This window comes from Denticeps clupeoides, chromosome 12 (assembly GCF_900700375.1).
Source record: "Denticeps clupeoides chromosome 12, fDenClu1.1, whole genome shotgun sequence".
In the NCBI taxonomy this organism is placed as follows: Eukaryota; Metazoa; Chordata; class Actinopteri; order Clupeiformes; family Denticipitidae; genus Denticeps; species Denticeps clupeoides.
In genome coordinates, this window is record NC_041718.1 from 17,215,252 (window position 1) to 17,433,765 (window position 218,514).

General features: G+C 45.8%; 8 protein-coding genes across 37 annotated transcripts; 4 read left to right on the plus strand and 4 right to left on the minus strand.

The window, feature by feature from the left end:
• The first annotated feature begins 604 nt into the window (after positions 1-604).
• Positions 605-3,744, plus strand: ddit3 (DNA-damage-inducible transcript 3). Its single transcript, XM_028998609.1, has 4 exons — positions 605-758; positions 2,069-2,137; positions 2,541-2,749; positions 2,914-3,744. Exons 3-4 carry the CDS (start codon positions 2,594-2,596, stop codon positions 3,622-3,624), a joined length of 867 nt encoding a protein of 288 aa, XP_028854442.1. The 5' UTR covers positions 605-758; positions 2,069-2,137; positions 2,541-2,593; the 3' UTR covers positions 3,625-3,744.
• A 1,044-nt stretch (positions 3,745-4,788) lies between these two features.
• Positions 4,789-13,848, minus strand: mars1 (methionyl-tRNA synthetase 1). Of its 2 annotated transcripts, XM_028998424.1 has the most exons (22): positions 13,575-13,848; positions 12,697-12,787; positions 12,537-12,615; positions 12,324-12,455; positions 12,167-12,242; positions 11,903-12,075; positions 11,501-11,610; positions 11,121-11,237; positions 10,843-11,046; positions 10,295-10,496; positions 9,865-9,939; positions 9,598-9,768; positions 9,224-9,319; positions 8,415-8,532; positions 7,994-8,207; positions 7,771-7,902; positions 7,253-7,357; positions 6,745-6,940; positions 6,341-6,412; positions 6,212-6,238; positions 5,846-5,971; positions 4,789-5,298 (listed from the first exon to the last, which is right to left on the minus strand). In XM_028998424.1, exons 1-22 carry the CDS (start codon positions 13,675-13,677, stop codon positions 5,149-5,151), a joined length of 2,769 nt encoding a protein of 922 aa, XP_028854257.1. In that variant the 5' UTR covers positions 13,678-13,848; the 3' UTR covers positions 4,789-5,148. The 2 variants fall into 2 exon arrangements, with proteins under 2 accessions (XP_028854257.1, XP_028854259.1); XM_028998426.1 differs by lacking the exon at positions 6,212-6,238 and having other exon boundaries at positions 13,575-13,847.
• Positions 13,849-14,314: 466 nt separating this feature from the next.
• Positions 14,315-43,060, plus strand: arhgap9 (Rho GTPase activating protein 9). Of its 2 annotated transcripts, XM_028998301.1 has the most exons (21): positions 14,315-14,436; positions 17,955-18,047; positions 22,302-22,748; positions 22,873-23,204; positions 26,235-26,483; positions 27,853-27,948; positions 29,916-29,975; positions 32,213-32,359; positions 32,702-32,788; positions 32,889-32,950; positions 33,162-33,249; positions 33,782-33,877; positions 35,543-35,641; positions 35,794-35,911; positions 36,037-36,156; positions 36,719-36,817; positions 37,243-37,320; positions 37,460-37,513; positions 38,832-38,966; positions 39,065-39,170; positions 41,575-43,060. In XM_028998301.1, the coding sequence occupies exons 3-21, from the start codon at positions 22,394-22,396 to the stop codon at positions 41,750-41,752; spliced, it is 2,559 nt and encodes an 852-aa protein (XP_028854134.1). In that variant the 5' UTR covers positions 14,315-14,436; positions 17,955-18,047; positions 22,302-22,393; the 3' UTR covers positions 41,753-43,060. The 2 variants fall into 2 exon arrangements, with proteins under 2 accessions (XP_028854134.1, XP_028854135.1); XM_028998302.1 differs by lacking the exon at positions 37,460-37,513.
• Positions 43,061-45,116: 2,056 nt separating this feature from the next.
• On the minus strand, positions 45,117-56,274 carry LOC114800664 (zinc finger E-box-binding homeobox 2). 3 transcript variants are annotated; one of them, XM_028998320.1, is made up of 8 exons: positions 56,152-56,274; positions 52,019-52,273; positions 51,004-51,177; positions 50,520-50,725; positions 50,283-50,388; positions 48,740-50,175; positions 47,570-47,744; positions 45,117-47,140 (listed from the first exon to the last, which is right to left on the minus strand). In XM_028998320.1, the coding sequence occupies exons 2-8, from the start codon at positions 52,209-52,211 to the stop codon at positions 46,536-46,538; spliced, it is 2,895 nt and encodes a 964-aa protein (XP_028854153.1). In that variant the 5' UTR covers positions 52,212-52,273; positions 56,152-56,274; the 3' UTR covers positions 45,117-46,535. The 3 variants fall into 3 exon arrangements, with proteins under 3 accessions (XP_028854153.1, XP_028854154.1, XP_028854155.1); XM_028998321.1 differs by lacking the exon at positions 56,152-56,274 and adding an exon at positions 53,808-53,893; XM_028998322.1 differs by lacking the exon at positions 51,004-51,177.
• A 16,179-nt stretch (positions 56,275-72,453) lies between these two features.
• On the minus strand, positions 72,454-108,997 carry gli1 (GLI family zinc finger 1). 4 transcript variants are annotated; one of them, XM_028999367.1, is made up of 13 exons: positions 108,801-108,997; positions 80,218-80,324; positions 78,885-79,093; positions 78,685-78,783; positions 78,374-78,572; positions 78,066-78,231; positions 77,842-77,949; positions 77,248-77,388; positions 76,978-77,127; positions 76,085-76,249; positions 75,728-75,970; positions 75,313-75,625; positions 72,455-75,075 (listed from the first exon to the last, which is right to left on the minus strand). In XM_028999367.1, the coding sequence occupies exons 2-13, from the start codon at positions 80,286-80,288 to the stop codon at positions 72,608-72,610; spliced, it is 4,332 nt and encodes a 1,443-aa protein (XP_028855200.1). In that variant the 5' UTR covers positions 80,289-80,324; positions 108,801-108,997; the 3' UTR covers positions 72,455-72,607. The 4 variants fall into 4 exon arrangements, with proteins under 4 accessions (XP_028855201.1, XP_028855203.1, XP_028855200.1 ...); XM_028999368.1 differs by lacking the exons at positions 80,218-80,324; positions 108,801-108,997 and adding an exon at positions 101,785-101,853 and having other exon boundaries at positions 72,454-75,075; XM_028999370.1 differs by lacking the exons at positions 80,218-80,324; positions 108,801-108,997 and adding an exon at positions 83,808-83,842 and having other exon boundaries at positions 72,454-75,075.
• A 15,399-nt stretch (positions 108,998-124,396) lies between these two features.
• LOC114800778 (inhibin beta B chain) lies at positions 124,397-127,486 on the minus strand. Its single transcript, XM_028998553.1, has 2 exons — positions 126,929-127,486; positions 124,397-126,832 (listed from the first exon to the last, which is right to left on the minus strand). Exons 1-2 carry the CDS (start codon positions 127,278-127,280, stop codon positions 126,081-126,083), a joined length of 1,104 nt encoding a protein of 367 aa, XP_028854386.1. The 5' UTR covers positions 127,281-127,486; the 3' UTR covers positions 124,397-126,080.
• A 2,376-nt stretch (positions 127,487-129,862) lies between these two features.
• Positions 129,863-170,937, plus strand: r3hdm2 (R3H domain containing 2). 23 transcript variants are annotated; one of them, XM_028997622.1, is made up of 28 exons: positions 129,863-130,435; positions 130,520-130,592; positions 150,470-150,670; positions 151,273-151,495; positions 154,994-155,035; positions 155,812-155,901; positions 156,648-156,765; positions 157,686-157,764; positions 157,991-158,050; positions 158,270-158,410; positions 158,561-158,669; positions 159,447-159,542; positions 160,017-160,066; positions 160,863-160,916; positions 163,966-164,198; positions 164,609-164,796; positions 164,961-165,062; positions 165,756-166,046; positions 166,613-166,739; positions 166,834-166,994; positions 167,079-167,233; positions 167,753-167,853; positions 167,977-168,146; positions 168,374-168,518; positions 169,018-169,109; positions 169,529-169,606; positions 169,692-169,776; positions 169,884-170,937. In XM_028997622.1, exons 4-28 carry the CDS (start codon positions 151,331-151,333, stop codon positions 170,219-170,221), a joined length of 3,270 nt encoding a protein of 1,089 aa, XP_028853455.1. In that variant the 5' UTR covers positions 129,863-130,435; positions 130,520-130,592; positions 150,470-150,670; positions 151,273-151,330; the 3' UTR covers positions 170,222-170,937. The 23 variants fall into 23 exon arrangements, 22 of the variants coding, with proteins under 22 accessions (XP_028853455.1, XP_028853462.1, XP_028853463.1 ...); XM_028997629.1 differs by having other exon boundaries at positions 164,624-164,796; XM_028997630.1 differs by having other exon boundaries at positions 160,035-160,066.
• A 396-nt stretch (positions 170,938-171,333) lies between these two features.
• Positions 171,334-176,901, plus strand: LOC114800963 (SH3 and cysteine-rich domain-containing protein 3-like). Its single transcript, XM_028998900.1, has 13 exons — positions 171,334-171,480; positions 172,082-172,156; positions 172,351-172,429; positions 174,169-174,325; positions 174,618-174,715; positions 174,811-174,892; positions 174,978-175,075; positions 175,176-175,239; positions 175,469-175,518; positions 175,589-175,692; positions 176,085-176,136; positions 176,290-176,427; positions 176,559-176,901. The coding sequence occupies exons 2-13, from the start codon at positions 172,140-172,142 to the stop codon at positions 176,655-176,657; spliced, it is 1,038 nt and encodes a 345-aa protein (XP_028854733.1). The 5' UTR covers positions 171,334-171,480; positions 172,082-172,139; the 3' UTR covers positions 176,658-176,901.
• The last annotated feature ends 41,613 nt before the right edge of the window (positions 176,902-218,514 follow it).

Genomic DNA, 218,514 nt, shown 5'->3' on the forward strand with positions numbered 1-218,514 from the left:
CGGACCCGCGCAGACCGTGTCAGGAGCGACTTGATAACCAAGCATGTTTTTTTTTTTTTAGGAAAATCTGTCGTGTAAAAGAAAAGAAAAAAAAACAGTGCTGAGAGAAGCATTAATATTGCAGGGCATTTTTTTTGCATGTGTACTGCGAACGCAAGCAAAACGAATTAAGGCTTTTTTTTCTCTCTCTCCCCGCCACATTTCCCTACATGGGTATTTTGTCTAGATTTAGCTTTAACGAAAGACTGTTAAATAAAACATGTTCAGATTCCGCTGGTCTTATCTCCGACTAGAAACTGGTTGCCAACGATTGCATCATTCCTTTCATGTGACTCCCATACGCCCCAAATTCGTCCTGGCCGCCTCATGACTGCATCACGTCTTCCTTATCACACAAACTACCCGAGCGGGCGACAACCAGCATCGTCGCCGCGGCCCGCCCGTTCCTCCTCGAGGCGGCGACTGATTGGATGTCACTAAGGCAAAGAAGTTCTTTCTCCGCCTGCGGTTGGCTGAGCGGCGTGCCCGTCACGCGTCGGCGGCCAGGCAGCGGTCCGGTGGCGGCGAGGGGGCGGTGCCCTCCGCAGAGTTCGGTTGGCGCGGCCGTATATAAAAGCTCCCCGGGAGTTTCCGAAAAAATCACATTCAGTGGCTTATACTGAACAATGGTTAACATGCGCCATCACCAATCTCAACTAAAATACATACATACCGCGTACCGAGGGCAGTCAAGAAGACGACATAATAAAAGAAAACGGGTAAGGAACTTTTTTTTTATTGTCACCATATTCTCTCCCACTGCACTCACTTTTCTGGGTTCTCCTTCTTGTTTTATTGTTGTTGTTGTTTTTTTTCGGGGCGCCCTGCCGCTTCACACCTCCCGTTGTTTCGGAAGAACGTGGACGTTTTGGCAGCCCACCCCCCCGCCCCGCCGGGTCTGTTTCGGGAACGCAGCTGGCCTCGTCGCCTTAAAGCCGCGGCGGGCCGACTTCTGCCCACTCCGACGCGAGTGACAGCTGTCAGGGACGCTCCGAGGTCGCCGACGTCTCGCGTCTTCGGTTCCCACAACTAGTTATTGTTCCACCCCCCCCGCAGCTTCCCCGCCACGTGAATTATTACAAAAAAAAAAAAAAACAAGAAGAAGAAGAAACAATCAAATTAATTCGCACAATAGTTATTTCCTTGTTTTGTTCAGTTTTATTTTTTCCATTTTAGTTCATTTTATTGCATTGCGACTTTGACACCGCGTCGATCCCGTGTTCCTTTTCAGCCTTTGTTTCCTCTCCGTGCTTGTACTTTGATTCCATGACGTAATTTTCTGGCAGACGCCTGCTCCTCAGAAACACGCTCCAGACCGGGGCTTGCATTATTAAAGGGGGGGTAAAAAGTTGGTAATTCCCCCCCCCCCGCCGCCGCCGCCCGACAGCCGAACGCCCCGTTTAATCGGCCCGCGTCTTATTATTTATTTCGGCGCACATTTCTTCACTCCCGTCTCCGCGGGCGCGTCGCATTCCTTCCACATTTAAACACGGCACCGTGAAAAAAAAATCGCCTCCGATGCTATAATGATCCCCTGTATTTCCCGTATATCGCACGACCAGACGTCCCCGTGTCTTGGGATTATTTTACGACTTTTGAGTGCGAGTCGTACATTTATAAAGCGACCGTGTGAATTCCTCGGGACGCCCGGCGAGGACCGCCAGTCCCTCCCGCCGCCGCCGGGGGCGCCCGCGGGGCGGCAACGCGCCTTTGTTTACATGGCGAGCGCGGTGACCCAAATTTGCTGCAACGTTACCCGAGCAATGACGGGGCCGTGCGCGGGTTCGGCCTGCTGCCGCGCCACAGGTGCGCCCGAACCGGGTCGTTTATTCGCGTGTTATTCCACACGCCGGCACCACTGCACTCTGTATCGGTGCGAAAATGACCTATCCCCCCCCCCCCCCCCAAGCTCTTCAGCAGCAGTTGCTTTGTTAACACCCCCCCCCCCCGTTTTTTTCTTTTAAATAAATAAATGTGACTTATGTAAATTAATTTTTTTTTTGTTTGTTTGGTTTCTTTTTTTTTTCAGATTTTTTGGGACAATCTGTCTCCGACGACACGTCGTCAAACTTGATTACCAAGGAGCAAAAAATAAAAGGTGAGCTTTATACTAACCTCATATTTCATGTTCAGAATGATCGATTGACGTGATTTGGTGTTGGTTTGAGCAACAGCGTATTCACGTGATTAATGGCTGTTTTTCCAATTAAATAATTAAGCTAGTCGTGAGACTTGAGACATGTTTGAACATGCCCGGCGCAATACATGGTGTCGGCCACCAAGTGTCCTCATTTTGCGATGTTCGCATATTTCATATTTTCAAAAAAAAAAAAAAAAAAAAAAAAAGTTACGTGGATTGATCATCCTTCCTTGTGGAAAATATTTGACTTACAAATCATTTGCGTTAATCAGGGTCATTTTATGAAATTTTTCTGTGGCTCGCTGGTTACTTGCCGGACGTTGCGGTTTAAGGCGTCTGTGTATCGTACGGTGGCCCGTAGGTCCAGTGTGTACCGTGTGGAAGAATATCTGTGCGTTGCGACTGAGTGCTGAGATGACTGCGGAGTGGCTGCATCTGCCCCCACCGTATCCCCCCGGCGTGGGGCCGCTGTGTGGTGCAGAGTTGGAGGCGTGGTATGAAGACCTGCAGGATATCCTCGGCTCTGACGCAGGTGGGGCGAAGCACGTTCGTGCCCCGCCTTGCTCGGAGGTCAGTAACGACGCCAGAGAAAAGCACGCTATTTTTTTTTGGTCGGACTAAAAAAAAAAAAAAACATCTATAAAATGGTACAACAATTTTTATCGTAATTTCGTAATCGTAATTTTGCCGTATGTCTGCCATGTTTCACGTGTCTGTTCCCTCCTCCCTTCCAGAAGGAGCCAGAGTTTCTGGACGTGCTGGAGAGCTGCCCTCTCACCTGGCTGACGGACGGGCAGGTTTGGGGTGAAGGGGTGCAGCGTGTGATGGAGGAGCCCAATCCCCAGCCGCCCAGCCAACACCCCGCATCCTGCCTGAGCCCCCCGACGGAGGACGAGAGGAGAGGAGCTGGGGCGGGAGAAGGACGGGGCTCCGGTGGAGATCTGCTGCCTCCGGAGTTCTTCGAGCTGCTGGGCGGGGTGGGTCTGGTGGAGAGCGGGGTGGTTATGGTCAGCAGTACAGCCGGCAGTAACAGCCACCACCCTCACCAGAACCCACCCTCGCCCAACAGCAGCGAGGAGGAGCTCCCCACGGTCCCCGACTCGTCCTCCTGCTCCTCTTCCTCCTCTGCTTCCCAGTCCCCGACCATACACGGCTCCCCACCCAACTCCCCATCCAACCATCAAGCCACCGCCAGCGCCTCCGTCCCCACTGTCTCCTCGTCCAGGCTGGGGAAGCGCAAGAGGGGCGGGGAGAGGGGCAACAGCGCGTCTCCAGCCTCCTCGGCCAAGAAGAGCCGGCGAGAGAGGGAGCAGGAGAACGAGAGGAAGGTGCAGGAGCTGACGGATCAGAACGAGCGGCTGAAGGCGGAGATCGAGAGGCTGGGAGAGGAGGTGCAGCGGACGCGCCGAGCTCTGATCGAGAGACTAGTCAACACCAGGAAGTGAAGGAATGAGAATGAGAGAGACAGCCAGCGTGTGTGAGTGTGAAAGAATAAGTCATGGTGTAGCGCAGGGAATGATTATGCTTGGAAAAGGTAGAGAGGGGAAAAAAAAAAGTCAAAGACATGTTGCACAGGAAAGGCTGAAAGGAAGAAATTTAACAGAGAGCCTCCCTTTAGAGAAGAGTGATGAGAAAGTTAAGCCAAAGATTACAAAATGCCCCATTATGCCCTAAAGAAAGCACCCCCCCATCCCGAATCCCACCCATGGATTTAATGGGTTTGAGTGAGGAGCACAGTTCTGACGGTTGAAGCTTCGATTCGATCGGCAATAGATGCGAGATCTCACGGTTGAATTTTTAAATCCAACGTATTTTTTCATTTTCAACAAAGAAATTGTAAAGCGAATAGAGTGAGTGGCGGGAAGATTGTGGGCATTCATTTGCCAATGTTGTCTTTTAATTGTCTTCTTCTGATCAAGGGCTACATTTTTTCTTTAATTTGCCTTGCGCATAAAGAGATTACGAGCTCAGGAATGTTCCGGTCTGACTGCGGTGGGGAATATTTTTATTATTATTTTCATTTCTTAATTCTCAAAGGTAACTTGTTATGTGGCCTCCAAGCTTGAGTGTGTGTGTGTGTGTGGTTTTATTTCCCCCTTCTATAAGAGTAATTTTTTTTTTTTTTTTTTTTATAAAAATAAAAAATGTAGTTTGGTGCAGGTGCTAGAGGTTACCGATTTTTAACATTTTTTTTACTCTGTCTAGGCAGTAATTTTAAAGAGATGTACTAGCTCAGCCTGATTTACCAGCTATTTTTATATATACTCTGCAATACTGGCAGTGAAATGAAATCGCTGCCATTCTGTACTGTATGTTATTACAATTTTTTTTTTGTACATGTACCTGGCCTTGTAAACGTGCATGCTTAAACCATTTATTAATAATTAGGAAAACCATGTTACTTGTACCATACCGGAAATTTTGCTTAAGCAGTCATATAGTAAACAATTGTTTATGAATAAAATAAATTAATAAAAAAAAAGTATAACATTTTGTGGCCGAGTGTGTGTGTGTTTTGTTTTTTTTTTTTGTTTTTTTAAACTTAATACAATTTTAGGAGCATCAAGAACAAATGAGTTTAGATCAAAATAGGTATGAAAACACAAGTTTACTTTGTTTTGAAAAATCTCCAGGTTGCTTGCATTATAACATAAGAGGCTAAAATAGTTCACAGTTCCCAGACAATCATCTTTGACAGTTTTATAAAAAAAAAACGATTTTATCTCTGAATAGGGAAAATAAAATGAATGAGTTATGAAATCGGTACGGATGAATGGGCTGCCTCAAACGCACTTGATGGGGCGCGAGTGTTCATGAGTGCGTCTTTCATGTTTGCTGCCTCAGAGCCCAACCCAGAGCGGCTGACTTGTTCATATTCAGATCCCAAAACCGTGCCTACGTCTCCATACCTGCCCGTCACCCTCTCCTCCAAGCGAATTTCTCGTCTCCTGCACTAGGCTTCTCTTCCGTCACTTCCTCTTCCCTTTCTGTGTGGCGGGCTCCGGGTCTCTGCCCTCGGCCAGCGCCAGCTGCTTCTTCAGTTCCAGCAATTTGGACACCTCCGCAATCACCACGGGCTTTTCCGCTTTCTGGGCCTTCAGGGTGCGCACCTTCTCGCCCTGGTCAGAAATAGGAAACAGGAACACACGTATAAACATATTTCATCATATAGTAGAATAACACTGCCATCCTTCTACAGCAAATCCACCAGTGCACAGCTAAAGCAACAATTTTATCTGCCACCAGTGAAAATATAAAACAATTTAGTTCAATTCATCTGAAAAAGAGAAAAAGAATTAATGCATATAATTAATGCATTTTGTGTTACACTGTATGAATCTGGAAAGAATGAACACCTGAACTAACACGTCAACTTGTGCTTTACCGACCCGTTTAAATTAAAATCTACTTTAATGTTAAAATCACAGACCCCGTAACTAAACATGTCAATAACAGCTCTGGGTCCTACCCAGCATATAATTATATTTCATTAAATATTTAAAACTGATAACCAAAACAGTCAAATCAAGACCATTAACCATATTTATTCATTCCCACGGGTAGTCTCCTAGCCATGCTGCCCGTGTTCCCATCAGCCCCAGTCAGCGTGCCGTGTCACGGAGGCATGTAGCCCGGCCGCGCCGGTTCCCAGCCTAATCCCGTTACCTGCTCTGCCACGGCTGCCTCCAGCTGTTTGGCTTTTTCGGGGTCGGCACCGACTGCTCGAGCTGCAGGAGCCTCGGGGACGCAGGCTTTGGTGCTGGCCACATCCTGGGGTTTTTCAGTCTTTGGCTGAAATGTAGGAAAAAGACCGAGTTTCCTGCCAATGAAGACTCAAGTGAATTTAGAGTCAAACTAGACTGAGTTAACAAGGCTGTTAGTCTGATCAAACTTACACAAAAAAAGTGGAAATTCACATGCAAACGCAATATGTTAAAAAAAAGGACAGACAATATGGATTATGCACATTGCACTTCAGGTCACACGTTCCGAACGCCTACATATTTTAATTCACACAACACACAAGTCTACCTGCGGTATAGATATTTCTTCCTCTGGCTGGAAATTGACCATCAGGTTAAAATAAGTATTGGAAAATGACAGAATAAAAAAAAAAAAAAAGACAAAATTATCATTAAAAAAAAAATAAATAAATCTGACCTGCTGCCCACCAAATCTTTTTCTTAGAGCTTCAATCTGATCGGTCTCCAATTTCTGAAACAACGGGCTGACCTGTGGGAAGGGACACAAGGAATTAAATATATTCCTTAAATGAACTATTTGAAAGCCTGGTATGTAATAAATAAATAATTACCACACGAGAACAAGTAGGAAGGAACCCAGTGGAATGAAAGATAATGATATTTATTTTTTGGAAATGACTTTTCTGTCAACAGAGTGTGGCGCAGCCTTCACAGATCTGCCGCGTGTTCCCCCAGCTGCTCTAAATGACTCTAATGAGGCATCTAATTACACAGCTCGCCACGGAAACACAGACGGGCAACACAGACTGCGCCGGCAGGGCCTGGGGACCGCGCCCCGCGCCGCCACGGCGGCTGCCTTACCGTGCCGATGCGGTGGCCGCTGGGCAGGGAGCGCACAAAGATGCCCTCGCCCCGCAGCATGGCATGGGCACAGGACTCTGGAGCTCGGAGCTGCTCCCGGATGGTCTGGCTGACCGTGGGCATGTAGGGCTCCAGCATGGCAGAGAGGAGGCACGCCACGTTCACCGACACGCCCGTCACGGTGCCCGCTCGCTGCCTGTGATACGAGAGAGAGAGAGCAGGCTCAACTCGGGCTTTCCTCTTGCGCCACGCATCTTAACTCATTTGATCATTTCGGAATAGATAAACTAGTTTTAATTCAGATTTATTCCTAATCCCAGACGGACAGATTTTGTTAAATAAATAATAAATAAATGATGTATCTTTATCATTTATACAAATTTATATTAATTATCATATTTGTATTGTGTGAATAATATTGTCACCTTTGCTTGGCTTACAGTAATTTAATGTCTTCAAAATTCAGAAGATTTACTAGAAAATACACGAATTCTATTGCTGAATTCACCTTTCCGGAGCCCCTCCTTTGATGTTCTTCCACGGCTCGTTGACCTGAATGTACTGGTTACCGTGACGAGAAATGTTCAGGATGCACTTGAGGGCCTCGCGGATCCTGGCGGGAAAAACCGCGACAGCGACGTTCAGGACCGTGACTCCAATATTCATGAAATTAATTTTTTTTTCCCCCCTCCACGTTTACTGAATCACATTATTCCAACTTTGTGACTGCAAGCCTACTCTTCACTTGCCACCCTCATAAGGAGCGTCAGAAAAAACTGCCAAAAAACTTTCAGCTAATGAACGCAGATGAATTCAGGGGATTTCTGCATGATAGCTAAAAACCAAAAATTGCTAAAAATCCCAATATTGCTGCATATGTCACTAAACATGAAACCATTTATTCTGTATAATGACTTGGGTCAAACAGGTAAATCAGGATAAATAGAAAAAGTTCGAATCACTCGCGCGCACACACACACAGTTAGTAAATATGTAAATATAAGATGGGATCAGTGTGACACTCACCTGACTTTGTCCAGCAGCTGAATGTACTGCCGGAGCTCCCAGCCCACCTGGGCCAGGAGCCGCTTATCTTCAGCCTGCAGCTCCATCTCCGGCACGCAGCCACCAAAGAACTTGGAGACAAACATGCCGGCCCTGGAGGGAAGAAGAAATGAGGAGAGAACTCTCTCCTCCTGCGCATAGAAGACGGCCTGGTGACAAGCGTCAGGAGGCCTGGGCCGCTCACCTGTTGATGAAGTTGCCGAGGTTGTTCAGGAGCTCGGAGTTGTTTTTCAGTGCCATGTCAGCCCAGGAGAAGGCCGAGTCCTGCCCCTCTGGCCTCAGGTACAGCAGGTAGAAGCGCCAAACGTCTGATGGGATGCCAGTGTCCTGGGCCATGTCCCCGAACACGCCTACTCCACGACTCTTAGAGAACTTTGTGTCCTCATAGTTCAGGTATTCTGGGGAGGGGAGGGGGAAACCATCAAAAGACCAAAACTACAGGATACTTATGTGCAAAGAAAAGCAAAAAAATATGTTAAAATTGACTTAATATTAAAAATGCCAAAAAGTGTTAATCCCAAAATATACATTTTTAATAATTTCAGTTATTCTACTGGGCAACAAATTATTACAGAATTAAGATTAGATAATTCACCGCTTATTACCCGTGGCGACCAAGTTGTTGACCAGTGTGTAGTTGTCCTGAGCACCCAGCAGAGAGCAGGGAAACACCACGCTGTGGAACGGAACATTGTCCTTCGCCATGAAATTGTACAGCTCCACCTAGCGATGAAAAGGGCGAAGTGACCTGAGCTCATTTTCTCGCCATCACCCACTAGTAGACGAGTAGTTCATTTATTTATGCATATTCATTTGACCTTAAACATACCATGAATTTTACGATAAGTGAGTCATGAGAAATTATTTAAGTGAACATACTTTAACTCTACAGCCATAAAAACTCAGTGAATGAGGCTCTAGGTGAATGTATAATACATTATAGTGAAATGTAAAAATTCTAAAAATGTATTAAAATAAAAAAAGAAATAAGAAATATACACAAAGGCCACCTGGGGCATCCAGATGCCATATAGTCAAGATGATCAGCGTTGGTGCAAGTAAAATTATGAGCAATTGAGTGTTCAGCAAACAGATGAAAAAGTTGGCCCAGGCCCACAAAAACACCTTTTTCCAACAGAAAGCAGAAGCAGAAGGAATGGTGAGATGTGGAGGGGCTGAGTCAACATTTCGACCTTACCCCAGATTAAATGTTTTGCTGTGGCCTGAACCGCAGTTTACACTTCAGACAAAAATGTCAAGGAGGAAAAGTACCAAAACACAATAGATACTGAAACGAAACTTTAGCACAACCACAATGTATGTCGCCATTTTTTTACTCTTGGTTTGCATGATTTGTATGGTTCACATATGTGAACCGAAACACAGAACAGAACTTTAAAACCGGCTGCCATACCTGCTGCGGGTTCTTCCACCACTTTTCCCACTGATCTGTGTAGTTGGCCGTGATTGAGAGGTAGCCAATGGGAGCGTCAAACCACACATAAAACACCTGGGGAAGATACAGAATTCCGGACAATATGTATGAATTGTGAAATGAGTCTACATGTGTTATGTAAATTAATTTTACATTCATTTAATGTGTTATAATTATGGTCAATATTTACATCAAATTCATAAATAATAATCTGTTTTTATGTTAATTATATTTTATTGAGAATCAAGTTAAAAACCACTTGGAACAGTTAACCATTTTGTAATTAGGGTCATATGGCTGCCATCTCCACGTTATGATGATTTTACAGCTCATCTGAGCTGTAGTTGTCTCACCTTGCTGGAGAAGTCTGGATGTGGAACCGGAGTTCCCCACTGCAGGTCTCTGGTAATGCAGCGGGGCTTCAGCCCGTCCCTCAGCCACGACCGCGTGATGTGCCGAGCGTTAGTCGTCCAGTCTCCGGTACTTAGTGAACGATCCAGCCACTGCTCCAGATCTGGCTCCAACTGGGATCCATTTAAAAAAGAACAACGCAAATAAAAGGTGAAAAGCAGCACAAAAAAAAAAAAACTAAACGTACAAATAACAGCAAACTACACAACCTTGGGCAGGTCCAGGAACAAGTGTTTTGAAGACCTTACAACTGGTGTCAGTCCACACACTTTACACTGAGGTGCCTGCAGAATGGAGACAAACACAGATTAAAAAAAATTATAGGGGTCAAATCAACATCTTCTAATATTAAGTGTTTTTTTTTTTGTTGTTTTTTTTTTTTTTTTTTAATGGAGCTGTGAGCATCAACTGCAAATACGGACAAGATCAGAGATACGACACGCCTGTGCCGAAGGGGGGTAAAACTTTTATAAAAAATTATGACCTAATAATAATCATAGTCATAAAGTAAATCATATCACAGTAAACAATATTCAAGTCGTCATCAGGTAACTGATTAAATAATTTGGCATCCTAAATACATATATCGTGCGTGACATGTGCCATTTATCTGGACCGCAGGGCACTCTGAACCCTGACCTTGAGCTCCACCGCGTTGATGAGGCGGCCGCACTTGTCACACTGGTCCCCTCGCGCCTCGGGGTACTGGCAGTGGGGGCACATGCCCTCCACAAACCGGTCGGCGAGGAAGCACTGGCAGTTCTCGCAGCGCAGCTGCTCCACCGTGTCCTCGATGAGGAATCCGCGGTCGTGCAGACGCCAGAAGATGTCCTGGGCGATCCTGAGAACCGGGCATGAGCAAACAAGGCAGAGGGGGTTTCATCAGACGCCGCCAACTCATTTATATGGATTATGTGCAATTGATATGAGCTACGGTAATAAAAACATCATTAATGCAGAAAATATTTTTTACTGACAGCCATTCCTACGTATAAATACTCGACACACTGTTCAGACCAATTATATTCATCAACAGTAATTCACACAGCTTCCTTTCCTTTAAGGAAGAATCCGTATCAGTATAGAATGTGTCACATTAATTAGCATGCACTCATAACACACACACACATAAGTAATAAATAAGAAGTGTGTGTAGGGGGGAGGGGAAGACCAACAATAACACTTACTCTGTCTGACGCGGGGTTGTGGTACGACCGAAGAAGTCAAAGTCGATCTGAAACCATTTGTAAATGCTGGAGTGAATGGCGTGGTATTTATTGCAGATCTCCTGGGGCGTGAGCCCCTCCTCCCGGGCCTTGTTCTCGGTGGCGGTGCCGTACTCGTCCGTCCCACAGATGAAGAGCAAGTTCCAGCCGCGCAGACGGCCGTACCTGATCGTGCGAAAGGTTGCAAAGGATCGTGGGAGCGAATTTGTAAGGGATATTAATGTTTTGTTTTTTTTTACCTGGCAAAGACATCAGCGCTGAGCACACAGCCAATGATATTTCCTAGGTGAGGGACGTTGTTGACGTAGGGCAGGGCGCTGGTGACCAAGACATTACGCTTGCCCTCCTGAGGCAAACTGAAAGAAAATGGGGACAAAAGGGATGTTGGAATACAGACAACAAAACTAAATTAAAAAAAGGATGCATTCAATAAGAATTCGCCAAGTGACTATAGCTATTAATGTGAAACGTTCAAAATACGTAAGACATGAAAAAACAAGTAGCACAGCACAGAATAAGGTACGTTCTAAAGATACCCTGAGCATATTACACAGCAAGTGGGTGTGTCCACCGTTCAAATTTATTTAAAACTGGTACATCTCTAATTGCATATGCTCACATGGGATGCTGTCGCTCAGGTTGGGTTTGGAAGTCTGTTAGTCCTAGGCTCCAGGTCCGAGCTGCAGACTGAAGCTCCTCCTCCGTCATCAAGTGTTCCGCCTCCTCCGCCTGGTCCACCGCAGTAATGGCACGAATGCACCAGAATTACAAACATATTACGAACACACGCACCCGCTCGCAGTATTAAAAGTACAGCGCGACAGTAAATTCCCATTATCACAGGAGAATATGAACTGCGACCACTGTTAGATTTTGCCTCGGTGTGGTAGAAAAGGTTATTATGGCCTCACTGTTCAGTTCTATATTTAAAAAAAAAAAAAAAAAAAATCCCGTGTAAAAATGCACCAAATCCACTTCCACATTTAATCCGTATACGAGTGGTTGAACAGATCAGCCTCACCCCCGTCTGATTGCACGGTGGAGTGTCTCTCCGGAGGGTTATAACCGGCTGCTTCTGGAGGAACCCCTTCAGGGCCGCCTGTCCTCGTCCCTGCAGCACCCTCTGTGCTGCAGACTGGCAGGCGGGCAGCGCCCCCACCCGCTCAAACCAGGTGAACACCGATGTCAGCTCAGCTGTAGCATCAATGCAATCATAGTTCCATATTAATGCCATAAACCATCAGGTGTGTCCTCCTCAGGTGGAGAGGTCCAAAAAGCTTCATACCTGGGCGTAAACTGGGCTCAAGATATAACGGGAAAAGGGCGGCCCAGAGGACAATGTCTTCCACGGCCACAGTGTCCTAAAATAACAAATCATTGTTGCAATGAGTACACCATCTGAGTCGAAGGTGATTCAATGGAAACTAATACATAAAACACACAGATGTGAGAAATGAGGAAGTCCTTTTGCTCAAGTTCTGCTCCAAGAAGTTCATCGGGTCTTCAAGAGCCTTGGCTGCTTCTGCACTTTTCCCCTGCAGCACCAGCATCTGCAGGGCGTGTCCCAGTATGGGCTGCAGGAAAGAAACACTATTACATTAGAAATTCGGCCACTCCACAACAATTCCAAACAGATCTCACGACAGCAATCATACCTGAAGTTCTGTCGCCTCCCATTCCAGCCACTGGGTGCTGGCATCAGCGGGTGCTTTCCCGCCAATTTCAAAAAAATATCTGTTGAGGACAACGGGGAAGAGAATGATGTGAAAGGAGATTCAATAAACCGGGTGCTGGGTCAGAAGCAAAGCAACTCACTGGCAGATGGCATTTGAGCTGAAAAGGTGCTGTCCACTGGGAAGCAGAAGCACTGGGAGAACTGGACGACTTAGAAAGGGCACTACTTTCTCTGGAAAAAAGAAAAACCAAACACATGAGTATGGCCATTCTTCAATGGGCACTTCCAGAACAAATGACCAGTTTAGATTTAACAGGACCTACAGTACAGGCCAAAGGTTTGGACACACCTTCTCATTCAATGTGTTTTCTTAAATTTTCTTGACCATTTACATTGGTCATTGAAGGCATCAAAACTATGAATGAACACATGTGGAGTTATGTACTTGACAAAAAGTGGAGACCTGGCCTCCACAGTCACCGGACCTGAACCCAATCGAGATGGTTTGGGGTGAGCTGGACCCCAACAAGTGCTAAACACCTCTGAGAACTCCTTCAAGACTGATGGAAACCTTTTCAGGTGACGACCTCTTGAAGCTCATCGAGAGAATGCCAAGAGTGTGCAAAACAGTAATCAGAGCAAAGGGTGGATATTTTGAAGAAACTAGAATATAAAACATGCTTTCAGTTATTTACTGTACATAACTACACATGTGTTCATTCATAGTTTTGATGCCTTCAGTGAGAATCTACAAATGAGAAGGTGAGTCCAAAACTTGTACTGTACGTGAATATATCAGAATATATAGTTCTAGATGGTTCCATTTAACTCACAAAGGATACCTGGTTTCTAGCAACAACCAGCTGTGTTCTGAAGTTATACTGAACAATAAAGTACACAGAGCCAGAATACTGCTGCTAACCAAGACAGGCAGATGCACAAATTCATTAAACTATTAACACAGACAAACCAAAACACAGACATCCATAGAACCGATATAAATATCCGAGCGTTTTACCTTCGTGGTTGACATTCTCGATGTCACATTTCACTCCAGTAAGTTCCAGCACTGCCAGGACCTTTATACAATGGGGGTTCCCTTCGCTTACGAAAAGTTTCATTTGGGCCGCTGTAACTTTCACCTGTCACTCGTCTCGAGGTCCCAGTAATCGTTCCGTGAGCTTTGTTACAGACTGACAACGAAACGCAAGCGTGAAGCCTCAGGAGTGCGTCACTCTGCCGGTTGCATCCACGCGCTGATGCAACGAGGATTCAACCACAATGGCCGCGCTGTAGTTTTCGCATCGAGCCGCGTTTATCTGCAACAGACAAGTCTGTTTGTCTGTTGGACTACAGTTCCCAGAAAGCAAGAGAGCGCGACTCAGTACTGAGATTCACAATTCTGATTGGCTGTCGAAAAAAGGCTGAAACCTCCGAGCCAATCACAAGCTAAGGTTTATTTACGTAAGGAGTGTTAAGAATTTGCGTAGCCACGTTCGCACAATTTGTAGAAGCGCAAAAATGACAATATGATAACATTTAGTAATTGATCACAGTGATACATATAGATACATATTGATGTTAACCTTTTACTGACGACTACGCTCATTGAGTTGTGTGCACGTAGCCGCACTTGCGTAAAAAAAAAACGTATCGCGTACCTACTTGACGACTTCCGCCGCCATATTAGGCAGAAGCGTGGTTCCTTGTCACGTGACACCGGGAAGCCCCGCCCCCTCGCAGCGCTCTCCGGAGAGCTCAGGCGACCATGAGCATCAACGAGGAACCGGCCGCGGTGACCGCACAGCCTGGGAAACGTTAGATGCCGCCGGTGGATTGTAGAACGTGTGCGTCTGACGTGGGGAAAAAACACCACAACGGTGAGAAATAAATATTTACAGCGTTAGTCCGAATAGCTTCGTTGACGTTAAAGCCTGTACTTTTTTAGTTTAGTTGGCAGCTACTTTTTCTCTATTTTAAATATAATACACATTTTCAAGGGAGAATGAGTAAATTAAAAAAACGAAATTTAACATAATGCAAATGTTTTATTTAAGTTTGAAAAGAAAGTAACAGCCTGTTGTTATACTTTTTAATACTCAAGTACAATAATATTTCCGATTCGACTAGATTGTAAAATGTTAATAATATTAAATTATAATTCCTCCCCCTTGCCGCTGTAAATAACGTTGGTAGTATTGTATTTAATGGGACTTTACTAAAAGCGTCTTTGGTGTCACTTTTATGTGCGCTGGTAACTTTATGGGACGCTGTCAGAAGGACGTCGCATTAGCTGGTGACATTGCCCGTGGCCTTGTTTTAGGTAACCTCAGAGCTGTATTGACCACAAACATTCATCACATTCGCTATGTTTGTGGTGGCATGCAGTGGTGATAAGCGGAGGACACGTCTCGTTGTGTGCGCCGTGTGCTGTGCTGCAGTGTTTCACAAAGACGATCACTTCACTTTCACAGTTTTTTTTTTTAGTGTATGATTTATGATTTAAAACCAAGGGGAACATTTTTCAACCTGACTTGGAGTCACGCTCTGTTCCTCTCTAATGGCCACAATCACATATCCTGTCCAACCGGCGGGCTCTGCAAGAAATTGTTTGTGCTTCTCTTGCTTTTGCGCTTACTAAGCTGTGTGTGGTGGTTGTGGGTGTGTATTCAGATCTCAAAACCTGCAGGGCTGCTTTGTGCTTTTTTTATTTGTCTTTTTTAAAGCACAGCATTTATCAGCAAATGTGATTCGCCGATAGCCACCAACAGGTTTCTTGGACTTGGACTTTTTTGAAGTTCATGCGGTCGGATTATGCTTTTTTTCTACTCCATTCTACTCAATAGTTACAAGATCAGGTCCCACAGAGCAACACAGGGTTAAATCAGAGATACAGGAGTGTACAAGTGGGGTTCACACTTATGACTACTAATACCCCGGTGAGGTCGAATAGCGTGCCGAGTAGCAGAGAGATCAGGACACAGTTGCACTCCTGTAAATAACGCTGCTTTTGATGAAGTGCTGCCCCGGTGACGGCATTGCCTTGGTGCTCGGCCGCCCTGTCGAAAAAAACCGAACGCAGGCGACAGCAAACGTGACCCCGGTGGGGAGCTCTGTCACTGCAGAGAGCGGTAACGGTCGAGCAAGTACATTCACCCACAAAATGGTACATTCCTATAGCCTATACATTAATAATTACATCAGCGATGGTGTATGATTTGTGTATACTGCTGGTTAGGTGTGACCGTGACCTGTTCAACAGCAACACACACAATTCCGAATACAAATACAGCGATAACTTGGATAAATGGAACACAATTACCAGTTCTTAGTGCAAATAAACAGTTAAATCAAACTAAACGGAGCAAACGCGATGAGGGAACGATGTAGCCGAGATAAAAGCAAGCCGTTAAGTGGCTTTAGATCATTAGCTCCCTTGTTCTTCAGATCCCCGAAGTTATTACAGAATTCCGGCAGTGCTTTTGTATTTCTAAATTTTTTTTCCCAACAGGCTTAATGGCAAGTGAAAAATAATAAAAAGAGAGAAGTCTCTCTTCGTCTGCCTGTGCGCCCCCGTCTGCCTCCCGAGTTTGTGGAAGGGGGGGGGGCCGTGCAGCAGAGCCGAGAGAGATTTTCTGTTTCGCCTGACAGCGCTTGACAGCTCTTCCTCTCGCCCCTTCCCCTTTGTGAATCGATGGGCCCCCGCTCCGAGAGGAACATCAATGCTCTGGGAGGTGGCCTGTGGGGTTTATCCGGGCCGCAGAACCTGTAATGGAAAAATGCAAAAAAAAAAATTCTAACAGCCTTTAACCCCTAATTGCTTTACGGCACCACGGAAATCAAATGAACTACCAGGCCCCCGTTTAACCCCCGATACGTAGCCACGGCCTTCTCACACCGAAATGCAGGCCGGGGCGATTAAAATGTAAAATACGGGCAAATTCGCAATGCGCCAAGGCTGATCATCGCCCGGTTGGGTTGAGTCCCTGCAGGACAGGCTTTACCCAGCGATCATGTTATCCGCCGTGTCGAGACCCCTGGATCAAACCACTCATTTCTATGTCCACGCGTCAGGCCGCAGAGTCTCGGACATCACAGAGCTAAATCTGTTTTGCGTTAAGCTTCTTTAAAACCCCTTACAGTTTTATTCTGTTCTCCCAAGGGTGATTTTTGCTCCACTTTGTCTGCTCTTGCATTGTCCACCGTGGCCGTGAGCGCTGTGACCGAGTCCGAGGGAGGCAGGATCTGTTCCACACCGCTCTCCCCGGTCCCGTCGAGCACCGCACAGGGACTCCGAGCGAGGGTTGGAGTGTCTCGCTTCGCCCGCAACATCAATAATTCATCAGGCGGGGAGGATGAAAGTGTGTTTTGGCTGGGGGGGGGGGCAGCAGCCTCACGCAGCGAGACATCAGACGGCGCGTCCGCCACCGTGCCTCTTGGACAAGAGCGGACTGACGCGCGCTTCAAAAACAAATCTCTCTCTGCCCCGAAACCACTATTGACACTCGTGCGTCTCCGAGGCGACTCGTGGGGCCGCCTCGGTTGCATCAAGGCCTGTACACGTACGGAATGAAACCCCCCCACCCTCCACGCACACACACACACACACACACTCCAGAAATCAGAGAGCTTCACGAGACCTGATGTAAAGCCATTTCACGGCGTGTAAATGTGTCTTGTTTGGCTGCGAGAGGGTTATGAAGCCTGTTCCAATAGTACACACACACACACACACACACACACACACACACTTATTTTCATCTGATGGTCAGAAGGAGCGTTAACCACACAGCCCGTCACCTCTCAGTCATTAGCCAGCATTTGTATATATAGTTTTATGAGTAATGTTCAGCAGCACAGATATAAACAGAATAGGGGAAGTATTAAATTAAGAGGAATTCACAGGAGGTAAAGGATATTTTTAATGCACGGTGAAATTGCAATATATTAAATATTGTATTGCACAGTTGAATTGTCCCGGCTGAGAACCTGAATCGCCCAACCCGAGTAATGCAGAATAAAGCCTGTTGGACCCAGCGTGAGTTCATGCCAGCGTTGTGGTTCTGGATTACACAGTGTTTGGGCGGAATGTTCCGCACGAGATCAATGTCTGGATCAATGGGCCAATCGGTGCCTGGAAGCGCATTTCATTAGGAGCTCAGTAAATCGGAAGGAGCTGATTCAGGCGGCGGGACGTGGTTCTGTGGCCGTGGAGCCGCCCTCAGCAAATTGCACGCCTGGCGGGGGGTTCAGTGAGTTGATCCAGGATCAGCCCACAAGGATTAGGGATGTGATGGGTGTGTGCTTGTGTGTGTCTGATTGAGTGAGAACATGACGTTTATGATGTCTCTGCCATTGAGGGATCACTCCAGTTAGAACAGTGTTAATTGTTTTCCAGGGTTCCTCCGGACAGCTGTGTTGGTGTGAGGAAGGCTGCGGTGTTAACTTCTCCGCTGCATGAAAGCTGTGAGCTGCTCGGCCCAGAAAGATGGTAAATGGGTCTCTATCACATGGTTAAAAATACAGAAATGGAAGTGGAAATTGAAGAAAACACACACACACACACACAACTGCGCTCAGAGGGGTTCTGGGATATTTGCAGTGTGTTCAAAGTTTTTGGTGATTACAGTATTAATTTTGTTTGCACTTTTTTGTTACGACTATTTTAAATGACAGACTATAATTCAGTAATTATCTCTGCTACTAAAGTGGTGTTAATGGTCTATTACTACAGCCAGAAAATGTCGTAAATGAATTGCTAGCACCGTTAATTGTATTAGCTTAGTTAGCTAAGCTTACACTAGTTACTCCTCACTCCAAAATTTTAAACATAAATAGATGATAATCTTTAGATTTAGCATTTGAATCCAGCAACTAATTTTTTGTACAGATGGGTTATTGCATGACTGTTTTGTAATATATATATATATATGAATGTGTTATTATTTCTGAATATGTACCTTCACTGGACATTCATCAACACACCCAATGTGCTACATCTCATACTGAGCCTTGAAAATGTGCTCCTTATTTCATTTTCATTTTCTGATTCCGGTTTTTCCATGCATTCTCCATCTCTCTGCCAGTTCCGGCTGTGCCGTCCTTCTTCAGTGTTACTGCCTGCCGCTCAGCTCCCACCAGCGCTGGGGCGACGCTTGCCTCCGTCGGTGCCACCATATGTGCCCCACGGCCTGTTTGGGTCCACGGTGGGTCCAGTGTCGAGCTTTAAATAGCCTTCGCGCCGTCTGTAGCCCAAGGCAGTTTGTTTTGACTGGAGCGCGTCTTCCTCTGAGAAGCCGCCCTGAGATTGGTCAGTGCCTACAGGGGCCGTGGACACGCGGCGAGACTTCTTCTGTTGGGCTGTGACCACTTCCTGTTTCACTCTCGGCCTGTTCTGTCTGCGTCTTCTTTCTTCATTTCCTGTGCAGGCACCCTAGACCTCTCCGGATCTGGTTGTGAATCTAATCTCCCAGTCACCACCTGCGGCCTGTCTGCGTTTTTTTTTTTTTATTGACAACCGAATTTTTCAGACAGACCAGTCTCATGTAAGGGCTGCCATTTGCAAAGTGGCTTTAGAGCAGATGTCCCCTGGACGTGGTGGTGCTTTTCTGTACAGTATTTGGATTAGCCCCCCTTTGGTGAGAGGAAGGGGGGCCGGGCGGTAGGAGGACGTGGTGAGCTTGCAGTTTGGAGACAGGGACATGGCGGCCATATGCTGCCACAGAGGGCTTTAGCTTAATTCTCTTGGGGCGAGGGTCACACAGATACTGGTGCTTTATTAAAGCGCTGGGCGGATTATCGGCCTGCGGCCCTCCTCGTCCCTGCGTCCCCTCCCCGCCTGCGCTGATGTTTACCTCGCACCGCCCCTTCCTCGCATGCAGGAGCTCACATCGCCAGCGTCCCGCCGTTGACTTGCTCAGAGCCTTAAGCTCATCTGGACGCAGCTGGCAAATCAAGACCGGGCCGTGACATCACAGCGGATGCCTGTGATGTCAAAGTGTCTGGGGAGGATTAGTGCCATCCAACAATGTCATCTTCTGCTCCGTGGCTGTTAAAGAGGAACCAGCCCTGCTCCCCCACAACGGGGCCACGTCTAGGTTTATATCTACAGGGAGGGCCATTTCTATGGATACACCTTAATAAAATGGGAATGTTTGGTGACATTGAACACATTTTATAAGTGGTCAGAAACTTGTAAATAACTCATGAAAGAATAAAGTTATGGTAAACCATTGTTTTTCTTGTGAAATTACAAAAAGATTTGATGTGTCACATGACCCTCTTCCTATTGAAAAAACAAAAGTTGGATCCAAGATGGCTGACTTCAAAATGGCCACTATGGTCACCACCCATCTTGAAAAGTTTGCCCCCTCACATATACTAATGTGCCACAAACAGGACGTTAATATCACCAAACATTCCCATTTTATTAAGGTGTATCCATATAAATGGCCCACCCTGTACATTTATGACATTTATCAGATGCCCTGATCCAGAGCAACTTACGATCAGTAGTCTCCATGGAGACACTCAGGGTTAAGTGGCTTGCTCAGGGACACAATGGTAGCCAGCGGGGTTTGAACCTGTGATTTTGTTGGCTTCTGGTTCACAGGCGAGTGTCACGCCCACTAAGCCGCTACCACCCCAAATGGACGGATTTAGCAGGAGCACTCGCTCGTCCACAGAACGCACCGTCCCTCGCTCTGTGTCTGGCCGCCCGCGGTCCTGAGGGTCAGAGGTGCGTCGGCGCGCTGCAGCTGGGTTACGTCAGGAAGAGGAGCCGTTGGCTGCGGTGGGGGTGGGGGATGCAGGTGGTTGGATGAAAGGGTGTGTGCACGCTCTGTGCTGCCTCTACGCATCAGCAAGCATCAGGGGCGGCGGCAGCAGCAGCAGCAGGGCTGTCACGTGTCCCTCATGCGTGTCTTTGTTGTTGCTTTTTACTAAGTCTGACCCTGCTCATGCTTCCTCTCTGTTTCTTTTTCAATACATTTACATTCATTCTTCTTCCTCTTACTTCTGCTTCTCCCATTAGGGGTCTCCACAGCAGATGGGTGTTATAGATATTATTGATATTATCAAAGGTTTTTTGCCCTTCCTGACTCAGCCCTCGCTATTAAAAAGTATTTTAATACGTTTATTTGTTAGCTGCATCTACTTGAACACCCTCCCCCCCTACTAGACTATGATCACTGTCTCTCAGTGATAATAGCCTAGTAGTAACCTGGCCTCTCAACAACTCGGAGACACTTCCTGACTGTCTCCAGGGGGACTGTCCCTGTAACTACTGATTGTCACTCTGGAAAAGGGCGTATGATAAATGCCATTACCAATTCATTACCAATTGGAGTTTGTAAAAAAACGTATTCATTTATATTTCTGGCATTTATCAGACGCCCTCCAGAGCAACGTACCATCAGTAGTGACAGGGACAGTCCTCCTGGAGACACTCAGGGACACGATGGTAGTAAGTGGGGTTTGAACCTGGGTCTTCTGGTTCATAGGCGAGTCTGTTACCCACTAGGCTACTACCACCTTGGTATTTATTTTATCTCCATTGATAATAAAAGACTAAATATTAAGTATGAACCGTAATGCTTTCTGGAGATCATGGTTTAATTACTATTCACTATTTTGGCAAGGCCCTACTAAGGTAGGCGTCTTTTGTTTTTGTGACATGTGACAGCACTATGTATCACTGAGTGGCATATTCCCATTCAAGTATACTCGTACACCTCAATGTCAGAATACTTTCAAATGATAATTTGAAACTTTTTTTGGTTTTTATTTGAAAGGTAAACTATAGCGAAAGTAAAAAGTGTTACTTGTCATTGTGTCCTTGTCACTTCCTTAGCCGCTTGGCCATCGCTGCCTGTGTTTTAATTACATGAACTGTAAATATCTCCTGACAATGAGAAATCCAGTATCATTCGAATATTACCTAGAATAATAAAAAAAAACAAGATTCTCAAAACAGAATTTTTTCCCCAAATGCACGAGTTCTATAAAAAAATCCCTTAGTAATGTATCACTATAGTTAGCTTCTGGGAAGCCAGAGATTAAGCTTAGTGGACAGAGGTCAACAAACCAAGCTATCAACAAAATCCTGCCAGCGGCATGGTCACTGACCCTGCCATTAGTAAATGGATGTTGCATAAGATGCATACATGCATGGAAATGCAAATGGACTGGGATGTGCGACTCTTTGGTTTGCAGTGAGCGAGTCACGTGACCCCAGCAGCCCCCCCAGCCTTCGTGGAGCAGTAGACGTCATCTCCAAACGCAAGCTCCCGCAGAGACGAACCCGGCTGAGAGTCGCTCGTCACAGATGGCTCGTGTCTATGCTCGCCCTTTTTATAAAATGTGACTTATCCGGCACAGCTGGCAGCTCGTGTGCTGGTTAGCGTCATGGCGGCTTTTCATTTCACAGCGAGAAAATCAACACGACTCTTGAATTTCCGTAGTAAAACCGTCCATGTATAATATACACATGTATATTGCAAATCCACGTTGGCTTTTAACAAAAAACATGCTCAATAATGAAGCTTCATGCAGAATTTCAATGATAACGAGAAATGCAAAACAATCTTTCCGCACATCATGTTATTAAAGCTGAGATTACCAAAAAGACAGAATAATAAATACACTAGCTTAATGGATGAAACACTGAGAGACTTGTTTACTGGCGTTATGAAACAGTGTGATGATAGTCCGTGTGTGTGTGTGTGTGTTTGTCTTAATGTTCCAGAGCATGGCACAGCTGGCATGGCGCCCGTCTCTGCTGCTGTCTGCCTGTAAGCCCAGCGGTGGCACCGCGCCCGCCGTGCGCCACTGAGAGTCATGCTGTCAGGCAGCTGGCGCCGGTCGACCAAGAGGGGAGGGGCGGACAGGGTCCTGCTGGAGGCCCAGTACGACTACTCGTACAGGGGCACGGACGGCCGCGACGTGTCCATACGGGAGGGCGAGCGCTTCCTGCTGCTGCGCAAGACCAACGCGGACTGGTGGCAGGCGCGCAGGATCGGGGCGGGCGCGAAGGGCAAGCCGCTCTACGTCCCCGCCGCCTACGTCGTGGAGGTGCCCGTCACCGCGCTGCCCCCGCCGCAGCCTGGCGACCCGTTCGTCATCTACCACAATGCCAAGCCCGCCCTGGTTACCAGTTCTTCCCTCAGCCCGTTCCCTCAGGCGCCATGTCCAGGTAATTTACAGGCCTTACTTGCAGCCAAATGCGCTGTGCTGCGTAAGCGTGTGTGCATGTGTGTCTATGAATGAGTTTACGTATGTACCTACATGGGTCTCTCTTTGTCTCTCTACGGCCTTAGTACCAAAACCATTTTGTCGCTCCATGGAGGACCTCAACTCGAACAGCGCTTTCCGGGCCGTGCTTGCGGGCGGGGCCGCTCGTTTCCCCTCGCCGTTTCCCTACCGCTCGTCCGCGCCCACCACCCCGGGCGCCAGCAGCCACCTCACCGTTCCAGCGGGGTCCTCGGAGTCCACGGGAGCCATACCACGCAGCAGGAGCTCCAGCAACCTTCCGCAGAACCCGTACGGGGACCCAGGAGCCCTCAGCGGGCGCAGTGGGTCCAGGAGCAGCCCGTCAAAGTCCTACAGCCAGTGGGACGTGGCAGAGACGCAGCTGAGGCACAGTTACCAGGTAGAACCATGAACCCTTCAGGCCCTAAATGGGCCTTTCAGAAAGGCACTAGATATGAAATGTATTTAAAATATAAAATATTGTCTTCAGGTCTGTTGAAAATGTTGGTTGAGAGAAGCCATGAGTGCTTTGCTGCTATAAAAAGTCTCGGATAGAACAGGGACAGAATTGCACTCAACAGGGCCATCTGTTGGGGACTTTGTAGACCGTTATAGATCATATAGATGGTCTGCGTCAACTAATAATCGTTTGTCAATCAGTAATTATCTGCCCATTTTTTTCCTTCTTCTTGGTGTCTCCCCAATATACCTGCAACCTACGTTCAGGTCACAGTTTCTGCGTTGTTGGATATTTAACGTGGATGAAATCCATGCAGCAATAGCACAGCGTCCATCACCCAGGTTAATGTCTCCAGCTGCCGAGTCGCTGTGATCTTTTTGCAGCCACACCCCTGGGAATCGGCCACGTTTGCTGTGGCCTTAAATAGCCGTTCCTAGCTTGCCTTACTTAAGTGGCCCCAATAAAAGGCACGTTAGCCTGGATCCTGGTCCGCATGAGCCGCAAGCTGGCTTCACCGGTGGTGTCAGTGCTGCTTGCTGTAGACAGGGTGGAAAAACTGATGCAAAGGTCGAGTACCCTGTCACTAAAGCCACTTCCCCTCCTCCATTTCGCATCGAAACTGTAACACTCCCGAGTTTCCGTCCCTTAAACGCTGCAAAGGCAGATAGAGAGAGAGAGAGAGAAAGAGAGCGAGCGAGCGAGCGATGAAAGCCTTGCCACGCCCACAGGAAGGTGTGGGGGAAGGAGGGGGGGGGGTGAGAGAAAAGAGACGTGCTGCTCGATTGCGGTGAGGGTTTAGTCGCACGTTGGTGACGTTCGCTCGTGGACTGCTGCACCCGCCAGAGGGGGCGTTTGGCCCAGCGACCTGCAGGGGGGGTCACATCAGCAGGTCACGCGCTGGCCCTCTTTGTTGTGATTAGCAGAACACAGTGGCTTATGTAATAGTATAAGCTCCGGCATGTGCTCACCTCTGCTTTTCATAAAAAAAAAAAAACCCCAAAAAAAAAAAACGTAAAAACACGAGCCAGCAGCAGAGTGCAGTAAAGCACTCTGGGTTTTTTTTTGCAGGGATTTCCGAGTGATTGGAAGTACCGTGTGGCCGTTGTCTCTCTTTGATCGCTGTCAGCAGTTTTTACATTTTTTCAAACCACATCCTCTGTAACACACACGTATGCAGGAGACCTTGTAGACACCGATCAGCCACAACACTACAGCCTCTGACAAGCGCAGTGGCTGTAATGACAGTCCGTCTCCAGGTGGATATTTCAGTCGGTTGCTGTGCCGGTCGGTTTGTGTGGACCAGAAAGACCGAACTGCAAAATGCTCAGTTGGGGTTTTTCTGGGGTGTTTCCAACATGCGCTGGTAAGCACCTACCAGAAGTGGTCACAGAGAAGACAAGTGGTGAAGCAGTGAATTGCTGAATGCAAGGCATGATGGTAATTATTAGTGCATCACATATGCAGCATATAAGGCTGGTGAAAGGGCCTGCGATGACCCCTTAACACCAGGAGCAGAACAAACATTGGGCTCGCAGTTATCATGGGCACATGGAAAAAGGTGCCCTGATCATATAAGGCTCTTTTTTTTGTGGGCGGCTGGGCGTGTGCACGTTATTTACATAAGGAAGAGATGATTGCATGGTGCACTGTGGGGAAGAACAAGCTGGACAGTTTTCTGCTGGGAACCCTGCATTCATGTGGATGTAACCATGGCATAATAGTTATTTGCACAGCTGCTGGAAATAGTGGGAGATTTTTTTTTTTTCTATGATGGAAGCACCTTTTCCATAAGAGGGGTCAACAACAAATGGGCGGACTGGTTTGAGCTAACAGAAAAATTGTGAGCAGGGTGCTGGAACCTGGAGAGTGAAGGCCATGTTGGAATTTGCACCTTTAAACCGAGGACAGCCGAAGCTGCAGTGTGCACATGCCCACCAAAATTGGACACTTTCAGAATGAGAATCTTAATTTATGCAGCAGCACACAGATGGCAGGGTCAGAATTTGGCACCGAAAACATGAATCCAGGGACCCGACCTGCCAGGCTGGTGTCAGGGGTGTAATGGTGTGGGGAATGTTTTCTATGGCCTGTTAATACCGATTATCGTGACTGAGTATTGTTATTGACCAAAATTACCCATTTTGTGATTACTGTCTGGTCCTGGTTACTATCCGCCTGGAACATGCACACTCATCGCAAACTGGCAAACAGTCATCAGATCACCAGTGGAGATCCAACTTCTCTTCTTGTTTAGAAAGATTGAAGCTGTGTGGGGCTGTGCCCTCCAGGGCCGGGGTTTCTGACTTCTGCTGCTTGGTTTAAGCAAGTTGAATCAGGGACAATAGTTGAACTACAACATGCTTGTTCATGGATCATAAATAAAGTTGGACACTCCCATTGCTTATTAATGTGCCTTTTTGGAAGTATTATCCTAATAAAAATGTCTGCAAATTCCTTGCAGTTTGCTGGTCAAGGATGGTTGTTTACAGTGTTGACAACAGAAGCAACTAAATCACATGAAGTATGCTACAGTAGCATAGCCGACGGTAGCATTCAGAAGTTTCTATTCAAATCAAATTCAAATCAAATTCAAATTTTATTTGTCACATACACAGTCATACACGGTATGATGTGCAGTGAAATGCTTTCTGCAACTGCTACAGACCACAGTATTGCCAATATTCTATTGGCTTGTTTGTAAAAAATCTTGTGACAGAGAAGGTTGAGAAACAGAGCCATTAAACACATGGCACGATATTTCGACAATATCTTGTGAAGAACGAAGGACACCCATTTGATAACATCAGGTTCAGGAACGTCCTGAAGAAGGCCAGTGGGCATCGACATTAACATAACATTAACCTTACCTTGGGACTTCCACATCAACAAACATCTAGGGTTGTCATGTGATTCTCCCCATGTGACTGTTTTCAAATAATTATTGATTATAGGATTTTTTTTTGTTGCCAGGCTCAGGCCTACATTCCACAGAGGTCTTTGCTGGAGTCTCCACTGCACTGTGTTCTGCAGCAGAGCCGGAAGCAGCAGCCGGAGCCGCCAAGCCCCACCCCCGGGCAGCAGCCCCTACAGACCCTCGACCTGTGGGAGCAGTTCGCTGACCCAGCCTCAGGACGCTCCTTCTACATCAACGTCATCACCAAGGAGAGATCCTGGAAGCCTCCGCGCAGGGCCAAGGAACGGCAGCGGGCTGCCAGCCAGGTATTCCGGTCCCTGATTCCCGAATGACAGCCAACAGCAAGAGGGGCTTTAGGATATCTGTGCACCATCAGCGTTACGATTTTCCTCTTGTAATATTTGGATCGTAATTAATTTATAGTTATTTAATAAAGCATTGGAGTGTAGAGCAGCGGTTCTCGAGCCTTTTCTGCAAGAAAACGTTCATGCCCCACTTTGAATGGGCGATGTCTGGTGCTGTCCACCTGACTAATGGCTCACTTTGTTTGTGAAATGTGAAAAATGGTGAACTTTTTCGGCAGTCGCATTGGCGCGGCACAGGCCAGCCAGCTATGAACGGCAGCCGGCGTATGCCGAGTTAATCCAGCTGTGAGGTCACAAGCAAGAAACGATGATCTGCTCCTCAAACACCACACACGAGAGAGCGGCCTGGAGCCGGTTTGACGCCGAACCCGCTGTGCGTCTGAAAAGCGCTGCACCGAGCAAGACAGCAAGCGGTGTTACAAGAAGTCGGTTATAGCAGCGTCCAAGGCGGGGGTGTTAAAAAATATAGAGTGATATTTTACATGGTGATATTGTATCGAGACAGGGACATCGAATTTAGTCCAAAATTCAGTTCTGCTGTTCTGTTGAGTCATGTTGTCTTAGCTAAATTATTATTGTAAAGTGATCCACACAGATCGTACACAGCATCTTGTATATCACCTTCAGTGAACTGTAAAATATGCCAATATGTGATATAATCGTGTCATGACCTATGTATTGTGATTATATCTCGTATTGCGAGATCCTTGCCAAGACACACCCCAGCGTAGTCCAGCATTATTTAATTCAGCTGGAGCATTAACAGAAAAGCGGATTTTGTCGATGCATCGAGGTCAGAGGCACCAGTTGAGAATCGTGTGGTTTTTTTCTTCTGTCCGTGTGAGTGCTTGTGTACACGCTGCAATCTCTGCCTCTGATTGGCTTATGCCGACATGCGGTCCTTGACTTAAATGATAATTATAGTCACATTATAGTCAAAGTAATCAGACGATAATTATATATAATTATAATTATACACTCTTGACCACACAAACCGCACGGTGACCTGCACAAGGCGGTGCTGAAGTACAATAACAGTACTAGTGTTATGCCCAGATATCTGAAACGGCCTTCGTGGTTAACAGCGGTCGCCTGCGAGATGATGTCATCGAACAACTCGTCGACTGATAATGCCCTGCATTTAACCGTATCATCGCGAGGGTGGTGCACACTGATGACATTGACCACGAGCGCATTAACCAAGTTCCCCCCATTATAATAAGTCCGACGTCTCACATGAATGAGTTAAACACGTTGACTCTGAGAATCGCTGATGTGGGGTTACATTCCACCTATTGTTGTATTACAGGCTTCGTCGATGCAGATCGGGACGTTCCCACGTGACACCAGCCACTTGTCACTTCCTTTAACAGACACCAGGACCGGTAACGGCGCCCTGCACAGGGTATGAATGTGGTATGAACCTGTGCACAAAAAGCAAGCAGGAAGTGTAACTGAATGTTGGATAGGAGGATCTAACCACCTCCTCGGCCCTTTTTCTTGGTGTAGTTATCCACCAAGGAGCCTGTAGGCATGATTGACAACCCTCACGCGCACTGCTTCCTCATTCTTCATTATTTTTAAGCTCCTCCGCTCAATGCTTTCCCTCTTTTCTCTACGCTCCTCATTAACCCCTGTCTTTGGGGGGGTCTCCACTATAGGCATGTCAGAGCCCCGCCCACAACCATGCCAAACATGTGTGCGCCATATCTTATTTTGCACCTTTTAATCTGTCTCTCATCTGTAAGAATAAGAGATGGTTCCCGAGGGCAGCTGGTTTGCAGCCCGATGCCGTCATGTTGCTTCCTAGTGAGGGCTGGAATGAAGGAATAACTGGAAAGGAGGATTAAATCGCATCGTATGTGACAGATTGGTGTGGAAAATACATTTTTAAGTATACACCCTTAGCCATGTGGGTTTATTTATAGACATCATCCCGCTTCATCCCTCTTCATTTTTGCTCCTCTCCCTCACACATGCTCAGACGCACATTCACACACACACAGATTGTGCAAATACAGACCGACACACATACACAGCATGGCAGATTGCCACAGTGTGCCGAGGGTCCACCTCATGTTCCAGATTAGTGCAGAAGCCATAGCCAAATTAAAAATGGGATTACTTGTTATTATATATTTATTTACTCTCCAGTATTTTTTGGTGCTTAGGTAATCCTGCTAGCATCAAGAAGGCAATTTCCTGATCTAATGCAGAGCAGACCTCTCATACTGGTGTCTGATGGTTATGTGAGAGAACTGGACGTTTTTTACCCCCAAAATTCCAGATATTGTCTGGATATTTGTCATGGTGATACACAGCATAGCACACGGTGACACGACAAAATGCGTTCTCTGCATTTAACCCATCACCTTGTGAGCAGGGGGCAGCCATGGAAGGCGCCTTAACCCTCTGTTTCCTTAACCGCCAGGCCACCACTGCTCCCTACATGAAAATGGTGTGGTTGCAGCGTATTGGCGACACCTTTAATAGCAATGTGACATCCAACAGCTTCCTGATATGACATGCTGATAGTGCAGCCTTCCTCCTAGAATGGGGAAGTTGTGTCTGGCAGAGCAAATGCCCGGTGCGCGTGTGGGTGTGCAGCCGGGCTTTGCATTCTGTAACGGATGAAGCGCGGCCGCTGGATTTTCGCCTTGACTCAAGCCTGTCCGCTGGAAGCAGCTGTGCTGTAAGTTCGAGGGGCGGCTCACTGGAGTTGTACATTTATTTTTCTCCTTTTGTCGTGGCACATGTCGCACATATCGCAGATGCAGCCGTTTAAATATAGTCATTTACCGAACGCTTGCTGCAGCGGATGCAGTGTACCCATTCCGGGTCCCGAAAACTGCTCTCACTGGTCCAGAAATTTTCTAGATCTTTCTAAGTTTTGCCTGCTTTGTGCTTTTTATGTGCCACATAAAGCATTGCTAGATGTGTGTTGGCTCTATGGTCTTCTAATGTCATTTTTCCCCCCAGTTAGCGTCACATGCAAATAGATTTTACACTTCAGCTGTTAAAGGTCCATTATCAGGCAATCTGGCCAATTGCTTTGCACAAACATTACCATCCATAACTAGCAGAGATATTTCATGTTCCTTCCTGGTGCAGCCTCCAGTATCCGTGTTCAGAGAGAAAGCTGAATAGGCATATTGTTTCTGCCATCCCATTGTCGTTTAAAAAAAAAAAAAAATACATTTCCTCTTGAGACCTAGATATATACAAATATACTGATGTGAACAGATCCATCTTCACATTTCACGGATAGTAAAGATTTCACAAATTGGCTAAACTGTTTTTTGTTCAGAATCTTAATTCATTTTTTTAATGCCCAAAAATGTTTTTGACTGAAATTTGTTTTTCTCGCCTCAGCTGTTTCCAGACTTTACCTGTAATTCCCATGATGCAAATGGTGGCTGGCAACTGAAACAGGTGAGAAGTTTGCCTTATAGGATTTCTAAGCTGGTGGCATGCGTGCTGCTTATTATATTATGTTGCAGGTGTGACATTTTATTTCCTGATGAGGCGCCAGGATGTCAGAACGTTAACAGACAGTTGACCGCGAGAAGACCGGGCGCCACGCCCGAGTGCTGTTTCATGCACACCCACACACTGAAAACTGACATGCCACCAACACAAGCGTCCTCTGCTGATCAAAGCGTGTAAAGCAGGGAGGGTGGAGTTCACCGCATGGTCATAGAGCTGAGAGAGAGAGAGAGAGAGAGAGCACTCATTAAATTAAATTATGACAACTTCCTAATACTGTAGCATTACTGCAGCTAGTGCTCTTCTATGAAAGGACTCTGTTCTGACCCGTCAGTTGAGCTGATGTGGAGTTCTGTGCGGTACGAGAGAAATGACGAGAGAGGGAGTAGAGGAGAGATGGGGAGATTCGAAGGGGAGGAGAATAATGCTTGTATAGCCAGAATTCAGGCTGCCAGGTGGTGGCAGACGTGCCCAGTTGGCATGGCTGTGGGCATCTGCCTGTATATATGTTGCAACTCTAACTAGCTTCTCTGACATTTTTAACCCCTTTTGGGGGAGCCGTCTTGCATGGCTTGGATGTGGATGGTCAACAATATTTCCATTTTTATTAGCACAAACTGTTTGTTACCAATTTCTGGTGACAAGCTCTGCAGCGCGACCAGATAAAGAGTTTTTTTCTAAGATGCAAATGCACACAAGTCAAACTCAATGACAAAAATGTTAAATAATCTATCTGATGGCACACATATATTTAAATGATGGATCCAAATATGGAGATATAGAGTACTGTGAAAACAAAAGCTTTAGGCAGGCGAGAAAAATCTAAATTAATTGATTTAAAATTGATTTTCATCAAATAACAAAATGCAGTACATGTCTCTTTATGTTACCCCAGGCAGACTCAGTGATGTTCCAGGACTCCTTGTTCTTTTTTACCCTGACCCCTTGTTCTCCTTTGTCCTGCTACAGAACAAATTTGGGGCCAATCATATGCCTACCACAATGGATAAAAATCTGAGGACAGCATTAGTCCTGAAAAAATCTCCAACTCCACTTGCAGAGATGGTAGCAGAGCTTGGATGTGTTTTGCTTCTGTTTTAGTAAATGAAACAGAAGTAATATGTGACATTGATGATCATTAGTACCTGTTATAATTGATTGAAGGCAAAGGATAGTAACCACAATGATCTAGGAAAATCTGATCTGGCATTACGGACACAGCGCTTCAGGGGACTGTTATTTTCTGAAACGTGTTTCTCTTCTCCACAAATCCGTGTGGACGGCAAAGTGACCTTAGCCCAACCTCCATCTTGACCTATAACCCCAAACACGTCATACATAAAACAATGCTGGATAACACGTTTGTGGTTGTGCAGCAGGAGCTGCAGAACCTTATAAAGCAACTAGAAGAAATCCTCTCTAGTGTGTACGTTCCTAAAAAAAAGCATTTGATTATTTTCCTTTTACTAAATTGTTAAATTATTAATAAACAGTTATATATATTTTCACAAAAAATGTTTGCATGGTACTGTGTGTATACACACACACACACACACACACACACACACACACATATATACATAAAAGGTCCAACCACATGACTGTGGTTAGGTTTCTCTTATAACTACCAAGTTGCTGGTTTCCTGGCAACTCAAATTGCCACAGTTGGGCGTCCTGTAGCATTCGGACACGACGCTTCACCCTTCAGTTGGATTAAAGGTGCATGCTTGTGTTTTCTGAGATTGAGATCAAATGATTTGAATAATTCCACTGTAAAGGTATGTTTGGTATTAGAATTGATCATACTGCTCATTGTAATATGACTAATGCTTTATAATTCAAGTGTAGTTTCATTCATTCAGTATGATGTGGCTTTTCTAGGGAAATCGCTGAACCTTTTCTTTTTTCTTAGTATCAGGGGTCAGTGTAGGAAGTGTTCCAGATCTTGAAACAGTTGCAGATACATATCATCTGAAATTGGGTTTGACATAGGTCTGCATGAATGTTAATCCTAGTATATTGTAAAAGTTCCCCTTTACAATAAAGTGCATTGATTTCTGTCGATCAGGGAACATGATGCGTAGAGGGCTGGTGACGGTACATGCTTTTGAAATGCTCTTCCCATGACTACTTTTATCCAAATTCCCCCTAATAATCTGATTGTACTCTGCCCTTCCCTGTAGAACATGCAGCGGGCGGTTTCTTCAGACACCATTAACTCCTCCCCCTTCATTAAGAGTGACACACAGTGGACAACCTCGCCCATTTTTAGGGGTGGAGACCACATGTGCCACTCCCACTCGATGATGCTGTCCTCCTCGGTGTACAAGGTAATCAGACTCATATATTTATATATACGCACTACCACAAATATGAATGTTACAATATGATTTCTCAATTATTGTTCAATTTATTGTTTGATAATTAGCTAGTTGAGATGATGAGATTTGAAAATTCATTTCGACACCTTGCTTCACATAAAAAGATCTGTGCAAAGTGTCTGTTTGTTTGGTCTTAACTGAGCATGAATTTCTTTTTAAAAGTGGCAGAATTTCACAGTTCAGGAAGAGGAAGCATACTGAGCCGTTCTCATCTATTTAAAAATGCTGCATAAGATCCCAGCATGCATTCTTAGTCATATTAACCTTCTGCAATCTCTCACTCTTCTATAGCAGGGCTACACGTGTCAGGTCACCAATGTGGTGGTGGAGCCCCCGTCTCCGGCAAGCTCCCCTGACAGTGGTGACAGCACAAGCCCGGTGAGGTGCACACACACACACACTTTACAAGCACCCACAGCTCTAGCTTCTGAGAGGAACATCAATGTGTGTGCATTGTGTGAACATGTTCTCCTCATAGGAACTTGAAAAAGCTGGACTGCTGAATAGGACCAAGATTGCAGAGGGCGGAAGGAAGCTGAGGTAATTACCAGGGTGTGTGTGTGTATCTGAATGTAAAAGTGAAATTGTCGCCTCTGATTCACCCTGCAAGGCCTTGTTGGAACACAAGCGTTGATAGATATCAAATTCAGCAGAATAGCTCTTCCTGCAGTAATTGTGAAAACTGCAGTGTTGCTAATTTAGACCATTTTCTGATGTATGTGTGCTAAGAACCGTCATCTTTGGTTTTCAGGAAGAACTGGAGCCCTGCGTGGGTGGTGCTGGTGGGGAACAGCCTGGTTTTCTTTAAAGACCCCAAAACACAGAGTCCCTCTAGTTGGGTGAGGAACCGGCCTCAGGAAGCATGTATTTTTTTTACCCCCTTCTGCTAGAGGGTCCTGCGACCGCTCATGTGCTCCTTGCCCAGCGGATGCTGCTGTTCTCATTTGACTAAATTATCAGCGTTCATTTTGACACCCCTTGTTAATATTCACAAGACCATATAAAGGCCCAGACTGGTCAGAACTGGCCCGTCCAACCAGAAGAATGTTTTTGTAAGAATAGATGTATGTATTGATGTATTAGATTCCCTGTGAAGCAACTACCATGTTTTAAGGGTTCCACTGCAGTCATATACACCACATGCACTAGTATCTGAAATGATTAAACGTGTAAAAGTTTACTAAAACCTTCGGCCAGAACTTCACGTTGCACTTTGGTTATGATGGGGCTGCGAAATGCTGCCCACTGTGGACCAAAGGCCACCCTACCGCAAAGTATGGTACCACACCTGTCACCACACTGCACCACATCATTGCTGCTCTAAGAATAATGGTTGGTTTGTATGTGTGTGTGTGTGTGTGTGTGTTACAGAGGCCGGGGAAAAGCCGGCCTGAGAGCAGCGTTGATCTGCGGGGGGCTCAGCTGCAGTGGGCCAATGATCTGTCCAGCAAGAAAAATGTTTTCAAGGTCAGGAAAATTATTTTCCTTCGGTTCGTTCCTTTCTGTCTAGAAATGTACCAGTGGACGGGAAGTCGTTTCAAATATCTTTGTTCAAATATCTAAGTATTTTTTAATGTGTGGTCTGAGTCTTCTGGGTCCAATAGTCCAGAGACATGCACGTTTGGAGATATGCTGATGCTAGATTACTTTAACTGTATGCTAAAAGATAAAACTCTTTCTGCCACAGTTGTACAGTCACCGTACGTGTGCACAAGTACGGTGTTTTGTTCTGAATAATGAACAGCATTTCCCTCTTTTTATGTTCACACCTCCTGCAGACCAGTATAGTTCTGACAGGTCTTTTTAATTTAGGGAAACAGACATAGTAAGCATAGAAATGATAAGTTGCTCATCCTCAAGTGTGACTGTGACATGCGCGGCAAGTCGAACGTGAATACGTCTCTGTGTGCCCTACTTCTATATCTGTCTGTGTCTGATTGTGGAAAGTCCTTGACTTTGATGTTTGAGAACGTGCTGGAACCCTGAAATGTGAAGATGAATTTAAGAAGTAGATTTCTTGTCCATTTGTCTGGAGATTTTCTCACCTGTTCATCTGCTTTATTTGTTGTGGCGGTAGTAGCCTAGTGCAGTGGTTCCTAACCTGGGGTCCGTGCCCCCTGGGGGGCGCCAGAGACACCCAATATGATAATCAAAACTCTGTATAATCCTATACGGTATATAGACTAGAGCTGTAAATCTTGTCAATCCTGTAAATCGAGTTCCTTCGGTCAGCAAACATGAACTTCCGGTCTATAATCCTGTCAGGAGGTTGGAGGACGCAGACATGGACATGGGGTGAGAGGAGGCAGGATCGCCTGGTTGGGCTGAGGTGAAGACCGCCGTGTGGTCTTAATGTTGTTGCAACTCCGTGGCACATGGCACCGCGGGGGGGAAATGCAACAGAAGCAGCAAGTAGAACTGTCGTGTGCCACAAACAGTGAACGTTTTTCTGCTAATCCTCCTCGGTGGTCGCGTCCAACGATGCTCTGGGGACGTGCCAAACCACTGGTTGTCTTTTCCATCCGATACCAAGTAAAATTCAGGTTGGGGTTCGCCCACGACACCAGGCAGGCAGGTGGGCTTCAGGTAAAAAAGGTTGGGAACCACTTGCCTGGTGGATTAGACACTCGACTGTGAACCAGAAGACCACAAAGTCACAGGTTCAAGCTCCCTCGACTGCCATTGTGTCCCTCACTTAACCCTGAGTGTTTCCAGTGGGGACTGTCCCTCTAACTACTGATTAGAGTAATGAAGTGAAGTGATACACAGCAGCACAGCACACGGTGCACATATTGAAATGTGTCCTGTGCTTTTAACCATCACCCTTAGTGAGCAGTGGGCAGCCATGACAGGCGCCCGGGGAGCAGTGTGTGGGGACGATGCTTTGCTCAGTGGCACCTTGGCGGATCGGGATTCGAACCGGCAACCTTCTGATTACGGGGCCACTTCTGGGATTCGAACCGGCAACCTTCTGATTATGGGGCCTCTTCCTTAACAGCTAGGCCACCACTGCCCCAAGGCGCTCTGGATAAGGATGTCCTCTAAATGCTGAAAAATGTAAATGTCATGTGTATGTAGTGTTTGTGACGTTGAGTCTTTGTAGGCCACAACATGACTGTGCTTCTCTCCTAGTTGAGGACAGTGACAGGCAACGAGTTCCTGCTGCAGTCGGAGACGGACTCCCTGATCCGAGAGTGGTACGGCACCATTCAGGGCGTCATCAGCAGGCTGGTCAGTTTTTAAAACAACATTACCACATTAACTAGGAGGGAAGAGGGTTATTTAGTCAAAATGAACACGTTAAAATATGCATTTTAGCAAGCTTTAGTCTGAAAAAGGCTCTGGCCAGACAGACCAAGCTGTGTGCGTGATGTGTGTTTCAGGACCGTGAGAATCCTCTGGACAACGTGCTGCTCTACTCTTTGAGGCGAGCTGGCAGTGTGGAGATGCTTGACCACAGCGGAGACGAGGATGAAGACAGAAAGGGACGCAAGACCTCGCGTCAGTCTATTGTATTGTACTATATTATATTGCAGTCTGTTCTGTTATTGCTCATTAATCCGTGCTAGTTTGCTGGGTCTCTTTGCTGTACGAATGGTGAAGACGTGTTTCTCTGCGCTTCACAGTCCCGCGGTCCATGTCCAACTTGGAGAACACAGAGAGGAAGAGGGTCAGGAGTCGTCTGAAGAAGCTCATACTGAAACGTCCGCCACTGCAGACCTTACAGGAGAAAGGCCTGATAAAAGGTGAGGAACTGCGCAAACACATTTACATTTACAGCATTTATCAGACGCCCTTATCCAGAGCGACTTACAATCAGTAGTTACAGGGACAGTCCCCCCTGGAGACACTCAGGGTTAAGTGTCTTGCTCAGGGACACAATGGTAGTAAGTGGGATTTGAACCTGGGTCTTCTGGTTCATAGGCGAGTGTGTTATCCACTAGGCTACTACCACCCTGCAACACATGCATGCACGATGCATGAAGATGGATATGAACATGTGCATGCATTTAATCACACACACACATGCACACACACACACACACATATGCATACATGACCATAGAAGCGCTCATTGAAGGTGAGGAACTACGCACATCAGAACACACATATGTTGCACATGTGTGTTGCACATGTCACACACTGCTCACACAGGGTGATGGGTTAAATGCAGAGGACAAATTTTCATTGCTGTGTATCACATGTGACAATCACTTCACTTTCACTTTCACTTTTCACATACAGCCACAGATACTCGGGATGATACCAGGCACTGATAGGTTTTTCCTGTCTACATTTTGCACTCAGACCAGGTGTTCGGCTGCCGCCTGGAGACGCTGTGTGAGCGCGAGAAGAGCACTGTCCCTCGCTTCGTTAGGATGTGTGCCGATGCTGTGGAGAGGAGAGGTATCATCTGGTCACCTCTAGTCACACTGAAGCTGTTCATTCTGCTTCTCAAACCTGATTGGCTGAGGCACATTAGAAGAATTTCATGTACACACCTGTAAGCTCATACTGCCCAATAGGTTTTGAATAGTTTATGTAATGATTTGCATATTAATGCATGCAAATAAATAGCAAATTATATTTGTAATTTTTTTTAATAATAAACTTTATCCTTAATGGATAAAATAACTCTATGTTTATTATAAATTCCATGACACTGAACTGAGCCAGATGATGCTATCTATTTCAATTTTTGTAAACAACAACTGTACATCCGTTAGCTTTAGGGCTTAATTATGAGTTTGTTTTGATGTTTGAAATTTTTTGCTATTTATGAGATTTCCGTTTGGTCTGTCTGTCTGTCTGTCTGCCTGTCTGCGATTCAGGATTAGAGACGGATGGAATCTACCGCGTCAGCGGGAACCTGGCTGTGATTCAGAAACTGCGCTTTGCTGTCAATCATGGTGAGGAAGTGGGAGGACAAGAGCGGGATAGGAAAAAGAGATGAAACTAAGGGTGTTGCTGCTCATCGTTACGCAGTTGCTCTGTGGTGTGTGTGTGTGTATATGTGGCCGGCAGGTTAACACTTGTTGGTCTTTCCAGAGCGGGCGGTGACCACAGATGGACGTTATCTTTTCCCAGAGGAGTTGGTGCAAGGTAGAGCCAGACGGGACTCTCAGCACCCAAGCCAGAGATTGCCTGCCTTAAAGCACTGCTGTCTGCCTTGCTCTGATCAAACACACACACACACGTTTACGACACACTCTAAGCTCTATATCTTGGTTTCTTCAAACACCAAAACTGAGTGCCTTGTACATGTTGCAGTGCAACTGCTCTACTAAACCAAGCTGACTGACAGACGTCCCGGCACTCTGTCTCTTTCCTTCCTATCACCGCCACACATATGTGGTCTAATTTTGGGTTTGTGTTCACCCAGTTTTGCATACAAAATGAATGTGTGTGTTGTGCTGCACATATTGCAATGCGCCGGCTAATGCACATTTGGCCTCTCTTTCTCTCTTTTCTTCTGATTTACATGTAGCGTAAGTCTCCAGTTGGATCTTGTTCAGGGTTTGGAGGCCACCGTGTGGTCTCGGGTAGAACTGCACTTATATCGACAGCGTGTTTGAATGAGGCGTCTTGCATTTTGACACTCCACACACGTACAATCAGTAGTTACAGGGACAGTCACCCTGGAGGAACCCAGGGTTAAGTGTCTTGCTCAGGGACACATTGGTAGTAAGTGGGATTACAACCTGGGTCTTCTGGTTCATAGGCGAGTGTGTTACCCACTAGGCTACCACCACCCACACTCCACCTACAAACACTCCACACACACGTGCACTGTCCGACAGATTTACTTTTTTTTTTTTACATTTCTACATTTACAGCATTTAGCAGGTGCCCTTACATTCAGTAGTTACAGGGACAGTCCCCCTAGAGTAACTCAGGGTTAAGTGTCTTGCTCAGGGACACAATAGTAATAAGTGTGGTTTGAACTTTGAATAATCAGCAAAATATAATTACTTGGCCATGATTTTAACACTCAAGCCACTAATATCCATGGATAAATTGAGTCGAAAATCAATTGAGTCTTGGCGTTGGGCACCTGCTTTTATTGAAGGTGACTATTTAAGAGGTTGCTGCTGCTTTTCACTCTATCCACAGTCACAAAGAAAATGTATTTGAAGGGAATTTGACCTCTGGTTGGCATGAATTCTGGTATATTATACCGGGATGTGTATATGTGTGCATTTCCCCTCAGATCTTTTTTTCCACGGACGGCTCCTCTGCTGCAGCTTCTTCTCGCTCAGTGACGCTCGTTGAAACCGACTCAACTAATCGGCTCGTTCTCCTCTTTTCTCTTTTTTATTTCTCCTTCTCTCCTTCCTATGCCGTCTCTCTGTTCTCCCCGCTGTTTTCTGTCTCCAATCCACTCGTCCATTGACCCATCCTCTCCGTCCCCCTGTTCCAGAAGAGAAGCTGAACTTGGACAGCCCCGAGTGGGAGGACATCCACGTCGTCTCCGGCGCACTGAAGCTCTTCTTCCGCGAGCTGCCTGAGCCACTCGTCCCATACGGGGTCTTCTCTGACCTCATGGAGACCATCAGTGAGTGTAGAAGATGAATGAGGAGAAGACGTTGTTTACGGTATGCTGCAGTATGGTGCTAGCAGGAAGCCCATTGATTCTCACCATTTGTCTGTCAGAGATCTCCAACTACCTGGATAAGGTGGATCGGATGAAGTCCCTGTTGCAGCGTATGCCTCCTCCCAACCATGACACTATGAGATTCATGTTCCGCCACCTTAAACGGTAGGAGCTCTTGCCTGCGTGACAGTACATTTCAGAGCGGAGGACAGAAAAGAATCAGAATCACTTTTATTGTACTGTTACTGCAGACACAAGGAGTTTGGTTCCGGCTGTTGGAGTCTCTCAAGCAGCACAGTACAGTACAACACAATATAAAGCAGAGAGCCATATGCACAATATACAATCGAGGCAGGCGCAAAATAGAGATTTAAAAACTACTTGACAACAGATACAGTATATTACTATGGTAATAAGTTATTAAGGTTCTGCAATATATTGTCCTAATATTTCTATTAATAAATAATTGTCTGGCGAGGAAGAAGGATGCACATGCACAACGTCACGAAACCGGGGTTTAATACATGGTAGACAGGACAATGGAAACATCACCAAACAATGACCCAACCGCGAACAGACACGAACAGGGCAACTTTATACATCAGACACAGGTGATAACAATCAGGAAACATTACACAAGACTAACATGAATCTCCGGCCCGAACTCCAGACCCGGAGTGGCCCCGGCCGGACCGGATAATGACAATAATACATGGTGTGTATTGCTGTGTTGACCTGGGTAGACAAAGATTGACAAACGTGGCTGCTTTCACATTTAGATTTATGGGGTTTGTCAGACGCCATTATCCAGAGCAACTTACAACCAGCAGCTAAGCTCAACCATAACATGCTGCTACCTCTCTTTCTATTCATGGCACAACACCATGTCACTTCTCATAATCATAGTTCAATCACCTGAACTAATTAATATCAATGTATTATACCTGCCATAGTTATTTATTATTTATTACATAAAACTAAATCGATATTACATTGCACTACTAATTGCAATACTGGGGCAGTGGTGGCCAAGCAGTTAAGGAAGCGGCCCCGTAATCAGAAGGTTGCCGGTTTGAATCCCGATCCGCCAAGTAAAGTACAGTCCCCACACACTGCTCCCCGGGCGCCTGTCATGGCTGCCCACTGCTCACTAAGGGTGATGGTTAAAAGCAGAGGACACATTTCAACGTGTCACAGTGTGCTGTGCTGTGTATCACACTTTCACTACTTTCTTTCTAATAAGGTCCTGTTCTTTTTTTAAACTATACTGTATAGCGTTATTTCCTTTTATTGCATTATGTTTTTAGGCCCAAAAAATTTATAAAGTTTTTTCTTATCATATCTCTCCATCAAGGGGACAGTCCCCTTGGAGACACTCAGGGTTAAGTGTAGACGACTTTGTCATCTTCTGGTCCACAGATGAGTGTCTCACCAACTAGGCTACGTCCACCCTCTCACTACCACTTCCTCTCACCAGAGGGTAGAGGGACTAGAGGGTGCTAAGATCACCATGCACCTACAATGCGGTCACTCGAGACATATGGGTGGCTACGTTATGTGACAGTAACTGCCAGGACATCCAATAGTTAGCTACGTCCAAAAGAGGGCGCCATACCCCAACATGCAACTACATTCCTGTGTGGTCTTCTGACCTAAGTAATGCCCAGAGCAGCCAGTTGAATGAACTGTGCATTTCAATGGCCAGTTTTGAGGGATTGTTATATGTGCTCCACGAATTATGCATCACTATCAGCCTCAACGCGGAACCAATAAACACCGGCAGCTGCAATGGGCCGGGTCACGAAGCGCAAAGTATCTGCCGTTCGGCTTTTGTGTACGTTTGTTTGGAGAAGTCTGTAAGGCAATTAATTTTACGCCACATGTGCTAACCTCCACAACTTGATGCTGGCGTGATCTGACAGAGGCCCGAAATAACCTGGCACGGGACTTGAGGGTGAATCTGGTGCCTGGTTCTAGGTGTGGCTTGATGAACGAGTGCCCACCCCTCCCCTCTGGTTCTCATTTTCCCATCGCGAACCCTTAAATCTGCTCCTCTCTGTCGCCACGCTCTCGTGGGACCGCTGCGGCTCGTCTGCTGGAAGAAACGCCAACACCGCCGCCGCCACCAGTGGAACCTCTCTCGCTCTCTCCTCGCCGCCTCTTTTTTTTTTTTTTTTTCTCTTCTATCCCTTTTCCAGCCTTTTTTCCTTGCTCTGTTTTTTAATGTGGAAGTTTTGAGCAATTGCTGGCTGCCTGTGTGCCTCGGTGGGAATGGCATTTTTAGAAGAATGCCTCTCGCTGTGGCCTTAACCCCTTCCTGTGCCCTCTAACACACACACACACACACACACACACACAAACATAAACACGCACAAGATTGCATGCATATTTGCACAAGTCACATCAGATTCTGACTAATTTCATTTCTTAGCAGGGTGCATGTGAGCGATTGGGATATATCATGCAAAAAATAGTTCGTACAAGCTGTTAGAACCGTGTTTGTTAGATGAGCCGCTCTGGAAGGAGTTGCCGCGGCAGCCTCCGTCGTCATCTCTCGCTCTCTCCTCAGAGTGATGGAGCACTGCGACTCCAACCGCATGACCACCCAGAACATCGGCATTGTGTTCGGCCCCACCCTGATGCGCCCGGAGCAGGACAACGGCAACATGGCCGTCAACATGGTGTACCAGAACCAGGCCGTGGAGCTCATCCTCAGCGAATTCGACCAGGTCTTCGGAGGGGACTAGCTCGGCTCTGTCCAAACAGGAGCGTCTCCGTCTCTCTGAGCCGGAGGAGAAGGTGTGTGTTTGGTGAGGGATTGAAGGCTGGTGCCACCAACCAACCCTCATTAATCAGAACCTCATCCAGTTAGACTGTGTTACACACGCACACACACTCCAGTTCTAATTCACACTGGACCTTGGTGAAACCACCACCTCTACACGAGCGGATGAGCGGGAGGACTAACGGGAACTAACTCATGCTATTCAGGGTGAAGTAACGACTGAATCACAATGCTCAGAAGGAGGGACGTTTAGGTGCGGTCCAGAAGTGGAGGATTGTAACTGCAGACTCTCGGCTTCTCTTATTTAAGAAAAGGACTGAATTAAAGAGTATGTTTATCCAAAGTGCCAAAGTGCGTTGTGAGCATGTGTGTTTGTGTGTGTGTTGCGGTGGTTGGCGTGATAGATCGGGCAAGTGTGGAGGTATGTATGCCACTTAGCGTGAGGGTGGAGCGCTCCCTCATGATTGGTCCGAACTCTGCTTTTAATAATGGAACAAAAGAGAAACTAGAAATGCATATGTTTAAAAAATGTGTTTTTTTTTTCTTCACCCCCCCTTTCTTTGCTGAATTCCCTTTGTGGCTTTTGGTAAATTTATATTGACTGTGGCTTTGGCAGAACACAAAAAAGAGGAAGAGAGAAGAAAAGGGGAAATATGAAAGTGTACACGGATTTTAATGTTTTATTTTTATATATTTATTCTTTTTTTTCTTCTTGATTTCTTATTATTTCAAGTTGGGAGAATGGAGAGGGAGAAAAGGGTCTGACTGATGTGCTGCCAGGGCGCGGTCAGCTGAAGTTTTATAGAAATATTATTTGTGATTATTGGGAGGGAGAAAAAAATGATTGCCAGAGGTTTGAACTTGTGATGTCAGAGTTGCTCAATTATATGTACGTTAATATTTTATAATGCTGGAAGACAAAAAAAAATGAATCCTGCATTTTGCACATTATCTACATGCCCTGAATTTTATCGTCATGTATGTAAAATTATCATATTTTTTCTCGTTTCTCTCTCCTTTTTGTCATGAAGTGTGGTGACTGAAGTGTAAAAGCAGGAATAATTTTTTTCCTGTGATGCCTAAAACTCATTTTTGTACAATGTCACCCTTTTTCACTGTTTTTTTTTTTTTTAAATCCTTACTAGAGTTCCTATACAGAGATTTTTATGTCAAAATCCTCTACAGCTCTAGCCACGAATTTAACACATGCTTCATTGGTGAAACAAAAAAATGTAAGTTACTTTTCAATTAAATTTACTTTGCAAATGGTTCTGTGAACTTGTGAATGTCTCATGCTGAAGTCCTGTTAAAGGAAGTAAACTTGTTGCACAAAAGACATGCACTTGGCTCTCTCCTGCTGCAACCGTCGGCAGTTTCGGTGTGGTTTTCCAGAACCAGGCACTTTCAGTCAGCAATATTTTGGCCATTTATACCACAGTAAGCACAGTTAAACGATTAAACAGTTAAAACACAGTGGCTCCAACACCTACTACTATTAGTTGAAAAACAGATTTATGGGGAAGCATAAAATACAGATATTCATTTGAAATACAGCATTTACCAGACGCCCTTATCCAGAGCGACTTACAATCAGTAGTTACAGGGACAGTCCCCCCCTGGAGACACTCAGGGTTAAGTGTCTTGCTCAGGGACACAATGGTAGTGAGCGGGATTTGAACCTGGGTCTTCTGGTTCACAGGCGAGTGTGTTACCCACTAGGCTACTACCATAATTCATATGCATTTGAAATAGACGCTGTAAATAGAAAGACAGTTCAGAAGTGTCATGGAAAATGACTCTTGGAACACATGGGGTTGGGCGGAGCTAAAAACCGCCTGTGTTGGCATCACTTAATGCAGAATCAATGCATCACGTTGGCCCAAAAATATATACGTTTTCTCAAAATGTCTGGATAACAGGTGTCAGACGAAGCCCAGATTACAGCGAGTGTATTAACAAGAGAAGATGTTGAGTTGAAGCCCACCGCAACGGTGCAGTGGAGAGGCAGCAAATGCTCTTTAGATGTGAGATGTTTCTGCGATTAGAATGATTTCTGTTTCAGGTAGTCTCATCGCGCTGCCGTGAAAGTGCGCTCCTCACGTGGGTTTCTAGTATTCACTAGTTATGGTTGGCTGCAATAAAACCACAATTTAAAAAGAAAATAAAGGAATGTATGTTTTTGTTACAATCTAGTTTGAAGTTGTATAATTATTAAAGTGATTACAAGGTTTCTAGCCAAGATGAAGATTGAGAGATTAGAGTTCTCACATGCATAAAGAACCACAGAAAAAGCCTGTACCAGCATGAGGAAATCAGAATTTTTACACCCACAGGTTCTTGACACCTGTCGTGCCACCTCATCCAACTTCATTCATGCAAATGGGCCACCGTGTGCACCAAGAGCGTGGTGCGGTGATGTCATCGCAAGGCCACGGGTTACAGGGTCCACTGGTTTAGGTCTGCTGTGACTCAGCATGCAAATGAGGCTCAGTGTGAGGGAAGGTGCCAGGAAGAGCAAAGGGAAGCTGGGGGTGACAGGAAACACCGTGCCTGCTCTGAACAGCCTTCTCAGAACAAGTTCTGGGTGCTGATCAATCCCAAGCGACCAAAAGGTATCAATATATCAATGAGTGGTGTGTCACGGCCTCTCAAGGCACGGTTTCAGAATCCCAGGTTGGACAGGGAAGCAATGGAGGAGGTGGTCCGTACATTTACAGCATTTATCAGACGCCCTTATCCAGAGCGACTTACAATCAGTAGTTACAGGAACAGTCCCCCCTGGAGCCACTTAGGGTTAAGTGTCTTGCTCAGGGACACAATGGTAGTAAGTGGGGTTTGAACCTGGGTCTTCTGGTTCATAGGCGAGTGTGCTACCCACTAGGCTACTACCACCACTACTTTGATTGGCCACAGTATAAATGTCATGACTCGGCATGCTGAAGGGTGGGACGCTTTCATGCTGCTTTCAGTGGTTCAGTATGAGGCCACTGGAATTTCCACTGACTCGTCTACATAGATGCGTACTAACACAGCCATTTCTTAAACTGGTGTAAACTTTCAAATACTATCATGGTTACAAACATTTCATGCATAATTACAGTTCATTTGGACGCGCAGTTTTGGACGCACACTTAAGTAAGTAAAACACACTAAATTAATTGAAAATATGTACAAATTTATTACAAACATGAAGTATTCACAAGTGTAAAAAAAAAAAACAGAAAAGTGACTTAAAAAAAAATTGACCAAACGTAAATATAACAAACTTTAATTTGTAACAGTCATTTCTTTTTGAATTTGAAAATGAACATTTGGAAGGTTGTTTTCGGAAAAGGCCTAAAAATAGTTCTCATCTGTTTTTTTTTTTTTTTTGGTGTTATTAATATTGAGCTCTTGCCAGCATGAGTTAAAATGTATTAAATGCAAGAATTTAAATATCAAACTCTTGAGGCTTTGAGCACCATTACAGTAAAGTTACAGTAAATGCTGCAGTGCTGCACTGCAATGCTGTAACGATCCACCCCGGCGATTGCCGGTCCCGGTGCAGGCCACGCCCTTTCCGGTCCCCTGCACTTGTGGTCCCTCCTTTAAAGGAGAACCTGCACCAGTGTTCCGGGGCCAGTCTTGTGCAGCTGTCCACATCATAGTGTGTGCGTGGTGGTGTACGGTGGCGTATGTGTGTGTAGTCTGTGTGCTGGGGTTGTAGGATGTACGGTAGGATGGCTGGCGTGTCCACAGGGCCGATCCCGAGTTGTCCACGCCCGCAGGCCTGAGTCAGGTGGCTGTATGTGTGGTTGTTGCAATGATGCTGCTGTTTTGTATGTTTCCACTTCCCCTTCCTCAAAGTAGATTCCTATATGTACGAACTGTTATTTGTATAAGCCCCTGCGCCTGGGTCCTCCCCTTCATTGGTGACAACAGGATTTATGTTATGGTCCCAAGAGCTCTGCATGAACTGACAGCAAACTGACGTCGAGATTTCTGCTGTTCACACATGATGCCCTTTAAAATGAAGTCCAGTCATGAACACATCATTAACCTAATTTTACTTGACTCATCCTCTGCATGCTGATCCCTTCCTCTGCTAATCTCATATATTCAGTGTCAACAGTGCATTTCCAGTTAGATTTTTTCTTTTTTTTTGCCTCCAAAGCAAACGGTATAAAAGAGAACACTAGTAAACACACAATACTGTTCAATAAGCAACAGTGCAACAGTTGTACCTCCACAGCCTATCCGGGCTTTCATGAAGTTGGCATTGCAGACTAATTCGCTCTCGACCAAGTACCTGCCTACCAACAGAGGCATCGTCAACATAACCCTGAAATTAAAATGGATAAGACGGACTCTTCTGCAAACCAGAATTTTTTCTGTCTAGCTGTATCTTGGTTTGGCTCAGTTGCTGAGTAAGGCGTTTTGAACAAAATGAGGCACAAGACAGTTCTATTGTCCTTCACGTGTCTAAGGTCACTTTAGGTCTGGTGGCTTTTTAAAGTGGCTTCAAATATTTTCAGAGTAACTGGAAATAGTCTGTAGTCATTTTATGAGTCACTTTTTGCCCTGTATCAGTCCCCATCAAAGCATGTGCACATTGGCATTTGACGTGCATCTTCAGCTTCTGCTCGGGCCAGTCTGGCTGGGTTCAAATCTAATGATACAAAATGAGACTCGTTGAGTGTAAAAATGTATTCTGCAAATTTGAAATTTCTAGACCCTGGTGGGATCGTGGTTTTAACTGCAACACATCACTCCTGTTCATCATTTGTTGCATTTGGACCCTCCTCATAATTGTCCGGGTCTTTCTCACTCTGCCCTTCTTTGGTTTCATCACAGTGGTTGTGGTTCTCCTCTTCATCAGTCTCTGCACATCGTCTTTCTATATCCTTCAATAAGCTGCCCTCCCCCAGCTCATTTCCCGGGCTGAGAATGCCCACATTGCCCTGCATCGGAGCTCGGTGCTTGAGGGCACTCTCATCCTCTTCTTCATCATCCTCATCCTCCTTGGTGCCTCCTGGTGCCCCGTCTAAGCTGGAGTCACTGAGGAAGGTCGGGTTGTCCTCCAGAGGCCGCATTGGCGTGGACCTGGCGTTGAGGTGCAGAGATGGTGCGTGGTACTGGGACTCCTCCCCGAGGTGAGCATCCTCTCCAGGGCCGTCAAGGTCTACGTCCCGGCTGCAGTATGCATAGCGATGGTTCATGTGCTGGGAGTAGGAGCCGGAGTGTGAGAACCGCTTGCCGCATTTGTCACACTGGTAAGGTTTCTCCCCTGAGTGTAGGCGACTGTGCTCAATAAGGTGGTGCTTGTGCTTGAATGCCTTCTTGCATATCTTGCACTCATGGGGACGCTTTCCTGCAGGATGGGGAACAGACTGTCATGCTTTGTAAAAAAGAAAAACACCAAAAACCGCTTAGCTTAGCGGGTAAAGAAGTTCCAGTTACGAGTTCAAATCCTGAACCACCAAGGTTCTATTGAGTAACCACTGAGGTTCCCTTGAGTAAGTAACCGTCCCCACACATTGTTCTCTGGGTGCCTTTCGTGGCTGCCAGTGCTCACTAAGGTGATCAGTTAAATGCAGAGGACACATTTGTGTGTATCAAAATGACAAAAAAAAAAATCACTTTCACTGAGAAAGATACTTAATACAGGGTGACTGTGTAAACTACTAAGTCTAAATAGTTGCACTGGATAAGGGTGTCTGCTAAATGCTGTAAAGATAAATATAGAAATATAATATATAGAAATATAAAGCTCACAGAGTCATAACTGTTAAATGCGTACCTGTGTGCTCATACTTATGACGGAGCAGTGAGCTGCTCTTCTGGAACGTCTTGTCGCAGATGTCACAGGCATAAAGGCCTTCCTCTGTCTTCTTCAGCCTCTTCCGACCCGGGTCTCCTTCCAGACCCTCCTCCATCACCGACAGGTAGTCCAGGCCCATGCTGATGGCTTCACTCTGGGAGTGACAGAAGTATTCAACAATAACATTGACATTAGAGCTGTAAATCTTGGCCTGAGCGGGTGGTGTTCAATTTCTGTCATTTTAGTCAGGCTCGGGTCAAGCCAAGTCATGTCAAGTTTGCACAGTAAATGATCAGTCAGCAAACACAAACTTCCAGTCTATAGTACGTATCCTTTCCACATGATTTGCTGCTTGTAAATTGCTTGTCTTGTGATTGGTAAATTCAAATGCATGTTGTAAATTTGTTTTATTAAATGTTATTTGCAATTCTAAGCCACCGTTATACGTGGTTATACGTTTTGAGAGATGCAAAAATGGATGCTGAGAATGTGAAATAGAATGTGCACAGTTATCTGTATTGTGTACTCCTTACCACCAGGGGTCAGTGTCGAGGCCGCAAACTGAATAAATCTAAAATTCGTCATCTGTTGAGTGCAGATTTTGCAACACTGCCCCTATAAAATTATGCAGGTATTGCATCCGTATCAGTTCCATTAATTTTGGAGTATGTGCAAACCGACGCAAAGAAGGCAGAATATGGACCGCGACTGTATGTACACACGTACATAGCGCACATAAAGAATGCCGGGCTTTTAAAAAGCCATACTGGTCGTGTTGGGCTGGATTCTGTTGGGCTCGGGCTGGGTCAGACCTAACCTTTCAGGCCCCATTACAGCTCTAATTGACATCGACCCCCAACACGTTAACCTCTTTCTAGTCTGATGGAGAGTACAGAATTACTCTTTTGAAAAATCGTGTGGGGATTCCCCAGCATGCAACCTGCTGACCAAACAAAGGAAACAAGAAGCAGAGGCCAAATAAACACAGCATAAAAAAAACCCCCTAAATGTCAGCAAATAGCACTTGGCACTGATAAAGCGTGTAATGTTACATGACTAATAATTAAACATTTTATGACTAACCCCGTCTAATTATTTGATTCACAGACCACAGTTAAGTCAATTTGGTAATGTGTGTGTGTGCCTTACCATCCTCGTCTGTCTCTCTTGATGAATCCTCTTGAGAACAGACTCTGCATCTGATTCCAACATGTAGGCCATGGGTGACAGGAAGCCAGTGTCATGCGCCGTTCTCTTGTTGGGAAGCGATGGCACGCCCTCGTGCCCCGTGCCTCTAAGTCCAGCGGGAATCATGGGACTCAACAAAGGGTAGGTACCGTAGATGGATCCGCCAAACATGGGCACACCCGGAAAGGCAGTGGATGGCTGGTATCCTGTGGCCGTGACAAGTTGATGGGGTGGCGAGAGCCTCCTGTGCGGACCCTCTGCTTGTGGCATGCCATTACAGACCCGTTCGAACTGCTCAGTCTTGGGCTTGGGCAGGGAGAGGTCCAAGGGCTCACTCTGGGAGCTGGCTGAGCCTGGGGTTCTGCAGGGTGGAGTGGGCCTGTTATGGGGGGAGGCAATCGCGGTCAGGTCCAGGCACAGCGGTGAGCCGAAGCCTGAGGAAGGCACTCGTCTACGTTGCTGCAGGGGCGTCACGGGCAACTCCAGACTTGACGGGCTGACTGGAGTACCACTGCCAGGACTGCCGAGCTCACGGTTTGGCCAGTAGGGACGTGAAGTCATGGCATCTGAATGAAGGTGCATTGGTGATTGCAGGGCAACCAATAACTGTTGAGGCACAGAATGCCATGGTGTCCCCTGTAAGGGGGATCGATCTCTGGAAAAGCCATTGGTAGGAGTCTTTGGGGGGTCCTGGGCACTAGGAGATGGCCTGGAAAAATTGAGGGGAGAGCTTTCTTTGGCCTGTGGCACCTCAGTCACCTCCGTGTCTTTGTTCATTTTGCAGAGGTAGCGTTCGTGCTGCAGCAGCACGGCAGCATTGGGGAACAGTTGGGAGCACCAGCGACATGTCACCCCAACTGTCACTCCAGCCACTGTCAGCCTGCCCTTCTCCGCAGAGCCCCTGGTTTCCCGCCCTCCCTTCTCCTCCTCTCTAAGGGTGCTTTCTACATCTTCCTGCTGAACCTCCCTCCTCAGCATCTGCTGCAGGAGGTGTTCAAACTTACCTCCAGACTGCAGGTATGGCAGAATGGTGGTGCCCTTGAAAACACTAGCCCTGAGGGAGACCTCCGCTGTGGGGTCCCAAAGCCTGCTGAGGTCTGGGCCTCTCAATGTGGCCACACCAGGATCCTGAGACAGGGCGTGGTCTGTAGGCGACTGGACTGGATGACAATCCAGGCCTGATGTGGTATATGGGAAGCACTTTCCAGCATTACGAGCTCCAGCCACAGGCGGAGACGTGTGAGATGACAGGATGTACGTTGGGTTGGCGTGGCCATTGAAGGACCCCCCCACGCCTCCTGAGCCATTAAGGCACTTCTTGCTGCTGAGGTGGGAGCTGTAAGAGCCGGAGTGGGAAAACCGCTTCTTGCAGTTGGAGCATTCATATGGCTTTTCACCTAAAAGGAAAAATGTCATTTTAGACACAGCTTTCATGACTCAGTAGCCTGCAGAAGTTCCATATTTGGTAATCCTTTTAGCTGCAGAGTTCATATGAGTGTCTCACCACTGTGAATTCTCACATGCTCCTTGAGATGGTGTTTATATTTGAACGCCTTGCCACACTGCGTGCATTTGAACTTCCTGTTCTCCATCGACTGGTCAGAAACAAGCTGCAAGCACACAAGAACCCAAGTCAGATTCTGATTGGGCAGGGCCATGGATCTCAAGAACTGTGGTCTTCGCGATGCTGTTGCAAGTCCACCTGTTGGACTTCACACAACCGAAACCAATGGACCCTCACCTTGTCCTGAGCCTGGTTGTGCAAAGCCAGTTGACGTTCCATCTGTGTCCTGTAGGAGGCAGCGTAGCCACAGATGCTGGTCCCTGCTTCCCTCTCATGGCAGAACTTGGTGTGCTCTCTAAGCGAAGCTTTGTTGCGGTAGGTACGGCAGCAATACGGGCATGCCAGCATGGGCTCAATGGCCGTGGGGCTGAGAGGAGCTCCATCTGGAAATCGATAAAAAAAGAGAAGTGGTGAACACACACGACTGTATATCTGAAGACTGCTGCACCTTGAGCGTTTCGACCGTAACTGTGATATAAAGCGACGCTACTGGGAACAAGTCTTACTTCTAAGACCTGAAAACTTTTTCTCTTGAACTTTTTTTATGAAAATAATTTTGCAGGGGAATGCATCCTGCTGTCAATGGCTGCAATGGCAAATGACATTTGGGGGCACCCTTTGTAAAGTTTTGGGACTTCACCTTCACCACGGGGAGACTCACATGTCCCTGGTGACCAGCATGTGGGTGGCGTGGTGTCACGGACGTGGTACATTGCAGGGCCGCCGTTCTGCACTTGCTGCTCGGGAGGGTTGGCTGGGTGAGAAGCCTTCCTCAGCTGAACCAGGAGGTCATAGCGAGCCAGATCTTCCAGCGCACCTTGTCCTTCAGCCTGAGCTTCAGACATACAGACGATACCCAACTGTCAGTGACCAGTGCTGGTCCCCAGCGGCCGTAATGCAACCAACCTTGACCCCAAACTACAGCATTGTTTTGAGGCTTTTGCAAAAAGCAAGCAGTGTAAATTGCACGGGGCGATCAAGAGTTGTTGTTTGATCCTGCAGAGCCTTCAAGGTGAATTCACTTTTGCCAAAGGAAAAGAAAATTATCAAAGAAAGATGGGGCTGATGACAGAAATGCCAATGTAGCTGAAAATCTGCGTTAATCCAGAGCTCCTGGCTCCGGCGAACGAAAAGCCGAGAAATGCTGTAATGCAAAGCCAACATGTTTTCTCTGGGAATTCGAGCCGCACCGCATTGTGCTGTGACTTTTTGCGGAACGTTCAGCAAATGTTTGCAGATGTGGGCATCATATTCCCAGCCTTTTTCATGTGGCCAGGGAAGAGTCGGCGTGGTTCAGCGCAGTTAAAAACACGGCTTCGCCTCCATCGCGTCCCACTCGCTCGCGACAGATAGCGGGAGAGAGACGACGAGAGGAGGGGGAGGAGGGACTGTGAGCAGTGTTGCCCTTTCATCTCCATTAAATAAAATGGAAAGCACTGAATGCTGGGTTTTGACTGCAAAACAGACTTTTGAAGTGACGGAGGGCTGTGACATTGTGGGCATGGAACCTGTGTCATGCTCAGAGAAGGAGAGTGCGTATCAAAGAGCATAGACAATCGGCACGGCTTCAAGAATGTCATCTGAACATTGCCAGCGTCTGAGGCCAAACCAGGCCAAGATTCCCTTTGGCTTAAAAAAAAATATTCCAACAAAATGAATATACATTTTGTACTTACTGTAGCTCTGTGAGCTCCTATGTCCATCCTCAGGGGTAGAGATGACAGCAGGGGCATCCCCCTCTGCCCAGCGACCCTCTCCTGGACTCAGGCTCTGGGGTCGTGGGAAGTGGGCGGGGCTGCCAGGCTCCGTCCCCTCGCTGGGGGTCAGACTCGTCTTATCTTGGAGCTCGGGAGCGTCCTGGGCCTCCATTCCCCAGAATGCCACATCGTCCTCGCCCTCTGAGCCGAGAGAACTCGCCCTCTCGATGTCAACTGCAAACGCACAGACAACAGAATTCATGAAGTTCACCTAGCTGACCTTAAATGGAAAAGACATTTTTAATGATCGATAATGTGCAGAGGAAGCTGGCGAGAAAGATAAAACCCTCGCTCATTTGTGAGATGTTACAGGTAATCTTTCATGCAATCTTCAGGTGTGAAAGCTGCTGCTTAAAACACTATTTTGGGGGGAAAAAATAGGAAGGAAGCCTTGTAAATTTCACCACAAGGGTTTTTGGCCAAAGAAACATTCGATTCTGCTGCATTAAATACTAAAACCCTAATTCTGCATAGTCTCCTTAGTGAGTATGAAATGCAACACTAAAGTTTGATGATTTTGCAACGTGAGAGACTAACAACAAATCAAAATAATTTTTGGGGAACCCACTGTGACCTTCCAAAATAAATGTACACTTTTTATATTATTTTTGCTTATTTGTTGTTCAGTTAAACAGAGTTTTTATTTTCTTTTAAATAAGGGCTTTACTATTCAATTGTCTGTAGTAAATCCAGACCCACAGGTTTTTTTTTTCCTTTGAGTGTGTGGATTTTAAGAATAAAAACGTATATATATATAATTATCAACATTTATTGCTTTCTTGACCAAATCTGTCATGTGCAAACATGTATGCACGTATGCATATTTACAAGTAGGAGTTGTGACGTTCCGATACGTAACAGGGTCACACACCCTCACTGTAAGTAAAATGCTGGCTTGATTCGCCATCCCACTCTACGCTTTTACTGCGTATTTGCTGATAAATGTCAGGATGGTTTTTATCAGTCTGGCAGGAATGCACAAGGGTTCGGAGAGGTTGTGAAACAACACACACAGAAATACACACCGCTTTTCTCCTTTTATAACCTTTGTAAGTAAATGAGTGGGAGCGCGAGCGAGATTTCACTCATTCGCTCAGAAACATTTTACATTGTGGTACAGAAAATACGCAAGCAGAGCACTGCTGCTGTCTAGAATTTCACATACGCCGCAATTTCAAAGCCCTGTTTTCTATGGTCACCCTTATTTCTGAAATTGTTGGTAAATTATGAATCCCTGTGTCTTTTTTTTTATGTTATAAGGACACCGTATGACAATAACAAACACATGTTGACTCTGATTTTATCTAATCGTTCCCAAACGGCAGCTCAGTCCTTTACATCTTAGTGTTATTTAATATCCCATGTTTTTTTATCATAACAAAAAAATCTGTCCTAACGGACTTCTATGTAAATAATATGTCTGCTCACCAAAGGGAAGTTCTTTTAAAATGTACTGTTTATTATGTATTAATTCTTACACTGTGCATAATATGATAGATGTGCCTGTTTATCGCCAAAGGCCTCTATGTGCCAGTGTAATAATAATGGCTTAATTGTAGATGATTTATTCATTTAAAAGGCTTCATTGTCGTGTCAATTGTAACCCATGTTCACCTGCTGCGGTATGGGCGAGTGTCGCACTACAGTCCAAGCTGCATTAACCGAAACATGCGTGTTCATAATCACGGCAAACAGAAATAAGACGTACCAAAATGTTGACGGATGAAGTTTAAGCAGTGAAAGTGGCGTGGCGCAGCACGTCAGCGGTGGCATGTGCCGCTTCTTTACAGCCTCTCCGGCGAATGTGAGAGGGAAAGGAAGCAGCAGCGTCTGTTTCTGCTCCCACCCCCCCACCACCCATGTCGTGGTTTGTAATGGAAACGGAACAGACGTCCACGTTGACGTATAACGCGAAGGTGAGTAAGCGGCGCTGCGGCCGGTGGGGCTGTGAGAAGCATCTGATGAGTAGTTGCACTCTGACACTGCAGACCAACAGAGGAGACCAACAGTGTTCGGTTCCCATCGACAAACACACAAACAGACTCGGCAATGACCAGGCGCTGAAGATACTTAACCAGAATGTTATGTAAGCAGGTCAAAGTTCATTCCAGGCCCCTGCTACCACGCTTCCGGCAACTTTACATTTACAGCATTTACCAGACGGCCTTATCCAGAGCGACTTACAATCAGTAGTTACAGGGACAGTCCCCCCCCGAGCAATTTAGCGTTAAGTGTCCTGCTCAGGGACACAATGGTAGTAAGTGGGATTTGAACCTGGGTCTTCTAGTTCATAGGCAAGTGTGTTACCCACTAGGCTACTACCACCTTTGCGCCCAGCTCTGTGATTCAGGAAGGTTTTTGAGTTTTGAGCAAGGCAAGATGTGACGTGATCAGGTCTGGATATATATATATATATATACGCCGCTTTAGTCGTTCCCTCATCCCCGCAGAACCCCCCTCCCGGGCCTAAACCAGAACCAGACCCGCACGGCACCGCGGCCAAATTGCCTTTAATTCCGTGTGCCGTGGCAGAGAGTGACACTGCTCCGCATGTGCTGTCATTAAACTCCCATCGTGCCGCGGATGGCTTTCATTATCTGTGCGCTTGATTTATTTATTTGGATTGTGTGTGCATTCTTCACAGAGTCTTTTATTTGCGCAGATCCAATAAATCTTTGAACAGCGCAGGGGGCTGGAGGTTGGTGGCGGGCGGGGGGGGGTTGATGAGTGTTGGGGATGGATGGGGATGAGTCGGACGTGCCAGGAGGCGAGCAGGGGAGCAGGCGACAGATTGGTCCCATTCACACGCCTCTCCAGCATCAGTGTGTTCCCACGTGTGTGTGTGAGTGTGTGTTTGTGTGTGATGACTGACAACTAACACTGACAATGCAAAATTTCTCCACCTTCCAGTGGGTGTAGTCATTCCAGCCACCGTCATCAGCCGTCACACACTTTAGATGGAGCTGTTTCATACCAAAACTGACGTCAACCGCCTAAAATATTCATTAGATTCATTACATTTATGACCCCAGTGATTAATATAGCAATATGGCCCTGTACGACCTTGCACTTTAGGTGGGTTTACGGCTTAAAATACTCACAAATCTAATAAAAAATTACCCACGTTCCCTACAGGAACCACTGGGGGAATTCAAGATTTAGTCTGAATTATTTAGCGTGATATCAACTTTGATTTTATTGCATCACATGCAGTCGACACAGTCACAGACACACTCGGTCTACGCATATTCCACACATAAAAAATGATGAGCTGCACAATGTCATTAAGCGATGGCCAAAAAAATGTCATAAAATTTTTTAAACATTTCTATTAACTCCTTGTCAGCCGAGTGCATATGTTTGGCACGTCCTTTTGATTTTTTTTGAGAGGTGAAAAAAAATATATGTAAATGTCACCACAGGATGTATGAACGTCTGATATTTTTCCAGATAATTATAAGTAATCATTTCAATGGCGTGTTGAAAAGGGTCTTTTTATTTATTTTAGCGCAGTGTAAGTGGAGGTCAGAGGGTCGATCTGACGCAGCTCAGGAAAGGAAATCCACAACATGAAAAAAAGAAAAACTGAAACACCTGCAATTATACTGCACGACTGTGACTTTAAAACCTATTTTCTGCTTTTTCATAAAAAAATGCACGTGACGGGAAAGTGATTTTGTCTTTCCCTAAACGTTGACTACAGCGGCTCACTCAGCAAAGGACGTTCAGAAAACCCAAAACCCCTGTTTCTATTATGTTGCTTTCATATTTCCATTCTCTTTTTTCACTTTGTCTTTCTTTACGATTCTTTGAATTTGTCTAATCTTGGTTATTTTAAGAAAAATAAGACCGTTGCTAAACAACACATAACTTAACAATAAAAAGTACAGTTTTTTTTTTTTTTTTGTAACTTTTTAAGCATCTGAGAGATGCAGCCAAAAAACAGAAACCACGGCGTTCACTTTTAGGGCCGTTCTCTGTGACACACGGGCAGGCCTTCTGACAGATGACGGCGTGGAGAACGATTTCGGTGTAAAGAGAGCGGACCGTACCTTGTGGGCCCCTCCGGGCGTCGGTCCGGGCAGAACGCGGCCGGTGGATCGGAGCCGAACGCGCCGCCAGGCATGAGCTGGATTATTCGACGTCGCTATTTTGACATTCTAACAATGACTCAGATGCGCCACATCTAAGTGCAAACACCTCCCACTCATATCTGTGACATCTGTAGCTCACGCACACACACACACACACACACACACACACACACACAAATACTGCTTCATTTTAGTGTTTTAGTGTTGATTTTTATGACCATGAACATTTTTAAATCCCTGACTTAATAACTAATTTTCACTGCGGTGCCACTAGTTCGGTTAACGTGACTGATGAACACAATATATAATAGTATATATTTAGTATATAAATAGTACAAAACATCAGCAGATTAAGAATAAAAGCAAAACTAATGAAACTGGAAGTTGAAGTGTGAGTGTGACGTTTAAGTGTGTCGCGCGTGTGTGTATTGTGGCTGCTCAGCAGTACGTTATGTGTAAAAATGTGAGTGTGTGGGCCGTGTGTTTGGAATGTACGACTGGTTGCTGTGCACAGCATGCAGAGTGGTGTGAGTGTGAATACACGGCAAACACACACACACACAAACACCTACAGCATGATGTGATTGATGGGTTGATGTAACTTTTTTTATGTGACTGTGTTATTTGCGCAGCATTTATTTGATTTGACGCATGTGTGTGTGTTAGTGTTCAAAAATGTCCTCACAAGACAGGAAAAAAATCTTATTTATATTGGTTTAATTTGCTTAAGGGAATTTGGGGGATAGGGTTATATAAAAAGATAAAGCACATTATTATTACATTAACATTAACGTTATTGCATTTTTTTTACACATTTATTATCCTCACAAATACATAAAGCCAAACGTTGTCTATGTGTGTGTCTCTGTCTTAATCATTCCCAGCCATCATGCTCATGTCATTTAACATCGTCGTCCACATTGCTCTATTCATTTTGTACATTATTAGAATTTATAATAATATGTCCCTGTCAATGAGTATAAAAAGAGATTTCCAACCCACCAGTTTCTGAGAGTATGGAATACCGACCCTAAAAAATAAGACCCTGAAGTTGATATGTGACCCCAGCTGGTAAAAACCGGGTCCTGATCTGCACAATGTGCTGCTCTGCTACGCCGCTTGCATGACTCATTTGATCGCGGTCCTGCACAGGGGTCTTATCATTCAATGTGATCACTGCACACCCCGCAAGATGTGTCGAGCACATACACTTTGCACATTTGTGTTTTTTCTGTGCGTGTGTTTTGGACTGTGAGAGTAAATGTATGTATGTGCCTCCCCACCCCCCCACCGTCACACACACTCAATTCAAATGGCGGGGTGGAGGTGGCCGAAGGGGATTTCCCCCATGCACCAACAAAGGACACAAGACTTCTGCCGGTCAACCATCACCCCTGATGCACGCTTCATCTTGTAATAACATAAAAGCGGGGACATCATTTCATAATACAGCAAGGCGTCTGATAGGCCGTCTTCGTTGCACATCAAATGTGATGGTGATGCATTAATGAACCGACAATCGTACTGTATAGCTGCCATTGCTGAACGTCTCTGTTTCACTCTCATGAGAACTTTTACACTTTCCTGGTGTGCTGCGCCTTTGCAGTGACACTCACAGTGGCGCGGGGCAAAATGGTGTCACAGACTGAACTACAAGTCCCAGTGCCTCACGTGTGGCTTCCCTGATCTGAGGTCAGTTTTGCAGTTCCTAATTACAAGGGTTTGGTTTTTATTTTTCAATCCTCAGCCATTGAGTGCACACGGATGGGAACATTTAACTGTGCCTTTCTAATTTTCTGACCTAAACTTTAAAAAAAATTGTTTTTTAATTATATTACTTTTTATCTCCTCAAGCCATTCACAACTGTCACCTTTTCACCCCCTCTTCATGTTAAGTACAGTTCATCAATATCAGGTCTACCCATCTCTCCACTTTTTAAATAACTCATACCTATCTTTTTCTCACGTACGAGATACGCGCAAGCCGGAAAACCGCTGGACGTTTCAATGCAATTAGCAGGGTGAAGTACAGATTCGAACCGTATATGTCTAAGAATGTTAATGTAATAAACATATAATTATGCAATGTACAAACATGTACAAAAAGAAATGCAAGACTATCATGCTAATGGTAACGCAAAAGCTACGATCGCGATTTTCTTCAGATCAGGTATTCAGTTTCAGAACAGACGCACCATGACAAAGTTGTTAAAAAAATCTTCAAAAGTTGCAATATATTCTGACTAGTCTCCATTGTCTCCTTTGTCTCTTTAATTATTGAGATCACAAAGTAAGAGTTTGAATGGTGAAAAAAACCAAAAAAACACTAATGGAACATAATACTGATACGATCGAGCGATGGCAGACACTGATACCAGCCCGCCAGTCCTGGCCCCGGTGCCTGCTGCTGGCTGGCAGGGCCCAAGGGTGACAACAGAGCAGCTTTCCACCATACAGACTGTGTGTGTGTGTGTTTTCAGGTGTGTGTTATTTTAAGTGTGCATGTTTTACTGATTTGAATGATGCAGCGCTGTGTATTTGGGGCACGTGTAGAAAATGAAGCCCACTGATGGTTTGGTACCTGTGGCACAGGGTGTTTTTTGACTAGCGAGACATTTGCCGCTGTGAAAATGTGAGTCAACTGGTGCAGATGTAGCTGCTGAGCTTCGCGCTGTTTACTGTTGACTGTTCACGGCCGGGATTGCCAGGAAATGCTTGTTTTCACCTATCACTTAATTAAAAACAGGAAAAAGTCGGTTTCGCTTTCTGCATCTCCCTCGCCGAGGTCTGTCTGGGTCTCCTTAAAGACCCGGGGAGACTGAGGGAGGCGGCCTGTGGAAGTCAGGCCAGGCCAGGCCAGGCGCGGCCCTGTGGTTCAGTGGCTCCGCCCCGCCTCACATCTGAGCTGTGAGAAGACAGGGACAGGAGAGCACAAACGGTGCTGTGGGTGACACACACACACACACACACCCACACACACACACAAACAAGCACAAATGCACTATTATACATAGTATCCATCCACATGCATACGCATAAATATATACACAGTTACAGTGTATATACTGTATATCTATCTATATATATGTGTGTGTGTGTAGTGTGCAAGAGATCTGTATTATAACATACCATATACACACATGCCTAAGTCACATGAATGCATATGTCTGCATACATATGCATAAACTCGTACCATGGAAGCAACCTACACAGATCAATTTATGATAATGCAACACATAACCTCAACATGCCATACTCATGAACACATGCACATATGCCACAATCTACATGCACACACTCATACCAGCACTGCAGGTGCCATTTCCTCACGGTGTCTAATATTCACCCACCCAATAGATATAAGAGATATACCTCACACACGCACAGAAACACATACAAAACACACTCGCACGCACAGTGAAGTGAACACATACACCCAGCCCATAGGCGCCCAACACATACGTATATAATATACACACATACCACACAGGCAATCAACACCCGACTCCGCTTCATCATCCTCCTTCTCACACACCACACTATAAATACCCCTGTTTTCCCCCAAAATTTGTTTTGCTCTCTCGAAATGTTTGCTGCGTCTTCCAGGCTTTCTGATGTGGCTCTTTATTTTGTACATTTGTACAAACCGCACGGTGGTGGCCCTCCAATATTAAAACATTCTAAGCGGCACAAAAAGTTTTGAAGTTTTAATAGGGCCCTCTAAATAGAGCCTCGCTTGGAGCCCAGCGGCAGTATAACGTGAGAGTTGGTTGCTGCCCGCCCCACTGCAACAGCCTGTTCCGCGCTTTGAGAAATTAGTCCAGAGGTTTTAACAAGTATGCCTGGTATCTGTAGCGGTGAGCCGGTCGCTTTGGGAATTCTTTTTTTTTTTGGCCAGTTAAAAAGGAATTTTAACACTGAATCATCAAATTGGACCCCGACGCATCAGTGTCTTCACACAAAGCCTCATATTAACCAGCACTCGGCACAAAGCTGGAAGTTAAACATCGTAAAAAAATTACACACTACCTTCATTTCACCACAAGCTGTAAACTCTTCCAAGAGTCTGTTCTTGTTCTCAGGCTACAAAGAGTCCATGAACGCAAACTGCTCTACGGCAGTGTTGTTGTTCGGATTGTAATATAAAAAGCATAATCCACTATATACATTTTCGGCATTTATCAGACGCCCTTATCCAGAGCGACTTACAATCAGTAGTTACAGGAACAGTCCCCCTCCGGAGCAACTGAGGGTTAAGTGTCTTGCTCAGGGACACAATGGTAGTAAGTGGGGTTACCCACTTAGTAAGGCGAGTGCGGTAGTAAGGCGAGTGCGTTACCCACTGGGCTAAAACCACCCTATAACAGTGAATGTGAGATATAGGTCTATTTTAGAGCCTTTTTGTACAATGCTAAACATATTTATTAAAAAATGTTGCCCAATATAATATACCTTTTCACCAAAAAAAAAAGGCCAGTATTCATTTACAAAACGGCAATTTTCATTTTGTATTCAAAAATATCAATATAGATGTCCCTGTATCGATTCAATGTCACCACATAAAATATCCTAAAATATACAGCAGTATTCGCAAAATTTTATGTGGTGATATTGTATCGATACAGGGGCATCAAAAAATAAATACAAATTATATATATATATATACACACACACACACACACACACACACACACATATATATACACACATATATATACATATATATATATATATATATATAGAGTATAGTATAGTATAGTATATATATGTATATAGTCTTAGCCTTATCTCTCTCTGTGTGTGTGTACTGAATCAAACACACACACACACAAAAAAAAAAACACAAGTCTGAGGTTAAATCCCTAAAATGGTCTGAGACAAGACAGTATATGGGTTTTCCTCCAATACGAACATCAAGCATGAATCACATTTGCACGATAAGAAGCCCCCTTTAAGGAAGGCAATTAAGTTCATAATTTGTTAACAGCCTGTTTTTAGAATGCGTATTGGCTGCACTGTTACCCCATTAGAGCTGAATATGCTTTTATAATGGACTTAGCCCCATCTGCTGGTCAGGACAGAAATTTTAATGAATTGAATTTGAATCCCACTGGGCCCTATTTTAAAGACTTTTCACTAAAGTCATTAAAACGTAATAGTGTGATTACGGAACTAAAAAGAAAAAAAAAACGGAACACTGGTGAAATGAACAGAATCATATCTGAATATCCGCTGTATGAATATATATGGAATTCTAAACTTGGCACTCACATCTGACACGACTTCCATTGTAAAGTCCAGTGTGGGACGACTGTGTATGGTGACCCACCCCCGTCTGCCAAACGTGCGCATTTGACAGAAACGTGTGCTGTGCGTGTGCGTCGCGTTGGTGAACTCCAGCCGACGCCTTAACAGTCAACAAGTGACACGAAGCGCGCAGGCAGCAGTACGACACACTCTCCCGCTGCAGGACTCGACGAGTGTGCGTGTCATTACCGACGACGACTCCATCAGAGAGCAGAAAGAGGCTGAGAAAGTGGGCAGAGGCATGAAAAAAAAAGAGAATCAGAAATAAAGGAATGGAGGGTGAGGGGGGGAGCCCACAATCAGCAAGTCGGGGGGAAAAAAAAGAAAAAGAAAAACGGGTTTAAAAAGCAAAACTTTTAGTTTAAGAGGATCTTTGATGCATATCACAAGAGGAAAGCAGGCCCTGTGACTGGGATTAGAGCGGCATTAAGTCGAAGCAGAAGGTTTGCTGGCGATGGCGCTTTGATGGGGCCGTTTGAAGTGGTTTTCGGGGGAAGGGAGCAGCGTGTGGCGTCAGTGGGACACGGCACTCCGGGGGGAGGCAGGGTGGCGACAGCACGGGCCGGGTGGGGGGGCGGGGGTGGAACCCTCCCTCCGTCCCTCCCCGGTGCTTGACTGTGCGCCCGCGGCACGGGGTGGTTTCAGTTCCCGGTGCCACAAGCCAAGCAGAAAAGCCGCCGCGCTGGACATATTCACACCTACCCATTACTTATATCATCCGAAAGTGACGCAGGGCCCCTCAGATTCGGGGCCAGCGAGCCTCGCGACTTCCCCCGCCTGTGTGCCCGGCGTCACACCAGACATGAGGTATCGCTTTAAAATTACACTCTTTCCCCAAAATGGCACGGCCGCGGTATGAAAAAGCCATCTCGGCTATTTTCTGAACATTTTCCCCCTGCCGCCTCGCTTCGTCCCCTTCCTGGCCCTGCGCAGCCGTACAGGACGGACCCTCTCTGTCCTTCCTCATGTGCTCAGGATGTCCTCATGCGCCTCAACATGTAGGTGGCTGGCCCGGGCTGGTTGTTGGTACCTTAAGGCCTGTCCACCTTAAGAGTGTCCAATAATTTGAACTTGGGTGGAACTTCAATTCTAATTATAAGACCTCCAACCACAGAACCGCCATCACGCCTATAATAATGCCCAAGTGCATATCGAAGCTCTCCAGACAGTTTTATCTTGTGGCCTTCACCGACCGGGGCTTCGAAACTGTGACAAGTGTTGGAGAGAAGCTCAGACGGGGAGTGGCCTAGCGAGGACAATCTGACCCCAGCGTCCCAGAATGCTCGGCTCACCTTGACAGAGCTGTGAGGATCAGGAAGTGGTGGGCGAACCGCTCTCCCCTCGCCGTGCTCAGGTAATTAGTTTGGTGGTGGGTGCCGGGCGCCGCATGGCAGCTCCAGGTAGTACCTGCCTCCCAACCCTTAAAAACCACCTCCTGTCAGGCTGTGTCGCCTTTTGCATGCGTGTATGTACAGTACAGGTCAAAAGTCTGGACACACCTTCTCATTCAATGTGTTTTCTTTATTTTCATGACCATTTACGTTGGTAGATTATCTCTGAAGGCATCAAAACTATGAATGAACACATGTGGAGTTCTGTACTTAACAAAAAGTGGAGACCTGGCCTCCACAGTCACCGGACCTGAACCCAATCCAGATGGTTTGGGGTGAGCTGGACCCCAACAAGTGCTAAACACCTCTGGGAACTCCTTCAAGACTGTTGGAGAAGCATTTCAGGTGACGACCTCTTGAGTGTGCAAAGTAGTAATCAGAGCAAAGAAACTAGAATATAAAACATGTTTTCAGTCATTTCACCTTTTTTTGTTGAGTACATAACTCCACATGTGCTCATTCATAGTTTTGATGCCTTCAGTGAGAATCTACCAACATAAATGGTCATGAAAATAAAGAAAAAACACATTAAATGAGAAGGTGTTTCCAGACTTTTGGCCTGTACTGTACGTGTACCCGCCGCTAGTTGGCATCTTCACCGTGTGTTTTCGGGGAGGAAATGAGGCGGGACAGGCCACCACCACAATCAGCTTCGCTCCCCGCCGCAATGTTTATCAGGCTCATCAGGACGCGTCCCGAGTAAACGCAGCCCCCCCCCCGCAGATGAAAGGCCCAGCGGCGGCCCGGGGTCGCCCTCCAGGCCGGGCCGAGGTCCACAACCGCGGGGTCAGTAAACCGGCATCAGCTCAACAAACACGGCAGCTGGATGAGAACTTCGCCTCTGTCCAAACGAAGGCGGACGAGGGGGGTGGCCGAGGAGACAATGGGAGGAGATCGCAGGTTCAAAATCTGCACGGGTTCCTCTCGAACGGCCAGAATCTTACAATCACTGGGAGCACACAGGAGCACCTTTGTTGCGATGGATTAAACTTAATCTGAGCCTGAATCACCCCCCCCAGAGGGAATTTATATGCCGTTAATCCCCCCCCGGCACAGGTTCGGTGTGAAAATGTCCCAGGTACCAGGGTGACATAATCTCAGCTCTGAGCTGTCCTCCGTCAGAACCCCTCTGGATTGGGTATTTATAGAATTTCACTAATCTTCGTATAAAGTGTCCTTACTGTACAATAATGCCATGCTGTAAATGGGGTTATAACGCGGTGGTAAAGCTTCGCAAGACGCCCATTAGAAGGTTCGGAAGTAAATCCCCGTTTGGTGGCGCTGGCGACTCGCGGACCTTTTCAGGTCAGGGCGCCTCAGTCAGTGACAACCGGATGATAGCAACGTCCTGAATGTCCTTCGGCGGATTCGGCTGATTACGAATCGCTTTTCTCGTCTTTGAGACACACAGGAAGCCGCGGGCCACGTCTGTCGGGCCATCGGCAGCTTATCTGAGAACTGAAAGCGGTTGATGGCGGACCTTTTCACCGGGGGGGTCGGCTGGTGTTCTCCTCTGCTCTCTCACCACGGCGCTGCCGTTCCACGTCTCCCCGCTTCTCTCCTGTACCCTGTCCAGTGTGACAGAGCTGTGCCAAATAAAGATGCACACACACACACACACACACAGCTGGGCTCCAGCTGTACACAAAGGCTGGGGTTTGGAAATCAATGAAGGAGAATGCAGAAAAAGGGGGAAAGAGTTTAAATAAATTGGCACTTGAAAAAAGAAGAGGGGGGGGGGGGGGGGGGCAACGGAGAAGGGGAGAGAGGGAACGAGGATGAGGGGAGGAAATGAACTAAACAGTCCGCGTCGTTTCAGAACCTCCCGAGTGTGCACGAGTTAAACGTGTAAGAAGGAAGGACTTGAATGTGCGTCTTCACGTCCAACTTTAAACTCCCAATTACTCAATTGCAATCGGCGACGTGCCATTAATGACGCCGAATGCCACAAGTTACCTCGCGCGACACACAGGACGCGGGGCTCAAATTTCCACTGCCGAAATGTACAGTCCTCAGGCTCTAGTCTGTAAAGTCCATGTAATGTCCTTTACAACTCTTTGAAGTCACCCTTTGATAAGGTACAAACCCTACACTGGTTTAATTGTGTGTATGCAGTTGTACACTCTACTGTATCCATGACCTGATCTACCCCATAATATCTCCATAGTGTGTGTGTCATGTATACACACACACACACACTCAACATTCCTCATAGTACATATAGGAAGTAATGGAGTGTATATATCAAGTGAGACCCATTGTGTGACGCTTGAGGTGAAATTGAGATCTACTGTACATATCATTCTTAACCACTTCTGAGTTATTAAAGAAATGTGTTTTTAATTCAAAAATCAAACCGACACGCAAAGTTTGATCAAAGCATCAGAATTCTTTTTGTTTTTTGCAAAACGTCACTTGCGCCCACGTTGTTCTCGGCCCTCAATGTGTACGCCCTACGTACCACACACTAAGTCCACCGTATATATAAACCCCATAGCACACTCCAGCAGTCATGCACACCCTAAAAAAAAAAAAACCTCTTAACGTCTTAACACAAAAGCCCAGAAAGCCAGAGGAGGGGAAAATGTCCTTGTTTCCAGCGGTCTCTTGTTTTCCAGTTGTGTCCCACATCGCACGCGTCTGGGCCCTGCCAGCTCGAGAGGGGCCGCCATTCCTCCACTGCATCCCAAGGCAGCGACGGTGACAGTTTTATTGGAGAGAAGGAGACTTCATCGAGGCTGCGTCATGCCGAGGGAATGGCGGAGATGGGCCGATGTGTGTGTGTGTGTGTGTGTGTTTGGTGGCGTCCTCCCCCCAGTGCTTGTTCTCAGCATCAGGATTTGCCAAGTTCGTTTCGTTTTATCTAGCGCCGTGTTCTGAACGCACAGCTCCGCTGCATTCCGTACTCCTGCTACGAAAAACAGGCAACAGGCAGGGAATAAAAAAACGGAGAAAGGTCGCGTGAATAGAAATGCCCCCATTGCCTAGTCGCTCATTCCACAAATGCCTCCTCCTTTGGGGTTGCCAGATTGTGCGCGTTAATTGTTCGCAGTCAGTGGGGAAAAACCGGGGCGGGATGCGCGTGTTCCCCCTCATCTGCCCGGCACATGCTCAGGGGTCCTCGCAAGTTCCCCCTCGTTCCCGCTTACCTGCTAAATCTCGGCCCGCACCTGTCCACGCCGGACCCACATGGATACTGGCGGGAAAAAAAGAAAATTCACGAGCTTCAATCGAAGCCTGTTTTATTTAAAGAGCGAACAGCTGCCACAAAGTTTTTAACACTTCAGCTAAACAAACGAACGTCCAGCTCATATGTAGATCATATCGGAGGAAGAATACGATCAAGTTGGCAATGCAAATTAAAGTAAATATTCATCAGATGTTCATCTATTCCCCCAAGATGCCGCGCCCTTGGTGGCATCAATCAGATGGCGGTTGAAAATGTTTCACGGCATCTGACGCCCCCGCCGCTCCGGCCCAAACCGAGGAGGTTGATTTGCGAGGCCAACGTCTGGGCCAGTAGGCGACGGGGACGTGGCGTTAGCACCAAGCGGCCGGAGGGGATCTCACGAAGGTGAGAGGGCCGGCCCCACCCCCGACACACACACACACACACACACACACACAGGAACACTCACGCTACATACAAATGAGGTGACACTCGAGGACCTTCGCATCACAAGTTCCCCTGCTAAACTGCCCGGAAGACACAAAATAAGTGTGTGTGTGTGTGTGTGTGTGTGTCTGTACTCAAATTGTGCCCGTTGTCATGATGCTACGTAAGAAACCACCACAGAATAAGCCGTAAAGTGTGATTTACGCTGTAATTGCTACACACTAATAAGTCGTTTCATGCTGCGGATCCAGCTCGCTCACACTAGTCTCACGCTTGCGGCCTCCGGTGCCGGCGCCTGGGTCCCCGACTCGCCGCGGCGGTCACGTCCTCTCCTTTTTGAAGAAGTCAATTTCGCGTCAATTGACAGTTCCAGCCTTCACACTTGGCAGGACAGTTAGAAAGCTCATTACTTTGCTCAAACTATTCTATTATTTGCAGGAGCACTCATCAACGGCTGGGAATTATTAATAATAATATTAATAATAATAATTAATAACGCGGCTCTGCAATGCACTCGCAGTCGTTACGCTCTGTCCATTTTTTTGTGTGTGTGCAGACTGGGTTTGAAACACACACACTGGTTTAACAGCGAGTGTTTCATCTCTCTCTCCCAGTTTAATAACTTGCACATGCTTTCTGAGTTTTGCATATTAATGATGATTTAAAAAAAAAAAAAAATTGGTGTGTGTGTGTGTGTGTGTATCGGAAACACCTCACGATTGTGTCATTTTCTTCAAAAAAGTCCCAATCAGACCACATCTGCCCCGTGATAGTTTCATTCTTATCCATCTGTCCGTCAGCACTGTGCATTTAAACTCCACCGCAATCCTTTTATTTTATTTTTGCACTTTGTAAAATATCTAAATTTTTAATTGACCGTAACGTTAAAAACGGGTATCAAAACCCCAGATGGCCGTGGAAAGGGAACTAATCCCAGATAGCGGTACAAGGCGATCTTGTGGTCTCGCACGTGTCCCGGAATTACAGCTCACAGTTTTTGCTAATTCCTCCTCCTCCTCTCCCTCCTCCTCCTCCTCCTGTCCCAGATGAAACTTCCAGATTTAAGGGAAACTTACTGTGCCAGGCCGGTTATAAATACCCGTAAACGCACCGCACGATCCTCACTCTGGCTCACTTCGATATTGGTAAAAAATACACACTAAAAATAAAAATAAAAAAAAATACATACAGTACAGGTAAAAGGTTTGGACACACCTTCTCATTCAATGTGTTTTCTTTATTTTCATGACCAGTGGTTCTCCAACAGTCTTGAAGGAGTTCCCAGAGGTGTCCAGCTCACCCCAAACCATCTCAACTGGGTTCAGGTCCGGTGACTGTGGAGTTCAGGTCTCCACTTTTTGTTAAGTACATAACTCCACATGTGTTCATTCATAGTTTTGATGCCTTCAGTGAGAATCTACCAACGTAAATGGTCATGAAAATAAAGAAAACACATTGAATGAGAAGGTGTGTCCAAACTTTTGGCCCGTACTGTATATATATATATATTTATATGTTCACTTATATTGATAAACAAATACACAATAAAAATATATAAATACATAAACAAACAAACAAATAAATAAAGGTCAGGTGTTTGCTGACAGGGGCAAACTTTTTACGCACGAAACAGTCGCGACGCCGGCACGAGTGGAAGCGTTACGCGGGCGCGTAAAGACCGACAGGACCGTTACTCGCCGTGTCGGGGTCCTAAATAAGGAGGATCTGTGACGGATGCGCTCCGCTCCTACCCCGGGTCCGCCTCGGGTTCGCCTGCTTCCTCCGGGTGCCCCGGCACTCCTCTGCCATGCTGCCGCGTCCGTGCTCCGCGTGGAAGTGGGGAGCGCTCAGGTGGCGCCGCGCACACCGCGGACTCGGGGGGGCTCATCGTCGCCGCGCGCCCCTCTGCGGGCGCGCGCGCGCTCGCGCGCGTGATGTCACGGCGCGTTGTGGGCGGGGCGGACCCGGCTGAAGGTGCGAGTTGGCCGAGAAAAAAGTTGTCCGTTGAAAGTAAAAGTCACTTTTAACCAGGGTGGTAGTAGCCTAGTGGGTAACACACTCGCCTATGAACCAGAAGACCCAGGTTCAAATCCCACTTACTACCATCGTGTCCCTGAGCAAGACACTTAACCCTGAGTGTCTCCAGGGGGGGACTGTCCCTGTAACTACTGGTCGTAAGTCGCTCTGGATAAGTAATCACGCATTTACCACGGTGCGCATTATCACTTCCACGTGATAAAAAAAACGGGTGTTTTTTCGGCCCAAGACGCGTGATTAACCCGCGTTTAATCGTCAGGTGAGCCTCTCCGGGCCCCGCACCTGCGCGCAGCCCCCCCGCCACGGCCGCAGGAAGTCCCGGATCGTCCACCTTCTTCCTCCTGAATGGCCGGGGCCGTAATCTGTTTAGCAACTGAAAACAGCATCGGGGGGAGGAAAAAAAGGGCCTAACGCGCCGTTTCAGGACCCCCACCTTGGCATTCTGGCCCGCTGAGCCCCCCCAGCGTTCCCGCTTCAGCGGCCCGACGATCCAGAACAATTCCTGCCCATGCTGGCCCTGCAGGTCCCTTCGAGGTATTAAAGCAAATGCAAATGCAAAATAACCTAATAATGTGATCATTGGGCTTTCTTGGTTTTAAAAGGCTTGAATTTAATTGCACGTGGTTTTATATGTTCCAGAATATTCTTATTATGTATTAGTAATACATTAGTAATAAATGCATAAATGCGGTAAATGTAAATGTAGTAAACCTCTGTATTTAATAATACACAAAGTCCACATTTTCTGAGAATCCAAGGCACAGCAGGCTGCTTTCTTTTTTCAGCCAGTGAGAAATCTGTACATTATTCCTCCTCGGAGGAAGATCTTTTTCCGAGCGGATTCGACTACTGTTAAACAACACCGCAGGACGCAACAATGGCAGCCTGCTGGAAACACTCCTGGTGACCCTGGACCTCCTCGCGATTTGCTAATGGACATTTGTCGTATAAAAAAGAAAAGGATCCCAGGTGAAAAGGGATGGAGGGGTCCTTGGGTCCTTTTATGTGACGGGGGGCTGGGCTGGTGTGTCGGGGGTAATAAACCAGCCCGACTGCGGGAACGGAGCTCTGTACTTATATTGAAATAAAAAAATAAAAAAAAGACTCCTAATCATCAACGCAGAATGGTGTTTGTGGGAGAGGCAGGACAGGCCGAGGGTCCGAGGCCACATTGTGACACTGACCTGTGGGTCGTGGCATCTGTGAGCCAAATGGCGTGGCCCCTTGCATTAAGGTGGAATGAGAGGCCTGTCGTGGTTATTTATGACCAGATTGTATTGTTTCTCTCCCTTTCTCTCTAATTCTGCCATGCACGCAAAAAAAAAAAAAAAAAAAAAAAACCCTAAACAAGAGCAGAGGGCGAACGTCCCCTTTTTTTCAGAACGAAGACGTTGCACCATGTGGTTCGCTGAAGGATGCGGTGAGAAGTTGAGGTGGCCGGAAAAAAAAAAGGCGTCAAAGTGAACGACGGAGAGAAGAATCACCATCTTAGCATGTACCAAAACACGATAGACGCAACACACTCACAGGCCCGCTGTCATCACACACACTGACACACACACACACACACTGACGCACACACACACACAGTGAGAGCCCAGAGATTGGGTCAGTAGGGAGCTGCCCCACTGGGATTTTGTCCCAGTCTGTGGCATGGGTTCAAAGCTAGGAGCGCGGGGAGGGGACCCTTTAAACAGCATATTAAGCAGGAGTTAATTATATGCCAACCTTCGCAACAAAGGCTGGGAAAAAGAACCTTTCACTTGAATGGTGAGACAAGAAGAAAAGACGAAGAAGAAAAAAAGTCATTATGCTCCCCAACTTTTTTTCTTTTTCTTTTTGCATTTGAAAACCTCAGTTCTTATTTTGGCATTTCCATTTGTATTCTAAAGCGCAGCACAGCAGATTTGGCTTAAGTCATGTTGCAGTTGTGGGGGCTGAGCCTTCATGTGCAACTTTTTTATACCCTAATTATATCATTACGGCGAGCTTTCAAAGCTGCCGGGTGAGCGCTGCGATTCATATAAAGAGAACCGAAACATGGCGACGTTTCTGTCGAACTGATTTCTCTTTTCATCGTGTGAACTGTGGTTAAATGGTAGGCCTGACGCGGCAAGTGGCGGCACTGGAGAGCTGAACGGTGTTGTTTAAGAAGGGCTTGTCTACCACATCGAGCTAAAAGGCACAATTAAGAACCAGGCACAATTAAGATTTGAGGTTGTGCGCGTGGATGGAAAAATAAATAAAAAAAAAAACGCTCCCCCAAGCCCTCTGATAAGATGCCCTGAATCATGCTGAATCAATCAACTGTACTCACAAGACGGTTTTCTGTTATTGGTGGCGGTATGATTACCCTAAGTGAGGGGATCAGGGACCGGGGAGGGGGGGTTAGGTGGCACGGGGACACCCCAGGACGAATGAGTCAGGATCTGCCCCAGTGACCACAGGGCAACACGTCATGCAGTAGATGTAGTCGTCCCCGTCTCGTATAAAACTACACTTACAGCTGCGAGCAGAAGCACTGCGGCGAAGGACAGAATCCGCAGAATCCTATTAATATGATTCACGTGTCAGAATATAGCCATAATTCATGTGTTGTTCCGTAGATGAAGTGATTATATGAGAAATGACATGTTTTCGGCTCATTTCATGTTTCACATTAAGTTTAAGAAGACGTTTAACAGGGAAGGGTCCTGCATGGTGGAAGCGACCCCTTGTGGACGAACGTGCGCCTTGCAGCGGCTGTTGTGGTGCGATTAAAAACCCCCCCCAGAAAAAAAGCATCCCGCATTATTCACAGGCTGAACGTGTTTATTTATAAACTGGTAGATATAGTACATTTGTATAAAACTGTAGAAAATGGTACGCAAAAAATATACGCTTTCCTGTGCATATAGAGTAAAATGCTACCGTAACATTTATTATTAATGTTCTTTTGCCGGAAAAGAAAAAAAATAATAACAAAAGTTTGACTGAACTTGTGACAAATCCATGAGTAAATGTTATTTTCATTTTCAGCAGAACCGGAAAAATAATAACGTACATTCTATGTGACGGCAGAACGCGGCCATGATCGTTATTGCTGTGAGTGGGACGTAGTGTTTTAACAGTTCAAACGTAATCTTTGGCATTTCATGCACAGTGGAGGTGTGCGCGTTTTAGTGTCGAGTTCGAGTAAAACACCGTAACACTCCTGTCGAAGCTCCTGCGTCCGCCGACGCGCACTGAGAGCTTCGCGAACTGTCCTGTAACTCAGTGCAGCAACCAGTGCAATACTGTGACGTGGTGTTGAAATACAGACTTTGGCGGAAACCCACCGCGGCCCTGCGATAGTACCTAATTGCCGGGGTTCTTGCTCATACCTGCAAGACAAATGATTCCGGCTTTTTTTCTAGAAAGGATCTCATTCTCTAAAGATCCCTTGTCATTGATTGGCGGTTGGGTGCGTCCTTTTTGGCTCTAGGCACTTAAGGCACTTGTATCCTGGCAGGTAAACAGTTTTGTGACAAAAGCACACTGGCCATCGTGACTGTCGGTGAAGTTTTGCACTCATCTAAATACCGCTTCCAAAATCCCCAAAATACTGACGTGTGTCTCTGCGGAGGTGTGTTCCCTGGGATAACGCACGATACGGGCACTGTACGGCGCGACCACGGCAGCCCTTAAGTTAATACGCGAGTTCCTGTCGTTTCGAGGCCCAGCTTGCCCTCCGAGTACAGGCGGTCGAGGGAGCAGTTGAGTTCTCCGCTATCAACGTGGTCATATAAACAGCATATATAATGTTTGATATATTTACAGTAGGCACATTGTCATCAGCACCTCAGCTGCCTTCGCTGCCTGTGGCTGGAATGCTCCGGACTGGAGTTCCGGAATTCTTTTTTTCGCGCAGACAAACAAAAACAAAGCAAAAAAAAAAAAAAAAAAAAAGAAACACACACACACACACAGAAAGCAGGTCATCGTCCCGTAGGACACACGTGGAAGGGACATGGACAAACAGGCACCTTTGGTTTTTAGTTTCCTCAACGAGCCACCGGGCCCTGGTCACCGCCTGACTACCCGACTACGACATCGTGTTCAGGTACTTGTTCTCCCCCGCAAGCGAATTCAACATGGACGTCATGTCTCCCACGGCCATGTTGGACAGGCCCGAGGGCAGGGCGACGGAGGTCTGGGGCGTGGTGAGGCGGGACGAGGTTTGCGAGGACGACTGAAGGTGGCCCAGCGGAGGGTTGACCGGGCTGTAGGACGAGGGGTCCGGGTCGTCCATGATGGACGCGAAGTCGATCTGCGCGTTCTCCAGGTCCAGGTTCTCCAGGGTGTTGGACACCGGAGCAGACTCGGGGTAAACTAGCGTGGCCGACTTGGGGGCCGGCTCCATGGTCCCCAGGTGCAGCTGGTTGGGGCAGGGCCCCGACTGAGCCTCCGGGAGGGATTGCAGCTGATTGTCTATGTTGTGGTGCGCGTGGATCTGCCCGGAGTAGAACACGGCGTTGCTGCTGAAGCCCTCTGGAGGGGGCTGCTGCTGCTGCTGCTGCTGCATCGGGGGCAGCCGGACGGCTCTGCGCGGGCTCGCGGCGGAGTGCACCGGGCTCAGGTGAGGTGGGCTTCCCAGGTACCCTCCGTGCTGAGAGAGGCTGTTCTGGCGGCTCAGGGACTTGCGTCCTTGCGGAGGCCGGGGCACCCTCTCCTGGCTGTAGCAGGAGCCCGGCATGCCCGCCAGCTGTTCTTTGGGGGGCGCAGAGCTGGGTGCCCGGCCGTGGGGGCTCATGAGGTTCTCATTAGGGTATTCTGGGTAGCCGGAGGCAGGGTAGAGGTCCTGCTGGTGTTGCTGGGGGCTGCGTTGCATGACGGGACCTTGCTGCCCGCCCATGTCCACGCCCTCGGCCACTGCTCCCCCCTTCCGTTGCTCGTGCTGCTGCTCCCACATGAGTGCCTGCTGGGACTGGACGTAGTTCCGCACCATCATCTCCTTCACCTGCAGCATGGGCATCTGGGCCCTGCGTCCGTCCGTCAGAGACGAGCCGGCACATCCCAGACTCAGGCCGCCGCTGGGGAAGGAGCCCTGCTGCTGCTCCTGAGGAGGCTGGAAGTCACTGGCCGACCTGCCCATCATCCCCTGGGGGGGCTGCTGCGGAGAATAGGCCTGTGGGGAGAGGGGCATGGTGCCTGGATGCAAGAGCTGGTGCTGGGGCAGCAGTGGCTTGGCGTTTTGGCAGGCACTGGGGGCCGACATGGACGGGTGGAACTGTTGCTCTGGTTTGATGGTGACCTTCTGCCGGCCTCCATCCGCGCTGTTATACATGTTTTGCTGGGGAAACGAGGAACCCTGCATGCCCTGGTCGTGGTACTGCATCCCACCTTGCATTGCTCCATGGGCGCCCTCTGCCGCCCATGGTCCTCCCATGCCATCTGCCCCCCGGTTCAGATTTGGGAAGTGAGGTGCAGAAGGGCTGAGTTGGCACGTGCTCATACTATACTCGGCCTGCTGCAGCAAACTGTTGGCCATGTCTGTCTGGCCCCCGTAGTGTCCCGGCACACCCATCTGGTTAGGCTGGAAGGACTGATCTGGGCATCCCATGGCGTCATGCCTTGGGGACAGCTGAGTCTGGTGCTGGTGATACCCCAGGTAGGTCCTGTTGCCTTGGTGGACCATCATGCCCTGCTCCCTAGCGTTCGTGTTTCTGCTCTCCGGCTCCATGGCCAGGGCTTCCATCATGACGTTCTCCGAGATGGAGGGTGGCCGCGGTGAGTACATGTGCCGTGCGATGTTGGCATCAGAGCCAAAGTGCTGTATTGACACGCTGGCATTCCGCCGATCCATCATGGCCACGTTGTTCAAACTGTTGAAACGCTGGACCTTCGGAAGTACTTGCTGTTCGCCGACTGAGCGTACGGGGTCACTGGCCCGCCGGGTGCTGTTGCCCGGTACCTGATGCGGGTACATGAGTCTGGTGCCATACTCGCTGTTGGCACTCGGCCTCCGACTGCCTCCGTGCTGGAGGTATGGCGGTACAGGCTGTTCATGGTATTCCTCTAGGAAAGCCGCTCTCCGGCCAGGAGTGCCTGGCGGCTCCATGTTGGGCAGAGGAGTGGGTGGAGGTCCACCAGTGGCTGCTGCATACTTGGCCTTCAGGTTGTACTGCTGGGCAGGGGTGAGGCTGGGCAGGCCGGGGAGGCCCCCTCCTCCTTGGCAGGATCCTGCGCGCCGACTTGTCTCCGGGGACAGCGGATCTCCGCCCGCCTCTGGACCCATCATGTTTTGAGAGTGTCCCCCTCCTCCTCCTACTCCTCCCATGCTAGACACTTCGCTGGACCGGCGGCTGGACAGGTAGGGCGAGACGAGAGAGGAACGTCGGCTCACGGTGTAGGCCGAACTCAGACTGCTGGTGCCACTACCCCGTCTGTCATTGGGGGGGCAGGGGACAGCCATTCCACCGGTGCCCAGTTCATGGCTGGAAAGCTCCATGACTCTGCGGTTGGACACCAATGGGGCAGGAGCACACATGCCCATCATCTCCCCACTGGCTGCTGTAAAAAGGAGATGCACAGAACATTAGGTTATAAGGTTATCAGAGCCTCTGGACTAAAGGAGGAATGGCAAAACATCTCAAAGCATGGAATGTGTCAGTTTGCAGATGTAGAGTCTTAAAGTGCCGATTTATTATTTCCAGAAAAAAGATCTGAAAATGTACTTTTTTTGAATGATTGTACATAATATTTAATTAATCTCATGAATTTCAATATAATCTCATATATTCATCTTACATGTGAGAGCTGGCAGCTTGCTGCTGCCCAGGCCCCTTCCAGGTGGCGTGGGCCGGTGGATCTGCTTCAGTTTGTCGATCTTCAGGTTTTCTAGCCTTTTCAGGGCCTGAGCTGACATCCCCAAGCCTCCTGATACCGTTCCACCGGTGTGCTCCGGCACCACGGCGCCTCCGTCCTCCAGGGCGGTCAGGTCCTCCAGGCTGCCTGCGGCATTCAGGTTCATCTCCACCCCGCTGTCGTTGTTGTTGGCACTGCCCAGTGGCGATCGCTCACTGCTGCACGAGGACTGGCCACCGGGACTGGGCTGAGACTTCTGACAAAATAAGCATATGGCAAAAGTTTTGCATAACAATACAATTCTACCAGATCAATATGTTTCCACAATTATTATGTAGCAGCAGCTCAATGTCCTCACCAGGGTGGTCTCTGGAGCAAGAAGCTTGCAGTCTTCCCGGCGAGGCTCCTCCTTCTCCATGAGCAACTCAGTGGTTTGGCCTCCAGGGGTCATGGAAGACCCTGGAGGTCGTGGGCCTGTGTCACCACGGTATTTCTTGGTGATGTGTGCCTCTGGTCCATGTACTGTTTTAACGTGCTTACGGAGCGAGCTGGGATCCGTGTACCGCTTCGTGCAGCCAGGGATCTTACACACGTAGGGTTTCTGCCAAAAGACCAGAAAATGTCACACACCTGTGAGTAGCCTGTTAAACCTGAATTCGAATTCTTATTATGAAACGTTTCATGGTATAAAAGACCACTAGGGGCAGCATCGCACCTCGTTAGAGTGAGTGCGATTCTGGTGCTTGGCGCGATCGGAGGCGTTTGAGAAGGCCTTGTTGCAGCCCTCGTGCTCACAGACGTACGGCTTTTCCCCAGTGTGCGAGCGGAGGTGGGTCTTCAGATTCTCCAGACGCGAGTATGCCTTGTTACAACCTTCAAACTGTAGCACACATAAACACACGTGCGGTTTTGATAATCTGCAGATAACCCTGTCATCAAAGCGGACCATCTCAAGGCTAAATGAGAACAACACCTGCTCAGAGTTCATGATGACCTGCTAAGTGTTTTTCCAAATGGTCCAGTGACCTCAAATCCCAGAGACCTCCTGCTGGGCTAGTTGTAAGAAATGCCACCATAAGTGACAGCAAATCAATGAAAAATTGACTGATTGATGAGCATGAGCATGCAACCTTTATGCTATGGCCTTCTGTCACTGTATCTCAGCCCTACTGAACACTTCAGGGACATTTTGGAATGAGTCTTAGCCTCTTCCATCTTTTCGGAAGAGTCATTTACATTTACAGCATTTATCAGACGCCCTTATTCAGAGCGACTTAAACTCAGTAGTTACAGTAGTTACAGGGACAGTCCCCTCAGGAGCAACTTAGGGTTAAGTGTCTTGCTCAGGGACACAATGGTAGCAAGTGGGATTTGAACCTAGGTCTTCTGGTTCATAGGCGAGTGTGTCACCACTACTACCCGCTACTACCACCCTGACTCCTGTGCATCACTCCGGTAGACTAACAGTCACTTGGGAATCTGTGCAAAGGAGGACTGAAGCTGTTCTGGGTGATTGTGGCGGCTCTCAGTATGTACTGCAGATCCGAAAAAATGTACTCAGAACCCTCTTGCCGATCTCCTGCACGTGTAATCGTTGTCCGTACTCACAGTGCACTTGTGCGGCTTCTCCCCTGTGTGCCTGCGCATGTGCACCACCAGCATGTACTGCGCCTTAAAGGGACGCTGCTCCCGGGAACAGTCCTGCCAGTGGCACACAAACTCCTTCTTCTCTCCGTGGATGTGCTCGTTGTTTATATGCTGAGGTGGAGAGACAGAGAGAGAGAGAGAGAGAGAGAGAGAGAAGCTCTTATTGCCCTCTTGCTCCTCCAGGACTCTTTTCCTGAGTAGCCTTTTCCCATGATTCAGTGCTCTGCTTACATGCACAAGTTGCTCCTGTGTGTCGAACTCCTTGCTGCAGCTCTCCCAGTGGCAGTTGGTTTCATATATGGCCTCTGGCTCCGGCTTTCCGTCCTCTTTGTCCAGGTCCTCTCTGCCCTCCAGTAGTCCCATCAAAGGGTCCTGAGGATGAGCCACACTCTTTCGCAACCATTGTGCCATGGACCATTTGTGGGATCAACAGCGCCATCTAGAGGGATACTTTTTTCAAGTTCGATTTGCACATTTACGTTTACGGCATTTATCAAACACCCTTATCCAGACCGACTTACAATCAGTAGTTACAGGGACAGTCCCCCCAAGAGACACACAGGTTAAGTGTCTTGCTCAGGGACACAGTGGTAGTAAGTTGTGTTTGAACCTGGGACTTTGTGGTCATCTAGTTCATAGGTGGGTGTGTTACTCACTAGACTACTACCACCCCAGTTAATTGATTTTTAATATTAAAAATACATGATGTGAAATACCATAAAATAGAATTGATTGGTGAAATAATTGGGGGTTTATGAATAGGATGATAATAGTATGAATATTCTGAGAACCCTGATTTAACATCAAGCATACTACTTAACTCACCTGAGTGCCAGTGGACGATGGGCTAGCCATGTCTCCTTCTGACCTCTCCTCCAGACTCTTCACGTTGATGCCGTCCATTATGCTGCCGAGCATGGGCTCTTTCTTCAGCTGCACAGAACACACCAGATTATGAACTTGCTCCATGAACTGAATTCATACATAGCATTTAATATGTGCGGTTTAGCTAGATCTTCATCTGCTCAGTGACACTGGGGAGCTCTTACAAGTCCGTGCTTTGGAGGAGCATGGAGTCGAGGGTTGTGGGGTGGAAGCCGTGGAGATGGGGCATGGCAGGGTCCGGGTGGGTGTCCGAGGGGGGTGTTTCCTCCAAACATTGAGCCCTGTGGTCTGGACTGGTAGCTCATAGTACCTGAATAGCCCATTGATGGGCTGATGGTGGATTGTATAGGAAAAAAAAGGAATGAATATGAATCCTTGGTTGTGGGCATGACCAGAGTGTCCAGTTTATAGTACATGTCTATAGACCAGCAAAAACAAAATGTCACCAGATAGAATTGGGTGTTAGACTGACCTCATGGCACCCACTGACAGATGGCCATAGGAACTGGCACCGTTGGGGCCACAGCGGGAGTTAACAAAGGCCACCAGGGAATTGGGCGAGGTGCGGATCACTGTCTGCAGGTCCACGCTGGCATCTGACAGTGGAGAGATGGACAGGGCGCGCTTCTTGGTCAGCTTTAACATGGAGCGAGGGGTGGAGAACCGAGAGCCTGAGAAAGGGCCAGGGGGAAAGAGAGTGAGATAGAGAGCGAGAGAGAGCGCACTGTCGGAATAAACTTTTCTAAATAGTTTTCTGAAAGTTTGAGACAGTTTGAGTCTCACCATCAGCAGAGCCCATTAGCTCTGAGCCTGCATGACCATGTGGGAAGTTGGGATGGGCCATCAGATTGCTCTGGCTATAGTACTGGCTGCCGTTTCCTCCTATGAGCCAACCAATTGAATTAGAATTAGAAATGGAAATGCCATATTTTTAACATTTTCGACATTTTAATAAACCAAATAATAAAAAAAATGTATCTCACCCTCTGCATTTGGCATCCCACGGTGTCCCATCATGCCATGCGGTGGTGGTCCATGGGGCAGGCGCATGTAGGGGTCCATACAGGAGCCCGGTGCCATGTTTTGGGTCAGGGGGTTGTACATGGCTCTGCAGTCGGGAGTTTGGCCGTTGTGAGGGGTGGCGTGCAGGGCAGTCACATCAGTGTAAGAACATCGACCCGATGGTGCCAGGCTGGTCACACAGACAAACAACCAAGGGTCAACTCTACTCACTCCACAACCTACCACTGTGCCCCTGAGCAAAACGCTGAACACTATGATGCTCCATAAATGCTAACAACTGTCAGTCAAGGCAAATATCAACGTTGAAATGTTGTAATGACGTGTTCTGACCACCAGAGGGCCCCAGCACAATCTTCAAGATTGGGAAAAGTTGAACAGCCCAGTGGGGAATCCCCAGTGCTGCTTGGAATTTCAGACTGATCTGAGCTCAGCTGCTGTCCACAACTTTTAGGGTCCCCCAGAACTATTGAAGAAGTCCCCCCCCCCAGCCCCACGTCCTTCTCGCTTGCTCCAACTCTCCCCCGTCTGCCGCGCCTCTCATCTCTTGTCCAAAGCAGACTTTATTCATCTATCTACCTTATAAATCCTTCTTTCAGATCCCCAATTCTTTCACCACAACGTGTATTCCGCCCGCGGGAGCTTAATCTCTATCGGCCTAATCCACAAGGCCGAGGCTCCTCCCCGTCAATCGGCTTCTCTTCTGTCCCCCCCGCGTTCGCTGCTCCCCACCTCTCTCCCGCTGTAACCTGAGTGGGCCTTGGGCAGCCATGCAGAGCGCAGCAGGGCCCTGGTCAGCCTGTAATTAGCAGCTGTTGGAGAGAGAGGGGCTGACACCGCGCTCAACCTGGGTGGCATTGGGGGAGGAGCGGGTGGGCCGTGCCGCTATCTCCACAACAATTGCAGGGGATGGTCTTACAAGCCGGCCGGGGTTCGGGCCGTACAGTAGCCGTCCGCGCCCGGGCTACATTACGCGCTGGCATGTTTAGATAAACACTAGGAGAACGGCTAGGAGACGTTGCTGCTGTTCGATGTGATGGAGGGCTGACTCGCCAGCCATCGGTCCTGCTGTCTAACAGCGGTGGCGAGGTTGTCATTCACTCGCACCGCTCTCTGTTGGCGGGCGGGTTTTTAAATTAGTACGTCAACACGTCTGTAAATTATTTTTAAAGGATGACATCACAGAACGCGCAGAGAAAACTTCATAATGGTAGCTCTGAAGGTGACTAACGCCTGCTGAGGCTCGTCGTGCAACGTTGTGGGAACGCTCCCTGGTTAACCGGGCGTCTGTCTTACCCTTGGGGCGGCTGGTTGGGCGCAGACTCATAGTGATACAGGCCCTGGTGCGGCTGCATGTCAACTGGCATTGGAGCTCAGAATCCTGTCACTGCCTCTCCAAAGCCCTGCAACCGCAAGCAACAGGCACGGTCAAGCGCAGAACCGACTCTCGACCATAGACCAATCGGTTGTTCTCATTATTTAATACAAAAATAATATGAATGCCATTTTAATATCATATAAATTTAAATATATTGACAATGTTAGACTTCTGTTATGTGTCATCATTCACACCATTAATACTTGGTTGGGGCTGATCGATTTTTTTAAGATGCACCAGTACATTATATAGACAGTCTCTTAAACCCACGGACCAAAGGTCATGTGACCCAACTGTAACATGCTAACCCTAAAACCTCCTGGGTCCTTTTCTGGACCCTTTCAGTCTGGCTGTCAGCTGACTTGGTTGCCGATCATGTGACTGGACTGCCTGTGTACAGTCAGTGTGAATTTGACAAGGCCTCATGGACAAAAACAATGGGATTTACTCGGCTCCGCTGAAGAACAATAATGAGCTTTCGCCGACAAACCAGCCCTGATCAAGGGCATCTAGCACGAGTCATAGAGAGGGCGGCCGTCTAGCCCCTGGCCACAGAAAGCATTAATGAGCAGAGATCCACGGCAGCAGCAAAAACCAGACCGTTTCAGAGCTCACATGGTGACAACTGTGTGTATGTGTTTGTGTGTGTGTGTGTCTGTGTTTTACCTTCAAAAGCCACAAAACACCTGCTCATTACACCAAACCACATCACTGAAGTTTGATCTGGCAGATGCAGAGCAGCTTGTATGTTTACAAGAGCAATTACACCAGCAAACCCCGCTTAGAGCGCGTCTACGACCATCTCACCTGTGACAGAAGCATGCACCTGTTGGATTTGAGGATGCAAATAGCTCACCCTGAATGGTTCTAAAAAAAAAGGGGCGTTTTTTAAGGATAGCTGGAAAACCTCCTGGTTTGTGGTTCCATATAACTGAATAAAGTCTTGCATTAATTGGTGTCTTAGTAAGTCGAGGTCCCATGTGATAAAAATCATGATATTGAGTCAGAATGTGAATGTCAGGATCCGGTCCGAAATGGGGGTTACTCCGTTTCATTGTTGTCATGTGAAATGTTCCCTAATCGTTTTCACCTGTGTTAATTGTATAAAGCTGCCCTGTTCGTTTCTTTTCGCTGTCAGGTCTTTAACGTTATGTTCCGTGTTCACCAGTGTCTACGTCTCGGATGTCTCCCCTGTCCTGTGATTCACCATTAAACCCCGGTTTCGTGATGTCAGGTGAAAGCGTCCTTCATTCCTCGTCACTCTTCGTCCTCCTCTCCGTGCACCCGCCGCGTCATGCCCGCATGGACGTGACAGTGAATGGTAATTAAAGAGAAACTCTGGTATGTATCAGAGTTTTTCTATATCATGACACTCATTCAAATGAGCACATATCTTAATAATCGATGGGTCAGAACCATATAGGCATAATTTTACTCCAAAAATGTCAAAAAGCACATTTTCTGAACCAACTGCTTCTGTGTGTTCAGTGTTAATCCATTTGTTCAATAACTAAAATGAGAATAATTTTCATACCCTTATGCCAAAAGTTGATCAAGTTGATCAATTTTATATGAATATGAAACACATGAAGATGTCTCTAAAGGCCATCTAATGGTCATATTGACTATACATATTTATATTGGAAAAAATTGGTACTTTACTCATTATTTCATTTAGGAAAACTGCAGCGGTAGTCCGCACTGAAGCCTCTGTACTGCCTGTCACACTGGTAGGGCTGGTTCACTACTGCCAGTTCACTACTGTCACCCTCCACATTTCCTTTTCCCTGTTTCATGTCATCGCTGCCAATCACCCATCTGCAGGACCTTTAGGTGACAGAGCTGCAGCATGGTGCTGAAAGGCCACCATCCAGCCGCAGGCTGAGGTCAGGGATTAGTGATGTGCTGCTGCACGAGTGTGTCTGGGTGTGAGCTTGAGCACGAACACACGTGTGTATCCGCCAGCACGTCCGATAATGAGTCGGAAGCTCTAAATAGAGATCTCTTATGAAGACCCAGCTGCTTGGGCCAATAAAATACTGTGAGGAGTGTCACTAATGCTACACACACACACACACACACACACACCTGTTGAGAAGAACTGAGAGCCAAGTAGCCGTGTGTGTGTGCGAGTGCATGTGTCTCTGTCTAAATAGACCGTGTCACACGGCAAATGCAGGACACCTCATGGGACAGACAGGTGTCTCTGGGACCGACTTATTTCATAATTGTTTTGTGGTGGGCAGTAGAATATAAATACACCGTGTGTATGCTTTATAAAGCACCTGTGAAAAGCCATTAGGCATTTTTTGAGACTAGTGTTATTTATTGCAAAGAGAATTTCCATATGAACAAGTATAATTTAGTAATTTAATAAATTTTTAGCCCCTAACTTTTATTATTCATAGCAAATAAATGTAATTAAATTATAGCATAGATTTTTGTTTTACATGGTCTTATAGTATGTTTATTTTATTATTATTAGAAATCATGTTAATTAAAGACCAGCATTATCTGGAGCTGAATATAAACCCCGTCTGGAGAGAGTAGAATAGTAGTGGCCGTGGTAGATCCGTCTGTCCATGCGCTGCTTTCACAGGTGCAGTGCTGCTCCCCCCATCTCTATTTTTGGCCGCTGTTTAATGAGGACGTTGGGCTGGCTGCGGCACCGACTACGCTGGGTAATTTTGTGGTGGTGGTGGGGGGGCACATATGAAAAAAAAAAAAAAAAAAAATCCCATAAATCACGCTGCTAACCAAACAAGCGCCGCTCGGGATCGGTGGGCTGCCCGTCCGTCTCCTTCTCAGACAGGCGGAATATCTGTCACCACGTCGGGCCTTCCCGGCGGCGACGGTCGCACGCTGCCACGTCAATTCAACCCCCTTCCCCGCCGTGGCCGCAGCTCACCGTCCGGCTTTTTAATGCAACATCCCAGACATTATTCTCCGTTTCCCTACCAAACGATGACTCCTTCGAGCATGCACACACACACACACACACACACACACCAGAGCTACGCTTCCCCCTCACCACGCACTGAGTAACTTTAAACTGACTCCCACTGGAAGGCCTCTTAAAGGGGGTTTGTCTCCAGCTCAGTCCCATTCCTCTGACGTCCGGTAGATAAACTGTTTACGTTCGTGCACCACGCGCTTCATTAATAAAACGTAGAAAACCGGAAAAAAAAAAACGTAACATCTAGCATGTTTCTGAACCTAGTTTGATTGAGACTCATCCGAAAGTATTTGGTCCCCCTCCCTCTCGCCTCATTCCTCCTCCTTCACTCCCTCTCTCCCTCCCTCCGCTGTCGAGGTGGGTGTTCTCTGACTGTTATGACTTGGGAGACGATAATGGCCGCTACGACCCAGCCAGCCGTTCCTGATGTGGCTGCGCCTGTGGGGGATTCTGTTGTGTTAAGGCCAGCGAGAGAGAGAGAGAGAGAGAGAGAGAGAGAGAGAGAGAGGTGGGCCGGGTTTTGGGGTCCGGCCAACCACAGTCAGATCCTACCTCCGTTTTCCTTTTTCTTTTCTCCGCTCCTCTTCTTCTTCATTTTTTTTTTTTTTTTAAATCCCGCTGTTTTTCTTCAGTGGTAAACTTTGTTTTTAAATTCTGCCTTTGTTTTTCTAACCCCCAACTCACGCAGCCTGCCTCCCCCCCGACCCCGCGCGCCCGTCGGCCCCCACCCCGTTTCTGCAGACGCCCTAGCCCACAAATCTCTCCGGATTCCACTCCCCGTCTCCGAAAAACCGTCTGATCGGTCAGATCGGATCCTTGGCTATTTTCGCTGCTGCGTGCTTAGCAACTTTTCCCCATCACTCTCCATCCGGCCGCCTATACATACTGCATATACGCTGTAAAAACTGTCCTAAAACACAGTGAATACGGTGAGAGCGCACACGTGTACAGTATTCGTGGTATTTGGTGTCGTATTTACAGATTACGGCTTCATCTTCATTTGAATTTAGTTGGGGCTGAAACTTTTTTTTTTTAGATGCACTTGAAGTCTTAAGTCGAAACGCCGTTCCTGTAGGCCGTACGGCAGCCCAAATACCCACTCGTAAAGCTCGGTTTCGACATCTGACTCAAACCGCGGACCCTCTCACCACCCTCACAGCCCACCTTTCTCACCCCAAAGTTTTTTAGGATCCTAAAGGGGAAATTATCATTAATAAAATCACACAAAGCCGCAGATTTAGCAAGCTGTTCCTCAGTTGTGCGGGAAAAAAGGGGGATCGGATGGACAGAAAGTAAGGGAGAAAGATCCCTTTGACGACAGCTCCGGTAGCGATGGTAACCATTTGTTGGGGGAACGCTTCAGCCACGCTCGTTTTTTCCTACCGTCCCTCCCTCCTTTACCACCTCCACCCAGATTCGCTCTCCCACTCTCCGCAGCGCCCACCCACCATCCTGCAGCGTGCATACCTGCGGTTTCCCCTCCCCACCCCACCCCGCTCCTTCCCTTCACACTCAGGCTCCTCGCTCTCCTCCCCGGACCCCGAACCGGGGCGATCTGTAGCGTCATCGTCGGCTCGCGATAAATGCTGTCTGTCACTCTTCACGTCCCTTTTGCTTCTGTCATCTTCACCCCTGGAAAGATCACACATCACTCCTTTTTTTTTTCCACCCCAACGTCCTGCATCAGGTTAGCGCCACGCGCGCAAAAAAAAAAAAAAAGAAGAAAAAACCCACAAGCTTTGAACTCCATGTAAGGAGGAGAGGAAGAGAGGGGGAAGGGAAGCGAGGGATGGATAAAGCAGATGAGGAGGAGGAGAGGAATAACGCTAGGAGCCAACAGCTGGGTCCCAGCTGCAGCAGACGCCTTCGTATAAACAAGGTTTAAAAAACAGCCGGGGCCTTAAAAAAAAAAAAAAAAAAAAAGGCGCTTTGTCATCATAAATCAGGGTGGGACGAGAGAGAGAGAGAGAGAGAGAGACAGCGCGTCACCTTTACCGGGCCTTCTGTCCTCCACCCCACGCTTAACTACACTACACTTTCACCGAGGTCACTACTGTCAGCCGGCAGTGCGCCCGCCGCCGTACCAATTAAACTATGCTGTGCTAATGACTTATTTCCCCCCTTTTAATCTTTACGAAAGAGCCACTCGTGTCTTTGTTCTCATAATCCTAAAGAAATGTGGCCAAGAGCCGATCATTCTTGTAAAACCCACTTCTTTTTCAGCAGAGATTAATTACGTTTGTAATGAAGTTACTATGCATTCATTAGCATTTTGTCAATGTCGTTAGGCTTCAGCCTTAAACGTTATCACTGAAATAAGCATTACTCTTTTACACAGTGTGAAGAAGATTAAACCGTTCCCAGAAATTATTAAGAAATATTAACCCCAGCGACCGCCGTGACTACTTAAAAAAACAATCATCATAATAGTTATGGGTGGCCGGCGCACATGAGCGGCTGTGGGTGTTTAAAGTGGAGCTGGAATTGCGCGTAAAACAGAGGAACGGAAGAGGAGACCAGGAGGAAAGAACGAGAAAATGGGGGTGTGTCTTTAGAAGATGACGAAGAGAAAGGAACGAAAGAAGGAGATGAAGAAGTGATTCCGCGAGAAGACACCCTATTTGGGGTGAAGAACACACACACACACACACACCTTTGTAGACCATAGGTGTATTTAGAGCGCTATTCCGATGGGACTGGTGAGAACTGGATCTGGGTGGTGGAATAATCGTTCTTGCTCAGCTTTGCTGGACAGCCGGAGCAAAAAAGGACATTTCCCAGAAAATCCTCAACCGCCGAATGTGTAATTTCGGGTTTGTGCTCACTGTTCATTTTAACTTGTTGAGACTCGTCCACATCAGATTGTAGGCAGCAGAGAGAAAGTGTGTGTGTGTGCATGTGGTCCAAATGGCATCTTGTCATCACTTTTCCCCACCACTTCTCTCCACAATTGTACTATGCAAAGTTCTGGAAGTTTTAGTTATGCAGCGCTTCATGTCCCCTGTTAAAACATATTTTGCTCCGGTGGGTCAATAAAACGCTTGTTACGCATATCGTGTCAGTGAGCGTGCGATCCCATAAGCTCACATCAGAGCATTTTAGCAGCAGTGAAAGTCCACAAGGCCTCAGATTTGTTCGCAAACAATTAAATTTTGCCTGGTAATTCCAGAAATGGTGATTGTGCAGTTACATTTACATTTACATTTACAGCATTTATCAGACGCCCTTATCTAGGCTACTATCACCTCAGTTAAGTGCACGCTCTCTCACAATGCCTCGCAATGTGTGGTCCCCGTGAGTTCGCTGCTAATATCGCGCAGCCTCTCGGCGCACAGATGTGCTGCTAGGCCGAGGATCCGGCGGAGCATTAGCTTTTAATTGGATGGGAGCGCTAGGCTGATGTTTGGGGCTTGGCATGTGAGTCACCATCTTGGCTCCTTGTGTGCTGCTAGAACCCATTTCCTGGGAAGACATGAGCTTCCCTGTTATGATCAGATGCAAAAAAACATTTCTTTTCGCTAAGCCAAGGACGTTCACTTGAATTATGCACATTTAAACTGCATTTCTTTTCTTGTATTACATTTACATTTACATTTACAGCATTTATCAGACGCCCTTATCCAGAGCGACTTACAATCAGTAGTTACAGGGACAGTCCCCTCCCCGGAGCAACTTAGGGTTAAGTGTCTTGCTCAGGGACACAATGGTAGTAAGTGGGATTCGAACCCGGGTCTCCTGGTTCATAGGCGAGTGTGTTACCCACTAGGCTACTATTAGCCTAGTGGCCTAATGTCACACAACTTAAGATCATCTATAAAATATTTTATTGTTGTTGTATGGCTGGGTGATATGACAGTAAAAAAAAACACAGGTCACGGTATATTTTCCCATACTCATTCCATGATTCTGTCAGTTTGGGATCATCTGGACTGAAAAAGGTCAGCGATAAGTATAGAAAAAGAACATGCACATCCTTTAGATTTTAGAGGCAACTCAGGCTGTGCTCACTTGTGTGATAGTGATGTCATGTGCCACCGCACTGAATTGTGGGTCTGTCACCTTGGTGTTTAAAAGTGAAAGTGAAGTGATTGTCACACGTGATACACGGCAGCACAGCACACAGTGAAATTTGTCCTCTGCATTTAACCCATCACCCTGAGTGAGCAGTGGACAGCCACGACAGGCGCCCGGGGAGCAGTGTGTGGAGACGGTGCTTTGCTCAGTGGCACCTCAGTGGTACCTTGGCAGATCGGGATTCGAACCAGCAACCTTCTGATTACGGGGCCGCTTCCTTAACCACTAGGCCACCACTGCCCCACGGGGGCAAACTGAGGGGGACAAACTGAGCTTCAGGGTAGCATCTAAACTGCTATACAATAACAGGGGTGGTAGTAGCCTAGTGGTTAACACACTCGCCTATGAACCAGAAGACCCAGGTTCAAACCCCACTTACTACCATCGTGTCCCTGAGCAAGACACCTAACCCTGAGTTGCTCCAGGGTGGGACTGTCCCCTGTAACTACTGATTGTAAGTCGCTCTGGATAAGGGCGTCTGATAAATGCTGTAAATGTAGACTTACTACTAGCAACTAGTCTGCATTTTTTGAGATTAATAATCACCCTTGGTGAGCAGTGGGCAACCATGAAAGGTGCCCATGGAGCAGTCTGTGGGGACAGGACGTTGCTCAGGGCACCTCAGTGTCACCTTGGTGATTACGGGTCCACTTCCTTACCCGCAAGGCCACCACTGCCCCAAATATATACCTACCTACCTATATTAACAGACAAGCATATCCATTCGATCTCCACCATAACCAAAACCACCGTGCACAACACAAACCTTTGTTCATGGGGGTCCACCAGTTTCCAGTTGCTGACATTGTTGAACGTCATTGACATTGTTGACTTAACTCCGATCAGTTGGGTGGTAGTAGCCTAGTGGGTAACACACTCGCCTATGAACCAGAAGACCCAGGTTCAAATCCCACTTACTACCATTGTGTCCCTGAGCAAGACACTTAACCCTAAATTGCTCCAGGGGGGACTGTCCCTGTAACTACTGATTGTAAGTCACTCTGGATAAGGGCATCTGATAAATGCTGTAAATGTAAATGTAAGTGACATTCTGCAATATATGTCTCTTCACTGGGGTTGCAAATGCAATAAGGACAACAACCATGCAAGGAAACTAGTTCTCAAACGTCTAGTGCTTATAACTGCCATTGAAAACATGGAAATCATGCTTGCACATCCTGTGGAAACCACTGTGTCCCTAATCAACACACTTAACCCAATAGTGCTGGAGGACTCAACCTGTAATTAGACAATGGAAGTTGAGCCGAATAACATTAAAAGCAAATGTAAACCGCAATCATGCAGGACTCTCATACCCAGTTATGGTGAACGAGCTGACGCCTGTTCCCTTTCTCTCCCACCCTTCTTTTCTCTGCCTTTCCCAGCATAATCACCTCACTCTTCTTTCACACGGTGAACAGTGGGACAGTCCCAAAAGGCCTGTAATTAAGGGGTATTTACATAACTAAGAGGCGACAAATCACCCAATCGTGGCTGTATGGAGTCCGAGTGCAGGCTGTCTGCAGCTAAAATGGCCAACTAGCCTGAGAAGGCCGTGCCAAAATGCACTAAACAAATGTCGGCATGCAACGCTTCCCCTCAGTGACCACCTCCACCGTCCTTTGTGAAACTGAAGAGAGCAGAAGCCTTCTTTGCACACTGTGGGTCCAGCTGCATGAGTGAATAAAATCCCTCAATTACTGTAACATGATGTTATGATGTTATAGTGCAAGCGGACAAACATGTGGAATGCTTCCAAGAAAGAGAAGCAAGAACGAGACAGAGAAGAATAGGAGGAGTCTCATCTCTGTCTTTTTTTTTTTTTTACTTCTTTTCTTCTTATTCAATGATGCCAAATTCCTGGATTCATCTCCATGCAGTGACCACTGAAGCGCAGGCAGAAATGCAGACTGTGAGCAGTCCAATGGATAAAGGCCTCATGGGCCTCAGGACACACATAAACACACACATTCGGAACACTCAACTCCTGTGAAGAGTTGCTTTCATAGACAAACACAGAGTTCTGCCCAGCTAACCCTGAACAAAAAGTGCACTAACAGTAACTGAGCATCTTAAATGACAAAATTAAGGAACATTAATCTCATAATCGATGCATCGTGATGTAGACGTGGAACAATTCTGCATCAATGCAGTGCAGAACATAATTATATCGTAATCACGTTTCTTGCTGATTTTCTTGAAGCGGCATAAAAATTCTATGGTTAAAAAGTATTGCCGATAGTCATCTGAGTGCAGCGCCGCTCCGGGTAGGAGTTCGGCCTCGTCCACATGGACGTTCAAAATGAATGCCCTCTGAATGCCATGCGTGTTTCTGCTGCACTTTGTAGCTGCGTCGGATTCTCTGCCATTTGCTTGACTCTGTTTACCGGCAGGAATTAACGACAAGTGTTCGTTTGACGTCGTCCATACACGCAGCCAGCCGAACCCTGGTATGCATCCAGTCCACGCTCACGTAACACCACGAACGGCAAAAAAAAAAGAAAAATAATCGATTCGAGTCGAATTTAACACCTCTAGGTTTCCTGTGGTATCTGGCAAACAGTAGTTAGCAGCAGTCCTTGTGAAGATTTGATCCTTGTGAAGATTGTGACAAGAAGTCCCTTGCACATCAGAGAGCCTTGGGCACCCATGCCCATATCACTAGTTGTTTTACATTTACAGCATTTATCAGACGCCCTTATCCAGAGCGACTTACAATCAGTTACAGTCTCCCTGGAGCAACTTAGGGTTAAGTGTCTTTCTCAGGGACACAATGGTAGTAAGTGGGATTTGAACCCAGGTCTTCTGGTTCATAGGCGAGTGTGTTACCCACTAGGCTACTACCACCCTACCACCCAGTTGTCATCCCCTGGCCTAACTACTGCTGTAAGGGAACCTTCCACAAGACCTGTTTTGTAAATGCTCTGAGATAAAAGGTTGTCCATCTGTGGTTTTAATGTCCATGTATCAAATCAAAAGATCAAGCCTATGTCCATAACCTTTAGTATCTCTTCGTTCTCCTTGAAGACAGCAGTGACTTGCGGCGCAGACATGGAGTTTAACCAGGGCTTGGATGACTGACCGAACCACCCAGGATGAACTGTAGATGGTTTATAGATCTTGCAGCCACCACAAGGCGGTTATGTCTGGCTGTGCACAGGCCCTTACGAACCACGGACGACAGATTTTGAATGGAGGTCAACAAACAATAGGATTTATGAGTGGATGTTTATCGAAGGGTGAAATTGTAAATCACGGGAAAGACTTGCATTCCTCGCATCACAATCAATATAAAAAGTCACTGCATTATTTAAAACAGTCATTTTGTACATTATATCTCCAGAAACTCAGCACTGTTATAATGTACGAGTTTTTGGGCAGTGGTGGCCTAGCGGTTAAGGAAGTGGCCGCGTAATCAGAAGGTTGCCGTTCGAATCCTGATCTGCCAAGGTGCCACTGAGGTGCCACTGAGCAAAGCACCATCCCCACACACTGCTCCCATGGCTGCCAAGGGTAATGGTAAAAAGCAGAGGACACATTTCGTTGTGTCACCGTCTGCTCTGCTGCAGTGTAACACAATGACAATCACTTCACTTTCACTTGTTATGTCATGCCAATCACAGCACCACACTTCCATTTGGTTTCCTTTAAAGTCCAGGCCCCCCACCCCCATCCCACACACACACAAACACTTGGAAGCAAGTGGAGCCTTCCATTGCCAGCCACCCAACAGGATGGATTTCTCTCACTGCCCTGTCGCCACACTTCAGCATGTTAATTAGATGAAACGGCCTTGTGGCAATATAAGGCCATTTGCAGTAGGGGATGGCCAGCCCTCCTCTCCACCAGCTATCCGAATTCACACACACACACACACACACACACACACACACACAGTGATAATTGCTTCAAGCATACACCACTAGACGTGAGTTGAGAAAATAACACAAGAGCTAGTTCCAAACGAAATCCAACAACGAGGAGCAAAGAAAACTTTTACTCCCCAGATTCCCGGACGTCTGAGAAAAAAAAAAAAGAGAGATGGAAAAAATCTGCGAGCTAAAAGAAAAAAAAAAAAAACCTGGCTGCAGAGAGCAGTGTGTGAGTCAAAGACTGTGTGTGGCATTCGTCCCCCCTTCCTCTACTATGGAGGGCAGGGCGAGGGAGAACAGGAGTACGGCAGAGGGGGTGGTAGTGAGGGAGATATTTTCGAGCAATGCATGAGCAATCCCTTTGAGCAAAAGCAGACTGCTTTCGTTGGGGACTCTTCCCCACTGTATTGTCCAACCTTAGTAAAACCAAGTCCTTGGGGGACCATCGGCAATCCCATAATTCCCTAAGATTTCCGACCTCCCAAAAATGTATTAAATATTTTGTATAGATTGGTCCTCTTTACCCAAGATTCCATTATCAAGGCTTTTTGGGACACAAACTCCAATGTGATGTCATGGTCACGAGACCTACAATTAGGCCGCTGCACTTGAATTAGCATTCATTCACTTTTTCCCCCAGAGTTCAATCAACACAATCGGGACGAAAGGAAAGGGCCAGTAGATGAGGAAAACTCTACCTGAACGAGTGAGACCCCTCTCTATGGGTCACCAGACATCCCTTCATTCATTACAGGCTAGAAAAAGGGAACACAAAGAGGGGCCTTCTACCCTTCCCCACTTTCCCCCAACTCTCCCTCTATCCACCAGTGGCCCTTTAAGAAGAAAAGGTGGGGGAAGAATCGCTGAGTGCATGAAAAGGTTAAACTCTTGCCGAGGCTAAGGCCACATCGGCAACCAGGGGCACCTGAAGAGGGGCGGAACATTTATCCGTAGGGAGGGATGAAAAAAAGGGGTGGCTGCCCAAGAGCGAGAGCTTGGCGTAAGTAGGGTGTAGGGCCCTTGGGAAGTTTGTCTTGTAATTGAGTCAATTGTTGACCTCCTGTTTGGCCCGTCCCAGAGATCCTGATGGAAAATCCTTGCGGAATAATAAATGTCGCCCCTCGCTCTCTTTTTGCACTCTCTCTATCTAGCCCCTCTTCATCCATCCATTCTGTGGCTCTCAACCCCCCCTCTACTCCTCCGTTGTCTCAGTGGTAATTGTGATGTGAGTCAAAGGCTGTGATTTAGGGAGGCCGTTCGGAGATCGGCTCAGTACAAGGGGGGCTTACAATCTTTTCAGCCAAAATCTTTCTCCCCCCTCTTCTCTCTTCCCTTCTCCTCCTCCATGGCATTCACTTTTTTTTTTACCCCTCCCTTTGTTTGCACCGTGGGATGAATTTTAATGACCTCCGATCCCGGCCCCCTCTCCTCTGCACAGCTCTCATCTTCCCACTGTACACATCCTCCACCTCTCTCCATCTCAGGCCACTTCACACACATCTAAAGTCTTCTGTGAAATCCAGCTGTCCACATTTCATACCCCTTCACATGGTTTTACCCTTAAAGAAAGAAGTCCAGTTGCCATGACTCAACTTCCATATAACTTGCATTTTTGAAAATGCCAGAGAAAGTCTCACCAAAGCCTCAGTTCTGGAGAAAGTTATCATTTTAATGCCTCTGCTTGTGTGAGGAGCATTTGTTTGCTCCTCAGCTTTAGCCCTCACTGCCCGTTGTAATGAGTCAACCCTTCATCTCCCTTCCTGTGGCACTACTCTCCTGGACCAAACCGGGTTACTTGGGCATGTTTTATGGTCCTCGGCTGTTACATCCTGTAGAAAGCCTGCTAACTGACCTGTGTGTATTTGTTCCCTTCACCATCCCATCACCCAATCCCGGATTTAGCGCCTCCAGTCACACTCTTCGTGCTCGATCGTCCTCTCCACTTCATTCTGTCCCCTACCCAAGCAAAGGGATTCCAGTGTAGGTCATACCGTCATATGATGAGAGTTTTGGTGCCAGTCTAGGGTTCTAGAGGTGGGTCCTGTGCCACCTTTCGTGCTCCTCCTCCTTTGGGAATCTCCCTCGCTCTGAGTGTTTGTTAGGAAATCCTGAGCAAACCGCGGCTGTTTGTCCTCTCTTTGTCAATGAGGGTTTTTTATAGACTTCCACTATTGACAATCGCTCGACTTCTGTTGGCCCCATACAAGCTGGATAACGCTGTGCAAATATGTGCGTGTACACACTCGCAACCTCTGAAACGCACACATTCATTTGCCTAGCGCCGTGAGCCGGCAAGGGCAGGCACGCTGCGAGGACCTGGCGGCTACTGGCGGGTGTGTCGCTGTTGCAACCTTCACTGTGACCTGTGGCCCTAAACAAATGTTCCTTGCCCCAAAAGTGGCCATGCGCCAGGTTCCAATGCAAGAAAGAATCCAAAACGTTTATTCGCAAGTGCTCATCCCGCGATCCATCCCACTCCAGCTGATTTGCAAGGCAGCACCTGTAAAACTGCCCACAGTGAAAAGAAACGACAGGTTTAATGGGGACGCCACACACAACGGCCCCGGGGCTCGGCCAGCGTTCCAGCCCAAACACACACACCCACCCACAATCACACGTCTTTCGCCTGGAGGAGGACAGAAGGCAGGTTGAGACCATGATTATCAATTAGTGCGACTTTTATCCGAGACAGTAGCCTGGAGGTGAGTGGCCATTCATGTTAATGGAACCAGATCATGGAAGCTGGCGGGGGGGCTTAGTCTCTGCCACAATGGGACCCCGGCTGGGCCGAGGCGCTTAATCCCAGTGCTCCCATTTCACACGTCCTTTCAAAGGCCTTACTCATCCATCCGTCCATCCCCGCCTCTCTCCCTCTGTCCCCAAGAATGTGTCCATGGCCCTGATCACAGACACATGACAATGGCAGCAGAGCCTTTGCTCTGGCCGACAGGACACCTTGCTTTTGTGTATTGCAAGACAATGCTGACATCTCACTGCGGTAATAAACATTTCCTCTGTCTCACTGGGACGCCCTAAAGGAAGGGATGGGGGATGCAGTCGGTGTTAAATGGATCATTATCACTGGGAAGCGAGGAAGAGTGGAGGCCCGTTGATGACACTGGAGAGAGTGACAAAGTCCTGGTTGGTGTGAGGACCCCCCTGTCTTCTGGTGCTAAAACACATTAGAGAGCTCATGATAGAGCATTAGCAGCGTGAAAGCTGTCAGAAGGGACCCTAGAAGTAAAAATTGGAGGGGTTGTCACCTGGAATTTTGAAGCCGTTTATACTGTAGTTCCTTTCGACTTAAACGGAGTGAAGTGGTCATTCTTCTTAACTTTCAAGGTTTTCTTCAAGCACCCATTTTTTGCTGGTGATGATTTCCATTGTTGGCCTGATAAGAAGCCAGAGGCCATTGAACTCAAGTCGTAGTGCAAGTCGTGCACAAAGTTATGTGGGTCTTTAATTGCACGAGATTTTGCTGACAGACCTCACACCTTTTCTTCTTTTTCTTCAAGCATGAAAATATTTTCACGTGAAAGAGAGAGAGCAAGAGAGAGAAAGAAACAGGGAAAACACACCTCAACATCCTGGCCAGTTTCTTGGGAATAGAGGCCGGTATTTCCACACTGTGCGAGCAGAAAGGCGAGAGCACTGACTCGGCGAGGCAGGTAGAACCGAGGCGTTGAAGCCTCCGTCTGAAATGTAAAAAAAAAAAAAAAAGAAGGCCACCAGGCTCAGGGGGCATTAGCATTTTAACAGCCTGCCTGCCCCCGCCCTCCTCGCCGCGACAGCCCCTGCCTCTTCAGTGGACTCTCCCGTGGCGGGCTGGTTGCTAGACAATGCGCTTGGTTATGCGGGTTATGTAAAGACCCTCCTGCGCACAAAAGGCCAGCGTGGGCGCCCGTAGCGGCCCGCTCTTCAGCGGAGCTGGTCCGGCGGCAGAAGGGCTCTCTCTCGGAGTGCCAGGAGTGCTTAGCGGGGAGAAAGGCGTGTGCTCGGGCCCCGTGTTTGCGCAGGGACGAGGCGGTGAATTGTCGCTCCGCTCTGAGTGGAGCCGTGGCGGCTCGGGCGCCGGGGGTTAAGACAACTCGCTCGTTGACCGGGGTGTTTTATTGGGCCCCGAGGAGTGTGCGAGTGGGTGTCAGAGGACGACGGTCCTCAACACACAAATCACTGCGAGCTCTCGCGCCGCGGTTGCGCCGCTGAGACGGGTGGGAAACCGCCTCGGCGCACGGGACCGGCCGGCAGGTGCTGAACAGGACACGGCGGACGTCGCCGGCGCTGCACTTTCCCGCTATTCCTTTCGGTTGTTTCCACAGTAACCCGAGGCGGTCCAGTGCGCTGGCGGCGGATGAGACGATTCAGTAAAACATGACAGTGTTTGTTTTCGGAGCCAGGGATTATTGAATCGGAAATGCCTGCCGGTTCGGCGCTCGCAAATTAAATTTTTTTCCCCTCCCTGTGTCCTAGACAGGACTTCTCCACCCGCTGAACGTATTCCTCCTTCCCCAAGCCACACACACACACACACACACACACACTCAGGCAAGTTGAAGCTCGTGGGACTGAACTCCTTGATAGGAGAAGGCCTTCTAGCCGCAGGCTACGCAGCCAGGAAGTTGGAGCGTTAGAGAACAGACACGTTGAGAGACGTCTGTCTGGAGCTTGGGTCTACGTCACATTCGATTTTTAAGCATTGTTGTCGTTTGCGTGGTTCATCCATTACTTTTGTGGAAACGTTGGAAAAGTTTCACTGTTGTTTTAAGCATAGTAATCAGTCAAATATTTGCCCAGAACACGAAATGCTTTAATGCCTTTGAAGATGTATGTGTTGTATCTCAAGAGACCGAGGAATGAAAAGCTCTCTGTAGGAGCGGAACACACTGTTCCACTGTACTGCACAGAATGTGTGGGGTGTCTGTGTCCAGTGCCACACCTGTTTATTACATCCATGCTGTTTATTGGGTGTCATTTTGAGTCCACACGACTACACATACCAGTTGAAAAGTGCCGCATACTCTGTATTTTGGAAGTGTGTTTGATGAATCTGTTTTTACAGAGTCGCCTCTTTTTACCTTCATGGCTGCATTGTTCATTAGCGGAAGAACCAGGTTCAAACCCCACTTACTACCATTGTGTCCCTGAGCAAGACACTTAACCCTGAGTGTCTCCAGGGGGGGACTGTCCCTGTAACTACTGATTGTAAGTCGCTCTGGATAAGGGCATCTGGTAAATGCCGTAAATGTTCAGTGTTGCAACGTCCTCAATAACAGCTTCTCTCGCCAGCTTCTGTGAACCAACACATCCCCAGATCTGCTCTAGATCTGCTCTATTCATCCTCAGCGACCACGAGAACACCTCAACATTCTATAATAATGAACCTCGGCGGGGGAAACCTGCCACGCTGCACGACGGCGGAGCAACTGCTCGTCACAGAAGCTGACAGGAATGACATTACCTGCCCCCGTCGGGAAAGCGCTCCTCTCTCCTTATCCAACCCCAGGGGGTTGTGCAGGTGCTGCGCCGTTTCTGTCACACTGCACACTCATCGGATTCATGAATGTTTTTCCGGACAACACAATATAAGGATCATATACGATTAAACATCCTGTACAGCACAATTCCTTTGTAAAGAATGACTAAAACGAAGATGAGCACTTAACAAATTGTTCAAAATGACTTATCACAATGAAACGATGTGAACTAACTGACTACGGGCGCTTGAATCGAACTCAACTTCTTTTTCGGCGCATCAAAACCGCCGCACCAAGACCCACAAAAAGCGGCAGTCTCGATTTGGTGAGAACGCTTACCGAATCAAAACAGGATACTACACTATCAACACTGTTCAACACAGTGAATTATGGGTAAATTTCAGATTTTTTCTTCACAGTTCCGTATGATTAATGCATGCCACTTCCTGTGTTGTCATTCACCTTCGGCGACTCCAGTGCATCAGTATATAGTAACCGTGGTACGTTTTCAAAACGCATCTTTTGCCTAAAGAGGTTAATGCATGTAATATAATACAAAATCGCCAGGGCAACGGTGAAATTTGCTTCCATCGTGTCCATGAAATTTCACGCAAACACATTCCACAACAGCGGAGCTGCTTCCTGTATTTACTTTTGTTGTTCCCTCGCCAATACAGCTGGCCAATCAGCGGAGAGAAAGTTCTCCCGTGATTCTGGTTCACTTGAACCAAGAGGAGAACGGAACAAATCTCGCCGGGCGATTTGGACCAAAGCAAACGAACTATGTTGTGGAAGAGCCCAAAACGGTGTTTCAGCTCTGGATGTTCAGCAAAGAATTTATTGGCAGCAAACCACCTCCTCCAATTGGCATGAAGCAAAAGTCGGAATAACTCCGCAGGTTAAATCTCCCGGGCCGCAAGAATCTGTAACGTCGCCCTGCCCCAAGGCAACGGTCCTGACAAGAGAAAACATCTCCACACAGACCCGACGCCGCTATCTCTGACGGAGACAAAGAGCTGCTGCCGCGCCGATCAGATTCCCACATCACCTTGTTTGCAGCACCTGAAGGCCGGCGAGGCCACGTCAACACGGCGAGAAACCCGTGGCTCTCCCCGCTGTTTGGCCAGGTGTGGCGAGAAGGGGACCACCAGAGACAATGGCTCTTAGTTCCACAGTAAATAAGAGTATCTGCGAAGAATGCGTTTCCGTCTATCCCCGTCACCTCTTCTTCAAAGCCCATGTCAGAGATGATCCTCTGAGCCTCAGCAGCACCAACTATCAAGTTAATGAAATCGTTCTTCTCGCGAGACGGAAGTGGAGGCACCTTCTTTTCATCCAGGCAGCGGCGGCCAGCAGGAACCACGCAGCGGATCGGATCGGCTCGTCCTGGGTCTCCTTCCAGTGTCTCGCCCCTCTCGCTTCTGAAGGCCGCCGGAGCTGTGGCGCTTTCGCCCGCCGGCTCACTTTCCTTCTCGGGCCGCCCACCCCGCTGCCGGCAGGTGCACCCCTCTCCTGAAGCCCGTCCCACGCCAGAGGAAGGGGACCAAGGGACAGGCGGCCCGGGGGGCGCAGGTGACGACTCAGGAGCTGAAACAACAACAGCTGCGGCAGCGGCGCATTGTCGTTCCAACATTTGCCGAGCGGGACGTTCTAGAGATGACACAGCGCCCAACCGGAAAATGTCCATCTCATCGGAGTCCCCGTCAATTTATGGATCTGAACCAGGGCTTGGCAATCGCATGCGTGCTCATAATTCCACATGACTTAAATCTGTTGGTTAACTAGCTGCGGCCTTCCTGCAGTGTTCCCGAGCTACTTTGGCAGTATGAGCTTTGTTAATCACATTCAGAACTACAGTACGCTCTCAAGCCTACGTTACAACCCGACACCATGTATCTTCCCGTTGGATTCTAAGCCAGCTCAAGCCCCTGGCACTCTTGAGAAGCTCCGCACTGCCGCTGAACATATGAATTGTGTCCTCCCAGTCTGGCAAGGCTCCCAGTCCATTTATCCCTGTGATGTCCTTCGACGCCTACTATCTCCACTGGGGTGAAACCATTTGCACAAGCGCGAGGCATCACACTGATCCCTGGGACGTTAAAATACACAGGTGAGGAAAAGCAAGCTCATGACGCAAGGGGAAAGGGTGTGTGTGTGTGTGTTTCTGCATGTGTGGTCAAGGGTGAGACTATCCTGTCCTCTTAACCATAAGCCATAACACTGTAGGATATTTAAAATATACTTTCTCTTTCTGTTTAACGCCCCTCATTTCCTTAGCAGTGCTGAACACAGGGAATTTCGGTCCTTTTTCCACATTTCTGGTACCTCCAAGTCCTGTTGAGGTCTGGTAACTGAGACCTGCTCTGAGAACCGCATTTTCGATTGGATCCCAGGATACACTCCACTCACTCCTCTTAAGTCCTTATATAGACGCTGGCACAGAAGGAACAGCCAATCATCACAGGGTCCTAAAGGTAGAAATACCTCAGAGGCACACATTCAGACATGGTATAATTTAGGGATTTAGTTTTTTTTTGTTATTTACATGTTTTTAATGCAGAAAGCCGAGTTTTAGGTGTGCCTGCAGAAGCTATCTACATGTTCACCAGAAACATATTATTTGAATACCATGTTTGCCTGCTACCTCCCCTGGAAAAACACACACACACACACACACACACACACGCATGCATATATATTTTTTGTGTGTCCTATTAAAACATAAAAGTTGTCATTACCAATGGTGATGGCATGAATCAGGGGACCCCGTTCAGGTAATTAATGAGTCCAATTACGCAACTGAGGAGGAGCTGAGCAATGAGAACCAGATGTCTCCGTGGCCCATGAAAGTTCAGCTGTTGTGCGCACATACAGTGGGGGTCACTCCCAAACCAAGCGGCCAGCCGGGTCTGCCATCACCCACGCATTCCCCCCACTAAATTATAATGACTTTAATGGCCTACAAGGCTGATGGTTTCCATAAAACTCTCAGGTCAGATTAGCAGGCACACAGCAAAGTGATTTCCTCCAATACCCTGAAGGAGCAGCTTTGTGGGAGAAGAGGAACATGAACAGCTACAGACTAAGATTTCTTTAGGGCATAATTTCATATCTGCCTGCCGTTGCATGTGTGAATGTAGGATGTGATGACCTTCACATTGCTTTTCTAATTTTTTCTTTAGCTGAACCAGCACATTTTAGTGGTTTGGGGTGGCACACTCAGTTGCCTTTAATTTGTCAAGGAGGTTTGATTCTGGAATGGATTCTATTGCTAGGGTTATGCAACATGCTTTGAAAAAGTATCAATGCCGAATACTGAATAAATTTACATAAATGTATTCAGCAATGTAATCCATTGAAATTCAACAAAAGCATTCAGAATTCTTTTAGAATACAGAAAACAACTTTTTTTGGGAATGCATAAAAAGAGATGTTCTGCAGCACAATTATTTTGCAGTACTTCAGGGTAGTAATCTTTGATACATGAAAAAAATCTACATGAATATTATTCATGATCACATTTGAAGCATAAAGTACAAACGTGCCCTTTGTGTGTTATCACCTCACAAAATGTTATGCCTAATTAAAAATGCAATAGTAGAGAAATGACAATGGATCTTAACATTAATAAAATATCAATATGTATGCTTCTCTAATTGAAAAAAGTAAATACTTCCTTGAAAGATGTAACATGGACTGAATACATTTTGTATTCTGAATACAGTACAGGCAAAATGTTTGGAAACACCTTCCCATTCACTGTGTTTTCTTTATCTTCATGACCATTATGTTGGTAGATTTTCACTGAGGGCATCAAAACTATGAATGAACACATGTGGAGTTATGAACTTAACAAAAAAAGATGAAATAACTGAAAACATGTTTTATATTGTAGTTTCTCTGATTAAGCTTTGCTCACTCTTGGCATTCTCTCGGTGAGCTTCAAGAGGTCATCACCTGAAATGGTTTTCCAACAGTCTTGAAGGAGTTCCCAGAGGTGTTTATCACTTGTTGGTCCCTTTGCCTTCACTCTGCGGTCCAGCTCACCCCAAACCATCTGGATTGGGTTCAGGTCCGGTGACTGTGGAGGTCAGGTCTCCACTTTTTGTTAAGTACATAACTCCACATGTGTTCATTCATAGTTTTGATGCCTTCAGTGAGAATCTACCACCGTAAATGGTCATGAAAATAAAGAAAACACATTGATTGAGAAGGTGTGTCTTTTGGCCCGTACTGTACTGTACATACGTGTATTACGATGAGGAGCTGCTGGGTGGTTAGATATAGATATACTTAGCTCCTAGCCAGCGCTAGCCCCGGCATTCTTACAAAACATATAATGTGGTGTGAGATGCCATGTGAAAAGATTATGCTAGCACGGCCGGCGTTCACCATGTGCATTTGCATGGCTAACGTGGGCATAATGGTAAAATCCTTCTGGCTGTCAGTCATGCAGACTATCAGCCTGTGGATCGCCACCACGGCCAGCGGTCCCATGTTGTTGATAAGTGAGCTAACGACTTCCATCTGAAATACAGGCGGAATCCATGTGAAGAGGAGATGCGGGCCCCAGATTCTTTCCCCTTCTCAAGCTGCGCAAAACAAACACGAGATGCTGGCACGAACGCCGCGCCGGGCACAGATTCACCTTATCTGATCGCGGGGGCCCGGGCTGCAGGAGACGTGCAACCCTCTGTGCCTCGCTCGCCCTCTCCCGATTGAGCAATATTAGGCCGCGTAAAACGACATAGAAATAAAGAAAACGGAGAACAGGACACTCAACGCTCCAAACCCGAACAACAAGGGGATGGTCTGACAAGATGTGAAGCAACGTCAAGAAACAAACTGCGGGAAGGGGGGGGGGGGGGGGGATAAAGCAGATAAACAGGGGAGAGAAGGTGGGAAAGAGAAAGCGGCCTTTTGGAGAGCAGGAGCGATTCCACCCGCCGCCAGGCGGGACGGCCGGGCTCGGAGCGGCGCTCCGGCAGGAAGGCGCAGTCTCTGCTTTCCCCTCCGCTGCCTCGGCGCTGCACGCCACTCCCCCCCCCCCTTTCCCCTCGGCCCACCCAAGAAGCGGCCCATGGGCATAAATCTGAGAGCCTGACTCACTGCGGATTTAAAACAATCTGCATCTCTCTCCCCTCAGCCTGGTTCGATCCCTCGCTCGCTTCTTCTTCTTCTTCTTCTCCTTCTTTTACTTTTTTTTCGATTTGCCGTTCTTTCTGCTGGCTGTCAATCTCCCTCTCGCTTCTTCATCTCGCACTCTGCATGCGTTTTTTTTTTTTTTTTTTTTGCTCTTAGAAGGAGGGGGGAAAAAAGAGCCCGACAGGAATGAAACAAAAGTCTTTCTCAGAGCCTGCCAACAATATTATTTTTGTAAAGACTTAATTGGGTTGGTCTTTGAATTGCAGTGAATAAGCAGGAACAGAAATTGTGTGTGTGTGTGTGTGTGTGTTATTTGTTTGGCCACCGGAACTGTTTCGCAAAAGTTCTAAATCTCTAGTTCTTGACCGATGCTCACAGTCACACTTTTTTCCCTTTTTTTAACTAAATGCATTAAATGTGCTTAAACAAGTTTGTGTTCTCATATGTTATGTTCTCGAGGCCAACTTTACACGGCCATTCTCCTCGGATCTGCTTTTGGTAACGTCTGCCACGATTTCGTGACAGCTCATTCAGATTAATACTGAGGAAGCCATTCATTCACCACGAAGAAGAAACACTTGATACCCTCGCTGCAAAAGACAAAACTGCCTTTGTGAGCCACTTCTGACTCCACTCCACCAAGACAATGACTTATGCCCCCTCGGCACGAGTGTGAATTTTACACGGTAACGGACGCAGCGTCTCAAGGTGCGCCGACGTCCCGCGCCGCGACAACGACGAGACACAAACCTCCGCGTGCATCTTGCCGCCCTGTGTGTCTACGGTTCCCCCTTGGCAGCTGTCACCTCTGACCCGGAGTATATTATTATCGCGATGCGCGCAGACGATATCCATGATGCGGACGAACATGCGGCGTGCACGCGAGGCTACGATCCATCTTCCACTAACGAGTTAAAAAAAATGAATAAAACGACTGAAACGGACATTCTTGTTTGCGCTGAAGGCTTTACATGATTCGCGGTTTTCTGTCTGTCACCTAATATACGTGTGGAATGTGTCGCATGTGTCAGAAGCTGCTTGTGGTAGGTTATCTATAACTGGACTGTGTTTAAAGTGTGTTGTATAAAGCTTAAGTTGAGGAGCCAAATGACACGGCTTTAGAATGTTTCGTACATGCAATAAATATAAAAAAATCAAATGTAAACAATAAGTTACGTTTTAAGAGAAGCTTAAGAAGGGTATGGAAAGAATGTGGTGTGGGTGTGGAGCCGGTGGGTGAGCAGATCAGGCCCGCTGCCAACCCTTGGATTGTTATCTCTTATGATTTTGACTCGTCCCATCCAAGAGACCCTGACCCCGCTTCGCCCTCGGAATTTCGTACGAGGCGATTGGCCCCAGCGCTTGGTGGCAACGCGGGCTTCTCTGCTCCTCCACGTGGACCGAGGTGGTCGCGCCCGCTCTTTCTACATCATCGCTGCAGAGCACTAGAGAGGAGAGCTGGAACATCAAAGCTTACTAATTATACTAGTGACGGAACATGGGCGGCCAGTTGTCACGGCAACAGTGGCGAATAATAAACACGGCCTCCGTCTCTGCTTTCATTCTGCTGAAGAGGACAACGAGTGAGTAATCGACAACAGTAACATGTAACAGGCGCACACACACTCACACACACACACATTGTCGTCATGTCATCCAACCCTCTGGCCTTATGGGATTTCTTCAGTTCAAGGGTCCTGCTCTGGCTGAGAGTGTGTGGTAGGTACAATTATATGAATCCCAGCATTCCCATTCCCATGGTTCAGAGGTAATTTAACTCTTTAAGACAAAGTAAAAGCAAACTTTACCTCCTTTACTCTATGTACACTACGGCTTAGCGGCTTAGAAAGGCATGTCTGTTTTAGTGATGACGAGACCAGGCTCATGCATAGCTGGCCTGCGTTGGTTTAATAGTTTTGGATTTCTTGGATTCCGATTCTCAAAAAAAAAAAAAAAAAAATCCATTACTCAATATAAGACGCATGGTAAAGTGCAAACAGTGCTTTTTTTTAAATTACCATGCAAGCTCATGCCTCCCGTTGATGAGTGACTCCTCATTACGACGGCCGAGCTACACCATTTAACCTGATTAGCCAACTGTTTCGAAACTGGATACCCGCTGCGATTCGATGGCCTATGAATCTGAAGAAGTCTAGGGTTCCTGACCATCACGTGCAGATAGGGTTTCTCCGGGCCTTTGTCCCGTTGCCAGACAGACCACCTCAACCAGAACGTGCCACAGAGACCACAGTCATTGTGATGAGCAATGCAAACACGTCGGGGCCGGGACGCTTTTCGCGTAAGATTCCCGCATTGCTTTCACCTGGTTCCAATTATCAGCGGTTTCATTACTAATATCTACCACATGAGGCTTTGCGACTTAGCCACCCTCATTCAAAGACTGCGAAGATGAAGAGGAGGAGCTAGAGAGGGAGGTAGAGAGAGAGAGAGAGCCGGTAATGAGAAGGGGGGGAGTGGGAGGTGCAAGAAGGTGAAGAAATAGGGATCCACTCCGTCTGTTACTGCCAACTCTGGCCCGACTACTAGCAACTTATACCCGAGTAAAGCTTTACTTCTCACCTGTGCCTTCCTCCAGTCAGACAGGCTGGATACACTTCTGTCTGAAACGGGCCAACATTATTTAATATAGTACTATTTATGATTTTGTAATTTGCCAAATCTTTTTTTAAAAAAATATGGACAACAAAATCAGCGATAACATGCATAGGTAACATTAGGTACAATAGCGATCACATCCATTAGGTAACAGGCATTAGGTACAATAGAGACACCCTTGTTTCTGTTAGTATACATTGCACTCTTAAATATGCATTTCACTGCATATCATACCATGTATGACTGTGTATGTGACAAATAAAATATGAATTCGGGGTATGTTGATTATATGTTAGGTCATATGTTGTTCTGTGATGTTTCTTGTGATGAGAAATGGTTGTTAGCACTTGTGTGAGAATCACCATGAAACTTTTAAGGTCCTCTCTCAATTTCTTGGTCAACATTGCACTTTTTTCCCCCCTATGTGTGACTTCAGACTAATGACCCTCACATTTATCAGACATTTAAGGCCTTTGCCCTCTAGTGTCAAACAAGCTACTTAGCAAAATGCCAGCCCCACCCCCATTATAGTACTGCTGAGCTTGTCTCATTAGTGGCCAGACACCTTCTGAATGGTGGGCTGGGACGGAGCCCAGAGCCAAGAGGTAAAATACGTGAGCCAGATAAAGAGATGATGTCAATCACAAGTTTATTCAAGTCAAAATTCTCAGACCTAAATCTGGAATCGGGGTAAAATTTGTTGCAACATGCAACAATCCTTACTAATCCTTACTAATAAACTATCCTGCATTCATATGATGCAATTAAGAGAGAGAAAAGAGGAGAAAAAAGGATGGGTAAACATTAAAAAATATATATATAAAAAAAAAAGACTTATTGTGCCGGGTCTGCAACAACACCACCAAGACAAGCAAGTGAAAGATTCCAGTAAAAAAAGAGAGGGAAGATGAACGGAATTAAACCGGCCTTTCTTTCCAATCCCTTATCCTCCTTGCAGGAAAAAAAAGGAGACAAAATAGATGAAGAGAGAAAAGATTTGCAGCGGGAATAAAGGGAGTGGGCTTGCAGTGCATTGTGTGGGTGTCCCCTGGATGGTCTCTGGCTTCGCTCCCCCCTTCCTCCGACGCTGCGCTCTGGGCCTACGGCCGCGGATAGACAGCTGCTATTAAACCCTGATTGTTTCAGGTTCACGGGGTGTGAAAAGGCCTGATTGAGGGCCTCTGATCCCAGTGAGGGTGGTCTCCGATCGGTAGGAGGGGAGAGAGGGCAGCGGGGAGGAGGGGAAGGATGGGTCTCCTGTGGGTCACGTGACATGTGTTCCTGCTGCGCTGCCCGAAAAGGAATCTGGAGAAAAATACCGACGCCACTTGTTGCCGCCTGCCTGGCCCCCCCCCACCCTGCACGGACCTCCACACTCTGCTCTGCGTCCAAGCCCCTATGTGTTCAGTATCCCTGACCCTGTTTACCACATCTCTACCTGGAGCTTCCAGTGCCTGGATCAGACCATCTCTGTATTGTTCTCCAGGAACAGCAAATTGGTCAGATACATTATGCCACCTTTTTCCACTCCAAATTCATGCTTTATCAGAAGTGTGTGTGTGTGTGTGAGTGTGTCAAAAATGAAGTAAAAATTCTCAAGACCTAAATCTGGAATCGGGGTAAAATTTGTTGCAACATGCATAATCCTTACTAATAAACTATCCTGCATTCATATGATGCAATTAAGTGATTTTAGTAAGGGATGGGGAAAGGAAAAAAAAGTGTAATTATACTGAGTTATCACTGGAACACTGGTGTGGGTGTGTGTGTGTGTGTGTGTATATATATACACAAGCACAAATTGGTTTTATATATATAACCAATATATATATATGTAATCATACCAGCACCCAAAAATATAGCGGCTACAAAGCATTAGTAAAAATGTAAAACGTATGAAAACAGATTTCGGGTTTATTCTCAGACACAATTGAAGCAACGCATATTTAAGGGAAACTTGGTCTAAGATGTCAAAAAGAAGGCCTCTCCACATCTACAGCAGCTAAACGCTGCCTGACTGGCACTTTTGTGCTGAAGCACAATGCCGACTCGGCCTTACAGCAAGTCACGGGGCTGGTGCAGCAGCATCTGTGAGAAACTGGCCTTCCTGTATGGTTTATTTGCTCAGGACCTCTCCTAATGGGCTACCTTTTGGCACTAACACAGGGCCATCAAGCCGTGATAAAGGCCAGGAGGGGAGAGGAAGCACCCCTGCCGAGCCTTTCACACGTCCCAGAGGGCAAGTGCAGTCTCCAGCTCAACCTTGAGCAGGTCCTGCCACACCGCCATCATTTCCCAGTGTCCATTGTGCCCAAAGGTATTTACACGCCCTGTTGGTTGCCTGTTAACTGTATATGGTACACTGGATATACAAACTATTATTATTAAACATTATAAAATACGATGAGAACGGGTGATTGGCTTATATACACAACCAGTGTAAAGTTTGGACACACCTAGTCTGTGGCGGTTATGGAAAATGAGATGGAGCCACTTAATGCAAGAAACATATTTCATATTTTTGAAGTATGTTTGATGAATTTGTTTTTTCAGAGTCGCCTCTTTTTACCTTCATGGCTGCTTGGTTCATCATTGTCATCATCAAAAGCCGCTTCATGAGATGCCCGTTAACATAAGTGAATGATAAGAAAGTGTTAAGCATGAACCTTCAGGACAGTTGGAAACCGTCCCCGTTGTCCAACTTAAGGTGGTGAAGAGAAGACATTTCCCTCTTTCAACTTTTGTCCTTGTTTGCTAATTATTATTATTTTTTGTTTATTACATAACCTCGCATGTGCTTTTTTTCATAGTCCTGTGTCGTCAGTTGTGTTCTATAATGTGAAAAATGCAAAACCCATAAATTGGTCGGTGTGTCCAAACTTTTGACTGGTAGCGTATGTACAAATATCTGTGTTGTGTTCCCGAATTATTGCAATGCTTACAGCCCTATACCCAGACACTCAAAACTCATAAAAATATTTTTCACGGTGTTGATCATACTTAGCAACAGCGTAAGTAACATCAGACATGTATTATTACATTATATTATATTTGAGATTTCTAGACATGTTGCGTGGCCCCGATTGATTTAAATGATCAACCTGTTAATTAGATGACTAACTTTCAGTTCCCAAATTCAACCTTTCCCCAGTGGATTATGGCCTTGTTTTCAAGAGCAGGCGCTCCCAGTGGTAGGTGAGGAACTGGAATACCATCTGCGGGACGTGGTGACCAGTGTTCCGGGGCTGGAAGTTAAATTTAACCCACTCTCCCAAACTACGTGGCCAAAACGGAGGCTTCCCCTACCAGATCCCCCATTTCGATGTCCTCGCGACGCCTGCACCGGGCCTGCACAGTTCTGTTCCATCCCTCGCCCCACCGATTGTACCACGTTAACCTTGATGTCACGATTTAACCACATTAAGAGATGATGTGATGCCTTTACAGCATCAATTATGCAGATTAGCCAAGATTACAGAAGGTTTTTACACCCCAGCCGTGTCCCTCTTGGGCCTACAGGGCTGTCTCCCGCCTTTTCAGATAATAAAGTCCCCGTCCAGTTCACAGATCGGGACAGACGAGTACGCTTCAGTGCACAAGGAAACAAACGTGATTGAACAAATTGGTTTGAAGTGTAGGATTGTCTATCACATAATGCATCACATGCATGCAATACATAGCCATACAGTCTAAAAAGGATTGGGGGGCATAAATTCAACTTCACGGTCCTTATTAAAAAAAAAAAAAAAAAAGACCCCCGAGCCAGCGCCTTGTCCGGTGTTCGCAACCAAACAAACAAGTGTCAACGCCGACGGTGCTGCGGTGGGTCACATTTGGAAAGGATCTCGGCACCCTCGAGTATTTCAGGTTACGAGAAACAGCTGCTGGGACGCCCCGAACCTCCCTCACAGTAATTCTGCACCCCCCCCCCCCCCCCCCCCCCCCAAAAAAAAAGGCCATCATCACGTATTTAATATACAGTTCGTAAATGACATGCATATATATATATATATATTATATATATATATAACATCTGGCGGTCCAGGTTTGAACGCTTGTTTGACGTGCAGTCCCAACGCCACACAGTGACCGATCCACGCAGCGTTCCACGGCCACGCGTGTGCGCACCACAGCCCGCTTTCTGGGTTTTGGCTGCACAAGTCAAGTGCTCCGCGCTGTTTGTGCTGCTAATCAACGGCAAACACGCCGCTCGGATCAACAGGCTTCTAAACGCGCCCCCCTCCCCACTCAGGACCATCATCCCATTGAACCTCCACGGGCAGCCGGCGACGTAGCACGAAGCGCGCCCCCCCTCCCCCCAAAAAATAAAGAATAAAAAAAATAAAAAAATACAAATAAAATACCTTTAATGAAGTTGTTCGGTCGTTCTGCATCAGCGGGCGAACTTTCGGGGCCGTCTCCCTCGCGGCTATCCTCCCGCTTCCCGGAGCGCGGAACTCGGGTCCATTTCCAGCTCCGGCGCCAGGAGCCGCGGAGGCAGTGCGAGAATGCGGAGGGAGGGAGAGCCTCCTTCCCCCCGGCCCCGGCCGGCCTCCCTCCCTCTTTCTCAGACTCCGAGGACCACCCCGAAACAGGAAGTTCACTTTTTGTTTTTCTTGGAAAAAAAAAAAAAGAAAGAAGAAGAAGAAGAAGGAGAAGAAGTCTCGCGCAGCCGCCGTTCCCTCGCGCGGAGTTGTGATAAACAAACCAACAAACAAACAACAATAATAATATTAGCAATAATTCTAATTACACATCATTAATTCTGATTAATGATGAAATTCTCAGTTAAAAAAACAACAATTGCAATACTGGTAATAATGATTATAATAATAAGAATAATAATAGTAATAATGTCGTTGTTAATAGTATTATTACCATCACCACGATAATCAGTTAATCAAATCACAACCGTTAATAATACTGATGATGATAAAAGATGAAGAAGGTGCCGTTGACGGTTTAAATTCAACTTTCACTCCAAACGCCAGCATTTGGCTTTTAAAAAAAGAACCATATTTTTTTGCGCAACTTTAAACTTTAAGCTTTTCAGCGCGCGCGCGGTTCGGGATGCTCGGCTGCAAAACCCGGACTGGAGCTCCCGCATATGGAACGGAGCCTCCGTTCCAACAGGCTCCGCTTCTCTCTTTAAACCAACTGTTTAATGTCCTCCATAATCAAACACAGTAGCCCACGGGTTGTTATTTTTACTGTACGGCGTGCCAGAACTTCACTGACCACACACATAGATATATATGCAGTCTAGATCAATTATATGTAAATAAAAAAAATCCATCTTGAGACATATATGCAAATATAAGTTTAAAATGGACTGGTCCAATGAGTGGCTGAATTTTTTCCATATATGAATATATATGAATTATATATGTATATATATATTACTATATACTATATATGTATAGAGGAATACACACACACACACACACACACACACACAAACACACATACTCATGCAGTCTAGATCAATTATATGTATAAAAAAATTCCATCTTGAGAATATATATATATATATATATATATATATATATATATATATATATATATATATGTATATGTGTGTGTGTGTGTGTGTGTGTGTGTGTGTGTGTGTGTGTGTGTGTGTGTGTATATCTATATATATATATATATCTATATATATATCTATATATATATATCTATATATATATATATATATATATCAAATGCAAATGCTGGCATTTGAAGTGAAAGGTGAATTTAAACCTTCTTTCTCTTTGTGTTTTTGTGGAAAAAATTCAGCCAATTCATTGGACCGGTCCATTTTAAACATATCTTTGCAAAATTTTCTCAAGATGGAATTTTTTTATACATATAATTGATCTAGACTGCATGTTTAATTAACCAGCTTTTTATGTTTCTGTATTAAGAAACGCAGATCTGATGAAGGTTGATTCCTGAACCTGGCCCAGCATTTGGTGACCTGTCTTGGTGCGCGGGTCCATTGAGAGCATACGGGCAGCGGTGATTAAAGCAGATTGTGAAAGAGAGACCTGCTTGAGGGCCCCTGAGAAGGCGCACAGATGCTGGGGCCATATGCCCAAGGAAGAGTTGCCGGGCGGAGTGGCGAGATTAAGCACCTTTCATTCATGTCAGGTGGTTGCTTACTTCTCAATGGAAAGGGGATTACTGTGGTTATCAGTCCTGCAGTCCACGTTTAGACCAGAATCAAAGCACACAGAAGCTGAAGTAGGTGCACATGTTCGCAAGTTTTATAAGCTTGTTGTTGGTACTTTTTTTCATCTGTGGAGGAAGACAAATATTTTGGAAAGTTCCCTATGCACTGAAACTGTATTCCAGTTTGATGGATTCCCAAGAACAATGCTGACCTAAGCGTTACCAGTAGGTATGAGAAAGTGCATTTGTGCAAGCCATTAGGCAAAGTTATTTGAGTTGTCACAAGACCTCCCTCCATTTCCAGGCTTTTTGAAGGTTCCTTTGAAGGTTGTGGACACCTGTTATTTTGGGAGCATGGTACCAGGGTGGCCCATCTGTTCCAGTTTCTACTGTACGCCGATGTAGATGTAGTTCAGCGGGGCATAAATAAATGTCGCAGATGTCCATTCACATAAGCAGACTACAGTGACAGATTACAACCCTCACAGGATTACTGGCACAGACTAAGTCAAACCAAAGGCCAAAAGGACCAGGCTATTCATAGTGTTTCAGTGAGAAGGAGAAAAAGTTTGCTCATCTAATGACAGACAGGATTTATACAGTGTGCATCTAGCGCAACTCACAGTTTATCATGCAATTGCATTACGACTAAAAAGTGAATTCAGTTAACATATTTACACATAATGTTTGCATGCAATTCAATGTCCTGCAACATAATTATTGCAAAATAGTTATTGTCTGATTTATAACGTGAATTATTTTACAGGACAGGGACTTATTAGACCCTGGGAAATAAGCACCACAGTTCCTGCAGATGGTTCTAGTTTCTAGACGTCTAGGTTCTGCGCTGGTTTCAGTTTTTGCATGCAACGATAAGCAATGCAAGAAGAGTGATGCAAAGTTGTGGACAGGTCCTGTTCACCCCGTGACACTTGGAGAGCGACTCCCTGTCAGGAGAGAGGAACTGTGCATCTGTTGCCATGGACTGGGGCAGCTGGACACCATTCCCTCGCTTTGCAAAATCCACGGTATCTTTACAGGATTTGTTTTTCCGTTGCAGATGGTCCTTTGCACATGTTTTCTTTTCATTGGCTTGGGGTCCTTAGCTACAACTGATACCACACTCTGGCTGCAGCATAAAAAGGCACCTTCCTCTAATGCAGTTCCACCCCAGCTATGACGAGGACAGAAGATGGAGAGAAGAGGAGAGGGGAGATAAATTAGGAGATGAAAAGACTGCTTTACAAATGTTTTTCACTGGTCCCAATGGAAATGTAAGTTGTTTGATATATTTCTTTAGACATTTTTAAATGTATGGATTTGAAAGACCATAGTAATATAAGTTATCTGAATTGAATAAAAAGACCAGCGTAATTTAACTATAAAAATTAGCTATAAAAAATCAGTAATATTTAGACAGACAGATAGACCAAGGTGCAAAGGTAGTACAAACTGAAAATCTAGAGTTGTTATTATTTTTATTATTATTATATTTACAAAATAATTAATGTCAGAAATATATGTGTCACTTGACTGTAATTTGCACTGTACAATGTGGACATACAAGAATAAAATTAAATGAACATTTACAACAACACCATGAAATAAGTTGCAGAATGGCCTGTCAGCCTGCAACATTTCAGATGCAACGTTTTTTCAACTCCCACTTAAAGTGACTCGGCTCTGATTTTCATCTGTCATTGAAAGAAAGAAGATGCAATAGGGACAGTCCCACTGGATAAGCTCAGAGTTAAGTGTTTTGCTCAATGGTAGTAAGTGTGGTTTATACCTGTTACGTCTGGTCTTCTGGTTCATATGCGAGTGTGTGACTGGCATGCTCGTGTTCTCATTACTGTTAATATGACTGGGTTATGCATGTGCTGGTTTAAAAAAAATAAAACTTCTCAACGAAAACTTAAATCCTGTTATTTCATATCCACTTAATGTGCATCAGTGGCACACCAATTTACATCATTCTACCCAACTGTCTTTTACATGGTTAATCAATATTTTCTATCACGTCTGTGAGAAGGATTTATGATAGCGTAAATCATAAATTACTGCATTGCTTGTTTTTTACCTGCTCTGTCTTTTGGCTGGTGCTTCATATTTGTTAGCTACTTTTTATGTTGTGAAATTTATCTAGACTCTACCCCCACCCTGATTATTTTTTGTACTTTTTTGAATTTACATTTACGGCATTTATCAGATGCCCTTATACAGAGTGACTTACAATCAGAAGTTAGAGGGACAGTCCCCCTGGAGCAATTTAGGGTTAAGTGTCTTGCTCAGAGACACAATGGTAGTAAGTGGGATTTGAACCTGGGTCTTCATGTTCATTGGCGAGTGTGTTACCCAATAGGCTACTGCCACCCTGAATGTTAAATTTGTATCCTCTACGAGAGTTTTGCTTGTTCATAAAAAACAGGGACATGATTAATGATATTACCTTGGGTATGTCTACTTTCACTGAAATCTGTGCTCCTCTGGACTGACATTAGTGTCTTAGTGTCGCTCTTCTGTGTTGTGATTGTTTCAGTTGCCATCCTCCAGAGGACGCTGTCACACAGCAATGGCAAGTGAATGGTCCTAACAGGTACTGCAGCCTTCGCTCATGTGGTTTATTTTCGCAGCCCTGCTTCAATTTACATGGGCGGTGCTGGATAGTTCCGGTTTTGCATGTGGAGTATGCGCATGGTGACAAAAACGGTGCATAACAATCTCCAAAAAGCTGAACAAGGCCATTATAATCAGCTGTACTGTTATGGGGGTTTGTGTGTGTGTTTGTGTGTGAGAGAGTGTGTGTGTGTGTATGTGTGTGAATGTATATTTCATATGGAAAAATAAAATGCCCTTTGAACTGAGGTGACATCCATGCAGAAAGGTAATGACCCCTGTGTTCTGTTCCGGTCACCTGGATTAACTAATTGGCACAGTTCTCATGTTAGTAAGAACAACACGTTCTTCTGGCTTGGTGGGTGCAGAAAAAGCGTGTTAATACTTTTGCCTGCTGAACATGAACCTTTCAAAACATTCTTCTTCTGATTTCTACGCTCCAGCGTTATTGGATATAAAGTGATCCTCAGACGCATTAGAGCACCAACACACTTACAGTTCCGTTAAATCTGCAGCTACAGTTCTTGCTGGTCGGCTACGCTAGGTGTCATCCGAGGAACCGGTGATGACCGCTTTGTAGTTTCCATTCACTTTAACCTCAGAGAATTAGGTCTCCACAGGAAATTATGTGAGTGGACTGTGACATTAATTCCCTGAGCTCCGCTGATGCAAGCTCTCGCTGGATCATAGACTATTTAAGTCTAGAAGCCCCATGTACTTGTAGGAGGAGTCATTGTAACATGTTTTTTTTTTAACCTTTTTCAGCATTCCACAAGGTTCATGGATGTTAGCGTCATGTGGAAATCCATAAAGGACAGAGTAGTTATGCAGCAATAATTCTGAAGTTATCATAAACTATGAAGTTAAAATAGTTTTTTCGTTGCCTTACAAGGTTTTGGGCTGTGATTTTTTAAAACTTTTTTATGAGTTCACATGCAAATGTGCTCCATTTCTCAAATGAGTCTTATTGAGACGTGTTCACAGTTTGGTGGATTTCATGAACCTCAATGGGTTATGGCATAGGTTATTGTGGGACTCAAAGACAATCTTATGATTCATGTCTATTCAAAATTGCTTTGTTGTGGATTATGCACGTTGTCATGCATGTTTCATATGGTAGGGCAATACCATGTTTGTTATAGAGGTATATTTCATTGAAAAAAGGACTTAAATATATATATTTTTGGTGTTTACTGACAAATTAGTCAAACATAATAGTTAATAGTTAATAACTGCTTCTTAGAACAAACCTATCAATTCCCATTTAATACAGTCTATATTATTTGGTTTGGCACTTTCTTTTAGCAATTTATTGCCGCTTCACACATGCTCAAAATTTCTTTCATCTAATGCCAACCTGACAAAATCTGTAGGCATTTGAAATTGCTCCTTAAGTTAAGAAACACAACATAAAATTTTCCCTAAGGCAATTGGAACTTGGTGGGCGTGTTTGGAAGACCACTAGGTTCACTGAAAAAAAAAAAAAAAAACCCACTAAATTATGCATTTATAAACTAGTTTATAACAGGGCTTAATTTATATTTTAATTCATTGACAAAATTAAAAACAATTTATTATTTATATAAAGGGGGATAAAATTATTGCTAAATAATTTTTAAGTCATCGAAATTTAAAAGTGAATTAAGAATATAATAAAACATTTTTGGTCTTTCACATGCATGTATTATAAATTGTCACATTTAAATCCACATACAGCACCAAATATAGGTGTTTCACTAAACAGGATTTCCTGTTTGCTGGATACGTTTGGCAATAATTTGTGTCCAGTAAAAGCCATCAATCCTGGATGACATTTTGCTGTGTGGTGGAGAGGAGCTAAAGGTGATGCAATTTTGAGGGCAGACCTGAAAGAGTCATGGGAGCCAGGGAACCCCATAATCTTTTCAGAAGACACCCAGAAGACCTCAGGAGGTCAAAACCTCAGTTAAACGTCTTGTCTGAAGGCCCTTTTTTTTACAGGAATCTATTCCCGTCACTGTACTGGCATGGGGATCCACCAAGAGCACACGATGAGTGACTTCTTCTGACCTTATCAACACATCTTGCAGTGGCAAGCCCTCTGAGGAGGTCTCCCATCCTATTGGCTAGGTCTGAACCTACTTAGCTTGAGGAGACAAAAAGTTTTGGTTGCATGACTGCCACTATAGTATGCCACTGCACTGTATTCATGACTCATGCACAAATCACAGATCCAGGCATCCTTCATGCATCTTCCATCCCAGGGTACCACACACATCAGTGCTTCACCTATCTCTGGTGTTCCTTAGACAGTGGACAACCTCAATTGGGAGTCGGTCAAACATCTTCTACTCTGGCCATGCTGTCAACAGCAAGTCAGCCCATTTCTGACACCATTTCTCAGTTTCTAGCTAGACAGGCCTTTCTTAACTGGATTGTCGAGAAAATGTTTTGGTGTCATCCATCCAACAGCTCGTACTGTCAGTTTTTAATAGTGCTCAGAGAACCCCCTTTTGCCTTGACATTATGAAATCCATTGCTGAATAGAATAGTAATACTGGATTCCTTTATATCATGAGGTATGCGATTCCAGAAGATGGCTGGACACAGATTTTTTTCCAGAAGAAAAAAAGGTTCCATTTAAAGCTTGTACACTGATGTTGACCCTGTTTTACTGTGGTTTTATTTGGCTGAAAACCTCTCTAAACAAAAAAAACCCTCTAATGGCTCAGCTAGCTAGCAAGACTTTACTAAGGATCCAACAAATCCAGTGACATTCAGTGCTGTAAGAAAAGATCGTGTTGGTTCACATCAATTGAAGAACTGTTGAGCTAGCTTCTGCAGATACCTCTGAATGGTAAGTGTTTGATGAGATATGATCTGGGATTTGAATCTTGTCAAGCCCTGTAAATACTGATTGCTTTTAAAACCACAGTCACAATGATGTCGCTCCAATCTTTGGGAGCAGAAGTGCACCGAGAATTGCACAGAGTGGGAAACTGACCACATGCCTCATACAAGGTTCCCAACAACAATTCTTGAGAAAAAAATCTTTTGCATAATTAACAAACTAGCCATGCAGAACTTACTGTAACTTACTGAACGTTTTGTTGTTGTTGGTCAGAATCAGACTGGTCCTGGTACAGATCCTTGTGGTATTCCAAGCCTTAAGGTTTGTTGCAAGAAGAATTGTTTGACAAAAAAGAGACCTTTTATTCTGCCAACAAAAAAACAGCAGTTAATATGAACGGTCACAGTTTATGGGGAAGCTGTCAATAAATATGCAAAGATACGAACTGGGGCTGAAATCCCTCCAATAGGCTACAGAGTTTATCTGCCTTACATTTAAAGCATGGCTTGTATCTCACATGACAAAAAAGAAGGCAAGTAGAACAAGATAAGGGTGTCAATATAAGATGATGGTATCGGTACCAGGCAAATGGGTAAAAATGCAAACAAAATGCAAAAACAAGTGGACCCTTTAATGAGCTCTAAAGTGTTTATCTCAGAGGAGGACATCTTTACCCAAAGTCTGGAGGTGCTGATCTCCCAAAGTTTAAATATTCCAGGATAAACCATATGCACACTAACAAAGAACACAGTAAGTTTACACATAGACAAATGCAACTAACAGTCAATTCTCTGTGCCTCTTTTTCTAGCACAGGGTCACAATCAGCAAGGAGATCTCAGTTTGAGGAATGCCAGGAATCTCTCCCCAGAATCCAGCCTTCATGCAAGTTTACTGCACGTGCTCCAGAGGAATACAAGGTATGAGGAATTGGTCCATGCACTGTGGTGGGTTGGTACCCTGTTCAAAGGTTGTACCTGCTCTCATCATTTTTAGGATCGGCTACAGCTCCCCACTTGGGTTATAGTCTGTCCTAGTAGCTACAAAGTCGGGGACAACCTCATGCCTATCCATTGCTGGTCATACATACATCATTTCGAGCAGTTTTGTAGACTGGCGTCACTCTTGCCATGGTTATCCATGACTTGTTTAGAGCAGGTTTCAAGCACATTCTCCAACATAACCAAATTATCCACTCATCCATTTTCTACACACTCTTTTTCCAAAATAGGGTCCCATTGAACAAAGACACCTTGGTTCTCCTTGATTCCAGGACACTCTCAGGTATGCTCTCCCATGTTTGCAAGGGATTCCTCCGGGTGCTCCGAGGTATGATGGGTAGGATAATTTGAGTCTCTAAACTGCGTCTGTTTGAGGGAGTATGGACACACATGGGGCATTCTGGGATAGGCTACAGCCGACACTTGGTCTGAAGGCTACATCAGAAGCTAGGCAGGCAGAGACAAGTGGCAAGCCACCCTGTGCAGGTTGGACAGCAAATGACTGTGTGGGCAGCCTTTGTCAGGTCAGTTTAAATACTTTTCTCTATTGGGAAATGATAGAATCTGGTTTCTGTGAAGTTTTAATACACAGTGGTTTCAATTAGGCCATCTACTGGTTGGTGCAGCTCACTACGCCTTTCATTTCACTTTTTATTTTGCTTTAGCGCCCTCTGTTGTCATCAAGAGATGGGCATTTAAAATGAAAAATTAAAAAAGTTAAAGTGAAGTGATTGTCACATGTGATACACAGCAGCACAGCACACGGTGCACACAGTGAAATTTGTCCTCTGCATTTAACCCATCACCCTGAGTGAGCAGTGGGCAGCCATGACCAGCGCCCGGTGCTTTGCTCAGTGGCACCTCAGTGGCACCTTGGCGGCTCGGGATTCGAACCGGCAACCTTCTGATTACGGGGTCGCTTCCTTAACCGCTAGGCCACCACTGCCCCAAATTAGATTGAGGCACATTCTTTTCACGATAATCCATATGAAACTTGACAAATCTTGCATTTGTTCTGACCACAATTTACTCACATGTCGGTAAATGTGCCTTCAGAAACCCGTTTAAAACCCATGTATAAAAAGTCCTCAGACTTGGTTCTTTGCCCTTTTATTGTTCTTATTTTTGAGAAACACAAAATCGACCGGTTGTTAACATCCTGATGTTATGAGTGCCTCTGTTAAGACATATATAGTAAATATATACCATATGTCCAATGGCAACATTAATCTATCTATAATCTTCAAATGCATTCTGGGCTAGCTACCAGAGCTTTTATTGTTTGGTTGCTTCTGCTGACTATCTTAATAATCATGATTGTCAGCAGCCATAGCAGAAAGGTATTTTCTTTTGCCAAAGTATTTTCAAGTTGAGTTACTATTGAATCGCAATTTGAGAGACACTGCCTGATATCTTACTAACGCACATTTGCATCCAATTATAAAATAAAAAAGCAGTGTGTGGGGACGGTGCTCTGCTCAGTCCCTCAGGCCACCACTGATCCATAAATAATGTGATTGTGATACACTGCAACAACGCACACGTGCACACAATGAAATGTGTCCTCTGCTTTTAACCATCACCCTTGGTGGGCAGTGGGAAGCCATGACAGGGGCCCGGGGAGCAGTGTGTGGACGGTGCCTTGCTCAGTGGCACCTCAGTGGCACCTTGGCGGATCGTGAATGGAGTATTGATCAGTGTGCCGTTATCCGCGAACACTGCCACCCTCTGGCCAGTTGTTTAATTCAGCTTCGAGGAATTTACATGTATGGCATTTATCAGATGCCCTGGGACAGTCCCTCCTGGAGTAATTTAGAGTCAAGGGACTTGCTCAGGGACACAATGGTAGTATGTGGGATTTGAACCTGGGTTTTCTAGTACATACCCACTAGAACACTACCACTGTCCTAAATGTCTCTAAATGTTTCTAAAAGTGATATGAAACAGGACATTTAAATAACTTGCAACGACTTATGAATAAACCTTCATCTTCTTTAGTATTTATTCCACAAATTACACTGCAACATAGCAAGTAAAGTAGAAACATACTTACTTGTTTTTGTTTCTTTATTCCACCATAAGATTTATTCAGGGTGGTGGTTTATTTTAAACAGGCATTCATTGATTCCTATTTTGTTGCAGTCATGACTTAATACAATAATTAAAAAAATAAAAAATTGTAGCTTGTTTTTATTGGAAAATTGTAACTACCGTAGGTCAATTTTTAGTCCATCTGCACCAATGACCCATCATCCAGACATCTGATTGAGGGGAAATAGGGACAGACTACAGAGAGGCAAAGTTCTTATCAAATATCAGTCATATTGCATAATTAGATAATTATTAAATAACTACCAAGGTTTACAGAGTGCAAAGATTTGGTTTTAAAGTCTGTCCGGCTGGTCCAATATTATAATGGGTTCTTGAAATTATGTTCAACATTCAAATTTTGCCATCTATTTATTTTTCCATCATAAACCTTCTTTGCATTTCAAGGTCATGGGGGAAGCAGGAACCTATCCCAGCTGCCTTCATGTCCCTCCCCCAGAACAGTTGAGACAGGGCACTGGTCCATTGCTGAGTGAACACACACACACACACCAGAGTCAACTTAGCATCATCAGCCTGACCTGAATGTCTTTGCACTGTGGGAGGAAAGCAGTTGCACCATGTAGACACAGGTGGGACCAGCAAGCCATGCATGCATGCAGAAGGCTGCCGATTCGAATCCCGATCCGCCAAAGGTGCCACTGAGGTGCCACTGAGCAAAGCACCGTCCCCACACACTGCTTCCCGGGCGCCTGTCATGGCTGCCTACTGCTCACCAAGGGTGACGGTTAAAAGCAGAAGACACATTTCGTTGTGTGCACTGTGAGCTGTTTCACCATTTCACAATCACTTTCAAATGTGAGCCATGCAAATGCAGCCCTTGGATGCTTCTAACGGAGTCAGCAGCATGCGGAAACTGATGACAGATTCTCATTTACTGTGTACGATTTTGCAGAACTTTAATTCAATCAAATTATGATTAGTACATCGGGGTTCATGTGCCACAAAGCACAATTCATTAACTTCATTTATGTTGCATTCATTTGCCAACGAATTGCTCAATGGAACGAGTCCGAAACCAGAACGGGAACAATTAAGATAGGAATAGTTGGCTGAAGCACAAGCTAAAATCCAGAATTCTGTCAAAGCCGAACTAGCCAAGGTTGTGGAAACGTAACATTTTTTATGTCCTCCACTTGGTTGTAACATTCTTGCATGCTGATATTCTATTCAGAGGAAATTCTAGGTCTCTACCTGAACTCAGTTGTAAAGGCTTAGACACCATCCAGAGAACACGTATGTTAAAGGGACCCTCTTCTCCCAAGAATTCCTCATTTACACAGTTACACACAGTTATGTTTGCGCGTACTTCATACACTGGGGCAGTGGAGGCCTAGCGGTTAAGGAAGCGGCCCCGTAATAAGAAGGTTGCCGGTTCGGTGCCACTGAGCAAAGCACCGTCCCCACACACTGCTCCCCGGGCACCTGTCATGGCTGCCCACTGCTCACTAAGGGTGATGGGTTAAATGCAGAGGACACATTTCACTGTGTGCACCGTGTGCTGTGCTGCTGTGTATCACAATCACTTCACGTGGTTTTGACGAATTGTTAATCATCTTTATGTTCATTTTATTGGAGCATAGCTGCATAATAATACTAAAAGGAACATTTACATGACTGACTTTTCACTCTAGAAGCACAGATCAGAACGGCTTGTGTTTACACTGGCTTGGCTCCTTCGGCGAATCGTTCAAGTATGAACTGGAACCGTCTGTCTGTGGCACAGCCGGTTTTACCTCAAGATCCACCCTGCCTTGTTGTTCTCCTGTGGAGACTCGACTGATGTAACACATCAAGATATTTCAGGTAACTGGGTCTGTTGTAATGGGATCAGCCATTGGATTTAAGACTTATTTGCAGGACCGCACACTTGACTGCATGTGAATGCGCAGTGAGGGCAAACTTTTCTTTTTTTTTTCCCTTCCCCTTCTTCTATGTGATTTCATTTGCATGCGATTGCGAGAGTTTACCTTTGTTTTTGTGCACTTTGTCCAAGACATTTTGCAACATGTTGGGCTTTCACAGCAAATTACCGAACCCATGAGTTATTACATATGCAAGCTTGTTTGGGTGGCACACATTAATGAGAGAGATATCTTACTTGCTCATTTATAAACACTTTCTCACACCTTTTGAACTTTACATTAGTAAATGAAACAATTCCCTTGGAATTTAAAGTCAATCTTAGTGCATCATGTGAAGCCTTGTATGCAACACTCTGTGTTTTTCCCAGGGCATGAGCTCCTCTGTGTTACAGATTTCAGCACTATCACCTATCTTTCACTCCCGCCTGAGCTCTTCCAGAGGATTAGGACCGGCTGACAGTAAGAAGGCGATTAATGAGCTCCACGGCTCCAAGAATGAATAAGGCCTGTTACTCGCCATCAGTACCACAACAGCGACAAGGTTATTCTGCTTAGAAATAATAAAAAAATAAAAAAATTCATTTTCTTCAATTTAAATGCCCCAAATCTTTGCAGAAGCAGTGATCAGGTAGTGGTGTGGGCCACCAGGGAGGGCAAGCAAGCTGTAAGACAAGAGGCAATCCTTGGTCTCACCAAACGGGACGGCATGGGGACACACAGAACTAAACCAGGGGATTTGTGGGATTGCAAGTGGTGTGTGTGGGATTTAAGTTTTAAGAGGTGCACAGCAAATCAGTAGGTCTCTGGGTCAGTGTGTCAGTGTATCAGTGAGTCACTAGGTTTCCCCTGATCACAATCTCCTTTTCATTAACTGTTCTGTTTAGAGCATTCACTTCGCTGCGGCGAAGCATGCGCACGTTCAAATGCTCAGAAGACAGATCTTTAAACACACACGTACAGATGCCAGGCCTTTGTGTCAAAACGTGATTACAATAAATAATTTCCTGGGACAATCGTAATTGGAAATCTGATATTTTTTTAAGGGATAACACACTCCAGACAACCTATAAGTCACAGGTTTCAAACCCCACTTACTACCATTGCGTACCTGAGCAAGACAGTTTGAGTGTCTCCAAAGGGACTGTCCCAGTCACTGCTGATTGTAAGTCACCCTGGATAGTGGCATCTGATAAATGGCATAAATATAACATAAACTTTAACTGATGGCAAAAAGACTGAATGCTGTATTTTTGTCAAAAAGATGCTTCAGCAAAGTATTAGTTTAAGGGTGTGCACACGTATGCAGCCAGCAAATTATACATTTTTTTTTTATCATTATTTTTCCCCCTGACATATTTGTTTGATTTTATCAAGTGAATTGTACAGATTGTAGGTCACATTACAGGTAAGAAAAGTTTTGAAATGATTTATTGCGGTCACATTTTAAGCAGAAGTGTGCACACTTTTTACATCAGTTGTATTTGTCTATGTAAACACAAACATGTACATGAACTTACACGCGTGAGCAAACAAAATGCATGCAAATGAGCTTGAAAGTGAAAGCAAAAGTGAAGTGATTGTCATTGTGGAACACTGCAGCACAGCACACGGTGACACAATGAAATGTGTCCTCTGCATTTGCTCAGTGGCATCTTGGCAGTTCGGGATTCAAACCGGCAACCACACCCGAGTCCTCTTTCGGGTCCATTTCCTTACTTGCTAGGCCAACCTCAACCCCTCCAAAAAAGGCCAATTGTAGGAACATGCATGTTTACAGTCAGCAGCCTGGACGCAATACAATTGTTCGCAAAAAAACGTGAGCCGTTGCCAACTGGAGAAAAGAGTATACCTAAAAAGCACACAAAGTACAGCCCGCAACCTGCTCCAGGAACGTACAGTCAGACCCCGATTATCCTACTGTTGCAACCAGAATGAAATGCACTGCCATGAGATTTAATGGTACGACAGACGGATCTGTACTTTTTCACAAAGTGCATGCTTGTTGTAATTTCTTTTTTTCTCATTTTACAGAAACACATTCATAACATGGTTCTTGAAGCAAAAGGAACTACTTTTAGAGCGTAAGTAATTATTACATTTTCCTCTTTTGCATGTAGTTCATAGACAACTATTATAAATGACAAACAGTTCTAAATATAGTATCGTGCGGCACGTCTTTGTAGAGGCAACAAGATAACAAAATAACTAATCTATTAATACTATAATCAATCAATTAATAATATTAATTCTATTCTTACGTGCACTTAAGGAAAATGTGTTCTAAAAAGCTCTAAAATGACTGCAGTGAAGATTAATTTTAGTCCTTTTTTTTCTCCTTTTCTTTACCTCTTGGCTCCCTCGTATCTTGCTGCTGTTTACCTAATAAACATGCACAGTCCATAAAAGCCACTTCAACTATTTGCCCATGCAAACACGCTCTTTGCCTTTCAGACGCTATTGATTTTTCATTTCGATAACAGTACTGCATTTTCACATGAGGAAAGTTGACTAGGGAAATTAATCATTTGTAATGTAATTGGATCACTTTCATATACACAGCACCACAGCCACAACATTAAAACCACTGACATATGATGTGCAGGAAATCTTGCGAGGCAGCAGTCAGTTACTGAAGCAGGAAACGTGGTGTGAGCAGTTTGCACCATATTGCTGCGCTGGATGACGGGGTCTTTGAGCTCTGTGACCACCGAAATTGCTCAAGTCTGTTCGAATCAAGAATCTTTGGGATGTTTCAGGTCCCATCTCACAAATTACTGGGTTCTGAGGTCTTGGAGTCAGAAATCACAGACCTTCAGATGTTCCGAACGTTCAAGTTCTAGACTTATTGATGGGAAATATGTTGATTTGCGTGCAATAAAAAACTCCATGGATCATGTATTTGCTTTGATCAACATAAAGTTTAGACACGTGAGTTTATGAAGCTCTTTGTGCAGGCTGCTCCAGTCAGATGTCATGCGGTGAACACAAATCGGCGATTGTTTAAAATAATGTAATTAATTATTTAGATGCACAGGACCTTTATTTAATCAACAACTAGTTAAAAAATATCTAATGAAATGAAAATTTGAGTCCTTGAAGAAGAAAATACTAATGATGTATTTATTAGAAATTTGAGGACCAGTTCGTGGATGAAATTACATTGGCCCCAGAACCTTTATGAAAAATATGTCAAATATGAATGTATGAAACATAATATTTCAATTGTCTGTGTTTTAAATGTCTGCAATTGACAAGAAATAAATATAAAATTTCTAAAGTTCCTGTAGGAAATGAATTCAAAGTTCATTGATGGTTGAGAGAAAGGTAGACAACAGAGTAAACGTTAATTGATAAAATATTTATTAAAATATTTATTTGTGAAAACATTCAACACATAACAAAATAAGATCAGATGATTTATGCCCTCTTACAAATGGATATAAATAAATAAAGTGCAGATGCAGATATTCAAATCCTGGCAGCAGATAAACGTATAATTGTTTTTGAGAAAAATAAAAAGACCCTAAAAAGATTTTTGAAAATTTGCGGTCTGTTTCCCTGAATTCATGTAAACACGGGGGGAAGGCTAGAGTCCCAGCAACAACAATTACTTAAGTCTTAGGAGCCTATGCCACCAAACCAGCAATGGGTTTAGGAGGTGCTTCAGAGAACCAAAATAATAATAATAATAATAATATAATAATAAATGCTAATGAATGCAAAAAAGAAAGAGGAAGTGCTTGATATACTGAACTGGATTGAATCAACCGCATGCTGCACACTATCAATGCACAAAAAAAAAACAAAAAAAGCAGAAAGAAAATCATATATCTGTAATTTGGCTAAACCCTTCTGGGAAAGTGACGGAGAGAACGAATGTGTAGATTATTTCAGATTTGGCCAGGAATGATGTGTATGTGGTTTACACCACGCTGATACTTTAGACCCTAGCGAGGGTAGACACCAACGTGCCACCAGCACATGCCCATTGACCTTAATGCCTCACAGACCTTCGCATTTATAGACACTGTGGCAATAGCTAAATGTTTACCCATGTCGTTGAGTAACAACCCAGAGTTCATGGCGGCAGAAACCAGTTACCCAAGCAGGTATCTGGACAAAGACAGTGCTGATGCTGACGAAATCATATTCATATAATATGCGATTTGCATATTGCATTTAGTCATCACTGGATCAGACAAAAAAAACCCCAAAAAACGTTTTTTGGTTATAGTCAGGCTGAAATATTGCTTTTTACAAACAATATTTAGTGAAGCATCATACATTTTTTTGGTCAAAACTTCCTCCCCCTTTGTACTGTAACTGGTATCTTGAGTCACATCCAAAAAAGATGATTACTATTATTATTTAAGCACATTGATTCGCCAGTGAAATTCCAATGAAAAATGCAATTGTACATGAGATACAATAAATTTTGAACTCTGCAAGGTAACGTCTTTGGCACCTCAGCTGTAGGCAACAGGGAAGCAATAAAATATGTAACATGGATGTAACTCCGTCCGACTCCTGATTATCCTTTTAAGTACCGCAGGGGAGGAAGCTCCAGAATACCCATACGAAAAAAAATGAAACCGACATGAAACCAAACTGCGGTGCAGGTCAGAATGTCAACCTGACTCTCGGCGTGGCTGGTAAGGTTCATGTGCGTTATGGGTCGTTCCCTGAGTTCCAGGCACATCATCTGACATCTTAAAAACAAGTATCATCAAAAAGTATCATCTCACACACGCGCACACACACACACACACACACACACACATATATATATATATAACTGGTGCTGATTTGGAAAAAAAACGTAAGATATGAAGGCAGTAAGCATCCTTTTCTTCTAAAAAAATTAACAGCGCTGTGTCCTGCCAGTGAGAATATAAATTATTACAGTGTGTTCTGGCACCAGAGGACCTAGCCATGTTCTGTGCCGATGTGCAGATGTGATTAAAAGAATAATATTAATAACAGCCCTGCTCGTGCTAAATAAATAAGAAGCGTGCCCTTGTTCGAGTTACAATGTGCGTCCTGTCTCTGCGTCCAGGTCTGTCTCGAGCCCCCTATGTGCACCCGCAGGACTCCACTATCATGTCCGGGACGTCGGCCTTCACAATGCTGTGCTGGGAGTTGAAGTAGACCATGGAGAGCGGCCGGCGCTGGATGGGCACGCAGCAGGAGGACACGGCGGTGTGGATGCCGTTGGCCTTGAGCTGGCTGAAGACGGTGGCGTGGAAGGAGGAGGCGATGCCCGGCGAGCCGGCCAGGTGCTGCGGACACTGGCCCATGCAGTAGTTCATGTGGTAGCCCTCGGGGGCGATGATCCAGTCCTGCCACTGGATGTCGCGGAACTTGATGTAGAAGTCTTTCTTGCAGCACACGGTGACGTCGTCGCCGCACCGCAGGGAGCGCTTGGTCAGGCTGTGCTTGGAGCCGTCGTCGCGGAGGTACACCTGCGCCACCAGGAAGGGCTGATGGGCCGCGTCGAAGGAGCCGCACAGGTTCTGCCCGTCGTCCCCGCACCACACCTCCAGCCTCAGGTGCCTCTGGCCCCCCTCCATGAAGGCCTGCAGGGTCTGGGTGACGGGGAAGGTGTGCCAGTTGCCCTTCTGCACGTCCAGAGTCTTCTGGAGCAGCAGGGTGCGGTTGGCGCCGCCCAGGCCGGACAGGTAGATGTACGCGTTGGTGCGCGGGTTGCGCTCGGGGTCGGTGCTGGGGTCCACGTACAGCCACAGCGAGGACTGCAGCACCTGAACGCTCTGCCTCTGTTCTTGTACAAACTGGAAGCTCAGGCTGGCCTCTGTGCTGCTGCCATCTGCGTCAACGGATGAAGAAACGTCACTTTAAAGAAAAAACGTCCACGTCCAGAATGTCCCGTTACGCACCGAGTGAAACGCACACGTCTGCTTACCCATGTCGGCGAAGCTGACGAGCTCGTACGCCTGGTCCCGGCCGTGCGCCTTGGAGAGGTTGTTCTCCAGCTCCAGGGTGCCGTCCGGCCTCACCCTGCCCGCGTGCAGCTTGCGCAGCGCCGTCATGAGCGCGGCGCGCGGCACGGTGTGGGTGATGTTGGGTCTCTCCTTCAGGTGCAGCTTGCTGAGGATCTGCTGCTTGGCGATCTCCACCAGGAGCTTCTCCTCGGAGCCGCTCTCCAGGGCGCACGACGCGCAGCCGGCCGTGGACGCGGCGGCCAGGCCCTCCAGCGTCAGCGCGCCGAGCACCAGGCAGGCGGCCGTGGACGTGGACAGGATCAGGGAGAGCATGGCTGAGGACGCGTCTTCTCGGAGATGCCCCGGAGGAACTGAGCGCGTCTCGCGGCGGTGACCGGGTTTAAGGTGGACAGCGCATGGCGCGGGAGGCAAAACTAGGGTAATCCACCAAAAGTTGTGACACGTCGGAGGGACGCACCAATGAACGCATGACGGAAACGAACGCGCGCGCGCGCGCGCGCACGCACGCACGCGCCGCTTTATAACGGGGTCGGCCCCTGCGCGTCGGCGCGCTTAGTCAGCGCGCGTCGTCATAACGCGTGCGATCGAAGTCCGGAACGGTGCGCCCTTTGTCCCAGTAACTTTTCCTCCTCCTGCCTCATATCCAAACAGCGGGAAGAGCGGGAAAAGACGTCCGGAACGCACACGTACATCCACGTTTGCGGCGTATGCGTCAGCGTCAGACCCAGGTTCAAGTCCCACTTACTACCATTGTGTCCCTGAGCAGGACACTTAACCCTGAGTGTCTCCAGGGGGGGGGACTGTCCCTGTAACTACTGATTGTAAGTCGCTCTGGATAAGGGCGTCTGGTAAATGCCGTAAATGTTAATGTAAGTACGTCGGCTGCTTTCAACTACCGGTGCAAAAGTAATATATATATATAAAAAAATATATTTTTTTTATAAATGCGAGCGACCCCGGTCGTGCTAAAAACGGAACGAGGCACACGGACGCGGCATTCTCCACGTATCGCAGCCAGAAGTGGGACAAGGGTCTCGGCCACGCAGCCGTTTATTTTGGGGATGTTACCCAAACATCACGAAATTCAAAGGTGTGTGTGTAAATATATGTGTGTGTGTGTGTGTGTGTCTCTCTCGCTCTGTGAGTCGAGTATTAACAGCTGTTCTATAAATTATATTTTATTTTCAGGAGATTAGGGTGATAGTAGCCTAGTGGGTAAAATATGATAAGATAAGATAAGATAAGATAATATAAGCCTTTATTAGTCCCACTAGTGGGAAATTACGGATAGAAAGTGGATATAAAAAAATGTAAGAGCAGCGAAAAATAAATATGTGTATGTTTTTTATCTACAAAATGTACAATCGCTATCTACACCTGTACAACGGGTAACTACCATGTTGTTGTAGAGAACACACTCGCCTATGAACCAGAAGACCCAGGTTCAAATCCCACTTACTACCATTGTGTCCCTGAGCAAGACACTTAACCCTGAGTGTCTCCAGGGGGGGACTGTCCCTGTAACTACTGATTGTAAGTCGCTCTGGATAAGGGCGTCTGGTAAATGCTGTAAATGTAAATTTAGAATAAATGGAGAAAAAAAATCAAAGTGGTTAAAGAAGAGGGAAATGCAGTCGAGCTCTTGTATTCCTGCCGTTAAAACCTGCACACCGTTCATTAATTTCTCTGTTAATTGGCGGGGTCGTTTTTAGCAGGTGGACGACGAAGAGAGGGGCGAAGGCGCGCCGCCCTGTGGACGTCGGCGGGAGCGCAACACGTCGGCGCCTCGATCAAACCCGAGCGGTCTCGGTGCGACTTTACCACCGCCAAGCGTCTGGATGCTGCAGGCTGCTGAACCCGGAGTTTCAAGATTACGGCAAACATTAGAACCATTTTCTTTTCAAGTCACATTGGGGCAGTGGAGGCCTAGTGGTTAAGGAAGAGGCCCCGTAATCAGAAGGTTGCAGGTTCGAATCCAGATCTGCCAATGTGCCACCGAACAAAGCACCGTCCTCACACGATGCTCCCCGGGCGCCTGTCATGGGTGCCCACTGCTCACCAAGGGTGATGGACAGAGGACACAGTAGTAGCCTAGTGGGGAACACACTCGCCTATGAACCGGAAGACCCAGGTTAAAATCCCACGTACTACCATTGTGTCCCTTAGCAAGACACTTAACCCTAAGTTGCTCCAGGGGGGGACTGTCCCTGTAACTACTGATTGTAAGTCGCTCTGGATAAGCATAAGCCCTATCGTCTGGTTAAGGGCATCTGATAAATGCTGTAATTGTATGTAAATGGGGCCTGTGCAACCTTACAACATACTGTAATTTCCAATTTCACTGTGTATCACAATGACAATCTCTTCACAATTACATTTGTCAGCATGTAATATTCTCAAAGGTCTTACGTCTCTAACTCGGGCAACACATTTAGGAGAAAGCTGAATGTTTGAGATGAGTTGCTTCTCCTCTGCTGGAATGCTTGAGAAAAGGGTGGTAGTAGCCTAGTGGGTAACACACTCGCCTATGAACCAGAAGACCCAGGTTCAAATCCCACTTACTACCATTGTGTCCCTGAGCAAGACACTTAACCCTAAGTTGCTCCAGGGGAGGACTGTCCCTGTCACTACTGATTGTAAGTCGCTCTGGATAAGGGCGTCTGGTAAATGCTGTAAATGTAAATGCCAGAAGTGTGACATGCCGTCATGGCAGCAACAGTATTTTTCCATCATTTGCAGTTTTCAGCTATAAATTCGTACAGCCGAATCATTTATGTGTTATATTGTGTTTTTTCCCTCTCTCTCCAAAGCATGCATTAACATATCCTTGCACTCAAAAGCAATAACTGGTTGACTTGTCACCCGCTCGGGACTTGATTTTGTGCCGTGACGCACTCGCGCAAGAACCAGTGACGTAGACCGCACAAGTCGACCTGCGGGAAAAGAATTCTTTCTTTCCCCTTTTCCCCGTTCAAGTTAAACCGGCGCGCCGTCCGTTCCGGACACTATTTTCGGACTTTAACGCGAGCGGCGGCGACCCCCGCGTCCGTGCGCCGGCTCCTCCCGTCTCGGCCTCCCGTCCGTTGGCGTTCCGGTCCCTCCCACGCTGCCGCGGTCCCTGACGGTCGGAGCTAGCTAATCGGCGCGCTAGCCGCACTAGCCGGACGGTGGGTGACAGCTGGGCGCCGCCGCCGCGGTCCGATGCCCGAGGTCCGCCGACCGCGCCGGCCGTCGACTCGGACAGCCCGGCCGATTTGGCCCCCGCGAACATGAGCTGCGCCGCCCGCGTCCCGTCGCCGCGCTCGTTCTCGGCTACAATAGGCTACAGCTAATTAGCCTGCTAGCAGCGTGCTAGCCGCGCTATTTATTTATTTATATTTATTATTATTATAGTTATTATTATTATTATATCCCTACACTCGGGTGACGGTGCCATTGTGCGTTTGATATCGGCCGCTTTGGAAAAGGTAGCCAGTCAGCGTTCATTACATTTATTTTATTTTAAATTTGACTTTTAATTTTTTTTTTTAATTCGCGTTCGCTCGTCACAGCGGAGCCGACAGGAGCGGAGCGGAGCCGGCCAGCGGCTTCATGCCGCCTTCGAATGAAGACGCACCGCGGAAGGTAAGTGGGGACGGGACGGGACGGGACTGGACGGGGCGGGAAGGCGGCTCCACGTGTCCGGAGGAGAGCCGCTCGGCGGCCGTTTCTGACTGGGAACGGGGCCTAGGGCGCACATGGCCGTCCGGCGGCTTGCAGGGTTCGCCGGGGAGTCTGCGTCTCCGTCCGAGGCGCTACTTTCGGTGCGTGGGGCGCCAACCCCAGTGTGTGAAACTCATTTACATTTTTGCATTACATTTCTAAAATAAACTTTTTTTTTTATTGTTTTGAACTCCTCTCCCATCTTTCACCTAATCATTGATCCCGGACATGAGACTTCTGTGCATCTTTTTGCTTTTTTTTTTTCTGAGTAACCGAGGCTGTTTTCGGGACCTGTTAATTATTATTATTATTATTATTATTATTAATAATAATAGAATTCTTATTACTGATCTCGATTTCTGCACCGACACCGGCCCTGTTCACGTCGCTTCTGCGGGTTGCCGGTGAAACCGTGACGCCTGTTGCTGATTGTCACCAAGCACGTGCACGAGACGGGCATGACAACCAGGAACAGCTTGAGTGCATCGACTCGGTGTCGACCAAACAAACCCCGGGGTTAGTTGTTGGTCGGGCTTGACAGATGTATTTTTTTTCCCCCCCACAGTAGAATTGAATATTTTCATATTTTGTAGGGATCAGAATCTAATTGCGTTGTCATTGGGCCCACGCGGTGTTATCTGGTGGAAAAATAATAACGTCAGCACGAATCCCGCGGCGTGATACGCGGATGCGACCAGGGCTGTCGGATCCTTGCATGAAAAAAATGAGAGCGTGACACGGTGGAGACATGTCCTTATTTTGGAAACGGCAGCCTGCACGGTGCTGCCGAAAAATCGCACGAAGCTTGCCTCCCTTGTGGATTCGGATTCAGCGGTCAGTCTGAGTCTGCTGGTGGAGCAGCGTAAGATGGAGTGAGGGTGATGCCCAGTCCACTGCGTGTGGACAGATGTGTATTTGAACTCTGCCACAATCCCAACGACTCAAACATCAGGAAACTGTTCACATGGGCCGAGTCATGTTGCTGCTTATGGGAAGACATGATTATTAATTCACATTTAATTAATGTGAGTCCGGTTTACATCATACTGGAGTTGGATATGCTAGGGTCATTTAGAAATCGTCTAGAAAAAAAAAAAAAAAAGTAAGTAAGTAAGTAAGTAAAGTGATTGTCACTTGGGATGCACAGCACACGGTGCACACAGTGAAATGTGTCCTCTGCATTTAACCATCACCCTTGGTGAGCAGTGGGCAGCCATGACGGGCGCCCGGGGAGCAGTGTGTGGGGATGGCCACCACTGCCCCATTAATAATAAACAGCACACAGAATGAAATAATGATGCATCCAAGTCCACATTTGTTGATGAACTTGACACTATTTTATTTTATTTTCATCCGTACAACTTTTTTTTTTTTTAAAGGGTTTTCTTATAATGATTGTTATCATTTTATAATTTAAAAGTGACAGACTTAGGTTAGCGGGCACAGAATTAACAGGATGTGTTGTTTCTGATAAGTTCTCACCCATCTGATGTCATTCTAATTTCCTAAGAGAAAAAAAAGTACCCCAAAGCAGTAAGATAAAAAATAAAAGCCGAATGTGGCGTTCTCTGAGATCCCCGCTGCGCGGTTTTAACTGCGACGGGCCGTACTACGGCTACTACGTCTGGAAGCGTGGCGCGGCCGTTTAGAGCCAGATCTTTGCAACACGAGACTGTTTAAAGTGCAGTGGTCCAATCAAGGGCAGTAATGGAAAATCGATGTTTGCTAAATTATTCAAGAACGCGGCCTGTGTGAGCGCCGCGTGGCTTAATTATTATTTCCCGCTTGTTCTGGCGGCCCCGCCGCTGTTGATGGATGCGCGGCCCTTCAGTATGTTATTATACTCTCTAATGACTTCTTACAGTAGATTGATTTGCATTGTGCCCGAGGAGGTGTGTGTGTGTGTGTGTGTTTTTTTTTTTTTTTTTTCTCTCTCTCTCTCTCGCTCGCCCCCCCCCCCTCCTGCTTTGATCATTTATGCATCAGGGCTGCATGAAATAAATGCAGTAATTTAGATCGCTCATTATATATCGCCGTAGCAGGAACGGCATTGAACTCACCGATTCGTAGTACAGTAGAGTGCGTTGTTGGCAAGTCCCCGTGTTTTTTTGGCCGGAATGTGGGTGAAAAGTCGTTTCTTCGCAGTCTGTATAAAGTTCATCGGGTTTGTGATGACGGGACACTTGGGGTCAATAATTACACAAGGGGTCTTATTAATAAATGGACCGGTAACTAGCATGTGGGTCTTGTTGTTTGGGAATGTTTGGTCACAGGGCAGAAGTCCGCCCGGCACGAGGAAACCTGTTGCGCCCTCGAAGGACGCCGGAATATCACATAAAAAGATTTCTTTTTTTTTTTTTTCTTTCCCCACCCCATCTTTGAACTCATTTAAACCGAACAGCTGCCTGCTCTGAATTTAGATCCAACCCTCCGTGCCGCATCTCAGCCTTCTCGGCCGTTACTGGCGAGAATCGACTGGGAAGCCACGGTTCCCGAGACGGCAGGCGGTTCTCCGCCATTTTTTAGCCAGTGACACTTTGTGCCGGTCCATGCCCAGACCCTGGCGGTGCCCTCTCCCAGCGACGTTCCGCCCGTTCATTGCAGGACGCCTGGCGTCGTGCGGTATATTTAGGGCATTTAGATCAGCGCGGCATATTTTTCTCCCGCCGTACCTGCGCCAGGGCTGGTGGGTAAAAATAACTGGGCGGAAATGGAGAATTAGCGCTAATGGATTCAGCAGAGCTGGGCCGAGCCGTGCGTTGTCGAGGCCGGGCCGGTTTATTTACGCGGAATCTGTGTCTTCTGCCTGCTGCCGCCCGACTCCGTGTTTGCAGCGGTAGCGGCAGAGCGGCGTTTTTTTTTTTTTTTTTTATTGCGAGATCTATTTATAGAGGCCTGCTGGAACACCGCGGCACTGCTGCTGTCTCTCTCTCTCTCTCTCTCTCTTTCCCTTTCCCTCTCTCCCCCTGCCTTTCTGTTGAATTATTCTACCTGTCACGACTCTGATATTTCATCACCTGTTTATTTGCATTTAACTCTCGAACGTATGACTATACACTGCATGCAGTTTTAAAGCAAATAATATCATCTTTTTATGGCGCTTTTCCTAATTGTAAAAAAAAAAAAAAAAAAAAAAAACTTGCAGGGCAGGTTCGAGCGTGAGAGCTGTGATTAAAAAAACAAAAACAAAAAAACACCCGGTTGCTGAAACGGGCCACGTCCCTTTCAGCCGTGACCACGGCGGATCCTCCGAAGGCGCCGGCGACCGCCAACAGCTCGCCGTATCGGGTGGGCTGGTGTATCAGCAGGTGGCTTTGTAGACTCGACACCTTTCTTCCTTCAATTCGACAGAGCACTGCCGTGCCATTTGGCACTGTGATTAAATTATCCATGATGCTCATTTCACTGAAAATTGTCTGATGCCGAGAGAGAGGTGATTATGTAATAATTATAACAGAAGCGTTATAACGGAAGAAAGAAGACTTTCTCTGCCGCAAAAAGAATAGTCGACCAAGACGTGAGTGATTTATTTTTTTTAATAAGGATCGGGTCTCGGATTGGGCATTGCTGTTTGAGTGTCTCAGTCGCACGCGATCTCTTCTCAACACTTAACATGCAGCTAGATTATCAGCACTGTAACTGAATTCGGACCAATCTGAACGTCCCCAACGCGCTGCCTCTTTTGGAGTAATATTTCATTGCTTTTTTCAAAGAGTTTTCTTGCTACATATCCAATTTTGGCACCCGTGTGTCTTTATAATTTACGATTAAAAGGAAGAAAGTGGAGTGATTGTCATTGTGAAACACCGCAGCACAGCACATGGTGGCACGGTGAAATGCGTCCTCTGCTTTTGACCACCACCCTTGGTGAGCAGTGGGCGGCCATGACGGGCGCCCGGGGAGCAGCGTGTGGGGACAGCGCTTTGCTCAGTGGTGCCTTGGCGGGTCGGGATTCGAACCGGCGACCTTCTGATCACCGGTCTGTTTCCTTACCCGCTATGCCTATTAAGTGATTGCTGTGTGAATGCATCTGTGGAGGGCCGGAATGCAAAAGAATTAAATTTTTTTTTAAATCTGCCGTAGACCTGCAACTTGAGATTTTTCAAAATGCTAAATCCTTTATAAAGTATAGCAAGTGCTCTACTTTGAAATATGTTTTGCTTCTCAAGAAAAGCCACTGTTAGCATTATGTAACATTGAACAACATCTATGGTGCTGGACTAGCCAGTAGTGTTCAAGACATTCAAATTTAATGTACCTGCTTTCTAAAAAATGTCGTTTTAATCAGTGTTTGACAGGTTTTGTTGTTCGGTTGCTTGCAGCTTAGAACAGTGGTTTTAGTTTTTTTACTGGTTTGTATTGGTGCAAATTTAGTTTAATGAAAAACCTAATTGCCACAAAGAATCAAATGTATATTTGGAGTAGATTTTTGGTGCTGACCAGTGGATTTTTTTTGTCGTGTTGGTTGTCATGTTGCATTCGTGCCCCGCCGCTCTGAACGTGCATATTACACCGGAGTTGTGATTTCCAGTGAGCGCGTGCACAAGGCACCTGTTGCAACCTGCTACCTCCTCATATGAACAAAGATAAGCCCTGGCCGCAGCAGTTTTTGGAAATGGATTATTGCGTGAGCATATTCTATATTAACTCTACATACTGGTAGTAGTGGGTGGTAGTAGCCTAGTGGGTCCAATCTGCTTTTTTGAACCAGAAGACCCGGGTTCGAATCCCACTTACTACCATTGTGTCCCTGAGCAAGACACTTAACCCTAAGTTGCTCCAGGGGGACTGTCCCTGTAACTACTGATTGTAAGTCGCTCTGGATAAGGGCGTCTGATAAATGCTGTAAATATAAATGTAAATATATATATATATATACTCTCCGCCCACTGTCACAACACGTTCAGATTGGCGGTGGGGAAGTGGTGGCCTAGCGGTTAAGGAAGCGGCCCCGTAATCAGAGGGTTGCCGGTTCGAATCCCGACCTGCCAAGGTGCCGCCGAGGTGCCACTGAGCACCGTCCCCACACACTGCTCCCCGGGCGCCTGTCATGGCTGCCCACTGCTCACTCGGGGTGATGGGTCGAATGCCGAGGACAAATTTCACTGTGTGCACCATGTGCTGTGCTGCTGTGTATCACAAGTACATTCTTCACACCAGGTTTAGGACGAATCAACATTACATTCTGTTGCCTTAGCTACTAATCACAGGCGTTCTCTTTTTTTTTTATTAAAAAACGGCGCCTGTTATGAATCACACTCCTGCCATATACTGTAATGTATGCAGAAGTCCACAGCAGTTAAATTAAAGCCTAATTAATAATCCGCTTCTGAAGCCGTATTGATATGTGAACTGCAACGAAGGTAGTAGGACTGTGCCGAGTGGCTGAGGTTGTCGCTGTTTCGCTCACAGGTTTCATATTTAGTTGTAGATATGACCTGACGTTGCCAACTTTGCACGCTCTTCGTCGTCCTCTTTTGGTTCTTTAAACTAGCTGCCATTCACAAGAACAGGGGTTCCGCAACCCGCGGTTCCGGAGCTGCGTGTGGCTTCTTCAGCCTTACACTGCGGCTCCCTGAGGCTTTGGAAAATGAATAATAAATAAAGCGGCTTTTATAGTCTGGAATTTGGAGGTTTATTGTGGTCTTGTAACATTATTAAAATGCAGTGTGTTTTATTTTTTGGTCGCTCAAGACAAGTGACACCCCCACCAGAGCTGGCCATCAGTTTGTTCAATTAGAGCAGCGTTTCGAAATCTGAAGCCTCACGTGCAAGCAAGCGATTGTTTGCAACATTTAGTGTTCGGTGATTTGCATGCGTTGGGAAGTAAGTTACGTAGAGTTAGCGTAGCGCAGCTCCTACAATTTGCCAGATTGACAAAGTCCTGTGGATGCAGAATGAACCGTATTTACGTTAAAGAAAGACTCAACTTTCAGACAAATTCACCTGGATGACGGAGAATCTTCGCAGACACAGCGCAGCTAAGTTAGACCAGATCTCCTCTTTTTCTCCCCCCGAACATGTCTGGGTGATTAAACAATCATTTTACAGCATTTACCAGACGCCCTTATCCAGAGCGACTTAGAATCAGTACTTACAGGGACAGTCCCCCCCCGGGAGACACTTAGGTTTAAGTGTCTTGCTCAGGGACACAATGGTAGTAAGTGGGGTTTGAACCTGGGTCTTCTGGTTCTTAGGCGAGTGTGTTACCCACTAGGCTACTACCACCCTGACTACCACCCAATCGTTGTACAAATTCATGCTAGTAAACAACGTGCAGTGGTTGTGAACCCCCCCGGCCCCCCAAACCCTTTGCATAAAATGCAACACGCTAGCCTAGTTGTTCATTAATTTTTTTTATGCATAGCGTAAAAGTAAAAACGATATGTGCTGCGTTATCTTTGCAGCTCCCTTTGCTTTGTCTTTTGTGGAATCCGGGTCCAAATGGCTCTTTGAGTGTTGAAGGCTGCATCTGTAGACGACATGCGGCGTCTGACGATGCGACCGCTGCACGCGTGCCTGTCCGCGGTCGCTAGGAGCCGACGAGACGGTGCCCTTTACGCCGGACCAGCCCGCAGGCCCCCATCACCGCGTTTGCAGTATTACTCTGTGTGATCGAGGATGGGCAAATGAGGCGTGTTTGGGAGAGAGAGAGAGAGAGAGAGAGAGAAAGGTGATGGGAGGGGAGGGGAGTGGGAGGAGCCAGATTGTAGACTATCGGCGGAGAGGCAGAACGGGCACCGGCGCTCGGCGGCACTCGCCGCTCATTCAGAAAAAGGAGGGGGGGGGGGGTGAGAGAACGTCAAAAAAGAGGGGCGCCCTTCGTTCACACAAAAAAAAAAACCCACCGGCGGCTGCCACGGGGGACGGGACGGGACCGAGGCAGACATCTTTATTCCTGTGATTTTCCTGCGTTAGAGATGGACTCCGGCGTGGGGTTTCAGCTCCGCTCTCCGAGGTTCCTCCAGCCCTCCTGACTCCCTCTCAGCCGTGCGCCGGACACAGTAAGCCGTGCGTTTGGCGCGCGGTGCGTAACGCGCGGTGCGTAACGCGTTGCTGTCCACGACGTGCACGTTTCCAATCTGTTCTGCATTCCTGCTCTTTAACTTTTCCACGCGACTTTAGTTTCTGAAACCACAGGGAGGACCGGGCGCTTGTAGCAGTTTCTCAGGTGTGTGTTTATTCAAGTTATTAATAATTGATAATGTGCATGGATTATTGTGGCAGTATTTGCGTCATGAGTCGTGTTTTTTTTTTTTTTTTTTTTTTTTTTGGGGGGGGGGGGGGGGGTCCCCTGCAGTGCTATGATGTCGGGCCTTTTTTTTTTGTTTTTTTTTTGATCGAGGTCCCTGTCATGACGCCCACTAGCACAGGGAGGCAGGGCTGCCGCCGCGGCTGCTGAGGTAATGAGGAATTCCCTGCTACTGCGTCCTTCCGCGCCGGGGGGGGAGGGGGCGGAGATACCGGGAAGGGGGCGTCGCCCAGGCTTCATTTTTGCGCGCGTCTGTGTGGTTTGTGCAAGCGTGCAGGGACGGGGGGTGGATGTGTATATATAAAATGGCTTATGTAAAGGTGGAAAGAAAGGATGTCTACCCCCCCCCCCCTCCATCATCACCTTCCAGTTTTTTTTTTTTTGCGCCTCCCTCCCACGCCGCCGAAGCTGTCACAGCCATTGTCTGCATCTCCACCTGCTTCGCAGCCACGGCTTCTCTCCTTATTTATTTTTGAACATAATGTGCTGGAAGAGGGAGGGAGGGAGCGAGCGAGCGAGAGGAACGGGCTGAGCGGTGGGAGGGAGAACGAGAGAGAGAAACGGAAGAGCAGTAAAGCCCTCTTGAATAAAAAATCTGCTACTATAAATAGAAAGTGGCGCTCATGGCCTCGATGCGCTCTCAGCGATGAAAACCTCCCTGTTCTTCTGCTCGCAGCCTCTCTTCCTCTCACCTCATCCCTCCATCATAGTCATCTTCCTCTTCCTTTTTGCAGGATCGCCTCGATAAGCGCGAATATTATAATGTATAGATCTGAGCCAGGAGGTGCATGTCATGAAACTAGTCCGTATATTGCCATTTTAAAAAATCTGGAAGGAGCGCTCCACGAAACGTCGATTCCTCGTGTAGACTGCACTGCGTTTACGTTTATAAAGGTTCCCGTAGCGTCCAACATCATAGCGCTGCATGCTTGCATGCATTATTTACACAGTAAATGGTAGCCGTTACTGTTACGCCTGTGCCACGAGTGATGCGTACCTACATACCTACCATGACACCTACCAACTCTACCAATCTAACACGGCAGGTCAGCGAAAGTGACCATTAGTGAATGTCCATCATACTGTTCAGCCTCAGATGACCTACTGTAGGGTTACTGTACGAGTCTGTTGTTCGCCTTATTAAACCCCGCCCTGGGCTACCTGGAGGACCCAATGCTTACGTGAGAGACACTTTAGACATGATTCTGCAGCACCGAGCTTGCTAGAAAATGTAAAAAACAAGAGCGCTGGGAATATTTCAGACGCCGCCTGATTCGGGGTCATTTTTAATCGAGCTGAAGTGAAAGTGAAGTGACTGTCATTGTGAAACACCGCAGTACAGCACACGGTGACACAACAAAATGTGTCCTCTGCTTTTAAGCATTTTAAGCCATGACAGGCGCCCGGGGAGCAGTGTGTGGGGACGGTGCTTTGCTCAGTGGCACCTCGGTGGCACCTTGGCGGCTCGGGATTCGAACCGGCAACCTTCTGATTACGGGGGGCCACTTCCTTAACCGCTAGGCCACCACTGCGGTAAACACAATTTCCTACCTGTAGTACTTATCATACGTTGCTTGTAAATTTGTTTCGGTGATTTGCCAAAAGTTTTTTGCGAGTTGTAAATTTGTTTTATTAAACGCAGTTTTAAAAAAATAAAATGCTAATTCGATTTGCAGTTCTCGGCCACCATCGTCATCCTTTTAATTACCGTGATAGAGATGTGAACATGCTGAGGAGGGGAAACGGAGTATAGCTCTATAACCAGATTCTGGCCCGATTACAGCTCTAATTGCTCAATGTGTATATATTTTACTTTATATATTTTTCACTTCTGTGGCATGAGAAGCAAGGAGTGCATTTTCTAAAAGTTTTGTTCAAAATACATTTCTTTCATTTATTAGTTTGTTTATTTATTTATCAGTTGATTTCTATTGTTGTGAAGTGTTCTATTGATGCACTTTTTTTTTTTTTTTTAATATTCTAAAAAATAATTATTAAAAAGTTCCTGAGTTTGTTATTCCTCCCCCTGTAATATCAAAAACAGTATTGTGTGTCAAGTACCATCCGTAGTATCGGTATCAAGTTTGAAATTTCATAATCTTGACAACTGTTATCTGTTCAATGGAACATCATGGCATAATTGTTTCACCTCAGACTTGCACCTACTGATATCTGGGCTACTGAGGCGCTGGAATACGGAATCAATGCAGGCAACCTCATCACGTGACACGATGTGATTTTGTTTTCTGTTATTACTTTTACTATGTGACTTGTAAAAGTGAAACGCTGTCCATGGGACTTTTTTTGTGAAATAACCCGAGGCATTCACAAAACTGCTCCGGCATACGTGGGAGTTGGCTTGACGTGAAATTGATGTTTTTATTCGCAATTTGAGGGTTCACGGAAACATGACCTTTACTGCGCGGAGCTTGGCCAGCGTCGTCTCTGATTTGTGTGTTGTGTCTGTTTTATTGGCTCTCGGAGCGCCCCGGCCAGGTAGATGGCTTCCGCCGATGCGCCTGCCGTGTTAATGAGTCCGTGGGAAAATGGATAAAAATACACGCAGTGGCTGCCCCGTTGGGCGAGACTGCTGCTGCTGTAATTGCCTTTAAATTTAGGAAAGGGTTTGTTTTTCGGCCAATGCCAATTTCGGCCAATAGGGTGGTAGTAGCCTAGTGGGTAACACACTCGCCTATGAACCAGAAGACCCAGGTTCAAATCCCACTTACTACCATTGTGTCCCTGAGCAAGACACTTAACCCTAAGTTGCTCCGGGGGGGGGACTGTCCCTGTAACTACATGATTGTAAGTCGCTCTGGATAAGGGCGTCTGATAAATGCTGTAAATGTAAAATGCAATGCGATTTATTCAATTAGGAAGCCAGCATCTTAACAGCGGTCACGAATACGCGACGAAGCCGTCGTTTCGCCGCCTCCTCCCTGCCAGCAGTCTGCAGCAGTTTTAATTTATTTATTGAACAGCTTGTTCTTTGCGTTTATAGGAGGCTGTGTATTGGTTCCCTTCAGACAGCGGGCGGTTCGCTTGTGACTCACACCCTTAAGTTGATCTGTGCTCCTTTCCTCCATCCTGCCTGAGCCCCTTTAAGCCCATCAGCTCCGCTGAGGCCGAGACTCCTTCAAACCTCGCCCCGCGCAGCCGCGCCGAATTAAACCGATCGATCGTCTGCAGATGAGCAGCGGCGGGGTCCAGGGGACGTCTCAGCCAGAGGCCGACGCCTAATTACCGGGGCCTGGAAGCCGGTAACGCCGGGCGCGGTGACTCACGCCGCGCAGCTCTTACAAAGAGCCGGTGATGGCAGCTGTTCGGAAGGTCCGGGCAGAGAGAGGCAAATCTGTTTCTCCGGTTCCAAATTCTCCTTTATTTTTGTTCACTTCTCTATTATTAGCCTCACCGCGGGCAGACCAGGACGACGGCGACACGCGCCGGTATCTGTGGGTGGTGTCGCATTGTGGTAGTTTTCACCGTTGCTGCCTGGGCGGTGTCGCTGCGAGTGGAGCGTGTCTGCCGTGAAAGCGGCCGTGGGGACGATGAGTATTAAAGGCCTTTCTCGGTGTGTGCCGTTGTGGTACAATCGTGTAGAAATGTAAGAGTAGGCCGGGCACTTTGCGTTAGTGTTAAATTCCATATCTACATGAATTGGGGAAAAAAACTAATATAAAATTTTTTATATATATTATATACTGTACTGGCTATAGGCCTGTTTACGATATAGCGAGTTATTAAATCACAAACGTGGTTTGTCCGTTTCCTGTTCAAACATCAGACCAGGTAGGTAACGGAGCCGAGGACGATGTTTTTTCGGCACGGAGCGGGCGTGGGAGGCAAGCGGGGGTGAGGTTAGGGGCTGCGTTTTCGCGTAGGCGTGTGGCAGGTGAGCAGATGGCGCGGTAGCGCGAGCAGCAGACCCTGGCACTGTTGGCAGGGCACTGACGTTGCCCCGGAGCTGCTGCCCCATTTCATTCTAATTAAAACCCAGATTCCACATGGTGCCACACCCGGTTCCAGTCATCAACACTCCAACAGTGATGGGAATGCTTTTTAAAGTGTGTGTGTCCTCATTGTACTTCTTTGGCTTGTGACGTGGACATGGTCTTGTTCATCACTGATGGTGTTGGGTTCAGCTGTTGTGTGTTGGCTAAGGTTTCAACCTCATGAGTCTCATCAATGGAGTTGGTGTGGGTGTGTGTGACTTGGTGTGAGGATTAATGTCTGGTGTCGTGAATGGTGACTGTTCCCACTGTCGCCATCTGTATTTATCGGCATCCCTTTGATGCCCTGGGCTTTTGACCGACTTGGTCCTGTCTGGTTCTCAGGGAGATGCTTTCGGGGGGGCTATATTTGGCTATGCTTGGCTGAACTTGGATATATTTGGCAGGTTAGATGAGCTGGTCTATGTGCTGGGGCTGAAGAGGTCATTTGAAAGAGCCATTGAGTGTTTGCCAGGTCCCAGCCAAATTCCTGCTAAAAAGCAGCTCAGTAGCTCAGAGACTGTTTTGCAGGTAGGTCTGTTTTTGGTAGGAGTGCCAAGCTTACATTTAAAAAAATAAAAATAAATAAAAAAATTGGCTCATATTAAAAAAAGAAAAAAAAAAGGCTCATATTTAAATAATTCTCAGATTATCATCAAACGATCTCTTCAGGCAGTTTTGTACATGCTTAGGGGTCAGTAAGAATGGATTGGATCATAAACATTTAATGCATTTTGAAATTTTTGCAATAATCAAGTTTATTTATTTGAAATGTTATGGCAGAAACGAATCTACGGTTGTGGCATAGGATGGGAGTAAAAATTCTGTTTGGGTAAAAGCTTTTCCACATTTTGCTCATTCTAGCAATAGACTGAAATGTCAAAAGTACAAAACTAAGCTGACATATGTACGTCTATTTTCAGCTGTCTTGAGAATTTCCAGATTGCCTGAAAATTATTATAAAGCTGCCAGTATCAGGTAATTTAATATGGTGTTTGTGTTGCATGATACACAATTCACTTTCTAAAAACCTGAAATAATATAGTAGTGTATTGAAAATGTGCTGTTGGACACAAGAGATAATGGATGTAATAGGCATAACAAGGTGGTTTGAGAGTAACGATACCAAGTTGCATTCACACTGCATTAATAGTTTACTTGTTTACTTTTGGTAGACAAAGTACTGAGGTTTGCGCCATTTGTTACGGTTGACTGTTTACAGTTAAAATGATAATTTTTAATGAAGTAATTGCCATTGTGAAAAAGACCACAGCACACTGTGACACAACAAAATGTGCCCTTTTAACCAGTCACCCTTGGTGAGCAGTAAGCATGACAGGCACCCAGGGAGCAGTGTGTGGAGACGGTACTTTGCTCAGTGGCACCTTGGTGCTCTGGGATTCGAACCGGCAACCTTCTGTTGTCCATCCAAGGCCGAGTAATCAAGTCACTGTTAGTTTCAATTTTCTTAGTTTTCCTAAACAATCTTCTCTGAGGTACTAAAACAAAATGCTTCCTGTTCAAAACCTTGTTTATTGAAATTATAATTATTTTTTTTTTATCCCCAGCCCATGTGAAAACGTCTGAGTTCATAGTTAAAACTTCAAAAGTTCAACTTGTACATTATTTCTAACATTGCAGGTGGAATTTTGAGGAATTTCTTATCTGATATCTTGATTCTTATCTGATCATTATGTATCTTTATGGATTGTGCTACTGTCATTTTGCTGATTTCTTTCTCAAATAGGGCTGAGTGGCCATTTTTGATCAGACTTAATTATGAGTGGGAGTCTGGATAGGGAGAGATCTCTAAAGCTACTTGGCGACTTCCTTTAAAGTGGCTTAATTTTGTTTGTTCTTCTGCATATGGCGATGCATACGTCTGTGTGTCACCATTGATGTCACTGGTGAGAGGCAGTCCTCCTGTGTGGGTGGGATTGCAGAGGCTGGTGGAAAGCCTTGTGAGTCACTGTCCACATGAACGCATAAGAAACATTGTGTACAGATAGAGATTTTTTGTAGTTGTAATCAGCCATTTCGAGATATGTTTTTCATATAACTGTCATGGATCACGTTTTTAACATTGCCGTTGGTGACCTTCCAGTGCCGTCTCTGCACAGCAGGGTGAACGGGACAACGCAGCATGACCAGTTTGTGTAGACCAAGGACAGATGCACGGAAGTCATCACTGACGTTTTTAGTCAACACTGCAGAATTCACTGAATTCTGATCACAGGTCATGTGAAATTATTTTTTTTTTACAGACTGAATTTTCGAAAACCAAATAACATAAACAGCCGAACGCAAGTGTTGAGTGTGGATATCAATTTGTTTATTCCCACGCAGTCTTTTGTAATCATGTGGCAATTTCCCATTTTATCTCCTTGTAGGGTTATGAACAGTAGATTTTATGTGTACTCCCTTGCTTTGATTGCTCTAAATTAGAACTAGTCGCGTTGTGGCTATTGCTATATAACGGGGGGTTTTAATTGAGAGTTTGGGGAAAATTTCACGTCCCCATTGAGAAAACACAGCAGATGGGCTGCGGTTGGCGCATCCCATGTCTTACAAGACATTGATTTAATTTCACTGTAATCTTGACCAGACTGGATTTGCTGCATAGGTGGTGAATTACATTTACGATCCATCCGAATTAGTCCATCTGTAGCCCTGAAAGGCGTATTGTTGGTTTGATCAGAACACAAGATCAGCAGCCTGGATATTTCCACCGTTTACAGACTTATTCGTTTTGATACCCAGATTGAAATTGGGGTCATAGTTCAGTGGGTTTTCAATTGTCAGCATTTAAAAAAAAAAAAAACCTGTTCCCATGAGCCCTCCTGAAAAAAAAAAAAAAAAAAAAAAAACGAAATAGTTCTTCATCCAAATGAGACCCTGTTAAGCGGAGAGGGTTTTTAATTATAATCACTCCCATCATAACTGAAATGGATGCGGTGGAGGTTCTCTGGTGCAGATCTGGTTCTGCGCCTTGCTCTTCGGTTCTCAATCACTCCCTGGAGAACACCAAACGGGCCTGGAAGCAACATTCCAACTTTTTTCTCAAGGAGGCCCTTTGCGTTTGCACCACGTATCTTCCTTTATAGTCCCCGCGTCTACCTTCTTTTCTTCTGCTCCCCGCCCACCTGTTTCTATAAAGGGAAATTACTCACTCTGTATGTGCCAGTTGTCAAACCTGCACAACGGCATGCTAACTCCAGCTGCCCATTAAAAATGGGCGCGGCCCAAATCGCCCGACTTCGCCCGTCATGTCGGAGCGGCCCTGAAGGCCACGGCTTGTTCTAACGTTATTGTGCCCAGTCACGCTTCAGACGGGGTCACCCCAGGCCCATTTTTCGTGGGTCCTGGCCCGTCACACCTGTCTGTAACGGGCCGTGTGGGAATAGACCGGGAGCGCTGATGAGTGTACCTCGTATAAGATCGCTGCTGTGCATTTGAGGGTGGGAGGGGGTGTGTGTGTGCAGGATAATTGGGGAACGGGGGTGTGGGGGGGGGGGGGGGTGATGAAGGTTGGGGGGTGTAGCAGGAGATTGCAGGTTTTTCTCTTGGTGACAGAGCTCTGTTTCCATGGAGCTGCCTCCTCCATTGGTGCAGCCCCGGACCAATGGCACGTCGGCAAAGAGTGTTTCATCATTGAGAATTTTTTCTTCTTTTTCCCGATTCTCCTCCCTCTCCTTTGCTTATGTTGACTCCCAGCTCGTTTGCTTCCCTTTACCCCAAATGCGAAGAAGCAGTGGAATTACATAAGGTCTGCAATGTAAGCTTGAGCAGGCACAGATTTCATCTTGACACACACACACACACACACACACACACACACACACGCTATCCCAGTTTGATCCCGACTATTGTGCAAGATGCACACCGTTCAGTCAGTGGAATGAATGAAGTGACGTTCTCTTACATTTTGTAGTCAGCAGCAGCATGACGAGTTTTTGTGCCCTTGGGCCTGTTGAACCTTGCTGTCCTTCCTAGGACGATTTCTGTTAGGAACAGTCCAGCGGCAGGAGGCACGCAGGACCGACAGTAGAGAGGACAATATCTCAAAACTCCCGAATCAGCAGAGCTGTTCTCTACAACATCATCATGATATTTGCATAGATGAAGAAGAAAATCCCATTTATTCCAAACTGTTAATAAGATGAGATTGTCCTTTATTAGTCACACAAGTGGGAAATTATTAGTTAGTTTTTCTGCCAGAGCTAAACCCGCTTCTCACGCACATTTTTAAACGTTAACACACAGAATTTGTGTGTGTGTGTATAGATCCGCATACATATTTTGTCTTGTCCTATTACCACCCCTGTTACTATTAAATGCATTCTGGGACCAACCCATGATGGATTACATGACTGTTGCTAAAGTCATTTAATCTTCCTCACATTTGCCTGCTTTCGAGACTAAGATGATCATTGACGTTCACTTCACCTGTCAGCATGTCTCCCGTCACCCACAACTCGCCCCCGTCTTTGGTGCAACCTTTTCCCACGATGCACTGGCTGGACCCCCCTCAAACCTGCCCTCTGCACACCCCTGTCCCTCCTCCCCTTTCCTCCCTACCCCTTTTCTCTCTGTCTTTATGTCTCCTCTTAAATTGTCAGGCCTGCTGACACTATCCTCCCACTCACAGCCCACTCAGTCCTGGTGGGACGAGCTCTGACTCATATTCTCTCTCTCTCTCTCTCTCTCTCTCTCTCTCTCTCTCTTCCACCCTCCCTCCCCTTGTCTCACTCTCCCATTTCTTCATTTCTCTTGTTCTCTCAGCACCCCTCCTCTCCTCCTCCATTCCTTTTTTTTTTTTTTTTTTTTCTTCTTCTTTCTCTCCTGCCAGCACTTTCTTATAAAACTCCCTTCCCTCTGCACTGCTGGACCACGCCCCCTTCTACCTCCATTCCCGCTCGGTTCTCCTGTTCTCCCGTCTGTGTGAAAGGACGTGTTGTGTTAATCACCTTCACATAACACGTTGAGTGTGTGTGTGTGTGTGTGTCAGCAGGATTTGCGGTGTTATTCTCCGCGGAGGAGGGTGCGCGTGTCGAAATGAGTCTCCTTGAAGCACCTGCTTGTGAAAAGTCTTGTCGTTCTTGTCGTTCTGTCGCAGATCGTGACTGCCTGTAGGGCAGGGAAATCCTCTTGTGACGAGAATGCCGATGCACGCGCCCCAACAGCGGAGTGCGCCGCGCGCCCTGCGTCGTTAAGCAGGCTGCAGAAGCAGGCCACTGCGGCTGAGGAGCGCTGAATTTGGGTCATGCCCACACCCACCCCGCCTCTGCGTGAGCGCGAGCATCGTGCTCCGCTACGGCAACGTCTCCATTGAGAGAAACCCAACAGAGAGACCCTCTCCGCTCTTACTGGGCCGGTGGTGGCACGTCGACGCCCAGAATGCACCTCCAGCCCATCTCTCCATGTGACGCTGTTGAGCTGGACTGTTGGACTTTCTTCCGGGTTCGTCATGCAAGTGTTCATGTGCTGAAGGCATGACCACGATTTCAGTGTTCTTTTTCTTTCATGCATCTAGGAATATTAAAATGTCTCATGCATGTCTCATTTTTTGTTATATATACAGTACCAGTCCACAGTTGGGACACACTTTCCCAGTCAAAGGTTTTTCTTTATTTTTCTTGTGTGTTAACGAATATTGACGAACTAGCCAGCTTTTGCCATTTAAAGACTTAGGTTTGTTGGTATGAAGGTACAGTGAAATAGCCCTATGTCACTTGCATATGATGGCCAAGAATAACAATGGAGAAACAACCATCCATAATTACTTCAGGACATGAAGGGGAAACTGAATGCATGTTCAGTGCAGTTGCAAAGACCATAACATGAAACTGGCCTCCAGATGGTTTAGGACGGGTTGGACCGCAGAGTGAAGGCAACCAGTGCTCAGCACCTCTCCTTCAAGACTGTTGGAAAACAATTCCAGGTGACAACATGATTGAGAGAATGGCAAAGCTGCCATCGAAGCAGAAGGTGGCTGCATTGAATCTGGTTTATATGTATATATGTATTGACGTACGGGTGTGTGTGTGTGTGTGTGTGTGTGTGTGTGTGTGTGTGTGTGTGTGTGTGTGTGTGTGTGTGTAAATGTATGTACGGATGTGTGTGCGTGTAAATGTATGTACGGATGTGTGTGCGTGTGTGTAAAAAAAAAAAAAAAAAAGAATATATATACACACACACACACACACAAAGATATATACACACACACACACACAGATATATATTTATAAAAAAAAAAAAAAAAACACACACTGTGCAGTAATGACCAAAGCCAGACTTCTGTGCCCCAGCGACAGGCAGCATGAAAATATAGCCCCATATGTTGATCTGGAATGGGTCCATCTGAGAGGGACGGGAGGCGTTGCTTGGTTCTCTGCTCTGGTGCCTGTTATGCAATAGTAATCTGAGACCACAGACACAATGGTGAATCACCGTCTGTTCTGTCGTCGGCCTCGCAAAATAGCCCCATGGGTGGGTGCGGGGGGCTTTGTGAAGTTTGTCAGCACCAGGTTATGGTGGATGGTAGTAGCCTAGCAGGTATCACACTCGCCTGTCAAACCCCACTTACTACCATTGTGAGCAAGACGTGTCTCCAGGGGGACTGTCCCTGTCACTACTGATTGTAATTAGAATGTAAATGGGGGTTTTTGGGTTCTTTCAGATGTTTTAAGGTGGTGAATGCTAAGCACAAGTCTTTAATGGCTCAAATGAATGTGTTTAAGAATGGCAAGGAATTCTGGGTATTATTAGTGCACATTGCTGTTGGAGGGCATCTGTCGGTGTTTTATTTTTAATATCACCCCCCCTTTCTGCCCTCTCCCTCCCGCACTCTCCACGCCTATGGCAGCAGCTGAGAATGACGTGTGGCGTCTCCTTGGCAACCCGGTGTGAAAAGGGGAGGGGGGGAAAAAGTCGAGGGAGGGCTTGGAGAGCCTGGGGTGAGGGGAGGAGGACTGGAGTGGCGTCGGTTCATTCATGAGCGTCTTTCGGTTCCATTCAGTGTCGGCCAGCCACCCGTCGGAAAGGTGCGGACTCATGCATTCTTGCACCGAAACACGTTTCAGTTTGACCTTTGACATAGCCCAGTCGGGTCAGAGCATCTTCTAAACGTGAGAGGTCTTGTATACGCACTGGTCTGTACATAACAGAAGAACACGTTCGTAAAATAGCCATGTGAGCATTGGACTGTTGGCCACGAGGTGGGTGGATTATGGGTGATTTTTGCCTGCTTCGTGGTATTTTGTACGTGTCTGAATCGTGTGTGCGTGTGGTTTCTTGTATGTGAGGCGTGAATGTTTGATTAGGGTTATATAAGCGGGTGGGAGTTGTGCCCATTGATGCAGTGCGGCTCTGATGACGTCTTTTTCCGCTGCTCCGCCTCAGTCTTCCCCCACTGCGGGAATCCCAGCGTTCTCGCTTCCCCCTCTAACCTCTTGCGTCATCCCTCCAGACCTCCTCTCCTCGCGATCCCTTTTTTTTTTTACGTCTCCGTTCCACATTCTCACTCTGTTCCGTCCATCTGTTTCCTTCCCTCGCTTCGCCCCTTCCCCCTCCGTCTCCCTGCAATGTGACGTCAGAGGCAGGGAGTCTCCCTGTGTGACTGTCTCTCTCTGCAACTCCCGCTCTGTTGTCCTCTAGCATCTGATCACCAGCCATGACGGGTATTTAATTTGTGGTGTGTGTCAATAATAAATCATATTTATTTAATTAGGTCATCTTTGTTCCTCCCCTCTTTCTCTCGGGACAATGGCAGGTCCAGGCTGGGCAGTGTACGAGACAGATGGTCAGAAGGTCACTAGGTTTCTGCTCGCAGGATGCATGCTCTTACACTCTCTCTAACACACACACACACACACACACACACACACACACACACACACACACACACAATGAGAGTAATGGTGTTTGTGTGTATAATGGTGTGTGTGTGTGTGTGTGTGTGTGTGTGTGTGTGTGTGTGCGAGCTGTACTCAACGAGTGGTGACACTGGATGGATCAAACGTATTTTACCCCTGCGACTTCTACTGAACCCCACTGTACATACATACAGACCCAATTATAGATTGTATGTTATGGTTGACAAGCATTAGAGAAGAATTACATTGTTGGAGATACATTACATTCAAATTAATAAGAGGAGTTTTATTGTAACACGCATTTTGCTAAATACTTACGTCTCCAGTGAAGGCAAAGTTGAGTGTAAGGAGTACCTATGACAACGGATCCTATGGCAGTGGTTGGCCTAGTGCGTAAGGAAGCGGACCCGTAATCGGAAGGTTGCCGGTTCGAATCCTGAGCCACTGAGGTGTCCTTGATCAAGGTACAGTGCCCACATGCTGCTCCACGGGCGCCTGTCATGGCTGCCCACTGCTCCCTAAGGGTGATGGTTAAAAGCAGAGGACACATTTCACTGTGTGCCTGTGTGCTGTGCTTCACAATGAGAATAATTTGACTTCCACTTCAAAATATTGAACACGGTTGACCTCTGACTTTAATGCACTTTTGAATTGATCTCCCCACTGTCTGCGTCTTCCCTTTAGGTGTGTGTGTGCACGATGCTGAAGCAGTAAGGCCCGTCCAGCGAGCTGTGTGTTCCGTCCCCGGTGCTTTCCCTTGCTATGGAATGCCTTCAGCCTGCCCCCCGGCCCCCCCGACTGCTGTAGGATCCTTCCTCTCTCACCCCTGCCACCGGGCCAAGGCACAGGCCTCCTCATCCTCACTTGGTTTCTCTACAGCTTCTGGTACAGCATTGCACTCGCAACACTTAGTCACATTCAATCTTGCTAAACATCTTCCTTATTATGTAGAGCCAAAGATATGAGGAGAAATATTTTTCCAATTATTTTGCAGGATATTTAACGTGCAACGACAATTGAAAAACAGTCATAATGATGTTTTTGATGAATATGCTATGTGCAGCTGTAGGTGTTTGATTTGACTTTGTGTTCCAGTCGTTTACTTAGTTATAGACGCCTGCCCCACTTCTGGGAAATCGCCACAATTATTTTCGAGAACCTAATTCTCCGTTAAATTAACTACTTTAATCAGGATTAGAGTAGGAGCTGTAGCTGTGGGATTGATCCTTCATATCCATGGTGACGCACCGCACTTCGATCCCAGCGTTTCCAAATGTAAAATTATAGAGATGTTCTGAAAAGTTCGGGGTGAGTCGCTTAGGTTTTTGTCTTCACTTACTCTTGTATTATGGCGACTGCAGTGTAATCGTAGCCAACAGGCTTGTTGCAAGAGTTTGAAAAATAATCATAAAAATTCAGAAATAGCACCAATCTTTTCTGTGCCTCTGTAATATCATGAGGAATCTCGTTTCGCATCTCTTCCGTAGCTCCTTCTGAGGTTCTTTGTGCCCGGTGTGTCCCCTCCTCCTCCTCTCCCCTGGGACGATGTCGATGAGCTTTGGCCCAGACATCCAGAAGGAGGGGGAGAGCGGCCTGCTGAACGATGCAGTGCTGGGCAACAGGGGCAAAGTCGCCGTCCAGCCATCCCAGGTCAAAGAGGGCAGTGGAGATGGACTGGAGCCCGAAGAGTGTCCCTCACAGGACTGCCAGGTGAGTTCCCAGTCCCTGGATCCCTAGATCCCCAGATGTAGGCCATTTTGCTAATTCCAAAGGATCATTAAGGTTTTAAATCACCTGCTCAGACAAGGCTGTCACTTTTGTGGTGGCACAACTTTACATTGCTCATGTATTATTTCCTAAATCAATGCACAAATGCAAGCAGAAATGAGGTAGTCAAGCTGAATTTGTGAACTGTTATTATTCTGCCAAATCCCAGGTGTGAATTTTTAAAATTGTTTCTTTTTTTTTTTTGTCTCCAGCTCTTTATATTTATCTCTTTCACAATTTGTGCATCTGTTTAGCTTCGGCCATCCACTATGGCAGGGCCATAGAGGAAAGCCATATAAGTCAATATAAAATGCAAAATAAACAATAATTCATTTATAATTCATAGCATCTGTACACATTATGAATTATTATTGATGTGCTAAAGTGTCACTAAAGTGTGCATCATTAAACATATAATCCTATGTTAATTACAAACATTTTAATTCTCTTAATTCTTCTATACTGATTAACTGACTCAGATTATACAGTTAATTAAAGTTACTTTGACAGTGAATTTTTTTAAAGTATTTTTAAATGACACCTGATATATTTTCCAGGTTTACAATGGGCACTCGAGCTGTGGCAGTCATTCACTTATTTGTGTCCAAACGGGGTCTGAACTGGGCAGAGCACTTAGTAAAGTCATCAGGGATTCCAGCAGAACCCTAATTTAGGTGCAGCGTCTAGAAAAGCAGGGCGATAAATGTGTCCTTGTTTGCATGTCTGTCCTCTGCTGACCAGACCTGACAACTCAGTCCGCACATCCCTCCATTTGTCTTTGGCTAGGTTTTATGGGAAGCCTGTTTTGGCCATTGCTCAGACATTTGTCAACCAGCTGTTGCCGCCTGATTTAATGTGACTTTGGCACTAACCCAGGTTCTGTCGTCGTCTTTTATGAACAATTGGCCACCGTTATCTTGTAAAAATGACAGTAATATGGGCTGTAGGATTTTCAGATGTTTTTACTATGGTATGATGTCGCTGATCTGATTTTTTTTTTTTCTCAGCTGTACGGAGGACGTTGTTTAAAGAAATGGAAAGGAGCAAGTAATAAAGGGATGAAAATAAATAATGCGCTCTGTTGCGCGATGCATGATTTCACTGTCACTTGATGACTGAATTGCAAGCAGTGGTGCTGAAATTAGTCGTATAAACAATGCATAGCGATGCGGACGTGGACAATATTGCATCGATGCCGTGCAGAACATAATTGATTACATCATAGTGACGTTGCTTTGTGGTTTTCTGGTGCCGTTATTGAAATTCTTGTTAAAAAGTAGTGCCGGCAGGGACTGTGGCGACCTTGCTCTTGCACCGCGGTCATTTGTGTGCCGTGACGTTTTTTTGCGCGACCAGTAGAATTCAAGTTCTGCACCTTGAACTGCTAATTGAAAGTGCAAATGGAATTCAATAGGGCTGCAACTAATGATTATTTTTTGATTAATCGTAGAATCGGATAAAAAAAAAAAAAAAAAAGCATTCATTTCCAACCCTTTATTCAAAAACAGAACCAAAATCTTTAGAAAGTGCACAAACACGTTGCTCCTTGAGCTGTTATGATAATAATAATAATAAAATAAAATAAAAATGGACTAACACAAAAAACATACACATGTATGCTTTACATCTGCCAAATATATACTTTTTTTTTTTTTAAATAAAGTGCCACCTGAGCTGCCTGAACGATAAATAATTTATAAAAATATAAAGAACAATACAAATCAGAAAATTTTACAGGATTTGTTTGAATGTCAGATACATTTACTAGACACATGAAATAGCATAAGAAATTATGTCGTATTTTCAGATAAAACATCTCAAAATTAAGTGATTGTTTAAAACAAGCAAAATTATCTGTCAATGGGGTAAGAAAACTAATCTTAATGAGATATAATCTCAAACAGAAGTTTTAAGCATCACTTAATTTTGTCATGCCATTTTTCTTGTCTAGTAATCTTGATTTAAGACTTTTAGATATTTGGACTGGAAACGAGACAAAATGACTAGGTAAGAAAAGCTTTTTTTGCAGTGTAGCTATACATGACAACAGATTGAAAAATGAATGGTCCAAAAAAGGCTAGTGAATAAAAACATGTCTTTAGTCTTTTAATGCAAAGTAACTTATAGCACCCCTGCTTTACTACTGTTATTTACGCGCTAACGCTAACTTGTCATGCCTGTCAAGCTGGATGACGGGTAAACATTTACATTTACAGCATTTATCAGACGCCCTTATCCAGAGCGACTTACAATCAGTAGTTACAGGGACAGTCCCCCTGGAGCAACTTAGGGTTAAGTGTCTTGCTCAGGGACACAATAGGCGAGTCGTCCACGCGGAGACGCAGAGAACAGTCCGAACGCTGTTTCATCCCCCTCCACACCTGTAGGTGGCGCTCTAAGTCCCAGTCTTGGCTAAGATGCCAACTGTGCCAGCCACACAGATTAATGGGTCTCTCCCAGGCGAGGTAAACACCAGCACCAGGGACATTACGTTCCTCACTTCAAAACGGAACAAAAGTAGGATTCTGTAGCGACTTCCCCTGCTGCTGAACTCCCTTCCTCCTCATCAAACACGCGTTTCAGGTGCTGGATCATTGCCGAGGTGCTCCCGTGCCGTGCCATGTCGCTTTTGCATATTTTCGCGCAGATTTCTCTGCCTCCGCCATGTATCTGTCCTCTACCTCCGCTCTTTTTTTTTTTTTTTTTTTTTTTTTGCTCCGCGCTGTCTATGAGGCACCAAACTCTGCTAGCATCTGTGCGCGAGAGAGACCGAGTATGTTCACTCTGCTACGCGCTCAAATATTTTTTTTTTTTTTAATAATCAAACGTCTCCGCGTCGCGCGACATAACGAATCGATTAGGAAATTCGTTGCCAACTCTTTTAGTAATCGATTTTTATCGATGCAATCGATCCGTTGTTGTAGCCCTAGAATTCAAGCTTTTCCTGTACACATTGGGCAGTTCACTTTCCGCATTTTGACATGGTGCCAGTTTGTCACCAGCTAAACTAGTTTATTGTCATAGGTTAATTTCAAAATGCGTAGCTGTTGCCACCTTGGGGACAGATTGGCCAAGGAATCGATCCCGCTACTGTGCGTGTATAGTTGGACAAGGGACAGTAGTGACTAGCATGAGTAAACTGTGCATGGAAACATTAGGCCATCATCTCTGCATAGTGCTAATAATAAGCTTTCATTACTTGTTACTTACTGCCCAGTGTAGTAGCCTAGTGGGTAACGCACTCACCTATGGACCAGAAGACCCAGGTTCAAACCCCACTTACTACCATTGTGTCCCTGAGCCAGACACTTAACCCTAAGTTGCTCCAGGGGGGACTGTCCCTGTAACTACTGATTGTAAGTCTCTCTGGATAAGGGCGTCTGATAAATGCTGTAAATGTTCCAGTCTGTTGATAACTTTTCCTTTTCCTTGTCCTCACAGAGAAAGTCCCAGAACCACAGCCATGGGAGGAAGCGAGCTAAGGTAAGGAGCGGCTGGATCCTGTTGTATAAGCCTGCTGCTGCATCATTAGCCTCCCTGGCCAGGTGCAAATGGCCTGAACAGCCCTAGCAGGCCAGGAGGTTTGAGGGCAGATTAAGGAGTGGCTTATTCCTCCTTATCGCCAGTATTTCTGGACTCGGATGCTCGTACGTGCACACGTGTTTGTTTGTAGTCAGGATCTGATCCTAATTGGATTCTTCCCCCCCCTCTCCTTTTACAGTTTTCTCACCTTGCGCTCTTAGGAGTGTATTTGGGTCACTTGTTTACTGCAGAGAGTGAGAGGCAGAGCACGAGAGGGAGACTTTTTTTTTTTTTTTTTTGACCTGCTTTCTTGTGTAGTAGCTCCTTTCTCACACTAGTTGGCTAAGATGCCAACTGTGCCAGCCACACAGATTAATGGGTCTCTCCATGCGCTCTCATTTTGTTCAGGCACAGCAGCAATGGCACAGTCTCACCGCTTACGTCTATTTCTTGAATATTTTTCTTTTCCTTTTTTTTCCTTTTTATGAAAGCCTATTCATCTGCTTGGGGAGCTTTATTTATTCAAGTTTAAGATGAATCAATCACTGTTATTCTTGGCCTGAATGTTTTGTCGTTTTCAAATCTTGCTTTGTTAATAATAAATACATAAAAAATCTGATTTGATTCATATCTCCCGAAACAAGATATTTCATTCACTTTTTCTGTGTCATGTTCTCTCTTTCAAACCGGTGTGCCCCGTGTCGCACTGTTCCTCCTGGCATCAATTTCTTCCACAGTCCAATGCCAAGCTGAAACTGGTACGGAGTCTGGCAGTGTGTGAGGAGTCCTCAAGTCCATACTCAGCAGATGGACCTCCAGTGACTCAGGTACAGAAGCCAAGACACAAACTTGAAATCCAAGAGGGGACGCCACTTCATAGACGACATCACATAGACACTTGGGCTGTCTCAAATTCTTTTTTTTTTTTTTTAAAAGATTACGATGCATTGATTTTTACGATGCATTGATTCATCTAATGATTCTTTTTTTTTTTTTTTTATTTCCACACAAATTGACGATTTATACATTCTAATAACATTCTAATACATTTTACACATCAGAATGATATGCATCATAAGGTCTAGGTGATTTTACCACAGGTGGCCAACATCAAGAATAGGCGTTTGTAGGGGTTTTACAGTTACCCGGTCTCATAAACCTTTGAAGAATTGAGTGTGTTTTTTGCAGTCAGTCAAACGCATTACTTCTGCTTGCTAGAGCTGCCATTTTTGTTTTGGTTCAGCCGCATCGGCGCGTGTATTTTGTGTCTACGTATTTTTTGTCCATGCAATGGATTATATTAGACTGGCAACCCCTACAGACGTGTTTTAAATCCATTACTTTTTTACAGGGCAGTTAAACAACAAATGTGACAAGAAATGATGCTGACATACTTAATGCCGCGGACCCCGAGGCTGGAAATTATTCATGAACCCTTTACATAATTTATCAAGCCATTTAATAAATAATAGGTGAAACCAGAATGTCAAATGAAGCTTCCGTGCAGTGTGCAGATGTGCCACGTTTGAGCAATTTGGGAACAAGCCGAACAACAACTGCCACGGTCTTTCAGGAGATTATTCAGCTGCACGTAAGCTGTCCTTCAGACAAAGAGGAGGAGAAGTCACCCAAAGATGATTACGAGAATGAGGAGAAGAAAGACAGAACCCCTCGCAAGATGCTGTCACGTGGTGAGCAGACCACCTGACATGCACTCACTCAGCTCATACACTCAAAGCAGTACGGTGCATAAATATACGTTTATATGTCTACTTTCACTCCAAACTTTGTTGGTGGCCTGGTTGTGAATGGATGCTCTATTGAGCTCAGGGGAGATTTAGGAAGCTCTTGATTCATGCTGATGGATGGATTTATGTTTTATGCTTTATAAGTCCGTTCAACAGTTATTTCAGCTTTAAGGTGAAGTGATTATCACTTGTGATACACAGCACACTGTGCACACAGTGAAATTTGTCCTCTGCATTTAACCCATTACCCTGAGTGAGCAGTGGGCAGCCATGACAGGCACCCGGGGAGCAGTGTGTGTCACCTTGGTGGATCGGGATTCGGACCGGCAACCTTCTGATTACGTGGGCCGCTTCCTTAACCGCTAGGCCACCTCTGCTTTGTCATTTACCGTGACCGTGGGAACACTTCTTTACATGTTTGTAAATTTGGTAATTTTGTGCTATTAGCTTAATCTTCAGGATGCATTTTTGAAACCTTTTGGCCATTCCTAAGAGCCAACAGGATGTGCTGCTATTACAGTTTCCCCGATTTAAACTTTGTGTTTAAACTTTTGTAATGACGATTACAAAATGCCCATGACTCAGCAGAGAGCAGGCCTATTTAATTGGCATGGCGAGCAAGGTCCTCTAAACCTCAGCATCGCTCCTAGTGTTTATTATACGCCACGAGTTCAGAATGCTTTAATTGACTCGTGCCATGGCTTGGACTGCTATGAACATCAGACCACCAACTGTCTGATGGACGGAAAATAATAATGGCGGGCTGAAACAGTCCATTAAAAGGCCTTACAGGTCTCTTCTGACCGCTTTTCTTGGCTGTGAACTGTGTTCTGTATTTTTTTATTTTTTTTCCCTTCCTTCAGACTCCAGTCAGGAGTACACCGACTCTACCGGCATTGATGTGCACGAGTTCTTGGTCAACACACTGAAAAACAACCCCAGGTATCGTATCACCTGTCCTTTAGTTGTGAATTCTGGCCTCCTTCAGATCACGTAGCATGACCGGGCAGGCCTGCGTCTGCTGCACATCCCAAATGCCGTAGTGAACGCCAGAGGCCTCAGAAATCTGTGGCGCCCATTCCTAGTCAGGAAAGGATTTGATGCAGAGACCCTTTGATCTTTGTTGGGAGCACTTGGCCCGTTCCTCATATCTCCCCCTTTTCAACAGGGATCGAATGATGCTGCTCAAACTGGAACAAGATATCCTGGAGTTCATTAATGACGACAAGTGAGTCGCATTCAGTCAGCCGCTCTGGCCCGATTTAAATTTAAATTGGAGGCTGGTGTAATGGGATAATAATACTGGGAACACTTAAGTGCATGCCTTTCGTTCATGCTGCCAGCGAGGTTCAGTTGTTGGCCGGCTGCAGTGGTCGGCCGCTTAGTGTTGCTCTATTGTTGAGTGCGAATAACTGACTGCTTGCCGTTTGCCATCTTACGCCTGCAGTAATCAGTACAAGAAGTTTCCTCAGATGACCTCTTACCACCGCATGCTTCTGCACCGAGTGGCGGCCTACTTCGGCATGGACCACAACGTGGACCAGACCGGCAAGGCCGTTATCATCAACAAGACTGGCAACACGCGCATGTAAGGGCCACCTGGGAGCATGTTGGCTGCCGCCGGTGCAGTTTATTCACGCCGTAAAAAACGGCACGGCACTTGACAGCTTAGATTCATGTGGAAAAGGACGACTTGTCTACTTGACATTTTTCTAATTTCTAACCCAATTGCTCACAGCCCTGAGCAGAGGTTTTCAGAGCACATAAAGGACGAGCGGAACATGGACTTCCAGAAGAAGTTTATACTGAAAAGGGACGATGCCAGCATGGACAAGGATGATAATCAGGTGAAATACTTTTTGAGCCATGTCTGTCTAGTGCAGAGCCATGTCTGTCCTGCTTCCAGAGGCCTCTCTTTCAGTTATACCACCTTCATGTATGTATGTGGCAGAAGGTTGGAACAAAAACACCATCATCTGATCCCAGTTAAGCAATGCATGTAATCAAATTCTAATGCAACACACGGTTTCACAGAGTATATTGAGCTTCTTCAAAACACCTCTCTTGCTTTTTTCTCATGAAGTCTCACTTCATCCTTTCCGACTATTTTTAATAATACAGTTTAGAAACATTTGAAAAAGCATTGGTTTTCTTAAAATCACAAGTTGATGGGCTGGTCTATTTAGTATATTTTTTGTAAACAGTAGTGATAGTGATAAATAAAAAACACATCCTCCAATTATCTGAATTATTTATGAAGGGCTTATGCACATATATACAGCTGGGTCACTAACTCATATTGGTTAAGCATGTGTAATTACTTAAATCTAAAACTGAGAATCAATATGCATAAGACGGAGCACAGCAGCATGTCTGCAGACATTATTTATGAGTGTGATGAGCCCTTCTCTGTCAATTGTTAATTGTTATTCAAGTTTTTAATTAGTTTAATTAACACTTGATGAATGCGCTTGTCATAATGTGCTGTTTTGAAAAAGTTTCCCTGACCATTTCACATTTTACTTGCAAGGTTGTTTTATGCTGTGGAACACTGAATATTCTTATTTGAATATTTATCTTGCAAGTTTTCTTGCAAAATTTCTAATCTAAACTGTTCGTTCTAGATCCGTGTGCCACTGCAGGATGGGAGGCGGAGTAAGTCCATTGAGGAGCGAGAAGAGGAGTACCAGCGGGTGCGAGACCGGATCTTTGCACGAGAAGTGAGTTGCTTGTGGAATTAAAGCTTTTAAAACCGGCCGATGAGTCCCAGGTTCCACTTTATGTCCCTACTGGGCACAGTCAACAGGCTTAATGCGCTGCTTTTTATCCTCCTTGGCACCGGTTTTATTTGAACTGGGAGAGGTGCTGTGTTTTTTTAGAATTGGCAGGAGGCTATGTCTGTGCTGCTACAGCGCTGTGTGGTTTTGGTTTACATAGCCTGTAAAGATGCAGCCACTTAACCATAAAGGTTGCACTTCACCCTTCTGCCCTTTACTGATAGATTGGGGACCAGAGATAGTTTTTGGGTTGTTTTGAACATTTAAAGGTTAGACCACTATATGGCTGAATTGTAATCAATAACCGAAACAATTTATTTATTTATTGGTTTCCTTTGTGTAAACATGCATCAGCAGACCTCAGCTCAGTTAGAGCTACAGGGGGGAAAGGGGAGTGAAGTTATTTGTAATTTGTAGGTATTTTCTTCTTTGCAGTCCTCGCAAAACGGATACATCAATGAAAACAGGTAAGCTAACGAGTAACTTTGGAGACTCTCATTTCTAAATTATACACTGTGTCCCTTATATCTTGCATTGTAAACTTTATGTTGGGGTGTTGGCTACGGGCACATGGTGATTTCTTTTTCAAATGTGCGTGTGTGTGTGTATGAGAGTAAGCTGAAAGCTACTATTTGTGGTTTAGCTTTTAAGGCCATAAATGAAAACAGTTTCTACTGTACGATGGGGACAATTATACATTCTTGCTTTTGTACCATGCATACTATATTTTTTAATAATTGTACAGCCAACATGTCTGATTTTCATGCTCATTTAGTCACCTCAAAAAAATGTATCACAGTTTCATTGCTGCCATATGAGAACACTGTTTTGGCACAGTCAGGTTTTTGCGGGTCCCCCGATGAGGCCAGATTGGGCATCGTTTGACCTAAAGTTGTATAATACCACGTATCAGGGCTCAGGTAGCTACCACAAGAAACCCTCCCACCATTATTTTGCAACTCTAGACGCAGTGCGAGGATAACAAGCTAGTGGAACCTGGGTTATGCTAACAGGCCAGGTTCAGCTGAGGTTACCGAAGAGTCCCATTCCACTGGGACAGCCCTTCACACCAACTACGTAGGTGGTTTCCAGAAGAAACAGAAGGATGGGTTTTTCAGAAGCATTTTTTCCCCTTAATTTTCTTTTTTGCCCTTTGTTCATTTTCTTTTCCCCTTTAAAAAAAATTCTTCACTCCTTCCTCTGTACTCTCTGCCCTCTGTACACCAGTAACCTCTAGCATTTCTCTCCAATGTGATTCAACAGACTGTCCACTGAGGGCTATTCCTCTAGCTCTCAAAAGAGGAGGCAGATCTTTAGGTACTGGGTGTGCTGTATGTTATCATGCTTGTTTCCGTGGTGATCCTGCTTTTTCTTTATCCGTTTTCTTGCTTGCCGATGCCTTTGCACACACTGGGACCGCGAGGCCCATGCATGGCTACCTTGTGGGTGAATTTTGGTTTCGATTTTGTTACTCATTCGTTGGTTTGATTTACCTACTGAACTTTACCTCTGGGGCCGTCGCAACCGCCACTGCAACCTGTTGGCCCTGCGCACCGCGTCGGTGTGGTGTGGTTTGGTTTGTGAGTGTGTGTACGTGTTGCCGAGGGTGGGGTCTGAGCTGGGCTCTGGGGCTTGTTGCCATGGTGGGCGGTGCTGTTCCTGTGAATGCCAGTGGGTGTGCGGTGAGGGACCAGGCAGAAGCATGCTTCAGACGCTCTGTGGGCTCCTCCACAGCTCCTGTTGGGTTTATCTCCACGCGAAATAGTCACGTCTTCGTTCCTGCCATACTGTCATGGAGTTCATTAACTCGTTTAATGAATGTTCATATTTTGGTGGAATGTGTCTGTCTCGGGTCTCAAATTGTGAAACATCACCACCTACTGTTTGATATTAGACAGCACATAAACCTTTAGGAACCCGTTCATCACTTTCATAAAAATAAAACAAAAATGTTCTCCATTCTTCCTGTAAAGGGTGAGGTTGGAACAAAGGGACATGATTGAGACTCTCTTGTCATCTAGAGAGTTTCCTGCCCCCCCCCCCCCCCCCCCCCCCCCCCCCCCCCGCCAGTAAATAGGCCATGTGTTGTGCTCCAAATAGCTCATCCATTAATTACAGACACTCAAAAAAAAAAAAAAACATAGCAGATGCGGTCACCTTTCCAATCCGTAAAAGAAATGGATGGAAAAAAAAAAAAAAAACCCAAAAAAAACCCAGCATGGTGGGTCCACCGCTTCCCCGTCCCAGAGATTTCATTAGCGTCCTTTCGCACTCATTGATTTCATCCCACGCTTTCCTATTCTTTCACCCGTCAGCACCTGGGGAATTGGTGAGGAGGTGAAGCCGGATTCAGCAGCAGGCGGTAGAGCTCCCTCGGCATGGCTTCCACTAACACTCAGCCATTTAATACAGGGACTTGATGTCCATATAGATACGGCTTAAAAGTCATTACGATATTAATGGCAACGTAGGCTGTTTTTTGTATTGCCAGAATTAAAAAAAAAAAAAAAAAAGAGATACTTTAAGTGTTTATTTAGCCACAGTTCAATTATTAAAATCTTTGCTCCAGTTACTTTAATTTACTTTACTTTACTTTATTTAGCAGACGCTTTTATCCAAAGCGACTTACAAGAGGAAGACACCAGCAATTCTCGTTCGACTTCTATAGAATATTGAGTTTACAAACTAAGAGCCCTGATAAGGCTCAAACTTGTCAGTGAAGAGCATGCTCAGAGATTGTTAGGTGCTAGACGAAGAAAAATTATAATGTATTTATACATTTATGTATTGTTTGTGCAATGTGTACGCATGTGCGTGTGTAAGTGTTAGATTTGTCTGTAATATTTTTTGAACAAGAGGGTTTTCACCTGCTTCTTAAAAGTGGTGATAGTCTCGGCTAGTAGTGTGGAGGAGGGCAGGTTGTTCCACCAGCCAGGGACAACAACGGACAACAGAGATGATTGGAATCGGAGACCCCGTGAAGAAGGAATTTTTAGTCTCCTTTCGTTTGCAGATCTGAGAGAGCGTGCAGGGGTGTAGCTAGGTAGTATTGTGTTGATGTAGGAGGGCGCAGTTCCATTTACAGCCCTGTAGGCAAGCGTCAAGGATTTGAACTCAATGCGAGCAGCTACCGGGAGCCAGTGGAGGGAGGTAAGAAGAGGTGTATTTTGGCTGAAATGACAGTTAAAATGACTTAAAATGTATTTTGGACTCTGGGAAAACATTCCGCAGTAACATTTTTCTTTTTCACTTGGATTTCAGTTAATGGTTTTGTGTAAAATGTGACACGTTGAAAATTCAAATGCTATTAGATGAAATTATACATTTTTTTGCCAGTCACCATAGGGTTCAACTGTCAATTGGGGGTGACATAGGAGTGGTCCTCAATCCTTTCCTTGTTTGGTGAGATTTCAGCTCATCATGTTTAAGACTGTGTGTGTATGGTGAAATGGATAGAGAAATGGATAGTTAGTTTGGGTTAGTTTTGGGTTTGGGTTAGTTTTTTTTTTTTTTTTTTTTTTTCCCCCCGTCGTATCCTTCCATTCCCCAGAGCTGTATATTGCAAAATCTAAAAATATCCCCTCTTCCCACCAATATTTGTGCCAGCTCTGTGTCTGGTTGTACTGAACGAGTGTGCCCTGGATCTAGAACTGAAAAGATATCCGACTGCTCTGATTAATTGTGTGCCCGGTTGGTGAATAGCTCATTCAAAGGTTACACTAATGGTCCTCTATTAAGAAATGCAGTTTTCTTTTCCCTCTCAATGATTACAAACTTTAACCACAGGAATTATTGATTTTATTGGCAGCTGCCCTTATCCAGGTTGACAGCGCACCATACAGTGTGTATTCTACCAAGTTTCACAGTGGAGTGATTTTTAGTGTTTGTGAGTGTGCGTTTGAGTGGGTGAGTGTTTTTATGTTTATGTCTTTGTGTGTATTTGTCTGTCTTTACGCAAAATTCAGTTTGTGGTCCGTTCCGGCGTTGAATTTTATTTCTGCTCTTTTCTACAGTTTATCAGACATCAATGGTTGCTGCATGAGTGTGAAATTTGTGCATATGTGAGAGATAAATAAAGCTTTTCTCTGGCATTAATTTGTCTCTGAGGTATTTGTGGTCGTCGCTGAGGTATTGACGGTGCTTTTGTGTTGAATGCTGCATTTTTCTCATCTATGAATGTGTGTGGGACGTTTTTGCCCATTCTTCTTCTTCTGTCTTCCACTTTCTGCCCCATTTTCTCATATTTTTCCTTTTCTCTCTTAATTTCCTGTTTTCAACACCATCACTTGCATCGTTTCCTCACCCCGTTTTCACGTCTTTCTTCTCTCTGTCCACCCCTTTGCTCTTCTCCCTCGGCTCCTCCCAGGGGGAACAGGGAAAGCTCTAGCCGGGCGTCCAGCAGCCGCCAGAGCAGCACTGACAGCGACATGAAGTGTCTGGAGCCACGGCCCTGGAGCAGCACCGACTCGGACAGCTCCAACCGCACACTGCGCCCGCCCGTCACCAAGGCCAGCAGCTTCTCGGGCATCTCCATCCTCACACGCGGGGACAGCCTCGGCAGTAAAGGCTCTCAGGGCAGCGCGAGGGGCTCCCGCACTGGTACTGAACCTGCTGACATACGTGATCAGCATTCATACATTTAATAATAATCATTTTTGTTCGAACAACTCAAAAGTGACAATTTATTAACAAAATGGGAAAATTCTGTGTTCGGCATGCTAACCGGCTAACAGTAGCCCACCCTCGCAATACGTCTGTGTACCTGAAACACTATTTTGTTGTCAGTGTAGGTGTGAGGAGCAGGGGCTTGGATGGAAGGGTTGAGGATGTACTGCCCCCTATTTTATAGAGTGTGTAAAATCAGACTGTAAACACAATTTTCTTAAAAGGTCCAATCAAGGATTCAAATGAGCATGGCTTAAGCCAGCCCCTTCTTTTTATGTTAGTAAGTCATTCAGGTTATTTTTGCTGCAGGTGGCTGGTTATGTATGTCTGGATAAACCGAATAGTTTTCTGCTTTGTAGGTCTTCCCCTGGTAACTCCAGATGTTTGCACACCTGTTCCTGCACCCCAGCCCAACCGGGGTCTGCTGCCCAACCCTGCTCAGCCTCCAAGCCAGCAGCCCCAGCCACCCCCCCAGCCTGCCCTGCTGCCCACCCCCACTCAGCACCCAATGGGCAACCACTTGATGGCACAAGTGAGCCTTTTCCCTTCTCTCGTCTCTTTCTGGTTTTTTAAGTACGCATATTTTTGGAAACAATTGAAACATTTTGATTGTTTCCGGCTTCCTCCATTTCTAACAAATAACCATTCTTTCTTGCCGCGCCCCCGCTAATCTTTCTACCTCTTTCCTGTCCTCAGCCGGTGGCATCTCTCCAGCCCTCTCCACAGCCTGTCTCATACCCCAGTCCCTCCTGTCCTCAGGTCCTCCTGCCTGTCTCTCCTCCCCAGCAGTATAACATGGTACTCTTATTTCACTTCCTACCCCCATAAGTCCTACTGCACTCAGGCAGGCTATTTTTTTCAAGACCTTTTTTTTAATCGGCATGTTTTCTGCTAATGAAGACCTTTATTTCCCTCAGAGCTTTGGCTGCCACTAACATTAGTATTTCCAATTAGTCTTTTTACATCTTAAATGTCAACATTTATTTAATCTTACGTAAGGGTATGTTTTATTGATAAATTTTATGGTTTAAGAATAAAAGTTGCCAACACTTTGTGAAACATTACATAAAAGCCACATGAGACACCAGAATCTGTGGCTAAAAGTATTCAGAAAGTGCAGCATTGTGCATTAACCGTGATCCACCCTGCAAAGCTCCAGTGCCACTGCAAATTCGATAACAGTAAGTGACTTCTGATTAGTGTTTGGATCTACAACAAAATTACAAGCAGTGGTGCTCTGGATTTCACACACGGTACCACAGAACACAATTATATAACAGGAACGAAGCCATTTTTTTCTAAATGTGAATATATACATACATTGAATTTGAAATTGGTCTAAAATTAAATGATTAGTCTTTTTTAAGTCTTGTGTTGAACTGTGACACAAACTTGGAAGTGGGGATGGACTTGTAAATGACTTCTTTATTTTTTTAATTAAAATTCAAAGTTTTAGCATGACATACAATTTTTTTTTTTATTCTCACATAGGGTGATGAATTGACCTCTCAGTTTGGCCAAATGACGCTGAGTCGCCAGGGTTCCAGTGAAGCTCCTGAGCCTCCGCCCATGTACCAGCCTCAACCTACTGTCTTGTCCCAACACCCCCCGCCACAAACTGGGTACATCATGGCGCCAGGAGGCCAGCCAATGCCCCCTCCTTCTGCGTACCAGCCCACAACGGCACACCCCCACCCTCCACCACCCCCACCAACAGCCCAGCCTGTAATGCAGGCGCCACCTCCACCACAAAGCTACATGCAGGCTCCACCTCCCCAGCAGGTACTGGCCAAGGAGGGTTTCTGATTTTGTTTTTCATTTCAACTAAAGGGGCTTTCTCTGTATTAACTAGGAACCTGGCAGCTGAACAGAGTCGGAGGGTCCTGTTTGCATTTGCATTGCAGCATGGCCATTACTATACAATTGTGCAATACATGCTGTCAGCTATTGCTTTTTGTAATTTATATATATAAAAGCAGTTTGTTGCTTATTGCAGATATGGAGATTGCACTGAAGTTTAATTTGGAGCCTTTAGTTCTCCTGTCCCGCGTGTTTCTGTGAAGACTAACAGACTCACTACAACGGCGGGGGAAATCCATACAGCATTTATTTAAAGGTTTTGAGTGAGGGTGAATGTAGTGCTATATACCCTGAATAAATCTAGATTACTGGAGCAGACCTTCTAACCTGTAAAGTTTTTGAAGCAGGTATTTCTTGTGCCAAATGCTCCAAAAAGGTCAAGAATGCCCAGTCGATGGTGTCTCTCAAGAACAACAGTATAAAACAACAATATGCAATATAATCAAATCATATATACACAAAAATACACATTCTTTCTTTGCTTCTAGATCCAGGTGTCGTACTATCCTGCTGGGCAGTACCCCAGCTCGGGGCAGCAGTACAGGCCAATGTCTCACCAGGTGTCTTACCCCCCTCAACGCAGCCAGCCCATGGCTCAGCCCACACAGCAGTCGGGTCAGTGGATCTCCCCCTTGCTTTACTTCAGACTGTTTCTCACATTGTGAATTTGCTTTTTGACCTGGTGTGACCATTTCATTTCTCCATTCAGCTGCTCTTCAGACCATGGTGCCCAGTCAGCAGCCTGCATACCAAGGCATGATAGGAGTGCAGCAGCCACAGAACCCGGGCATTCTCAACTCTCAGAGGACTGGCATGGGAGGCCAAATGCAAGGCATGATGGTGCAGTACCCCCCAATGCCCTCTTATCAGGTTTGAGTCGTCTTAAGAATCTCATTTATTGGATAGGAGTGCGACTTTACGCACAAAAAAACATTTACTACTGCTTAATTCTAGGTGCCCGTGGCCAATGAGAGCCAGCAGGTGGTCCAACAGCAGTACCAGCAGCCTGTGATGGTTCCTGCCAGCCAGTCGGTTCAGGGGCCCATGCCAGGCACAGCTATGCCCGTTTACTACAGTGTCCTCACCCCCACTCAACAGAACAGCACAAGGTTTGTGCCACTAAAATACACACACACACACACACACACACACACACACACACACACACACACACACACACACACACACACCGCAGATGTATACAGGGGTAGTCGTTGCATGATCAGCAATAACTGTACAGCCAAGCTCCTACACATACCCTGTATATGCCGAAGTAGAGATTGCGTTGTCAGCATTTCACAGGCCGTACATGCTGTGTGCCAATATCCAGCAATATTTTTAGAGTAATTTATGCATGTACCGCACATACGGGTTTTGGTTTTCTGTTAATCTAAAAGATTTAAAAACTGCTAGAGGCAGGTAGGAAGGCTGTTTTTAATTTGGTAGGTCTTGTTACATATATAAGTGTTTGTTACATGAAGCACCAGGTTCTGGAGAAAGTTTTCTTTTCCACTATGTGCTGTCTGACAATTTTGTAGCTGAAATTACAATAAAGCTCAGTTGAACTTGAACTAAGTCTGTGTGTTTTTTTTTTTTTTTTTTTTTTTTTTTTTTTTTTTGTGATCCAGTCCATCAGTGGGGTACCTGCAGCCTCCCAGCTCTGATCAGTATCAGATCACCCAGTCACCTTCTCCATGCAACCCACAGCAGATGCAGCAGCAATATTCAGGTAAAACATTTATGTTGGACACATGCTGGATGAATCAGACTCCAAAGACCGGATTTTAGGGGTCAGTACATGTTTCCATGTTCTCTTTAGTTAACTTTGTGTGTGTGCATATGTCTGTGTCAGGTGTTCAGCCTCCTGGCCCAGGGGTCATGGTGATGCAGCTCAGTGTTCCAAATGGACCCCAACCTGCTCAAAATCCCCCTATGGTGCAGTGGAACCCCTGCAAATACTACAGCCTGGATCAGAGGCCCAGCAAGCCTGGAGAGCTTTACAAACCTGACTCCAGTCAGCAGGTTTGCTTTGAACTCTTAAATGTAATAAAAATACATTGCTCTAATATTTTTTATGCAAATCTATGTAAATAGATTTGCTTGTCAAGTCTCTTTTTTTTTTTTTTTTTTTTTTTTTTTTTTTGCTGTGGTGGTTCGTCCAACAGAAGGTGTTGGTTGATTTTGATCTCTTCACTCCCCCTCCCCTAGAGTGGTGTGTCAGTACTTCTAAGTGTATGTCTTGTCCACAGGCCAGTACCCAGTTGAGCAGTCCACTGGCCTCGCCCACTCAGTCACCCACTCAGTCCCCATCCAGCAGTGTTAACAGTGTGTGCCCTGGCCTCGGACATCTGCCGCTCATCTCCCAGTTTTCCCGACCTGGAGGACCAGCTCAAGGTATTTATACACATGCACACATTAACTTTAACTTAGTTTCATCTGTATTTTACAAAAACAAACCGCATTTAGTTTTTTTTCATATGGTGTGTTTGCACACGACCGTCTGTTAATCTGTCCCACTGCCTCTCAGTGACCTGCTCCTATTGCCTCTGGCCTTTATCCAGACACACTGAGACACTAACCCATTTACCTCAAGGGATTGATCTTTCTCTTTTATACACACACACACACACACACACACATACTCACACACTAACCCACTTACCTGATACATGGTCAAAAGGGGTTTCATACTGAAGGAAACCGGTCATTCCCATGTTTCAGACCAGACTAACTCACACACACAGTACCCTGTGTTTTAAAGCTGATCCAGTCATTTAAATCTTAAATTAAGTTTCCTTTCCAGTGTATATATATATGGATTCATAGCACATTGGCTTATTCTAAATATACCCAAGGTACAATTCTGACTGTTTGCATGGTGTGTCTGCTGCAGGCGAAGGGCGTTACTCTCTGCTGGGGCAGCCTCTGCAGTATAGCCTGTGCCCGCCGCCCCTCATGCACAACCAGTCCTACAACTCCCATCAGGTCAGTGCCCTTTGGATGCCCACCCTCACGTCATCTCTCCGTACCTCACGCTCCGCCTCCCTTAAAGTCACACTCCACCCGGAAGGATTTGAATCTTGCAAGCTGATTAGGACAGAGGTCACATTTGTAGTTTTTAATTCATGCGATCAGTGCGTCTGCTAGTTTGGGTGTGTTTTTTTTTTTTTTTTTTTTTTTTTTTTGCATGTTGATTTTATATCTCCTCCTTGTTTCTCATGTTCACCCATGACCTGGACTTTTAAACATTTCCCATCATCTTCAGCTACGTTTCTTCTCTCCTACCTGTCTTCTTCCTGTGTGTTGTCTAGTGTGCTGTTTTTTTCTGTTTTAGCCTGTGTGTCTCCTTGCCTGCTAGTGTTGCTGTTTCACATTGTGTGTTTTACTCCGTGTCTCTTTGCCAGAGCAGTAATGGCCGGTTGCTCTTGGTTGAGCTCTCAGAGGGCACGGCAGCGGCTGTAAGCGTGGCGCGGTCAGCTTCGGTACGAATGGACTAGCGGCCGTGTGAAGAGCTGTGGCCTGGTACCGACTGTTCGGTCTGAACTGGTTCCCCTGCTGTGTCCGCAGGTCCAGGCAGTAATGAAGCACGGGGCGCGAGGGAAAAGACAGACGTTGAAATCTGCTTCCACAGACCTGGGCACCACTGACGTTGGTGAGAGAAGGAGAGAACCGCTCGGTTGACCAGTGCCATTAGAATAATGCGACTTTACGCAGATGTAGAAATGAATTAATAATGTGTGTCCCCTTCCCGTGCCCCAGTCGTAAGCAGGGTGCTGGAGGTGACGGACCTGCCAGAGGGCATCTCCCGCCCAGAGGCCGAGAAGCTCTTCAACCAGCTCTTCCTCTGCGGAGCCAAGATCCAGTGGCTGAAGGACCCTCAGGGGCCACGGGGCTCAGCAGCAGCAGGGGCCGGCGGGGGCAAGCCGGACTGCAGCGACCCCGCCCACCTCTACACGGTGGTGGCCGTGTTCCCCAGCACCATGGCCGCCCAGAGCGCTTCCTTCAAACTCAACAACAGCGGAGGCAGCCTGTTCAAGCTACGCGCCGCCAAAAAGAACTATGACCTGCGCGTGCTGGAGCGAGCCAGCTCCCAGTGAAGAGAGGAGGAGCTGAGGGAGGGGTGGAGAGGACTGCTGGTGGTGCTGAGAGGTGGAGAGGGACAGAAGAAGAGGAGATTCACACTCACGTTCTAAACAATGAAATGCTTTATTATTATTTTATTATTATTATTATTATTATTACTTTTTTATATATAACATTACCTGAAGAGCACATAAGACACGTGGGCATGTGTATAACTATTGCCATGTACAGTATGTGTGTATATAATAATAATACACACACTCGCGCACACACACACACTCGTTCACCTTCACACAAAGACACCAACAAATCCATCAGCAGGATCGCGTAGCACATGACACACTGGACAAGAGACCTCAGCCAATCCTTCATCTCCTCCTCTTCCTCTCCAGCCCTCCTCCCCTCTGCAGCATTTTCCTTCGATTTTTCTTACGTCCAACTTTGTTGTTGCTCTTTCATTCTTTTCTTTCTTTCAATCTTCCTTTCTTTCCACTCACTCTTCCTCCTCTCTCTCTTTTTTCTCTGTATGCCTTACTGCTGTTGTGCGTTTCTGTATTGCGCATTTTTTTTCTCCTTCAGAAAAATATTGTAAATTTTTTTTTTGTTCAATATATTTATATAAGTGATGTAAGAATAATAAAATATCTATATATTAAGTGACCCCCCTCCCCCTCCCAGTGGCAAAGGAAAAAAAAAAACTTTATTACCAGCCCCATCCCTCCTCCCTGCCTCTCCCCCAAATCCTCATTGTGTTTGTGCGTTTTTTTTTTTTGGACTGATGTGCAGAACGAATCCGAAGAAGTATTAAAGACGTGCCCAATGATTGCGTATGTCTACTGTAAATTCCATTTAATCTGTAATTTTTGGTTTGTTTTTAAAAATATAAAAGATAAGAAAAGATGAGCGCTTGGTGTCGTCCTTTTTCGTGTGATGCAGTGTTTTGCTGTTTAATTTCGTTGCATTGTGTAATTCGGCCTGCTATGTAGTGACTTTATTTATGAAGGTATTGTATTGTGAATCGGAGGGCTGGTTGCAGTGCTGGCAATAGAGCCTGCCTTTCAGTCAATCGGCTTTAAAAACTGACATGCAGCTGTCCCACTCAGTCTCCCGCACACACACACACACACACACACACACACTCTGGGGTGGGACTTATGGATTCTCCCACCTGTTTAAAACGCCTCTTTTGGAAAGTCCTCTTTGTACGAGTCGAATCTTCACAATGACTTCCGCCGTCTGACTTGGTGATTCCACAGGTGAAGAATAACGTTTGGTAAGTGTTTTTCTTTGGTTTCATGTTGTTTCCAGCAGTTATGCTGCTGGTAACATCTCTCAGATGAAATGACCTTTCCATTGACACCGTAGGCACAGTAATACAGTTATTGAAACTTTTTTTTAATTTTTTTTTTTATATAAATAACGTTTCTCAATAATATTCACTTTTTGTTATTACACTGCCATGTATGTGGGCATGGCTTGGGCCCTCAGAATAGTCCCCTGTGTGCTCTCACAGCCCGTTCTCCAAGTGTTTCCTGTTACTTTGTGAGATCTCTGAGCTTCGGACTGCTGTGTTTTTTAACAGCATGATGAGTGCAAACCATGCCCAATTATGAATTATGAGAACGACTATCACCACGACTAAACATATTTAATGCAGTAGTAATTCAGTTTGTGGTTATTATTCATTGTGTCTGTTTTAATTCATTTCGTTCTGCTCGTTCCACATTTGCTTTATTTAAATCTATCTGTTAAGTGACCCATTGGCTGCATTTGTACAGTTCTAGAACTCCAGTAGCTACAACAATCATATGAGTCACAATATGATGTGCCGGATGTATATTTAGCTGCGGAATCTCTGGTATTCCTCCCTGCAGTGCCGCCTAGTTTTTGTGAGTGGAACTGCAGCCACCGGGAGGCTGATGCCAGTGCACCATGGCCCAATATGACCAGTGAGTGTTAATGGTCATTGCTGCCCATGAAAAACACAAACGCAGGTGTATGTACGCCTGTCATTTCAAATATAACTATTATTTAACGGAGTCTAATATAATATATTCTAATCTTTTCATAATGGGGGGCGTTCTATACACATACACATACATATATCACTCATGTGTGAGTTGGATTTGTTTTCTATACTCAGGCTGGATGATAAGGATTCGTTGGATATCCATGACAACCCTCCAGCCCCTGACAACGTGGTGAAAGAGGAGGATAACACGGTGAGACAGGCACGGCGAGGCTGCTGAATATAGCCGGCGCTGCTAGAGCCCGGCTCCCCACAATTACGGCAGTCCTCTCAAACCCCACTGTTCCTTAAATAAAGCCAGCGCGTGTCTTAATTGGGGCTAAATGCCGCTTGTTTGGGGAATCTGAGTTCCACGTCCTCTGCCTGTGCCGGGGAGGCCTGCAGGTCTCGGTTTGGTGTTATTTGGTGCTCCTACTGTCTGTCGGTGTAATTTAATGTCTTCTGGCAAGAGTTTCAGTGAATTGGCAGTACCTGCAGTGTGTATCTATGTATTTGAAGGTTATGGTGTGTGTGTGCAGGTACATTTTGTTCTTTTGTGTCTGTTTGAAATACCCCAATGCGTTTGTTAAATGTGAGTTGATGATCCAAGACCCAGCTGTGTGTGTGTGTGTGTGTGTGTGTGTGTGTGTGTGTGTGTGAGGATGAGAAAACGAAATGGACAGGAGGAGAGGTAGATGGGACGGGAGACCAATTAAAACAAATGAAGCCTGACATCTCAGAGGAGCAGCATGATTTGGAGGTGGATGGAAATAGACGCAGGGAAAGAGAGGGAGAGCAGGAGAGCTGGACAGGTGAAGGAGATGATTGCTGTAAATCGGTGGCGGAAGCTGATCATGTAGGGTCACACCGCTACTGCGCTTCTTCTGATGGAGGAAAAAGTGGGAGACATGCCCCAGGTCAGTGGTGCAGTTTTTTTGTTTTTCCTCCGTTGACACCTTGCTCACAGCACAGGATGCTACTTAGGATGTTAAAGATTTATCAAGTCCTAAACTTCAATAATTTCCTGATCTATCACTAAGTTTAATTGTAGTGTTGATTTAAGATATTACGAAGGCTCCTGTGTATATTAAAAATTATACTAACCATTGCAGAATATATATATAATCCCCCCCCATTGATTTTATGTGCTTTCCACTGGCAGAGTAGTAGTACCCTGCGGCTTCCTCTGGGCATCACTACGCAAACGTATTGCACTGTAACCTTGGGCCAAGTGTGCACTCATAGACCCAGGAGCACGCAGAAGCCCCCCGTCGTAGGACATAAATATGCTCGTGTGACGCATGGAGAGATACCTCACGCGCGTCAGGAAAGAATGATGGTGGACCGCTGGCGTGGGGTGGACATTTCTGAACATTGAGGCTTCCGGGGCTTTCCTGTGGGAGCAGGCAGATTAGAGCAGCCACAGTGCCGCCACCAAGCGATCGGTCACCTCAGACAGTGAGAGTCAAGAACGAGTCAAGGCCATAAGTGAGAGTGGAGAGGCGTTGGCAGGTTGTCAACTGGCCTACAGAAATCCACAGTTTCATCTTTTTATAGTCCAGCGGGTCCACAAAATTCAGTCTGATTACCTGCGATTATGCATTATTAATATTTGGTCATTTATTACATTCAGTAGTGACTGGGACAGTCCCCCTGGAGACACTCAGGGTAAAATGTCTTGCTCAAGGACACGAAGGTAGTAAGTGAGGTTTGAACCTGTGGTTTTAGACATCTGGTTCATAACCGAGTGTCTTGCCACTTTATTGTGTGGTTCAGTTGTCATTTCTGATTGGCTGGTGGGTGGACATGAAGACTGGAAAGTTTATTGCAGCCATCAAAGGCGCAGCATGCAACCGGATTTATATCCCAGATTTCCAAAAGACCTACGTAGTTTACTTGGACTTCCGATTGTGTAAATTGATAACTGTGGTTACGTGGTTGTTATCCCTGCAGGTTTACTTCATCTATGATGAAGAGGTCGAGGAGGAGGAGAAGGAGGAGCCTCCGCCCCCTGAGCCGGTCAAGCCAGTGAACGACAAACCGCACAAGTTTAAGGATCACTACTGCAAGAAGCCCAAGTTCTGTGACGTCTGCGCTCGCATGATCGTCCGTAAGAGAGAGAGAGACGTGGCTGCCGACAGAGTTATTTTCAATTCTGATGTTTGTCATTTCGATATTAATCAATTTAGAATCCATCCAGGTTAAGAAGATAACTGCAATGATATGCCTTTATTATTTCCTCCGTCACCCTGATCCTCAAAGCCAGTCTGCAGCAGCTGGTCCTGTTACCTTAATGTCATTAGGCATACCGATGCATTCTTGTCACAATGTCATTCCCAGCAAATGAAAATTCCAGGTAGCTCCGTTATTTATAACTTCTTTTTTTTTTTTTTTTTGCTCAGTGAATAATAAATTTGCCTTGAGATGCAAAAACTGCAAGACAAACATCCACCACCAGTGTCAGTCCTATGTGGAGTTTCAGAGATGCTTCGGCAAAATCGCAAGTTTTATTTTCCAGCTGAAAATTGTAATATTTTTGCAAGCGAGTTTATCAGACTTCACATTTGCTGACTTGCTTTCCCGTGCGCCGCCCAGCCTCCCGGCTTCAGACGGGCCTACAGCTCCCCCCTCTACAGCAGCCAGCAGAACGCCACGGTCAAAGAGCTGCTGCCCTTCTGTGAGTCCCGGGCCGGCCTGCCTGCCTGACAGCAGCCGCTGTTGTTTCTAATAATGAGACCCCCTCCCTCCCTCCCTCCCGACAGCCCAGTCCAACCGCACCGACCCGGTGTTCGAGACGCTGCGAGTCGGAGTCATCATGGCCAACAAGGAAAGGAAGAAAGGATCCGAGGACAAGCACAAGGTGCCGGGTTTCTCTGATAGAAAGAGAGAGAGAGAGAGAGAAAGCGATGACTGGTGCCTGAAACGCCGTTTTCATATCGTGACTCCATTTACGTCTTCAGATGATGATGATGATGATGGAGGAGGAAGAGTCCCAGCCCAAAGCGGAGGAGGGGGGAGAGGGGGGTCAGTGGTGCACTCTCCTGATAAATCTCCTGATTAATTAAATCAGTGCCTTCTGAATTTAACTGGACTCATGAATTCTTAATTATTATCGTTCCCGTAACTGCAGATAAATTATGAGTGCAAAATGTAGAGGAATAAAATGCAATGCAGGGAAAAATAATCATTATTCTTTCATCTTTTATCATACTGTGATTTGTGTGTGTGTGTGTGTGTGTGTGTGTTCATTTAGTGAACCAAGAGGCCGATAAAAAAGGAGACAAAGGCGCAGGGGATGACAAGGTTAGAATCATATAAAATGATGATCAATCTACAGGAGGTACCATCTGAAAACCTTTATTATTTTTTAAAGAATAAGAAGCCACAGCCTGGGAAACTGGGCGTCTTCTCCCAGTCCCACTACTACCTGGCACTGTACCGATTCAAGGCTGTGGAGAAGGATGACCTGGACCTGCAGTGAGTGTCCTGTTTCGTCTGTCTGCATGTACAATAACAACGACAGTAATAGTAAAAGCAATTTTTATATAAATTTACATAATGTATCAGACGCCCTTATCCAGAGCACCTTACAATCAGTAGTTACAGGGACAGTCCCCCCCTGAAGACACTCAGGGATAAGTGTCCTGCTCAGGGATACAATGGTAATAAGTGGGGTTTGAACCTGGGACTTTGTGGTCTTTAAGGGTTGTTGAGAGGTCATACAATTTTTACACTCAAGCCACTAATATTCATGGATCTATTTGTGGTCATAGGCGAGTGTTATTATTCTTATACATTTTGAGCTCTTTTCTGTTATGTTGACCTTTTATAGAATATTGTCATTCACCCAAATCTCTTATGTTTTTCAGTCCTGGGGACCGGATCACGGTGATCGATGACTCCAATGAGGAGTGGTGGAGGGTGCGTGTTCCTGCCACACAGATAAAACACACACACACACACACACACACACACACACACACACCTCTGTAATTCAGGCTCTATCAGTTATTACACATGCTGGATCCTGATTCGGCCAACTCTGTGTGTTTTATATGCGTTTTGTGTCTTTAGGGCAAAATTGGCGAGCGGTCCGGATTTCTTCCAGCCAACTACATAATCCGTGTGCGTGCCGGGGAGAGGGTGTTCAAAGTCACTCGCTCTTTTGTGGGCAACAGAGAAATGGGGCAGATCACACTGAAGAAGGACCAGGTTAGACTTTTCTCCCACTTCTTTTCTCATTATCTGTAGTTCAGCTGTAATGTTCATGGCCAATTTACAAAAACATGCATTCCTAATTTAATCTGTTTTATTTTTTTCTTGTTATAATTAATATTGTTCAGATTGTGGTGAAGAAGGGAGAGGAGGTGAACGGGTATCTGAAAGTCAGCACTGGCCGGAAGCTGGGCTTCTTCCCAGCTGATCTGCTTCAGGAGATATGAGCAGGACCATTGGGAACCAGCACGAAGAGGAAAATTACCAAAACTCCTGAATTTCCTCCTGTATTTCACTGCTTCAGTTCAGGACCCACATTGCCTTCATTTATTAATGATGTGTAAATAAAATGCTATTTTGTTCCAGGTTATGATCACAGTTTGACATGGCCGAACAGTTGTAAGCAGTGCAACCTCTAATGCAAAATTTAAAAATGTTTTTAAATAAAAATAAAAAAGTTTTTGAACAGACTTTCCTGTCCTACAGTGCCCTCTAGTGGAAAGATTCCTGTTTTTTTCCTTTTTCAATTAGAAATTAGCTGGGACAACATGACGTTCAGAGACACTTTAATGTTGTAAGAAAGTTCAAGTTATTTTTCAAGTTATGTGCAGCGTGTCAACTATGTGGTACAAATTTTTTTAAAAGCATTTGTGATATTCCGTTTGTCACTCAAACGCTCATTCACACCCAGACATCTTTTAGCACACCTGTCGCGTAGCTTAGAATAGACTCCAACTATAAGTATATTTACACCGGGATCTGAGTCCTGAACGTTCCTAGCATGCTGAGCATCCTTTGCTAAGTACTGGGGGTACTAATTTGTGCTAATTTGGTCCTAATGTGTGTACACGTACCAGATCAGAAACACCATGTAGTCATTTCTCTATTCTCCTTTGAGGAACAAATGCAAGCGAATAAGTATGTGCTGCTGGGTTGGTAGGTCCCCTAAATACTGATCTCCGATGGGATGTTGGAAATGTGTGTAGAATTGAAATAAACATGATCAGCAACCTTGAACACTGTTTTTCCTCGGCCCTGTTGTTAAATACAGATGGAGGTTGCAGTTGTGGGAATTTTAAGCTGCTATGGGGGGCCTGAAGCTCATTCCCCCTTCTGACATGCACAGCCCGAGACAGACAGAGACAGCTGGGGTGCTTTATAGTTCTTTATTCCCCACATCTTTTTTCATCTTTTTCTTTCTTTTCCATCTTTGCTTTTTTTCCCCTTTTCCTGCCTTTATTTCACTTTTCTGCTCTCTATTCTTCGCCACACATATTTTCATTCTGCTTCGTCACTGGGAACTGTCAGTTTATTCTAGGTCTTTGTATCGCACACACACAGACGGTATTTTGGACCGTCAGTAGCAACTATGTCTCTAGTCCAGGTAGCCGCCAAGCTTCAGCAGCCGTCTGATTGGGCGACAAAGGCACCTCTTCAGACACGGGTCACTTCCTCCTTGGTGGCAGCTGCCGCTTGTGTTGACTGAGACAGTGGGGTTGGGGAAACAGACATCAGACTTGCCATGTCATCTATGAACTCTGACCCCTGCGCTAACACTGCCCTGTCAGCCACACTGACGGCAACAGGGCCCAGGGATGATGCACCACTGGAATACTGATACGTATCAGGTGGCCTTTCCTATGAATTATTTTTAAATGACTCCATTAGTCCATATTGTGGCTTCTTTTATCACAGACTACACGACTTTTTATGTATTAAGCTTAACTGTGTCTTGTTGGTTTAATAATTAGTTGCAGTACTGCTACTTCGCCACCAGATGCCAGTGTTGCGTCTTTTTTCTGCTCACTCCTTCCTGGGTGCCGCAAGTGGATGGCTAGATGGACACTTATGGTCTTCAGAGGCCTAGAGAACACCCAGGGTCTTCTCTACAAATCCTGAAAACTTAAAGTACACAGAGCATCATTATTCGCTCTACACAGCTGCATTAATTTCATCATGTCTATATTTTGCAAAAGTGGTGGAGCCTGTGAATCGAAAAAGAGGCATCAGTAGCAGATGCGGGTCGTGTCAAGTCTTAAAAGCGTACGGCAGTAAAGGGCCGCTCCTGCGGTCTGCGGCCGGGTCTCTAATGCTCTGAGCACGGAATCGCATTACGTCCTCCGTGCCGCTTCGGAGAGGCGCATTAAAAAATCATCCGTCTCCGTTTTTAGGTTTTGAGAAATACTGCAAATGTGTTTCTTTCTTTAAAAAGTGAATGGGATAAAGCTGTATTAGCGCGTCCCCCTGCCTGGCAGAGCTGCTATTGATTTTAGCCCGATGTTTCAGAAACTCTCTTCCTCGGCCTTAATGCCACACATCCCTCTCTCTCTGGCCCTCACAGCTACGAAACGACGTTTCGGCTCGGACACAACACTGAGAATTACTTATTTTTAGTAGTTTTTCTGTCCAGCAAATATCTATTGGATTATCTCAGGCTCTTTGGAGTGTGTGTGTGTCTGTGGCGCAGTTTTAATGGCAAAGCCCTCAAGCATAAGATGAAACCCTGATATGGGTCCTTGGGTAATTATTGGCGAATAACTATTAGTCTTATTCCCTTTCATTTTTCACCGCTGCTGAATTCAATTACCTAATCTCATTTGTATGATTATTGGTCTTTATTATTCATACGTTCCCAACGGCGTGCGGCTTCGGCGGGGCAAAAATGCAGGAGTCTTCGTCTGCGGCGGAGGTAATGAGTCGGGATCTGGCTTGGCGAGTCCCTCGACCCGGTTCGGTGTGTGTAAACGACCCCCGTAGAACAGTCACCCGTCACCCGCTCAGCGCAGGGAAACACAGCGGAGTGACACGCTGACAGCCTGTCATTTCCGTCAGGAATAGCTGGGACTAGGACAGGTGTGTGTGTGTGTGTGTGAGAGTGAGTGTGTGAACTCATTCAAGTATAAACACCAGCGATGTAACAATGCATTCTTTCTCACACACACACACACACACACACCTACTCACTCTGGGGCCTACAGCGGCTGAGGGCTGGAGAGAAGACTGCAGGGTTGGGAGCAATTAGACCGGAGAGGCGCACACCTGCACGGCTCGCGCCCCGAGGGAGCGCCGGGGTGACAGGATGAGGGAGCGTCATCATTATCATTATTTATTTGCTAAGCAGAGGCCGACTCCGGGGCCACTTCTAATGGAAATTCAGGAATTACAATGAGCGCGAATTCCCACCAAGTCGCAGCACTTTACCGGCGAGACGGGGCTGCTCCTCCGCGCTCCACCTGATGAGTGCCAAATGAAAACGCCTAATGCCTTTCCTATGTTGAGATCTGCATTAGGGATAATGACGTAGTGATAATGTTCCATTTTGGGTCCTGCCGATGGGTAATGGTTCCATTTTCATGTCTACTACATGTTTTGAAGCGCCTGACACAGAACATCTTTTAAGCCTCCATCACCGTTTGTCCAACATGTTAATCGGCATTGTTTTTCTAAAATGTCCTCAGATGAAACCATGTAAAAATATGTTGTATTGCACAAAGGGTTAAAATCAAGACGTTTGACATTTGATTTACTGCAGCACAGCCCACGGTGGCACAACGAAATGTGTCGTCTACATTTCACCAATCATCCTTAGTGAGCAGCGGGCAGCCACGAAAGGCGCCCGGGGAGCAGTGTGTGGACGGTACCTTGCTCAAGGCGCCTTAGCGTTTCGGGGTTTGATGCCTCAAACCTTCGGTTACGAGTCCGCTTCCGTAGCTGCTCGGCCACCACTGTCCCTGGGCTGCACCAGAAGTTGTCCTCATTTCGAGAGTAAAGGTTCTATAAGGTCACCAATGACCTTACAGAACCATTTGTTTCAGTGAGGAAACAGCTTACTTTAGAACCTTCTTGTTTCAATCTTTAGTCTAATTCAAACTGCTAGTTTCCCGAAACCTTCTGTTTCAGAAAAAGCGGTGGTTACACATCAGGAGGTGGCGTTCCAGAAATTGTGACATTAATGAACACGGCCTACGTGTCATGTCTGATTTAACATGGGGAAACTGTACTTTTCCCGAATTACGAATTACATGCAAAAAAAAAGTGCTTGACCTTTCTGACCCCACTGTTGATTTTCAGTCCACGGTCCACACACACAACTTTCAATCAAACTGCCGGCGAAGTAGAGCCAAGTTCTGTCTGGAGACCCTTTGGGTGTGCCGGTCTCCGGCCCTGGGTCGTCTGGCCGGCTGCTCCAGGCCGTAGCTCATCGCTGACAACTCATGGCCCCTCGGGGAACACGAGCCAGCGGGGGGGGTTGAGCGGCCGGCCGCCGCCACACTCCGCCCACCTTGCTTACCTTGAAGAGCTCCTGGCTCCCCAAACCCGCTTGTACTCGGCGGGCGCGGCGAGCGGAGGCTGGAAAATACTGTGTCATAAATCACCGCAAGATTCCGCAAAAGGTCCTTCCCCCATCTTGATAAAGTAATATAACCCGTAGCACGACGCTCATGAACCCAGGAGATAAATCCCCCCCCCCCCCCCCCCCCCCCCCCCCCCCCCTCTTGTCAGGCGGAAGGTAGAATTTCCAGGCCGCAGACACCGGGCGAGATTAGACGCAGGTAGATTTTAATCAGCCGAGGTAAAGAGGCGGCGGTCCAGACGGGGAAGGAAAACACGCGTCCGGCGTGAGGAAGTCAATAAAAACCTGCTGGACCACGGCAGCACCAGGGCCGAACTTTAGACGTCGTGGTGCCGGAATGATCCTGCGGGACGGTGAACAGGTGAGGTTGGGGCCGGTCGGAGGGAAAATCTGGTGGCCAAACTCAATCACACCCTGGGCAAAATCAATACGGTTCGGGGTGAGAGAAAGAGGGGGGTCGAGGGGAGGAGAAGGATTTCCCATGATCCAACAGGGCATAGATCTTTTTTTTTTTTTTTTTTTTTTCAGATTAGGCTGTGAATGAAAATGGGAATGTAATCATGAAAGAGCGTAGAGACAAATGGAAAGAACAGAAGATGAAGCAGTGGACCCGAACCGTCTAGTCAAGGCCAGACGGAACACTGAGGAAAACACTGACCTGGTCATGGTCAAACCAGCCAGGTCCTTTTTGTGAATGCACGCTGACCTTCTGGTGTGCATGGAGGGGTTGTTCAGGCCGTGTAAACTGGCTTGGTGTATTGACTATAGAACCTGGGTGGACGACTTTGGCCCTTTCAGAACTTCACCTTGGCATCCTGTGGAGGGCAGGAGGTTATAATAGGCCTTTTTCACCATAAATCACATTTCACACGTGTAGCTCTGTTATTTCAATTGTCATAATTAAACACGCTGTGTTGTCCAAGAGACAGAAGCCCTTGAGTGCCTTTTTATTATAGGTTACAGTGGCAAGGGTTTAAAACCCTTTACCGATCAAATGCATCACCATGTGTCATTGTGAAGGTGACCAACGTTAAAGCTGTTAAAGCACCTGGCCCATGGCATAGGCAATATGGGGAAAACCCCATCCAGGGGACGCCACAAACAGAGGAAGAAAAGAAGTGTACCACTATTCACAAACGTAGCTGGCATTAATGTGTCTTAAGCAAAGTGATTGTTGTTATACACTGCAGCACAGTGCACGGTGACACAATGAAATGTGTCCTATGTATTTAACCATCACCCTTGGTGAGCAGCGGGCAGCCATGATAGGTGCCCGGGGAGCAGTGTGTGGGGACGGTGCTTTGCTCAGTGGCACATTGAACTGACAACGTCTGTTGCCTTACCGTCTAGGCCAACCACTGCATTAAATAGCAGAATTATGATACTTAACGATCCTACCAGGGTACAAGAAAAAAGGCCTCTCTGTCGGTCACTTACCAACCAATCAGAAAACAAAGACCAATAAGAAAATTGCAGTATTGTATCTGGGTAAAATGCAACAAAACAACCAATGAAAAGACATCCTGGATTTCATAGCGTTATTCTGCTACTTGTAACAAAATCTTCAGAAAATGTGGTTGACCCCATCCATCTTCTGTTTTAATAGTGCTGTAATAAGGACCGCCTAAACCGAGACCAAGACGAAAGCCAAAAACAGATTAGGGCCAGAACCAACATCACGTTACTCAGATCAACTGTAGAGAAGAAAGGCGTTGCTGCAAAGAGTCATCACTCATTTAATCAAATTCATGTTATCTTTTCAATTATATTGCCCATATGTCTCTCATTTAAAATCTCCCAGATTTGTCATAGTTATGAGGCCTGATGGAAAATAATATATTAGAGCAATCCTCTCCTATAACCATTTTATCAGACCATGTCAAAGGAAGGAGATGGGCTGTACCAGAAAGATGTTCAAATTAAGCCTCTTATACCAGGGACAGAGGCATCGGGTAAACTATGAATATGGATATTGCTTTGAATTGAAGACAAAGGACATTTGACTGACATCCTTAAATACATTTACATTTACAGCATTTATCAGACGCCCTTATCCAGAGCGACTTACAATCAGTAGTTACAGGGACAGTCCCCCCTGGAGCAATTTAGGGTTAAGTGTCTTGCTCAGGTAGTAAGTGGGATTCGAACCCGGGTCTTAGGCGAGTGTGTTACCCACTAGGCTACTACCACCCTAAATACATTTTCTTCTAGAGAGTTCTTCAAATTAACAATAATAAGACAGTAAGGGTAATGTACAGGTAATGAACTGAAAAAAAAAATCCTGTTCGTTGTAAAACAATTTACTCTAAATTCATTGATATCTTTAAAAACGTAAGATGCACACCTCATGGTGGAGAGGACACAGCTAATCTAATTTTTTTCATACAACCGACGGAGGGACTACACAGACCTCGGTCATGTTGCTGTCACAGATGATCGGGGACACAGAAAGAAATAGCTGGTGTTGGAGGCGACGAGAAACCCAATTGCAGAGTAGGTGCAACGAGACGGTTTTAATCACTGAGCGCGGGTCAGCTCGCAGGCGCACCTTGCAAATGGAGGGTGCCCATCCTCATCGCAAATGGGCAAGAGAAAAAAAAATCTAATTCAAATTTCAAATTCTAATTTTATTTGTCACGTACACAGTCATGCATAGTATGCTATAGTCCTCAATATTGCAAATAATAATAAATAAAAAGGATTGCATTGTTTTTTTTATTGATGATGCCCATGATGCTGCTCTGGGCAATAGCCCATGACATCTAAAACTGCCCCTGCAAACAGCCAAATGCCTTTTTCTGGGACGTTTTGCAAATGTACTCTTTGTGCTCTGAAAATGGTCATTATTGGCAACTTTGAGGACATTTTCTGATGTGTCATCAAGCACAAGTTCAAGTTTTTTTGTATTGCTTACTAAGTATTTTCATGTGAGTATATCTACACTTATGCTGGAATTTACAGCAATGCCACGTAAAATCTAGGGCTCCAAGTTTATTATGGGCTCCAAGCTATTGTAAACTTAAAATCTATAGAAATCGAACGAGAATTGCTGGTGTCTTCCTCTTGTAAGTAGCTTTGGATAAAAGCATCTGCTAAGTAAAGTAAAGTAAAGTAAAGTATTAGGGCCCGGTAAAAGTGACATTTTCATGATATATTCCTTTCAAACATGCCAGGTTGCCAGATTGAAACTAACTGTGGTGTAAGGACCACCTGGAAAAAGTGTGAGGACAGCGCAGTGTCCATCTCTTGCCTTGCTGCTCTGTGTCCCTCCTGGTCAGTGGACGTCACATTGCTTACATCTTATCTTCTTGCATCTGTATTTGCACAGTACAAGAGAAAACCACATGTTCACACAAAAAAAAAATCGAATTCATATTTCAAATTCAAATTTTATTTGTCACGTACACTGTCATACATGATATGACATACAGTGAAATGCTTTTGCGACTGCTATAGTGTCTTTTTCTGGGACGTTTTGCAAATGAACCAGCACCAACATTACCAGCACCAACATGCAGATTATTAGTACTCTAATTGAAGGATTATAATGGATGCATTAGTAACTGCGACATTAGTGAACACGAGAAAATATGGCCGCCCTGCCTCACTCCCAACAGGACCTGCAGCTCTGCTCTGCCACGTCCGTCAGCTCCCATCTCCCTCTGCTCGGTCCCATCAGCTGTGGTCCGGCTCTCCTCCCGGAAGTCAGGAGCTCGTCCCAGCCAGCCCTCGGCCACGAGCGTGGTGCACCCCTCCTCTGTCGGAGAGGCTTTTTGAGTGATGGCCCGCTGATGGCGAACGCTGGCCGGTGACAGATGAGTGTGACAAGCAGATGGTTTTGGCTGTCGTCTCTTTAATCACACGGATTCAGCTGGGCGTGAAGGCAGAGCTTTGTCTTGTCAAAGCAACACAAACAGGAGACAAATTTATCCAGGGTGCTTTTCAAAAAATAAAAAGTGTGTGTGGGAGGGGGGGGGGGTCGGAGAATGAAAACGGGGTAAGTGGCGGCGTGGATTCGATGGAAGATGAATTTAAAGAATGTGGCATGAGTGATGTTGCTGTTCACACCGAGACGAGAATCGCTGTTTATTCTGTTTTTTTTTTGTTTTTTTTTTTGGGGGGGGGGGTAATTTCACTCTGAGAGGGTTATGCTGTGTATCATGCCGTCGCCTTATTGGCTTGTTTCTTCCCTCCCATTATCCTCTGCTCTTATGTGCTCAGTATTACAGATGATCTTCAGCCCGGTCCTGTAAACAGAACAACGGGGTCGGAAAATGCCCGTTCCACCGCCCTTTCATCCACTCCTCTCTTCCCTTTACGCCCATTGGGGGCAGTTAAACAGGAGGGTTAGAATCCAGCGGTAACCTTTTCCTGACAGCAGACAAATGGACGGCGAGGAGATGATGGATGCATTTAAATGCATAAATAACAATCATGCATTAAGTCTTAAATCATATTACATATGCAGCAGACCACGGGAGACTAATTGCCCTTCTTGTTGCGCCCATGTGTATTAGGTTTGCGTAAAGAAGAAAAAAGAAACGTGAAGGCATGGCCCCGCCCCTTTTGAGGCAAGGTTCGAAGTTACCCATGTCTCATCCTCAAACCATTCCCAGCATTAAAATTGATTATTTACTTATATTACACCACCATTTTATGCTGTTTTATGTGGTGCAGACGAGTCTGAGCAGAGGGGCATGTTCAACATGTGTACTGCACCGCCCATGAGGTTCTGCAAATTATTTTGACCCTTAGACCTGGATTTCATTCATATAAACTAATGGTTTCTGTGACATGATTTGGTTTTTATAGTAGAGTTAGTGGAGGCACTTTTTGCAGATTGGGGTTTCCAAATGTGGGTGATTTAGTATAGGGCCAGGCAAATTAATTTTACATTTTACATCCAAATAAATAACGCAATTGTAAAACACATGCTCAGCAATTGTGTGGGACTGCAGTAACATATAGGTTAATAAGAACAAATATTAAAATATATTCATGTGGTATTATAGTTAAGGCTGTGCTATTCATTGTTAAGGGTCCTAATGAACTAGAACTGATCATCGATGGTAACTTGAAAGCACGTTGTAAGTCGCTCTGGATAATGGCGTCCGCCAAATGCCGTGAATGTAAATGTAAATGTAAATGTAAATGTGGTAACAGGAAACAGGAAGATTTTACTGTATGTTTGTCTAACCTCTTGGTTCCATACAGCTGGGCTGTGGTTAAATGTAGTGCAGCTATTATTATTCTTGAAGTGGTACAAAGTAGTACAGATACTAATTGATGGTGGATGACAATCAATAATAAATAAGATTCAGATTAGAAATAAATCTGCAATTGCAACTGCAATTCCTATGTGAACTAGTTAAACATGTTATGTAATGGTGTTTAATGGCGGTCAGAAAAACGAGGAGGAGTTGTACTCATAGTGAAAAGTTTGAGAAAACCTACCTGTTTTGCTCCAGATCAAATCGATATGGAGCACAGTCTATTCCATATTTTCATCTGTGAAGAACACAGTCAACGACCACAATCTAATCACGCGGGTTCATAAACCAAGTTCACAAGGTTGCAGTCAGATAAACGAAAGGCTCCTTTCTGCGTCGATTAGATCAAGAGCAGAGAAATGGCTTTCAACAAACAGTTCAAATCGAAACAGGCTGAAAAGATTTTAGTTCCACAATCTTAGGATAATTAATAGAACTAATTATAGTCTTTTTCTTTATGGAGTCTTAATATCGACCTTGGCCAGTTTTATATGCACCATTGTTATTGCATTTATTACAAATATTACAAATATATAAATATATTTAACAAGATCTTGTTAGATGTCTTTTCCTCATTCCTTGTGAGGACCTGATAAATGTCCTCACATTCCTTGACGTGTACATTTCCTCTTTTTATTTACATTTAAGGCATTTGGCACACGCCCTTATCCAGAACGACTTACAACATGCTTTCATGTCCCCATCGATGAAGCGATGGTAACATCAACGAGTTATGTACTTAACAAAAAAAAGTGAAATAAGTGAAAACATGTTTTATATTCTAGTTTCTTTGCTCTGATTACTGCTTTGATCACTCTTGGTATTCTCTCGATGAGCTTCAAGAGGTCGTCACCTGAAATGCTTTTCCAACAGTCTTGAAGGAGTTCCCAGAGGTGTTTAGCACTTGTTGGCCCCTTTTTCTACACTCTGTGGTCCAGCTCACCTCAAACCATCTCGACTGGGTTCAGGTCCAGAGACCAGGTCTCCACGCCATTTTTGTTAAGTACGTAATGTGTATGTCCACATGTGTTCATTCATAGTTTTGATGCCTTCAGTAAGAATCTACCAACATAAATGGTCATGAAAATAAAGAAAACACATCGAATGAGAAGGTGTTTCCAAACGTTTGGCCTGTACTGTAAGTCAGACAAGAAGAAGGTTACAAGTTCATCTAAATATTCTCTAAAGAGGAAGGTCTTGAGCTGCCGTGTCAAGGTGCTCAGTGACTGAGCTGTTCTGACCTTCAGGGGAAGTTCATTCCACCACCGAGGGGCCAAGATGGAGAAGAGTCTAGATGAGCGTCTTCCTTTTACCTTCAGAGATGGAGGCACCAGGAGAGCACATTATGGGTACTCTAACTCTAATAGTACTCTACTTTACCTCTAACTCTAAGATCTCACACACACACACACACACACACACACACACACACACACACACTCTTCAGGGGCCTTAATTCTATTGCTGTTTCCCCCATGCTTGCATGTGTACATTGCACACACACATATGGAGCAGAGTTGAGGTGAAGGTGCAGTCGGGTGCAAGCGAGGTGATAATTAGCACCTAAATGATTAGCTCATCAAAACAAGGCGGCTATCACCACAGCGTGCGCGATAAGCGCTGACGTCGCCTCGGCACACACTCATCCGCTCGCCGCGGTGGCCCCTTCCTTTGTCGGCAAGACACCGCTGGTGATCGTTGTTGCGATAAGTGAAGATCGCTGCTCTCGCGCTCTCTCTCACAGGAGGTGTGAAGCTCACGCCTCCCCCGGCCGCTCCCGGTTGCGCTCAAGGTTGCGCCGCCAAGGTTGAGTTGCCTTTAAATGAATTAACTGTCAATTAAAGGAGCAATTGTTTCATAATGCGGTCAGCCCCGGAGACAGAGACGTGTGCGATCCATGGGGGGGCGGGGCTGTCGGGCCTGGTTTGGCAAGACGGGCTGCTGAGGGAGGCGTGACCGGGCCGCGCTCCCCACCGCTGTGACGTCGGCGCACAGGAAGTCATTCGGCAGTAATTGCGGGCCTGATACTGGGGAGGAGGTAGAAAAAAAAAAAAAACCTCATTACTCCCCCCGAAGTCCGACAGGGCCGAGTTTGTTCGGAAAAAGAGAGATGAGCTAAAGTGTTGTGACAGTGAAGAGGATGTAGACACTCGGAGAGAGAAAAAAAAAGTAGATATAGCGAGCGGTAGCAGCTAGAGAGAGGGGGACTAGAGGGTGAAAGAGAAAGAGAGAGAGAGAGAGAGAGAGAGAGTGCTTGTTGATGAAATGGTGATTGCCTCTCGTCTACTAATGGGTGGCCTGGAGGTTTCTCTCCTCAATGGATGGCATCTATTGCTAAGCTACTCTCGGCGCATTAGTTTTCCTAATTCTCTCCCCCTCGTCCCCGGCGTGGCAGCTGTGGTTGGAGGGCTCAGGCACTGGAGAGGGGGGGGGGGGCTTCTCTGTTTCTACGTTTTTATTTCTCCTCCCCACACTTTACCCCCATTTCCCCAACATCTCTTTCAATGCCTGCGCTTCCCTTCGCCTTTTGTCTTCTCCTCTGGTCCAGTTCTGTTGTATCTTTTTACATTTGCTTCTATCTGCTTCTACCTCTTTAGAGGTTATTTTACTAGTGTGTGTGTGTGTGTGTCTGTGTGTGTGTTGTAATACAGTCATTTAAGTGATCATCATTCCCGTTCCAACACATCATGAAAGTGAAGTGATTGTCACACGTGATACACAGCAGCACAGCACACAGTGCACACAGTGAAATTTGTCCTCTGCATTTATCCCATCACCCTGAGTGAGCAGTGGGCAGCCATGACAGGCGCCCGGGAGCAGTGTGTGGGGACGGTGCTTTGCTCAGTGGCAGAATTATTCTCTTGTTTGTATGTGTGAGTGAATGTGTTTTTATTTGTGTGTTTGTGAGTGCATGAAAGACCCAAAAGGTTTGCATTTACAGTTTTTTCTCACATTTCTAAACTGTGTTATTACCTAGTTATTACACAAACAAACATTTTCAAGTCTGTCACTTGCTATGTTCTGGGTGAAATTTGGGAAGCAATCTGAACAGAGACACTTCCACGTCTGATGGACTTCCAGGTGGCTGACAGCGAGGCGTATTAATATGGTGGACGTTCTTTGGTCTGTTAGCTGACCTGGCAACATCCGCTGTGGTCTCTGCCTGTCACTTCCTGTCACCTGCACTCTTCTGAGCTTCAGTAAGTGTCTGACTTGACGCCGACAGGAAGCAGTGAAGCCCCACTTTTACTTCAGGCAGGTGAAGCGCAGCAGTGTGTTGATGAGAACCTGCTTGAGGCACAATGATTATTGTCATCAGCGGCGCTGCGGCATGAAACTCACAAACTGCGGCGTTAGCGCGCCACTTTCACAGCAAACGTCTCCAGAATGTATGGGGCTCGTTATTCAAAAAATAAAATGTTCGGCTGCTTAATAAAACTTCATCATTCACCTCCACCAATTTACAATGCAAATGTATAAATATCTGTGGCATTGGCTGAATATTTATGAGATTAATAAATTCTTCATCGTCAGTGTCATGCACCGAAACACAGTCCTAGGCAACCGGTTTACAGTGACAAGCCTGCATATATAAATATTGCAAAATACCACAGTTTAACAACACTTAGACAAGGCAACAGCAATCATTTCACTTTTAATCATAACACTTTCTCTTCAAAAAGTAGGTATAAAATAAATATAATGTCTGTCTTTGCTGCAATGAGTCTGACAATGAGCTGTAACTGCAGAGCTGGGTACGAATATAGAAACTTTCGTTGTTTTTCTCATCAGGACGTTTGTACCATAGCATTAGAATTATTTTAAGCATCCCACCCACTGGGGATGCAGGCGACAGCAGGTCCCAAGCCCGGGTAGATGGGGAGGGTTGCGATAGAATGGGCATCCGGCGTAAAACCCGCCAGTGTTTGCAATACTGTGGCTAACACGTGCCACAGGAAACGCCAATTGAACGCACTACGTTTACTTCACCGGTTGAGTGACACAACCTACCTTTTCCATTTTGATTCGCTGTATGTAAAAGTGTTTTGCCGATCGTGTGTGTTTGCAAATTAGTTTTATGAAACATTCATTTGATTTTAAACCTTGGTGAGCCGTGCGTCGGGAAGGGGCTTCGCTCAGTGGCACCTTGGCGGACCGGGATTCGAACCTGCAACCTTCTGATTATGGGGCCGCTTCCTTAACCGCTAGGCCTTCCACTTGCACCTGTCATCCATTCTACTAAATGGAGCAGCCATGGAGGAAGAAGAAGAAGAAGAGGATTAGGATTATTTTAAACAAATTCAATTAATGAAAGTGAATAGTTGTCACATGTGACACACGGTGAAGTGTGGTCTCTGCATTTAACCCATCACCTTGTCAGCAGGGGGTGGGGACAGTACTTTGCTCCCCTTCCTTAACCACTTGGCCACCATCTATTCTAATCCGGTTATGCCGGCAAAACAGAGTGGCATTTACAGGAACGTCCACCTTTCCTGCAAAAACGTTCCTCTTCCAATGTGTCAAGACATCATATGTCTCTATTCTGGACCTGGATATAAAACGCTATGCTATGTTTTATCCTGAGGATAAAACCCTTGGTGTTTTTCTGTACCTTGTGTCCATTGCAGGAGAATGAGCACATTATTCTTCATGGATCTGTTCCAGTGAAGTTACGCATACAGCATGCATGTCCGTATGTCCCCCCAAAATGTAATCAATTTCAATTATTGCAAAAAAAAAAAAAAAAATCCCAACAAGTACACCTGTAATTACTCCAGACCATCAGCACAACATATTGATATCTAATGGCACAAACAAGGTCCATTTAAAAGCACATTTTCCTTTTTGGTGCATTTAATTCCTTCTATTGATTCCTCTCTTCTTCAAACTGGCCGTTTGGGAATAAGATCAGAATTATTCTATGCCTGTATATACAGTGCGATTTGACCGAAGAACTTTCACTTTCTCGTTACGAAAAGAAACGAAGTGGCCGCAGCATCCAGCCACGCCATCCCTGCCAGAACTTTCCATTTGTTAAAGAGTCAGTGAAGCTGAAAGGCCTACTGTAATACAGTCTCCTTCAGTTTTCCTATCAAGCCTCCTTATCTGTCCCTCCTCATCCCTCCCTCTCTCCCCGTCTATCCATCGATCATTTCTTCCCATGCACTCTTTCTTTCTCAGTTGTCTCGGCATCTCGGGGGGATTGTGGTTTGGACATTCCGCTGTTTCTGTGCAGCGGCGCTCCTCCCGGCTGTCAATCCGGCGAACGTGGGTTTCTCCGTGTCAGGCGGCGTGTCCCTCCCTCTCTCCCCCTCTCTTTCCGTCATTTTGCATGAAGATGTTTCTTCTGTCGTCCACACCAGATGGGCTGGACACACTGCACTAGCTCAGAGTGAGTGGTGGTATCTGGGAGGGTGGGGTGGTCGGCGTTTTGCGGCACGCTGGCAGACGGCGATGCCGTCGGTGGCCACCCCCCCCCCCCCCTCCACTCCTTCCCATCATCCTCTCTTTCTGTCTGTTTTTGTCCTTCTGCCTCCTTCAGTTTACTTCATGGTGGCTCCTCCATTCAAAGCAGGTTATGCTAATGAGGTGGGAATATTGCAGGCATGTTCTTTAACCTTTTATATTAGTGATATCGATCCGGCGCCCACTGTGAATAATGGCGGAGATACCGCGTTATCTGGGTTCGGAGACATAAGCAGAACAGAACGGGGGAGAAAGTGAGGAGTTTGCAGATTGGCTCTGCAATTTGAAAAGAACGTCGATAACGAGTAAGCAAGATTCCCTGTCTGGAAAAGGGAAGGAACGGAGGAGAAAAGTTTAAAATGGTCGGTTTAAAAATAGTGCTAACGATGGTGCTGAAATAAACTTCCGGTAAATGAAAACGAGCATCTTACGTATTCCACATGCAGCACTTAAACCATTAAATGGTGATATGCGGAATTACTGTTCACGCTGGAATATGGAAATGGCTAATCGCGTGTCCTAATCGGCTCTTTTTCCTTTTTGTCCTCTCTTGGAACGGCTGTCTTTACAACATCTTCCCCTGTAGCTGTGGCCCATCAGTAAATTGAGAGCAGAAAGCTCTGCAGCCTGACGTTGCCTGTGTTCTTCTGTGGACGTGCCTCGCAGGCAGGTCTCAGTAGAGAGTAAATGTTTTAGTACGGCGTGCGGATGCACTGTACACTGTGCTGTTTGATATCTTACCTGCCGACATTTTTCCAACAATAAGGCCCTTCGTAACCTTCTGTCATCCATACCAGTGTTCTAATTCAAGGAGATGATCTTACACATGAGCAAATGTAAAGAGTGATCTGTACCCAGCCTGCAAAGCTTCTTTAATCCATTTATACTGTATCTGAATATTCCTGTTTAACAGCTTCTAGACACTGAAGGTCCTGCAAAAACAGACTACCGCAAAGAACAGTCCGCTATTACTATAATAGTCATAGATGACAAGATAGACAGATAGTGTCATAGATAACAAAAAATATGATTTTTACTCCAGGTAATAAAAAAACAGAATCAAATCTAATTTAAGATGTCAACGGTACCATATGATCACAGCCTTTTTATCCAGGGCCTTTGATGTCCATATGTTGATTTTATGGCACAATGACGGAGATGTTAAACCAAAGATCTGGTTTGTGTTTTTGGCTCATGAAGCTGGACTAGTCCTATGGAGATACATTTATGTCAAAAGTAATTATACTTACAGTTGGGCAAAAAAGTTTGGCAGCCACTGATTGTGCAAGAGAGGTCTGTGGGTGGTAGTAGCCTAGTGGGTAACACACTCGCCTATGAACCAGAAGACCCAGGTTCAAACCCCACTTACTACCATTGTGTCCCTGAGCAAGACACTTAACCCTAAATTGCTCCGGGGGGGGCTGTCCCTGTAACTACTGATTGTAAGTCGCTCTGGAAAAAGGCGCCTGATAAATGCTGTAAATGTAAAAATGTAAATGTCTGTAACATTCATCATAGGTACAGAAATGTAAAAAAAAAATCCAGGAAAGTACATTGTATGATTTCTATTTAGTTTATTTTTATTATTTATTATTTTCATTTTTTTAAATTATTATTTCTATTGTTCAGTGGTGGTCTAGCGGTTAAGGAAGCGGCCCCGTAATCAGAAGGTTGCTGGTTCGAATCCTGAACCACCAAGGTGCCACTGAGGTGCTACTGAGCAAAGCACCATCCCCACACACTGCTCCCCGGGCTCCTGACATGGCTGCCCACTGCTCACCAAGGGTGATGGTTAAATACAGAGGACACATTTCGTTGTGTCACCGTGTGCTGTGTTGCAGTGTTTCACAATGACAATCACTTAACTTTCACTTCACAATAAAAGATCTAATGATGAAAACAGTGTGAGCATGTAAGCCATTTGCTCCAGTACTACTCCAGTAGACAGGCTAGTTGGTAATCACGGTGTTCGTACACTTACGAATCTGTTGCCGCTGAGGATACCAACTGTCTGAACTATACTCGCAAAATGAAAACCCATAAACCTACACTGTTGTACGTGCAGCATTACCGTTTTGTTACAGTAGAATTGATACACATTCTTGCAAAATCTTTGCATATGGCGCAAGTTTTAGATTAATAAAATGACATTTAAGATTTGCAATTCATTTATTACATACGATACATTTTGACATAATAGTATTTCCATACACTCCTGCCTGGGATGGCTGGGGTTAGACTCTGGTAAAGAAACAAAACTGGTTTGGCGTTTCGTACTGAAAATATTTGCCATGAGTTTCTCAGTTCCTATCATTTTAGTCTTGGGTCTAGGTCTGGTCCAGTTGGTTGATCTCCTGTGGTAAATGAGCGGTCAGCATACACAAACATCCGGGTATAGTATAATTTTTGTATAATATGCTGCTTGTAAATTTGTTTAGGTGATTGGATATCATGTGTTTTGCATGCTGTACACTTGTTTTATTAAATGTTAATTTCTTAAGAAAATATAAATTTGATTTGCAAATCGCTTTAATTACCTATGAACCAGAAGACCCAGGTTCAAACCCCACTTACTACCATTGTGTCCCTGAGCATGACACTTAACCCTAAGTTGCTCCAGGGGGGGACTGTAACTACTGACTGTAAGTCGCTCTGAATAAGGACGTCTGATAAATGCCGTAAATGTCATTACACATGAATTTATAATGAAGTACGTAGTTCCTATAAGACTGCATGAGAAAAGTTTGTGTGGTGGTAGTAGCCTAGTGGGTAACACACTCTTCTGTGAACCAGAAGACCCAGGTTCAAATCACACTTACTACCATTGTGTCCCTGTAAGTCGCTCTGGATAAGGGCGTCTGGTAAATGCTGTAAATGTAAATGTTCGGGGAGAAGAATAAAAAGCTTGAATTAGCTGACTCTTAAGAGAGTGTGTGGCTGGCCATTTTTAGAGCTGAGCAGAGGTGTGCAACAGCTGCTGAACATGACATCCACAACTTAACACAATCTAATGAATGCATAGTCTGTTAATATTAAAATGTGCCATTTTGAAGAAGAAGGCGGAAAAAAAGATACCAGTAATTGTGTATGGCTGACCATTTTTAGAGCAGCACAGAAGTGTAGGACAGCTGTTAGAGATGACACATCCCAAATTTGACACAACATAATGAATGTGCCGTCCTTTAAGTATAATCTTAAAATGTGAAATGTCGGGGAGGAGAACGTACTGCTGCAGAACAGGATGAGCTCACAACACACACTTAAGACTCTAAAGTGTTGAACCTGCAAGCAACACGTATACACACATATATACATAAATATATGCTAATAGATGTATGGTAACACACACAGAACGCACACCTGGCACCTGAGGGGCAACACATACACAGACATGCACAGTCGCTAAGGGCTGCAGATCACAGTCAACCACATCTTGGCATCTCAGTAGAGAAGTGACAGTGTGCAAATGAACACAGCTGTGTGTCTGGGTTGCCAGGTGCAGCTTTCTTTAAGGCGCCTGTGTTCATGTGTGCTTCTGGGTTCATTGAGTCCTTAGTCTAAGTGCATTATGAAGTGCCTTAATTATTTAAAAATCAGTTGGCTTAAGATGGATTTATTTGTTTGTAGTGCAAAGGATTGTCTAAATTCCATTTAAATTATGTCAACCTTTAGGTTGGTATTAATTTTCCAGATGTTTTTAGTACTGAAGCTAATTAATAGAGCAGATCTGACCATGCCATTGTTATATTGATTATTGGTCAAATTATGTTTATTAGTATGGTTTTGAGTAATGCTCTAAATAAGTCTTTCAGGTGTCCCTATGTTAATTTCATATAATAGCATTTGGAGGCCACAAGGGGGCAGTATGAAATCTATTGTCCTTGAGTATTTAAATGCATTGATCAGCTGACAGATTTTGTTTGCATATTGACAAACGTGCTCCATCTAGTGGTGCTTCCTCATATGGCACTGAATAACAATAGACAACATCACAATAACAATTTTCATTTCAGTTTCACCTCTCTTGCATATTGCTGTTCTGCCATGTCTCTAAGGTGGCAAAGTATCAGCTCTGTGCAGAACAGTGTGGATTTTTAATAAAAAAAAATAAAGCACAATTCTCAGCCAGACTGCTGTGTTTCACTCCAATGACTGGACCGCCTGGGCATGACTCTGTTAGGTTATCCAGGTGTAGCAGTGATGGAGTGGTCTGGTTTGGCGGCGTCAGAACCCTCCAGCGTCCAGGACCCAAGTGCTGTGTCCTGGTTATGCAGCTCTGACCTTCCCCTTCTGCCCGGAACCCATCCCTTCCCATCCGCCATGAGACAAATCGCACTCGATCCCATCTCCCTGTCTCTCTTTGGCGTGCCCGCGTACGGCACATCAGGAAAGGGAGAGGAATACAAACGAACAGCGCCGAGCAGAGCAGCTGGCATATTGACTGGATCAATGGCGCAGCAGACAGACGAAGACAAGCAGGAGATCGCAGTCTAAGCACATTACACTTCTTGCCATACCGCCTCATTCTGAGCGAATAACTATTTGAGCGCAGCTGTCGGGAATCTTTAAACGAACATTTGTTATGATCCTCATAGACAAGTTTTGGGCATTTAATAAAAAGTTGATTTTTTTTTATCATCACAATAACTGTGAAGCTGTGTTTGAACAGCACCTTTATCAAACACTTTCATCAGTCAGTTTTAAGCAGATGCAAAAATTGAATTATGGTGATCTAAGAGGAGCTTGGCTCCCCTGAAATGATACACAAGCTCCCCTAAGTAATTTTTTCCAAATTTGTGTCACACGCTCTTTCTGTATTTTCTATTTTCTGTGCTTTTTCTGTATCTAAAACTATTATTAGCAGTATAAATGTTGATGCTACTTGTTTATTTGCTAACATACATTTCTAAGTCTGGGTTTATTGATGCTGTGGCCTCCATGCATAACTCTATTATTGTGTCTGTATAATATGACCTGCAGGTTGAATGGTTGTCACTTATGTGCTCAAACTGGTCCTGGAACAGTCCTTAGCATGCAGTCCCGCCCTCCTCCCAGTGCACATCTGAGCGCCTCTGTTTAGTATTGCAGGTAAAAGGTTCGATCGCATGGTCAGCCTCTGGGGACATGAGCCGATGGGAAATCATGAAGCAAGAGGAGATCCCAGAGGCTTTGGGAGACAGGAGGCGGTTGAGCGCGGATACGGAATCTCAGCCTGTCTGTCTGAAACACACCTGGTTTCTCCTGTACTCACAGCTCCAACAGGAACAGAATGGGAGTCACACCAACCCTCAATACCCACCTAAACCTCTGATTACAATGAAAAAAGGGGCTGGGCCCGAACTTATTATTCATTATTCAAACTTATTATTGTATACAAAAGATCTTAATTGTACACTGTAGGGTGTATTGTTTTGGATATTATTTATTGTATTGTGCGGCATGAGAGACGCCTCCAGAAATAACCCTTGGATATTTGTTACAATAAACCTGATACCGATGAATTTAAAGACCACATCTCTCATTTATGTCAATGTTGCGTTAAAGAAAGGCCAGTTTTAGCAGTGCTCGGTGTCTGTTTGGTGATGTTTTCTTTTTTACAGATTTTAATATTTTAGTTTGTTAAGGTACGGGGAAAAAACTTTTATCATTCATTATGCACTGTTTACATTTGTTGACGGAACGGAAAAACTGTTTTCTGGGGGCAAATATTACTCATTTATGCCCTGTTGGTTATACATAAGACTAATGATCCACTAATATATGGGAAGGTGCACTGCAATGAGCCAAGAGTTTATTCCACAATGCAGAATTTCTAGAAAAGAACAGAACACGTAGTCACCTGCAAAATTATGCATGTGTGCATGTGTGCTATAATATATTATAATATCTCTACAAACAAAGAAAATTGACATTAAGTTCTAGTGGCACTTATTTCATTTTTAATAAAGACATTTTAAGTATTTTTTTTAAAGACATTTTTATATTTGCTTATGTTTTTCATGATTTCCCATTTAATTTTTTTTTAAATAATCTGTTTTTAGTCAATGCACAAAAACAGACAGGTTGTATACACTGTACAGTCATTTATCACATGTCACCTCTGGCATGTGAATGCGCCAGATGTATTTTGATTCAGTTTTAGATGCATTCGCTAATTTTAGATTCCCTCCCCCTTTTATCTGAATGCGCACATGACAATCATCCACATTCCCACGTATCTTAAAACATCAAATGTTCAGGATTTTACTCATGGCAGCTATTCTAACGATATTGCAGGGAGCACAGACACGATTGCACAACAGTCATTACAACAGTGCTGAATGGATTGGGGAGGACTGGCGTTGGTTGAATGGTTGAGATCTTGAGAGAAGAAGAGAGTCTGCTTCTCGTGTTTGTCAATGCATATTTAATTTGTGTCAAGTGATAAAATATGGTTTACATTTTCCCATAGCTCAAATTAATAACCGACCATTTAATAATTCACCAGAGGAAAAAAAAAAAAAAAACATTGACGGGACATCCACACCGCGAGCGTTGCCTGCATGGCTACATATATATTTTGGGTGCATGTCAGTCATGTAAACAGCAGCCTGCTTTTTTACCGGGCATTGTGCACAGTGTTTTGAATATGATAATGAGGCATATCACCCAGATGGACAATATTCAGACTGCCAGGGCTTCCTGTCATATAATGGTGCTTGGCCATTACATGCACAGTCTACATTGCACAAAAAAAAAACAAAAAAAAAAACACACACACACAGCCAGAGAAGAAGCACATTTCTCTTCAGGAATTATGAGTCAAACCCTTAAGTCTCCCTTCTATCAGAATGCGGAAGAGGAAAACAGATTGTCTGGTTTTATGTGGGGGGTCGTGGAAAATAAATTGCGGATCAGGAAAATGAATTAGTGAAGACGGAGCGTTCCCTTTGAAAAATTGGTCTGTCATGGCATGCAGCCATGAGTGCATTGATAATGGAGGAGGATGAACTTCTCGTTGTATAACCTGGATATCGGGAACCCAGCGGGGGGTGGGTGGGTATGGTCTAAATCTTCTGAAACTGGGAATGGGCAGGGGGCTGTGCCATTACGCCAGCCCCTCCCGTCTGGCTGTGTTTAGTAGGTCTGCGATTGGACAAAAGCTGAACAGGGTCAGTTACAGGTTCGGACCTAAATACCTGAACCCCTGTCCTCCTCCTCTGCCTGTGTACCACCTAGCAACCATTCAAAGTGAAAATAGAAAAACCGACTACAGAAAAAAAGCGAAATAACTTCACCACTGGGGCAGTGGTGGCCTAGCGGTTAAGGAAGCGGCCCCGTAATCAGAAGGTTGCTGGTTTGAATCCCGAACCGCCAAGATGCCACTGAGGTGCCATTGAGCAAAGCACCGTCCCCACACACTGCTCCCCGGGCGCCTGTCATGGCTGCCCACTGCTCACTCAGGGTGATGGGTTAAATGCAGAGGACAAATTTCACTGTGTGCACCATGTGCTGTGCTGCTAAGTATCAATCACTTCACTTTCACTTAATATATGAGCAGAACCTTCTGTACATCATGAATGGTTCAGTCTGTGAACATTTGCATATACGAAACAGTTGTTGTTTCAGGTAATTCTTGGGTTTGGACTGTCTCGTCTCATCTGCCTCCACCATGAGACCAGGCCACATGCATCTTCACAATGAGGCCATGTGACAGGTTCAGGATGGGCTGGGACACTGTCCTCGTGTCCCCAGGGACAGACGTTTTAGTGTTATTTGTGGGCGGACACTCCTGTCCAATTAGCTGACTAATAGATGACCGTAGAGTGAACGTTGGAATGGTTGGGCGGGCTGGGATTCCGAGGCCTTAAAGGAAATCGCTGACAGCCGAGGATCTCGGCGATAGGACAAACAAGGCCCTGCTGGCGCCCATGTTCACCCTCTGGGATCTTATCTCGCCGGGCCCTGTGCAATCAGCAGATATAAATGCATCGGGCCGGGAGTCGACTCTGCGCTACAGGCCGCCCTCGGAATGAGGAATGAGAGTGAAAAGAAAACGCCGCGTGCCCAGTCCGGGCCCGTTCGCGGTCCAATAACAGCCAGAGATTGGTTTACCTGTCCACGTCCCCCTTCCCGCTCTCTTCCTATCACTTTCCTAAAAATCGTACTCTGGAGAGGTGAGAGCCGCCGTCGAGTTAGCACAAGGGCCACGCAGCGCCAGCGGGTCATGTCAGCGCTCTCGGCGCCAGAGCCGAGGATCCCTGATTCTCTCCCCGGTGGACAGGCGCTGACCCGCTGCCTGCCTCTGTAAATAACTAACTCAAGCGCATTGCTTCTCAGGGTCACCTTCCTGTCTCCCCATCTCCACACTGCGAGGATCTGTTAAAAATCTCCTCACTTGTCCCACCGATACCTCTCACACTGCCGGCCGCCATGCCCACTGGGGCTTTCTGAGAACGCCGCCGTTCGAGTTCCCACATGTCGGTGCAAGAACGAGTAACAATTCCTCTTTGCCACGGACGCCTGTCTGAGGCCGCCGGTGAATTTTGAACGTGTGGAGACAGGGAGAAACAGACAGGCAGAATTGTACAGCAGGAGGAAGGAATATGAAAGAGAGAAGATGCACTTTGTGCATGTGGGATAGTGCTCATCAATTAATAACCAGTTAGAACGATCGGTTACAATGGACCCACCAGGGGTGTTGGACCTTCTTCCATTTTGATGAGGTGCATATCCATGTCTAGGCTATTTATCTGTAATGAAATATTACATTATTTAACATTCATCCTGTTTGCAATCGTTCTGGTACGTTTTTTTTTTTTTTTTTTGGTTGTTAATAATTCGATTTTTAGATCTTAAAATGGTGGTGAGTGGGGTTTGAACCTGTGACTTTCTAATCTTCCGGTTTATAGCTATGTTATCCACGAAGCTACCAACAACCTCATTTAGATATTTGTGAACATGGCGGCTTTTGAAAACAACTCCTAATTATTTTAGTCTCAAAATGTAGCTTGTTTGCATTTTCATAAATTCAGACATTTCTAATGCCTGTTTTAAACGAGGGAATAATTCATCTTCTGGGATTAAGAAATACTGACCCACCAACCAAAAGAACTAGGTGGATAGTTATGTCCTCACCTTCAAGATACAGATAAGTATCAAATATTCCATTTTTATTTTTATCTTTTTATTTCTGTCCATCTTGAAGATGTACTTGATGTGCATGTTTGACCCTGTAACCCAGAGGGCATATTTGGATATTAGGTATTGATTCATTGATAGGTTCATTGCAAATAAAGAGATAAGATTGTGTATGTCACAGGGCGGCCTGTGGGGCTTGAAATGAAACTGAGCATCCAGTGTCCATTATATATCCATTATTTTCCAAGATCTTACATTGATTCCTGTGTATTCTTAATAAGTATTAAAAAATCTAAAATTAGCATAGGATCTCAGTTGCTGCTAGACTGCATTGTTCTTTCATAAAAAAAACTGTCATAATAATAAAAAAAGACTTAATCAGATTTAATCAGATTAAGTAAACTGCAATGTGGCTCAAATGCATGGGAGTAGATATGCAACTAATGTTTTCAAGATTGCCTTTGCTGGCTTGTGCTGTTTTTTCCAGATTGACTAAAAACAACAAGATGCTGGTTAACCTGAAAGGTCCCATTGAGGTCCTGCAGCTCTAAATTACAACATATGTTGTTTTTTCTTGTACAATCAGCATGTATTATGCTGGTCTATGTGATTTTATTGAAGTAATGATTGCTAAGTAGCATCTCTCTTTGCAAATATGCCCCTGAATATCATGCTTTCTCAAGAAAGGTTCGGTTGTGATGGAGATTGATTTGATCTTAATCTGAGATGGAGACTGATTAATGGATCGATTGTGCAATTAATCACGGCACTCATTAGAGCTAGGTTAGCATCAGGGTTCAGATGGTGACAGAGTAATTTTATCAGAAAATAGCCATGAAATGCTAATGCGTATATATATTTTCCAGTATTAATGCTATTAAAAAGTAATAGGTAATGTCCAGGATTTATACTCGTTATATGTGAGTTACAGATAGACTTCTGAAATGGCATCAGCTTTTTGGGTTGGGCCAGGATGCTGGGCAAAGGTTTTCCCTGGGTATGGACTAGGGCAAATGGCCTCTGGTGCACCACAACCAACCCTGGCTGAATGCCGGACTGTTGTCCCCTCAAGCTTTCTTGCAGAAGATTTTCCACTAACAGGGCATTTGGACGTGGACCCATCCCTGCCAAGTGAAGAGGAAAAAGTTCCTAAATTGGGGTTGGTCCACAGTCTGGAGACCATCAGTCAAGGAAACTTGGATACTTCAACTGCACCCTCGCACATACTAATAGGCCAGTTCTGGATCCCCAGTTCTCCCAGTCCCTGCTGAAATAAAGCTTCCTGTTGCCCATCAAGGAATGAAAACAGATGGCCGGAGTTAAACGGGCCAAGGATGGCTTGGCGTTGGAAGACCTTATGGCAGCTGGGGAGGTAGCCTCTACACTGGCCAGGGAGAGCTCCAATAGTCTGACAGCCAATAACAATCCCATTTTTATTTCTCTGCTTGGTCTCTTCTGCATCATTGCAAGCTTTGGTTTTAAAAAGTAATTGTGATATCAATCATAAAACGAATTTTGTTTCATGGTGTTTTCATCTCCACAAACCCTTCTCCACAATTCCCTTCCAGCTAATTATAACCAGGCTATAACTTAACCACTATTGTGTTGTATCGATGAGGACTTATAGGAATTCCGCTTATGGATATTAGCCTACGGGGAAAAAAACGGATTCAGAAGACATCAATATATTGGGTAACCATTGATGAATCTTCTGCTCCTGACCTTTAATACCAACGACTGTCTTATTCGGTGCCTCTGATAAGGGCAACGTGAGAATTCACCATTTGTCTAAAATATCCTGTGGCCATAAACAGCTTAAAAGATGTGAGCGCATGAGGGTGGACAGAAAATTCATCTCTGGAGAGACCGTGGCCACTCCAAGCTTTCTTCCTTCCTTTTATAATGGCCCCTCACGGCCCCCGCCCTCCAATACTGGTTTATGCTAATCTTGTCGTTACTGGTCCAAGTGCCGCAGAGAGCTGTAATGAATTGTGCGGCCGCCAGCTAATTGCATTAGCCGTTGGGCTATCGTGGTTTTCCCTCCATAAGTCGCGGTCACCGCGGTGAAAGATATCCCGCGCGTCGTGGCCGATCGGTAAACCGGAGACGGGGTGTGTGTAAGCGGCGGGGCCCCCATTACTGTCAGCCATGGGGAAAATATGTTGGTTATTTAATCCATTGGAGGACTGGTACCCAGGGGGGAGTTATCATTTGGTGTCATGGTTAAGGGATCCCATGCTTTATAGACTGGAGCTTTTAATGACCTGGCTCTGGGAAATGGAATAACACCGCTTTATTTATTTCATAATTTTTATTTTTATTTATTTATTTACCCAGCCTTTTTTCTTTTTTGTCCACTTCTCCTCACCCTCTTGCACCCCCAGCAGCGTCTCCCTGTTTATCGTGATTACATTTAATGATAAGGTTCATGAGCGGATAATTAATCTGGGTGACGGGGGGACGCTGGGGGAAGGATGATAGGGCCAGATGAGGGTCGGTGAGGGGGAAGTAATCATCCCAGCATGTCGTAGAATACCTGGGCCTGATCATTTACAGACACACACACACACACACAAACACAGAAACAGACATATACACTTTCAGCGGTGGTCAGATGTGGCCACAAACTGAGTGTGTTCAACCAGCAGGTAATCACTCTGTCCAGATCGATATCTAAATAGTGGCAGAGAGTCAGCGTCATCTTTCTCCGCTACGGACTGAGGCCACCAGCAAAAAATTACGGACTATCTCCTTTGCCATTATAGCCAGTTGTCCATTAAACACCCCGAGCTCTGAATGCAAAGTGTCAGGCCCCATCGACAGTAGCCGGAGAAATGCCGGTATCACTGCCGCCGATAACATGGCTCCTTCCCCCTTTCCCTGTTCTCTTTCTAACACCCTTCCCTCGTCTTCCCATCTGGCCCCCTCCAGGAGCGTGGAGGAGTTATGAGGCCTTTGGAAGAACGCGATCGCAGCCTGTGATAGGTGGCAGGAGATCTCCTGGCTGGGAGAGGGAGAGGGAGCAGCCGGAGCCGGCGAGCACAAAGGCAATTCCAATTTGTCCAGGAGCGCTGCGCAGCGGTCACAGGGAGTTAATGAGCCGAGGCCCTGAGCCCTAACTCATCCTGCCAACCGTCGCCGATGCAGCTTTGATTACTGTAATGAAACGGTCAGGGGATTATTAGCCAAACGCCACTATACGTCTGTACAAGGAGCCAACAAAAGGGGACATGAATAAAAAAAAAGGTGCTGGGACAGCGCAGAGAAAGAGGGTGGCACGCCCTGCGATGTCACCAAATTATTCTTCCCGTTCGTGGGGTGTGTGTCTTGGGGAGTCGACGTCATCAGCTGCTGCACATAACAAATAAACTCAACTGAATAGCACGTTTATTAACAGCTGAATATAAACTCTAATCTTAGGGATGTCAAATTTTAGGGATGTCTTTGAATACTCAGTGAGATTATATTTGGACGTGCATGGGAACCCTGGTTGGGTGAGAAGGTGGGGCATGTATCCAAACAAGGATTTATGAATAAAATTGATTAAACACAAGTACTACATATTACTTACATGTATATATTGGCAACTAATTTTTTATTATTAGATGCTGTGAGATTATTATTTTATTTTATTATGGTTTTATATTATTATTATTATTAAGGTTAGAAAAGTATTGGACGGTGAAGAATAGTCCCCACACCTCAGAAACTATAAATGGCACGTCCCCCAACAGGTGGCGCTATAAAAAACGCATTTACGTTTTGGCTAATATATCAGGAACAGTGTGGGACCTTCTCAATCAAATCTCAGGAAATTCTGTATACATTCATTTCAAGACTGACAGAAGCAGATATTTCACCAATATCTTCTTACGAACATATTCAAGATTTTTTTTTACCGTATTTCATTCATTTTACACTGTGAATCACACGTCAGCATCTCAAGAAGTGTATTAGAGATTCCGTCAGTCTGCACTATCTGTGCGTTTATTAACGCTTCGGGGATGTTTAACACGAATGAGCGGCTTGAGCGGCGCCTTCTAACCCACGACGTGCGCGGGAGGAGCAGAGCCGACTCCATTCTGGTGACAGGGTGGGGATGACAGAGAGCACAGGGGTAGCACAACTGCATGTGTGACAGTCGTGACCAGTGCTAGGCACTGATGTTGCAATGCCTTGTCTTGACGAGACCGAGCACAGAGTAGGTGCATAAATAAAGTGGTTTTATATACATGAAAATGAAAAGCACATACACGTGCAGACCTCCAAAGACCCTTCCACAATTCTTATGTTTCCAGATGGCGATCCATTTTACTCTGCCTGAGCTTCCTGAGCAACTGTGTCACTTTGAATGCGCTGGTGTTGTTCTTTGTGCAACAAGCAGATGTCTATCATTTTCTGTGCGTCATGGAATGGGTGTTGGAAAAAAAAAGTGTTGCAGTAGGCAGTTTTTGTCCATGTTGGCTTGGCTGATGTTTGCGAGCGAAGTGGCAGATGCAACAAAGGCCGGCAATTCTGGCTGGCTACTGTAATTAAATCTCTGATTAGGCGAGCTTCTTAAGCACTTTACTGGAAACGAAGTGGCAGGCCATGGACTACGATCGTGAGACACTCTTTCGACGTCCCCTCCGCAACACTGTCCACGTTTAAAACACAGCACACACGCCGAGCAGATGTTTAGCGAGTGCCACTTTCGATCCGAGACACTTTACTCGGGAGCTCTGTCACTCATCTCTCTCCCTCATATCGCTTCCCTTCGTTCTTATTCCACATTAATATTACCCCAGTCTGAATGTGATTATCCTGACTGTCGCTTGGAGCAACAGAAAGAAGGTCTCTTTCTGAAATTGAGATTTTTAATACCCATTTTGCTCATCAAAGGACACACTTTGGTATGAATGTGACATTATATGACAGTATATCTTATGACCTAGTAGAATATTGATGCCTTATATTGGCATCAATAAGCACACATACCTTGTATTTTTATAATATGTATATATAGTTTTTTTTTTTGTGTGTGTGTGTGTGTGTGTGTCCAGTATATTAATTTTCCGGTTCGTTAAAGCAAATATGCAGAACCGGGGTTCCCCAAGCGTCAAGGAAAGATCCAGTATGGCAACCAGACAATAAACCCAGTGTTCAATAGATGAGAGGAATCCTGTAATGTCTCAGCACCGGGTCATCTGTGCCACTGGACACCAAACCTCCTCCCTCCGAGCGCTCGATCTCTTTGCGTTATTACTGTGTTTTAAAAAACCAATAACCTGAGGAGGAGCCACTGAATATTGCCTGATCTTATTACATTTTTTTCTTACCCCCAAACTATATTATAATAGAGCTGCCCAATAAAGTCTATTCTAAAATAACTCAGATCCAACTAGAATCCGAATTGCAGAAATAGAAATGTTCACATTTTGAAAATGTATGAAAAATACAGAGAGGTTTTTCCTAAGCAGAGAGGATCTTTACAGTGTGGCTGCTGGGAAATAAGCATGTGAGATGTGCCTAGAAAGCATCAACTGGGTGTGAATTACACCAATCGGATCTTAAAAGCTACATATGCTTGACGCTTAAGGGTGTGCCCATTAATGCCATTATGACAGTGTGCCCATTTGTCCCCTTTTCCAACCAAATCCTGATACACTCAGACACCCTGCACCAGGATCGACGTGCTCAGCAACGATCCTGGTGCAGATCTTCTTTTGTTAGACCATTTTTATTATTTTTTTAGAGAGTTGTTGGACCGCGTGTGAGATTATTGGCAATTTCCTTTCATCTGCCTTGTTTGTGCGCATCTATGAACCACAACGCTGCGCAGACGCCGCAATTACAGTGCTGCAGGGAAATGTGTGAACAGGCAGCCCACACAGGCACAGATGTCAGACAGCACGGTTCTGGACACTGGGTCACTCTCTTCTCAGCTCCCAGCATGCACCTGACCTTTTAAGGACACCAATTTATCCAGTTAGTTTTGCCGTGCAGGACTATTGGATCTCAATGGCTGGCTGTCAGCGCGTCTCACCAAGGATGTTTTCGTGTGACATCTTAACTAAGGCCGTCTGCATTAATTAGAGTGAGGAAGCAAGTGGAGGTGAGATCGGGGAGGGAAGTGGATAGACAGAAGGAAGGAAAGAAGAGGAGTGGTAGTGGCTATGAATCCAGGTTCAAACCCAACGTACTACCATTGTGTCCCTGAGCAAGACACTTAACCGTGAGTGTCTCCAGGGGTGGGGACTGTCCCTGTAAATACTGCTTGTAAGTCGCTCTGGTTAAGGGCGTCTGATAAATGTAAGAGGGGATGAACCAGGCACTGAAGCAGCTCAACAGGTGAGCCAGTTTGGAGCTCAGCATGGCCCATTCAACTGATATTCTCTGCTAGTTTCCTGTTAAGGCTGCACAAGCTGCCAGATGAATTCTAGTTTCAGACAAAAAAAAAACTCCCATACACAACTCTCAAAACTATCCAATATTAAATTGAGATTTTTAATAGCCATTTTGCTCATCAAAGGACACACTTTGGTATGAATGTGACATTATATGACACTATGTCTTATGAACTAGTAGAATATTGATGCCTTATATTGGCATCAATAAGCACACAGACCTTGTATTTGTATAATGTGTATATATAGTTTGTGTGTGTGTGTGTGTGTGTGTGTCCATTATATTAAATGTTGAATTCAGATGAATTCAGACAAAAATAATTCCCATACACAACTCTCAAACCTATCCAATATTAAATGTTTATGAAAATGTTTTCCAAATGATCAAATCCCAATCTGGTAGCTTTAAAAACACCTTTCTGTCTAATTATTCCTTTAATTGCATCATCACTGCAACATCACAAAAATATTTCTTAATGTCATTTTAGGACTACATCTATTAATCAAACCGAAATTGTAGATAGATTCTCCATGCAAAAATTGCATAAATGCCTTGAATCTTTCAAAATACTACCAATGATCTTAAAATATGTATGAATTGAAATAAATTCAATGTATTTTTTAAATATATGGTTTAAATATGCTCAATTGCATTCACACCGTGCTGATATCATAGGTTTGAGGAAAAAAGCAATGAAAAAGTGATATTTCTTAAATATGACACATGAATACCAGGTGAGGTTGAAAAGCATTAAGAACACTACACTTGAGGTTAATCTGACTGGGGAACTGACGGGACATCCCCTTTTCCCTAAAATGCAGCTATGTGGGTCTTATATAAGTATCTTTTTCTTTGAAGTTTCTTTCCTTGTTTCTGCATCATACAAAAACAAAAAAACTGTTGCAATAAGAACATTTTTGAAGCAGGGCGGTTATTATATTAATTTCATTGTGCAAAATAAATAGGTGGCCAAGTTCAGATGCAAACTGTACCACACAGAAAACAAGTGAGGGGGAGATTAGGGAATAAAATTTGACATGGTAATATATACTGCTCACCTAATGGATGTTCCGTCTCAATTAGGTGCAGATATAGATGTAGTGGGTGTTCATGTATCAAGCCTGGCTTCATCAATCTTACCACCGCTGTCCCTGCAACAAAGGGGAGGATAGCAAATTGCTGGATTTAATTAATGCACTGCCTCTTTGGTTACAGCTCCTCAGCATCTTTCCATCCACGGCCAGTGCGGAAAATAACTAATACTCAGTCACGCCGCGCAATCTCAAACACGGGGAGAAGCGAGTCGAGGCGAAGCGGGATATTAAGTGAAGAGCAGAGGGGTGAGGACAGGCAGGATCTACAAACTTTGTAATGAATGTCTAACTTTTGGCATATGTGATGGATGAGGATGGAATGGTGTTTGTCATGAAGATGGTCCCGTTTTTGGCTGCTGCCACCGTATTCGGCTAACTCAGAGATGTTGCAGCTACAGTGGAATTTCAATTAGCCAATAACTTATGATTTGTGCAAAAGATAATGCGTGAAAATGTTTGTTACTCTGGTGCTGAAGTCAGATAAATCCATGCAGATGTACGGCGCAAGTCTATTTTTGCTGCTAAATTGCAGCAAGAAGACAGATTTTTTTTTTTTAAAGCCATTAATCTACCTGAGATATTTTTCTCATAAAATGAGGAAAGATGCCTTTTGAAGTCTTCTAAGACTTTTTAAATATACATGCGACCACCCAATATACAGTACGGTGCTTTCACAGCATAAATCAATTAAACCTCAATGCAGCGCTCAGCAAAATGCTATTTAATAAATCCACATTTTGCCTCTTCACCACAAGTAGTGACACACGTGCATAAATTCAATTATAGTGAAAAGACAGACTCAGGTAATGAGCATGACACAGTATAATTATGTCAACCAGAGAGTGGAACATCCAATAGCAAACCAAGCTGAAGGGATGGGCAATAAGTGAATGGTTCTAAATAAAAGGTGAATGGAATTTTGCATTCACTGGTTCACCCATCACAAGGCTTGAATTAAAATGCTGATAAGCTACGTTTCACGACTAATATGATGCATGCAGACTGAAACTGTACATTTTCTGAAGTGTGCTGGTGTCTCGGCCCGCCACTGAACACCTCGACGTGAGTGTGAGACGTTCCTGCTGACACCTGAACATGTGTTTACACTGGGCACCCGCATTCCCCCCCCGAAACCCACGAAACATACATTATTTATGACCGGTATATGTGCCGTGGCACAAGAAATCATCAAAATTTCATCAGAGGAAGAGAGCAGCATTACAGTTTGGGCTGCTGGACTGGTTATCCTGCTGGCGGTGGGTCTTTATCAATAATCTGCACGTTGCTGTCACAGTTCCTCCCTTTACCAGATCAATGCGTGCCCTGTTGTGAGACCCCCTCCTCCCATAAAGAGACACTGGCAGCTTGTAGTGGTGGTCATAAGAGGCTTGTATGCATTCCCTCCTTCAAAGGGCACAATGTACAGGATCCATAAGAGAGCAGAGTGCAGAAGCAGGCCGTCTAATTGGACGCTGTTGATCGTGGTGAGCATTTCTTCACTGTTACTGGGCCTCTGCTGCAAAATGTTTCCAGTGTTTACAAAGGTGTGCAGGGTGCCGTGCAAGAATATCCGATCACATCTCTCACTCTGGAATGAGAGTTCCTGCTGGTGAGGGGTACCATTGGCTCCTCCCATTCCGGAGCGTGCAGTTTTAATAGGAACTCCCTTATAATGTCTGCTACTGTCGGCAGTCAAATGAGCAGAGGAAGAAAATGATAGAGTTGAAAAAGACCCAATCATTTCATTTTTTAAGATAGATTAAATTAGAATTTCTGTAAACATTCTATACACAGGTATGTTCTCAGATCTTCCAGGAGGAGAGCAGCCTGTATAAGTTGAGGGGGCATTTGCGGAAATTACGCCATCAACACCATTCAACAACCACAATGTTTGCCGCAGACAGGAAGTCGTATCGGTGTTTTTCCAGAAAAATCATTAAACGAACCCACTGGTTCTTTAGAGTCCCACGTGACGGAACAAAAAAAATACACTTGTGCTCATGTTTACATTCAATCACCGAGCAACTGCAATGCTTCACATGTTTGGCATCCATGACAGTCGCTGCAGATAATGTTTTAGGGGAGGGGTGGGAAATTCCCTTTTGAAAATCGAGGTAACTTCTCCCCTTATGATGACATGACGAGACAAATTCCGGATCCGACTGTCTGAGCTGCCGCTCTCTGAATGGCAGAGCAAAATTTCCAAACCACTTTTTTACACCTATCGCCATTTCTAGCATCTGCAAGACCATAGACAGGCTAGAATAATAATCTGAACATCATGCATTTAGCATTTGCCTATATTGCCTATGACATGGGCCGGCCCTGCATTTAATGGGTACCTTGACCTGCTGTGAGCTTTAAGGGCATCTAGACCTGCCATTCCATTTTTGTACAGCGGGTCTCGATGGGATTTTGACGATCATTGAAAAACTCAATATTTCAACCCAAGAGTATCTTTGGAGGCTATGGACTTATGACTGTTCAAATTGATTTTAATAAACAAAAAACATAAAAAATGACGTTTATTTAGGAAAACTATCAAATACTCCAGTCCAATTTCTTAAGGACACTGTAATGCTCAGAACTGAGGCACAGGTGGACCTTACAGGACGTTCTCCTCTGGTATAGACCACTGTAACAGGGACTGATGTGGGGACGTCAGCAGAGGTGCAGCAGGAGTCCCGCTCGTTGGTGACCTAAGCATTTGTGGGGCTCATATTAATTGCACATGCAATGACGGGACTGTACAGAGTTTAAAAGACAGGGTCGACTGAAAGTGAAGTGATTGTCTCTGTGGAACACTGCAGCACAGCACACAGTGACACGGTGAAATGTGTCCTCTGCTTTTAACCATCACCCTTGGTGAGCAGTGGGCAGCCATGTCAGGCGCCCGGGGAGCAGTGTGTGGGGACGGTGCTTTGTTCAGTGGCACCTCAAATCCTGAACCGCCAACCTTCCAATTATGGGGCCGCTTCCTTAACCGCTAGGCCACCACCGCCCCAAGTGTGAACAATTACAACAGTGCAAGACAGGACAGCGTGCAATGGGTCAGCAGGACAGTTCTGGTGTGCAAAATTTACAAGGCTGGTGCCTATTTGCCCGTATAAAACAAAAAATAAAACTGCATGAGACACGACTGCAGCAGCCAGTGGCACATCCTCAAGCCTGACATTCAGTACCCAGTGGACACGATAGGAATGCAGGGAAGCCAAAAAGAAGTTGCAGGTGGTGCAGTTTACCTTGATTGAATCAGCACTTTGGCTCAGGAATTCTCCGGAAAAGCTAATTGGCTGCCGGGGTGCAGGACGGACCACTGCAACTCCCTGGCAGGGGATGGGATGGGGGTGTCAAGGGTACACGCTGTGCTGACTTTCTGTTTATGCCACAAATGTCACGCTGCCCAAATGCTCACTTCATGGATCTTCTTAGGGAGATAAAGTGTGCATGTGTGAGAGACGCAGACGATGCACGTGCCGCCAAATTTTTAACGGTCGGTGTCCTTACACCAAAATACCCCCCTGCAACTAAAGGGCCATTTGACCACCAGGCTGACTTTAGTAATATGTTTTGGAAGGTGTGCGTAGATTGAGGGGTACATGTCACCGATCCCATAAAGTATATGGTAAAGTGCTGTTGTGGTTGGATGAAGAGGTTGGGGAATAAAAACGCTGCATACTCATATGCTGATGTCAGATATGCTTTGTTAAGGCAGGAAGGCGGGCTGGAGTAACGAAAGAGCATCGGGGGAGAGAGGCGGAGGGAGCAGAGGAGAGAATCGGGGATGGGGGGGGGGGGTTTCGCTGGGAAGCAGAGAGGTGCTAACCTTGAGAGAGCTCATCCATTATACGGAGGGTATGGCTCCCTCTGTCACACTGTCAGAATGATGCCACCTCTACGGCACAGGAAAGGTCACCCAGCACTGTACTCAGCCGCCACACACACACACACACACACACACACACTCCCATCTGTCGACCTGAACGAGGGAACCACAGACCAGGAGCCACATCACAGCAATTTCCCACCTCTGCTTTGTGTTGGCGCGGAAACTTTATGGAGCGCGCCGGTTCTGTACATGCCAGAAGTCGAAACGTAATGCCACATCTATGGAAAAGATCCGGGTCTTCTTGAGGAGAGGTGCTTTTGGCATTTTTTTTTTGGCAAGTTTACCCTAAAGGCCCAGATCTGGAGAAACTTTTTTTTTTTTTTTTCGGAGCCATGCAGATATTCGCTGCTTAAGAACCTACATGAAAGATGCCAGGGCCTCCTCTGGCACCAACTGACCCGCACTGTTAATCAATGTCATGATAATTAGGACGAGGGAGTGCATCAGTTAGCCAGCCCGCCCTCCTGGAGAGCCACCCCTCTGGCGCATCTTAATTCCTTTCCTGATCGAATGCACCGGATTCTCCGAATCGTGGTGTCTTCAGACGCCGGCTTCTGCAGGTTTCTGGGAAAGAGGCCTCCTCTCTGCCAAATGGGCTGCTTTTAAAGAAATGGCTGCACAAAATGAGGGGGCAAAATGGCCCGGTTAATTGCACGGGCCCAGGAATACACGCGTTTTTTCGGCCTGGACCTGGTTATGTTTGCCCTGAGAGGATGTGCGTGCAAGCAGACTGTAAAACAGACACAGGAGCAGCGGCGAACCTGCAGCCTTCGTGCGGGTTTTTTTTTTTATAGGCTCTCCGATAAAAGGACCGGGGAACCGTTTCTCACTTAATCGTGCATCCTTTTGTCTTTATAGCCGCTCAACTAGCAAGCAGTGCTCGCATGCACCTTGGACCAGCGCGCGCCTGGCGTTTTTCTCCCAGCTCACAGGGTAGAAGGTGTGGAGAGCAGATGCGCTTCATTACGGCGGGCGCCTTTATTGCCTCCGTGCGCCTGTGTGTGCGCGTGTGTGCGTCTGGCGCTTCATTCCTCGCATATCTGCAGAAGTACCGCGCCGGTCGTTCCTCTTCCAACATCATTACCACCTCGACCAGGCAGGCTGTAGTCGCCGTGCTCCACAACACCACAGACGCCCAGATGGCCACCCCGGCCCTCTCCGTACCGGGGGTCCCCTCGCGCGCCCCGGCTTCTCTGTAATGGACAATCACACCTTCCATTGGCTGCAGATGTGGATGGGTCCGCACAGTCACATTACCAGGAGAGCGTCGCTCCGTCACCGCCGCGCTCATTTTTTCGAGGCCGTCCTTTGCGGCATTAAACTGGCGGGGGGTCTGGCCCGTGCTTCGCCGGCTATGCGCCGCAAAATGGTTCCACTGCATGCGTCCTGTCCCTGTAGTTTGGTAGATGACTTTTGACGCGATCGATTGGCAGCAGTGGACTTATAGAAGCCCCCGTAACATTAATAGAAATTTTGCCGAAGTCTGCATCATGGGGCCGTGGTGGCCTATCGGTTAAGGAAATGGCCAGAAGGTTGCAGGTTCGAATCCTGATCCGCCAAGGTGCCACTGAGGTGACACTGAGCAGAGCACCGTCCCCACACACTGCTCCCCGGGCACCTGTCATGGCTGCCCACTGCTCACTCGGGGTGATGGGTTAAATGCAGAGGACAAATTTCCCTGTGTGCACCGTGTGCTGTGCTGCTGGGACAATCACTTCACTTTAAACCATCAATCTGTCCCAAAGCACGTCCTTGTTCGCAGCTGTATGTGAATTGTACTTCATGTGTGTGTAAGTGCGCTCTAAGTGTGCTAATTGAGTGCCATTTACACTACTGCACACCCACGTCTTTATTTCATTGCATCTCGAGAGATAAACATATTTGCGCTGAGCTTCAGTAATTGTCACTGTGGAAAGTGTGCAAAACTCTAACAAGCAAGTGGGATGACAAACGGAGGCGGCGATACGCAATCTATGATGTGCTCTCGCAATTAACCGCCGATCGACTTGCAGATTAAATACAGATAAGAAAAGCAGACAGGAGTCACGTGCTCTTCAGCCGCCTTGAGTACCGTGTGAACATGAGGACGTGACAGAGTTGACAAACGTCAGGACTTATAGGTGGCAGGGGCGCAGACGAGCATGCAGTGACGACGGCAACTCCAACACTCGCCTGACCGGCCCACCCACCCTCTCCTCCGTCCCTCTGCCCTGTTCCCTCCAATAACATGGACCAGAAAGGTTAATTGTATCTAAGAATACACATGACCGTTTGCATTTTCTATCACTCAGAAGGCACAACTCCGGGCTTCTGACCTTTTGTTATGCCGCTTGATGAAGGTGCGGTGATAAATCGGGGTCTTTTCCTCCCAATATTTACTGCTGCCTGGTTCCTGCGGTCTCCATACCGTCCTTTTGTCTTGGAGCTTCCAGCAGCCCTGCTGGAGCATTAATAACCCTGACACTCCAAACACCGAGATAAAGGGAAATGAAGATGGGAGCCTGAGTCTCTCAATACGCCCACTTCATCATATTTGCCACAACTGTTGGAAGGAAGGGGTCACATTTTCCAAAGCTTCTGGTCCAAAAATTGCCAGCTCCGAACAGCTGATCCTGGAGCGTGTTGAGAGACCCTTTTCCACCACATGGTACCGACTCAGCTCACTCATCTACTCCCTTCTGGTTTTTCATCGGAAATGTAGTACTTATCTGCACCCAGTTGAGTAACCATAACAGAATTCATTAATATTCATTTATTATTTACATTTACGGCATTTATCAAACGCCCTTGTCCAGAGCGATTTACAATCAGTAGTTACAGGGACAGTCCCCCTGGAGACACTAAAGTGTCTGGCTCAGGGACACAATGGCAATATGTGGGATTATGTGGGTCTTCTGGTTCATAGGCGAGTGTGTATACTACAGTGCATACCCAGCGAAAACTACACTTATATTCATTTATATTCAAACACTGCAGCACAGCACACGATGACACAACAAAATGTGTCCTCTGCATTTAACCCATCACTTTGGTGAGCAGTGGGCAGCCATGAAAGGCTCCTGGGGAGCAGTGTGTGGGGACGGTACCTTGATCAAGGGGACCCCGGTGGCACCTCCTGACAATTACTGACACCCCAAATGACACCCCAAATGCCTGACTGGGCCCTCGGGATTAATCATAGGTAATGTTCTAATAATTTGGATAACTGGATCACTGCTCTTGCAGTAGAAGGCATGTTCACTGTAATGGGTGAACTGATGTTATATTAAATCTGTAAATATCAGAGAAACTGAATCTGACAAGCAGGTCTTGTGAACATGAACGGGTTATTAAATCTCTCTTCAGTGTCCTGCTTTCAAATCGGGTTGGTAGAGGAACTGTTGATAAGATGTTCTAATTAATACATTCCGGTCAGGTAAATGTAATTATTTTGTTGCCATGTTAGAGTGTATTTGAGTGTGCTGGTTAAGCTTCAGATTTGTCAGACTAAGCGACCATACTTGCTTCTCGTTTAGACCGAAGGTGGCTTAAGAATGTGTCTGATGTGATTTAGTATTAGAGAGAGTTCTCAAAAGCAATACTGTGGCCCGCAATTTTTTATTCATCTTCTTAAAAGCTAAATGCATGAGAGTCACGAGGGCAAAAATAACGAACTATACAAATAAAAAAGACCCAACAGAAAAAGAAAGAAGGTTAATCTTTAATAAGCATGTGTTTCATGAGGGCAAATATTATCCATGGCTTTTTTAAAAAGAGAGGCAGACAATTAGTACACAAAAAAAACCAAATGCCACCGACAATTAAGGCAGAAAGAAGGAAAGGCGCTGGCTGTTTCTTTTAATTGGAGCTGCTGCAGAAGTGACGGTCACCGCTCCAGGTCCCTCCCTCTCCAAGCCCCCCCGCGCGTCTGCACGGGGCGCTGCTCCTCAATTAGTCTCGGCCAATCAGTGGCCCAATTAAGTGCTTCCCTGACTCCTTCAACCTCTGTTCTGTTGCTGATTAATACTGAGTCATCTCCCAATTAGTAGACCATTAATTAGGACTGACGAACACAAGGTGTTGACAGGGGGCCCGTGAAGCGGCGCACCTTCCTCTCGGATTTTGTCTGGGGAGAGGGAGTGAGTGATCAGGCAGAAAGAAAGAAAGAAAGAAAGAAAGAAAAAGAACCTTTTTTTTTTTCAAAGGTTCCTGAACGTGTCACAGCAGCTCGGTTTTAACTCTGGATCCGAGCTGCAACCTCGTTTTGTGTTGATTTCTCTCGCTACGCTCGCTGCACTGTACACTGCGGTTGCAGAATTCTCTGTGTCGTCCCCAAATTTCACCCGTGACGCTTTCTGTTGTGCCGTCAACCTCAGCTTGCATTGGGACGAGCAACAACATTACAGGAAGTTGAAGACGCAGGTACCATATGAAACAAGAAACAGGAGGGTGGTAGTAACACAGCCACCTGAAGACCACAAAGTCACAGGTTCAAACCCCACTTACTACCATTGTGTCCCTGAGCAAGACACTTAACCCTGAGAGTCTCCAGGGGGGGACTGTCCCTGTAACTGCTGATTGTAAGTCGCTCTGGATAAGGGCGTCTGGTAAATGTAAACCAGTCTCAGCGGTGTTACAATAAAAACCAACATAACGACAAATTAGCGTTACAGATGTTCATCTGGTACGACCAAATTTTTTTTTTGCCTTGAACACATAATGGAGCTCAAAGGAAAACCAATAAAAAGGGAACAACACAGTTTTTTTCCTTATTTCCAGTTACATTCCACAAATGTTAAAGAAAGGGCTTTGTTTTTTTGTTCAGCCTGTAAAGTTGTCTCACAAAATGATCCTTCTTCAATTTTATTGATAAATGACCATGGATTCCTTCCTGAGATGTTCCACTAAGAACATCTCATCAAGACAAAAATCCCCAAAAAGCCTAATAGTCAAGTGGCGGACACTAGTGTGCAGGTAGGCCTAATTATCATGGTCTAAGACTTCAGAGAAGAAGGCATTCAAACAAGGTGTTTTTTTGTGCTTTGTTTCCACAAAAAATACAACTGGGAACTTTGAAAGAACGGGGAAACAGCCCAGTGGGTGGAAAAGAATTCTCTCTGATCGCGAGCGGAGGGCGCGCCCTTCCCTTCCCGCGCAGCGTGAGCTTTGTTTTAGCCTCGCCGTGCTCAATGAGACGAGCCGAGTGTCATTCCTCACCCCTGTCCCACAGGCTCGTTCAGGACGTGGGGAAGGGGGGGGGAAAAAATGGAACGTAACAAACAGACTGTTCAATTAGGGGCGGGCTGGTGTGAAATTGCTTCCAAATGATAAGCCTCCATTATTTCTGCTACTTGCCCACTAGCTGGGCATCAAACACTTTGCGTCTTCGGCTCTCAAGCTAGTCGCAACCCCCGCCGCCCACCGACATATAAAGAAGCGGCGCGGAATCGGCGAGGAAGTAAAATAGGTCAGAGTGTGCAAAAAGCTGAGAGGGTCGACGAGGGTTTTGTTCTAAAAATATTCCCCTTCAACCACGCCGCCTGTAAAGCCAGCAATAACATGCCGGAGACTTTGTTTGTTATTGCAGCTCCTGTGAAGAGAGCTGGTCCCGAGCGCTGCCAAATCCACCCCAAGACCACCATTTCGTATTAGACCAACGCCTCTGTGGCCGCAAACCGGTGACAAATTAGCCAACTCGGCAACTTCGAAGGCGACCACAGGGCTCGTGGGCCAGACATCCGTCCACATCCTCCACCCCCGCCGTCACCGGCGCAATTTGCTTCCTCCACACATCGTTTGCTAAAGGTTAAAGAACAAAACTAACTTCCAGCGCTGGCCAGGAAGAAAGGGCACGCCCGTGCAATTATATACCGGCGGCGGGAGCGCGCACGACGAAGCCAAGGTGGCAATTAGTCAAGCCGCGGCCTTCGCGGCGTCCGAGCCGCGTTATCTCCCTGCTCTGCGTGACACATTTCCAGAGACCACGCCCGTTTTCCCAAGCTGGACAATATATCATAGAGGAAGGGGGCGGGGTCCAGCGTTTTTATTAAGGAGGTATAATTAACACATTATCACTTTTTAGTAAAACATTTGTGCAAAAGAAATCCACTCGTGACCGTTTACGTTGGTAGATTCTCACTGAAGGCATCAAAACTATGAATGGACACATGTGGAGTTATGTACTTAACAAAAAGTGGAGACCTGACCTCCACAGTCACCGGACCTGAACCCAATCCAGATGGTTTGGGGTGAGCTGGACCGCAGAGTGAAGGCAAAGGGGCCAACAAGTGCTAAACACCTCTGGGAACTTCTTCAAGACTGTTGGAAAACCATTTCAGGTGACAACCTCTTGAAGCTCATTGAGAGAATGCCAAGAGTGTACAAAGCAGTAATCAGAGCAAAGAAACTAGAATATAAAACATGTTTTGAGTTATTTCACCTTTTTTTGTTAAGTACATAACTCCACATGTGTTCATTCATAGTTTTGATGCCTTCAGTGAGAATCTGCCAACATAAATGGTCCTG

Excerpts from the sequence above, each read along its gene's own strand:
- LOC114800778 (XM_028998553.1), bottom strand. The coding sequence starts at position 127,280 with ATGCTCTCCCTGATCCTGTCCACGTCCACGGCCGCCTGCCTGGTGCTC. Across the intron at positions 126,833-126,928 it reads CGTCAGCTTCGCCGACATGG|ATGGCAGCAGCACAGAGGCC; the intron begins GTAAGCAGACGT and ends CCGTTGACGCAG.
- arhgap9 (XM_028998301.1), top strand. The coding sequence starts at position 22,394 with ATGCTGTCAGGCAGCTGGCGCCGGTCGACCAAGAGGGGAGGGGCGGAC. Across the intron at positions 26,484-27,852 it reads GGCAGCGGGCTGCCAGCCAG|GCTTCGTCGATGCAGATCGG; the intron begins GTATTCCGGTCC and ends GTTGTATTACAG. Across the intron at positions 35,912-36,036 it reads AAAGGGACGCAAGACCTCGC|TCCCGCGGTCCATGTCCAAC; the intron begins GTCAGTCTATTG and ends TGCGCTTCACAG.
- mars1 (XM_028998424.1), bottom strand. The coding sequence starts at position 13,677 with ATGAAACTTTTCGTAAGCGAAGGGAACCCCCATTGTATAAAGGTCCTG. Across the intron at positions 10,497-10,842 it reads ACAACCCCGCGTCAGACAGA|GATCGCCCAGGACATCTTCT; the intron begins GTAAGTGTTATT and ends CCCGGTTCTCAG. Across the intron at positions 6,413-6,744 it reads GCGGCCACCGCATCGGCACG|GTCAGCCCGTTGTTTCAGAA; the intron begins GTAAGGCAGCCG and ends CCCTTCCCACAG.
- r3hdm2 (XM_028997622.1), top strand. The coding sequence starts at position 151,331 with ATGTCGATGAGCTTTGGCCCAGACATCCAGAAGGAGGGGGAGAGCGGC. Across the intron at positions 158,670-159,446 it reads TGGACAAGGATGATAATCAG|ATCCGTGTGCCACTGCAGGA; the intron begins GTGAAATACTTT and ends TGTTCGTTCTAG. Across the intron at positions 168,147-168,373 it reads AACCTGACTCCAGTCAGCAG|GCCAGTACCCAGTTGAGCAG; the intron begins GTTTGCTTTGAA and ends TCTTGTCCACAG.
- LOC114800963 (XM_028998900.1), top strand. Across the intron at positions 172,430-174,168 it reads TGAAAGAGGAGGATAACACG|GTTTACTTCATCTATGATGA; the intron begins GTGAGACAGGCA and ends TTATCCCTGCAG. Across the intron at positions 175,240-175,468 it reads GGAGGAGGGGGGAGAGGGGG|TGAACCAAGAGGCCGATAAA; the intron begins GTCAGTGGTGCA and ends GTGTTCATTTAG.
- LOC114800664 (XM_028998320.1), bottom strand. The coding sequence starts at position 52,211 with ATGGAGGCCCAGGACGCTCCCGAGCTCCAAGATAAGACGAGTCTGACC. Across the intron at positions 50,389-50,519 it reads ACAACCAGGCTCAGGACAAG|CTTGTTTCTGACCAGTCGAT; the intron begins GTGAGGGTCCAT and ends GTGTGCTTGCAG. Across the intron at positions 50,176-50,282 it reads GCATGTGAGAATTCACAGTG|GTGAAAAGCCATATGAATGC; the intron begins GTGAGACACTCA and ends TTTTCCTTTTAG.
- ddit3 (XM_028998609.1), top strand. The coding sequence starts at position 2,594 with ATGACTGCGGAGTGGCTGCATCTGCCCCCACCGTATCCCCCCGGCGTG. Across the intron at positions 2,750-2,913 it reads GTGCCCCGCCTTGCTCGGAG|AAGGAGCCAGAGTTTCTGGA; the intron begins GTCAGTAACGAC and ends CCTCCCTTCCAG.
- gli1 (XM_028999367.1), bottom strand. The coding sequence starts at position 80,288 with ATGCCAGTTGACATGCAGCCGCACCAGGGCCTGTATCACTATGAGTCT. Across the intron at positions 75,971-76,084 it reads ATCGCACTCACTCTAACGAG|AAACCCTACGTGTGTAAGAT; the intron begins GTGCGATGCTGC and ends GTCTTTTGGCAG. Across the intron at positions 75,626-75,727 it reads TTGCTCCAGAGACCACCCTG|AAGTCTCAGCCCAGTCCCGG; the intron begins GTGAGGACATTG and ends TTATTTTGTCAG.